This window comes from Ambystoma mexicanum, chromosome 1q, assembly GCF_040938575.1.
Source record: "Ambystoma mexicanum isolate Mex_15411 chromosome 1q, UKY_AmexF1_1, whole genome shotgun sequence".
Taxonomy (NCBI): domain Eukaryota; kingdom Metazoa; phylum Chordata; class Amphibia; order Caudata; family Ambystomatidae; genus Ambystoma; species Ambystoma mexicanum.
Genome location: NC_090922.1, coordinates 651119033 through 651407390, shown reverse-complemented (window position 1 = coordinate 651407390; position 288358 = coordinate 651119033).

The window sequence follows — 288358 nt, the reverse complement described above, 5'->3', positions numbered from 1 at the left end:
TTTATTTTGATTTGCTCTACTTCTGTGTTGCTTTCTACAGAGTTGCTTTTTGGTAGACATGCTTTGGGGTCTGTTAAAGAAAAAAAGAAAGTGTGGGTTGTGCAATGTATGCGTGCTTTGTGCATGAGTGTCTGAGTATGATGGTGAGGATGATTGTGGAGGTGTGTGATTGTGTGATTGTGCAATGGGCAGCTACATCAAGTTGGGAAGGGTATTCTTGTATTTGTGTGTTACTATACTGGGCTTCAGATGACAATATAAAGTATGCAACTGGTAAGGGGAAGCACTAATACTACATCTAATGATAAAGGGTTAATACACTTCTTTGTTCTACAATACTAAAATGCTAGTGTGTTTGAGTAACAGTTAGAACATTATATTAGTATTGTACTTACTGTTTTGTATGGAAAGAGTAGGTTTCTTCTAAGTCCTTGGTAGTACTTCTGACGCTGCTGCTTTTCAGGAGAGTGGTCTTCACTGCAATTGTAAAAGAAAGATGTTAGTGAAGATGTGTGTTTATAGCACTTTTGTTAATGTAGACATTGTTTTTTTTGTTGTTTTTGTAGTAGTAGTGTTTTCTTACAACTGTGCATAGTATGCATATGCGCTTTCCTTTGCATATGTACATCCTGTATATTTTATTTAAGAATCTGTTAGTTCAATATGTTTTATAAATGAGAATAATAGTAAACGTATAGAGCACACTTGTTTTTTTAATTTTATGTTATTGGATGTTAAGTGATAGAAGAAATAATCATATGCATTTTTTGCTATTTTTACAGTGTAAATGGCAGAGATTGTGCAATGTATGCATTTGTGAAGGTGTGTGAAATAAAGCAGAAGGATTTCATATAGCGGCAGTGGTGTTGTTTGAGCTGGGAGCCTTTCTAATGATATTGGGCCTCATTACGACCCTGACAGTCCGGAAAGAACAGTGGTGGTAAAACCGCCACCACCGTTCTTTCCGGACCGGCTGGTTAAGAGTGCTGCAGGCAGGAGGTGTCACTCCTGCTAGGTCTGACCTGGTGGGTTTAACACCACCTGCCTGCAGGTGGACATGGAAACACCGGCTCTGTCATAAACGGAACCGGTGTTTCCATGGTCCCCATTGGCATGGAGTCCTATCGGGCTCCATGGGAATGGGGACTTACACAATTACGCCTCTGGAATTCCTGGGTCACCGGGGTCGTAATACCGCAGTAATTCCAGGAATCACAGAGGCGGAATGGTAATACGAGTCTGCCGGTAACCTGCCGATTTTTCCAGCTCGGTTACTGCTGAACTCGTAATGAGACCTGTGGGATGTATTGACCCACTTTACTGTGCTATGGGGTATCACTCTAATACTTATGACGCAAGAAACTGCAACAATGGCGGCAAAACTCTTGTGCCTGCCAAAAACCGACAAAAACCTTCAAAAACCGTGTGCTTCAGTACACAAAGAGAGGGATGCACAACCAACCACCCAGGGTGCATGTGCGGTGGAATAGCACACACCATGCTGAAAATGTGCCAGTGGGCTCCATGACCAGCAAACAGAGTGCAGAGAGAGAACCAGCGCTTTGTTAATAAATCTCCAAAATGTCCCTACAAATGACATTTGCTTTGGTGCTAAAAAACTCCAAAATGCCTATAACACAACACTTCTCAACATCCAAAATCTTGCTTGGCGCTAACATTTATGTAATCTAATGAAGCATTGCGAACATACAAAGTCCTAAGGTGAAGAGCAAAGCATTTCATCAGACAAACTGGATTGTCTGTAAACTGACAGCCCCTTTCAGAATCTGGGTGCAGTACTCTGAGCTACCTGAATGACAGCCGTCAGATGAGCTACTGATGAAACTTTAAAATGATCTAAACTAAAAAGTCTGCCGGATCAGCAAACATAAAAAGGATTGAGGCTTAAAAGAATACAGATCTCAGTTGCTTTTTATCCCACAGAGTTAAAGCTAAGAAAATCATGTATTTATGTTTGATGTAACAAATGTGGTTTTTCCTGGATTTTAATTGAGAATAAATTCGCTTGGCTGAGCTAAAACCCTTTGGAAGAGGACAAACAGGTTTCTCCTAAGAGGAGGGCCTTCCTCTCAGCAGAAACTCACGGGGAGGTGCTAATTCAGCCCAGGAAACAGAGTAGTGAGAGGGTTGTAAATGGCTCCTGGGAGGAACAAACCAGGAGGGGGATGCTCCTGGACTAAAGGGAGAGAAAAAGTGGCTTGCCATTTGCTGTTAAACATGAACAAAGAACAATGTTTAAAACACTCATAACTTGTGATTCAAAATGGTAAAAAATAGACTAAGGACATATTTGTTAGTCTAATTTTTGGCCGCACATTTTAAGAGGCGGCAGAACCGTGTAACATGTTCTGGACAGGAATGGCAATATATTTGGTTTTTTGTGAAATGTATGAACCCTAAATTTGTGAACATTTACACACCGCCCCTATGTTAAATACACACATTTGTGGAAATTTGCATATAGTTTGGAAATCGTGTTCATAGCAAAAAGGACAAAATTCTGTAGAAAGTTGAAACAAGATCCTACAGCTGCGAGATTGTGATGAACAGCTACTACAAAATATGGCATCTTTGTGTGTGATTTGTGTAAAAGTGACCAATGTAGAAATGTGTATTTAGTAGAAAATCCGATTTTGAGGCAAATGGGTAAAAGGAGGTCTCTGAGAACTGTAAAGCAAACCATAAAATGTGACATCATCCGGCCTTGATCCAATCACTCAAAGGCAAGGCAGAGATACATTTTTGATCCAATCCCAGCTCACAGGGGCAAGCTTAACTAAGCCGGCCCATACACCCACTTTGTGATGTCATTTTAAAGCATAAATAGAGACTGCTGACAACACATAGGGTCTGACTGATCCGCTCACTTCCCTGATTCCGGCGAAGCACTCTGATCCAACATTCTACATCCAGCCTTTAAAATCCTCCCAGATCCAGATGCTAAGACTCTTGCCAGCAGTAGAGAACTATTGATTTCAGCAAGGTCCAAATCTTCAAACTTATTCTCACCACCCAGTGACGCGCTGTGGGATGAGAGGGCCTTTTGAACTAGTATCCTGAAACTCTCTGGCTTGCCACCACAAGGCTTGCCTGAGGAACTCACTATCCAGCTGATTGAACTACCCACAAACAAGAAGGGCAGATCGTGTGCAAATCCGGGCACCGGCCGAGCTGACCCGATCCGTGCCTGATGTGCTGTTCTTCCTGACCAGATCCAATCCATGACCAGAAATGACGGTCCAATTTAATAACTTATCCTGTGAGTATTAATAGGAAGAACTGTGACCCAAAGTATATTTGTTATAGGGAGAAACAACTGGGTTCTAGATATTGACCACTCCTGTGCTAAGCTCCTTGTGTAGGTCTTTTAGAATCTGTTTGTTTCTGCAAGGTCACTGATTGGAAGAGGCAAACCCAATGCCTCTTTGAGGGGAAATTTTAAATTGAGTGTTCTGGTTACCTTGCAATGTAGGTATTTGGACCCTTGTTTATTGAAAGATCTCACACATTATTGCTGAGGTTTTAGTGTTTCTATTAGTGTTTGTCAGCCGACACGTGTTTCAACCCCTAAGGGTCTTTCTCAAGGCAGGTTGGGTAAAATTCTTAAGGGCAAATCCCTGTATTTCATAAAGCCAATGGCTTGTAGAGGTCAATTAGTATTGACTGTTTGTAGGCTGTAGCCTGTGCGCTGCTCACTCCGCTCGTCGTGTATTTGCCTTGTCTTATCCCTATCTCAAACCCATCCCATTTTTTATTCAGAACCATAGTGTTTCTAGAACTATCTTTGCGCTGACTCTTTTCTCATCTGAAGAAGTAGAGTATCCACAGCAGGCAGGTTACGCTGATCACGTGACTGTAAGATCCATCTGTGGCATTTGTTTTTCATAGTCATAATCTATTGTAATCAACCCATCTGTCATTTTAAAAAGTGCATTTCTGTTTTCCATTCTCACGCCTAATTTACAAAAACAATCTTTAAAACCTCTATAACTCCCTCAGTTTCTATGATAGAAACGAAATTTCAACTCCTACTTGTACCTAACATCTCCTATCCAAACAGTGTGATTCTCCCGTTATAGCGAATATCGCGTAAGGAAGAGTTTGCAGCGATGTTACATTCTGAGTAATTTTACTCGCATGAAATAACTTTAATTTGTTTCCGACTCGGACTTTAAGAATTCAAATGTTTTCGTCTGACTAAATCATTGCTGGTGATTGTTTGCAACTGTTCAAAGCGGAATTTATAACAATTTAAGTATTTTTGACCACACTTGGTGTTTTTGCTCAGTCAATTCCAAAGACAATTTCAAAGCCATCCTGACAGCTGAAAAGTCCATTCCGTTTTCTGTTGTGTTTGAAGGGGGAAGGTGGGACTGATATTCTGCTTGCTTTGTGCTATTCCTGAATATCTGCTCTCTCCTCACATCTCTTTAATTGCCTATTGGGGGGTTGAGGGGTGTTGCAGGGGGAACCTCTAACCATAGTGCTATCTGTTCCAAAACAAACGTATTCTTTTCTGGGCTGCATTTGTTTCATACTCATTGCTGATTCCTAGTGAATTAAAGATACGATTCAGTGTTCTGTCACCCCATTGGTGATTGTTGTTACCTATTAAAATATATTGTGAGTAAATCCTAAATTCATAAATAAATATTTACCTTCGCAAACTAGCCTGATTCCTGGTTCAGCTTGACCGGCTGGGGGGGTCTCCGGAGAAGGGTGTGATACGAGTGGTATATTGTTCTGAATATTGAACATACAGATAAAAATAAATAAGGGTTTCATTTGCGCACTACATGCTGGGTGGGACTTGGGTGTGTGCCAGATTGAAATCACTTACAGGCCCATTTTCTGTGTGTGTGCTTGAATGAAGATGCATGTACTCATCCTGGCTGCGTGTAATTTTATAACACACTACACAGCCTTTTTCATAATTATACTGTTATTTCTCCCATCTTTTAATATGAAATCACATTGTTTTAGATAGCTGTGTGAGTAAACAAAAATGTGGAGAGCAGACAGGTTTGCAATTGACACTTCATCATAGCAGAAGGAAGAAATTACAGTAAGTTCATTTTACAGTTTATACAGGGTAAGTGGCAGTTACTCTGTTTATATATATTCCTAGAAGAGCTGTACGTGTACTGTGTAGAACATATTCATACCTGTAGTCTGTGTCCATGCATGTGGATGTGCATGAATCTGCAAGTAGAAATCTTGGAGAGTTTTATAGTAGTTGTTGCTATAGATCAGTTGCAGCCACAGCCGAATTGTACTGAGTGATCAATAGTACATCTAAAGTGCTGATCTGTGATGAAAGAGTTAGATGTAGAGTTCTTGGATGTGATTGGTGGATGATTGAGTGACTGCTTAACAGTAGCCAATGAGGAAATGGCACAGAGAGTGAAGTGGAAAGGGTAGAAGGGCTGCCCTAGTGTTATGCGCTCTGCGGACACCGCAGCTTTCCGCGGACACCGCGGCTGTCCGCAGACAAGGCGTGCCACATCCAGGGTTTCAAAGCAAATGCAGCATGGAAAGGGGGATCTAGGGATCAGCCAATCAGATGGTGAGGTTGTGGTTTGTTTTGAAAGAGGCTGTATGTAGTGAAGATGGCAGAGGTGGAGAAAGTCAGGGCGTTGGTGGTTGGAGATATGTTTGTGCATGGTTTGGAGCAGCATGCTAAATGTAGGAATGTGGCAAACAATTTTGATGTTAAAGGAGTGGAGGTGGTGTGGAGCACTGTGCCTGGTTTTAATGTGCAGGGAATTGTACAAGTTTGTGGAGATATGGGCAGGGTAAACATTCCACATGTAGTTGTTTTGTACTATGGTGCTTTGCATTTGGGGTATGTCAGTGCCCCTACTTTGTTGGCTGACTTGATTCAGGCAGTAATGAAAATACTTCCAAATGCCAAGGTTTTTTCTGGTTTAGTACCTAGGGCAATATAGGTCTATAGTTTTGTTTTTTGTCCTCAGCAGGTGGGGAGAGGAAGATTTAGGGTGGGCGTTATTGAGGTAGGTCGCAGACCTTCTCATTTTCTGTTTTACAGTAATGTGAGTATCATTATATTTGACCCATCCACACTTCTTTTTTATATATGCAATGTAGTGACCTGCATTGGTTGTGGCTCGAGCGTGGTAGATTATACCTACTGTTGTTAAGGTTTTCTTACCAAGTGATAGTTTACCATGTGTGAATACAGTTAGCTTGCAGTTGTTTTTGGTACCATCTGTATTATAATGTAAAGGCATTACTATTACATATTTACTATGTGCCTGTATTTGTAAGGTGGCAAGACCCCCACACCGTTCATCTCGCTAGTGACCGAAAGTGGGATAGTACAAAGACACATGTTTATAATTCAAATTATAGGCCTCTAATGTATAACTGCGGTCATTGGGTCAGGGGACGGCAGCCTGGCCGGAGGGGGTTGCAGCAGGGTTTGCTCGGAAATTGTCATACGAGCAAATTTTGTCAAGGCTCGAGATTTGCTCCTTTGAAAAATGTTTATGTGATTTGCTCTGTGAAGAGGAGATGGGCTGAGCTGGAAGGTGGTGGGGCCTGGCTGTGGGAGTCGCTGGGAGAGTGCGGAGCTCTCCAAAGGAACAAAGTAAATTCATAGAAATGTCACCAGCATTGGTGAATTGTAGCAAACAATTCATATGTTTGTCAAAAATATTCTAATGCCACTATGGTCTGAAGGGCTATTGGCTCCCATTCTGAGTGATGGTCAGCGCTGTTGAATTTTTGTTTCCGAGCTGAGCAAACCCACGCATCCTACACAGTATAAGGTTCAATTGTTTTTTGACCTTGAAACAAAGGCAGGATTCCGAAAGGAATGCATGAAGGGAGGGATGTAACACTTTCAAATATGATAAGGTTCACCATGCCAAAACTGGACAAAGGAACATGTAATTTGATTTTATGAAAATTTGTTGACCCGAACGTCTGCGTTACGCCGATTGAATGGAAATGCCAAATAGTACGTTTTTCTTTTGACGATTTTATAGACGAACTAGTCAACTTATCATTCTCCGACCATTATTGGTGGCTTACATTGTACTCAGTTGTTGTTTGTGGCATATTGCAATGACACGCAATTACAACTTGTGTGTGTACTTGGCTTTGTCCTGGGCACATGGGCAGTCCAGCATCAAGATGCGTGTAGTCCACTAGTGGGTTCCCCCAGGTTCCACAAACGTGTAATTCAATGCTAATATTTAATTCAAATTCTGTCTATGTGTTCTTCTTGGCCTTAGCTTGCTCCCTGATTGTAGTGTCAGCCTCTGCATCCCATTTCGAGCTGGCCATACTCCATAGCACTAACTTCTGAAGCAGATTGAAGAGTACTTTCCACGTTGTTTTCTCTTTGTTCCCATTGTTTCACATCCGTGTTTATCAATAGTTGTAACACTGGGCCAAATTAATGGTTAAAATGATAAACTGTAATAAAGATCAGCTACTAAGACACATTTCTGTTATCTTTTTTAAACAGTTACATCTTGCCTTTCTGCGATTGTCATCGATTCCAGATACCAAGTGACATTTGTTTTAACCGTCAGCTGCAGATACACGTGAATGGGTGGATCACAGGGACTCTTTTTTGGGACGATCGTCATGGGCCGATATGCCCTTACACAGTACCAGTGATAAGGAGCAACCTGACATCGTTTACGGTTGCCTAGTGCCAAGCTGATGCCAAAGCCTTGCGATTCACAGTGCGTCCAATGCGCTTCTTATACCTAAAAGGAACACTGTGTGACTCACGATAAACATTTATGGATCGAGAACAAGAAAGAAATTATCGATTTGCTTGAATATGGCAATCGCCGGATGTTCTCGGAGCATTTATTGTGAAATAAAAGTACTTTACAAATTGTACAGTTTTGCTATTTCCTTTAAAAGTATGGTTTTATATTCAAAATTGGGAACTGCTGCGTTGTGAGATGATGTGTGTTGATATTCTGGGTTCTGCGTCAACTAACGTTATCACGTAGGTGATGACTGGGCGCGTTTGGCTATGCATCCCAGTAACGTCCTGGAGATAGGCGGAGAATATCACTAGGTTTGGTGATGTCAGCCTCAGGGGCGGGGCATATGAATTAGTGCCGCCAGGGCAGTCCACCTTGGGCGATGCAGCAACGGATAAGATTATCACAAGATGGTAGCACCCTGCTGCCTGATTTAACATGTGTAAAAAAGAGGAAATCTACGGTAAGGTGCATAGGAAATGTTTGTACGATCGATCATTGTATGCTTAGAAAAACATGCCCGAACCCTTGCGACAATCATATTTCTGAGCGCACTATTCCTTTAATAGATACATTTTTTGCTCCATTCGCTGCACATGATTTTCTAAGGTGTTTGTTTCTGTATTATTTTTAATGTCTGTATTGGTGTGTTAAAATGTGGTAAGTACACATAAACTAATGGGTAATAATTGGTTTATATAGAGAAGTGTAGTCTCTACCATTAGTATCACTGTTTTCACTCATTTCATCACAAGGAAAATGTTCTTCCAGCCCTTCCAAAGTACTAGACATTTCTGTGTAAAAAGAAATATATTATTTTTACTGTACCTAATACAGAAAGTTTATAAATATATCAAATAAATGTAGTATACTCACTAGTTTCTTGATAAGTTTTGGTGTTACTGCTGCGTAGGTGTGCTGCTGATTTTGCTGTGCAGTTTGTGTGAGGTAATTCTGTTGGAGGCATAATTATATTGTTTTGGTATATTGCATTATGTTGCATATGTTATGTAATTGGACGGTTGGTGTGTTACATAGACAGTTTCCACTTCTTATTTATTATTGAATGTAATGTATTTATGTGCTGCTTTTTGAACACGTTTATATTATAGTATTTTAATTGCATGATACAACAATGTAAGATAGTCCCTGCGTTTTTGGATAGTGTTGATGTTGACCGAGTCTGTCCACGAACATACGCATGGTCAGCAGACATCAGACCCACTAGCGCAGGTAGGGGGTTCTGTATGTTCTATGTTATATGTATATAAACTAAGAGAATCCTAGGAAATATTTATCCAATTTATATTGTCTATATCTATAAAGAATGTTGTTAAAGGGAAGTTATGGTTAAGTTGCGCTACTAAAAACCTATGAAATTCAGTGAAAAAAACGTTGTTAAAGGGACGTTATGGTTAAGTTGGCTACTAAAAACCTATGAAATTCAGTGAAAAAAACTTTGTTAAAGGGATGTTATGGTTAAGTTGTGCTACTAAAAACCTATGAAATTCAGTTAATAAAAACTTCCCCTTGTGGAAAGTTGTCATCCCTTGGAACAGGAACCTTCCCTTTTGTAGCCCTGAAGTAGGTCTGTAGGTCTCCCTCTTCGATCTATGCAATAAAACATGTTTTAAAAACATGTTTTTAAGTTGTGCTACTAAAAACCTATGAAATTCAGTTAAAAAAAAACTTCCCCTTGTGGAAAGTTGTCATCCCTTGGAACAGGAACCTTCCCTTTTGTAGCCCTGAAGTAGGTCTGTAGGTCTCCCTCTTCAATCTATGAAATAAAAACATGTTTTAAAAACTCCATAGTTCCTATCTTGTGCCATTATTATGTTGCAGTATGTAATTGGCCAAGTTCATTCATTGGATTATCTCATAGTTAGATAGTCACATTGAATTTACATGTTATTGGATGATTACTATTTTTATACTTGTGATAAACAAAATGGTGGAGGCCAAATCCACTCAAAATAATTTTGATAGCAATCATGTTTTTTTCCATAATTGATGACAGTAATAAGCGGAGTGTCGGGGAGTGTTCCTGGTTTGAGGCTTTCGACTGTTGCTGGTGTATTTGGCAGTGTTTTGCAGTGTTATTTCACTGTCTGCCACTTGGAGGAGGAGTGTGCTGATAAAATCACTCTCCGGACGTGTAGTGTTCCTGGTGTTTGTGGTGGGCCATGCGTGGTGGTGACAGCACCTAAAGAAGAACCCAGTGAGCTTGAAGCCCCGACGATGCCGAGAGCACAACTTCGGCGCTGCACGTTCGTCCCGATCCGTCTGCCTTGCCTGCTTTGCTTGTAAGGAAGGATTTGCAAAGTTCAGATCAAGTAAGTGTGGGAAAAAGCTGGGGACAGTGGGAGCTCTACGGCAGCAAACAAATGGAGCTCCGGCAGCAAACAACACAGCGGCAAGGAGGAGGTTGGAGGAGGGGTGCCTTAACCAACAATGCCTGTTGGTTAGACAGGGATCACTTCCCTCCCGACCTCATTGCCGACCCCCTTGCCTAATCGAACAAAGTCCCAGGAGTCACCTGAAAGGGAGGTGGCTTGTTGGGAGAATGGCTCCAAAATACACGGTCATTACAGAAGATCACCACCCTGAGGCTGGAGCCATGCTGCTTCCCAGACTGCCCCCCACCTGCTTATTTTCCCGGCATGCATCAATCCTCAGACCTTTTGCCACACCTTCCCTGCTTGAAAAACCTTATCCCTCTGCTTAACAAATCATGCAAATTTGGAAATGACGAGACAAGAATAAGGTGGCCGAAGAACTTGCAAGTGCTGGCCTGCAAAGTAGTCAAAAGACAATCCAAAGCACAAGCAATGAGAGAGACATTGAGATCCCATAGTGGATCGTGTGCAGCAAGCGTAATTGAAGAACAAGAAAACCGGTCGAACGAAACAGTAGATGAAGAAGGAGTGTGTCAAATAACATGGGATAGCCCACAAAATGAAAAGCTTGTATGTCAAATAGATGGAAATTGCATGAACAATGGGAGCCTAAACAATGAGGTATTTGCTTCAAATGAAGGGCTCGCCAATGAAATGATTAAGCATGAGGATCAGGAGACGTTCTTACTAATGCAAACAGGAGAACCACAGTTGGGTCACCATGACTCCATAGCTGTGGCTGATCAGTTGATTAAAGACCTAATACTATTGAATGCAAAAGTGAGCAGCAGTACTGTGAGGGGGGGGAGCATCAGCAAAACCGTTGAAGTGGACAAATTTCAGGTGAAAAATAGAACAGAGAAAGACACAACAGTGGAAAGGACAACTCAAGAGAACACATCAGGAGGTAACTGCTTTAATGAACAAAGCCGTCCCCTAAACTGAAGGAGGATTGATTACAGTCCTCAAACGCCTATACAATGCTCTCAAAAAAGACAACCTGCTAAAAACATTTATCAAAGAGAGAATAGCCTGAATTTACCTCAGAACACACAGCAAGATGCAAGATGGAGAAATAGATACTCCTGAATCTCAGTGTTCATCAGAGGATTCATCCTCTGACTTGTTGTTTATTCAAAGAGAATCCCCTAAAGTGAGAAGAGGGGTGACAGCAAGCAGAAAAAATAACGCACCAGTGTACCGAGATGGGCAAGAGCTAAGAGAGATGGCGGAGAAGGTGTAAAATGAACTAAGGCCCACCATCATGTCTGCAATGGTATTTGCAACTGCACCTCTGACAAAGATGTACAAACAGTTCACCGAAAATTACAGAGATAAAAACACCTTGCACGCTCTTATGAATTCCAAACTGATCAAAAGAGAAATGGACATGGTCCTATGGAAGCAAGAAGCCCAATAAGAAATACAGAAAAATGACATGGCGGGCAAACTGATTAAAGATTTATTGAAAAACAATGGGGATGACAAGAGACTACTCACAGAGGTTGCAAGAGAGGCCCTTGCAATCTTGAAGCGTGAGCAAACATCTCAGAGCATCCAAATGGTAGAGTCCAGAAGTCAAATAATCTCCACAAAAACGAGTGAAATGGCCACGCAAGTTGAATTGAGTGGTCCGGGGCTTAATGATGACATAGAGTTCATAAGTGCAACGCCGGGGGAAGGTGCATCGTCATCATGAGCAAACTCAAATACTGAAGGATGTCAAGAAGTGGAACTGGTAGCCATTCCATCAACCTCCGCTAATGCGGATGGATTAAGGACCCCAACTCAGACTCAAGAAAAGCTGAGAATCAAAAGTCAAAATCTTTGAAAATGGAAAAAAAGATTCCAACAGTAAAGGAGATAGAGTGGGCCAAAAACAAGAGAAATGTAAAAAGAAAGAAAAACATGCCACATAGTAAAAACACACTAGCAAAGGGGTCTTGTAAATTCTTAAGGAATATCAAGTCAGTAAATGTCACTATACAAACAGAAATGCATAAAAATAAGGAGACACCCTAAAAACAAACCATCAAGGAGGAGAACACAAGAGGGTATCCTCAAAAAACAATAGTAGTAACGAGGAGGAAGGAAAGGATGCAATATTGATAGAAGATCTATTGAACCTTTCCATACATGATAGTGTTAATGAGGAGGACCTTAACGAAATAGATCAACCCTTAATGGGTCAAACAGTGTGGTGCTCCGAGTCTGAGACAGAAAATGATCAGTCTCCTACAAGAGAAATTCTCCCGAGTCCGCAAAGAGGAATTCATGCCCGAAAATGCACTTTTGCAACCCCTCCTAAGAAATCTCCGACAGAAAAACAAACTGAGGCCAGAAAGGAACCAAACTTTGTGTGTGAAATTATCAACAATTGAGGAAAGAAGAGAATAAATTCACCTTACACAAAGGCCAAGCAAGACAAAGGAAATACAACAGCCAAAATTCACTTTTAACAAACAGCAGAAAAATCGAGAGAATGAAGGAGAGAACGGCAAAACTGCAAATATTGACAATAGATGATGGAGGGCGAACATGGAAGACGAGATGAAGCAGGAAAAAGAGGAAAAACAAGAACAGGTCAAGGGTACCAATGATGGGAAGGTAAACTGCCTCTTACTAGAAAGATGCATCTTGAGAGATGATGGACTGGTGCTAAATAGACACAATGGAATGCAATTACTGCACCATATCCCGCACCTGAAGGAAATCTCGTCAAGCGACTTGAATATCATGGAATTCACTAAGGAGAATATCATGGATTGTGTCCTAATCCACTTATACTCTCGAAAGATAATTGCAATCTTGATGGAAAGCGGGGAAGATCTGAACGCCCTAGGTTTTGACTTGAGAGAGTTTAAATCATCAGGATCAGAACCTGGAAGTGATAAGAAGACTAACAAAAAGCATTCTCATAACTCAAAATAAGTTCACTTCAAACAGACATCGGCAGAGGTGATCCGGAAGTGCAAAACATTAGCTGAAAGGGAAAGAGACGAGGGGGACTCAGATGAGACCTCAGAAAGAGAAGAGGAGAGTCCAAAGAACTGATAAAAATAACATTTGCATGTGACAATTGTAACAGGAACGAAACAAGTAACTCCAAAAGGGAGACAGGAAAAAAAATGGAAGAAGAGAGTTGGTGATGGATTGCGAGAGCATTGACATCATTTAGACCAAGTTAATGCTCAGTACCAACTAGAGACAAATTACAGTGTTGAACCTGGAACACAAGGGGCCATGCGCATTTATTTAACAAATCCTCAGAATTTCTCAAGGAACTGGAACTCGTGTGTCTACAGGAAACGTGGCTGACATTGACGCCAAGTGTGGAAGGATTCGAAATTGCCTTTGATCCTGCAAACACCAACATAAAAGGTCAGCCAATGTCAGGATTAATAATTCTAATTAAACAAAAAAGTGGGTTTTGGATAATAAAAACAAATAGTCCCACTCCATATATTCAGGTTACATCCCTAGATTTACAGGAGAAACGCCCCAGAGAGGTTTCGCAGATGCACATCATCAATTTATTCTGGGAACATCAAGCAGTTGGGGAACAGACCTTTGCAGAGGACATTTGTGACATATTGGATGAAATAATGTTGAATAACATACAGTCTAAAATAGTAATCTGTAGAGACTTCAACTTGGAAATACTCACAAAAGTGAAGAAGTATCAAGATAAAAAAGGAACATGGGTACAAAAAATGAAATAAAAACAGTCTGGATGGAAGAAATGGATGTCGGAAATATGAGTCTGCTAAACAGGAATACACAAGGGGACATTCCACCAAAAGCAACGTGGAAAGCGGGGCACAAAGCTCAATCCTCCACTATTTCTTCGTCTCATAATCCCTGGTTCAATATATCACAACTCTTGAGGTGATTAAAACAAAAGAGAGCGACCATAACCTCGTAAAAATGAGCCTGGAAATGGATCTGTTGGTTTTGGCATCAGATTGGAATCACCCAGTGGAATCAAAACCTGGCCGAAATAGGCTAAGATTGAATAATGTGAAAATTGAGAACATAAAAAAGGAGTTAAAAAAAAAGTTGTGAAAGCGATTTTCTTAAATATGATTCCATATTGCAAAAATATACAGAAAAAAAACAACAAAGGCTGTGGGAAGCAAGGTTTTAGAAAGCACATGTATGACCAGGTTATAGTAGCAAAAAAAAGAGAGCTACATCAGAAAATGTGTGCCTTAGGAAAAACTCAGTCGACAGAAAAAAGGAACAAAAAAAAAAACTAAAGCTGGTGTACAGCAACTGGATACCCAGCCACAGACATATAATGGAACAGCAAGACACTGAGGAAATGATGGCGACCCTAAAAACTAAAAACATAAGAGAATTCTGGGCCATCATTAATGATTCAGAAATGCCTCAAGGCTCAATTTTTACAAACATGGTAACGGAAGAACAATGTGTTGATCACTACACAGACCTATTCACAAAACAAGGAACAAGCGTTGAGCTAATATGTCCTCCGCTTAAGAGTTGGAACATAAAGATATCAAAAGAAGAAATATTGCAAACAATCAAGAAAAACAATGCATTTAGGGCCCCTGGCCCAGATGACATAACACATAAAATGCTAAAAGCTCACCCGAATGAATGGGCCAATTTCTGCAAGATTTTATTCAAGATGATAATAAAAGAATCAAGAATTCCAACTTCTTGGAAGGCTGCAATAATTGTGCCCATCTTTATAAAGGGGCAACAATCAAACCCCAAGAATTATCGACCCATAGCATTGCTTGACGTGGTAGTGAAGGTCTTTTCCATGCAAGTTTTGCACCAGTTAACATCTTGGATTAAACTCTCTGGAGCCTTTGGGCTGAACCTATTAATTCTCAATCTGCTAAAGATGGAGGCAGTAAGAAAAGGAACTACATCATATTTGGCATTCGTAAACTTAGCCCACACATTTGATGGTGTCGACAGGGAGTTGTTGTGGCCGAAGATGGCAAAGATTAACTGTCCTCTAAGTTTGGTAATGGTAATTAAAGAACTGCATTCAAACACAAATGTCAAAATCCGCTTGGACCAAAGAGGGACACTGTCACGCCCTATAAAAACATGAAGAGGAGTAAAACAAGGGTGCCTTATGGGCTCCACCCTCTTTAGTTTGTTTATTTCAGACGTGGGAGAGGCCATGGAGGAAGTGTCATCCTATACACCAAAAATAAATGGAAAGTAAATAAGCTGACAACATCATCCTTCCGGACAGGACTCCAAAAGGTCTACAGCGAAAACTGACAGCTCCAAAAACTTATATAGATAAAAACGGTCTTGAAATAAACACAAAAAAAGAGAATGGAAATTGGGAACTGAGACATTAAACTGTGTGAATCACATACCGTACTACTTAGGAGTAGAAATCAATACCAACATCACGGATGAACCAATGGTCCAAAAAATCAAAGCAAAGTGTAAAGCCCTGGCAGTTCAAGGAGAGGTCCTGCATAAACATTTTGGGAAATATTCCCTAAAGCCTGTGGTGAAGATTTATAAATCAAAAGTAATACCTGCATTAATTCACGGTGCAGAAGCTCTGTTGGGGTGCCCATATATACTGTGGTCACAATGCGAAAACATCTTCTGGAAGAGAATATTACAGCTTCCCCGAAGTACACCTATAGCATGTATACGCTTTGAACTGGGGTTAAGGTCAATCAGTGTGCGAGTAACAGGGAACACGCTGTCATTGTATAGAAAAGTAGCGGGTGCTGACATTTTACTGCAATTTTAAATCTTGAACGCAGCAGCCCTCAAAAATCCAAACAATGTTTTCGAGGAATGGAAAAAAAAAACTGTGGAAAGATCTTATTACAACTAATGACTAACAAAGGCACCCTAGGAAGCAATCCAAATGTGGTGATGAAGGCTTGAATGAGAATATTTGTAACAGAGAGCAAGGCGCTCAATGAAATGCCAAAGTATTTGATGATATTTTCATGCAAAGTTCGAAGAAACATCTTTTTAAAGTTCAGTCTGAACCTGTTTGCCACAAAAGAGATAAAAACAGGAGAAGGAAAAAAGGAGAGGTGAAAGAAATTACTTTTCGCTTTTGTCAAAAAAATGAGAAGACGCTAAAACATCTGGTGATCTTCTGTCTGACAATGAGAGATCTAAGAGGGAAATTTCTTGGAGCCGAATATAAGAAACATGCAACAATGAGTTGGGATGAATGGTGGAAGAAAATCTTGGAGGGGGAAGATAAGAAACTAACATTTGCTCTGACATTCTTTTTAGATGAACTGAATAAGTTGCTGAGAGAGTAAAGTGCTTAAAAGAACTTATGAGGCAAAAAGTATAACTGATTTCTTCATCCTTGGTCCCCTTTTGAGTTTGATTAAGTCAACAAAGGACACACCTTTATTTTTCCCTTCTCCTATATACCAGCTCTGATGTTCTATCGCACCTTATGTTGCTTCTTGATTTTAAAAAAGTGTGTAACAAACTGTAATAAATAAAAAAAAATAAGCAAACTTAATGAAACCAAGATGATTGAGCTTCATAAAATTATGCATTTTCTGATTGTATTAATTATTATAAGTATATCAAATTGAAGAGCATTTTTTATTTATTTCCAAAACATGCTCGGTTTCATTTTTCTAAGTCTTGTCATTTAAAGGTTACAGTAATATTCACTTTCTGCATAAAAACTCAATGATTAATATGTGATACTTTAAAATCAAGCACAAATGCATGCCCAATCTAGCCCTGTAATGCCTCTTGGAACTTTTACAATCAGGTCATTCCAGATCTTGTATATTCAGAAAACATACATTCTTTTTTTTCTGGTATTTAATGTATATTTCTAATATCCTGCCCTGGAAGACTTCCAAAGGTGACAGGGATGTTGCTTTTAGTTGAAATGCAGGTCAACTTAAAATCAGAACAATGCCGGCTGAATTTAATACAATTACCCAAATCAATATATCTATTGCTTCTTTCTTGTCTTCATTTATAATTGTATCATGTATACATACATTATATCACATAATTTAAATATATCGCATTGTGAGATAGCATCATATCAATTAGTGGTGCTCTATTTGAAAGCAAATAGAGAATTAGTTTAGAATATCACAGATGAAGACATTGGTTGGTGCAATGTTTGACATACATATTTCCACAGTGCAGGATGGGCTTGCTTCCTTCCTATTTCAAAGTTGCACACTTCGGCCTTGGTACTTTTGGGTGGGTAGGTACATTTCGGCAGACACAGTTCTCCGTGAATACAGATTCCACTTAACATTATTCAAGCTTAGTTTTTCGCGAAAGGTACTCAAAGCCTAAGATGTTGAGTGTTATCTATCAAGTATTCAGGTGATTACTTGCATCCCACAGGAGCACCATTGTCATCATGATGAGTGTGAGTTAGACATAACTGAAATGCTGCTTTCTCTGGTGCCCCTCTCATGCTTGAGACCAATTACCACTGGTCCTTTATTTCCCCTACACGTTAGCCATCATCCTCACACTTACATGGATCAGCACAGTTCACGGTTTTTGGCATCTTATTTTCAGCAAATAGTATTGAATTCCATTTATCTTCACATTTGGAAATTGGCACAAGTAATTTGGGGTTTTATCAAGAGCGGGTGATGATGGCATACATAAGGCATTGGAAAGATGCAAATAATTTGTTTAGAACTAATGAGAAATCAGGAATGAGTATGCACAGAAAGAGAATAAAAGTGGAAGCAGCACAGGGAGAGCTGAAGTGACTGGCCAATTTGAGGGCTTGTGAGATGACGGGCTCCTGGAGTGGACCAAAGGCAAGAAACTGCTTGGAATGGCGGATTGATGTGACAAAAGTATTGCTCTTATGGAATTAACTCATTTCAATTTGTGATTGTGAATGTACGTGGCACAGACTTCTAAAAGATTGTTGCAAAAGTCCTATGAGGGGATAATGTGGTTGGAGAGGTATCTAAGTCTTATAATTGATTTGTAGGATTTGCAGAGCTTGCTTGCATTGCAGGCAGGTTTTAAGTTGACGTGTCTGATTAGAGTCATGGCACACTTGAATCCTCTTTGTGACAAGCAAACTTATCAGAAGGTGAGACAGTTTTCTACCAATGCTTTTCCAGCTTCCTAAAAGTTCCTCTGATTTCTACAATATTGACAATGAGCCATATGTTGGAATGAAAAGAGGTGAGCTCTTGAAATCTAATTTTAAAGGAGACAGGGTGTCAAAAACTCTAGTGATTTCATCTATGCATGAATTGAGTGGTTGGGTGGATATGTGATCACTGACTTGGGTGTTGATCAGTTTGAAAGCACATGTAGTCAGGGTGGTGATTCACCTCACATTTAGAAAGCAGTTCCATGAAGGTGTTGTAGATAAGTGGGTGGGTGATGAAAAGGTAACAAGGGGGAAACAGTACATGGTGTAATATCTGGGAAAACATATTTTAAGCCCCTTCTATGACCATGTATATGTGTTCAGCGTTTGATGTTTTAACCACATAATTACTGCATGAAAACATATCACTAGCATGTAGCACCATGTACATCCAGGTTTTGCTCACAAGAGTCCACTTTTTAAACTATGAAAAAACATTAATCAACACATTTTAGGGACAGATGGGTGGCAGCATCAACAGGGCCTTGATTCAAAATGAAATGTCTTTTAATATGTCATTTCAGTGGAGGTGGCAGCAAAACACGACTTACAACAATGAGCAATTTTACCTTCTGTGCAAATGCATGGTGCACAGCTGAGTAAAATGAAACTGACTGACAAATACATCCGATAGAATATCTGCAAAAATTGGCTGAATGCCTATTGTATGCATGTCTGCTGTCATTGCTGATTTTACTTAGTGCTGAGGTGGTAAGCACCTCAGCTTAGCGCAAACATAGGTCTGTTTACAGGAGACTGAGTTGATTTTGACTTAGGTTTTGTATTGCCTTGACAACACGTTTGTCTGTCACTCTCCTGCAATGAAGGATTTGTTTCTAAATGTACTGAAGTGCTCTGTGCAAAGGGGTTGGCTTCAGGTGAATTTCATCATCGTATTTATATAATCATTTTACTCCATAAGTGCTAAGAGGGCTATGTGTCCTGAATTACCATAACAAAGGACTGCAAATAAATTGGCAAAAATAACACTTAAGGGAAATTGCATACATTGTTAATACGATTTTGACCTTCTCTCAAATTCTCAGCTCAGAAGTAATAATGGATCATTGCCGGGTGCTCTGCTTACACTGAGCAGCAGCTTGTGCATTCATGATAACGATGACTCCAGGTAGGACTCAATAACCGAAAGATAAGCAGCACATCTATGGCATCTCATTTCTTTTCAGAGGTAATTAGAACATGTGTGGTGAAATAAGGGGATTTCAGACATTCAAAATCGATACACCACCTTAGAGTTCTTATTACCGTGCCTTATCAAGACGTGTTAAAGCAAGCTACACATACAGTGGCAGATGACTGACTGAGAAAAAAGCATTCTGGGGAAGTGGAGATTATGGCGAAGAAGAAAGATAATGGGAATATCAGTCACAATGTAAGCTATTTGCCAACACAGGCATAAAGTCACCAGAAACAATATAATGCTGTGTACACCTGTGTATTGCTCATAACTGACAATAGGTAATTCCTAATGTTAAATTTGATGCCTCATTATAATTCTCAACGATGTTATACTTTAATACGATGTTATTTATATAATCTTTTATTATAAATATGACTTACTAATTAATTGAATGGATTTCTGCTAGCTGTCTGTGATCGAATACTGTGAATAGTCTAATGTTTTTCTTATTTTGTTACATTTTAACACCGTGTAAAGGTTTATATTAACCATAAGAACAAATAAATAAATAAATACATAAAGCATCATTTCCTCACGTACCACAAACTGAGCCAGCCCGGCAGCAAATTATTTATGGTCACAAGATGTGGGTGTACAGAGGCGCTGCTAGGGAGAGTGAGGAGGCTATAGCCCTGGATTGAAGCTCAGTGGCTACAACCAAAAGGCTAGCTAGCCCCAGGTTCTGACAGTCACGACATTGGCGTAGCCCGAGATCTTTTCCAGACCTAGCCACACCACTGAGGGCGTATCTAGACTGGATCTGATGCAACGTCACTATTTAGGCAAAATGACGTTGGTGAAGATCTCTACAATGTGTTAATGACCTGCTGTCCAGAGTGATACTGAAAGAGAAGTAAGGGCATTACTGGGGGTGGGCCATTACCACATGGCACAGCCCTCTGCTGAGGCCAATGTGCCTATTAGTACCCATCATTGGTCCGAAAATGAAGGGCGAAACATTGAAAGGTGAGACAACAGAAGAGTTGTGGCAAGTGCGAGTGATGCGTTTTGCATGGTGTTTGTGGTATCAGGTATATGGTGAGGTAGGCTGGACAATGGCAGTGTGGGATGATTTGTATGAGCACAGGGACCACTGCGTGCTGTGAGGACTGGGCAGTTTCTCAGCTATATGGTGCCTAGGGTAAACCACAAAAATGTGGCCGAAACACATGTGTATGGCTGACTCCCATAACGCAAACTTTGTAAGCATTGTGCAAGCACTCTCCAAAGTAATGATCAGTGTGTCCCATTTTCACCTGGCACAAACATGGCAGTGAATAGACACTTCACAGCCAGGCTCAAAAACCTAAGGACTGGCAAAAACAATTGTTTACACTAGTTCACCAGTACATTAAGGCCAAGCCCCAGCCAGACACCCAATAAACTCAACAAACACTGCTGTATATCATTCACCTCAGCCTTCTAATAAGATAGGAAGATGGCCTACAAGTGATGATGTTATGTATGAGCCAAGGGACAATTCAGTCCATTAAACCACATATGAAAAACATTTGCAGCCCGATTCATGGAATATTTGCCTGGTTCAAAGCGAATTTGCAATGCTGAAAAGTGACTTTACACTGCCGACACAAACCCTGATTCATGGAACCGTGCAAAGTGTATTTTTACCGTGCAAAGTCCGGGCCAAGTCATTTTGTACTGCAAAAATGACTATGCCCTGACATTGAATCCATTGAAATGATGCCTGCTATTCATACATGGCATGTGCCATGTATGAATTTACAAAATTTGCACTCCGCTGTGCATATAATCAAATGATCCATGTAGCCATTTACTTTGCAGTTCTAACGTATCGCACTGTCAAATTACAGCCTGGAGAAGAATGAGCTTCCCTCTATTTTATGTACGCCATCTGCTCTACCCTTCTGTCTCCATTATCTTTCCTTCCTGTTTTTCCTTCTTGTTCTAGCTGGTTCACCATCCTGCCTAACTTAACTGTAGACCTTTGTATAGTGACTCTTTAGACACAGTTCCCAAGTGTCAACGGGGAGTCTCTTCCCCTTGTTCTTCTCTTTAGTTCACAGATTGTAGCATCAAGTCCTGCCAGACTTCACTTTAGATCTTGGATTAACAGAAAAAATGTCCTTTCCTTTAATAGTGGGTTCTTGACCCGTTGCTTCATCTTCTTGCACCTCCCTTTCTTTCAGAGTCCCAGGTCCCCCTGAGTTGCCTCAGAGTCTCCCGACTTGTCTGCAGCTTCTTTCATGTGGGTCCTAGACCCCTATATTCTCTCGGCTCTCCCTGACTTGCTCTGGGCCCCAACCCCTTGACTGTGTTTATTTGGTCTCATACTGGTCCTTAATGGAGTTCAAACCTCTCTTTCTTTCTTACATAAGTCCACAGTCCCTCTGGGTTTTCTCGGGGTCTCCTTGACTTGTTCTATAGCTTATTTGCCTTTTGTGTGGGTGCCTGGCCCCTTTATCTTCTCTCGGGTGTTCCCCAACTTGCTCTGGGCCCTAACCCCTTGACTATGGGCCTCCTCACGACTTGGGTGGCAAACCCCCGGTGTTATTAGCGCCAGATCACGAGTTTGGCAGAACGGTAAGATCCCATTCCCCATTGGGCCAATTCGGGAATTCCCCATTGGGCCCAATGGGAAATTTTTGGCGCTATTACCGCCGGCAGTATTAGCGCAGTGGTAATAGCACCGAAAATCAGCAAAGTCACGATGGATTAGCCCCCAGCTCAGAGCTGGTGCTAAATCCTGCTGAACCCATGATTTGGTGGACCCTTCAATGTGGCGGTTCGAGCGTTACCACTGCATTTAAGGGTTACCACCAAATTCATGATGAGGCAGTATGTGTTTCTTCAACCGTTTATGGGTCCTTGACCCATGCGTTTCGTTTCTGTGGAGGTCACCCGAGCTCATATGGGTTGCAGACCCCAGTGAACTGTTTTTCGGGTTCTCTAACCCTGCTTCACTCAATGTCCAACTGAACAAACCTGGTGTAATCTCCGAACAGGTACTGTTCCATCTAGCATATTTTGTAAAGTTTGTTCCAGCTTCTACAGTTTGTTTGTTATCCCTTTCTGCCTCTCGGGATACTGGTATGTGCCTTTTTATCTTATTTGTAGCCCTCTGTGTTCCACCAGTTGGCCCAACCCTTTCAATACCTTGGGGAAACTTTTCTGCCTCTTCAGTCTGTCCTGGGGGCGTCTGTATTGTTTACACCTTCACTGTCTTGGTCTCTGCGGCTCTACAGCGGTACACTCTCACACGTGTCTTTGGTTGTGTGTCATTCTCTTGCTTTGGCTTCACCAGTCGGGTTTTCTCTCTCCCCGCCACCAGACACATTCCTGCTCCAGGGAACTGCTAGAGACACGTGTCCCTTCTCTGCAGCGTTTTGTTCTCTTCTCCTCAGTTCTCTCACCATGGAAGCAGTGTCTGGTTCTCCGCTCCTCCAGGGCTGACTGGACAAGGCACACAATCCTTCATCGATTTTATCATTGGTGTGGTCTTTAGCAGACTGTGCCACGTATGCTGGTTCCACTCAAAGGAAGCACGGGGCATGTCGATGGCAATGTTAAATGCAAGTAATTAAATCACAAGCAACAGAGAGAGAAAGAACACATTAACTTAATGTTGAAATGGGAATTAAGCTACAAACAGAGCCATTACAAGCAGATGAATATATATTGTGCAAGTATAGGGAAAACCTAGACTGTATAATATATTTGGTGGATAGATTGACAGACAAAATATATGTGGAACTTTGGGAAGGGGCAGAGACCCTGTAGGAATACATGAAGCCAGGCAGGAAAGTATACCAGGCAATCACAAGTGTGTGAAAACATGAAGCCCTGGCATGAGCGTATACCAGGCAATCACAAGTGTGTGAAAACAAGAAGCCCTGGCAGAGGTGTTTACCACACAACACTAACTGTGTGAAATAAAGAGGTCCTGCAAGGAAACATCAGGACTAGAAAGGGGATTGTGTGAACCAGGGGAGAAGAAGCAAAACCCTGGCAGAAAATCAGATCAGGTGTTCTGAAAGAAACAAAATTGCATAGTCAGACATGTTTGTACATCAATATTGTTGTGGGCCAAGAAAGACAGAAGATACCTTTGTATGTGAAACTTCAAGAGGAATCCAGGGGAAGGGAACCACCCTCTGGAGCAAGAACCTTTACGCATGAAGAACATTTGTGTTAGAGCGGTTTATTTATTTTTTTGTGAACACTTTTCTAAACCTTGCAAGGTAAAAGATGTTTCCCATTTCACCTTATGGTTAGTTTTAGTGTGAGGATCATAATATAACTTTGGATACAGGACAGTTTTGTTTTGGACATTCTGACAAAGACGGATCCTTAGTTTTGGTTCTCGTAGGAAAATCATGGCTAACTTGTGTCTGAGTTTCATTCCTGACTCCTCACCATAATTAGTATGCAAAATGTTTGAAATTTGAGACGTATACAAATAATTGTAGATACATTGTGTGAGTGGAATTGGAAATTAGGAGCATCACAAATTACAATGTAAAAGTAATGGGTGACCACCTCCCCCCTCATGTAAATGACATATACTCATTACCAATGCAGCACACTCAACTCCAGCCTTTCGGGACTAAAACCTGCTTAGACAATACACCTCACCCCAACTCACCAGACAGACAACGCCTTTTTAGGATTTGAAGTCATTGAGTGGCTTCACCAAGAATTTCCTAAAGCAAACTACCTGAACAAAAGCCTACAATGTTCATCCCAGCCCTCAAAGTATTGGTGCAATGATGTTTGCGAAAGAATAGGATGATGGAATAGGAAAGACAACCCAGTTTCCCTTGCAGATATCACAGGTTTTAATAACCACAACCAAATCCACTTTGAATCTCCATTCTATATGATGGCAGACTTTCACCAATGCCTGACAGCTCCTGACAGGGTTCCAGCTTCCTATCTGCGTGCCTCGCTTGAGCCAGAGGCTTGGAGAGAGGAAGGAGCATCACTCACGCAGAACAGGCAAGGGAAACTTGTTTCAAAATGTGAAATGTGTATGTGTCAGTGTGTGAGTGCCTGTGTATTGTAATTGTTCATGTAAGTACTTTTTGGATGTATGTATGTTTATACATGCGTTTAAAAAAAAACTATGATCAGGTTGACCGAATGTGGTATACACACTTTCAATAATCCTTTAGTTCATATGACAAGTGCCATTCACTGTGTTGGGGTAAAATTAAATTACATTTTTACCACATGCTTCAATGCATATAGACATTTTCACACAAAATTGTGACAGGACAAATATTGTTGAAGATGTAGTATCCTAACATGATACATTAGTATTATTGTCCACTCATTTTGGCCTGGACATACATTTTAAAATAACATAGAGTCCCTTGCAACGCTTCGGGATCATGGTGACCAAATTGTAAGCGAACAAAACAGAAATGTAAATCAAATTCCAACATTTTCAGTGTTGACATTTAACACTGGGAGGGATCTCGACACAAATGTGTTTTGGCCAATTAAGAGCTGAGCTCTTCTACTGAAAAATGGATGGCCTTCATCAGGATGGAGAAGAGGAGTTGGATAATGGTGTCCTCTTTCTCTCGTGTTCTTTGTATTTTCGCACATGTGTTTGTAAAAAAAAAACACTTAGAGTATAGGGTGCAGAAGACGGTGAAATGCTGATCTTTCTTGCTCCTGGGGTTCCCTTTGTATCAATCATGGCAGGATGTTGAACGGTTAGACTGGCCTATAGTTTGGACATATTGTCTTATTGTGGTATGGCATTTTTAATGGTAATGCCAACAAGAATATGTTTTACATGGGTGTACTGGAATATATTGGCAGTGCTAGCATGAACATGTTTTATTATAGTATCATTAACGGGATCACACACAAAGCCAACAGGAGTATAGTCGCATATGGGAATACTAGCATATTTTGGTGCAGCCAGCATGGAAATGTATGAGCACAGCAAGCATGAACATATGTATTATACTGGCATATGTTGTGGGGAAAGGCATGCAAATCCACTGGGAAATGTCCCTGTGCACTGTTGGCGACATTTATCTATTTGATTTTTTCATGAGTTACCCAAGAAAACCAATTGCACACTGTCTGGCTTTTTACCCAATTTTTCACAAAAAGTGTTCTGTTGAATGCATCATTGTAGCCCATTATTAGAAAACATGTACAACCCCCCAAACCACCTCTTATTGGTTCCGGATTCCTCGTTGCACTTGATTGCTCTTGCATTCTTGGGGAAAATATTTACACCCCTCTAATAAAGAAATTCAAAAGTGACCACTGGTGGCTAGTACATTTGGGTGCCAGAGGCCAGGTATCGCCTCCTTGTTTCTATACTCGGTGAAAGATTTAAGCTTTGATTAGAACATTTATAAATCTTTGACCTAGCCCAGCATGTGCATGCCCTTGCAGCTGCGTCATCATCATGGACATTGCAAATGCATGGTGGTCCAGGGCAGCCCAGTGTGTTGTGTGTCCTGTGCTTTCTTGAGGAGCTTCAGGACATGGTGGACCCCCTCAGCATGGCTCAGAGGGGGTTCCTCAAACTTTGTGCTACTACACTGGTCTTAAGACGAATGCCCCAGGCAAATATACACTTGTTTGCATTATTTCCAGAATGCTTCTTCACCATGAGGTAGAGGCAAGCCTCAGTGGGTTCTGATAAACCTCTATGTCATGCCACACAATGTGTTAACACTGCACAACTGATTTAAACCTTCACCCTGGATATATATTAGGCCCATTCAGACGTGCATGCTTCTAGCCACACTACAGAATAAGAGTAAGACTCTGCAACTGTTCTGTTGTTGCATCTTCCCCTCAAACCTTATTCACACTTATGTTTCAGAGGTTTGCGAACATGTTCAGGTAGTACAAATGCAGCTATGGAATGTTAACAGATATGATCGTGTAGATCTGAGTATGATCGTTACATGTGTTGATCAAACTCCAAAACACCTGGCCATTATCCATCTGGCCATTATCCACATGGCCATTATACAGCCCATCAAACTTTAAAATAGAACCTACAGTGACCAACAAAGCCTCACATTTTTTAACCACCTTTGCACTCAGTTCTGTGAGGCACCAATACTATAAGACGAGGTCTATCTCACACAATACATGTTATGCAAAACCTATGTCTGAAACCCGATGTCACTATTTCTATGTTTGCACAAGACCTTCATATGTTCTTCCTTTAACTCTACACAGATCCACATATTGAACATCCCTCACATGTCGGGTAAGGATTATACTTGAAAAAACACGAGTAACAGGGTCTACAATACATGCTTGACACAACAAACCCCATCTTACAATTCATGTCCCTATAGCTCTCAATAAGACCAGAATCCAACCACGTCTAAGTCAATAAATGCGACATCAAACCAAAGAGCGTGAAATCACATTACTGCCCTATTAATTATTTCCAAATCTGGAAATGCCCTTTACCTTCAACCAAATACATTTTCTGAAACCCTACACTAGGTTTAATATGCATGTTGTGAAGTGCACTTCACAACAGTGGGCCTCATTCTGAGTATGGAGGTAGCCATGCAGCTTTTAGCGGCATGGCTACCCCCATACCGGGTACCAGGTCCGGGTTCCTTGTATGGGGAAATACTGGGCCATTCTGATATTGGAGGGCCCAGTATTTCCCCATTCAAGGAACTCAGACCCGGTACATCCCCATTCCCATTTGGGCCCCCATAGGGCTCAATGGGAATGGGATGGATGCTAACAACAGGCCCGTTAATGACAGGCCTGTTGTTAGCATCCTGGTCTGCTCGTGGGACCCGCTAAGGAGGCCTGGTTTTACCAGGCGTCCTTAGCGGGACCCGCAGGCAGACCTCGTAATGAGGTGGTAGGGGGTTAACAGCGCCGGCAGCCACCTGGGCCGTAATGAGGCCCAATGACCTACTATGTGTACACACACAGACACACACATACACACAAGATAGTGAATATGACTTTCATCCTTTCACCCTGTGGGGTGCAGACATGGCCTTTAATGGCTCACCAGCCCAAACCCACGTAGGCCCATTCGCAAGGGCCTCAGTGAGGGCTCTGGGCCGTTAAAGGCCATGTTCGCGCACAACTGCAATGGTGCCAGTGCTTCTGTGTCTCCACTCACGTAGTGTTAAATTAGGGAACCCGGCAGATAGGGTGTAGAGATAGGGCTAGCATGTATATGAATTGAGATACACATAATACATCTGTGGCCAATAACAGCATTATAGCATTTCATGCAAAGGTCAAGAGTAGAGTGGTCATTTTCATAAAACAGATACATTAAGAACTTGTGGCTAACAACAAGATTTGCTCTGGGGTGATTTTGTAGGTTGTACATTATGTAAATATATATACGATTAAACAGTGTGCATGTTTAAAGTAAATGTGAGCTATCAGAGTGAAATAAAAATGATATCTACACAGTTATGTCATGCATATCTAAGAGAAAGCTGACATAGAGTAATTGTTTTCTATTAAGGAGGCGGAGCTATTGTAACGTCATTCTGTGAATCAATGAGAAGTGGGTGATCATATGTATTGAACCATAACCATGCCTCTGATATTTTAGTTTTGGACAGGGGAGTTATGGTTTAGCATCTCAAGGAAACCCAGAGTTCTCTAATTGAATTATGTATAAAATATCAAATCTGGCCACAGACATTTTAAATCTGCCAGACTTAATTATTTGACCCTAAAGTACAAACCACATCTTTGCAGGTGAGGTTTCAACCACCGTCGACAGGCATAGCTTTCACCATCACCCAGTCTGCCAAACTCCTTTCAAAGATCGCTGGCAACAATTCTCATTGTTCTAACCCATACTTCCCTGCCACTCGTCCTCCACTAAAATTACATATTGATATACATTTAAAATTGAATAAAGGCCCTGTTAATTCTCCCTCCTGGTTGTCTCTTCCTTGTGTTGGGTATCCTTTATGGTTTGGAGAGGGGGCTCTGTAGTGATCAAAGCCTTGTTTAAGGTGGAGTAAAATGTTAGTGCTATTTTCGCATTTATTAAGTCTGAATGCGGAATATACCTTAATGCTGAAAATCCATGTATGGTCTTTTTATGGACAAATAGTCGTTGCCCTGGTATTTACAATTTGCCTGTCAATCAAAATGAGTGTTGCCTTAGAGATAGGCGAATCCCAATGTAAACCCAAGTTTTAGAGGCAGTAAGCGAGAGAAAATACAATATTCAAGGGTAAATCTACTTAATCTTTATAATGTATATTTACATGCAGTCAAAGTCATAATAAAAGGTCACAAAAGTAAGGTTTATGCAGGTCGTGCTGTAAGAAACAACGGCAACATTTAATGAACATTTCAAATATAAATAAAACAACACATAATGTGCTGCTGAATTAGGTCCCACAAAAATTCCTCAAACTTTAAGGTCTTACAAAATTAATTTCCGGGTAAACTCCATCGTGAAATCAGAAAATAGCCCATTCATAAAATTATCAATTGTGGTCGGTATAAATCTTAAATTCACAACCTGCTTGTATGGATTTAAAGGCTAGACAATTGAATAGGAACCAGAGGACCAACTAGTGTCAGGCACTCACCCACAGATATGCCCCCCTTCATCAGGGTCACGAAAATACATTCACTTCAAGTCTTGAATTATCCTGGACTTAACTTTCAAACATAATAACGTTGAACGCGAGACATATGCAGTTAGGAACTTTACAAACACCCCATCTGAACAGCATTGGGTCCGCTGTTTGCGAAGACAATATGCAAGCCCCATAATACAGCCTGCTTCTTTCGGCATATACTGCCAAAACACCAAGAGACACGCAAACATCTGAAGCGCCTCTCAAAACAGTGACCCAATTAGAGGGTTCCAATGGTAAAGTGGAAACAGGTAAAGTCTGAGGGTGCCAGAAGCTGGTGACTTGAAAGTGAATGTATGTTGGTGTGATTCTACCACTTGCGTTGTGCATGTTTTTAATAGGGGAATGTAATAGACCATCATGACGTCATAGTCTGCCAGTGCAAGTGAAATCAAATGTGTTCATCCAAGTTCTGCATTTCATATAGCTTTCCTTATTGCTAACCACTAAAGACTCTCCAGGCCAAATTCACAAAGAAGTTGCACTGAGTAACTCTAATTTAGCTGTGACCTATCCCTGGAGTGGGCTATGTTATTCACAAAAGAAGTTACTGTGAGTACCTCTGACAGACTTCTGATTTACATTCAGTCTCCCATGTGTTAGTCAGTGTTAAACAAAGTTACTCAAAATAGAGCTAGTGCTTTGTTACTCTACTGCTCCTTGTGGGTTTGGTTGGTATTTAAAGATAGTGGAACATGCATTTTGTATATTATTGTCTCCTCTGCCACTCTGCCATTGTTGTTAGTTTCCATCCAAGAAATACGTTAAGAGGTATAGAGGCATTGCCTCCTTATCTTCAGCGGAAATTTACAATAATTGATCTAAGGAAAAATAGGGTCTGCTAATCCTTTTGAGGATGCTAATTAAATTGCTAAAACCAGTATTATTTTTTACTGCAACTATATTGTGCTGCTGAGTACATGTTTTGCTGGTACTATTTTAAACATGTTTTAATTAAGCGTGTGCAAGCCAGTTTGAGCAATGAAATTGAATTTCAGATAGTTCAAGAAAATCAAGCTATACTGGCTTTTCCCGAGTTTCGAACTATGTCCTTTAACTGGTCCTGCCATTGTTCATTTATAAAAGAGCACATTTAGTACTCAGGATAGTCGGTGGTCAGCTATTGAAGAGGCTGGAGAAAATCCATGGAGCTCTAGGCGGGGAAGGGAATTTGTCTTGCTAGAGGTAGTGCAGGATTGTAGTGTAAATCAGGTAGGATTAGTTTTAAATTGATAAATGAATCTGGCTAGCATTATAGTATTAGGGTGAGAAAGATTGGGGCACATTTGTGTGGTTGATGTTAGACACACCAAAGCATTCTTCAGCATATGCTCTTTTTGTAGATGGGGTAGAGCATGCTAAAACATTTGTAGGCATAGGAGAGCAGACCAAAGCAAACTTAGACACACATTTATTTCATAGGTGGAGCAGGAGAGTAAGTCAAAGTATTTTTAGTCACAAATACTTTTATAGGTGGAGGAGAGCATGCCAAAGCATTCTTAGTTGCACACTCATTTTATAGACAGATAGGAGAATGCTAATGCATTCTTAGTCACAGGTAATTTTATAAGCAGAGGAGAGACTGCCAAAACATTCTTAGAAGTGTCATTTTTGTAGATTGTAAGAGGGAATGCCAAATTATTCTTGCCACATGTTTTTATTTTATAGGCAGGGAAGAGAGCACATCTAAGTAATTTTAGGCTTGTGTCATTTTTGTAGGTTGGAAAGGAGTACAGCAAAGCATTTTTTTCACACGTCATTGCATAGGCAGAGGAGGCCACACCAAATTTTTCTCAGTCACATGTTCATTTTCAAAGGTGAAAGAGGAGAGCACACCAACACTGTTGTGTAGCTTCATATAGTTTTAGTCATCTCTACTTAACACCAAATTGCAATGACTGTTTGCACGCATTGGATGCCTCCTTTTTTACATGTTTGCACTGACTACAGTCTTCCCAAGGGCATTCATCCACTGCCGCGCTTCAAAGCCATAACAATGGCAGTAGGTGTTATACAAATATAAAATAACATATCATAACATAATGCTTCCTGCCATATACTAAAAAAAGGAGGGAAGCCGAAAGCCACTTTAGTCACATTTTCTCTTTATGCCCATATGAAACAGCATAATCCACATATTTGGCAACATGTAAGTGAAAAGATTGGCCTCCAAACCCTGCACTAAGGGAAATCGACATTTATCTCCATGGCACCAGGATATATTGGAAAAACACAGCTTTTGGAATACACATTTTGACAGTTGTAACTTCAGTATTCAGACAACGTATTTCCCGCTCAATGGGTCAGCTCACGGTTCCTGAGAATTCTGGCATGTTTCAAAATATCACAAAAACATGAAATGTGTCTCTTCCACGACAACCTTTCTGGAATGTACGCAATAGATATGCTGACCAACACATTTGTGGAAAATTGAGGCTACAAATGGCTCCTTGGCCTCATTTATTTATTTTTTATTTAATTTATTCCTACAGCGTGAAAACAAAAAGCCTGGAGGTACAAACAATCAACAAGAAGGGGGGAGGCAGATGTCTATATCAGACCAGAGCAGAAGGTAACAAGTCAGCAAACCAGACCGGTTTTCAATTTCAGTTTAAAATCTGGTAACAACGAACAACCTCTGGGGAAGGGCATTCCATAGTACAGGAGCCTCTTGTGGAAAAGACACCTGCGCAATACAGGAGAGCTTGGCGCATGAAGTTGCCAGCGACCAGGTGTTCTTCGACCAGAGTATTGTATGTGCTGGGAGCCAAGTAAGACATTTAGCCAATTACTCAGGCCCTTGGCCAAAAATTCAACGATGGGAGATGCATTGTACCTGAAACAGAATGCTATTGCTCACAGGGAGCCAATGTAGAGCTCTGCGTGAAGCCGACACATGTTCAGTTCTGAGTAGTCCCTCCAGTATGTGGACTGCATTATTCTAGATAACCTGGAGCTGTGATAAATCCCCCTTAGTGATGCCTAGCAAGAGGCTGGTACAAAAATCCAGTTTTGCCCGAATTATGGCACGTACGACCAAGGCACAGTTGTTGGCATTCAAGAATGGGCGTACCTGTGCCAACAGCTTCAGGTGATTAGAGATACCCACAACCAAACTGTTCACCTGCACTTTTATGGCTGGGTTTTGGTCCAGGGTGACTCTCAATGTTTTTACTTTCGATTGAGTTTTTATTAAGCAGCCAGTGATGTCAAATTGCTGGTATTCTTGGCCCAGTTTATGAAGCTGTGGTGCCATACCAACAACCATGAGTTCCATTTTGGAATCACTGAGTGCTAACTTATTTGCCAGCATCCAAGATTGGATCAGGCTATAGGTAAGATCAAGAGAGGAGGAGTCTACATCGTAATCGCCCAACAGTGGCACAAGGCACTGCGTGTCATCAGCATAAATTGCATAAATTATGCCGGCAGTATCCATTTGTGAATAATGGAAGCGTAAAGATGTAAAATAAAGTGGGTGACACGCAAGAACCCTGAGGCACACCGCAAGGGATGAGAAACTCCTCTGTTGATCCGGAATGAGAAATACCAAGTCAATAGTTCACGTGTGCTGCAGTCCCACACCACTACAAAAATATTCTAGAAGCAGTAAGGAGACTGGACCACTGTGACAGTAAGAAAGTCCACCTGACTAGGCACAGATTCATGGATCCACAGGACACTGGGCAAACGTCCCCCCTATCGCTTGGCAGCAAAGCCCAAGAGAGCAGCCATCAAGTGCCATTTACAGAAGACCACATTATGCATGTAAGGAAATGTCAGCAAGTCCCACATGGGGGTTAATTTCTTGAAGAAAACAAGGGAGGTTGTAGCACACTGGCTCCCTCCCCTGGATTTAGAATTAGGCTCTGTGGTAGCAGACAACGAGTCTAATGTTGTAGCTGCCCTGAAGATAGGTGAAACCATGCACATGCCCTGCCTGGCTTTGTCCTCCATTTTGTGGTGACCCAGTCCATTAACCAACACTCACCACTAGTTAAAATGGGTTTTATAGCCCAGAAAATCTGTGCATACTGTAAATGTTTCTATAGTAACCAAAATGTGTTTGGAAAACCAGCTGAAAACTACAAAGCTGACTTGGGGGAATTCAACCCTCCATAGGCTGGAGCATCTGTGTCAACAGTGCAAAGCAGTTACCGGCTACTGCAATAGCCGCTGTCGGTAACTGGATGGTGACTATCTAACACCTAGTCAGTGACATATGTTGGACATTTGTTTTTTACTGAAGCTTTTTTAAGAGGCTATCCAGCATGTAAGCCTTTAAGGTATGTCACTCAGAGTGGCGCTTCCATTGGTGTATCTGTTGGCATGAAAACTAGCCAACACAATAACGAAACAGGACATGTCTGGCAATGCAGAAGCAGGACAAAGGCCAACAAACGACCCTCAACTTTCTGACAGGTCCCACACATTGTTAACATAATGGGGAACATTGAGTCCCTCCGGACATCTTTCCTTGATCCACTGTTTAAATTCAATGTGTCAACATTTATTCAGTGAGACCGGGAATTGAGACAGCAGAGGGAGTTGTGATTCACATGAGATGTGCTAACCGTGTGCAGGTATGCACAAAGGATGTGCTTCAAAGCCCAGATGGGACAAGAAGAGTGAAACAAAGGTTGGAGAATAACAACCCAATGTGTTACCACTCTGCTGAAAAGTAGGTTATGAGACTGTGCAAACTCATAAACCTGGGCCTCGGACAATACTTATGTGGGCACCACAATAAGCCTTTGGGTAGTTGAAATGCATGAGAGACTGTGAGACATGCTCTTTCCGCGGTTGGACTTGCTGTATTTATCTGAGTCCTGAGAATGCAATAGATTCATTGCAGATCAGTTGGCTGATGTTTATGGTCTTCACACATGTCTACTGGGTAGTGAGGATGGTCCACTGCAATTGTGGCATGCCAAGTCGTCAATGTGGCCATCTATGTGTGTTCAATTGGTTGGGAAAACCATAACATGCCTTTCCCATCTAGCATGAAGTGTAAACAGCTGTCTAGTGTGGCTGGGGATATTGTCTCAGACCACAAGAGATGTGTTCAGTACAAACATGTGAGATAGCTTACTTTCATAAAAATGAATGAGCTTAACTCTAAAGACTACGGTGGGATGGCACGGCAGCACAAAGTCTTGAGAGCAACAGAATCCTGAGATTAAATACGTTTGAGTTGTGTAAGTTAAAGATCACCTTTTGTTTACTTCAAAATGCTTTCTCCTCAAGCTAACATTTAGTTAAATGTAGTTTTGCCTTGCTTTAAAGTTTAGTTGAAGTTGAGCTTTCCTTAAATTAGAGCATGGGTAAGTTCACTATTTCCACCAACATGTTGGTTTTAGTTTTTATTCAGCCAGTTATCACTGACATTGGGCCTCATTACGACCCTGGCGGAGTGGGTTTACGCCAGCGGTATTCGCGGCGGACCCGTCCGCCCTACTACGAGTTCCCGTAGCGCCATGGAGCGTTTTCCGCCTGGTTTTTCCGGGCGGAGAAATCCATGGCGCTACGGGACCTTGTTGTTAATTACGCCACCGTATTTTACGGTGGCGTAATTAACGCCTTCCCCACTCCCATTATGCCCTATGGGGCGAAAATGGGAATGGGGAAGGGTAAAATGGGGAATGGGGATTTACCGCCCCGCCAAGGTCGGAATGGGGCGGTAAATCCGCCAACCCCCATGGCGGTATCGGCAGCTTTCCGCCGTGCTCCATGGTGCATATTGCACCACGATTTCCGCCAGGGTCGTAATGAGGCCCATTGTATTCATTGGAGGTGTGCCTCAGTGAAGGTCCAGCCCCACCAAGATTCCTGTGTCAAATTCGCCCCAAACCTCCAGGGCTCAGCCCAACATAAAGATTCTACTTCGCTCGTGATTCCTACGCATTCTATTTGGCTCTTATTAGTACTGGTACCCAGTTTCCAGCTTCTTCTTTATTCAACCTGGTAACCAGTGACATTGTACGCAATGGCTCCTTCTTTTCTCACCCAGAAATCCCCCGGCACCAGCGCTACAAAAAAACTCAAAAGCTACTTTTGGGTTACGAAAACCATGGAGGAGCAGGCAAAAGTACAATAAGTACATTTTGAGCTCTTTAATTTTTCATAACGAAGTAAGCATTAAGGAGTTTAGAGCAGGGCCCCAAGAAACAGAAAAAACAGTGTTCAAGAAACACCATGAACAGCACAAATTACTAACAAACTTGTCCAAAACTCTCATAAACTAACCAAAGTTATACCAGCCCTGTACTCCTATCTTTAGCCAAACATGATTGTCAAAGTAAACAGGAAGTTAGCTGGCCATTTTTTATAAGCCCTCACATTTTTGCTACATGACTTGAGTCATCTGATTGGCTGGTTGAACGTCTTTATTGAGGTTTTTTTTTATTTATTTACTTGATTTAATTGTTTAAAAGGAAAACATTTTTACAAGATTGCTCCTAAGTATTATTTCAGTCCTTGCAAGATGAGAAAAGAAAAGAAAAAGTCCAAATCCTGCCAGCCTCTGCTGCTTGAAGCGGGGGGGGGAGGGTCGAGGGGAACTATGAGGAGAGGGAGTTTTAGGACTTCAGAGTACCATCTACTCCAGTTGCACTATCTACTTTGCCCTGATCCGGGCAGTTCAATAGACCGAGGCTTTCGTAAAAGCCTGTCACTGCAATGGTCCATTTAATGTTCTCTCTGCTCATCAAATTGTTCCATTTTCCCTCTTCATCCAAAAAGTCAAATTTGCCAAATAAGTGCCCCAGATGGCGACTACGAGCTTCGTCCACCCCTCTGCAAGTGAGGAGCAGGTGTTTTAAAGTTTCGATTGCGTCTGGTAGACGGCAAAATCGGCAGAGGCTGGTTTTAACTTGTTTTCGCCTCTCTAATATCTAATTCGTGTATAACATATTTAGGCGGATCCGCATGAAGTTTTCACAAAGCTTCTTGGAGGGACACTGAGGTTTATTGAGGTTCTATCCTCCTGATTTAACATCAGGAATAGAGCCCCTCCCCAAAACCCAAGGCTGTGTTGCCGCTTAGGATGTTATGCAGGAAATTATGTAGGAATACCTTGGGGCAGATTGAAAATGCCTAGAAAAGCTAGAATTTGAGTTGCTTGTTTTTCGTCAATTGTCACTTTATCACGTTGTTTACCAAAACAAAAGAAATAGATTTATAATTGGCAAAGAAATAATCTGATACCCCCATTTTAAGTTTTTCCCAGGAACACTTTGGCTGTGAGCAGTGATATACATCCTGCAGCTACATGAGAAGGATTTGGGCAGCCTCATTTTAAGAGGCAAGCCAAGCCTGAAGTAGCTCATTTACTCTTTATTACCTCTGCTTCTGTTTCCTGCTCCAGGTCATCCGGTTGTTATGGCTCTCTGTCATATGGCTGCAGTTGCTTGCTACATGTTGTCATTATTCTTCCTGCTGCAGCTCTGCTGAATTATCTTTAATGGAGACAATGGGCCTCGTTATGACTGTGCCGGTCTGGAAACAACAGTGGCAGTAACCTTACCGGCACCATTGTTTCTACACCGGAAGACTACAACTCTGTGGGCGGGTGCCGTCCTGCCCGCCAGGGTCAGACCTGCGGGCGGGAAGGCACCCGCTCACAGAGTTTTCACAGGAACACCAGCACCGTTCGGAAACGATGCCAGTGCTACCGTCCCCATTCCTATGCGACTCCATGGAAATGGGGAATAACAAAATTGCTGGCACCTGACTTCCTGGCCGCTGGTGGCACTGGGAAGTCAGGTGTGGGTAATTTTATACTGGTCCGGCGGCAACTCACCGGTAGCACCGACAGGGTTAACCCTGGGCCCGTAATAAAGGCCCAATGTGTTATTTGTGTCTTTGCTATTGTGAGTAATGAATGTATTCCTTGAGATGTATTTTCTATTTCAACATTTTTCTCCTTTGCTTAGACGACATACACGTCGGAACGACTGAACCTGAAGGTTAGTAATATTTGAAGAATATTGTCCAAACTCAAGGTTGGGAGGAACAAGTATTTGATTACTTTGGAAAATGATTTTCTTTTTAGAAGACACACATGTCATGCCATTGATGCATTTTGTTCACCTATCCATTATCTTTTCAATGGTACAAGAACAAAAACCTTTTTACCCCAACCCAACTCCTCCCCACCTCTTATACAACGTTTATTTCGAAGAACTTAAGCCTATACCATACAGTTCCATTTGCTACATGTTGGTCTCTCTGTTTTTCTTAATATGCCATGTGTGTGTGTGTGTGTCTGTTGGATCTGTACTGTAAGCAACGACCTCCCACAAGAGTAGCAATACAAGCTACGCAGTGCCCCCACTGAAGGCCATATAGAATCTAAACTGGCCTCATTACAATGGTTAAGGGGCTCCAAATTAGACCTTTGCTTGGGGCAGCAGGAATCTTTTAGTGAGATCTTCCTTGACTATATCATTTTACTGTCTTTTGGGAAGCTTGAAAAGGTGATGCACACTGTGAAACATGACACTGTCAAAATGGAAGGTATGGACCTGTAGGCAGTGAATCTGGCTGCAGTGTTAATCCACATTCCATATCCTAGAGGTGAGAATGAAGAAATGGGACAACTGGTCTGCGGTAGCTCTGAAATAAGTAGCTTGCAATTTTGCCATCCAGAGTGTATAATGGCACTATGACCACCACCACCACAGATGGAGTGGGAGGAGGGCAACACAAGCAGAAGAGGCATCCGTTTTTTCTTTCACAACAGGAAACCTAGGAGATATATTGCAAGCTGAGCAGTGAACCTTGGCCGTAGGACAGCGTCACAGATCGGAAGGTACTGAGCATAATGGATGGAGGTTTTTTGGTACTCTTAGTTTTACCAACATTCACAACACTCTTAGGTTATCGGTTGGCGATACCTAGCTGTTCTAATCCCTTCATAAGTAGTTACAGGAATGACAAGGGTGAGCTGGAGCGAACACGGGGAGTGGCCGCAGTGCGGGGGATGTGTGAAGATTGCACACACAAAACTTACTGAAAAGCCATTTATGACTTAAGTAAGTGTGTACTTCATCAAATAATTAATGTAGGAACCCTTGCTGGAGAACATACTGAAGTGCCTATAATAATGAATGGATTAAGAACGCCTTTCATCCATATATTGTCTGACTACTGCATCGATTCTATGCACAGGTTTTAAAGGATGAGTAAAAACAAATATTGGTTTCAATATACTACATGTTGCTAGGTAAATGATTATCAGCCTTCCACCAAAACATGTGGATGGCATCTTTGTGTATTCAGCTATCAAACCACGTGGCTTTGGGCCAGCCAGTAGCCATCCTTGCAAGTTCATTTACAAAGCCACTGAGCAATGCATTTTGGGTATCCAAATGTGCACTGCTCGGTGGATCTGAACTGGAGGTGAACTGGTTTCTGTGTGCCGCTGTGGCTGTGGCATGTGGGGCTTGTTAGGTGAAATGAACCAGTCAACTGTCACATTTCATATATTTTTTCATGCATTTCTTAACCCACCATAATATGGATGGTGTCATAACTGTGATGTTGTTTGATTGAGAAAAATGCATATTTATTGTAGGGCAACTGTTGATACGCTATAGTTAAGATGCAAACTAACTTTCATTGACTTTGCAAAAATTCTGTTGCTGTAACGCTTGATTCATTTCATGTGTTTATGTTACGTTTTCCAGAGATGTATTTTGTCCTGTACCACCACATTTTGAAACTTTGGTGCACATTTGTGCAACAGTTTTAAAGTTATAAAGCATTGAAAATGAGAACAGTTTTTCACCTTTTGTGTTAGTTTTCACGTAGGCAAAATGGCCATTCATTGAACAAGTGCCCATCTTAAATCTCTGGACGTATTTGCTTTACGTTTGAAACAATGTGGGCATCATGTGGTGCACGTGTGCTTGTTCGTGGTTTGGTGAAAATATGTCCAGTAGTTTAAAACAAGCTAATGGCACAGAACAGGATGCTTGAGCACCAACATCTTATATACATCTGCTATGGAGCATTGAAGCAAATGAGGCATTTCAGAAATTAAAAGCAATCATTGTTTGGACAATGTGATGCATTCTCACGAGAACACAAACATGTTCAAAATGATATTAGGAAGAGGGAAGATGGGAAGAGGAGGTTTGCCTTCAGTGTGTCTCAGAGGATGGTGAAACCGGAACAATTGGTTACTTAAGTGCTTAAGGAGAGCTAGGGAAGGCAGATATCTTCCATTTGTTTTTATGTTATTGTGAGAGACAAAGGGCCCGATTCATGGAATATTGTGCAAGTCACTTTTCAGCAGTGCAAATTCACCTTGAACTTGGCAAAATTCCGTGAATAGGGCCCATACCATTCTCGTGTTCATTTTGCAAGAAACTTCAACGCTCTCGCAGGAATTGGATGTGTGTCATGAGAATAAACGTTGTTAAAATAATATTAGGGGTGGAACTTTGCCTTTATAGGGGAAATCAAAAACTGGGAGCATTTGTGCAAATTTTTAAGTTTCAGTGTCAGTTGGGACGAGATTTAATGCTATGTTGATTTTCGACTTGTCGCAAGAATAAATAACGTATGCATGAAAAGCGCAGGGATGATTGTGAGAAACAAAATCTACAATTAGTTTCTTGCGAGATTAATTTATGGGTTAAACTTGTGAGAAAATCTCATGAGAGCAAGAGAGGGGGGCACACAATACCCTTTTCAAAATGTCTGCTTAAAAATAGCAAAAAACATGTGCATTTCTGTTCCAGTACCTAGTGGTTGCCAAGCAGCCACTTGCCATGGGGACAGGTGGTAGGCCATGTGTAGTGGAACATGGTATTTTACTACAGGTTGGGTGGGTGGGTGAGATGTAACATAACTAAGCCTTTGAAATTCAATGAAAAACTTTAGTTAAGAAATTACTAAATTGAAACAGTTCAACTCAACAAAGCAATTGAAATTCCGGAGCAACGTCACCTTAACTCTGAGTCCCCCCATTGCCCTGCACATGAGCACACCACGCTATCAAAGATGACATCAGCAGTAGCATCAAAGGCATTATTTATGACATCAGCAGCGGGGACTCAGGGTTACGGTGGTGTCGCTTCCAACACTTTCAATGTCTGTTGAACTGTTTGAACTAAATACGTATATAGGTGTTTTCAAAGTGAATTTGTTTTACATTGCACGTATTAATCTGTGAACATGGCAGAGGCAATGGAAAGTGGCCGGAGAATGGCTGCACAAGTCCTGTTTAAGGAATCAGTAGTTGATGTGGGTATTGTATCCCTTTCCTATACAACAAAGGATGGACACTTTGGAGAAACTTTAAAAAGAAAGAAAATGCAAGTGGTGGTAGGCGATGACCCTGCACATTTATTTACAGGTGAAATGGATCTCCAGGGGTCTTTACATACTCGCCATACCGACAAATGAAGAAATTGATCTATTAATTACAGAGTTGGCTGAACATACCAAATTGTGCTTTTTTTTAAATGAATGAAACATTAACACATTTTGCCAAATTGGACAGAGCTAAATTAATTAAAGATATTGAGAGCTTAGAAGAAGAACTTTTTTGGTTCCTGAGATGGTGATGAGTGCAAAAAGGAATACAGCACATGGAACAAAACATTGAGAGGTATGAGCGTGAGATATGCCTGACGAAGCAAATCAAATTCAGAAGTAATCAAATTGATTATGAATCTGGACGTATTTACACTATTGCCAGCAAATTTGACCAACCAGTTAAGAATCAAGTGATGAAGTCTCAACAATGTCAAAATAAAACACCAGTGGCACAAGACACCTCAAGTTATGAAATAGAATCATCAGATCAAGAGACTAGTACTAGAATTCTTTTTTAGAAGAATTCAGACAGTTACATCTGGAAAGCAAATTGGACAGGAAAGGAAAGGCAGAGAAGCCTGGTCGCAGATGGACAAGAGAAGAAGATGCACTAGGAGTTGTTGACGATTGAGGAACAAGTGCAGTGAACTATCGAGCCACACGCTCGGGAAAGAGGAGAGAGGGTGAGGGGTAAGGGTCAACCCATCAAGAGAGTATAGTTATTTATAACATCTTGGATAGGGTTCTTGCAGCGGATGATCAATCCCTTTTAGAATTAGGTCTCTCTTGCTGCCCAGTGAGTACTTTTAATTTCATTGAAACTTGCATTGATATTTTCAAGTTCATTTGCAGGTTAAAGCTTACTAAGTACTGGGGCGTGGCTAACCGCCATGTAGGAAGGACGTGTTCGGCGCAGCTCCGCTCGATACGATTATGGATCCGCCACCAACTACCGCTTAAACTTGACTGCAGCCACTTGAAAACAGAATATAGGTCGTGTGAAGGAGTGTTCCGCCTGTTGACGAAGTTTGGGGGCCTCACGACCCTCTGGGGGCCCGCACCATCGAAAAGAAACGGAACGTCGTACGAGGACAGAAAATGGCGGCCATGATGATGCCCAGCCTGACGCTGTAGCGGAGCCCTGTGACCGACCGGGAGGAACCCGCAAGGGGCCAGCCTTTACGGAACTCGATCTGAAGTGGCAGAGATTGCCTAAGCTGAGACTTGTGCTCCTGTGTCCCGAAGAAGAGCAGCGAGGAGACGGAGGGGGGAGCGCCTGATGCGGCCTTAACTACACCCTCACCGGGCCCTGCTGAGCGGCCCACTGGCGTAGCCCGGCGGGCGGCCGACGCACAACCCCCCCCGCGAAGTATCCCCAGCACGGCGCCATCGGACACAGACTGTGTAGTGCCTGCCGAGGCCTGACGGACCACGAAGATAGGACATGACCACTAAAGGCGCCCGAAGCAGACACCGCCAAACTACCATGGAGTCCTTCGCGGCCGCTGGAGCGATCGGACCCGCGGAGGCTTCTGCCCCTGTGGAGGTGCCGGGCGCTGCGAGACCCGAGCCAGCCAACTCCCAACTGCTAGAGGCCATCAGGACACTCCAGAAAACCATGGAGGACAAGATTGATGCGGTTGCGATCGACCTGAATTTACTGAGGCAGGATGTGCGCTCTATCACCGGCAGAACGGACGCTCTCGAGATCCAAGTCCGAGACAATACCGATGCCAAAACTCAACTTTTAAAGGATGTAGACATTTTGGCGCAGAAAGTGAAGAACCTAGAGGACAGGGCTGAGGAGGCCGAAGGAAGGGCCCGCAGAAACAATATCAGAATTATCGGCCTGCCCGAGGGCATCGAGGGCAACGACCCTACTAACTACGTCGAGAACCTGCTCATACAGGAAATTGGGGCCGGGAAACTGTCGCAGGGCTTCACTATCGAAAGAGCCCATCGCTCCTTAGCCAGGAGGCCCCCACCGGGGACCCCACCAAGACCCGTGATAGCCAAAGTCCTCAACTATAGGGACAGGGAATCCATTTTGGCCTTCACCAGGATGGGCGGATCCATACAGAGGGACGCCGCAAAGATAGCAATCTACCCTGACTACACCCTGCAGGTTCAAAGGAGCAGGGCCCAGTTCCACCACACCAAGGCGAGACTCAAGGAAGCAGGCCTGCGCTATCTACTCCTCTACCCGGCTAGACTCAAGGTCCTGCGCAACAACAAGGCCCACTTATTTGATAACCCAGCAGAGGCCTGCGAATGGATGGACAGAGAACAGATCCCGGACATCGAACGGAAGCAGCGCGGGCCCTAGCCGCCCGCAACAAAGGAACTTCTCCACTCATTGACTGCAGTCGCCGATCGTACATTCATATGACAATAGACGTGGCGACACTGATGGAACCGGAGCCGCGCCGGTCGTGGCACACCTCCCGACAACACCTTCGGAGGCAGCCCCTTTCCTATCCCCAGGATACTTTGGGTGAGTTCACCCGCCCGTAGGGCACCGGAAGACCCTGGTCTGATGGGGCAGAAACGGGGATGTCAGATCAAGGGCAACCTCGCTAGACGTGTTATGTTTGAAGTTGTGTTTTTTGTTAAGTTAGACGTTGTTGTTTGTGGGGGTTTGAACCCCAAGTTGGGATCGCAGTTTGAATTGGACACAAACCGGACCGGGACTAAGCGCAGCGGAATTGCAACCAGGACGACCAAGTTCGTCAAACCCCTCAACCTCACGCTTCCCACAGCCGCACGACCACACACAGACCATGGCTGAGAGGATCAGAGTCATGTCCTGGAACGTCAGGGGGCTAAACAGCTATATCAAACAGCGCCGCATCCACGCCTACATGAAACGCCACAGGGTCGGAATCGCCCTCCTTCAGGAGACCCACTTATGTGGCCCTAAGCTTGCAGCGTTGGCCAAGGTCTGGCGGGGCACTCTAGTGGGCTCCCCCTACTCCACCTACGCCAGAGGCGTCTTGATATGGATCGCCCCCTCTGTCCCAGTCAAGCTGACCCACACCAAAACGGACAATGAAGGTAGGATGGCCCTGGTTCAGGGCACCATAGAGGGGCGGGACGTCCGCCTGATTTGCACCTATGCCCCGAACCATGATGCCACTGTTTTCTTTCGCTCGCTGTACGCTCGGCTGACCCCGAGTAATGAATGCATAACGATATGGGGAGGTGACAACAACTGTACCCTGAACCCTCGTATAGACAGGTCGGATGGTAAACATGGGGACCCCTCCCCACCCGCCAAGATATTGAACGCCCTCACGCAGCAATATGCCCTGAAAGACCTGTGGAGAGTGCAAAACCCCGAAACCAGAGGCTACTCCTTTTACTCCCCCCCACATAAGGTCCATACCAGGATAGATTGCCTGTTCATTAGCGAAGAGCACGTGGCGGGATTTGAGGACACGCAGTACCTAGCCAGGGTACTTTCAGACCACTCCCCTTTGATGACCTCGTGGGTGACCACGACGCCCAGGCCCCCCATCCCCACGTGGAAATTGAGGAGCGAAGCGCTGTTAGACAAAGCCTTCAGCGAACAAATCAGGGAGGGTTCCACACATTACTGGCAGACCAACATTGATAGCGTCAGATACTTAGGCACAGCCTGGGAAGCCTACAAGGTGGTAACTAGGGGGGAAATGATAGCCGCGGCTGGAGGGGCCCTAAAATCCGTCACGTCCCTGCTAGCGCACGCTGAGACTGAACTCCAAGATCTCGAAGCCACCCCGTCCCCTGATCCCGCCCACCTGCAAAAGATGATTGATCTTAAACAAACATGCCTAACACACTGGGAGACGCTGGGGAAGTTGAGCTATACGAAATTCACGGAGAGGAATCATGCCCTGGGCGATAAACCCGGGAAGCTTCTTGCATGGCTTTATAAACGAGAAACCCCCAAATACCCCATTTGCTCCATTCGTAATACAGACGGCCTGACCCTCCACACGCAAGTGGGTATCAACGCAGTGTTCAAACAATATTACCAAACCCTTTACTCCGATCCAGCCCCGCCCCCTGACCACGCGATCGAAGACGCCCTAGACGCCATCTGGCTCCCACGCCTGGAGGACCACTTGGCAGATCCCCTCGGAGCCCCCGTCACCCCCGACGAGGTCACAGCCACCATTAGGTCATTGCCCTCGGGTAAAACGCCGGGACCGGACGGTCTCCCGAGCGAATTTTATAAGGCCTATGAGGACATACTGGCCCCCCTGTTGTCCAAAGTATATAACGAGGCGTATGACATAGGCCACCTCCCCGACACCATGACTGAAGCCACCATCATCCCCTTACTTAAGCCCGACAAGGACAGCTCTGACTGCGGCTCATACCGCCCACTATCCATGTTGAATGTAGACAACAAAATCCTCACCGCATTACTGGCCAGAAGGCTTCGTGCAGCCGTCCCGTACCTCATACACCAGGATCAGACGGGCTACATGCAGGGACGCTCTATGTCCGAGAACCTGAGAAGGCTGCACCACGTGATACACAGCACAAACGGCATGCCCGGTAAATATGCAGTTGTGTCCCTCGACGCCTCTAAGGCCTTTGATTCGGTCCGATGGACATGGCTTTATGCCACCTTAGCAAAGATGGGGATCGGAACGGCTTTCTTGAACTGGGTCAAACTCATTTACACCAACCCCACCGCCAGAGTGCGTACCAACAACACCTTTTCTGAAAAATGGAGCCTGGCCAGGGGCACTCGGCAAGGGTGCCCCCTATCCCCTCTACTTTACATCTTAGCGATTGAACCAGTGGCAGCATACCTTAGGCAGGAATATGGTGACGGGGGAATAACGATAAATGGTGTGAACCACCTTGTCTCCATGTATGCGGATGACATGCTCCTCTACCTGAGGGATCCCGAACACCTTCTCCCCTACATCCTGGAAACCCTAGACGGGTTCCACAGATGCACAGGGGTCCAGATTAACCACAGCAAGTCTTGCTTATTCCCCCTGGCTGCACTTAGTGGAACCAAGGAAGAACACCTCCCCCCTCTGGCCCTTAAATGGGAACCCACTACGTTCAAATATCTGGGCGTCGTGATCCACCGGGACCCTGAGACCGAACATGTTCTGAACACGGGCAGGGCTAAGGAGGGACTGGCTAAATCAATCGACCTATGGTGCAAATTGCCCCTTTCGATGGCTGGTAGGGCGGGACTCCTTAAAATGGTAGCACTCCCCCGTCTCCTACATTTCTTCACCAACGTCCCCTACAACATCCCCCAGCGTTTTTTCAAAGACCTGGCCATGCTATGTAGGAAACTCTTATGGCGGGAGGGGAGGCACAGGGTTGCCCTAGACATTACTCAAAGACCGTACGAGAGGGGAGGCCTGAACACCCCTAACTTTGAGCTCTACTACATAGCGGCCCAGCTTAAGCACGTGATCCAGTGGATGGCTGATGATGCCATGACGGACACACGCCTATTGCAGCCCCCAGACGCACCATGGCTGCTCAGGGACCTCCTCTGGATCGGACCAATGCCCAAAACGCTGGACGCGCACCTCATCCGCCTAGGCACTCAAATTTGGAGTCGGGCCTGCAAGTTGGTCAAGCTGTCCGACCCCTACTCCCCACAGATCCCTATAGCCGCCATCATGTCCACTAGGCCGGAAGACCGGAAGGCGATCCGGAACATATGGGAACCCTCCGGCGTCGCCACTCTGGGCGATCTGGTGGACGACCAGGGCATCCACACATTTCCCGAGCTGCACGAATTGACTGGGGTCCCACTGGGTCAGTTCCTTCTATACGGGGCGGTGCTGGACAGACTTAGGAGGCGATGGCCGGATGCAGAATCCCAATGCGCCGGACACGAGGCCATAGAGAACCTGATAGGTGTGGCAGAAGGGGGACACGAAACCTCTAGGCTTTATGAGATCCTAATTGACAGCACCACACATAGCGAACTCACATGCAAGAGCAAATGGGAGGCCGAGCTGAACACACTATTCGGCGACACGGAATGGGAAACAATAACACACTATCACAAAAAGGTTTCTAGGAATGCCCGATTCCAGCTTATCCAATTTTACATCATCCATAGGGCCTACCTTACCCCAGCTGTCATCTCGAGATTCAATGGCGCTGGTGTGGTGCGGTGCCCCAAGTGCCAAGAACCTGCAGCCTCCCTGACCCACATGTTTTGGGCCTGCCCGAACATACGAACCTTCTGGTCGCAAATTCAGACCAAGGTAGCAGAGGAGGACATAACGCTAGACGTGCAATCCCCCAAGGCATGTCTATTGGGCTCGTACCCACGGGGGAAAAAAAACAAACCTCTCAACAGGCTCAAAGACTTGATGTACATCCTCGCAAAAAGGCGCATCGCAATGGCCTGGAAGTGTCCCAGGGCCCCTAAACTTGTAACATGGTGGGAGGACCTTCGCAGATGGACTGTGGCTGAAACCGGGGCCTGGGAGCTGGCGCAAAGACAGCAAAAAATAAATGACTCGGAGGACCTCCTGCAGTGGATTGCCCTCACGACGGCCCTGTTCAGTCCTAAGGAAGCCAGCACCTCAGGCGAGGACCCGGACAGCCCGGGCTCACCCTAATGCCAGCAGCAGACTGCGCAACCCCGGTCCGGGTTTACTTGGGGAGGGAGGGAATGGGAAATTATTGTGGATATTTAATTGATTGTCGTGTTGATGATACTGGTTGTATGTTTTCTTGGAAAAAACAATAAAAATATATTAAAAAAAAAAAAAAAAGCTTACTAAGTACTATAATAACAAAGGTACCACAAATGCATTAAGTGATAATAGAGACACCCGGGAAATTAATCCTTTGACTGTAAATGAGGTTTCATCTCTAGTGTGTCTTGAAGCATTAGGAAGCAATAACATGTTAAATGAAGGATATCAGTGGTATTGAAATTTTCAAGCACTTTGACATTCCCATTGACCTCACCACGAATGTGGATCCACAAGTTAAATCCAGGTTTTGTCCAATATTGGCACACAGTGCCATTTATGTTTCTGAAGAATTAGTTCTCACTGAGTGTAGACGACATTCTATGCAGGATCCATCTAAACAGAAGCTTAGCCATCCACAATCACTAGCTCTCAAAAGCCTCCAGAAGGATGAAAGTATTGTGATCAGGCCTGTGGAAAATGGGGGCAGGATTGTGGTTTGGCAAAGTTCTCTGTATTTACAAGAAGCCTTTAGATAATTAGGAGATGAGGCTTGGTATGAGCTGCTCACGCCAGATATGTTACAGCAAGCTCATAATTCATACAACCTTAAGTTAGATCTTTGGTTGAGTCAAGGGCTCTTAGATAATGATCAGATCTTGTTTTTACGTTGTGATTATCCTGTTACTCTGATCCTGTATTTGCTCCCAAAGGTGAATAAGAGTCTCACAAATCCTCCTGGCCATCCCATTGCTTCCTCTGTGAGTTCTCTATTAGGGGCGTACTCTAATTATCTTGACACGCTGTTACAGCCTTTTGTCTTGGATCTGAACTCTTACATAAGAGATATTTCTGAACTATTATAAAGCTCAGATGGTTTTAATTGAGAATCCCATTATAGTCTGGTTTCTCTTGACATGTTTCACTATATACCAGCATAAATCATAAAGCTGGCTTGCAGGCATCTGAATTCTTTTTACATCAAAGGTATATTAGTTTTAAGCAACACAATGGGCCTCATTACGACCTAGGCATTAACCATGGTGCTATTAGTGCCATGGTTGACGCCGGTACCTTACCGATTCTGCCATGGTGAATGGCGGAATTACCGTCCCATTCCAAGGTTGGTGGGCGGTATTTCCCCATTCACCATCGGCCCTTCCCCATTCCCATTTTTGCCCCCATAGGGCTCAATGGAAATGGGGAAGGTGGTAATTACGGTACTGCAAATTGCGGTACCGTAATTACCTCCAAAGTCCCTTTGCGGGTCCTGTCCTTAACGGCTGGTAAAACCAGCCGTTAAGGGAGGACCCGCAAAGGGACCTTGGAATAGGGCGGTAAGGGATTACCAGTACCGGTGCCCTTACCGGTACCGGATATCCCTTACTGCCTGGGTCGTAATGAGGCCCAATTAATTATTGATAGACCTTTTTAACATGTTGTCTAGACAATAATGTTTTTTTATTTGAAGGTAAATTATATCGACAGAAAAGTGTAACTGCAATGGGCTCTTGTGTGGCCAATCTTTATCTGGGCTGGTGGGAGGAATGTATAGCTTGGTCACCAGAGTATGACGTAAGCCTAGATTATATTGTATTGTGGTTACGGTATATGGATGATTTTTTTTTAATATGGGGAGGTACCCCAACCAAATTGTTGGAACATGTAGCCATGCTGAACCAAAATTATCTTAACTTACAATACACTATAACTATTGACACAAATAAACTGGAGTTTCTTGATGTATGTTCTGAATATGGGTATGGTAAACTGATTAGCTATTTGTATCGGAAAACCCACCAATGTTAACACCATTTTACATGCAAAGAGCTTCCATTCACCATCTCTTATTAAAAGCATACCGTTTGGTGATTTTATAAGAGCTAAGGTGAATTGCTCAAGAGAGAATGATTATTTTCCAAGAGGCCTGAAACATGAGCGAGCGGTATAAATTCAGAGGTTACTCAAAGAAAATAATTACTAATGCCTTTGAGAAAGCGCAATGTTTACAGCGTGCTGATTTACTTAAAGGTTTCTATCATCCGAATGCTATGACTAACGAACCAATCACATTTATCACTAAATATAGTAAACAAGCTGCCACTGTTATAAAAAATTGCAAATACATTGGTCTGTCCTTAAATCTGATAAGGATGTTGCTAACGCTATTGGTTGTCATCCGGATGTTGATATCGCTATTGGTTGTCATCTGCAGGTTACATTCTCAAAGGAGCCCAATATGAAAAATATCCTGGCACCAAACATCATTACAAAAAACAAAGAAGATCCAGTATTAGGACCCTGCCGTCCCCTGCGCACTCTCGCATACTGTAGAAACAGCTAATTATTAATATCATCTGTAAACAATATTTTGAGCAAATAAGTACAACATTTAAATAAACAAGGATAGTATATTTGTATTTTAACAAGAACAAAAAGGTTTAATAGCATGACATTTTACAAATACATCGATCTTGTGTACTCTCCAAGGTAATTTTATGTCAAGGATGGGGTAAATTCTTTGACTCCAGATTATCCCCGATGGATAGGGAGTTTTTGAAAACAACTAGTTGGAATTAATACTGTATAGCATGTGGAGTAACGCCATGCTTCGCATTTGACGTTACTTATTTGGCGTTTCCTTCGTTTCAGGTTGCTTGTCTCGGCTCATGCACATATCCACACATTTAGTAAATGCAAGTTATGCAGATTGGCAATTTGCACTTCGAAATTTGAGTACTCCAATAAATTCAAATGGAAGTCGAAACATGAAATTGCCTATTTAACAAAATTTGTGATGCATATAATACTATGTCCATGTAAACTTGCATATCTTGGTTTAACAATCTGTAGTCTAAAGCTTCAGATACTCCAGCATTATCGTGCTATCAGAAATCAGGATGAAACCCAATCTCTTACCAAAATGTTTTGGGAGAACCATAGATCCTGAGAGTCTTACCTTTAATGGCTTAGCCCATATACCTGAGTATGTTTGCAAAGTCAATCATGAGCTTAAGTTACAGCAATTAGAATCAAAGCTGTTTGACATTTGTGATTTCATCTTTGATGTCCTGGTTGTTAGTCCTAGCAGTACACGGTGGTGGCCCGTGTTATGGTTGCGTAGCCTACCATAACTGGCAATTTTATGGGTTTTTTTCAGTTTTACTTTTAACCATAACGTCCCTTTAACAACGTTTTTTCACTGAATTTCATAGGTATTTATTAGTGCAAATTAGCCATAACGTCCCTTTAACAAAGCTTTTTTCTGTGAATTTCATAGGTTTTTTATGAGTGAAAATGTTTCATGATGTTACATCACTGTATATATGTTATTAATAATTTCTCTTTTAACATAAATGAAAGAACTGTAAACCTACTTTAACAAACATATTTTTTGCAACGCATACTGATGTGTGCCGTTATCAGTAGCGAATGCTGGAGATGCAAGTCATGGTTGAATTGCCTATGGCATGAGGCTCGACAATGACCCCAGACCCACCAAACCACTGCCATTATCCACTGCACCTACCCTGCATTCTAATTCAATGTCCACTATACCCTTATAATGTGACCAATGGCCGGTGTTCATGGCTTGCAGCCATGGCCAGTCTCCACAATCCATGTGGAATGGGCTTCGGCCATGCCGCATTCCTCAATAGGCAAATCAGAGTAGGCATTTGTCCTTGCTGAGGGCCAGGCCCACTGCCCAGGCAGAAAAGTTATATCACTATTTTTTGTACTTGCTTTTTGAGACTTTCAAAAAAGTAAAATACAGGACAGATTTGCGAAACATGCTTTCAATCCTTGCTGATGCTCCTCGCGCAAGTTTGCTGCAATCCCGTCCAGCACTTCGGACTGCAAACGCAAGCAGAATGTATTTTCCCCTTTAAACCTAGGGCTGCGGCCATGCAACATGCCCTAATGAGTAAATCAGAGTAGGCATTTGTCCTTGCCGAGGGCCAGGCCCACTGTCCATGCACCAAATTTATATTACAATTATTTGTACATACATTTTGAAACTTTGGAAAAATAAAACACAAGACAGATTTTCAAAAGCATGCTTTCAGGTTCCGTGCTGATGCTCCTTGCGCATGTTTACTGCAACCCCGTCCAGCACTTCAGGCTGTAGCGCAATCTGAATATTATTTCCCATTCAAACATAGGGCGTTGGTCATGCTGCACTCCCCAATAAGAAAATCAGAGTACACATGTGTCCTTGCTCATGGCCAGGCCCATTGCTCAGGCACTAAAGTTATATCACCATTTTTGTACTTACATTTTGACACTTTAGAAAAATAAAAACACAGGAAAGATTTGCAAAACCATGTTTGAGGTCCTTGCTGATGTTGTTCGCGAATATTTGCTGCAATCCTGTCCAGTACTTCGGGCTATAGCCACGAGCAGAATATTTTTTCCCATTCAAACCTATCCCAATTTAGAAAAACTTTATCACATAGCCAGTCCCTGGTGGCCATGACCCCTTCAACCTCATTGCCGATCCCTCGTTGTCATGGCCAGTAGCCAAATTGCAAAACCATGGTTTGAGTCCTTGCCAATGTTCCTTACATGAGTTTGCTTCAAATCACTCTGTTTTATTTTTTTAAACGTATCAAAATGTACGTACAAAAAATAGTCATATAACTTAGCCCCCACTTGACAAAATCCATTCAGATTTTGCATAGCAACAAAGTTATAAGCCATCTAAAAATGTTAAGACCCCCCCTCTAATTCTGTGCCTTCTTGACAAAATCCCACCAAACTTTGCAAAAACATTCAAATCTGGGGCTAAAATCTGTTGTAAACGTGTGAGCAGATTCGTCAAACGGCACCAAATTTATAAGCCTTTCAAATATATTGGGACCCCCTCTAATTTTGCCCCCTCTTGGTGAAGCAGCATCAAACTTTGCAGGACCATTCAGGGTTAGTTCTGCAATGCAAATGCAGAATTTCATGCAGTTTTAATGAGTGGCGCCAACGTTATAAGCCCTACAACAACTGCTTTTCACAAATCAGGTAATGCAGAAATATGCATGGATGTCCCTGAAAATCTCAGTTGTTCATAAACATCACAGGAATTTTCCCACACATCTGAGATGTTTGCGGACTTCGTAGAAGAAAAAACACCAGATTTGTATCTTTTTATGGCAATATCCCATCCAATCCTCATCAACCCTCAAATCCCCATTAGTTTGACAAGTGCAATGTTGTGTTTTTTAATACGTGTTTACCGTGAGTTCTGCGGACTACGGGCGCAGTTCGCCAATCTAACATGGCATCCTTTTAAAAAGTTTTGACACACCTCATGTTATTAATTGACCAATCAGCGGGCGCGTATAATGTCCGCGAACATCACGCTGCTTTCTAACATGTTGCACAACAGTGTGTGGCATATGTCTCTGCAGCCTCCTCCCCATCAACATTCGACTCACCCCCTCACTTCTACAGTTCAGGAAGGACCTCAAGACCATCCTCTTCAAGGAATCGCTATTCCCTAACACATAGGTTGTAGGACCACGTGGTGTGGCAGTGCGAGTCATAGGAACACACGGCGTTGGAGTGTGTGTCATTAGAGTGTCTGTCATAACAGTGTTTCATAAGTGTGTGTGTGGTAGGAGTGTATGTGTGTGTTAGGTGCATATGTCATAGGTGAGTGTGTCTTAGGTGCATGTGAGAGCATCTGTCATATTTCGACATGTTATGTGCAGTAAGTGTATGTGCAGTAGGTGCGCTTGTCACAAGAATATGTATGATAAGAGTGTGTGTTTTAGGAGTGCTTGTTATAGAAGCACATTTCATAGGAGCATGTGTTATAGGAGTGTGCGCCATTAGAGTGTGTGTTGTAAGACTTTGTGGTAAGTGTGTTTCATAAGGGTGTGTGTGTTAGGAACATGTGTAATAGAAGCATGTGATGTAGGATCATGTGCCATAGGTGAATGTGTTATAGGTGCACTCTCTGTGCACAGTTTGTGTGAAAAGTGTAAATGTATGCCATCACCTTAAAATTGACATCAAAGTCAACTCATACACTATGTGCACAGTTCGTATTGAAAGTGTACATTTATTTCACCATCTCAAAACTCACATTAAAGTCAGCTCAGACTTGCCTATAACGTGAGTTTTTAGTCAATGTTAATTGTGCAATGTACATACTGTAAATCTCATATGCTCTGTGTACAGTTCATATTAAAAATTCACATTTATTCCAACACATTAAATTCAGCTGAAACTTGCCTTTAATGTGTGTTTTTAGGAGATCTTAATGGTGTAATGTGCATTTTGTAAAACTCATATGCCTTGTGGACAGTTCAATTGAAAGTGTAAATTTATTCCATCACCTTGCCTTTAATGTGAGTTTTTATGAGGGGTTGTGCAATATACGTATTGTAAAACTCATATGCTATGTGGATAGTTCATACTGTAAGTGTACATGTATTCCATCACCTTAAAACTGATATCAAAATCAATTGCCCTGGATGTGGGTTTGTAGATGTTAATTGTGTAATGTATGAACTGTTAATTGCGTAATGTACACACTTTAAAACTAATATGCTCTGTCTTCAGTTTCCATGAAAAAGGCACCTTCATTCTGCATTTGTGGCCCATATGTACATTTCAAACATTATTATCTAAAAACTGGCCAAGTCGATATTCAATATGTTTCTTCAGTGCACCAATTCCAGACACAATCTACGCACCTACAAAAATGTAAGAAAATGTAAGTGCCCAATTTTGAGATATTTTGGCTACAAAAAATAATCCTATCAAAAACCCCATGTGAAAAGCTGTTCAACATTTTGTAAACTATGAAGCTGTTAATGTAGAAATCTGAAATTATGCATATGCAGGTGCCAGCCTCGAAATATTACTTTCAGATTTTCTAATTAAAACTTTGGAAAGTTATTAAGAAAAGGGAGTTTATCTTAACCTTCACTATGCCTTACAATAGCGTGAAGACATTATAAATATATATAGAGAGAGAGCACTGGATAGAAGGGACGCACTTTTGTTATCTGACAATTCACCTCCACAGCTACTGATGTTCTCCTCTGACTGGTTTCTCTGCTCATCACGTCATCAGGGAGGCAGTCTCACTTGCAGCAAAGAGCCAGTGCAGGTGTTCTCAATCAATGTTGATTCTGCTGCAAGGACTTATGGTAGCTGTAGTCATTAGGTTTGCAGGGAACCCGCCCACACCCAAACACCGTCAGTGGGGAAGGGGGGAGGAGAGTAGCCCACAGTGTGGCACCAGAGTGCGCCCCTTCCTTCTTGTACTGTCAATATTCATGGATCTCTGGAGGACAGAAGCTTCAGAGTCCAATAGGGTGCTGCAGCAAAACGACACGTGCCCTGCTTTGGTGTGCCACACTGTGGGCTACTCCTCACTTCCCCCACTGTGGGTTTGGGTGCGAGCAGGTACCCTGCAAACCTCATGACTACAGCTACCAGATGTCCTTGCAGCAGAATCATCACTGATTGACAACAGCTGCACTGGCTGTGAGCTGCAAGTAAAGACTACCTCCCTGACGATGTGATGAGCACTGGAACCAGAGGGAGGAGAACACCAGTGGCTGAGTGGGTGGATTGTGCAGGCAACCAGAGTGCACCCCGTCCTTCCTGTACTGTCAAAATATATATATCTATATATATATATATAGGAAAGTCCATTTGAGCCAAATCACACATTTCACAATGCCACCTAGTAGCCATCACTGGAAGTTCACCTCCAGTTCTGAGCCACAACAGCAAGGCATTGTTGGTATGCAAATTAGCTCAAAGGCTTACCTTTTTCTCCAGGAAATTGTCTTTGTCTAAGAGGGCAGTGCATAGCTTGATCAACACAAGACACGCATTTGCAAGGCTGCCAGGACAACTGGTTTCACCCTTATTAGGGAGCATCAGTGCAGTATAGTCCTGACAGTCTTGTGGTTGGGACATTTTGCCATGTTTTCACAAAATCAAGATAGTTATGGTGGGTTTAAAAAGGTTTGAAAAAAACCCTTTCACCTGAAATGTGACAATAAGAAAGTCCATTTGAGCCAAGTCATACATTTCACACCGCCACCTAGTTTAAACCCACCATACCTTTCTTGGTGTTGTTGAAACAAGGCCAAATGGCCAAATGCTCCAACCACAATGCTGTCAGAATGTTTTGCACTTAGCAACCATTTATTATGCATTTTGCTGAATTGCATTGTGGTATTTGTAGTCTCACAGTCAAGAGTGGGGAAATAATGCTACAATTGGACACTTTTGGGCCACTTCCTAAGGCCCTGTCTGTTCCCCTGGCCATTGCCTGGCCGGATCAGCGGGTCCTTTCCTACACCCCCCCATGTGCACATGAAGGCTGAAGAGAACTCCACACTTTCCGGACACACTGTAATAATGGAGCATCTAACATTTCACTGAAGGTCAGTTCCCTCATCTAACTTCATCGATCCTCTTGCCTCACACCTGCGACTGTTCCACCTCTCATTCCACCTCATCTGAACTCCCACTCATTTAGCTGTGCCCAGTTGCTGCATTCTTTTTTCACTGTGTCTTGCCACAATTTAATGTAGATGTGCCCAGTTGCTGCATTCTGTTTTCAGCTGGCTTGCCAAAATTGAATTTAGCTGTACCCAGTTGCTGCATTCTGTTTTCGCCTGGCCTAGCCAAACCGAATTTAGCTGTGCCCTGCTGCTGCATTATGTTTTCACCAAATCCTGCCAAAAACAAATTTAGCTGTGCACATTTGCTTCACCTTGTCCTCCTGTGATCAAGCTAGCCTTGCCTTGTGGTTGCTTGGTGTCTTCATTAGCTGGTGCGCAACCCTGTCTCTCCCCCCTCCCTTGTGCCACCCATCCCAGCCCACACCCTCTCCGCCAGTGCATCAGTGCCCCAGACTAGTAAGTGTCCCCCCTCTGCTGCAGTCAACCATGTTGCTATCTATCTCTCCTGTCCTCTCCAACTGCCTCACTATCTACTATCCTTCTCCTATCACTAAATCTGGCGGGAAGAAAATTAAGAAGGATATACTGGGCACCAACCCAGGCATTCCTATTGCAGACACCTATGTCATGGCTTCTGCCAGGGAGACTCTCACTGACATCCTCTTCTTCGTTAACACACCTGACCTATGGACTCACTACATGGTTGGCTTTCTTTCTCCTATCGCCTCTTCTCCCATGAATGGTGGCATTTGCTGGGAGGTTATCCTTGACCTCTTCTCCATTTTCAGAGTCATATTTAATGTTTATCTCAATGGAACGATCATTGTTCAGGGTTCTCAACCCAACCTTGTTCTCTTTGACAGGCTTATCTCTCTCCTTTCTCACCTCACCTCACCCTCCTGCCAGGCTCCCTTGCCTTCTGTGCCCTCCTCCTCCTCCTCTGCACAGGCTCCCTTGCCTTCTGTGCCTTCCTCCTCCTCTACACAGGCCCCCTTGCCCTGCCATACTGTCCCGGCTCCCTTGTAGGCCATGGCTCCCTCGCCATCCTCCACTATCCCCCTGGACCTCTTACCACCCTCGGGGGGGACCAGTGTCCCCTGCGCCCCCCAGAGGAAGACCTTCAAGGATGGCAAGCTGCTCAACATTGCCACTCTCAACACTCATTCTGCCGTAAAACACTCGTCTGATATCTGCAACCTCCTCAAACTCATGGATCTTGATGTACTTGCCACCTCAGAGACATGGTTCAAGGATAGCTCCATCACAAGCTTTGACACACTCCTCCTTAAAGGCTACAACATTCTCTCTGCACCCAGGCCTAAGAAGACAGGGAAGGGTGGCGCTTATCTTCCCTGAATGGATACCAGTGTCCATCATCCCTACCTCTCCTTCGAGTGCGTAGTTTGCAGACTCTGTCTCTCCCCTAAATCTTCTCTCATTTTGGCCACCTTCTATCAGCCACAATGAAAGGGGCCCTTAGGGGTCCCTCGCGATATGGAAACAAGGCAATAAACATACACAAAAGGATGCGCCAGACACGAGGTTCAAATTCCCAATGCTAGGGTTTATTGCAAGCAAAATAGTCCCCATTGGCCAACTGTGGTCTTACGCCCCGCGACGTGTATTCTCTAGACCTCGAGGGACGCAAGAGAGCGAATTACGTACATCAGTTACATATATACAAAATGCATATCATACAATCAGCTATGTCATATTTAACACCCCCCTTTTATTGAGTTTCTTTGAACTTGGGATGATGATGGACATTTCCGACGAGTATGACAATTATGACACTTTCGATGTCTATTCTAGTAACAATGTGCAATTTAGAAAGTGCGGAGGCATCAATAGTTGTTGAACAGAACACGGTGCTTCTGTTCTTGGAAGCAAGCTGCACATGGGGGAAGAGTCACATTCCAATCTTTGCTATCTATTAGGTGCTATTCATGTCCTGGGAGCCGACACGCTCTAAAGGGTTTTGTGAAGGGGGGCCGTAAGAAGAGCATAATTCAAGCCTTTAGCTGCTTTATTCTAACACATTCTACCACAGTACGAGACTGGCTGGCAGCTGTGAAATGATTAAATGCCCTGCAGCTCTCCCTCAAGGCTACAGAGAGGGAGCGTGGGCATTCCTTTCTGGGCGGCTCATGAGGAGTTTCAACGAACTCCTCAGTCCCGCGGCCTTGCCCTTTCATATTCAGACAACAATGTTAACAGTTGAGCAGAGTAAGCAGAATTCGAAAGAATTGCAAGCTGCAAAGCAGTTTAGACAGAAAGCAATGAGCAATGGTTAACAAGCAAAATGGCGATTCTTGCTACGTTTAAAATGGCCACTTGTTGGTCAAGCATAGCAGTCTGTATTTCTATAATTCTGTGCATAAGACGGTTGGCCTTCGGCCATCAAGATACGTCTATCATCCAAATGAAGGGTATTCATTTTTCCAGATTGACAAACCCTCCTTTTGGCCGTATGCCAAACGTCTTATTCATTCATTGTATCCTCCTCTGATGAGGATAAGTCTGGGGTATCTATGTCTGAACCTTTCATGCTATCACAAGCATCATCTTCATCATTAATGTCTATAGCCATGAATTGTTTTATTGTTTTTGTTTCATCAGTGTCTCTGTTATTTTGGCCATGCGTTTGTTTTCCTCTCGACACCATGTGCATACATCCCTTAGTACATCCCTCAGTTATCTCAGTGCAAACTATTGGTAGGCATTGTATGCAACAGCAACATGTTATGAATATACCAAGTATCACCACTAGTATCAAAATTAGCTTCCATCCTCAAGACCGCAATAGTCCCCAAAACCTGGATACTATCCCCCAGCCCCCTTCCTCAGTAGAGTGTGTGGAACTTAGGACATGTAATTTCCGGATTGCTTTAAATATCGTAGGGGAGTAATCATCTATAAACACACAGCATGCAGTTTTTACGGGTTTGCAAACTCCCCCACGATCAACTAATATTATATCAAGAGCCATTCTGTTTTGTAGTGCCATTAGCCTAATTCCTTTTTCTTCCAACGTCATGTTGTATAAGATATCCGTTGTTGTATCTATTGTATTTTTTAGTATTCTGGACAGTTTCCTTATGTTATAGGAATTTTCTATTTGGGCCAAGAATGGTATAAATGATTTGGCTACATCCATTGCTATCATTCCATCTTCACTACTCCTTCGGGTTCTACCTTTTAATCGCCTCACTACTTCTGCAGTTTCCTAAGAGGAACACTCCTGGGAATAGTAGACCCAAGTAACACGTACCTCCCCAGTTCCTAGGTAACCATGGATATACTTTTTCCTCACATATAAAGTAAACAGGGTCCCCTACGTACACGGGTTCTATTTCGTGCTTTAAAACCACTGTGTTCAGGCAGCTGCTAAACGTTCCTACTTTATAGGAACCTTTTTTCTTTAAACATAGGGGAGCAGTTTTGGGGCTATAATCCACTGTATAGGCATGGGGCACAGCATCTTTACTCCATTCATCCCTTATTCGAAATGTCATTACTGATGTTTCTTCTGCTGGCAGAGTCGGTCTATTCTGCCTGTGTAATCTATCTAGTCTTGTTGTCTTTCGTGTATTTTTCCTCATGGGATCTGGTGATAACACGCGAGCTTTGTGGAATATAGAACAACCCACAGGTCTCATGATCACTTCCTCAAATTCATTCATATTGGTCTCGTCTAGCTGACCCGTATTACTCTTGTTCCATTTCCCAAAGAACATTGCACTCAATGATACTTCACATGAATAAACCAATGATAACGGTTGTACATACCAGCCTATCCCTTTCCCACCGTGCTGTGGTAAATGGGCACAAACCCAGCAATCTTTTTTTCTTTAAAACTGCATGGGTCATGTTCATGATGAGCAACAATGTATTGTTGTCATATCCTTCTCTATGTCTTTCTTCCATTGGGGACAAAGTACCAGTGATTACATGAACCGGGCTCTCAGTAGCTGCTTTTAGCAAAAGTGTTTCTAATGGGTGCGCGGACTCCAGGAACCATAGTGTAATAGCTATTATTGTTGGTACTACCATACTTAGAGAACACAGGACCAATGTCCAAATCAGTACCTTATTGCTTTTACCATGCTTTTCCCTAAATGTACAGTCTTTAAAACTATTATCTTTTCAGCAGGGCTGCAGGAGGAGGCTGAAACCGGTCTTGATTTGTTCTTCATCGTCCTTCTTCTTGCTGGCAAAGTTCGTCGCAAATGTCTCTCGTTCTTGATGCAAAAAGTTCAATGAAAATGTCACAGTTCAATTCTGCCAATCCTTTCACAGCCTAGATCACTTATCCCCTCCGAGCAGGATTAGTTGTTCTTTCTCCCACTGCTCAGACAATTTCTGAACAGTTCTTTATTGACAGAGTACTATGTGCATCCAGCTTGACTCGCTCTGGCTTAGGACACATGTTCTCTATCAGCCTTAGTATCTATGTGCGTCCAGCTTGTCCTGCTCTGGCTCCTGACACATGTACTTTATTATAAGCGCACCGAGGAGCCGTGAGTCTTGAATTGTCCGACTTGCACAACTCTCAGACTTCTCTCCTCTACGCCCCTGGTTCCTACTCCGTCCGTGAGTGGAACCAAAGGCAAAAGAAAAGCATCAAAGATCTGTGGATCACTTTGCCTGTCGAGGCCGCAGATCATATCGTTTCACTCCTGGTATTGTATGATCCATGAATAGTGCCGTTGCACTTCCAGTATCAGGCTCAGTGTCAGCCTGCGGCGCAATGATGGGTAGCGATGAGCGCCGTGGCAATGATGTAGTTTCTTTCTTTGGCTTTGGTGCGTTTGAAGAAGCCGGTGGGCACCAAAGGGGTACACGCGTTGTTTCTGCTCGTGTTTGCAATGCAGAGTTTGTGTCGCTCGGCAGTGATGTTGTTTCTGCTGAGCAACGTTGGGGCACTTTTCGCCCTTTCCCCTTCCTGGCAGCCTCCTCAGCCTCTGTTTCGAGTTTCACTTCTCGCTTAGGCTTTATTTCAACTTTCACTTCTCGCTCAGGCTGATGCTGTGGCAGTGGACTGGCAACAGTTTCTTTCTTTTTCAGGACCGTTGTCTCTTTCTGGTCGTCTGGATCAGGCAAAGTTTTCAGTGAAACTGGGAACCTTTTGGCATGGGTAGCATGGATCCATGCCTTGCGGCCGTCCACCCGTATGGCCGTCTGCGTCGCCAGCAACACTTGATAGGGGCCGCGCCACCTGGGTGCTAATGCTGTCTTCCGCTCAAAGTTCTTAATCAGGACCCAGCTTCCAGGCTCCAGCGCGTGCCCCGGTCCGGTGTATTGCACTAGTAACGCCTCCTGCACCTGCTGATGAATCAAATGCAACTTCTGCATTAAAAGGCCACAGTACGTGCTTAACACAGGATGCTCGACCTCACATAGGGCCTCATTACACGGAAGGCGGTGAGCCATGGCGCTATTAGCGCCATGGCTCATGCCGGTAAAATACCGGCACCGCCTTGGCGGAAAGGGGATTTACCGCCCCATTTCAAGGTTGGTGGGGCGGTAAATCCCCCTTCTGCCATTGCCCTTCCCCATTCCCATTTCTGCCCCATAGGGCTCTATGGGAATGGGGAAGGCGCTAATTACGGCACCGCAATTTTGCGGTGCCGTAATTAGCTCCGAGGTCCCTTAGCGGGTTGGTTTTTAACGCCTGCAAAAAGCAGGCGTTAAAGCACCAACCCGCTAAGGGACCTCGTAGTACGGCGGTAAGGGTTAACGGTCACCGTTGCCATTAACGGTGACCGTTAACCCTTACCGCCGTCCGTGTAATGAGGCCCATAATCTTTTGGGCTGCGGTGCGCACCATACGTTTGCTGGTCTCCCCATTATATTTTCATAGGGGGAGAGCCCAGTTTTAGCCTGCACAGACGTGCGCATGCACAATAGCGCTAGGGGTAATGCATCCACCCAACTCAATTTGCTCCCAGCACAGATCTTAGCTATCTTTGACTTTAAGATACCGTTATGTCTCTCAACAAGTCCGGCGGAACTCGGATGCCTGGAACTGTGGAATCGTTTCTCTATCTGTAGACCTGCACAGATCTGTAGTACTACTGCACCCACAAAATGTGGGCCGTTATCTGACCACAGGACACGAGAAATACTCCTTCAACATTACTTTTGCCGTTGACATGGCAGTACAGTCTTTTAAAGGATATGCCTCCACCCACTTGCTAATTGCACAAATCACCACTAACACATATTTGTAGTTCTGGCACCTTTCCATTTCTATGAAATCAAAATGGATCACCTCGAATGGCATAGAGGGTGGGCCGTGGGCCAAAACTACCTACTGGAGTCACGGTTCCTTTCCCTACATTGTGTTGCAGGCACGTAATACAATTCTGCACTAGCCTTTCTGCATTCTTTTTTATGTGCTCATTTTTCCATACTGTGGATAAATGCTGTACCATTTTCTTCGCGCAAATGTGGGTAGGGCTGTGCGCCATTGTAACCATTGCGGTTACGTAACAATTTGGCAACATCCAGTTCTTGGTCTCTTTGTCCACCCAACATCCTTCCAAATCTAACTCAGCAGAGCCCTCAGCCAAACCCTGAATCTCTTTGGTCGTGGCCTCAGCCTGCATTTCTTTGACTGTGGCAACTCCATTCTCTATCATACAAGGTGCTTCCTCTGTTTGTACTGTCATCATTCTAGTACTCAAATCAGTGGCTGTTTGTTTCGCAATCCTGTCTGCAAATGCGTTTCCCTCTCCCACTTTGCATGTTACTTTTTTATGCGCCTCGCATTTTACTATAGCTAAGCGCTTTGGAAACGTGAGTGCAGACAACAATCGTACAATCAAAGGGCCATGCTGAATCCTGGCCCCATGTGATGTCAAGAAGCCCCTCTCAACCCAGAGTCGGTCAAAGTTATGAACCACGCCAAAGCTGTACTGGCTGTCAGTATAAATATTCACGTTTAGATTCTCAGAGAGTTCACATGCTCGGGTCAGTGCTATTATTTCCGCGGCTTGTGCCGAATTGTAGGGGATTCTTCTGCTTTCTACAACACTCTCTAGGGTAGTAATTGCATATGCGGCTGTTGATGTGCCATCAGGTCATTTAAAACAAGAGCCGTCACAAAACAACCCCCATCTGGCTCTTTCTGTGGGATGTCGCTCAAGTCAACTCTTCCCTTTGTTTCTTCTTCAGTGACCATTAAACAATCATGGGGTGGTGATTCGTTGTCACCAATTTCTGCTATGGGCAGTGGTATTAATTCTGCAGGATTCAATGCGCTACACCTCATAATTTGGTTGTGGGGTGCAAACAAGATGAGCTCATATCTTGTTAGTCTAGCAGGGTGAGGTGTTGCGTCTGTGTTCTGTTTAATAGAACGTCTATGGCATGTGGCACCATCAGAATTAAAGTATGCCCCAATACCATTCCTTCCGTTTGTTTCACTGACACAGCAGCCGCTGCAACAGATCGCAAACATCATGGTAGTGTGCGTGCTACAGGGTCCAGCGCGGAAGAATAATAGCCGCATGGTCTATTTCTTCCACCTTGTTCCTGTGTCAAAACCGCCAATGCACATCCTTCACTCTCGCTCACAAATAGTCTAAAGATCTTTTTATAGTTAGGAGTGCCTAAAACTGGCGCAGCACACAATGCAGCTTTCAATTGCTCAAACGCTTTCTGACATTCCTCATCCCACTGTAAAGGCATCACTGCATCCTTTTTAGTTAATTTTATCATCGGCTTCACAATGAACGCAAAATTACTGATCCACTGCCGACAATAAGAGGCCATGCCTATTACAGCTCTCACTCCCTTTTGAGTTTTTGGAATAGGCATACTAGAAATACTTTCTATGCGTTCTGGTGTTAATCTTCTCTCTTCTTTCGAAAGTAGGTAACCCAAATAAGACACCTCCTATTGATTATACTGGAACTTCTTCAAACTTGCCTTGTGACCATGGGTCGCTAGGTGTGTCAGTAGTAATATAGTACTTTCTTTGCAGATCTCTTTTGTGTCAGCAGCTAGTAACAAGTCATCTATGTACTGCAAGAGTACGCAACCTTCAGGTAATTCTAGCATGTCTAGCTGCTCTTTTAGCACTCTGCTGTAAATACTCAGGCTTTCTGTGTATCCTTGTGGAATGCGTGTGAATGTGAATGATCGACCTCCTAGAGTGAACGCGAACAGATATCTACTGCTTTTATCCACTGGAATGCTAAAGAACGCGTTCTTCAAATCAACTACACTAAAGTATTCTGCAGTGGCCGGTATCATTGTCAGTATTGTTGTGACATCTGGGACCAAAGGGAATTGTGGGTCTACCATGTTGTTCAATGCGCGCAGATCAATTATGAACCAATATGGTACTTCATTGCCTCCTTTCTTGTAAACTGGAAGAATCGGGCTGTTGCACGTGCTACCTGCAATTTCTTCAACCACCCCCAATCTCATCAGATCAGTAACAATACTCTTTAATCCCTTCTTACCTTCAACAGAAACTTTATACTGGGGAATTTGTGGTAATGTAACACCTTCTTTCAAAGTTATTTTTGCTGGCTCTATTTTCAAGCATCCTACATCATTATCATGCATTGCCCATAGACAGGTTGGTACTCTACTTAGCTCTTTTGGTAACGCTTTTGACATAAATTCCGTCACTGGTGCATCATGAGGCCAAATCGTGAGGAACACCCCATCTGCCGTACAATGTATAACTGCCCCCAATTTTCTCAACAAGTTTAATCCTAGCAAGTTCTCCCCACAATTTTCTGTCAGAAAAAATGGACACTGTTCCGTAAATGGTCCTATTGTAATTGGGACAGCTTCGGACATGGGGTTAATTACTGGTGTACCTGCAAACCCTACAGAAACATTCTTTTGCCCCGACAGTGGGATCTCTGGAACCAAGTGGTGGTCTATCGAACAATTCTGTGCCCCGTATCTACAAGGAAACGGTGCTCCTTATTCACGACTCTCATTTCTACGTAGGGTCCTCTCTGATTCACGGGAATAGACACTGGTTCCGACCCCTGCCGTGGGCTGTCCTATTGCAAAAATAACACATCATCCGATGTGTAGTCACCGCTGCTACTATAATACGTGTTTGGCTGTGTATCAAAAATATTCCCATTTCCCCCTCGGTGTCCTCCACTCTGATCATTTCTCTGTTGGCCCTGCCCGCCCTGATTTTGGTTCGGAACACTTTGGTTCAATGCCTGGTTCTGTTGAGCTTGGTTTGGACCATAGGATTGGTTTTGATTACCTCCATTGGTTTATCCCTGCTGCTGCTGCATGCTATTTCTGCTTGGGCCATTTGACCCCTGATGTCCTCTATGAGGCCTTCTCTGGCCAAACCCACCTCTATTCTGTAGGTGCGGGCATTGCGCTCGCCAGTGTCTTTCCTCTTTACAGTACGCACATTGATTTAATCCCAATGACACCCTGTGCATATTATTCAAATTTCCCCTGCCTTGTGCATTTCCTCTACCTCTATTGTATCCAATTACCTGCTGCAGTAACACTCCCACTATCGTTTGCATCGCTTCTTTTCTCATCTCCAATGGGTACCCATTACACATCTCACTTACTTCCTTTACTGATGTTTTCTTATTTGACATCCATCTCATCGTTTCCCTCACCCATGCCTGCAATCTTTGTTTATCACCTATTTGTCCCGATGCCGGCGAATGCTTTGTACCACCTGGAAAAACTGTCGGCCGCGATTTTTGCATATACAACCTTGACGCCTCCTTCCTACCTTTCTTAATACACTCCTGACTATATTCAGTTGTAGCAAACATTTCAGCATATCTATCTTCCATTTCATTTTTCAGTTCAATGAGTTTGTACACGTTTTCTTACATCCTCATCTCTTTGCTCACTGCGTGCTAACTTATTCAAATCTAACAATCGTTGTGGCGGTAAATTCCCAAGTATCTTTTTCCATTCTCCCACCAAAAATTCCCCCATGGATTCCAACACTACCTGTCTCTCGTTGCTTCTTCGGTACCTATATAATGAGGCCAATGCTGCCGTCCCATCATTTCCTTCTATGTACATTTCTGCCTCTTGCTGTAATTCAATCTTTCTTTCTTCGCTGATCGCGCTGCCAGTTACCTGTCCAAATCCTGTTCATTCAGCCCCGCCTCTCGCCTCCCCGGTCTCAATTTCGACTTCGGGAGGGGTGGATGGTGCTGAATCTGTCTCTGGAGCGGGGGGTGCGGATGGGACAAGTAACACAGGTGGGTATCTGTGAAGGGCCTTCCTGGGTGCTGGGAAATTGCGCGTCTGCGGTCTGCGCTTGTGGGATGGCTCGAGCTGTGGGTGGGGCGTGGGTTAATGCTTGTGTGAGGGGAAGTGCTTGGGCTGCGGGAGGGGGTATGAGAGCTACTGGTTGGGCCTGCGCAGTCACTACTGGTGTGTTTGGTTTCGATCCTGGTTTTGGGCCTTGACCTGTATGGGTTAACAAATGTTCCATTAATTCGTCTGCTATGTGTAGTTCCCGCTGCTGGTATATTCCTTCTATGTTCATTTGCTCACGTCTCCCTTACTGTCTTAGACTTGCCGTCCACTCATCCTCCTCCTTTTCTTCTGCTACCTCAAGCTTCGATTTGTGCCTACGCGCTTGCTTCTCTCTACTCCTAAGTCGGAGCATTGCTTCCCTCCTCCAATCTTTGATAGTCTCAAAAGCTGCGGGTCGCGCATTTTCCCTTATCAACACCCTTTCTAGGTTATCTATCCTCGCAATCTCAAAGCTACCATTAATCGGCCACTGATGGTCCTGTTGCTTTCTAGTTTGCCTATGCCAAATTTCACAAAACATTATCACACACACACCATATTTTGCATACATGTCATAAGCCGGCGTTCCCCCAGGCGGTGCACTTTGGCCATTTTCCAAGGACTGTCTACCGCAGCGGAAAAGCCCCGCTAAAGTGGACAGTACTCCAGGCATGTTTTTAACCTTCCCCTTGGTTAATCAACCTTACTCTGGATGTTTGAATTTGCAAAATCAACCCTCTACCAATAATCAGGGTTTCGTTTGAATCGGGGAATGACTCACCTGATAAAACAAGTCGCCTGTTTCCTGACGCAACCTCTCCCAACGTCGTGTCTGCGCTTCTCTGGCTTCTGCCTCGTTTCGGGACCCTCGCCTCCTTTGCCTTCTGGCCGGTATGTCGATCAGGGATCAGATGTGTGCAGATCTGCAGAAGGAATCTCTCCTCACTTCTACAGGGCGCCCCGCGCACCTCTTGATCCTGGCTCGATCGTCCCATCCTCGCCGTTCTCTGCCTTTACTCCGTTACAACGTATACGATGGGGCAAGTGGGGGAGGGTCCCTATTCGGGCGCCATCTTGAAAGGGGCCCTTAGGGGTCCCTCGCGATATGGAAACAAGGCAATAACCATACACGAAAGGATGCGCCAGACACGAGGTTCAAATTCCCAATGCTAGGGTTTATTGCAAGCAAAATAGTCCCAATTGGCCAACTGTGGTCTCACGCCCCGCGACGTGTATTCTCTAGACCTCGAGGGACGCAAGAGAGCGAATTACGTACATCAGTTACATATATACAAAATGCATATCATACAATCAGCTATGTCATGTTTAACACCCCCCTTTTATTGAGTTTCTTTGAACTTGGGATGATGATGGACATTTCCGACGAGTATGACAATTATGACACTTTCGATGTCTATTCTAGTAACAATGTGCAATTTAGAAAGTGCGTAGGCATCAATAGTTGTTGAACAGAACACGGTGCTTCTGTTCTTGGAAGTAAGCTGCACACAGGGGAAGAATCACATTCCAAGCTTTGCTATCTATGAGGTGCTATTCGTGTCCTGGGAGCCGACACGCTCTAAAGGGTTTTCTGAAGGGGGGCCGTAAGAAGAGCATAATTGAAGCCTTTAGCTGCTTTATTCTAACATATTCTACCACAGTACGAGACTGGCTGGCAGCTGTGAAATGATTAAATGCCCTGCAGCTCTCCCTCAAGGCTACAGAGAGGGAGCATGGGCATTCCTTTCTGGGCGGCTCATGAGGAGTTTCAACAAACTCCTCAGTCCCGCGGCCTTGCCCTTTCATATTCAGACAACAATGTTAACAGTTGAGCAGAGTAAGCAGAATTCGCAAGAATTGCAAGCTGCAAAGCAGTTTAGACAGAAAGCAATGAGCAATGGTTAACAAGCAAAATGGTGATTCTTGCTACGTTTAAAATGGCCGCTTGTTGGTCAAGCATAGCAGTCTGTATTTCTATAATTCTGTGCATAAGACGGTTGGCCTTCGGTCATCAAGATACTTCTATCATCCAAATGAAGGGTATTCATTTTTCCAGATTGACAACAAGGTCTGTCTACTTTCTTCCTCTTGTTATGGGCTGACCTGGCCTCCTCCCTACCCTCCTCCTCCTAATGGGTGATCTGAACATCCATCTGCACTCTCCTGACTCCTCAGTTCCTTTCTGCAACCTGTGTGACTCTCTCTCCCTCTCTATCCTACCCTCTGGCTCCATGCACACCGCGGGCCACTCCTTGGATGATCTCATCTCTACTGACATCCCTCTCTCTATCCCTCTCACTACCTCTCTCTATTGAACTGACCACTCTCTTCTCTCAACACACCTGAAGCTCTCCTCTCCTCTTGCAGCAATGCACAGCCACTTGGCTTCAAAGTCACTAGACCCATGAAAAAAGTGACAGTGGCTCCTTTGCTCCCACCTACTCTTCTCCACCCATTCCTTCGTCTGACTCCCACCCTGACACAGCCCTTGCTAGCCTCAATCTCACCAACACTCTTGACAATCTTGCCCCTGTCATGAGGGTCCAACTGAAGCCTTCCAAAAGTGCAGCTGTTGGTACGACCCTGACCTGGCTGCCCTTAAACGCAAGTTAGGGCAGCTGAGCAGAAATGGAACACATCGGGTGAACCATCTGACAAACTGGCCTCCGTCAAAGGCAATATCGACTCTGCATCCGCTGCAAGAATAGAGTCATTATTCAAGTCTGCATTTCCATGGCATCAAAGAACATAGACAAACTTTTCAAAGTCTACTTGGAACTGGCCAATCCTGCAGCAGCCTCTTCTTCTGTCACACCCACCCAGGACCTTTGCTCTGCCCTGCCTGCACACTTCACCACAAAAACCGAAGACATCTTTTCCACCCTCTCTTCCACACCACTGCATACACGAACACCGGAGCCTCCCTTGGCCCCCCTCCACTTAACTTCTTTTCTCTCTCACCCATAACACCCAAGGAGGTCACCAGACAAGTCTGATCTATGAAGGCTTCATTCAAAGAGGTGAACCCCTGCCCCTCAAAAACCATTAAAGACAAGATTGATTCACTCGCCCCAGCTTTGGCTGATCTCTGCAATCTCTCCTTTTCCACTGGAGTTTTCCCAACTGCCTTTACGCACTCCATTGTGCACCCAATGCTCAAAAATCCCTCTGCCAACCCCTCCATTCCGGCAAACTACTGCTTGATCTCCATCACTCCTTTGCTGGGCAAACGCCTGGAGAAGTTGGCTATCTCTCAGCTGACCGTCCACAATGAATCTATTGTTTGCTTACATGACCATCAGTCTGGCTTTAGAGCATCCAGAGTCACGGAAACTGCTCTTCTGAACACCTGTGAAGACCTGCTCTCAAATCTTGACACTAACACTCCCTCTGTCCTCATTCTCCTTGACCTCTCCTCTGCCTTTGACACGGCTAACCACAACATCCTGATCGCATGTGTCTGTGACACACTCAGAATCACATGTCAGGCTCTGACATGGTTAACCTCCTTTCTCTCCGACTACCCATCCCATGTGGAACTCAGAGCCTTTCTCTCGACTATAGCTCTCTCAAGCTGTGGCATCCCCAGGGATCTAACCTATCCCCCTGGTTCTTCAATGTCTATATGGTTGCCCTGGCACATGTGATTGCCACTTTCTCCTCTAACTTCCAGTGTTATGCGGATGACACACAACTATCTTTCAGGCTACTCTCAGCTTCCTCCTCCTCCTTGCTCATATCTTACTGTCTGTCCGCTATTCAGTCATGAATTGCTGCAAATGATCTCTGCCTCAACGCCAGTAAGACTGTGATCGTTCGCATTGGGACCCCTTCTTTCCCACTTTCATTCTGGCCTGCCTCCCTTGGCCCTGCACCCGCACCCACCTGCGAGGCAAGAAACCTTGGGGTAGTTTTTGACTGCACTCTCTCCTTCTCCTCTCACATTTCAGACATCTCTAAAGAGTCTAACTATCGGCTATACCTCCTCAGAGGTACTCTACCTTTCCTCACTTTCCCCATGGGTTCACTGTCTCCAGAGCCCCTGTTCTCTCTAGGCTGGACTATTGCAACAGCATCTTCCTCAAAATCCCTTTTTCTGCCCTTCACCCTCTGCAAATCATCCAGAACAGAACCACAAGACTTATCCTTGTCTCAAGCCCAGGAACCACATCTCTCCTGCACTGAAATCCCTTCAGTGGCTCCCTGTGGCTGCAAGAATCAAGTTTAAGAGCTTCTGCATTTTTCACAAGGCTTTCTGGGGGCTGGGACATACCTACCTGCAACGCTGCCTCCCTAAATACAATCCCTCACGAGACCTCCGCGCATCTACCTCCAAGCTTCTGCGAGTGAGCCGGTTCTCCAAGCAGAGGTTTGGAGGGAGATCCTTATCCTCAGCAGCTTATCCTCAGCAGGTGTCTCCCTGGCACCCTCCGTTTTGAGCCTGATCTTCTTAAGTTCCCGAAACTCCTCAAGACTTTCCTCTTCTCCTCTTCCATCTCCTCCTACACTGTTAACCTAGTTCTCTGCACTTTCCCTCTCTCCCTCCTCTTCCTACAGCTCGATGACTGGCCGCCTGGTGTACCTCAGAGACTCACAGGTCCCTGGCACCCCCGCCAGTCCTGTTTCACACTTCCATCAGGGCCGTACACTCCACCCACACTAACTGCACTTGAGAAATAACCCAAGAGAGTGGCTCTCTCTGCACTTACTCCAGTCTTCATTGACCTGGTGCACTTGGACTACTCTCTCACTGTGAACATCTGTGCACTAGCCGATCCATATGCACCGTGCCTGAAGATCGTCTGTCTGTTCTCCTTGTCTTCACCCTCAATTGCACTGGTAAAACTGCAGAATCGCTGTCATGCCTATTTGCTGTATCTCAAACTCTTAAATGTATTTTACGCACTTACTCTGCCTGTGTCGACTATTATCATATCATAATTTCAAGGACTCTGAGCGATTGCTGTTTTTTCCCCACGTTTCCTACCCCCCTTGAGCGCTTTGAAACACTTGCCTTTGTATGGGCACTATTCAAATAAACAATACCATACCATACCTATACAAATTTATATATTTGAGTGAGACATGGGGGTGAGGAGGGGACATTATGAGAGGGCAAGTAAGTCGTATTTGCCCACAATGTGGAAAGACAGTTTGCAATCCTGGACACTGGTGCAGTTATTTTCCCCTGATTGTGGCTGGTTTTCAGGACAAAAGAAAGAAAACTGGTGGGTGGACAGCATCACTTTTTTTCAGAGGGCAGATGCAACCCCTTGTTTTTTTTTTAGGTTGGCAAGCTTGCTCAAGTATTTGGGTACCAGGATTTTATTCAAGATGTCATGTTCCCAGTGCAGATGCTTACCCACAAGACCACAAGCACTTGTTTCGTATTCAGATTTTGTTTTCCAGGGAATATTTCACAACAGATTGCTGGGTTTAAAAGCTGAGCGCCTTTTATACTTTTCCAGCATATTTATTGGAAGATCTCGTCTCTCAGGTTATTTTTCTGGTTTTCATTACGTTTTTTAAAAGTCCAACGCTATTTTGTCTTAATCACTTTCTTCTAAGGAGAAGGTCAATTGAATTACATTTGTATATCTCACTTTAAGTTATATCTTCACACACTGTGGCATGTTCATGAGTGCCAGCTTTTAATTTTTGCTGTGGGGGCAAAAGTACCTGGGCATATGTTATTCTTGCAGCTAGTAATTTCTTTTCTCTTTTCTGTGCTGCTTAAATGCGGTTAGTTGGGGTAATGTGATGTATCATAACAGCCACCAAGACACCAGCCATAAAACAAGGGGCTTGTAGCATGCTGCTTAACCAAAGTGTGTGATCCTCAGCAAATAATGTTATCTCACTGCGCACTGACCAAAAACATTGTGAGTTCTCAAAGCCTGCAATCTTTTATGCATAATAATATCACTGTCAAAACAGGTCAAAATCAGTTTGGGATTGATGAACGTCTTTGAGTAATGGGATACATGTTTTTTAAAAGCCATGCCCAACAGCCATGGCCCAGGGCCATGGATTGTGGTCTGGTAGTGTTATAAAATGGACAGTGAGCACGGCCAAACATTTGTGGAATAGCAAAACCCTTAAAATCAAGGAAACAAATGTAGTTGCATGGACGTTAAAATGAGAACTTAACGCAACAAAACCGTGAAATTCAGCTAAAACCACCTTAAATTCATGCCCCCTTTTGTACAAGCTATGACCACACTGATAACATCACAAATCACATCACTGATGAGATCACTAATTACATATTGTAGAAGAACACTGATAACATCACAAATCGCATCACGGATGACATCACTGGTGACAGCACTAATTACGTTGTATATAACCAGTATATCAATAATGACATTAGACATAACATGAATAATAAATTAGCTCATACAATCTTTGATTTTCTTAATAACAATGTAGGAGATGGGCTTGGCAAAGACGAAGGCTGTGGTCACTGACCATCACCACATACCATAGCTAGTGTTCGGTTAGTGTTGCAATATACCAATGTGCATGGTTAAAGCCATGCCTAGTGGCCCGTCACTGTTTTAAAATATACAGTGGGCATCGTTGAAAACTGTAGTCAGTGGCCATAGCTATAGCCCATAGTTAGTGCCCATTAATATGTAAGAGTATACATTTGCAAGGCCTCTGGCTAGTATTCTGTTGAAGAGCATGGCTAGTGACTGGTTAGTGTATATAATATACAGTGGGCACGGCCAAAGGCCATAGATAGGGGCTATGTAGTGAACACAGTGGACAAATCCGAATCCATCGTTTATGGCATATTAGTATTTAAAAATATACAGTGGGCATGGCCAAAAGATATACGAACTGCTCATGGTCAAAGGCAATGGCTAGTAGCTCAATTATATATTTGAATATATAGTGGGCACAGCCAAAGTTTGTGGCCACTGGCCAGTCTTGTGCTAAATCCCATGGTTAGTGGCTGATTTGTATATATAATATACAATGGATACAGCTGAAAGCTGTAGCCACTTGTGAAGGCCAAAGTCTATGGTTGGTGGCCTGTTAGTGTTTTAAAACATACAGTGCACATGGGTTAAGACTGTGACCAGTGTGTCAATCTGGAAAAGTGAATACCCTTCATTTGAATGACAGACGTAACTTGATGGCCGTAGGCCAACGGTGTTATGCACCAAATTATAGAAATATTAACTGTTATGCTTGACCAACAAGCGGCCATTTTAAACGTAGCAAGAATCGCCATTTTGCTTATCAACCATTGCTCATTGCTTTCTGTCTAAAACTGCTTTGCAGCTTGCAATTCTTGCGGATTCTGCTTACTCTGCTCAACTGTTAACATTGTTGTCTGAATATGAAAGGTCAAGGTCGCGGGACTGAGGAGTTTGTTGAAAACTCCTCATGAGGAGCCCAGAAAGGAATGCCCACGCTACCTCTCTGTAGCCTTGAGGGAGAGCTGCAGGGCATTTAATCACTTCACAGCTGCCAGCCAGTCTCGTAGATGGTAGAATATGTTAGAATAAAACAGCTAAAGGCTTGAATTATGCTCTTCCTACGGCCCCCGTTCGCAAAACCCTTTAGAGCGTGTCGGCTCCCAGGACACGAATAGCACCTCATAGATAGCAAAGCATGGAATGTGGCTCTTCCCCCGTGTGCAGCTTTCTTCCAAGAACAGAACCACCGTGTTCTGTTCAACAACTAAAAGATGCCTCTGCACTTTCTAAATTGCACATTGTTACTAGAATAGACATCGAAAGTGTCATAATTGTCAAACCTGTCGGAAATGTCCATCGTCATCCTGAGTTCAGAGAAACTTAATAAAGGAGGGTGTTAAACATGACATAGCTGATTTGTATGATATGCATTTTGTATATATGTAACTGACGTACGTAATTCGCTCTCTTGAGTCCCTCGAGGTCTAGGAAACTCACGTTGCGGGGCGTGAGACCAGAATTGGCCAATTGGGACTATTTTTGCTTGCAATAAACCCTAGCTTTGGGAATTTGAACCTCGTGTCTGGCGCATCTTTTCGTGTCTGGTTATTGCCTTGTTTCCATATAACGAGGCACCCCGAGGGGCCCCTTTCAAGATGGCGCCCGAATAGGGACCCTCCCCCACTTGCCCCATCATATACATTGTAACGGAGTAAAGGCGGAAGAACGGCGAGGACGGGACGATCAAGCCGGGATCAAGAGGTGTACGGGGCGCCCTGTAGAAGTGAGGAGAGATTCCTTCCGCAGATCTGCACACATCTGATCCCTGATCGACGTACCGGGCCAGAGGGCAAAGGAGGCGAGGGTCCCGAGACGAGGCAGAAGCCAGAGAAGCGCAGACACGACGTTGGGAGAGGTTGCGTTAGGACAGGCGACTTGTTTTATTAGGTGAGTCATTCCCCGATTCAAATAAAAACCTGATTTTCGGTAGAGTGTTGATTTTGCAAATTCAAATGTCCAGGTAAAGGTTAGCTAACCAAAGGGGAAGGTTAAAGAAACATGCCTGGAGTACTGTCCACTTTAGCGGGGCTTTTGAGCTGCAGTAGACAGTCCTTGGAATATGGCCAAAGTGCACCGCCTGGGGGAACGCCGTCTTATGACATGTATGCAAAATATGGTATGCGTGCGATAGTATTTTGTGAAATTTGGCATAGGCAAACTAGAAAGCAACCCGACCATCAATGGCCGATTAATGGTAGCTTTGAGATTGCGAGGATAGATAACCTAGAAAGGGTGCTGATTAGGAAAAAAGCGCGACCCGCAGCTTTTGAGACTGTCAAAGATTGGAGGAGGGAAGCAATGCTCCGACTTAGGAGTAGAGAGAAGCATGCGCGTAGGCACAAAACGAAGCTTGAGGTAGCAGAAGAAAAGGAGGAGGAGGAGTGGACGGCAAGTCTAAGACGGGAAGGGAGACGTGAGCAAATGAACATAGAAAGAATATACCCGCAGCGGGAACTACACATAGCAGACGAATTAATGGAACATTTGTTAACTAATACGGGTCGAGGCCCAAAACCAGAATCGAAACCAAACACGCCAGTAGTGACTGCGCAGGTCCAACCAGTAGCTCTCGTACCCCCTCCCATCGCCCAAGAACTTCCCCTCATGCAAGCATTAACCCAAGCCCCACCCACAGCTCGAGCCCTCCCACAAGCGCAGACTGCAGACATGCAATTTCCCAGCACCCAGGAAGGCCCTTCACAGATGCCACCTGTGTCACTTGTCCCATCCGCACCTCCCGCTCCAGAGACAGATTCAGCACCATCCGCCCCTCCCGAAGTCGAAATTGAGACCGGGGAGGCGAGAGGCGGGGCTGAAGGAACAGGATTTGGACGGGTAACTCGAAGCGCGATCAGCAAAGAAAGAAAGATTGAATTACGGCAAGAGGCAGAAATGTACATAGAAGGAAACGATGGGACGGCAGCATTGGCCTCATTGTATGGGTACCGAAGAAGCAACGAGAGACAGGTAGTGTTGGAATGCATGGGGACATTTTTGGTGGGAGAATGGAAAAAGTTACTTGACAAATTACCGCCACAACGATTGTTAGATTTGAACCAATTAGCATGTTCTAGAATAAAAGATGAAGAAGTAAAGGAACATGTGAATGGACTTTTTTGATCTTAAAAATGAGTTGGATAATGAATATGCCGAAATGTTTGCTGCACCTGGATACAGGGTTTGGGAAATTAGAAGAGATGGGAGAGGGACGGTAGAATCATACATACAGCGGAGACATTCAATGTCATCTGTACAGAGGGGCGAAAAGCTGAAAGTATGTATACGAGAAGCAATAAAGTGGGTGTCGAATCCTAGTATCCCAACAATGGTCATACATGACATATTTGACGAATATTCCATGCCAATGAAAAGAAAGGCACTGCAATCGATGGCTGAACATTTGATGGAGAAGAATATAAAAAATAATAAGGCCAGCCCACCTGAGATACTAGCGGTATACAAGAGAGCATTCGAGCGAAGTACAGGAGAAACGGGCCTATCACTGGACTTAGGAATACTATTGAACCTAAGAGAAGGGGGAGGGATCGTGAGTGGGGCATTTCCAATGAGAGAGGTTCCGCCCTCATTTGTACCAAAAGTAGAGATCCCTGCGACGGGTACAGTAGGAGCGCAGGTAACACCAGCCCATTTCACCGCCCAGTATGTGCATGTCCCCTTTTCCAGGCAAGAGGTGAATACTATAAAACAGACGATTCCCGATATAAGAAAGAATCCAGCAGGTTTCTACAAGGAAGTAGAGTCAACCCTGAGATCAGCAGTGCTTACTATGAGCGATATAGATTTGATTTTCCCCAGTCATTTTGCCAGCAGATATATGGAAACAGATGAGGACGGTAGATGACGTGGGGGCTTTTGGTGCCACATGGGCGGAGTTACTATTGGTGGACAAAAAGAGAAAAGTAGGGGAAAATCTGGGAACCCGCATGGCAGATCTACCAGAACGGATAATGCGGAGATTGAGGGAAATAATTCCAGAAAAAAGGATTCAGTGGGACAAATTAACTACATGTGTACAGGGCAAGGATGAGCCAGTAATGGATTATTTCAATAGATTTGAAGGAGTATTCACAGACTTCAGTGGACAGGATGTGAGCACAGAGTCGGGGAAAAGGCTATTTGTTGATAAATATGTGAGGGGACTAATATCACCAATTCAAGATATGTTAATGACGTCGGACAGTTCCTCACCTACGATGCCCGCACCTACAGCAAAACCGGTGAGTGAGATATTACACATAGCCCAATATTACGAGAACAGGGTAAATGTGGCGAAAGAAAGAGAGGTGAAGGATAGAGTAAATTTAAAAACGAGGGTGTTACTGCAGCAGGTCATTGGATACAATAGAGGTAGAGGAAATGCACAAGGCAGAGGCAATTTGAATAATATGCACGGGGTGTCATTGGGAGTAAATCAATGTGCGTACTGTAAGGAGGAAGGACACTGGTGAGCGCAATGCCCGCACCTACAGAATAGAGGTGGGTTTGGTCAGAGAAGGCCTCATAGAGGACATCAGGGGTCAAACGGCCCAAGCAGAAATAGCATGCAGCAGCAGCAGGGATATACCAATGGAGGTACTCAAAACCAATCCTATGGTTAAAACCAAGCGCAACAGAACCAGGCATTGAACCAAAGTGTTTCGAACCAAAATCAGGGCGGGCAGGGCCAACAGAGAAATGATCAGAGTGGAGGACACCGAGGGGGAAATGGGAATATTTTTGATACACAGCCAAACACGTATTATAGCAGCAGCGGTGACTACACATCAGACGATGTGTTATTTTCGCGATAGGACAGCCCACGGCAGGGGTCGGAACCAGTGTCTATTCCCGTGAATCAGAGAGGACCCTACGTAGAAATGAGAGTCGGGAATAAGGAGCACCGTTTCCCGAAGGGCACAGAAGTGTTCGATAGACCACCACTTGGTTCCGGAGATCTCACTGTCGGGGCAAAAGAATGTTTCTGTAGGGTTCGCAGGTACACCAGTAATTAACCCCATGTCCGAAGCTGTCCCAATTACAATAGGACCATTTACGGAACAGTGTCCATTTCTTTTGACAGAAAATTGTAGAGAGAACTTGCTAGGATTAAATTTGTTGAGAAAATTGGGGGCAGTCATACATTGTACGGCAGATGGGGTGTTCCTCACGATGTGGCCTCACGATGCACCGGTGACGGAATTTATGTCAAAAGCGTTACCACAAGAGCTAAGTAGAGTACCAACCTGTCTGAGGGCAATGCATGATAACGATGTAGGATGCTTGAAAATAGAGCCAGCAAAAATAACTTTGAAAGAAGGTGTTACACTACCACGAATTCCCCAGTATCAAATTTCTGTTGAAGGTGAGAAGGGATTAAACAGTATTGTTACTGACCTGGTGAGATTGGGGGTGGTTGAAGTAATTGCAGGTAGCACGTGTAACAGCCCGATTCTTCCAGTTTACAAGAAAGGAGGCAATGAAGTACCCTATCGTTTCATAATTGATCTGCACGCATTAAACAAAGTGGTAGACCCACAATTCCCTTTGATCCCAGATGTCACAACGACACTGAAAATGATACCGGCCACTGCAGAATACTTTAGTGTAGTTGATCTGAAGAACGCGGTCTTTAGCATTCCAGTGGATAAAAGCAGTAGATATCTGTTCCCGTTCACTCTAGGAGGTCGATCATTCACATTTACACGCATTCCACAAGGACACACAGAAAGCCTGAGCATTTACAGCAGAGCGCTAAAAGAGCAGCTAGACATGCTAGAATTACCCGAAGGTTGCGTACTCTTGCAGTACATAGATGACTTGTTATTAGCTGCTGACACGAAAGAGATCTGCAAAGAAAGTACTATATTACTATTGACACACTTAGCGACCCATGGTCACAAGGCAAGTTTGAAGAAATTCCAGTATGATCAGAAGGAGGTGTCTTATTTGGGTTACCTACTTTCGAAAGAAGGGAGACGATTAACACCAGAACGCATAGAAAGTATTTCTAGTATGCCTATTCCAAAAACTCAAAAAGGAGTGAGAGCTGTAATAGGCATGGCCTCTTATTGTCGTCAGTGGATCAGTAATTTTGCGTTGATTGTAAAGCCGATGATAAAGTTAACTAAAAAGGATGCAGTGATGCCTTTACAGTGGGATGAGGAATGTCAGAAAGCGTTTGAGCAATTGAAAGCTGCATTGTGTGCTGCGCCAGTTTTAGGCACTCCTAACTATAAAAAGATCTTTAGACTATTTGTTAGTGAGACTGAAGGATGTGCATTGGCGGTTTTGACACAGGAACAAGGTGGAAGAAATAGGCCGTGCGGCTATTATTCTTCCGCGCTGTAGCGCGCGCACTACCACGATGTTTGCGATCCGTCGCAGCGGCTGCTGCATCAGTGAAACAAACGGAAGGAATGGTATTGGGGCACACTTTAATTCTGATGGTGCCACATGCTATAGACGTTCTATTAAATAGGACACAGACGCAACACCTCACCTCAGCTAGACTGACAAGATATGAGCTCATCTTGTTTGCACCCCACATCCAAATTATGAGGTGTAGCGCATTGAATCCTGCAGAATTAATGCCACTGCCCATAGCAGAAATTGGTGACAACGAATCACCACCCCATGATTATTTAATGGTCACTGAAGAAGAAACAAAGGGAAGAATTCACTTGAGCGACATCCCACAGAAAGAGCCAGATGGGGAGTTATTTTGTGACGGCTCTTGTTTTAAATTACCTGATGGCACATCAAAGGCCGCATATGTAATTACTACACTAGAGAGTGTTGTAGAAAGCAGAATAATCCCCTACAATTTGGCACAAGCCGCAGAAATAATAGCACTGACCCGAGCCTGTGAACTCTCTGAGAATTTGAACGTGAATATATATACTGACAGCCAGTACGCCTTTGGCGTGGTTCATAACTTTGGCCGACTTTGGGCTGAGAGGGGTTTCTTGACATCACATGGGGCCAGGAATCAGCATGGCCCTTTGATTGTGCCATTGTTGTCTGCACTCACGTTTCCAAAGCGCCTAGCTATAGTGAAATGCGAAGCGCATAAAAAAGTAACATGTAAAGTGGGAGAGGGAAACACATTTGCAGACAGGATTGTGAAGCAAACAGCCACAGATTTGGGAAATAGAATGATGACAGTACAGACTGAGGAAGTATCTTGTATGATAGAGAATGGAGTTGCCACAGTCAAAGAAATGCAGGCTGAGGCCACGACCGAAGAGATTCAGGGGTGGGCTGAGGGCTCCTCTGAGTTAGATCTGGAGGGATGTTGGGTGGACAAAGAGACCAAGAACTGGATGTTGCCAAATTGTGACGTAACCGCAATGGTTACAATGGCACATAGCCCTACTCATATATGCGCGAAGAAGATGGTACAGCTTTTATCCACAGTATGGAAAAATGAGCACATAAAAAAGAATGCAGAAAGGCTAGTGCAGAATTGTATTACGTGCCTGCAACACAATGTAGGGAAAGGAACCGTGACTCCAGTAGGTAGTTTTGGCCCACCCTCTATGCCATTTGAGGAAATCCATTTTGATTTCATAGAAATGGAAAGGTGCCAGAACTACAAATATGTGTTAGTGGTGATTTGTGCATTCAGCAAGTGGGTGGAGGCATATCCTTTAAAAGACTGTACTGCCATGTCAACGGCAAAAGTAATGTTGAAGGAATATTTCTCCCGGTTTGGGTTGCCCTGTGCCCTGTGGTCAGACAACGGCCCACACTTTGTGGGCGCAGTAGTGCTATGAATCTGTGCAGGTCTGCAGATAGAGAAGCGATTTCACAGTTCCAGGCATCCCAGTTCTGCCGGGCTTGTTGAGAGACATAACGGAATCTTAAAGTGAAAGATAGCTAAAATCTGTTCTGGGAGCAAATTGAGTTGGGTGGATGCATTACCCCTAGCGCTATTGTGCATGCGCACGTCTGTGCAGGCTAAAACTGGGCTCTCCCCCTATGAAATTATGATGGGGAGACCGGCAAATGCATGTTGCGGACTGCAGCCCAAAAGATTATGTGAGGTCGAGCATCCTATGTTAAGCACGTACTGTGGCCTTTTAATGCAGATGTTGCGTTTGATTCATCAGCAGGTGCAGGAGGCGTTACCAGTGCGATACACCAGACCGGGGCACTCGCTGGAGCCTGGAAGTTGGGTCTTAATAAAGAACTTTGAGCGGAAGACAGCATTAGCACCCAGGTGGCGCGGCCCCTACCAAGTACTTTTGGCAACGCAAATGGCCATTCGAGTGGACGGACGGAAGGCATGGATCCATGCGACACATGCCAAAAGATTCCCAGGACTGCTGACAACTTCCGATGACCAGAGAAAGGAAACGGTCTCGGAAACGAAAGAAACTGTTGCCAGTCCATTGCCACAGCATCAGCCTGAGCGAGAAGTGAAAGTTGAAACAAAGCCCAAGCGAGAAGTGAAACTCGAAACAGAGCCTGAGGAGGCTGCCAGTAAGGGGAGAGGGCGAAAAGTGCCCCAACGTTGCTCAGCAGAAACAACATCACTGCCGAGCGACACAAACCCTGCATGGCAAACACGAGCAGAAACAACGCGTGTACCCCTTTGGCGCCCACCAGTTTCTGCAAATGCACCAAAGCCAAAGAAAGAAACTACATCATTGCCACAGCGCTCATCACTACCCATCATTGTGCCACAGGCTGACACTGAGCCTGATACTGGAAGTGCAACGGCACTATTCACGGATCATGCAATACCAGGAGTGAAACGGTATAATTTGCGGCCTCGACAGCGAAAGTGATCCACAGATCTTTGGTGCTTTTCTTTTGCCTTTAGTTCCACTCACGGACGGAATAGGAGCCAGGGGCGTAGAGGAGAGAAATGTGAGAGTTGTGCAAGTCGGACAATTCAAGACTCACGGCTCCTCGGTGCGCTTATAAAAAGTACATGTGTCAGGAGCCAGAGCAGGACAAGCTGGACACACATAAGTACTAAGACTGATAGAGTGCATGTGTCCTAAGCCAGAGCGGGCCAAGCTGGATGCACATAGTACTCTATCAATAAGAAAAACTGTTCAGAAATCGTCTGAGCAGTGGGAGGAAGAACAACTAATCTCGCTCGGAGTGGATAGGTGATCTAGGCTGTGAAAGGGCTGGCAGAATTGAACTGTGACATTTTTCGTTTACCTTTTCTGGCATCAAGAACGAGAGACATTTGCGACGAACTTTGCCAGCAAGAAGAAGGACGATGAAGAACAAATCAAGACCGGTTTCAGCCTCCTCCTGCACCCCTGCTGAAAAGATGATGGATTTAGAGACTCTTAAATTTAGGGAAAAAGCATGGTAAAAGGAATAAGGTACTGATTTGGACATTGGTCCTGTGTTTCTTAAGTATGGTAGTACCAACAATAACAGCTATTACACTATGGTTCCTGGAGTACGCGCACCCATTAGAAACACATTTTGCCAAAAGCAGCTACTGAAAGCCCGGTTCATGTAATCACTGGTACTTTGCCCCCAATGGAAGAAAGACATAGAGAAGGATACGGCAACAATACATTGTTGCTCATCATGAACATGACCCATGCGGTTTTAAAGAAAAAAGATTGCTGGGTTTGTGCCCATTTACCACAGCACGGTGGGAAAGGGATAGGCTGGTATCTACAACCGTTACCATTGGTTTATTCATGTGAAGTATCATTGAGTGCAATGTTCTTTGGGAAATGGAACAAGATTAATACGGGTCAGCTAGAGGAGACCAATATGAATGAATTTGAGGAAGTGATCATGAGACCTGTGGGTTGTTCCATATTCCACAAAGCTCACGTGTTTTCACCAGATCCCATGAGGAAGAATACACGAAGGACAACAAGACTAGATAGATTTCATAGGCAGAATAGACCAACCCCGCCAGCAGAAAAAAACATCAGTAATGACATTTCGAATGAGGGATGAATGGAATAAAGATGCTGTGCCCCCTGCCTATACAGTGGATCACAGCCCCAAAACTGCTCCCCTATGTTTACAGAAAAAGGGTTCCTATAAAGTAGGAACGTTTAGCAACTGCCTGAACACAGTGGTGTTAAAACACGAAATAGAACCTGTGTACATAGGGGACCCTGTTTACTTTATATGTGGGAAAAAAGCATATCCATGATTACCTAGGAACTGGGGAGGTACATGCTACCTAGGTCTACTGTTTCCAGGAGTGTTCCTCTTGGAGACAGCAGAAGTAGCCAGACGAACAAAAGGTAGAAAGGAGTAGCGAGGATGGAATGATAGCAATAGATATAGCCAAATCATTTATACCATTCTTGTCTCAAATAGAAAATTCCTACAATATAAGAAAACTGTCTAGAATATTAAAAAAAATACAATAGATTCAACAACGGATATTTTATTGAATATGACGTTAGAAGAAAAAGGAATAAGACTAATGGCACTCCAAAACAGGATGGCTCTCGATATAATATTAGTTGATCGTGGGCGAGTTTGCAAACTCGTAAAAACTGCATGCTGTGTGTATATAGATGATTACTCCCCTATGATATTTAAAGCAATCCGGAAATTACATGTCCTAAGTTCCACACTCTCTACTGAAGAAGGGGGTTGCGGGATAGGATCCTGGTTTTGGGGATTATTGCGGTCTTGGGGATGGAAGTTAATTTCGATACTAATGATGGTACTTGGTATATTCATAACATGTTGCTGTTGCATATAATGCTTACCAATAGTTTGCACTGAAATAACTGATGGATGTACTAAGGGATGTATGCACATGGTGTCGAGAGGAAAACAAACGCATGGCCAAAATAACAGAGACACTGATGAAACAAAAACAGTAAAACAATTCATGGCTATAGACATTAATGATGAAGATGATGCTGATAATAGCATGAATGGTTCAGACATAGATACCCCAGACTTATCCTCATCGGAGGAGGATCCAATGAATGAATAAGACGTTTGGCATACGGCCAAAAGGAGGGTTTGTCAATCTGGAAAAGTGAATACCCTTCATTTGAATGACAGACGTAACTTGATGGCCGTAGGCTAACCGTCTTATGCACCGAATTATAGAAATATAGACTGTTATGCTTGACCAACAAGCGGCCATTTTAAACGTAGCAAGAATCGCCATTTTGCTTATTAACCATTGCTCATTGCTTTCTGTCTAAAACTGCTTTGCAGCTTGCAATTCTTGCGGATTCTGCTTACTCTGCTCAACTGTTAACATTGTGGTCTGAATATGAAAGGGCAAGGTCACAGGACTGAGGAGTTTGTTGAAAACTCCTCATGAGTAGCCCAGAAAGGAATGCCCACGCTCCCTCTCTGTAGCCTTGAGGGAGAGCTGCAGGGCATTTAATCACTTCACAGCTGCCAGCCAGTCTCGTACGATGGTAGAATATTTTAGAATAAAACAGCTAAAGGCTTGAATTATGCTTTTCCTACGGCCCCCCTTCGCAAAACCCTTTAGAGCGTGTCGGCTCCCAGGACACGAATAGTACCTCATAGATAGCAAAGCATGGAATGTGGCTCTTCCCCCGTGTGCAGCTTGCTTCCAAGAACAGAACCACTGTGTTCTGTTCAACAACTAAAAGATGCCTCCGCACTTTCTAAATTGCACATTGTTACTAGAATAGATATCGAAAGTGTCATAATTGTCATACCCGTCGGAAATGTCCCTCGTCATCCCGAGTTCAAAGAAACTTAATAAAGGAGGGTGTTAAACATGACGTAGCCGATTTGTATGGTATGCATTTTGGATATATGTAACTGATGTACGTAATTCGCTTTCTTGCGTCCCTCGAGGTCTAGGAAACTCACGTTGCGGGGCGTGAGACCAGAATTGGCCAATTGGGACTATTTTTGCTTGCAATAAACCCTAGCATTGGGAATTTGAACCTCGTGTCTGGCGCATCTTTTCGTGTATGGTTATTGCCTTGTTTCCATATCACGAGGGACCCCTAGGGGCCCCTTTCAAGTGTCCATGACTAAAGGCAATGATAAGAACCATGAATGTGTTAAAAATGTTTGGCCATGCACACGGACTATGGCTGAAGGCCCTCCTTAATGTCGGTTATTGTTGTAATGTAATTAGTGATCTCCTCAGTGATGTCATCATTGTGGTCATAGGCTGCACAACAGGGGTGCAAAGTTAAGGTGGCTTTAGCCGAATTTGAGGGGTGTTGTTGGGTTAAGTTCTCACCTTAACGTCCATGCAACTAATGTTTTTTCCTTGAATTTCAAGGTCTTTTTTACAATGTATTGCTCATCTTTCCATCCCAGCAATTAAAGATGTGTCCTTGAATATATATATATATATATATATGTGTCTATATTCGACTGCATAAACATTGGGACATTATGGTTAAGTTGCACTAATAAAAACCTATCACATTAATTGAAAACATCTTTGTTAAAGGGATATTATGTTTGCGAGGTAAAATCGGAAAAAAAACAAAGAAATTAGTCATTTATAGTAAGCTATGCAACTATAACTTGCATCAGCACCATGCACTGCTAAAACAGAGGACATTGAAGATGACATCACAAATGTCATCACCAGTGACATCACTGATGATATCACATATCCTGGCTGTTGTTTTTGTTCAGTGACAGTAGGAATGTTAAGCAGAGTTATTGATCTGGTCATACTGCATTGAAATCATGAATCACATTCTCTAAAGGTCCTGTATATGTAGACCTTAACCTTGTGCTATGTTCTTAAGGTACATTCCTTAGGGTTTGGTCTGAGCTCATGTTGCACATACATGGAACAATAAGCAGGCACCAGACAGACAACATTTTTATACATGAAGATGAACTCTAATCGTAGTATCATTTTCTGGCCATACCATTTGTTTCTTCCTTACTAAAGCTTCCCTGTATGTGCATTAGATGTGTATGCATTGATGCTCTCCATATATATTCTTGTACTAACCCATATGTGTAATTGTTTTTGTATTGTTAGCTGTCGATTCCAAGTTTAACAATAGACACGATTCTGATAGGCTTGGATTTATGATTCTACTGGATAAGCATACCAGATTAAGAATACTCTGCTTTCATGGTCCATGCTGCAGCGATTTTCTATGTCTATGTCTATGTATTATTAGATTGCTGTATTAACAACACAACTTCAAGTAGATTTTTTCTGTATCAATAAGTACATTTTATGATACATGAAGCAGTACATGAGAGGCCTCCCGATCACCCTTCATATGCTGCTAGCAACACTCTAAACAGAACTCATTGTAGGGACTTTCCATCAGGACTGAGTAGTGTCATCAGTGATTTCATCGATGATACCATTTGTGATGTCATCTTAAATGTCCTGGGTGTTAGTTGTAGAAGTGCATGGCCGTGGCACGAATTATGGTTGCATAGCTTACAGTAACTGGCTAATTTTAGCTTGCAACCATAATATCCCTTTAAGAAGGCTTTTTTCAATGAATTTCATGGTTCTTTATTGGTGCAAATTAACAATAACGTCCCTTTTAGAAAGTTTTTTTCAGTGAATTTCATAGGTTTTTATTAGTGCAACTTAACCATAATGCCCCTTTAGCAAAGATTGTTCTGTGACTATCAGGACCTACTTCAAAGCATCAAACAGTTTACTGAGTCCCATAAGATCGGTTTCTTTTTTTTGTTTTAACCCATTTCTGCACCAATATGTGTGTGGGGAGACACCCCATTACCCTCCACTGCATCCACCCTTCCTTAATTTACACCCCAAACCGACCCACTGTCTATAATTTCAGTTAAAATTATTGTTAAAAATCCCATGTATATCGAATTCCATAGCTTTTTATTAGTGCAATTTAACCATAACGAACCTTTAACAATGTTTTTATTTCACTGAATTTGAATGTCTTTATAAGTGAAAATGTTTAATGATATTACAACAATGCATCATTTTTTAATAATTCCTCTTTTAACATATATGAAAGGACTATAGACTTCCTTTTACAAACATATTTTTTACAGCGCATACTGATGTGTGTCATTTTCAGCAGTGCGTGCTAGGGATGCAAGTCATGGTTGAATTGCCTAAGGGATGAGGCTCAACCATGACCCGAGCCCCACCAAACCACCCCGTTACCCACTGCACATACCCTGCATCTTAGTTCAGTGTCCACTATACCCTCATAATGTGACCAATGGCCAGTGCTCATGGCTTTCAGCATGGCCAGTCTCCACAATCCATGGGACATGGGCTTCAGCCATGATGCATTCCCCGGTAGGCAAATCAGAGTAGACCTTTGTCCTTGCCGAGGGCCAGGCCCACTGCCCAGGCAGCAAAGTTATATCACTATTTTATGTACTTTTGCCTAGGGCATGAGGCTTTAGCATTACCTCAGCCCCACCAAACATCCTTCATTATCCACTGCACCTAGCCTGCATTGTTGTCCGGGTGTCCACTATGTGATATGGTATGATATGGCATTCATACCGTGCCTATACACAAGTGTTTTAAGGTGCGATTATACTCCCATAATGTGACCAATGGCCAGTTTTCATGGGTTGCAGTCATGGCCAGTGTCCACAATCCATGGGACATAGGCTTCTGCCATGCTGTAGGCCTCAATAAGCAAATCAGAGTAGACATGTTTCGTCGCTGGGGGTCAGTTATATCACTATTTTTTGTACCTACATTTTGCCACTTTCGAAAAAATAAAACACAGGACAGATTTGCAATAGCATGCTTTAAAGTTCTTGCTGAGGCTCCTTGTGCAGGTTTGCTGCAAATCCGTACAGCAAAAACATCAATTTTCTTTCCCATGTAAGTCTATCACAATTTCAAAAGTGTTATAACATAGCCGGTCCCTGGTGGCCATGACAACATTAAGGCTATAGCCGGTCCATGGTGGCCATGGGTTACAATCTGGCCTCTGGCCATGGCCAGAGGCTGTGCTTCAGGCACCAAAGTTATATCACAATGTTCTGCTCCTCTCTTTGCCGGTTGCTAGGCTCACTGCCCACTATAACCACATAGCCGTTCCCTGGTAGTCATGCCAACTTTAATTCTAAAGCCGGGCCCTTGTGGACATGGGTTACAATTTGGCCTCTGGCCACACCTACAGGCTATCCCCCAGGCACTAAGTTATATCATTATTTTTTGTGCCTACTTTTTTGACACTTTTCAAAAAATAAAACACAGGACAGATTTGCAAAAGTATGTTTTTAGGTGCTTGCGAATGCTCCTTGCACAATTTTTCTGCAAATTCGTCCAGCACTTCGGACTGTAGCCACAAGCAGAATCTTTTTTCGTATTCAACCCTATCCTGGTTTACAAAATGTTGGGACCGCCCCTACAATGTGTCCCCTACCTGACAAAATCCCTTCAGACTTTGTACAACCATTCAAAGTAGGGTCTATATGTTTTTTTTGCAAACATGTGTGTGGATTCAATAAAAACGGCACCAAAGTTTTAAGCCATCCAAAAATGTTGGGAACCCCCCCTAATTGTGCCCCCTCTTGATGAAACAGCACCCAACTTTGCAACAACATTCAAAGTTAGATCTATATTTGTATTGCAAATATTTGTGCATTTTTGTTGAATGGTGCCAATGTTATAAGCCGTCTAATAACTGCTCTTTGCCAACCATTTAATGCACACATATTCATGGATGGTCTCGAACATTTGTCAAGTTCATTGAACATCACAGAAATATCTCTGAACATTTGAAATGTTTGCAGAGAAAAAAAACACCAATTTCTTTGCATTCTCTACACATATCCCATCCAATCCCCATCACCCTTCATCTCCCCAGATTTGTTTCTCAGGTGTAATGTTTTGTTTTTTAATATGTTTTTACTGCAATCTTTATGGACTAGGAGCGCAGTTCGCAAATCCGACATAGCGTCCATTTCAAATGTTTTGATGCACCTCACATTTTAAATTGACAAATATCGGGTCATGTACTATGTCCACGAATGTTACACGGCTCTGTGATTGGCTCGGAGGCATCCACAGACACCGAGCAGGGAAGTCAGTGCACGGATCGGACAAAGTTATCACAATGTTTTTTTGTTTTTTTTGTTCATTAAAATGTTTCAGTTTGTAAAACAAACCTTTAATCTTACAGTAAAATTGTATATTACTTTTACATCATCTTATCAAAATTCAATTCCAGTCTTTCATCTAAAATTAAGTCTCTTTCTCTGGTCATGTTGCATAATTTCCCATCAGTCATTTTAATACAGATTTGTTATTTTCCATGATATTAATCCAAAATGACACTACTGTGGAGATCATTTTATTTTCATTTTCCAAGAGGATTTGGGCCTATCTGTTTTCTGAGGACAGTTGTGTTTGGTTGTTGATGAACCATCCTCTGCATTTATTTCTTTTTCTGTCAGTGTGGTGCAGGACATAATCACATGGTGCAAACATTCGATTGTCTCATTGTCGTAACGGAACCGGGAAAATCTTTTGTTCTTCGGAATCATTTTTCTTGCCGCCAGAATTTCACGCGTGGATAGAATGTTTAACTGTAGTCTCATAAAGGTTTCCAGTATGCCATGCGATGGAAAATGCTTTTAATGGAGCGGCAACCTATTAAGAGCTCTCCTGACAAACTGGCAAGGAAGATCATGTTGGTATGCAGCTTTCAGGGTGTTCGTCTGTATCCAGTCGTTGTTCGCAATTTTCTTTTTGCTTTTTGCAGTCTGTGCAGCAGCATGTCCAAAGATATGTCTGCTGCTTCTCTTTTTGCATCAACCAATTTTTTCCAAGTAACCAAGGGTTGTTCATTGCTTCCTTTCTGTTTGAACCGAAGAATATCAAGTGTTGGCACATTTGGTTCGTAAATTATTTTTCGGTATAGATCAAGTTTTTTCCAAACTATGATTGAAGCAAGGGACTGGAGAGTGAGCTTGCAATGTTTACGTGGCATCAGAAACAAAGCTGGTAGAGCTAATGCTTTCCTCAAGAATATGCCTTCTAGTTGTTGCCAGGTGGAGTTTGTGATGTTAATCATTGTCTCAACTTCATACGTAAAATTACAGCAACTTTTTTTTTCTGTAGAAGGTTATCACTGGGGACAGTGAGAACTTTCTGAATTTCCGATATAGCATTTTCGTATGTCGCACTAACCATAGCACTTTTGATTTAAGATGTTGTGTCCATTCTTTCTCCGTTGCAGATAGAGTCAGCGACAAACCAAGATATTTTACCTTCTTTACTTGTTGGAATTTTTGTTTCCTGATGTAAAATGGGAAATTAGCAAATTTTCGCTTGGTTTTGCATGCAAGGGCCAAAATTTTCGTTTTTTGCGCATTTATTTCCAGTTGGTTCCTGAGCACTCTTCCATTTTCGTCAATGCGATCTGTAGCCCTCTTGGTGTTTTGGCTAAAAGAACAATATCATCCGCATACATGACACACAGCAAACTGGTGTTATTGAGTATTGGTGGATTCATCAATGGAGTATAGATATGTTCTTCAAAATCAGCAGTAAACAAGTTGAATAATGTAGCAGCCAACGGGCAGCCCTGTTTCAGGCCGTTCCATGTCTTTATAACGTCCATTACGGTTCCTTCCTTGGACATTCTAATCCGGATGGTGGTATTATCATATAGGAGTTTGATAGGTTCAAATATGTTACTTATTTTTTTTAACATACATTTTGGTCATTTTAAAAAACATCTGCTGAATGGGTTAAAACGCTTTCGGGACCAGGCTGCTGCGGCTTGCGTAGGTTTGGTGCAAATCCATCCTGCGGGGGTGGGGGGTAGCCGTGAGCAAACTTCTATTCCATTCATGTTTATCTGGATTTAAAACATTTTGTGATCCACCCTATAACTTTCCCTCCTTGACGAAACTGCACCAAACTTTGCCAAGTTTTGTGCAAATTCTTCAAATCTAACCAAAGTTATAAGCTGCTCAGAAACTGTTCTTGCTATGGGAAGTGCAACTTAACCGTAACTATGAGCTTGTTTGTTAGTCGTGAATGTCCCAAGGAAACAAGTCAGCTGTACAAAACGACCCTAAATGAACCTTCAACTAAGAGAAAACTAACTTAGGTCAGGGGAATTACTCACTTCTCCTCAGCGTACTGCTGATACCAGTCTTTAATATACAATTCACGAATAGTCTCTGCTGACTTCTTGTATTAGTCTCTTTAATTCCCCAAGTGGGATGCTGCACTTTCTTCCTTCAACTTGAATCCCTTTTGTTTCTGTCTTAGTTGGTTTATACTTTTGGTCATAGACCTGCTTTTGCCTTTCTGAGGAAATATAGTGTTCCTGGATCAGTCGGGTTTGTAAGTGGTGTATGTCTCTAGGGTGAGTGCTATGGCTTTCCATATCGTTAATACTATTTTGGATTTGTGCAGGATAGCACTTTTCCTCCTTTTCCAGGGTATTATGTCCCACTGGTTCTCTCTCTCTCTCTTATTATCCAGTTTCTCTTCAATGTCCCCTTTTGATTCTCAATATTTGTATCTATTCACTTGTAAAGACAACTCTGCTTCATACTTCTACTGTGATGGGTTAACTGTGTGTTATAATGAATGTCTCTTGATTTACAATTGTTATATCCATTGGCTTTCAAAGTTACATCTATTTCATATGTTCTACTGTGATGAGTTGGCTGTGTATTTTAATAATTCTCTCTTGATAGACAATCTTTGTGTCCATTTAGTTTCAAAGCTAACTCTATTTCATGTCTTCGACAGTGAAGTGTTGGCTGTATGACATATTGGGTCCCTGGAGTCTCCCCATACCTCCCGTTCCCCTGGTTATCTTCTTACATGGCCGGGAAATGTTGTCTGAGGGTTTCTGTCCTGGGGTCTCTCCTTCTTGCTGGGTGTCGCGGGTGCTGTCTCCTCTGCGTCTTTGCCCTCTCTCTACTTCTCTCGGCACCGCCGTGCTTGACTGCACTCACGGTCACAAGGTTCTTATGGGTTGTTAACAGACTCAGCGATGATGTTTGGATTGACAATCCACCAAAGATTTGTCTCTGTGGTCTCACCAGCCCCCCTGCTTCGGCTTGGGCTTTCACCCTGTCAGTTTCTCGCTTCCCGGGATTGCCATGACTTTGGCATCCAGGACAGCAGCGCCAAGTGAATTTGAAACTTGCAGGTTTTTTGCTTTCCACTCTTGTCCGGTTTAGTGCAGCTTGGGACCTCTGATAGCCTGTGACTACGATCCTCTCTCTCGTCTCCTGCTTCTCTCTCCTCCTTCTTTGGAAGCGCTTTCTTTAACATCCATGTCCAAGAAAAGTAGATGTTCTGTTTAAAGGGAAACAACCTTTTCTCCAAAGATAGTGATATTCCTTAGAAGTTTGTTCTTCACATTCTTGATAATTTGTATTTTCCTACGTCTTAACACATTCCAAGTGGGCCATGGTACGACCAACCTGAGGCAGTTAATCATGGGAACGTAGGTTTTTGTCCCCTAATGGGGAGTCTCTCCCGGTGGGGTACCACTTGCCTCCACCCAGATTGAGGGTATTGCAGAGCGGGATCACCTCCCTAGCCTCACAGGAAGGGGCTCCCTCTTGGGGAGAAGGGAAACATTCACATGTAATACACAATGAGATGGATCTGGTTCAGGTGTGCAAGGTTAAATCCTTCTTCAGTACCAGGGTGTTAGTGCATGAAGTTCTGTTTTCTATAGTTTACTAGATCCAGGCAGGACCCTACTCTCCCCCCATTACTCAGTCTTCACCCTGAGTGTGTGGTGGGATTACCATTAGTTTGGCATTCCTCAGTCAGGCATGGATCTCGTGGGTGCAGCCACTCTCGAGCCAGGAAGTCCTTATCATGTTTATTCTCAGAAAAGGGGGGTGAGAGGCACAATTTTGAAACCATCTGCTCTCAGTCCCACAGTACAGTGATATTCTCTTTCACATCCACTTTCATCCCTCAGAATTAATCAGGGAGGCAAATTTGGTTCAGGTTAAATCCTTCTTTAGTACAAAAAAGTTACTGCAAAGAATTCTGATTGCTGTTGTTTCTTTGAGCCACCCAAGACCCAACTGTTCTTCATTATTCAGTCTTCACACTCATAGGGAAAGGCTTCACTAACAGTGTGGCACTCCTCAGTCAGGCATGGATCTCATGTGTGCAACACACACACACACACACACACACACTCACCACCCACCCCCCCTAAGGTGGGAACTCTTCAGAATGTGTAATCCAGCAGCAGGGTTGGCTGTGTTCATTGGAGTCTCCCAACACACACTGTGGCAGACACATTAGGAGATTATTTATTTATGTTATTTATTTATTTGAATTTGTATAATGCGCTACAGCCCAAGGGCATCGAGGCGCTGTTGCAGAAATATGACTTTGTTGCAGGAAATGCATGATTGCAAGATTACAGAACGAATTGCATGTTTACATAGTTAATTAAGGCTTGTCTCGTGGTTCCAGTGAGCAGAGGCCTTGTTTTGTGAGTACTGAGGCAGGTAAATACAGTGGTTACACAAATAGAAGTGTCTTGATAGCTTTTCTGAATGCTGTGTAAGAGTCAATGTTCCTGATGTGTGGAGGTAGCAGGTTCCAATAGGAAGCTGCAATGACTGGAAAGCTGGTTCCTCCCGCTCTTGCTCTGAGTGTTTTGGGGATGGGGATCCTGTTTACATAGGCCATCCTGGTGGGTCTATCCGAGGAGGGTTTGGTAATCCGCTGAGATAGGTACAGAGCAGCGGTGTCGTGCAGACACTTATGTGTAAGCGCTAGGGTTTTAAACAGGATACATTCCCTAACGGGTAGCCAGTGGACAAGTTATCTGGTTTCTGATCTATGCTCACATTTGGCTATGCCCGTGGCAGCTCTCAGTGCATTATTCTGTACTGTCTGGAGTTTCCTAATGTTTCTAGCGGAGGTGCCAGCCAGGAGTGCATTGCAATAATCTAGCCTAGACCCCACAATTGCTCTGACTATGGTAATGCAGTTGTTTTCGTTAGGAATGGTCTGGCTGCCGTGATCAATTTTTAGTGGTAAGCTGCTGCAGAGGAAATGGCGCTAACATGCCTATTCATAGAGAGGTTTGATTCAAGGAAGACTCCTAGGGTTTTAACAGTAAGCCAAACTTTGATGGGTGTGTTGTCAACCGAGAAAGAGTTGTATTTAACGTCCATTTTTTTTAGGGCGGCATTGGTGTGCCCAAAAGTAGAATCTCCATCATTTCTCCATTCAGACATAGCCAATTTTCCGCCATCCATGTTTGTATTTCAGCATATATGGAGTTAAGAGATTTGCTGTCTGCTTCGTAGTCCCCTGTGAGGGGGATGAGGATCTGCGTGTCATTAGCAAAATTTGTGTATGTGATGCCACGCGTGTCCAAGTAGCTAAAGAGGGGCCTCATTAGAAGGTTGTATAGGGTGGGTGTTATGCAGGATCCTTGAGGGACCCCACACTTAATGAAGTTGGGGTCGGCACAGGCTTTATCTGAAAATACTTTCATGACTCTTTCTTGAAGAAATGAAGTGATCCAAGCTGTTGCTGCTGGAGAGAAGTTAGCAGCAGATGAGATAACCAGCCCTTTAGTTCGATTCAACTAAAAATGCTGGAAGTGGACATTATTCACACTTCTCACCAAAGATTAGTACCTCTAACAAGATCTACATCCTTATTTGACATTTCTTCTCCTCATGGCAACCATGCAGGTTTAATATCTGTCTCTAATTAGAAGGTTGTGTGACAAGTAATTGAATTACCATTACCCATTTATGCTTGTGTTCATATTCTTCTGCTATGGTTTATAGCTGTCAAAGTCTGGTATTCAGGAAGCTTAGATTTCTTAACCAATCAAAACATGTGTGGTGGTGTTGTGACTTTAAGCTTAGGTGCAGCACCAGTAGCCTGCATGAGTGTGTGCATTACAGAATATAAAACACAGAGCAGGGATTATCGTTACTACTATAATTGCGTGGATTCCACCAAAAAGCAGCATTTATAACACACAAGGGTGGACAAACCACAATATTTTTGACTACTATAATTAATAGTATACTCATTGGGCCTCATTATGAGTGTTGCAGTAAGGCAACAACAGCGTTGGTAGTGGTACCAGTGCCGTTGTTACCTCACCGCAGCATTCCGAGTTCTGCTCGCGGGGCCGCTCTGTACGCCTGGTCAGACCAGACGTGCAGAGCGGCACCCGCTAGCAGAACAGGATGGTAGCAATGGTCCCGTTACTAAAGGGACCGTTGTTACCATCCTTCCCATTCCCATTGAGCCCTATAGGGGCTCAAATGGGAATGTAACATACCGGGTCCCACGAATGGGAATTACCGTGCCCGTAAAGGTCAGAATGGCCAGGTAATTCCCATTTTCGGGACCCGGACCTGAGTTTGTGGGTAGCCATGCCGGTTAAAACGGCATGGCTACCTCCAAACTCGCAATGAGGCCCATTGTCCCTAAGGAAGAACTCTGCTATCTCTATATGATGGTGGGGCTATCCCTAGGATGTTGGTGGTGTACCGCCTTTCTAAAAGGGATAGGAAAGAGAATAGCCCTATTTTATTGACATTTTGTGGGGACTGTTTTCCTATGTTTAAAACAGCAAACTCCTTGTGGTAGAAGAAGTGAACATCTACTCCAGTTGAGAACGATAAGGTGGGTTAATGCTTTATCAAGTTGTTATAGATAGAGCAATCAATATGTAAACAATATCAAAAATGCTGCATTCACGTAGGGATTTTACATGTTTATTCAACCCTTCCTAGAGTGTGTAGCTAGAAATTCAAGTTCAAATACTAAATCCTCTGTTCTCATTGTATTCACATTCAAATTTTTCTAGGTATCTCAAAAATAGTAAAGGTTGTACATAGTGTACATGGTCGACCGGTTTCAGCGACTACTCCATATTGATGCTGCATTCGTCAGGACTGTATATCTTTTTCTTCATTATTGGGTCTGCTGAGTGAACCATCTCGTATTCAAGGACTTGTTAAAATGTTCATTCCTGCTTCATTGTAGGATTACTGCTTGAGAGAAATTAGGACACATAGAGCGTCAAATTCCCCAGAGGGGGGCGACTTCAGTGGTCTGAGTTTCTACCTCTCTGTTTCTGTTGCTGGGACGTGCTTCCCGATGTGCACGAATCACTGCACGTCCGATTAGACATTACAGACTAACCACTTTCTAACTATGTACACTGTAAAGAAGTGGGTCTAGGATTGAGAGGTCATCCAATGCAGCAACTGAAATTAGCTGCCCCAAAGCAGCTGTTCACAACAGATATTATGAAGGAAACATCTGAGCTAGGTGAGAGGATTCCCTCCTTTCCCGATGCTTAATAAGATTGCCATGGCTTTAGAAACAAAATCATATCTTTTTTGCCTATATAATCAAGATCACTGCACACCTTGTAAAACAGAGTCAGTCGTGAGGGGTATCACTACATATTATCCCCACCAAAAATATCGCTGTCTATATGGTCGTTTGGAATGGCCATAGGCGATATATTTGGGGGGGGGGGTCATTTTTGGGGTTTTTTGGAGCAGGGGTTGTGGGGGTGTCCCCTGCTCCTTTAAAAATAATGCAGGGGTTGCGGGGTGTCCCCCTCAGGTTCCAGCCCTTAATATCACCACAAAAATGTGGTGATATTTTTGTATAGCGATATTTGTGCTGGGATATTAACACATGGAACCGTCGCAAGGGCTTTCATATTCTGTGTACACACAGCTAACAATTAATACACAGGTTTACACTGAATACCGTGGCTCACTGGAAAGAAGATGTCTTATGTTCATTCACAATGAGGCAAGATCACAACTGTACAGGAATCCAGACCACTGTTATTTGTGTTACGGATTTATTTGACAATCCTTGTTCCCTCCAGTTGCACCTCCCTTATTTGTGGCTGGATGAAGGAGGGGACTATGCATGTCTTTATTGATTCTTGAGAGAAGTAATGATGACAGGTCATTATCCTTTGTTCATGATTATTGATTTGTTTATTCAAAGCACAGAACAGTACATAATGAACCCCATTTGTCTTGAGATTGTCCAATGCATGCTGTGAAAGAAGACCTTACATGAAGCTATTTATATGCATCCCGTCTTCCAAAATGAGAAGCAAGAACAGGAGACGTGTGATTAAATGAAGAGAACAGACATGGATAATTTTAATTTGTAGAGGTTAATTCAAGACCAGTGTTTACCCCGCACCTTCCTTTTCAGTTTGAAGATTTTGACGTACGCCTGTAAAGTGAGGAAATGTGTTTCATCTGGGAAATGTAGTCTTTGTAAACATTCAGAGCTATAGCCTCCCATTTCTGGCACATTATACATCCTGCACATCACTATGCATGAGCGAGGTATATGCAGGGCTGAAGTGGTGAAAGGTCATCATGGCTGCTATTATTGCTCACAGTCTAAGGGACATGAAGTGGGGAATACCGCATGGGGACAGCACTTACTGCTTTTGGGGGAATGTCGTTACAGCCAGGTGAGGGGGATTTGCCATTGAATTGCACTATCCGTGGCTGTGGCGCCCTGACTCTCGAAGGGACATGAGACAGAATAGCTGACATGCAGTAAAGCACTTTTGGTGGTGTGCTGCATATTAGTGGGGCCAAGCACCCTGAGAGGCAGACGCGCACGTAGAGAGGTGCACAGTATCTTGTGCTGCAGGGAAATGGGGACAGATGTGCCTGTCTGTCAGATGATACTTGAAGTAGCTACTGTTCACAGCTCAGTAACTAGGACCACGCTCCTGTTCTCATGTTCCGGCTTCTCTTCAAAACATAAACATGGCCAATGACATGCAGAACTGGACCCCCTGATAGAGACTCAAAGGGCATCATTATGAGTGTGCTGGTCCGGAAACAATGGTGCCGGTAAGCCTACGGGCACTGTTGTTTCCGGACCGGCACACTATGACTCCCCGAGCGGGTGCCGCCCTGTCCGCCAGGGTCAGACCTGGCGGTCGGAACGGCACGCGCCCGTGGAGTTTCACGGAAGCACCGGCACCGTTATTAATGGTGCTGGTGCTTCCGTGTTCCCCATCCCCATTGAGTCCTGGGGAATTACAAAATTACCGACGCCTGACTTCCCGGCTTACCGCCAGACCCGTAATAAGGCCCAATGTTCCTGGAAAACAATGAGACTCTGTAGGTGAACTCGGAATGAGAGGACTCTAAGTGAGGAAACATGGACTATCTCACTTAGCAGGCTAGGTTTAGGTGTCTAGACATACATGGTATTTTTCAGGGTAGGCTTTGTGTATGGAGTCGAAATGAAGATTGCTATTGGCTATTAGTTTTGCAGACCTCACCTATGACTGCAGTTATGCTTTTCTTTGACTGGTAGAGGGGCTCTGGTTTGGGTGTCCTAAAGTCCTAAAGGTGAAGCGGGAGGTGTCCCCTTTACCCAGTGTACAAGGTGTTATGTCCTGGGGAACTGACGTGACACGCCTCCCTGGGCCACTTTCGGTGCCCTATGAGATTTCGCATATGGCCCAGAAATTGTTGTCTTAGGGGGAATCCTCTTCACTCCCCCAGTGTCACTGCGCTGGCTGCAAGGCTCTCCTTGCGCCGCTCCCCAGTGCCATGGAGAGAGCCCTGCAGCCAACGCAGGAGAGCCCTGCTGCACCCACTGCAGGACTCTCGGCACAGCCCTCCCTCTCATTACGGGAATGAGACACGGGGTGCCGTGGTGCTGCATCCCCGATTGCATAGGCCCCAAATGGCGGATGCGGCCCGGGCACTCTGAATCTCTGACCACCCACTCCTTACCATTTACCAATGGGGGTGGAGTCAGCTGGAATTTAAGCCCCTTCCCTTCCTCCCTCACCACACCCTATGTGGTTGCTGGGAACTACAACCACTCCCCGTATGACCCTCGGGTTAGGTCTATAAAGATTAAATATGTAAACTTTTACACAGCAAGTCTGAGGCACTTTAGAAACATGCTTACCCAAATAGGGTTTGGACCATCCTAAAGATAGAATGAAAGTGTCCCATTAATGGATCATGCATCGACAAGGCCAATAGTGTTGTTTCATATATGGGCATTGTTTAAGCATTTGGGAAAGATCGCCTTTACAAGCTGGGAGAGTACGCGCAGCAGCTATTACTACATTGAAAGTTACAGAGAGTGATTCTGATCTGAGGAATTAGAAACTAGAGACATCATTCTTGTGTCCCAGCTTAACCAAGTAGTGTATTCTTTAGAAACTCTTTGTTTCCAATTTTGCATCAGTTGACACATTTGCCAAAGTTGTCAGCACAGTTATTATCTGCTATATGAATACTAAACACTGAGCAGAGGAGAATGTTATGTGAGTGCATGCATTAAAGAAGATAGGGTTGGGGCATATGCAGTGACCCCAATGACTTATAGCATTGTAAGGTGGGTACTTCCCATTATATGGACATTTGGCTATTGTAATACTATAATTTCCATATGAGAATTGAAAGGATTTCTGTTGCACAACTCATGTTGGTCTGCCTGTTAAAACTGGCTTTGTGGACCCTGACTGCAGCTGTGTCCACGTGGCCCGGTCTTCTTGATTTTGATAATTTTCCTGATGTGATCTGCCCCATGCAGAAAATGCAGTAGGATCACCTCTAACAATCCATCTACACTGTGGGGATCAGTAATAGCGGCCACCATGCACAAACATGGCAGCCATTATTACACTGGATCCTTTGGTCTCTGCCCCTGTACCAGAGTCAAAGAAAAGCATAACTGCAGTCATACGCAATTGAAGTGGGAGAATGGAACAAAAGGCTCCCACCAATCCCCTCATACCGCTGGCCGAGTGGATCGAGGCCCAGCCACGAGAGGAGTTTGCCCATCTACCAGACGACCAAATACCCTGGTACAGGAACATACGAATGTGCCCACCAGCCTGCCCACCAGCCTGCCCTTGCCGACACCTGCGGCATGGATGAACTCGACTGAACCATGCAACAGTAAATGAACACATCGTTAGAGATGCCATGACGACCTAGCCAACGGTCAGCACACCCGTGCAAACATGCACACTGGACACTCCCACACCAATCCACACGAAGAACATATTCAGTGCTATGACGTAGGTGACGGACACACCCACTGACGCGCATCTTTATTATTTTTCACATAGGCTTTTCAAAATGCAGAAATGCAAGACGCACAATGAACTCATCTAAAATGCTTGCTCGCTGCTCACGCTTCTCCTAAACCCATGCATTGCAATGAGAAATATAACGAAGACATGATACTGGGGATAAAGCAATATGATACCATAACCTAAAGCGCTGTGTATCAAACGTTTCCACCTATGCACCAGGCCCAAGTAGGCCGCAAGCAAGAGCTTCCATGAACATTGAATGAGCAAGAGTACAGTTGCTGACCCTGCAGAATGAGCCCGGCGAGAGCAGACAGTCAAGGGCACAATGTTGCAAACTCGCATGCCGCAAGCCAACGCCAAGGTCACACCTGCAAATTAAGCTAGGCACACAGTGGAAAATGCAATATTAATTGTGCAGAATTCTGCCTCAACCACGGTCTCACCTCACGTGACCAAGCCGAACCTGACAGGGTGCCAGGCCCAAGAGGAAGGAGGCGCCTGGATCCCACGTTTCAAGACACAGGCAGATACAATTAAGCGACTCAATGGACATCTGCGGCGGTGGGAGTAGTCTGCCTTCCAGCATATGAATAAATCCTCACATTGTCTGCACATACCCATAGTGATACATTGTTGCAAATGACAGGTGCACCGCGAGCTGGGAACAGCGATGGTCCCAGACTGGGGGGCTCGCGAGTGGACCAATCAGAACATGGGGCTCTTATCACTGACGCCATTAACATTAGCCAATCCTCAGGGGTCTTCATGTAACAATTTTCATGTATCAAATTGAAGGGACAACCCAAGTATACCACCTGACTGACCCTCAACCACTAATAGCGCTCTCTATACGTATGCTATACTAACCCTACCACTCGAGGAACCAATCCAGAGTGGCGATAGGTTTTTTGCTAACTTTCCCAGGTGACGCAAGTAGCGCGTCATACTAAGGTAAAAAGGGCCTGCGAGCCCCACGATGGGAGAGAGTGTCAGGACGGACGCGTACGATCCTTGACCCATCCCTGCCGTTTTGTTTAATAAACAGCAGAACCACCTTGCTGTCATGATGCCTACCTCCAAGGAGCCAGGTCCGACCCAGCAACCCCAGAGGCAGGCATCATTTCCCCCAGGGGAGTGCCAGCGGGCACAAGCTGGGGCCCTTTGGACTCAGTCCTGGCGCCTTAGGCACCAGGCTCATGTTGGACCTCTGTCCTGGTGCCTTAGGCGCCAGGCTCATAAAGCTAGACATGTGTTTAAGTGTTTTAATGTGCACTTACCTGATGCAGACCATGCTGCCACATCCAGGCCCTCTTGAGGCCTGAATAGGAACTACTTTACCTGTGGGACTACTTTCCACCAGGGTGTGGTCGGGGAAGGATACAGACCTGATTGGAGGAAGGATACACACTTGGAACTTCTACCAAAGCTATTTAAACCACACCCGATCAGCAACTCACGCTTCGCGTTGTTCTGCTTCTCGCAGCTGGACGCTCACCATGTCAGCTCCTGCATCTGGACTTCAGCCACGCCTGTCAGCATCCTGGGTCACCTGCAAAGGGAGACAAGAGACCTACTAGCTAAACTGCACCACGGAGACATCACCGACGATCCTGAAAGGGAAGACATCATTTTTAAAAGCATTTCGTTACGATCGCTGCAGCGCTGCATTTCACTCACCTTTCCTGGGTTCCTCCATCTTCAGCAGCGATCATCCGGATACACAGCCACTTCCCAGAGCCTAGAGAAAAAGACAAGAACAAGAGGTGAGAGAAGGAAGGGAATAGGAAAAGCTCAGTTTCCTTCTAAGACTTACCTGTTGGGTCATTCCCATTTCATTTCCGGTCTTGCTGCTTCCAAGCAGGACCCCGGCCCCTATGGGGAAAAAAGACAAAGACATTAGATGAGCGAATGCAAAAACATTACCTGAGCGCTCATCTAGGACTTACCAGATCTTTACTGGAACTGCACGTTTCACTTCGGGTCGGCGCCATATCTCCGGCATTCCGAACCCCGGCCCCTATGGGGAAAAGACATCAACATCAGCGCTTTGTTGCAAGAAGTCTCCAAAGGAATCTTCATTCATCACCTGAAAAAAGACAATGAACATTATTATTTAAAGTTTGAACTTTTGAACTTGCAACAGAACTTTTACAGCGCCTTACCAGTATAATCAAGCTTACCTGAACTCCCATCCAACCTCAACCCAGTGAAGTAACTGGGTTCAACGCGCCCCTGCGTCAGAAGCAGGATGGAGAGCTCGTCCTTTCAGACCCTAAGGTGAGACTTCACGGGGAATCGTGGAAGGGTATCGTGGAGGGTTGGAAGAGAGTGGGAGGCTTGAGCATAACTCAGTCAGTAGGTAATACTCCCTTTTCACGCACAGGGGAATATTCCTGCGAGCCGGAGAAGCCAGAGTAGAGGGCCCTTCCTGTCCATCTTCAGAGTCCTGCGCTTCACCATTGAAGAAGCATCAGCACTCGAAGCCAGACCTGCGCCTCCGTGGGAATCAGGTGAGCGTTACAGAACGCGAAGCCTACCCACAATTTCCCACCCGGGCGCTATGGAGACTTCCGAGACTGACCAGCTGGCCCAGCTTTTGGGGAAATTACGGGCAGAGGTGCACTCAGCCCGCCAGGAGACTAACGCTCTCAAAAGAGAACTGATCTTATCTAAGGAAAGAACTGATGACCTAGCCAAAAGGTTATTACAGGCCCAGGCAGGGCACACTCCTTTACCTAATTCCGGAGACATTTCCACATCAATGGGTTTGAGTAACCCGGTACAAATTAATCTACCTGGACACATGCCTTTGGCCCCGCCTGAACGTTTTGCGGGGGATCCCAAGAAATATGCCGTCTTTATGAACCAATGTCGTTTACACTTTCTATGCAGACCCGGAGCCTTCCCTAACGACCAGACCAAGGTAGCCTTTATACTATCTTACCTCAGTGGCAGTGCTGCCGATTGGTCTATTCTATTGGTAAATCAGGATGATCCCATTCTCCAGAATTTTCAGGGCTTCCAGGCCAGCATGGAAAGATTGTTCGCTCGACACTCTCAAGGACAGGCCCTTGATAACGAACTGCTATCCTTACGACAAGGTAATCAGGATCTTCTGTCCTACATAGCCACCTTTAACAGACTAGTTGTGGAAACTGGATGGCCAGAAAGCAAAAGGATCACATTGTTTCATCGAGGCCTGCGCGGAGAGCTTAAGGATGTTCTAGCTCAGATAGTAAACCCACCCCAGGTCTGCGCAGACTACATTGACTTGGTGGTTCAACTTGATCACAGACCACAAAACAGAAAAGCAGATCGGTTCAAGTATGAAAACCGAGCACCGATCAAAACCCACGCTACCTCCAAGAGTACCGATGTATCTGAACCTATGCAAATCGGTGGTGTTAAAGGACCATTAACGGAGAAAGAACGAGAGAGAAGGCGGCAAATGCAACTTTGTCTGTATTGCGGGACTTCCGGTCACTTTCTTAGAAATTGTCCAGTTAAACCACTTAAGAAGGTGGTTGGAGCTACTGATAATGAATTAGAGACACCTGATTCGGGAAACGACCTAGCCCAGCAAGCGTAGGGGTCCGCTTGCCGAGCTTGAAAACTAACTCTTTGACCTCGCATTTCGTCATGCCAATGGTGCTCGTGGACCCAAAACAGCCTCAGCAGTTGCATGCTATAAAAGCATACATCGACAGTGGAGCTATTGGAAATTACATAGACCGTGAATTGGCTTCCAGGATTAAGCTTCCTCTCCGCCCGAAAGTAACCCAAGATGTCATTACTACAGTAGATGGAACCGAAATAGCCTCAGGGCCTGTAACGCATTCCACTGTTGAAGTGACACTGGTGGGTCAGGATGGACATCGGGAAGCAATCGTGTTTGATGTGATCAAGGCCCCACAATTTCAAGTAATTCTTGGAATTCCTTGGTTAGAAACACATAATCCCAGAATTGACTGGCGAGCAAAGAAGATAAGTTTTCCTGATTGTGAACCAACTTGTTATCCAAGAAATCCAGCTATGGGTCTAGCCACAGCAACTTCCACCCCTGTACAGCTACCGTCAGAATACCAAGAATTCCAAGACGTTTTTCAGAAAGAACAGGCTAACACGTTACTTCCCCATCGGTCTTATGATTGCCAGATCGATCTGGTACCTAGTGCTCAACTACTGTCATGATCTCTGCTTCCAAAAGATCAGGACTTGCCCGACTCCCTTGGAAGCAGACCCATAACCCCGGTTCCGAGTGCCAGCCAGTCCCAATTGGGACCTTTTGGACCCTGTCCTGGCGCCAGTGGCACCAGGCTCATAAAGATGCCCAGTCCCAGCGCTGGAAGCGCCGGGCTCATAATGCTTGGGTGGACTTACCTGCAGCAGACCATGCTGCTTACTTACCTGCCAGTTGAACCCCTGATCCTCTTCTGTTTGGGACTACTTTTCCTGTTGGGTGGGGCAGGAGCCACTCCCTAGGTTCAGAACACTGGAACTCTTCTGGAAAGCAGGAACTCTTTTCTTACCTAGGCGTGGCTGTGGAAGGAGACACCTAAGCACTACAGGAGGCTATTTAAACCACACCCGATGGATGAATCTTGCTTTTTGTTATTCTGCATTCTCTGCAGCAGAACGCTCATCGTGTCTTCTGCTTCTGATCCTGGGCCTAAGGGAACAAAGGCTTACCATCCTGGAATCCAGTCTTCAGCAGCACCTGTAAAGACAAAGAAAGAACAGGTTAGCACTACGGTCTTCAGTGGCAGCGCATCTCTTACCTGGTCCATCGGCTGTCACCAACGCCTAGCGCTGCATTCCGGCATCTGAAAGACAAAGGCTTACCTACTCTTCGCATGCTCCGGAGGTCTTCGCACTGCATTCCGGCATCTGAAAGACAAAAGCTTACCAGCTCTTCGCACGCTCCGGAGGCCTTCGGCACTGCATCCCGCATCTGGAAGACAAAAGAAGGTGCGTTTAAAGACATTGGGCAACTTTATTACTCACGTGCCATTACTCCTTCCCACGCCGAATCCAGTGGGTATTCCAGCACCCTTCAGCTTCTCTAAAGCTCCGAACTTGTACCTGCAAGATAAAAGGGACAGTTAGTGCGCATCGTGAAGCAGGCTACAAGCGCTTACTTACGTGCTTCCAGGCGCTTCTATTCCTCACGCGGGTTTGATCCTCAACTCTCATCAGCCCGCCATCCGCCATCGCCGGAACCCTGCAAAACAAGAGATATCATTACAAAAGACTTTTAAGACATTTGAAGTGCCCAGAACTTACCGTTCGTGCAGTTAACGACGGACAGCAGTCCTCTGAGGTCAAGAGGCCTGCACCCTTATCCAGTGAAGAAACTGGTTACGGCACCCTGCCCCGAGGCAGATGGAGAGCTCGGCGTTCACTTACCTAAGGTGAGGGCGTTAACCTTTGGGGTTCTACAGGAGAAGAGAAAGGGAAGAGGAGAGAGGCACCCAATAACCCCAGTTCATTAATCCCATATTTTCTCTCTGCAGACATCTTACTCTTCGAGTCAGACATACAGTGCACAGAGGTCCAGCCCAAAGAGCCAACCGTGTGTTACACATCACCTTTGAAGATATGGCATTCACCCAGTCAAGACCGGCGCCTCTGCGGGAATCAGGTGAGCGTTACAGAACACAAAGCCTACCGCAAAACTCCCACCCAGGCGCTATGGAAACCTCGGATACCGACCAGCTAGTCCAGTTACTTGGGGAACTAAGAGCAGAAGTGCATGCAGCCCGTCAGGAAACGAATGCTCTAAGAAGGGAACTGATTATTTCCAAGGAGCGAACAGACGATCTCGCTAGACAATTGCTACAGTCACAAGCCGGACAAACTCCGTTACCCGCATCAGGGGCAAATCTTCCTTCAACATCCTCTACGAACCCAGTGCAGATCAGCCTACCTGGGAATGTACCTCTGGCTCCGCCCGAACGATTTTCTGGTGACCCAAAGAGGTTTCCAGTATTTATTAATCAGTGCCGGTTGCACTTCTTATGCCGGCCAGCAGCCTTTCCAACTGATCAAGCTAAGGTAGCTTTCGTGCTTTCGTACCTTAGTGGCAATGCGGCAGACTGGTCGATCCCTCTAGTTAATCAAGATGATCCGGTTCTCCATGATTTTCAAGCTTTTCAGCTCAGTATGGAAAAACTGTTTGCAAGACATTCACAGGGGCAGGCCTTGGACAATGAGCTCCTTTCATTGCGACAGGGTAATCAAGACCTTTTGGCTTATATTGCGTCTTTCAACAGACTGATAGTGGAAACTCGATGGCCTGAGGACAAAAGGATTACGCTGTTTTATAGAGGTCTACGTGGAGAGCTCAAAGATGTGTTAGCCCAAGTAGTGAATCCCCCGCAAGACTGTTCGGACTATATTGACTTAGTCGTTCAAATTGACCACAGACTGCAGAACAGGAAGGCCGATCGTTCCAAGTTTGATGCTCGAGTATTTTCCAAACCACCAACTCCTACCAAAGGAGTAGACTCCGGGGAACCCATGCAAATAGGGGGCCTGAAAGGACCACTAACACAAAAGGAGCGGGAAAGGAGAAAACAGCTGCAATTATGCCTCTATTGAGGAAACTCGGGGCACTTTCTTCGAGACTGTCCGGTGAAACCAGCCAAGAAGGCAGTAGGAGCTGCAGTTACCAGGGTCACAAACTCTGAGCAGGGAAACGACCTCGCCCGACAAGAATAGAGGTCCTCTTGCCGAGCGTTAAAACCAGTTCAGTGACCTCGCATTTCGTGATACCTATGGTCCTCATTAGCCCTGAACATCCGGATCGATTACATGCGATTGAAGCTTACGTCGACAGCGGTGCCATCGGCAATTATGTGGATCATGAAATGGTTTTGAGGATGAATCTGACTCTTTGTCCAAAGGCTGTAAAGGAAGTCATTACTACGGTGGATGGTACGGAGATAGCCTCCGGACCAGTAACACATACCACCCAAGAAGTGACACTAGTAAGTCAAGATGGACACCATGAGAAGATCGTGTTCGATGTGATCAAGGCCCCTCAGTTCCAGATTATTCTAGGAATTCCTTGGTTAGAGAAGCACAATCCTCAGATCGATTGGCGAGCAAGAACGGTTCAGTTTCCAGAATGTGTCTCTACTTGTCACCCTCGACCTGGTGTTGCACTGGCAGCAATTTCCTCGGAGGCTCCCCAGTTACCTCCTGAATACCTAGAATTCCAAGATGTTTTCCGGAAGGATCAGGCTAACTCTCTACCTCCTCATAGGTCTTATGACTGCCAGATAGACCTGATACCTGGATCTACTCCTCCTTGTAGTAGAATTTATGCCCTCACCGAGCCTGAGAATCTTCACCTCCGACAATACCTGGATCAATACCTAGCGAATGGGTTTATTCGTCCTTGCAAGTCCCCTGCTTCCTCAGCTTTGTTCTTCGTTCCAAAAAAATAAGGGGACCTTAGAACTTGTATAGATTATCGCGCCCTGAACCAGATCACCGTTAAGAATAGATATCCGTTACCTTTGATCCCTGAACTCCTGGACCAAGTCAGAAAAGCATGCATATATACAAAGCTGGATCTTAGAGGAGCCTACCACTTGGTACGAGTAAAAGAGGGCGATGAATGGAAGACGGCCTTCCGCACCAAGTATGGGCTATTTGAATATCAGGTCATGCCCTTCGGACTTTGCAATGCCCCGGCCGCCTTTCAATATTTTATGAACGATGTCCTCAGAGAGCTCATAGATGTGTGTGTTGTTGTTTACATTGATGACATCCTCGTTTATTCTTCATCGGACACTGAACATCGGAAACACGTGAAAATGGTCCTCGAGAGATTGCGTCAACACAAACTTTTCGCTAAATTGGAAAAATGTGTTTTCAACGTGACTGAAGTTGAATTCTTGGGATTTATATTATCACCTAGCGGAGTGCGTATGGATTCAAAGAAGGTCGATGCAATTCTCAAATGGCCATCGCCATCCTCCGTAAAAGGTGTTCAAAGCATGTTAGGCTTCGCTAACTTTTACCGCAGGTTTATCCCCGAATTCTCTCGAATAGTCCAGCCCATCACCGCCTTGTTAAAGAAAAACAAACGTTTTGAATGGTCTACCGAGGCGGAACAAGCTTTCCAGAATTTGAAGACTAGATTTATCTCTGCACCGATCTTAAAACATCCTCGCCCAGAACTCCCCGACATCGTTGAAACTGATGCTTCGAGCCTTGCCATGGGGGCAGTTCTATCACAAAAGGACCCAGTAACCAATCAGTTGCATCCCGTGGCATTTTGGTCCCGCAAATTCTCGCCTCCTGAAATCAATTACACTATTACTGATAAGGAACTTCTAGCTATCAAGTCCGCCTTTAAGGCTTGGCGGCATTATCTTCTGGGGGCCCGACACACCGTTACTGTGATTACAGATCACCGAAACCTGCAATATTTGAAAACCGCAAAAGCTCAATCCTCTAGGCAACTCCGTTGGGCACTATTCTTTGCCGAGTTTGACTTCATAATTACCTATCGACCTGGTACAAAAAACGGTAAAGCTGATGCCCTTTCTCGGATGGGAGTGGAAGAACATTTGATCAATCCTAAACCTGTACCTATCATTCCCGAACAAAGAATTCTAGGTGTAATCGCCACACAATCCATAGAGGAAGTTAAGGATAAAGCCAGGCTACTGGTAACTCCAGCAGACATACAGAATTGGCATCTGCAGGGAAAGGACTTTACGGTGAAGGACAACCTATTATATTTCCAAGAACGGTTATACCTGCCCAGCACAGATTTACAGAAAAAGGTAATCTCTTGTTATCACGATTCTTTAATGGAAGGACATCCCGGTATGACCAAGACCTCGGAAAAGATCAAGCGCTACTTCTGGTGGCCGTCTTGGAAAAAAGATATCAGAGACTTTATAATGTCCTGTGGAGTATGCGCCCAAAACAAGAGTCAAAAGGAAAAACCAGCCGGCCTCTTACGCCCTATTGACATCCCGCCTCGCCCTTGGCATACGCTTTCTATGGACTTCATCACCGATCTACCTCCATGCTCCGGATACAATACGATCCTAGTAATCGTGGACCTATTCTCCAAGATGGCGCATTTCATTCCACTCAAAGGCTTACCAACAGCAGCAACTCTGGTCCGAGAATTTCTCGAAAACATCGTCCGACTGCACGGTTTTCCTTCAGTTCTAATTTCGGATCGAGGTAGTCAATTTATTTCTCATTTTTGGCGAAGTTGCTGTCGGTCGGCTCAAATTGATGTGAGACTTTCGACCAGCCACCACCCTCAAACCGACGGACAAACCGAGAGGACCAATCAAACTCTGGAACAGTATTTGCGCTGCATGCTACAACAAACTGAAAAAACTTGGAAAGATATCCTTTGGATAGCCGAATATGCCTACAATAACTCTGTCCACTCGGGAACTGGGAAGACCCCGTTTTTTCTTTTATACGGTAGTCACCCTCGAACCTCGGAGTTGGATCCACTCAAGATCTTGGAACACCAGCAGTAGACCACCTGCATTCTACAATCACCCAAGCCTTTAAGGAAGCCGTTTCTCACCTTCAAAGGGCTAAAGAACAATACAAGAAAGGAGCAGACCAACATCGGAAGGAAGCCCCCCAATATCAAGTAGGAGATCAAGTCTGGTTATCGACCAAATATCTACCTCTAAAAGGACCACGCACATTCAACCCAAGATACCTTGGTCCCTATTCCATCACTACCATAGTAAATCCAGTAGCGGTCAAGTTGGACTTGCCCCCTCACATGAAGATACATCCGGTCTTTCACGTCTCTCTATTAAAACCCGTGCAACCTCAAACCCGACTAACTACATCTCCAAAACCTATTCTAGTTGATGGAGAACTCGAGTTTGAAGTCAAAAGCATCCTGGATTCCAAGATCTCCAAATCTAAACTATTTTACCTGATTGACTGGAAAGGCTACGGTCCCCAAGAAAGATCCTGGGAACCTGCAGAATATGTCCACGCGCCTCGTCTAATCAAAAGATTTCATCGAACATTTCCTAACAAGCCCAAACCCCCGGAGAAGCCCGGTTTGGGAGGGGCCTTGGGGGGGGGGGTGCTGTCATGATCTCTGCTTCCAAAAGATCAGGACTTGCCCGACTCCCTTGGAAGCAGACCCATAACCCCGGTTCCGAGTGCCAGCCAGTCCCAATTGGGACCTTTTGGACCCTGTCCTGGCGCCAGTGGCACCAGGCTCATAAAGATGCCCAGTCCCAGCGCTGGAAGCGCCGGGCTCATAATGCTTGGGTGGATTTACCTGCAGCAGACCATGCTGCTTACTTACCTGCCAGTTGAACCCCTGATCCTCTTCTGTTTGGGACTACTTTTCCTGTTGGGTGGGGCAGGAGCCACTCCCTAGGTTCAGAACACTGGAAATCTTCTGGAAAGCAGGAACTCTTTTCTTACCTAGGCGTGGCTGTGGAAGGAGACACCTAAGCACTACAGGAGGCTATTTAAACCACACCCGATGGATGAATCTTGCTTTGTGTTATTCTGCATTCTCTGCAGCAGAACGCTCATCGTGTCTTCTGCTTCTGATCCTGGGCCTAAGGGAACAAAGGCTTACCATCCTGGAATCCAGTCTTCAGCAGCACCTGTAAAGACAAAGAAAGAACAGGTTAGCACTACGGTCTTCAGTGGCAGCGCATCTCTTACCTGGTCCATCGGCTGTCACCAACGCCTAGCGCTGCATTCCGGCATCTGAAAGACAAAAGCTTACCAGCTCTTCGCACGCTCCAGAGGCCTTCGGCACTGCATCCCGCATCTGAAAGACAAAAGAAGGTGCGTTTAAAGACATTGGGCAACTTTATTACTCACGTGCCATTACTCCTTCCCACGCCGAATCCAGTGGGTATTCCAGCACCCTTCAGCTTCTCTAAAGCTCCGAACTTGTACCTGCAAGATAAAAGGGACAGTTAGTGCGCATCGTGAAGCAGGCTACAAGCGCTTACTTACGTGCTTCCAGGCGCTTCTATTCCTCACGCGGGTTCGATCCTCAACTCTCATCAGCCCGCCATCCGCCATCGCCGGAACCCTGCAAAACAAGAGATATCATTACAAAAGACTTTTAAGACATTTGAAGTGCCCAGAACTTACCGTTCGTGCAGTTAACGACGGACAGCAGTCCTCTGAGGTCAAGAGGCCTGCACCCTTATCCAGTGAAGAAACTGGTTACGGCACCCTGCCCCGAGGCAGATGGAGAGCTCGGCGTTCACTTACCTAAGGTGAGGGCGTTAACCTTTGGGGTTCTACAGGAGAAGAGAAAGGGAAGAGGAGGGAGGCACCCAATAACCCCAGTTCATTAATCCCATATTTTCTATCTGCAGACATCTTACTCTTCGAGTCAGACATACAGTGCACAGAGGTCCAGCCCAAAGAGCCAACCATGTGTTACACATCACCTTTGAAGATACGGCATTCACCCAGTCAAGACCGGCGCCTCTGCGGGGATCAGGTGAGCGTTACAACTACCTTGTAGTAGGATTTATGCTCTTACGGAACCTGAGAACCTGCATTTGCGTCAGTATTTAGATCAGTACCTAGCCAATGGTTTTATTCGCCCGTCCAAGTCTCCTGTCTCTTCAGCTCTGTTCTTCGTGACAAAAAAAGAAGGCGACCTTAGAACGTGTATAGACTATCGCGCCCTAAATCAAATAACGATTAAGAATCGTTATCCTCTGCCCTTGATCCCTGATCTTATCGACCAGATGAAAGACGCTTGTGTGTACACCAAGTTAGATCTCCGAGGAGCTTATCACCTGGTGCGCATAAAAGAAGGCGACGAATGGAAGACTGCATTCCGCACCAAATTTGGGCTCTTCGAATATCAGGTGATGCCCTTCGGTTTGTGCAATGCACCTGCCGCCTTTCAGTACTTTATGAATGATGTTCTTCGGGAACTTATCGATGTCTGCGTCATTGTTTACATTGACGACATCCTGGTGTACTCTTCTTCAGAATCTGATCACAGAAAACATGTTAGGGCAGTTCTTGAGAAACTGCGCCAGCACAGACTATTTGCAAAACTCGAAAAATGCGTTTTTCATACCACAGAAGTTGAGTTTTCCGGATTCATCCTGACACCTCAAGGAGTCCGCATGGACTCGCGAAAGGTGGACGCCATCCTCAAATGGCCATCTCCAAGCTCGGTGAAGGGAGTTCAGAGCATGCTCGGCTTTGCTAATTTCTATCGAAGATTCATCCCGGAATTTTCCCGAACAGTCCAACCCATCACCGCTCTCCTAAAGAAAAACAAACGCTTCGAATGGACTCTTGAGGCCGAACAAGCCTTCCAGGACCTGAAAACCAAATTCACCTCTGCACCTGTATTGAAGCACCCGCACCCAGATCTCCCGTACATAGTGGAAACCGATGCTTCCAGTTCGGCCATGGGAGCTGTCCTGTCGCAAAGAGACCCAAAAACTAACCAACTACACCCAGTGGCCTTTTGGTCAAGAAAATTTTCTCCTCCTGAAATCAACTACGCAATTACCGATAAAGAGTTACTGGCCATCAAATCTGCTTTCAAGGCTTGGCGTCACTACCTTCTGAGGGCAAGACACACCATCACCGTAATTACGGACCACAGAAACTTACAGTATTTAAAGACGGCCAAAGCTCAATCTTCACGACAACTCTGATGGGCTCTATTCTTTGCAGAATTTGATTTTGTAATTACCTATCGCCCTGGCTGCAAGAATGGAAAAGCAGACGCCTTATCCCGGATTGGCATGGAAGAACCTAATTCGAGCTTAGAACCTGTGCCCATCATACCTGAGCAAAGAATCTTAGGCTTAACTTCATTGCAATCTATTGAGGATATCCAAACACAAGTAAAACAACTTCTAGACTCTTCAACCTTACTGGAATGGAGTCAAAAGGGTCCTCATTACACCGTTAAGGATGACTTACCCTACTTCCAGGAGCGGTTGTTTCTGCCAAGTAAAGAATTGCAAGAACTTGTTATTGCCCATCATCATGAATCTTTAATGGAAGGACACCCTGGTATCGCTAAAACGGAGGAAAAAATCAAACGCCACTTCTGGTGGCTTTCTTGGAGAAAAGACATAAAGGGCCTCATTACGACCCTGGCGGAGTGGGTTTACGCCAGCGTTATTCGCGGCGGACCCGTCCGCCCTACTACGAGTTCCCGTAGCGCCATGGAGCGTTTTCCGCCTGGTTTTTCCGGGCGGAGAAATCCATGGCGCTACGGGACCTTGTTGTTAATTACGCCACCGTATTTTACGGTGGCGTAATTAACGCCTTCCCCACTCCCATTATACCCTATGGGGCAAAAATGGGAATGGGGAAGGGTAAAATGGGGAATGGGGATTTACCGCCCCGCCAAGGTCGGCATGGGGCGGAAAATCCGCCAACCCCCATGGCGCTATCGGCAGCTTTCCGCCGTGCTCCGCGGTGCATTTAGCACCGCGATTTCCGCCAGGGTCGTAATGAGGCCCAAAGTCTTTTGTACTGTCTTGTGGAATTTGCGCCCAAAACAAGGCTCAAAAGAAAAGGCCAGCCGGCCTACTTCAACCCTTGGATATTCCACCGGCACCATGGCACACCCTGTCAATGGACTTTATAACAGATCTGCCTCCTTGTGCTGGTTACAACACAATCCCTGTAATTGTGGACCTATTCTCCAAAATGGCCCACTTTATCCCTTTAAAGGGTTTGCCTTCAGCTTCCACCTTGGCCAAGGAATTCCTGGAGAATATAGTTCGCATACATGGTTTCCCTTCCATTTTAGTCTCGGATCGTGGAAGTCAATTTATCTCACAGTTTTGGAAGAAGTGTTGCCAACTAGCACAAATAGATGTGCGGTTATCCACCAGCCACCACCCCCAGACCGACGGACAAACCGAGAGAACCAATCAGACTCTCGAGCAATATCTTCGGTGCATGTTACACCAATCCGAGTTAAATTGGAAAGACATCCTTTGGATCGCAGAATATGCATACAACAATTCAGTGCATTCTGGACCCGGACAAACCCCCTTTTATACTTTGTATGGTCACCATCCTCGGACCTCTGATCTAGATCCACCTCTGACCCTGGAAATGCCCGCAGTAAATCATCTGCATTCCACAATAACCCGAGCCTTCAAAGAAGCTGCAACTCATTTACAGCAAGCCAAGAAAAAGTATAAAGAAAACGCTGATTTGCACCGAAGTAAAACTCCTCCTTACCAAGTAGGAGACCAGGTATGGCTACCAACTAAACATTTACCCCTCAAGGGCCCGCGAACCTTCAATCCCAGATTCATAGGACCTTATCCCATCAAAGCTGTAATCAAACCAGTGGCCTTTAAACTGGATCTACCGTCCAACATGCGTATTCATCCAGTTTTTCATGCATCACTTTTGAAGCCAGTACAACCAGGAACCCGATTGTCCAAGCCTCCAGATCCAGTTCAAATTGAAGGGGAATTAGAATTCGAAGTTAAAGACATTTTAGACTCCAAGGTGGTAAAGTCGAAACTCTTCTATCTTGTTGACTGGAAGGGATATGGACCTCAGGAGAGATCGTGGGAGCCTAGTAACCATGTCCACGCACCTCGATTAGTACAAAGGTTTCACCGGAGATTTCCGAACAAGCCCAAACCCCCGGAGGGAAGAACCTTGGGAGGGGCCTTGAGGGGGGGTACTGTCATGATGCCTACCTCCAAGGAGCCAGGTCCGACCCAGCAACCCCAGAGTCAGGCATCATTTCCCCCAGGGGAGTGCCAGCGGGCCCAAGCTGGGGCCCTTTGGACTCAGTCCTGGCGCCTTAGGTGCCAGGCTCATGTTGGACCTCTGTCCTGGCGCCTTAGGCGCCAGGCTCATAAAGCTAGACATGTGTTCAAGTGTTTTAATGTGCACTTACCTGATGCAGACCATGCTGCCACATCCAGGCCCTCTTGAGGCCTGAATAGGAACTACTTTACCTGTGGGACTACTTTCCACCCGGGTGTGGTCGGGGAAGGATACATACCTGATTGGAGGAAGGATACACACTTGGAACTTCTTCCAAAGCTATTTAAACCACACCCGATCAGCAACTCACGCTTCGCGTTGTTCTGCTCCTCGCAGCTGGACGCTCACCGTGTCAGCTCCTGCATCTGGACTTCAGCCACGCCTGTCAGCATCCTGGGTCACCTGCAAAGGGAGACAAGAGACCTACCAGCTAATCTGCACCACGGAGACATCACCGACGATCCTGAAAGGGAAGACATCATTTTTAAAAGCATTTCGTTACGATCGCTGCAGCGCTGCATTTCACTCACCTTTCCTGGGTTCCTCCATCTTCAGCAGCGATCATCCGGATACACAGCCACTTCCCAGAGCCTAGAGAAAAAGACAAGAACAAGAGGTGAGAGAAGGAAGGGAATAGGAAAAGCTCAGTTTCCTTCTAAGACTTACCTGTTGGGTCATTCCCATTTCATTTCGGGTCTTGCTGCTTCCAAGCAGGACCCCGGCCTCTATGGGGAAAAAAGACAAAGACATTAGATGAGCGAATGCAAAAACATTACCTGAGCGCTCATCTAGGACTTACCAGATCTTTACTGGAACTGCACGTTTCACTTCGGGTCGGCGCCATATCTCCGGCATTCCGAACCCCGGCCCCTATGGGGAAAAGACATCAACATCAGCGCTTTGTTGCAAGAAGTCTCCAAAGGAATCTTCATTCATCACCTGAAAAAAGACAATGAACATTATTATTTAAAGCTTGAACTTTTGAACTTGCAACAGAACTTTTACAGCGCCTTACCAGTATAATCAAGCTTACCTGAACTCCCATCCAACCTCAATCCAGTGAAGTAACTGGGTTCAACGCGCCCCTGCGTCAGAAGCAGGATGGAGAGCTCGTCCTTTCAGACCCTAAGGTGAGACTTCACGGTGAATCGTGGAAGGGTATCGTGGAGGGTTGGAAGAGAGTGGGAGGCTTGAGCATAACTCAGTCAGTAGGTAATACTCACTTTTCACGCACAGGGGAATATTCCTGCGAGCCTGAGAAGCCAGAGTAGAGGGCCCTTCCTGTCCATCTTCAGAGACCTGCGCTTCACCATTGAAGAAGCATCAGCACTCGAAGCCAGACCTGCGCCTCCGTGGGAATCAGGTGAGCGTTACACTTGCTTCTTGCGTGTGTCTCATACTCATTCTTTTGGGATATACGGGAGGAGTTGGGGCCTCCCTGCCCGGAGGTCCGCGGACGGCCCAGCCGACCCCGGGAGAATTTCCCCCCGACACAATGTCTGCATAACTAATAGCAATCTTCATTTTGTGTCCATACACTAAGCCCATCATGAAAAATACTATTTATGTCTACCCATCTAACACTAGAAGGCAGAGTCCATAGAGATTCCAGACCCTTTTTCAGCATTAATGAAAGAGGTGATGATCCTCGTAACAATGTTGTGTGCGTGTAGTAGAACAGGAAAAGCCCTTGGCCATGCAATCTTACGTGCCTCATCAGACAATGCACTATGTTACATTTTGAATTTTCTGATCAACCTCAGAAAATGTGTGGGGCTAATCTGCACCCATTTTACTATGTTTGCCACACAAGAACACATAATCAAGTGTGCTCTGGGGGGGTGGGGGGTGAAGCCTACAGGCGCTGTCCTCCCTGTCACATTTAGTTGGAATGTAACAGCCAGGAGTACATGAAATCCTCTCAGGAAGGGGGAAGGCAACACCTTACTCCTGCCATGGCCAGCCTAATTAAATATCAAAGGCTCCATGGATCTGCCCTGCCCATTGCACTTCTATGTGGTGGCAGCCTGCTGCTGTCCGTCCAGCGTCGCTTGCCGAACTGCCTGCTGCCTTATACCCACAGCTGTCTCCCATCTTGAACTCTGTCGCAGGAGCTGTAAAGAACCATAGAACCGACTCGCTGTCGAGCATCAAGATTATCTCAAGCACCAGGTATGTTGTGGTCTTGTCCCCCTGGTCCTTCTCCAAAGACCCCTAGTGACATTTATGACCCCTTGCTCTCTTGGTTCTGAAACCAAATAACCTTGAACAGTTAAGACTGATTGCTTTACCGACTACCCTCCTGTCAGTATCCGGAGTACATCCATTTCCTTCATAAAACTGCCTGTCCTCTGTGTTGCTTTACAGAGTGGGTTGTATTTTGTAGTGTGTTAGATCGGTCTGTTGTATTAATAATAAAGTAGATATGTGTCTACAACCTTGACTGCAGAGTCCCTTTCATCATTGGGTAATAATTTTATGTGTTGCAACTAACCAACGATACACAACCTTGCAGAGATAAGCCTGCCACTCCGTCCACGTTACCAAAATTGAACACAGAGGTTTATAATTAACTTAGGTTTCCAATCTGTTGGCACCAAATGGTATATTTATTTGAAATGTCTGTCCGTTCAAAGTTTTTATACAGCCAAAATTCGAACAAATATACCATTCGGTTTTTAAAATCCGAATAATTCTACGGATACCGTTCCATATAAGTCCTTGCATTGTGAAGGGGTTTTTTTTGAGGGCACATGTCAGCAGCGTCTCTGGGACCCTGCTTCCCCGCAATCTTGACCTGCAGGAGGAAGGATGAAGGGCGGGTAGCCAGCAGAACAGAAACATACCTTGCACTTTTCTTTTTACCCTGGTGCATATGATGTTTCAGGAAAGGAGGCTGACTTTTCAGCACTCCACCACTGTGGCAAGCCTGAACTGTGAGGTTTTTGTACACACGATTCCAACTAGTTGGATAAACTGCAGCTCTGGCTGAAGCAGATCTGGCAGAGGAGAGGGGCATCCAGTGGGGTGTGAAAACAAATGTGTAGCAAAGTGAATGAGGGTCAGAGGGACAAAGGAGAGAGATAAGGAGGGACAGGAGAGCATGACAGAACATAAGGAGTAGAGAAGAGAAAGGAAGGGGATTGCTTGGTACAAATGTGGACTTTCGGTCTGATGCTAGAAGTGGGAGGAGGGACCAGAGTTGGTGTTAGGAATTGAGTGACAGGACTATTTCTTCAATCAGAATGTTCCTAAAAGAGCCATGTAATCCTGATCAGATTAAAACCCAACAGGAATAAGCAGCCTGACAAAGTACTTCTGCAGCCTTGCTCAAATCTTAAATTTACACTATAGGAATATTTTGGCCACTGGTGGCTTCACCGCCTTTCAACCAAAACTAAAAATAGCTTAATGAAATAATGGTAGCATGTTCCTTGTCGAGGGCATAAAATTAAAAAAAAAATTAGAATTGTTACAAATGTGAACATTGACACATTTTAAATAAACCATTCACTGTTGAGGGGCACTCTCCTCTCGACCCCAGAATATTGAATATTGGTACTATTGTACTCTATAATGTACAAAATATCACCTGACCATGTGGGTCTTCAAATGTACCCAGATCTACAAGTTGAAAGTGTGTGGAGACATTGGATTCGTACAATTATCCATTATGTTAGTGGAGTAGAACACTGGATTCCTCTGGGCCAGTAAGGAATGAGGGCATCCTCTCCCCTCTTGCTTCTCCACTCTTTTGACGGCTAACTCTCTGTTCTTTCCTCCTTTCCCTTCTCCCTTTTCCTATCTTCTCCCCTTACTTTCTTCTATGCACTTACTCTATAAGAATAGTCCCTGGACCTAGTATGATAGCAACCTTGTCTGTCTCCTCCCCCTCCCCTTACTGTTTTTTCCTCCCCACCCCTCCCCCCTCCAGCACTATCTGATATGTCGTCAGGCCTAGTATGATAGTCGCTTGTTTTGTTCCTACCCTACCTTTCTGCACCCTCTCCCTCACCTCTTGTTTTTCTCCGGCTCTACCAGAAATGTCGTCAGGCCTGGTATGGTAGTCGCCTGTCTGTTTCCATTTCCTTCCCACTCTCCCCCTCCCTTCCTTATCTATGTCTAAGCTCTTGCACTATCTGAAACGTCGTCAGGCCGAGTATGATAGTTAATTTCACATCCTTACTGTTCATGGTCTGTGAGAATGTCATTGTATTTTCCCTTGTTCCCTCCCTTGCCATGAAGCGCTTTGAAACACATTGTGTATAGGCGCTATATAAATAAACTATCATATCATATCATCCAGCCCAATAATCGCCATTATGGAGCCTAGGAATCCATTTCACTCTTTCCTCACCCGGCTCACCGGCATTCAATGCCACATTCCCTGTCCATCTCCACTCACTGCCTCCTTGGTCCTCACTGCCAGTGGGTAATGACATGTCCCTTCTCCCCGGCAACCCTACAGTGCTGCTTCTATAATGATGAAAGGAGGTATGGACTAAAGACACTTAATGTGACAGGCTGTCAAGCATACCTTGCTTGGCCCCATCCCTAAATGTTCTTCCTTTTTAAATTTATAATCCAAATATTTGTAACACGTATTAATCCATCGCAGCAGCTTTATTACCCTTAAGCTACGGGGCATTACACATCTTTACCAGAGCTCACAAGATGCCCCTTTGGCCAGATCCATGCATAAATGCTTAAGTGATTCATGTTCTTGAGTGACCTAAGACTTGGGTTCTCAGGTTCTGGGTGCCAAAGTTCCCTCGTTTCACATTACATGTGCTTATAACATTTTTTTCCCATAATACTACTGGGATTTATCATGGTCTAGCCCTGTGTCGAGGGTCATTGATCAGGCGGGCATTGCTTCATTTGCTAATGCCTGCCACTCTGCGCGGTAGTGCACCAGTCCATGGGAGGAGAAGAGAAAGGATAGTAAATCCTGCCTCACCACTGGAAGTGTGAAAAGGTGGGGGTAAGAGCACAGAGGTCCTGCTTCCCTCCTCTGTTTTTTAATAGATCAATGGAGATATCGTGTAAAGTGAGAGCGCATATGCATCATACCTAGAGCTCCTAGCAAAGGCTTAGAACATTTGAATTCATTTAGTAGGAAGATGTCCCATTGTCACCCTCGAGGCTCAACTTTATCCTACATTTTCATGTAATCTACACAAGATGGGTTTGTAGAACATGTATCTACCTGGACATGATTTACATAGTAAGAGGCTGTTGTGAGAGCCTGTTGTGATTGGGACCAGTGAGAACATACAGATATACTTGTAAGTCACCCTATTCCCAAGAACACCCTATCACTTACTGGAGCCCTTATCAATGCCAGATCCATGGTAGCCCATGCAATTGAAATTGCTGACATACTAAACAACAGTAGCATTGACTTCCTTGCCGTAACATAAACCTGGCTCCATGAGGCAGCTGGACCTTCACTGAAGTTAGCCATACCTGACAACTACCAGATCCATAGAGTAGACAGGCCCAATGCTAAAGGCGGTGGCCTAGCAATCATCGCGAAAACCACTTTGCCTATCAGACTCACCACCTCACCCCCCTGTGCTTCCTGCGAAGTACTCTCAGCAAAAATGCAACTTTCCAATAACCGCACGCTAACCATTCACTTGATCTACAGGCCCCCAGGTCCCCTGGGAAACTTTGAAGATGACCTTACCACCCTCATAGCGAACAATACCCAAAGTCAATCGCAAACGCTGCTGCTGGGCGACTTTAACATCGGCTTCAATGAGCCACACAACAAAAACGCCCTCTCTATAACAGCTATCCTAAATGACCAAGGCCTCACCCAAAAAGTTCTCTCCCCCACACATGCTAAAGGCAGAACCCTTGACTGGGTATCAGAACTCAACTGCAACATAGTCATCACTGCCATTACCCCTCAACTATGGACTGACCACTCTCTAATAAATTTCACTGCCACACTTGACCTCCCCAGCCCTAAAACTATCAAAATGATACCACCACTCCCTACCAGAAGTAAAAAAGACATTACTACAGAAATACTCATCCCCCTCCTCCTGCCCACTATTAACGGTCTGAAGGACAACACTGACCCAGACATACTAGTAGACACCTTCAATAAAGCTATGTCTCACGCACTTGACACCATTGCACCTGTAAAACTACGCAAAGCCAAGCAAGAAGCCCACCTCAATGCCTGGTTCACCCCCCAGCTTAAGGACCTTAGAAAGCAGAAACGACAACTCCAAACTATCTGGCGTAATTCGCCCACCAATGATAACAAAACTAAGCTAACCCAAGCTACAAAACACTACAAGTCAGAAATTATCAACACCAAAAAAAACGTATTCAATGCCAGAATTACCAATGCCAAATCGAATACCAAGGAACTTTTTGCCATCCTCCGGGAAATGGAATCCCCTATCCAACCAACTGATACGGTCCCAAAGGACAAGATATGGTGCACTAATATACAGAATGCCCTATCAAACAAAATCTCCACCCTCCAACTTAAAATAATGAATAAAAAAGACACCCTCTCCCCTACTGATCAACAAGTGCCTCTAGCAACTGAGCCTATCACCATCCCCCCTTTTAGCTTTAAACCCATCTCCATCATCGACACTGAAAAGGCTATCCTCTCACTTAAGCCCTCCAACTGTAAGGGCGACAGCTGCCCAGCGCAAATAATAAAGGACGCTGCCAGAGACTTAGCCCCCTTCATCTCGAAGCTTATCAACTCATCCTTCAAATCCAACACAGTGCCAGCCAACTTAAAAGAATCCTGGGTCCTCCCCCTTCTCAAAAAACAAACCCTCGATCCATCTATCCCGACCAACTATAGGCCAATCACCACAGTACCCTTCCTACTAGAAATTATCGACAGAGTAGCCTATCTCCAAATTCAAGAATACCTAGAAGCTAATCATCTACTAGGCTCGCGCCAATCGGGCTTCCGCCCACTCCATGGCACTGAAACAGCCCTGATAGATCTTAAAACTAAAATGGAGGAATTTAAGGATAATGGGAAAATAGCGCTGCTACTTTTACTGGACTTGTCAGCAGCTTTTGATCTGGTGGATCATGCAGTCTTATGCAACCACCTCAAGCTGGCTGCCAACTTCACAAGAGATGCTATAGCTTGGGTCCAATCCTTTCTAGCCAACCGGACCATGAGAGTGTTCTCCCCTTCCACTTGTGCCGACCCCATCCAAATCACATGTGGAGTCCCACAGGGCTCCTGTGTCTCACCCACTATGTACAACATCTTCACCAAGCCATTGTTCGACATGTTGGACAGACTGGGCGTCACCTACACTAATTACGCAGATGACACCCAGATCCTCATACCCCTTTCGGGCAACTATGAAGCGGACTTGGCTCTGGTGAATAAAATTTACATCCTCATTCAAGCATGGATGGCCACTCATGGCCTCTGCCTGAACGACGATAAAACTGAAATCCTGCTCCTCGGTTCAGACCACAACTTATCCAAACTCACCCCGGACTATGCCTCATTTAACATCGATAACAACACTATTAAGGTTATGCGCGAGGTCAAAACTTTAGGTTTTTACCTTGACTCAGCTCTTACCCTCAAAAAGCAAGTGAACTCCCTCGCCTCCTCAACCACCTACACGTGTAAACTTATCCGTGCTGCCAGACCCTTCCTGTCCAGTGCCAGCTGCCTCACCTTGGCCAATGCCGTTGTCATGTCCAGACTGGACTATTGCAACGCCTTATATTCAGGCGCAAACAAGTCAGTCACTGACAAACTCCAGAGATTACAAATTAACGCTCTCAGAGCAGCTCTGAACATCCCACGCAGTGAGCATATCTCCAAACACCGGACAGAAACCCACTGGCTAAAGATAAAAGACAGAATCCTCCTTAAAACTATTTCCCTCACCTCTAAATGCCTCAACAATCAAGCACCCCCCTACCTAGCGGAAAGAATCAACTGGAGACCCTTCAACTGACTGACGAGATCTGCCAACACCTTCCTACTGGAAGTCCCTAGATTCAAACTTACCACAGCGGGCGGTGTGAGCTTCCCAGTTAGAGCTGCACAATCATGGAACACACACCCATCCGACCTTAGACGCCCTCTACCCTACACAAGATTCAGATCCCACGCCCTCAAATGGCTGCACAACAACGACATGCAACGATCCTCATCCTAGCGGTAATGCTACAACCTGTTAAGATGTTATTCTTACGCGCTTAACCTTTGTTATTCTATATGTACTGTATCACCCATTGTAAGTAACCATTGTTTTTCTGTAATAGACTGTGTCAGGCATTGTAACTAAGCTTCGAGTCCTCTTGTATTGCTGCGCCCAGATGCCCACGGGCTTGGAGCGCATTACCAAATAAATAAACAAATAAACAAACAAACTGAACTTGTGCACCCGAGATCTCAAAAAGAGGCAGCTAATAATCTGTTCCTGTTATATAGTATGCAAGAACATGTCTAACGAGAAGCAGCTGCCCCTCCTCGACATGGACAGGAAATGCCCACGTGTTGTGAGTCCGCATTCCTGCCTTCTCATGTATCCCGATTCCTGTTACTCTCTACTCACATCTGCCATGGAAGGGGCATGCAGTGGCAGAAAGGCGGTTTGCATTGCTATGCTATTGAGACTTAACTGCTTGTTGATGTGTTCTCTGCACATGGGTTTCCATGAAGGACACACTTCGGCACAGTAAGTCACTGCCACTTTTTTATGGATCTAGCTGTTGGCAAATCCTATGCACCTTAGTCCTCGCTATGTTTCAATGAAAGAGGGTTTTGTGCCTAAGATAATGTTCACACTTATTGGTTTCCATTGGCACGGCGACTCAACCTGCAAATCAAAATCTTAATTCGTCATCCAATGATTTCCACACTGAGTGATCCAGCCATGGATATTTTACATACAGACACACACACACACACACAAACCTACCTTCAACTGCTGAATTCCTCTGTTTCCTCAGTGATATCAATGTTCTGCATGTCTCACCTTTTGCTCACACTCTTGTGTAATTGTACAACCAGGCTAAAGCATTTGATACTCAAGTAACATAGCCACTTTGTGCTGAAATGTACCGTATGCAATTGCCTCTGCATTATTTTAGGTTTCAGCAGCAATAGACAGGCCAAAGGGAAAACATGCTTATCTTTGAGGCACTAGTTTGAACGTGTGCATTTGAAATGGCTGTTGTTGTCTTTTCCAGGGTTTCATGTTTTCACAACTTTGGTAGATCTCCAGGGGACATCTGGGCGTTTTCCATCAATATGCAAATATGGCTTGACTCTAGCTAGGCCTGGATTGGTCTATATTGTACCAGGCACTTTGTAGCATTGAATTCCATGTCTGGAATGTGGACTGAGGCTCAGGAAGTATAGCTATAATTCTCCAGGACACACTGACAGCATTAAAGGAGTATACGGTATTCATAACCACATTATGTTGTGCTATTATTTTTCCTTGGTCAACTGTAGAGTGCTATGCTAAAAAGGTGTGTGCTGTTTGAGCGTGAATTCCAACATCCACTTGGTTTTCTGGTATTCCAAAGTCTGGCGCAGCATGTAAATGAACAGGGCATTTCAACATTACATGACACGCTTGGAGAAAATGTGCCTTAACCTTGAGTAAAATGGGCTGGAGATGTGCTGTGAAACTGGCTAACTCACATGCTAGTATGCTGTGAAACTAGCTAATTCAGAGGCTAGTGTGCTCTTACTCGTTCATTTCACATGCTAGTGGGCTGTGTTACTGGTCATTTCACATGCTAGTGGGCTGTGTTACTGGTCATTTCACATGCTAGTGGGCTGTGTTACTGGTCATTTCACATGCTAGTGTGCAGTGTTGCAGGTCATTTCACATGCTAGTGTGCAGTGTTGCAGGTCATTTCACACGCTAGTGTGGAGTATTGCTGGTCATTTCACATGCTAGTGTGCAGCATTGCTGGCCATGTCAGAGTATAGTGTGCTGGGTTACTGGATAATTCACATACTGGTATTGGGTGTGCATGAGTGTTTGTAATGAGGCGCATCAGAACGCAGTAGTCAAAATAAGCCTTGGTAATGTGCGGTTATGGTGGGACATGGGTTTGAAGTGTGCTTAGAAAAACCAAAACACGTGTTTGCAATTTTGGGTTCGGCTTTTCACCCCATGAACATTATGAACATGGGGGTCACAGTAGCGTTATCATTGATAACCGTGCCCTGCGTGTTGCAGAAAGCAGTGTAAGGTGGAAGGCAGTGATGGCCCAAAGGTCCAGTGCACTGGTACATAGAAAGCACAGGCAGAGACACCCAGAAAAAAATAACCTCATAGTAAATGCAGATGCTGTGTGTTGGGTAGGGGTGAGCGGTACATCCAGTGGTTCGTTATGATGGTGTTAGGTTTATAATGGTGTGTACACTGAGTAGTTTGATTCAGTGTTAAAGGGAACTTGTGCAAGATCAGTGAATTGTGATAGGGTTCCAAAGGTCAGTCATGTCTCACATACAAAGGACACCACCTATGTCACACATTCTCTCGACTTGTTCAATAACTGGTCTTTTCCAGTTCATCATGTGAACCCCACAAAATGCTTGTTTTATGGACTGTGCTATGGCCTGTGCCTCTATCACCACTTTCCCAAAGTCCCTCCATACATCTTAAAGTACCATTTCATATACGTTGAATTGTGAATAGCTTTCGACATTATAGAATATGCATTAGGAAAATGTCGATTCCATCAGCCCAGGTGCATTAATATTCAATGCCATCATTTCCATTAAAGACATTTTCTCAGAAATTCAGAATTTTTTTTTTATTTTCAATTAAATATCATCACAAAACAACAGTCCATGATTTAAAATAAATCAAATTGAATGAAAAAAAGTTTAAAATATAAACATGGAGGATGCAAGGCAAATTAAGAAAGTACACACGAGATATAGTAAAGAACTAACCACTTCATCACACAAAATGCTATACAGATGTTATTGCCTGGAGTCTTGAGAAGATTGTAAGGCATGGACATGAATTGCCGCTGCTGGGCGTGCTGCTCCTGTTGATTGTAATCGTGGAAATTGGGACCACAGTTGCATTCATCGTTCAGTGAGCTTGTCCATATAGTTAAACCCACCGACAGCAATGAATGTTGATTGTGACCATTCATCGTCATATCTCTGTTTAGTGCTGAAACCGACAACTTGCGCACTCTTTCAGCTGATGCCATGGGGCGGGATGCAGGCACAGAATCGGAGGATGGAGGAGAAGCCGCAGGGTACAGTCAACGGTCGATGGTTTTGTTTCTAATTTTAAACTCACCGACAGCGTTGAATGTTCACTGGAGCAACCACTGATAAACGGACTCCAATGATCTGAAGTCTTTCTTCCATGCTTCATTAATGTAGACAGCGCTGAATGCGCATCCTTAGTGCAATCAGATGGAATCCCTCGTCGGATGCTTCCTGGCTGACTAGGACAAATGAATGAAGGGTTCTTACACCAGGAGCTGGCAGCCGCGCATGGCCTGTGGCGAGGGAAAATATAAAAGTCACTACTTTAAATATTAGATCTGCTTGGTTGACACTTTGAGATTAATCACATTTGCAAGGACGTTTGTCACTCAATAATAAAATAATTGGTCCCTTAATTCAACCCTGGTAAACAAAACATTATGCAACAACGTCCATAAATAGGATGCATTTAATGAACGGAGAAGATGTATGATTGATTTAAAGCTTGGCAAATATTCTTTTGGGATACTTGTCGGCAACACAAAAGAGGGTTTAACATGAAGGATACATACATTGCTTGCCAGGAGCATTATTTAATGTTTTAGCTGTTTGAATGTTCTTTTTCAATACTCATATTTCTTGATTTTCTTTTTAGTTAGTTAAACTAGTGCATGTAAAAGTGACTGGCATGCTCTCTTTGCCTGCGTAGCAAATCCTGTTCCTCTATATGAGGCAGATTTTGCCCAGGGATCTTCATGCACAGGCACAGAAGAATAGACATTAGCATCCAGGCGGGGGGAGCCAGCCAATCAGATGGCTAGGTACGCAGGCTTGAACCGCTTGTACAAGTCTGTGTTCCAAGCCGCTTCACGGCCAGCTCCCCCTGTCACCCTGTTCCCCAACCCTCTGTCCCATTTTTCTTTCTTTTTTTTCTCCCCACTTCCCTACTTACCTTATTACAGCGGCGACCGCCGCTTCCGCTCCTTCCCTTCACCTTCCGCACGCCATGGAAAGGAAAGAAGGGTTACATACGTAGCCCCGCCTTCCCTTTCAATGGTGGCCATCTTGGAAAAGGATTTTCCTTCCTACAGTGGGACGCCGTGGGACAAAAAAGGTCAATTTTTGCTCCACCACACAACCCAAAGCACTGGACGAATTTGGAGCAGATCTGAAACAACCTGGGCATGAAGCTTTGACTCGCAATCCTTTTGTGGTTTGTGGTTATTCTGTCCAGTAGTTGTTTTTACATTTTTGATGGAGAAGGGAGTGCTCCCTTCTCCCACAGTTATAGCTATATCCCCATGATGCATTTCAATAGAGAGACTGAGAGGCATTTCAGAAATGTAAAAGCACATATTTTGGCGCAAAATTCTATTGCTAATAACTTTTGACTTCATGGATGGATTTGAATTTCATTTTCAAAACTTAAAGTTTGTCAAGCCACACCCCCCCCTGCCAACCCCACCCCATTTTTCGGCCCATTCCTTTTCCTGTAGAGAAAAAGTGCAGTTTTTGAACATCCACAGTGTGAAAACTGATGGGCAGATTTGGACCAAATAAGAAACAATCTGGTCACAAAGCATGGACTTAAATGTCTTCACTAGTTCGGAGTAAATCCATCCAGTAGTTTTAAAAATATCTGATAGAGAAGGGGGTGCCCCCTGCTCCTTATAACCTTTATATCGGCCTTGCTGCTTTTTACAGCAGAGAGCCTGAGTGAGGATAATAACTTTTGACTTGCTGGATGGATTTGGTTGACATTTTCTAAACCAAAGGTTTGTCAAGAACTCCCCCACCCCAAACTGAACATTTTGAAACAATTCAAAAAATGAAAAGGTTATTACGAGAACATAAAAACACAGTTTTCAAACTACTTCCTTTTGTTTTCCCATAGAGAAAAAGTATAATTTTTGAACAGCTGTAGTGTGAAAACTGCTTGGAAGATTTGGATCAAATAAGAAACAATTTGGGCACCAGGTACATCCAGTAGATTTTAAAATATTTGAAAGAGACCCCCCTGCTCTCCAAACTGGAACATTTGGGAATAACTTGTCAGAAAATGAAAACTTTATTACGAAAACATACAAACACAATTTTCAACCTACTCCCCTTTGTTTTCCCATAGAGCAAGAGTGCAGCTGTTGGTGTGTGTACATGGTAAGCAATGTGTCCACATGAAATTATACCCTGCGCAAAATGGAAACCTTCTTAGGGAAGGTTTTATTATATAAGTGTGCATGTTCCCTGTTATGCTTGTACAGGTTGGAGCATGTAAAATGGATTGGTATGGGGGTGCGTGCTTAATCCTGTTGTAGTAAATTGCTAATATAACTGCGGATATTGGAAAAAAGAGAGTTCAAAAAATGACATTAATACAAAGAAAGTGGAATTGTATAGCTACATTGAAGTGTGGGGAAACATATCGGGGGGACCTGTACAGGGGTCCTGAAAGACATGTATATTGGCCACCGCCAAAGGCTGTGGCTACCTATTGGGTCCACAAGAAAGATATTGGGGCAACATGCATGGTGCACACGGCCCATGACCATGGCTAGTGCCCTGATACTGTTTTAAAAGATACAGTGTGCACTGCCGAATACCGTACTCAGTGGCCAGGAACAAATGCCCTGGCTAGTACCCCTGAACGACATGTATAGTGGTCATGGCCGAAGGCTGTGGCACTTAGTGGGTCCACAATAAACACATTGGGGAGCAGTTATGGTGGACATGGCTGAAGGTCATGGCTAGTGGCCTGGTAGTTTGTTAAAATAGACAGTGGGTATGGCGGAAGGCTGTGCTAAAGTGGGCCTGAAAGACATGCATAGTCAGCCATGGCTAGTGGCCTGGCAGTGTTTTAAAATATACAGTGGGACTGGTGAAGGCGCTGGCTAGTGGGCCTGAAAATATGTATAGTGTCCAAGGTCAAAGGTCATGGCCACCTACTGGGTCAAAAGAAACATATTGGGGGACCATGTATGGTGGACACAACCGAAGGCCATGGCTATTGGCCTGGTAGTGTTTTAAAATATAAAGTTGGCACAGCCAAGGGCTATGCCCATGGGCCGAAGGGGTAACCTAGTGTGTCCAAAATAGACACATTGGGGGAACATGTAAAGGCCATAGCCACTGGACATGGCCGAAGGCAATGGCAGTGTTTTAAAACATACAATGGGCACAACCAAAGGCCCTGGCTAATGGGCCTGAAAGACATGTTTAGTGGTCATGGCCAAAGACCTTTGTCACCTAGTGGTTCCAAAGAAACATATCAGGGGACAATGCATGGTGGACATGGTTGAAGGCTGTGGAAACTAGCGGCCATGGCTATTGGCCTGTAAAAAAGAAATGGCACAGAAAACCATTGAAATTGACTGACAACACTTTCATTGCAGGGATGTTAAGGTGAGCAATATGTTGTGAAAAAACTTTAGTTGCAATGTCATCATTGTGGTCAAAGGCTCCGCAACAGGAGGTGCGAAGTTAAGGTGGCTTTAGCTGAATTTCCAGCGTTTGGTTGCAATATGTTTTTCTCTCACAACACCCAGGAAATCCTGCTGTGACAGGTTTAGAGCAGCAGAAGTGTATGGATATATTTGTGTATTTGTACACACACATCCATAAATATATATTCGCTTGTACCATGTTAGCCAAGGGTTGACTGGAATGCTGATCCAGAAGAAAACAAGTTGATACCTTAATTAGTCTAACAATGTCATTAATTTTGCATATTTACAAGCTTTCGTGGAATGGCTCCACCCTCCTCAGGCAGAGATTAAATGAAGCATTTGAAAAACATCACATTACAGCTTACAAAGCCCCTCCTGCAGATACCCTGTTACATATACACACACAAACATCCACAAACTTCTGCAGCTCGAAGCCTACCTCAGCAGGATTAGGACTCCCATGTGTTGTTAGAGAAACTCAGAGAATTAACTCTGCCATAATGGCAGTGGTGTTTACAAAACACAACTAAGATTGTCGTCTTCTAAGTACCATTTGAGAAAGCAGATGTGTGCTGCTGACTATGCAACATTACTCCATACCAGAGTCTGGGTCCACTAAGAAACAGCACGTGGCCCGAAAAATAGCAGTCTTTGGGCTCTCCTACTGTGTTGGTGAGTAATGGTGTTTACAGAGGAAACTTTCAGCGTTTGGATTTAGTATTACTTGGAAAGAACTACGGCCAGGATAACTTGTTTACCATGGCAGGCTTTGCTAGAGAATAATAAGGCGGGCTATCCGACCATGAGGAATTAAACTGTGTTGTGTATGCACATTTATCACCATCACAGTGGCATATTTAAGCATTATTGCCCGCCCACAATTTTGCCTCTTGCAACAAGTTTGTGGAAGGACATTATTTCAAATGATAATGACCCATATACCGTGGTCTGTATTACGAATCAAACTTTAAGGTCAATTAAATAAAATAATATGTGCCATAATGACTGTCAGGCAGCTGCTGAATTCCGATTTTTTGGAATGAGGACAATAACATCTTCTGCTGAATTTCAAGTGGTCTGATTGGTTAATATGAGGTCAATAATGACTCTGGTTTGCTAATTAGACATTGGCCATGTCATCCCAAAAACAATGCCACCTACTTAAGTATCCTAAACAAAGTAATATGGGGCTAATAGCGATTCCAATGGGATACACGGCAGTAGGGAACACGTCAGCAGCCAAGAAGTGTAGTATACAAAATACCTGCCCACCTGACTGACATCAAAGCAGCCCAACATACAGCAATAAAGAAATGGTATGATTGTAATATGATCTATGCATACCAGTTCAAATTCCAACTAACAATTATGATGATGTTGGACATTCAGCTGTGGTCGGATATTCCTAGCCCCCTATAGTTTTGTAGGGCAGCTATTAAAGAAGTATTGTGGGCAAGGATTTGTAGAAATCAATCCAGGGAACCCCCAATTGTCAAAGATAGGTCGAATCCGTCCTCTGTGAAGATTCGACCTGTATGTCACAATACTTCTTAAATGTTAAATCTTGGAGAGATTGCAATACAATGGATGCTCACTGGGATTTCGGCTGCATGGTAGAAATGCAAGCCACAGGTTCATGCATACAGAGTATTGTTTTGACAGCAGCCAGTGCTCTGTTTACTTGGCTTTTAAAAGAAAAAGCATTGCTTTGTGATATACTTGAATTGCTTTGTGGTGTGATAGGTGAGGTAGGTCCATAGGCACTCTGGTAAGTGAGCCTTATGTCCGCTGAGAATACTATGGGGACATAAAGTAATCCGTGCAAAATTACACACTTGGCTCATAATTAGAGGTAGGGATGGGGAGCTGGGTCTCTTCCACATACCAAAAGTAGGCTCAATTTCCTGCCTGATGAATCACTGTGCTGGAAGATATTTCAAGAATGCTATCAATCAGTTTCATTAGTTATAAAGTCACTAATTTGCAAGAACCTTTACAACGAATGACGAGTTGAGGGATTTCATGATTAGCTACAAAAGGACCAGGCTCGGACTGGCTTACAGGGCAATAGGCCCATGACTGAACCTTCAACACAAAATGCTTATTTGGCCCAGTTTTTTGGGTCAAAGTGGGACACTTTTTTGGCCAATGTGGGCCAGTCTGATGAGTTACTTAAACATTTGGCTAATAGTTTTGATTAGTGTTGCTGAATAAATATGTTTTTAAATGCACATTTTATCAAAAACCTCCCCCTTGGGTACTATTTAAACAGTGCCACAAAAGAGATGAATTGACATTTGCAACGGTGGCCCACGTTTTTGTTGGTACCCGAGACAATGTTATGCCCCAGTGTGACCCTGAAAAGGACCACAGGCTCGAAACTCATTTGGGGAGGCAGGAGGGCAGCTTGTTAGGGGTTTCCTTCTCTGCTCTTGACTTTTATTCCTGTTTTTTTGCCCATGCATTTCTTACTGACTGTCACATCTGCTGGGCTTTCCAAATTCGGAAGAATAACAGTGCAAGAAAGAACGTGTGCACAGAACTGCTAGGGATCAAGACGTTATTATTTATGGGGAGGAATTCGAGAGATGAGTCGAGTCGGAACGCTTAGCGAACTGAGAAACACACATGTCTTTTTTGTTCTCTATTTTTCTTGAAAAACAACTGTGATGTGATTATAAGTGCATTAAAATGGTTTGAGTTATCACGATCATAAACACAAACAAATCCTTTATGGCGTATTCATTTCTATCTTTTGCTGGAAGCAATGTTACTCGATTAGTCCGTCTTCTCCCCTCCTCCCCCTAATTGAAGGAAATGACAGACTGGCTTGTTCACAACTGTAAACACATCCAGCAAGCATCATATCCCACCTCTCCTGCTCTATATTTCATCAAATCCAGTAAAATGGCAAGCATTTCTAATCCGGGGAGAGGAATTCGGCGGCTTTAGTCCACTATCATTATTTCAATTCAAAACATCCAATTAAGTATCATGGTAACACAGCGATTAGATGCTGTTTACGCTTGTCTTCTGATTCTGAATGTGACTACAAGAGATACTGTGATGGGAAGACTCTCTCTAGGTTAGGATGACCCGACCACTATGTGCCACGATAACGCAGCGTCCTACTCATGCACCAGGGGTGCTGGGTTAACGCGGATACAGAAAATGGCAAGATGCGTGTGTACAGGGCTTTTGCAGGGCAATATTACATACAGTGTACTGAGTTGTGTAAAGTGAAATAGTGTCACGCATGACGTGTCTGTGCTTTTTGGTTATAGTGGTGCTAAATCGCACATAGCTGTAGTCCACGTGGTGGTGACCAGTGGTGGAAATGGAAAACAATTGGTGGGGGATACCACAAGGACCGGGGTGGGGGCAGAACTTAGGAGGGGTGCTGCCCGAGGAGGCAGGGTTTAGGGGGGCGGAGCTTGCAGTTGACCACCGATCAAAGGAAATGTCCAAAATAATAGTTTAAAACGGCGCAGTTTCTTTCATGCTGCTTCTTTTCCAAACTGTATATCAATTCCACTTTAAACCACTTCCACGTCACTAGTGATGAGTTACTTCACTATGTGGATAATAGTGTTGACCAGTGTTGCTCGGTAAATATTCTTTAAAATGCACAATTTGCTTCCCATTTTATTTAAAAAGAGACTTCCCCTTGGGTACTCTTCAAATACAGTAATTTCTGTTCGCCATAAACAACTTTTTCTTTTACTTAAACCACACCTGGCACAGCTCCTACAGCTCCACTCTGAAAGCAGTTGGGTGGTTGCATCGTGTGTGATGTTAATAGGGTATTTATTTATGCAATGTTTGTCGGCTAGCTGTATATTTATTTATTTACGCAATGTTTGTCGGATACAGGTATCCCACAAACATTGCGTAAATAAACAAATAATACAGGTCCATGTATCCGACAAACATTTCATACATAAATTAATAAACCGGGTCGTGGCTGAGGACTGTAACTTCCTCTTGTGACCTCTTGCATGGGGTCACCAGAGGAAGTTACAGTTTGCTCGCTGGCGCTTTTATTTTTTCTTTCCCTCTCCCCAGTGCAGAGCAGGGGTTTGGGGCGGCTGACTCTGGCCGGATCCCGAGATCCGGCTTCACATCCGGTGCCAGATCTCGGATTCGGCGAGGGCCGGCCCAATGACCAGCGCTGATAGTGACAAATTGCACTGCATGACATGCTCCACCAATCATGTTGATTTCTTTTCTAATCTTTTTTTCAGTGAATAGTCGACAATACATGTAAACACAATTTCACTGACATAAAGTAGAACATGTCAACCATTGCAATTCAGCAGGACCTTGTGCACTACTGGACTGTGCAATGGAGCACCATTGGAGCCAAATAACTCAGAAATGGCATCTGACGGGACACCCTTTCCCATCTTGCACCACACGGGGTCTAATTTTGATGGGGAACTCAAAGTGGTGCAATACTGCAACTATGTTTCAGTTCCAACATTTTGGGTTTGCCAACAGTGCAGCAAATGCACTTTAAGCAGATTCAAGTCTTGCGCGGTTCCTAATAGTAAATGGCACGCCCACATTTGCAGTAGCAATTTTGTGGAGCAACTATACAGTTTCATGGAAACATTTTTACCAGATTAAGATTTTATTTGGTGTGGCAATAGAAAGTCCCCAGTCTGACATCCTTTATCAAATTAGGAACTGGACAGCAGTCGCATAAATATCTAAATTTAAACAAATATTCTGCTTATATATTCACATTTTTCAATCCCACACAAAATATTATACCTGACAGGTATTCTCCCAAAAATTGGCTGCTGGGCTCTGGCAAATCCAGTGGGAGCTTCAATATAACAAGCACACAGCTGCTCACACATAAAACAGTATCCCAGTGCACCCTACCTCTCACTGTCAAAATCAGCCCAGCCCCGCCCAAAGTAGTTTATGAACCCTCGGCCCCGTACCCAGCTACACTGCCCTCTGTGGCGCTGAACCAGCCGGCTGCTCCTTCCTTGCAGCGCATCAGACAATGGCATGCTCTGGCCACATGGTTCTGTCCTTTGTATATTGAGTTCCTGCTCCATCCTCATGAAGCAAAGATGAGTGTCTGAATCATCAGTGGGGTAAACAGTGCAGATCACCTGTTGGCAGATGATGCAATGAAGGACTGGGGGCCGTTGCATTGTTGTTTACGTGTGTTCCCTTTGCTGAAACCTATTGTCACCGAGCCAAAGCTGACCACGCTGAATGCTTTAGTGTGCATATCATTGAACGGGCAAAACAAATGTTGTGCTATGTGGCCCATTTCATACACAATTCTATGGAGTGCGTACCTCCTCTTATCCTCTGAACGTTGCTTGACCACGTCTTGCGAGTTAAAAATCCCCAAAAGAAAATCATTTGACTTTGAACCAATAAAACCAACCGTGATATACTGTTTGCCAAAGGTAACATAACACTAGGTCAGATTTCTGGAAATGTGTACACAGCGAGTTGGCACTGGGGCTCTTTTTTCAGTTTCTATCAGAAAGCTGCTTCTGTGACGACTTATGGGATAAAGCTCCGATAACTTGACTACACAGCAGGGAGCGTTACCCTCCTCCATACTTTCTGCCAAGACGTTCTAATGTTAAAGATGCCGTGCTTCCATTTCTCCGCCGATCTCAGTTGGCATAGTTCAATGTGTTCAGTGACTATCTGTAATGATAATTAAAAAAAGCAAAATATTACATTTAGAAAAAGTACTTTATGGTGGACATTTTTGGTCTCAAAACATTATTAACTAAAGCATTAGTTGAATGAACAGGTTTTGATGTAATCCTTGTTCCGCCTCCTTGCTGTTAATGTTGGCACCACTAGAGCTTCCCTAGTGCAGACCTGACCCAGGAGAATTCTCAGTAGATTCAGTGTTCATTTGGTGTGGGTTACATTGTCTGTTGTTCTTATAGGCTCTGGCCAGGCCACTTTTGCTGGATTACTGAACACTTTGAAATCCTAGCTTCTGTTAATGTTTAAGATCTACATAAATTTACAATATGTCTCATGCGGCCCTTACTAGAGTTTGATTTTAACTAGCATGTCAATAACATGATGACCATTTCCTTACTCGGTATGCATTTTTCTGTTTGTATTTATTTCAAGAACAAGGATGCCAATTTCAATCAGAAATGACTTAAAATAACAATAGGAGAATGTCCAACACTTCGAGTACAGTATTCACGAAACTTAATGCAATTTACATGTGCACGGACTACAGGTGAAATTTGGAATGCTTTAATTACTAGCACTCGAACGGTGATACATATTGCTTTAACTAAATTGATAAAAACCATTATACTAAGAGAATTTTCTTTGAATGCAAATTGAGCATTAGCAATTACAGACAAGTTTCACCTACTTGGCAACGAGCATTGTTTTTTTTTTTTTACTAAGAACAAAAGTGTTCCTTTTATAATTTGCAATTTGTGTTGCTTCAAATGAACTATGGTTTTAGATTTATATTTTAATCATTTGAATTTGTGAAAATTGTATGCATATTGTTGTTTATGAACTATTGTTAAATATGAATTTGACATGATGTAAATAATGGATCTATATATGTGTAAAAGTAAACAATTTGAAAGGTTGAATTTTTCAGCCAAACAAAATAAAAAATAAAAAAAACAAAAAAAAAGACTTACAATAACACATTTACAGATGGCAGGAGATACTGGCCCTGTACAATAGCACAAAGATTAGACCAAGTAGTGAGCCAGTTTATGAGGGTGTACACAAGTGGGGCATATTCCATAGACAAAACAAAAGAAATAGAATGATAGAATAATATATATATTATAGGGCGGCGGTCGCCACCCTATAGTTAAGGTAAGTCGGACTTCCATAGGAACCCTCCAAATTCCATACTTAATAACTTTTGATTTGAGGAATAGATTTGACAGAAATTTCAAAAGTGATTAAGGACTAACCCCCCACCACCTGACTGCAAAGTTTCGTAAAGATTTGTTAAAAAAGAAAATAATATTAAGATGACAACATTTTTTTTTTATAAATGTGTGTCCTACATTCCATTCATTTTCCCATAGACAAACAGGGTACATTTCGGTAAACATGTATATTTCACTTTAAGATATATGTTCACTTACTGTGTGTATATTCATGGGTGCCTGCTTTTGATTTTTGCTATGGGTGCTGGACGTACCGAGGCATATGTTATTCTTTCACCCAGTATTTTTATCTGTTTCGTGCTGCTTAAATGTTGTTAGTTGGAGTCGTGTGACGTATCACAACAGTCACCAAGAGACCGGCTAGAAAACAAGGGGCTTGGAGCACGTTGCTTAACCAAAGTGTGAGGTCTATGAAAAATAATTTAATCTTACTGTGCATTGCCTAAAAACAGTGTGATTTCTTAAAGCCTGCAATTGTTTATACATAACAATACCACTGTCAAAACAGGACAAAATCAGTTTGTGATTGATGAACGTCTTCGCGCGATGGATTGCAAGTGTTTTAAAATATAGAGTAGCCATGCCCACTGACCATGGCCAAAGGCCATGGCTAGTAGTCTGGTAGCATTTTAAAATTGACGGCCCACTGACCATGGCCGAAGACCATGCTAAAGTTCTGGCAGTATTCTAAAAATGAGTAACAAAACACTTGAAATTCAAAGAAAAAACTTTAGTTACAGGGACGTTAAGGTGAGCAATGTATTGTAACAAACCCTTTGATATTCAAGGATTTTTTTTTTTATTGCAGGGACGTTATGGTGTGAACTTAACGCAACAAAAGCCCTGATATTCAGCTAAAGCCACCTTAACTTTGTGCCCCTTGTTGTGCAGCCTATGACCACACTTATGACATCACAGATGACATCACTAATTACATGTTGTATGAGAACACTGATGACATTACAAATCACATCACTGATGACAAAACTAATTACATTGTATATAACTGATTACATCAATTTGGAATTAGACATAACATAATTTATAAATTAGCTCATGAAATCTTTGATTACCTTAATAACAATTTAGGCCATGGACTAGGCCATGACAAAGGCTCTAGTCACTGGACGGCACCTTTGGGGTGAAACGACAGCCCCAGAGTGACTGAGATGGAGAGGCCATGCTAGCACCCTATTGAAAGTGAAGCTGGCTAATGTGGAGTTGCATTGAAATATAAAAGCCAGTACAAAACAGTGATTTCTGACATAATGCCTAGTGAAGTGGAAAGAAATGGGTGTAGCCAACTCCACTAAAATAGACAGGTGCTCAAGTCAAGGGGAATTTACCTGAGAGCTTAGAACTGATGAATATGCTCAATGAATGGGAAATAACATGTGGGATTGCAGATGCTGACTTTGTGTAAAATGGGAAAAGGCACTTTTTGACAGATTCAAAACTGCAGCAGTGCACATGGGAAAATATACATTGAAATAATAGGCATGTGAAAAATAGCAAGGATAAATTGTGCCTTACATTTAAAAAGAGAAGCCAAGTTACATATTTCAAAGAAAGACAATTACTTTTCACAAATAAACTGACATTCAAATGATAAAGGCCCACTTGTTGGATTTTCTATATAACTGTGGCCTATGTGTGAATAATGCCTAAAGTGAAGTTGTATCTATCCAAACTGTATGTAAAAAGATTGGTTGATAAACAACATGCCCAGATATAATGTTAAATATTGCATGTAAGCACATCTTGTCGATTTAAAGCTGTATTATCTGAAGTATGGATGTAGCTGGGGTTTTCCCAACTGAACTGAAAGGCGTGTGCCTCAGAAAACTTGAACTCAATACTTGGCTGGGAGCCATAGGAAAAGCCGGCCTGGTTCATTTAGAAATACAAAGCAAAAACAGAGAATTCAATCCACATTGTAGGAGTTGTAGACAGCACAGCCAGCAGAAATGACCTTCATGGTCAGGTCTACCCATTAACTGTGCATTAGTGGACAATAGAAGTGACCTTTTCAGTGCTTACTCAACCTCAAGAAATGGCTTCAGAGCCACCAATGGATGATCAACCATTGTGTATGAAAGAGATAAGCAGATGTTTGTGTCAGGTGATGATGGAGAAATGAAAAATAGGAATAGGTGGGGGCTATGTAAAACTGAGGGACAAATGTGATGCCTTGCCATTGATTAACATTGGACTCCTTTTCCTGAATTAAAAGAGAATCGTGTGTCGCAGTGAGCTCATCCTGGACTTATATTAAAGGGAATAAGATGCCTGTCGGTATCATATAAATATGAATCCTTTGTGACGTATACAATGTGAGTTATGATGACAATTATGAGTCTGGTCTTCCCATAATTCTGATGGAATCGGAATATGTTGTGCTGATAGGTTATGGAAGTAAGGTTTGAATCATGAAGGGTCAGAGTTGTGACTATCTCGGCTCAGGAGTAAATCAATAAAAATTGTATCTCCTCCCAGGAAAGGTGTGCTTAGACAGGATTAGTATTTTCCGACTCACAATAAAACATAGAACTTAAATATATACAGGTGTCTGCAGTTATCTGAAGAATTAGGGTAGCTGCCATGTTGTCAGGGGTGATCAGGAGACCTATCATGAACTATTTAATGCATTAAAGAATGTACTCATCTAAACAAACATTAGATTGGAGTGTTGTTGTTAATGCACACATCTAATCATACATACACATAGGTAATGGCTGCAGCATGCACCATAGTAATTATGGATAGTAAAATAATGAATGCTACCGTATCAGAGTTTTGAGTAATTTGAAACATGGAACAACTAACAATTCAAGACTTAATACACATTTGTGTTAGTACAAACAATGTATATTAAGACCTACAATGCATACAAATCAGAGGCACATACAGGGAAACTAAAGTAAGAAAGAAAGAAAGAAAGAAACAACATCACCAGAAAATGGCAATAACATTAAAGTTCATCTTCATATATACAAATGAATTATGTGTTTGCGGCCTGCTTATTGTCCCGTGCATGCGCACCATGAGCTGAGACCAAGCCCAAAGGAAAGTACTTTAAGAACATACGACAAGTTTAACGTCTAGATATACAGCACCTTTTGAATTTTCATATTCTGACTGTCAGTGAACAAAAACACCTGGCCTAGATATATCAGTGAACAAAGACAAGTGGCCTGGATATGTGATGTCATCAGTGATGTAGTCAATGACATTGTGAAGTCATCTTTGATGTCCTGGGTGTTAGTTTTAGCAGTGCAAGGTGGTGGTTCGAGTTATAGTTGCTTAGCTTTACTTGAAACCATAACGTCCCTTTAACATTTCATAGGTTTATATTAGTACAACTAAACCATAATGTCCCTTTCTGACCTGATCCAAATCTGTCCAGCGGTTTTGGATCTGCGTTCCGGAATACTGTTTTTTTTGTTTTCTTAATAACTTTCTTAATCTTTCAGAAACATTTCACTTGGGGGGGTTGGTGGTGGGTGGAGGGGTGTTTATTTTGTGGTGTGCCAAACTTTGTGTTTGCAAACTTTCAGCCAGATCCTCCACACAAGTCAAAACTTATTAGCAATTAATTTATGGGATTTCCTGTGTAACTCCGTTTTACCTTCACTGTAGGGCAGCAACCGCCACCCTATAATATATTTATATATATATATATATATATATATTTCAGGGAAAAAAACTTTAGTTGCAGGGATGTTAAGGTGAGCAATACATTGTAATAAAACCTTTGAAATTCAGGAAAAAAAACTTTAATTGCAGGGATGTTAAGGTGAGAACTTAACGCAACACACCCCTGAAATTCAGTTAAAGCCACTTTAACTTCATGCCACTTGTTGCGCAGCGTATGGCCACAATGATGACACCACATCACAAATGACATCTATGACATCACTGGTGACATCACTAATAACATCATACATGGCATCATCCTATGACGTGGCATTGCATTAAGGGGATACACCATTTGGAAAGTGACATTATTCATAATGCTTTCCAAAGGAAACCAGAAACAACAGTAATAATAACCATATCAAGTTTTTATAAAGCGTTTCATGCCGGGACTCTTCCTTCTTCTTACCACTCTGGAAATAAGTGTTACTTTTAACTAATGTGATGGTACTCAATTCACTGACCTAGAAAGGCTGAAGGGCTGAATTTGCCCTGCAGGTATTCTAACTTGTGATATGCAAGCTGGCTCGTGCCTGATGTGATCGCTTAACCGTGTGTTTTTTCCACCAGGACTATTCACACCTTTTACTGTCTGGCACAACCTCAGACCTGTACATGGTCTCCTTGCATCTGGCCAAGATTTTCAATATGTGATCATAAAAGTGATATCAAGTGTCATGAGAAGTGTGCCCCATCTATTTATTTCTCTGCTCATTTACATGCTCCCACGTTCGGCTTGTGTCTTAGTGGTGGGGTAAAAACCGTTAAGTACGGGCTGCAAAAGTATGGATTACAATAAATTGTTATTTTTTACTGGGATTGACAGGGGATATTTTGTGTCATTTATTTCACTCAAAAGAGAAGTGACATTTGTTGATAGTTATCTAAGGCTCAGGCTTGAAGGGGGCAGTCAGAGAACAGGATTTTGTCTGTGCTGAAAGTTCTGCCCCTATTATTGACCCTATGCTCTTCCTGACATACGTTATTATTACAATATGTTTAAACACATGTATATATACAATATGTTGACATGCATCTGTTTTAATTTAGAACAAAGCTTAATTTAACTGGGTTTTTGTCCAATGTGCATGAAAAGAGGTCATTTAATTGTAACTGCATGCATGTGTACACATAAAGAGGCCTGAAAAATGCATCGATTTTACACACAATACCCTTTTTTACATGACAAGTTTGGAAATTGAAAATAACCCAAGAAACATATTTGGTTTTTTTCCAAGTCCGTCATATGTTTCAAACAGTTATTTGTTGTGAAAAAGTAGATTAATGTAGACTTCTAGACCAACAAATGGATTATTGTCATCAAATAAAATGACCTGCCACCAAGTTATGGCCTGAGGCGAGGCAGAGGGCGCTAAATGGGGAACGGTCATTATCACATTTGATAATGACCCCTCCTAAGGTCCATACGGCTGTTAGAATAAAGTAGTCATAAAATACATGCTTTGGAGATTTGGTGGTGAAGTAACAAAAAAATTAATAGCGGGCAACGTAAATAGACAACTTAAATGTGGTTTTATGTTGTAATACTGAAATAGCATAGTTGTGCTCTTAAATTAGGTATTTTAACTGCACACTTGGTTTAATTGGAGCAGGTCCAACATGAGCATGTATTTGGTGTCATGTGAGAGCAAACAGTTTCTCTATAAGAAAGAGAAAGCATGTTCCCATGTTTTTGCTTTCTTTTTCATGTTTTAAATAGGATGTTGCAGCAAAAAGAAAATAAGTGTTTTTTTTTTTCCAGAGAGAAGGTGTCTTCTTGAAAAAAAAAGCCTTGCTTGGAAATCGCATTGGTGTGATTGGCTGAGATGAGGTCAAACACAATCTCCATGCCCTAATAAGGAAGTGGTTCTTTGGCCTTTGAAGGCTAGAAAATGCTTCCTTCATTTTTTTTTTACTTTCCCATAACGACTAAAACGGAGCAGAAAAATGTAGCGCCCTTTCTTTTGTCTCCCTAATGCGGTGCGGAGCAAATCAGTTTTATTGACTGATTATGTTATGGAGACATTTTGAACCGGGTAAACATTTATCCATTTCTCGTTTACTCTTTCCCATGCCAGTCAATGCAGAAAAAGGCTAACAATTAGTCTGCTGGAAGCGTAATCAAACCTACTCATTTGAAAAGTAGTGGAAATGTATCTATTTTTGTTGTCCACTACATAAAATATTTCTTTAATTTAAGTCATTTAGTGTTAATGAAAAAGCACAGAAGCGTAATACGTAATACTTTTTGAAGGGAAATTAGTCCCCAAAGTTTAAATAAGGTATTTACTGATAATTTGTATTTTCTTTTTTTTAAAGGTGCTTGTAGTTAGATTTGGTTAAGATAGATGCGTTTTGAGCTTTCTGTACATATACCAACAATGAATACCAATGGACTGCATTTAAGGCTATCAGGTCATAAATAAACCAAGGCACTTTCCTTGCTTTGAGCAATGAGGTCAGTGCGTACATGAAATGTCGCTTTAGAAAACTAAGACGCTAACGCGAAGTGACAGGGTTAGATGAAGAAGTAGTTCACAGTGTCGTAGGAAATGCCTCCGGGACTCGCTCTGTTCAAGTTGCTGTCTGAGGAATAGATGTGGGTATCTTGTCTGATGACCTGTGCTTAATGTAAGTGACTGCCTTTGCAAGTCCTTCCAGAGGGCAAGCGTGTGAAGTAGAGCGTCTCATCGCTGGTCTCCAGTTAGTTCCTCTCACCCACGCTCTGACCTAGATTGAGCAGAACATAGAGACTCCATTTGCTTCAGTAGGGCCAGCAACAGGGGGCGTTGTTAGAAGCCGCCACTGCAAAGTTGCCAGAGGAATGCAGCTATATCTTCTATGACTCGTTATCAGGTGCATTGCAACTATATGAGTACTAAATAATTGCTGCAGCCTCAACATTACATTAATGGTCATTGTTTTAAAAGTCAGTAAATTTCAGTAAACTAATTCGCCACATATAAGTATACAGTATCAGGGCTCATTCAGTACTATGGGCTTCATTCCAGAAAGGATGGTCAATCTGCTACTGGTGTAAAGTAGTAAATATCATTGTTAGTAGATTACTACCAATTAGCACCCAAAGCCAATCAGGTTGCTCCAAACTTGGTCCGAATCTAATGATTGAAAACCCACTTGCACTGCTCACATCCGCCAAAAATCTTACATCCCTGTATGCTCCCTGCTCTTTACAACCACCCATCCACCCCACCAATCCCTACCCCCCAGATCCCACTTACCTGTCGGTCTAGAGGCACCACCGAGCCACTCTTTACAAGCTCCCATGCTGCCATGGAAATGGAAGATGGAGCCCTACCTGCCATTCTCATGGCAGCCATGTTAAGAGAGTATTTGTTTGAACTAGCGGGGTGTGCATTCTCCACGACCTGCTTCTTCAAAAAACACATTCGTATTAGCACCCCGTTTTAAAATACTGGATTTCTAATAGCAATGATCACCCTTCTACAGGCCTCCGACCAGTAATGGCACTGTGGCTCAACATTAAGGCCCTTGCTTCACTTGGGCCTATAACCTGGGCCCTGACCAATTACCAGACCATAAAGCCTGCATAAGGGAAGTTATTGTGATATTATAAGAAGGCCAAATACTGCACGCCCATAAAAAAAAATAAAAAAAATGTTACCGAATTACAGCAGGTTTGATGCGAAAATGGAATCAGTGATAAAATGACGGTAGATTGTAAAGCAGTACCAACAACAGTCCCATCACAGGAAAATATGGCATCTAAAAACAATGGTGATTACTACAGGAAATTAGCTGAGCTCTGAGCTGGTCGTAAAAAATGCCATACCAGCTGGCAGCTGCAGCAAAGTAAATTGTGTGGCATCGGTTGTCACATAACACATATTTAATCAAGGAGGAGTGTTTTTTTTCCCACAGGTTTCCTATCCTAGCCCCATAAATTAACGCTTTAATTTGCAGGTAATGCAGTAGTGCCAAGTTACTGCCAGCAGTAGTTGCCATTAGCAGCAATCTGTCCCTTTCATAGCACAGGCGGTGTAGTGGAATTCAAAATGTAATCTCTTTTGCGGTTGAGCGGTATAAGGGTCACGTATTTTGCATTTTACCCCTTCTGGCTGCATTTGTGGAAGGAATGTGTACAAAATAGCTCATCCAACTCCTCACAGAGCACATGCCTTCTCTCAGCAAGCCAGGCCTTTCTCGTGGAACCTTTGTACTCATTCCTTGCTAATGAACTCCCCCCCTCCTCCATCACCAATCGTCCCTTATTATGAGAAGTACGCGGAATCCAGCAACATACCGATGGCGTAATAATAATCCGTCTTCCGTTCATGATACGCCATTATTTGCTGGGCCATGATCACCAAAGAACACTTTTTTAGAGAAAAAAATAGATTGCATAATTGCACCTGTGTTCAATACCTGTAACACGGGCAGCTTGTTCATGACACATGTTGCACATCGAATATTTGTGACCGTGCAAAAATGCACATTTTTGGAGAATAAGAAGATTGGTATAGGACATTTGCGATGTTTCTCCCTGAAAATAGTTTCAACCTTGTTTAACAATATTCTCATCATTTATTTCATGAAAGCAAAATAGACCCATACATCTGCTCTGCTTTTGTGAGTTCAGACCATTTGCTTCATGTGGAGCCGCTTTTTGACTCTGTTACGCATGGAGAAAGTCATTCTGTGTCCATTTGCTCTAACACAATGGACTGGGGAGGAAATGAGGTGGTATGAGATCAGGGAGCATGGGATCAAATATGTTTGCTTTAGTATTATGCGAATAAGCAAACAAGCTGTGGTCTTATCTTGCGTTGTGGGTGTTCCCCACATCTGAATGACCTGCTCATGTCCACAACATGGCTAATCCCATTTCATACTTAAAAAAAGGTCGTGGTTTAACGGTTGAGTCCCTGCTCAGCTCGCCTTGTTGTGCTGATTCACGTTGTGTGCATGGGTAGGTGATACAAACACAGTAGCACACATACACAAACGTATACGTCTGAGGTAATATGTTATGATATGGTAGCAGGCCTCTTCCATGAAGTTAATATTAATGAGGCGATATGACACTCAGCATTGGGACAACCCGGCCTGTAATGGCAAAGCTACCAGTGTTAAGGGACCTTCACTTTGCTCGGGCACTTAACTTGGGAGGTTGGCCGTTGTGCACAGGGTCAGCCCACCACCTTGGGTCGTATTGCCTCAATAATATTTACCTCATGGAAGAGGCCTGCTAACATATCATAACACATTGCTTGAAAGCCACTCCCCCTGATCGCTGCCAAGAGTCAATCAGATGTGATCCACATAATTCTAGGGACCATGCACTGACCGGCCCTGGAATTAAGGGCTACCTTAAAGGATGCCTGTTTGGCACATAAGCTAATCCAACCAGTAAAACCAATAAGCCACATTGAAAATCTAACCTGCATTGTCATGGTCAGCAGCCACAGTGTCCTAAATAAGTCTGTGTTACAACTAGGAACCACCATCCTTAAGAGAATATGCATCTGTCAATCTTTACCAGGCATTCACCTACTGAAACACTGCATCTACCAAGGCTAGATGTCAAGTGCCCAAGTGCCTTTGGGAAACTCAAACCCACCAAAAAATAGCTCACCTTAGCACCACCAAACAAAGGCAAGTTCACGACTGGCTGACATAGGCAGGCCTTGACGGTGTTCCCCCAAACTCACCGCTAGTGCAAAGTCCCTCAACTTCACTATCCATTGCATCCTCTCCTTCAAAGCACACATCACAATGAAGACACAAACAGCGTGGTATGGGCTCTCCCTCCCGTACCAAATCAAACCCTCCACCCTCCCTCGGTCCTCTGATCCATCTCCCAGCCTCTGGTGATCTCCCACCTGGATGGTGACAACACCCGCCTGGCTGGTGTCACAACCACAATTATGGCCCTTCTAAAATCTATGCAGCACATCACAGCATGCCTCATTACAGAATCAAATTCGACCACATCTCTCCCATTCTCAAGGAATTGCACTGGCTACCCCTCCATGCACACATCACGTTCAAGACAGCCTGCGTCACCTACAAAGCTCTGTTGTCCAAGATGTCATCTTACTTAGCTGAAAGGATTCTCATCTCAGGAAATACATGCAATACCAGGAGCCAAAACATTGCCAGACTGGAATCCCAGAAGGGCAAGAAGAAGAAGATGACCATAGAACAAGCATTCTCCTGTTATGCGTCCATGTTCTGGAACCAAATTCCTGCTAACATCCTTCCCGCAGTTCAATAAAAAACTGAAAACTCTGCTCTTCAAGCTACACTTCACCAACTAATACGGGCCATAGTGTAACAAGACAATCCTCTCCCACTGCTGCATGTAACTGTTTTCTGGCTAGGGTCACGCTCTAACATTATGTGATTTTGACCCGAATCAAGCTGACATGAACACGGACGCGCATTTGGCCTTACCTGTCACAAGAAGGTGCATGGAAATGGCAGCAGAGGGAGGAGTAGTGCAGACCTCTACTGCATTGCTCTGCCCCGGAGAGAAATGATCAAACAAGGCGTAAGCATTGCGTGTCTGTGATGGATCATTTAGGATTCTCACTGGCATTTTGCACCTGGTGACCGCGTGGGTGGAGGCTAGGTCCCAGCCATCCGCCCACATAGTGTTGGGGGTTGATGAACACTGGAGTATCAGGCACACCCGACAAGTGCCTGGGCGGGGCACGCTGCGTTGAAAAGACCTTTCACTCACAGCCAAGCCTAATCCGGCACAAAGCCCCTCTCATGGGTCAGGGGACGAGGTGGTAGAACATCCGGGGGTCAGAATGTGAGGAGCATTCTGACTTCCACATTCATCTCTTAGGCTTCCTTTGAATTGCGGCCAATTCCGATTCCCTGTTTCCATATTAAGCAATGGAAAAATGCAAAATGGTGAAAGACAATCCATCATGGCTGTTACTTCGCAGATTAAGCCAATATGCTATCTTTATTGAGACTCACAATTATGAGTTCGAGCAACTAGATTGGAGTCGGATGGACGTTTACTGAAAAATAAATTCCAAACACAAGGTGCTTTGCTTCTCTGGTGGGATGCAGGGCCTGATGCTTCTCTGGAAAGCAGACACTGTTGTGGGGTATTAGAATAAACTGTAAATCATTACCACAGCCGCTAGAATGGATTTGCTGAGGAAACCAATATGTTGTATCCTGTCTTCTTGTTTGCTTGCCTTTGTGTATGGAACCCTGGGTGTGGGTGAGTGACAGTTGTATGGAGTCTTTGGGGGTCATTACGACCCTGGCAGCAGGGGATTAATGGCATCGGTAAGGATTCCGGTGCCATTAACCCCCTACTGCCCTATTAGGAGGTCCCTTAGTGGGTCCCACCAGGACCGGCTGGTTTTACCAGCCTGTCTTGGCGGGACCCGTTAAGGGACCATGAAGCTAATAATGGGCCCACAATTTGCGGGCCCGTTATGTGCTCCTTCCCCATTCCCATTGAGTCCTATGGGGGCTCAAATGGGAATGGGGAATGTTTTTCGAAATGGGGACTTACCGGGTCCTCATAGGTCAGAATGTCCCGGTAAGTCCCCATTCCGACACCACGGACCCAGACCCTAGTTTGGAAGAAGCCATGGTGCTAAATGCACCATGGCTGCCTGCAAACTCGGAATGAGGCCCTTTGTGTCCTGTTTCTGTGCCTGTGTTCCTTGTCTGACAGTTCAGTCAGTTCCATCAGCCATCCCCGGATGAAGGATGCCCGGAGTCCCTGCCCTTCTCTGTCCCATCACCACTCCTATCTGTTCTTATTTTCATAAGCGTACAGTAAAGCGCATTTTCAAGTAGATGAATAATTGCTGCAGAGCATGCATGACATTAAAATGGACATTCGAAAGGGAGGACACTAAGTGTCTATCCAACGTTTGAGAGCTTTTTTAGAAATTAATTTATAGTACTGAATTCTCCCTTTGACCCTCCAAACGTGCGTCCTTTGATCCCGGAGATTAACACTAATACCCAATGGAACTGGAACATCTTTTCAGCAGACCTGCTGTCTAACAAAATGCATAACTGTGCAAACCTGAAAGACAGGGGCTAGAGCTGTGAATGGGAATGTGAATTACACACTGCTCAGAGAGGCGTGACAAACATTGGCCGTCATTGCAAGGTTGCCGGTAGGCCGCCGGCAGTATCAGATTACCAGTTCCACTGCCCGATATCCTGGTAATACCAGGCTATTCCAGGCAGCAGCAGAATGGTAAATTCCCATTCCCGTGGAATCTGGTAGGACTCCACGGGAATGGGAACACTGAAGCACCGGCAGCGTTAGTAACAGGCCTGCCGGTAGTTCACTCCCAGACTTATAGTTCACTGTAGTTCACCAGCAGACTCAGAGTATGCAGGTCGGAAAAGGTTAGCTGCACATTTTAGCAGACCCGCATACTCAGAATGAAGGCCATTGGCTTCATTATTGCAGCAGCAGATACAACTTGATGTATTTGAAAAAAAAATATTGGTTTTGCAGCAAATGGCAACGTTTTTTATTGGTTTTCAATTTTCCATTGGCAGTTTGAATTCTTCTAGACACTCACGTGCTTGATTTGTAACTGTATTTTCTATTCATTAAAGAGGAAGGCAAGTGATTTGATAACAAGCGTGGCAACATACCAGTCAATGGAGGAATACCATGGCAGGGTGCTTTACAATGAGACCATGCAACCTTTGGTGAGCCATCCCAGCCAGCAATGGCCGCAAGCCTGAGCTAAGGGGCCAGAACACAGCAAGATTCTAGAATGAGGCCAGAAGTCATGGCCCTCAAAGGCATGCATGTTTGTCACTAGCGTTCACGTTAGGGTAAGGGCACCATGCTACTGGATTCCACCACAACAACAAAAAACAAGACAAACAGGGGAACACAAGTAAAGCATGGCAATGCAATCAGAAAACACAACTTCTTTTCAGAATTCCTATGGCCCATGTTGGGAAAGGTAAAAGTAATTAAAGGAAACCAGCGAGGAATACTGAAGCACAAATGACAAGAGCAGCTGATAGGGAAAGCAACCTCAATGAATCAAGTCTCGGGATACATTGACACACGAATTCAAGGGATATGAGAAGATATAGTGTCTCTGACAGAAAGAAAGGGCTGACATGATGCTAAGACATGAAGTGAAAGAAAGGAGCAGCGACAGACCCTGGTGCTTGGTGGGAAAGAAGACATGCTTGTACCATCTGATGCAGAACAATGGCCCTGCATCATAATGGGTTGAGCCACAGTCTCAGGGTTGAAATATATCTGTTAGTAATAAGCGACTATAATATTATAATATGGTCCACACAGCAAAGATGGAATATACAGTTGGGAACATGGACAGGGTATATCCCAGACTAATAGTACATGATATACAGTATTTCGAGTTATTTATCTGTGTGTGTTGTGGAGAGCAAGGATTTGGTTTGGAGTGGAGTGGTCACCTCCATGATAGTACTGCAATGCCTCTTCCTTCCACAGGAGGTGGTTTATGAGAACAGTCTTGAAGGTCTGGTGTGTGCTTAATATCAGTGAGTAGGTAGTTGCAGTCATGTAGAGCAAGAAGGGAGATGGTGCAAAGTGGAGAAATGACTGACTGACTGAACAGGGATTTAGATCACAGGTTGTGAAAAAGTCAGTAATAGGCAGAGGAGCATGGAATAGATCTGAAAACAGTGAGGAGGAATTGGAAGGCAAATCTGTGTTGCATGGATTTGGATTGTTTAACCGTATTTAAAATGACTTGCGGAAAAGACTATAGTCACTTTTTACTTCGGTCAAACAAATGAAATTTTGCCCTGCACCAACTCCCGCTTCCCTTACTTAGCTGTTTGCTCACCACTGACGCTTCTCCTGCACCCCTGTGACATTGGAACTGTCCCTCTAATGCAGGTCAGATCCAACGCCGCAGGGTCCCATTTTCATTTTTTTGGTCCCCTCTGCAGCCACCTAAACCCAAAAATACTGAACATTGGGAGCAGTGGAGATCCCCACTCTACATGATTGGTATTTGAAAAAATCAGTCGAATGGTACCGGGCAAATTATGTATCATTCTCGCTAGTTTTTAACATCAAATTGGGTCATACTGTGTTGGGATTCGGGTTGTTTGACCGTGTAAAATGATTCACGGAGGAATTGACTGTAGCCTTACGAAGCCATCCCCCATGAAAGTGATGTGAAGGGGTGTTTGACGAAAGTGGGATATTGTATGGATTATAAATTGCAAAGAGGAGTATTTTGTTGAGGATACAAAACAGTAAAAAGTATAAAGAGCAAGGGTTGGCAGGATCGTACACCAGCAGTCAAGAGGGCAGAGGACAGCAGATGAAATCAACATTTTAATACAGTCATAGGGGACGTTTGTAAGGACCACGTGTTTTGAGTTGATTTATCATGGAAGCTCTGGCAGCTGTGGCAGAAAGGTAATTAATCTGTGATGAAAATGAGCATGTGGATGTTCAGTTTTTATTTACTTGAAGTATCGTTAACACGGAGGCGTATTAGGTAAATATATATATTTATTGTATATTATATATATAAGTTATAGAGATCGGTAGATATATAGTATCAGGCTCCACCAGCTGACGACCTCTACCGTTAGCAATTCAAATCTCTTCCCTCGCTCCTACTCGAAGCGTCCTCCGCACTGTGACGTGCCTCAATGGATCACCTCTCGTGCTTGCCTGATGACGAGCTCTGCTGTCATTAGCAGGAATGCTAATACTACACATCTCCCCTTCTTAATATACGAAAACATAACAAGACTGTCTCTTTACAAATTGCATTGGGCTCATTGTCCACACACAAAGTCTTTCAATCTGTAGGGATGATGAATGACTCTCCCTCTTCTTGATGTACGTGAGATATCTGTTCTTGGTTTTGGCAAGGAAATCATTGATGGATCTTTCTCCTGTGTTACATCTCTCTGACATCTCTCAACATCACTAGTACTATTAGCATTCATACCTTCTCTTAACTTTTTTCGACTACTATGCATTGGTGCATTCTCTACAGGAGTATCCCACACATACACTCTCTTCATATTCCAGACTCTTCCATCTTCAACCCTCACTGCATGTTTAAAAACTTCAATGACTCCAACTGGCTTGGACCATTTACATGGACCATTTCTCAATACAGGCGGAAGTTTGATTCTCACTCGTCCTCCAACCACCAACGTTGGACTCCCTTTTTTATTAGTGCTAACAGACACATCATGATTTCTTTTGTTTCTTAACTGCATAGTTCTGATGTTCTGACATGCATCTCCGAAATCCTTCCTTATCACAGTCATTCTTTTTAACCAGGATGGTGTTAACTTTCCTACCTCTACTCATTTCAAATGGCGACAGACCAGTCGTACAGTGTGTTGTGAAACGGTGTGCATTAATCTTTTGTTTAACAGCTTCTTCCCATTTCACACCGTTTGCCCAAGCCCATCTCACAGCATCTTTAAGCACTCTGTTAAAACGCTCAACTACCCCATTAGTCTGTGGGTGCTATATGGCACTTTTTTTATGTACAATGGAATTTTCCACACAAAATTTCTCCATTTCTTTTGAACGGAATTGAACTCCATTGTCTGTTAGTATGCTTTTGGGTAACCCTTCCCTTCCACATACTTCTTTTAAGAAATCAACCACCATTTTTGCAGTCATGCATGGTTTAATCATGACTTCAACCCATCTAGTCAAAAGATCAATAATCACTATACAATACTGTTGTTTTCCCTCACTGTGAATCGGACCTATTATGTCCATACCCAAATCTTCCCATATGTTACCTGGAAGATCAGTAATTACCATGGGGTATTTCTCACTCACACATCCTCTATCACTCTCTTTGCAAAGGATACAGTCACGTATGACTCTCTCAGCCTGTAGATCATATCCTGGCCACCAGAATTCATCTCTTATTCTTCTTTTCGTCTTTACAATTCCTTGGTGACCTTCATGACCTAACTCAATGATCTTCTGACGTAGGCTTACAGGTGGGACAATTCTGTCACTCCTCATAATTCTGTTATTTTCCACCTTCAGTTCATTCGCAACTTTCCAGAATCCCAATAGTCCATTTTCTTCATATTTGGTCTTGGTCAATGCATCACCACTTATAATGATGTGTTTCAACTTGTTGAATGTATCATTCAACTCTTCTGCTTCGTTCCATTCCTTTTCCGATATGGACAGTTCCTCAACATTTAACACAACTTCAGACTCCATATCTTCAACGTCATCTACTTCCAAGACATTAGTGAGTCTCGATAAACAATCAGCAGCACGATTTTTTTTTCCTGGTACATATTTCACTGTGCTATTGTACTCTTGCAGAAGTATGACCCATCTTTTCATACGATTTGAGACATTATCCAAACCCTTACTCATTATGACATGAATTAATGGCTTGTGATCTGTGCGAAACTCTACTTCTGTTCCCCATATGAAATTTCGAAATTTCTCTGCCGCCCATTTAATGGCCAACATCTCCTTTTCAATGGCTGCATATGTCTTTTCAGCTCCCTTCAGCAATCTGGATGCGAAGGCTATCAATCTCTCTTTACCATCACTTCCTTGAGTGATAACTGCACCAAGACCTACATTGCTTGCATCTGTCGTGATAACGGTTTTCTCACCACTCTTGAAATTTCGCAATGACGGTGCTTTATTTAGTTCATGTTTTATCCACTTAAATTCTTCTTCACATTCTGTATCCCATGCAAATGTCTTCTTTTTCAATAATTCACGCAGGGGAACAGTATGTGTAGCAAAATCACGCATGAATTTTGAATAGTATTCAGCCATGCCGACGAATGTACGTACTTCCTCTTTAGATTTGGGCCTTGGCATATTTTCTATTGCTTCTACTAGCTGTCCCTTGGGTCTTACTCCCTCTGCCGATATAGTATGTCCTAAATATTCAATTTCACCACAATTTATCCTGCATTTCTCCTTACTAAGGGTCATTCCAGCTTCGTACAATTTCTTGAATACTTGTCGTATTTTCTCGTCATGCGTTTCCTGGTCAGTGGCATGTATCAAAATATCATCCTGGAAGCATATAACACCGCGATCTCCTGCAAACAATTTATGCATGACCTTCTGGAAAACAGATGCAGCTGATATCAGCCCAAACGGTAGTCTCTTGTACTGATATAGACCATCTGGCGTAATAAATGCTGTCATGCATCTGGATTCTTTGTGTAGATTTACCTGATGGTATGCCGAAGTCAAATCAAGGGTGGAGAAATGCTTCGATGGACCAATGGTGGAAACTATTTCATGAATATTTGGAAGTGGGTGTCTGTCAGGAATTACACATTTGTTCAGCTCACGCATGTCAACACATATTCTCAATTTTCCAGATTTCTTCCTTAAGACAACCAACGGGGATACCCATTCACTGGCGTCAATACTTTCTATGACTCCTTGGTCAACCAAATCATTCAGTTCCTTCTTGACTTCTTCTCTCATAGAAAGGGGAATATTCCGTAATTTCTGCGCCACTGGAATACATCCTGGTTTCATTCTGATTTTATGAGAATACCCACGTAAACACCCAATTTCGTTCTTGAACACATTCTTCATTATTTCTTCCATTTTCTCACGTGTTAAATGTTTTCTTGTTTCATCATTTTCAATATTCATCACTGACTCATCAGCATTGGCATCCAATCTCACTCTGAGTTTGCTCTGATGGGTCCAGCTTAATAAAGGAATTCTCCCAGATTTCGTAATGTAAACTTTCCCATTCGCCTTTCTGTTTTTAAATTTGAGTGAAGCCCAAAACCATCCAATGATATCTATTTTAATGCCACCATAGGCTCTGGGTCGAATGTCAGGTTCATGCAAATATTCATGTTTCTTTCTGTCCCACATCTCTTGTGGTATTAATGTATATTTGGCACCGGAATCAACCATCATGTGCATATTCACTCCATCAACACACACCATGGCTTTAGGGCTTTCTATTTCTTCTTCTTGTTCTTCATCAGATATGGCAAAAACACATTCATCATCATCGATATTACTGTCATTGTCACTACCAATCCAATTCATGGACGTAGTTGATGCTTTGCAACATCTGGCATAGTGGCCCTTTCCCTTGCATTTGCCACATATAATTTTCAAAGCAGGGCATTCAGGACAATCGGCCCAATGGTCAGTACTGTCACACCTAAAGCATCTTCCTTCATTTCTTCTTCTTGGGTTGCCTCCTTGTCTGCGTGGACTTCTTCTTTTCTCATTTGCTCTGGTTGCACCTCTGCCCCTTCTATTTCCATTCCACAATGAATTACGAGGTCTTCCTGATTTGTCTCTGTTGCTAGTTGCATCCATCACTTGGGTTATTGATTCAGTGCTTTTATTTGTGTTTGTAGTGTTATTACTCTTTGGAGCTTCCTGTCTAATTTCCATAGACTGCATCCTGTTTTCTAGTTCCTGAACACATTTTTCCGTATGTTCAACTTCTTTGGCTATTCTCAGAACCGTGTCGAGGGGTGGGTCATCTTCAGCCCACAATTTTTCCCTCACCTTGCCACTTCTGCACTCTAACATGAACTGGTCACGTAGCCTCTCATCCAATTGTGCATTGAATTTACAGGTTCTGGCTAATTTCCTTAAATTAGTTATGTATTGTTCAACACTTTCGCCTTCTTCTTGAATTTTCTTCCCGAATTTGTACCGTTCTAGTATAGTGCTTAATTTTTTTTCATAATGTTTACTCATCTTCTTCACAGAACATTCATAGTCGTTTAAATCTGCACTTTCTTCTGGCAATAGTTCTGGCAGATCTTCAAATTTTTCTTGTCCAGCCGGTCCTAAGCAGTGTAACAGAAGAGATTTTCTTTTCTCTATACTACAATTTGGACCACACACTACTCCTGCATAGTGTTCAAAAGCCTTGATCCATCTCTTCCACGGTATTGAAGGTTCCCCTACATCCGTCAAAAAGAACATGGGAGGTGGAACACCACTGAATGCCATTTTGAATGTCTTACTAAAACTTGGCCTAATTATTAGTAGTGCGCACAATATTGGCAGTGTACTTCTGTGGTAACACAAAATCCAGTTCTCATTCACTTTTCAACATTAGCGTTTCTCATTACAATGCATTTCACACCGTTAAAAATGTCACACTTTGTCCTGCAATTGAGTTCACTTCCTCATCTATAACGTGGTTTGCAGTATAAATTTTACTTTTACCTTTCCCTGCTATTAAAGGTAGTTTGTCAGTTAGAGTTTACATGCGCATCTATAACGTGGTTTACGGTAACAATTTCCGTGTACACACTGTGATCAGGTCGAGCGGGCGTGGTATTCTCCTGGACTGTTTCCAATGAGAAAAACAAAGGCACTTACTTGATGATGTGTTCTTCACAGATAGAAAGGTTCAAAGGTGGCCGCTGCAACGTTCACATGAACGGAGCGACCATACACATCGTTGGGCCACTGCCACGCTCGGGGAAACAGAGCGGAGCGGCCCGGTTCCCTTGGAAATGTTCTCCGGCGATTGAACACAACGGCGAAAGGAGGCGGTGGAGCCCGAATCCTCGTCGCCACTTGAAGTATCGTTAACACGGAGGCGTATTAGGTAAATATATATATTTATTGTATATTATATATATAAGTTATAGAGATCGGTAGATATATAGTATCAGGCTCCACCAGCTGACGACCTCTACCGTTAGCAATTCAAATCTCTTCCCTCGCTCCTACTCGAAGCGTCCTCCGCACTGTGACGTGCCTCAATGGATCACCTCTCGTGCTTGCCTGATGACGAGCTCTGCTGTCATTAGCAGAAATGCTAATACTACAGGACCACGTGTTTTGAGTTGATTTATCATGGAAGCTCTGGCAGCTGTGGCAGAAAGGTAATTAATCTGTGATGAAAATGAGCATGTGGATGTTCAGTTTTTATTTTTGCTTTTATTTTAAATTGTAGACTTCATTACTCTATGAAAGATGACCACATAGGTTGTGTTTTTGGCAATGCCTTATTTATTGCTGTTTTATTTAGGTCAAGATTGTTCTTATAGATGTTTCACTTTGCAAATGATCCTGTTCCAAGACCACTTGACAGGCTGAGGCACGTTCAGAAATGTTCCTAGCATTTTTTTTAGTACTTTTCAACCCTAGGAGGCGCTATTAATGTGTTTTACTTCACAACTCCCAGGGAACACCAAAAGAAGGTTCTTCATGGCTGAAAAAGGAAGAAACAACATGAACATTGATACTAGAGAAAATGTGCCTCATTCCTACATGATGGTCAACAATTGAAAAGATCACCTAGTTAGTTTTGGCTATAAGGTGGCACTCTTAACAGCTATGAGACAACACGAATGCATTGGGAGTACAGCTACCAAGAGATAGCATTTGAGGAGTGACACAATGCTTGTAGGTGTTGTGTGGCTATTTAACCACAATTGACTGCCCATGGCCATGCTAATCCCTATGGCCATTCCCACTCACGTCCTGTTCCTCCCCACCCAAAACACACCCTCCAGGGATCTCTTTGAGCTAGCTTCATCTAGCCTTAAAATCAAAATGTGATCTTAAAGTGAATCTGCAGGGCTTTTCAAAGCCGTCTTCCGAAAGCTAATGGTATAATTGGTGCTGTTGGTGCTCTACTGGTGTAATAAAAATACCTTAACCCGGTCTTCCTTCATAATAAGCAGTATGCATGTCCTTCATTTAAATCCTGATAAAAACAAGCATTGATGAAGCCAACCGTTTTGGCTTCTGTATAGGTATTAGATAGGCTTTTGCCAGGCATTGCTACCATATGCCCAGGTATGTGCACCATTTTCAGCTGCTATCATTAATGGCCAGTTAGTACCTTTATTGCAATGTCTGGCAAACACCCTTCCCATGTCTTCATAAAAACAAAACCCTTTGGCATTGCCAGTGCAAATCTTTTCTTGGTATGTGTCCCACTGCATTGCCCTTGATAGAAATCCAATCTACTTGTCTAGTTGGTGACCGCTATGATGGATCTAGACTATTCGTCTCTTCTCCCTAAGGGTCCGGGCAAGTGGGGCTACACTGGGAGAAACTCCTTTCTTGGGGACAAGGAATCCCATTCCGGTAAGTAACTCTCTGTCCAGAGGACATATATGCCTACATATGGATTGGAAAGACTGGTGTTACTTCTGTTTTGAATACTTCTGTTTTGAAACCATCAAACAGTGAGAGCTCCTCTATCTCTTTGGTTTCAGGTAATGCTGGATCTCTTCTGGACACCACCATCAAAAAGCATCAACAAAATCCTCTTATTTGTGAAATCACTTTGAAGTCACTGAATAGTGGTATTTCATCAAATTCTTTCGGTTTGGGTAATGTGGATCTCACCTGAGCGCCACAGTCAAGGAAGAAGGACACAACCCTTTTGATCATGATGACATATTTAAACCCAGGAAGGAACTGTGAATGAGGGGACATTACCTATGCAGGGAGGAGAGTGAATCCTATGCAGGAGCGAACCTTTGTGGAAGAGACGTCCTGGAGAGCCAGGGACATGCTAGACGGCGGAGCCGGCAGTAGCGTGGAAAGCGAGCCTAACGCTAGCCAGACGTTGGAAGGCTTACGTCCCATCTGAGAAGCCAAGGTTGGGAGAAGAGGCAGGACAGAATCAGTTTCCTCTGTTGGAGTGATCATGAAGAAGCCATGGTAGCAACTGATCCCGAGACCAGTTTGCCGGGGAGAGCCCGAATCTCTGAGCTCCATGACTGAAGTACAGTAGCTGCCTAAGGAAGCAGCACCAGGGAAGCGAACATTCTCAGAGAGACACTAATGCTGAGAGTTACCAATACTGTGACACAAGGCTGGGGAGCCTCAAGGTTTTAGAAACCCGAGAAACCCGAGAGGGCAAGCACCCCATGTGAATCAAAGCAAGAGAAGTATGAATGTTTTTTTTTTATCAAGGCTGGGAGTGCCTGCAAGGTTACGGGAGCCAGATACATTTGAATGGACAAGCAGCAATGTGAAACTGATTGAAAGAGATGCAAACTCTATGCATCTAAGCTGGGAAAGCCAACAAGGGTACGGGACCCTGAGAAACCAGAACAGGCAAGCACCCAATGTGAGACTAGTCAAGCTAAATATGAACATTTTGCATCTATGCTGGGGAAGCTGGCGAGGTTATGGGATCCTGAGAAACCCTGAGTGGGCAAGTACCCTATGTAAAGAACGCAGAATGAAAGTGATCAAGTCTGTCATAGAGGTGTAGGACTTTGAGGCGTCCAAGAGCTACGGACTTGTTATTAAGAAACTTGTTTTAAGAGGAACACATCGAATACCTTCTCTTTCCTTTTGAATATAGACGTCTGCCACGAAGACATGAACTGTTGTAGACTTGTGCAAGAGGAAACGTACTGAGGATATTTTATTTTGAACAACATCCGAAAGAAATGTTTGAACTGTTGTACGCCATTGAAGAACTTTTGAACTATCAACAGTATCCTAGTGTTGGGCCTTGCAGAAGTCCAAGACATAGGTATTGTCCCCTGCCTCCTTTTTATTTGTTTCCTAAAAGCGGTAGGTCCCGTTAGTTGGTTAGGATTGTAGAACGTTTGCTTTTGGACTTTGAAAAGCACCCTTAGTTTTTAGTTTTGATAAGCAGGGAACGTCCCTCGTAGAAATAGGGCAAGTTAGGAGTTTTCTTTTTACTAAATAAAACAGTTTTTGAAGATGTCAGTAAATAATCCAACTCCTTCTTCTTGTTCGCCACGCTTCACAACAAAACGTTCTTGTATCTCTTCCAGTATTCTAAATCTATTTGATAAATAATACTCTCGACTGTTCCTTCTGACTGCAAAATAATGGTTGAAAAAATCTGTAGCTTGCATTAATGTCAGGATCACTGCAGAGATCTTATCAAAGACATATGGAGTGTTATAGCATACAAACCAGAACACAGGCCTTTCCATTGTGTGCACCCCATCACTGGAAAAAGATGTCGGTGCAGATAAGGCTTGTCCCCTGGAGACCGTTCTTTTCAGAGATTGTCTGGTCAATCGCTTATTGTTCCACTGAGCCCTATTTCCTGTCAGCTCCCTTGCTACCCTGGACCATACTTGCAACCCCCTGGGTGCCTTCCCTTTGTACAGCTCTCGGTTACTTCTGAGGAAGGCTAGTACTTTATGAACCCCTTACCTACTTATGGGCATACCCTCTGTCGATTCCTACACTTGTTTTAAACTTTAGAAGTAAAGCAAGTTACATTTCCATACCTTCCACTTGATGACATGCTATCGCAAGCATGTGAATCTATAACAGATTCACACTGCACAACTTCTCAAAGCCAAGTTAATCTTATAGGGCATTTAAGTTCTTGGCTTGGTTTCCTCATCACATTGTCTATGTTATCGCCTTTTATGATTCATTGAGTCCTTACTTCAATGTCTTTTCCAAGGCCAAAAACACTGGACTTGTGTTGTGTTATGGTTTGAAGACATTAAAGTGATTGCATAATGAATAAAACCCAATATGCATTTGATTCATTTAGGAGTCCCTTGTGTCTTTGTTTTTTTGAATAACTGAACAACATGTGCCTCTCATGTACAATGTTCACTTGAAGAACTTCCACTGCATGGGTGGTTCAGCACCAAAGCATTGTTGTCAAGAGGTTGTCTCCCCTTTTTCATAGACGATTCAGAGAAAGAGTCCACATACAACTTTTTCTTAATGCTGTGGTAAAAGAAATTACTATTTATACATGTATTTATTTATTTATTGGGTTTTTATAAGGCGCCAGTCAATGGCTAAGCCATTCTGTAGTGCCCATCACAGCATTCACAATACAAGGAAACGATGGGGGTCATTACGAGTTTGGCGGTAAGGGGTTAATGGCACCGGTAAGGATTAACCCATTACTGCCGCATTCCGAGGTCCCTTAGCGGGTGTCACTAAGGCCGGCTGCTAGCGGGAGACGCTAAGGAACAGGGACCAGGGAGCTAATAACGGGCCCGTAATTTACGGGCCCGTTATTAGCTCCCTCCCCATTCCCATTGAGCCCTATGGGGGCTCGAATGGGATTGGGAAGGGTTTTTTGAATGGGGATTTACCGGGTCCTCCAAAGTTGAAATGACCCGGTGAGTCCCCATTCAGAGAACCTGGACACGACATTGGAGGCAGCCATGGTGCTAATAGCATCAAGGCTGCCTCCAAACTCATAATGACCCCAGATGTATTGCACACACTCTGAAGCCTAAAGTGGGGGTTTCTGTACAAAAGGCTGTTTACATCAAAGTGAATGTTTAAGCATTATCAAAAATGTATTCATTTTCATGACTTCCATCTGTATTAGTTCCCAAAACAATGGGCCTCATTACGACCCAGGCGGTAAGTTACCGCCTGGGCCGTGACTTTACCACCATGGCGTAAACTATGTTTACGCCATGGTGGTTGGCGGACTTACCGCCCCATTCCGACCTTGGCGGGGCGGTAAGTCCCCAATCCCCATTTACCCTTCCCCATTCCCATTTTTGCCCCATAGGGCATAATGGGAGTGGGGAAGGCGTTAATTACGCCACCGTAAATTACGGTGGCGTAATTAACTCCATGGTCCCTTAGCGCCATGGATTTTAACACCTGCTAAAAGCAGGTGTTAAGTCCGCCATGGCGCTAAGGGACCTCGTACTCAGGCGGTAAGGGTCGGCGCTGTTTACGCCGCCGTAAAACCCTTTCCGCCTGAGTCGTAATGAGGCCCAATATCTGGTTCCTCTACATCTCACTGTGTCCCTTTCCAATGTGTTTGCTCAGTTTTCAGTTTCTTTCGATAATGCTGTTCGGACCGAATCTATGTCACCCAGACCTGAGGCATTTCAGAGCTCAAGCTATTGCCACAGTAGAGTGTAATTAAAGACACACCCCAGAGCCATACCGAGGAAAATATGTTACATTCTAGACTGACCCACAGATGACAAACATGCACAGCATGTGTGTCAATGTAACTTTGCTTCCTACTCGGAATCGTGATGAAACCAGAGGTGGCTTGAAGGAGAGGCGCATATTAGAGCCATTGGAAAAGGAAAGAAGGATTAACAGGTACAACCAGCCCAGACCCGGCACAGAGCAGCATGCCACACCCAACATAACATGATATGTATTCTTCAGGTAGCGCTGGAAAAGCCCATCTGTCATGCAGGTACATATGACTGGCAAGACTAGTTGTGTATGGACTTTGGTGTGCTCATTCTTTAAATATTGCTTACCTCATTCTTTGTAATACTAAAGTGCCAGTTGGCATTACCTATATATAACTGAATAATGTTTATACTTTTCATTGAGGCACAGAACACGTTCGGACATTATTAAACAAGCATGATAAATGGGAGTCTGCATTATCCGTAAACAAGCTTGTGAATAATTCTTATTAGCACCGTGGGAGGGGCGGGCTCGTAGCCAGTGCAAATGCTCGAAATGCAGCTGTAGTCACAAAGGAAAGCCCACGTTACGAGCCCTTTCATCGGTGTTGGGAGCGTCCCTTCACGACTCCCCGCTCCACCTTCGCATTAGTACTTGTGTAGACCCGGCTAATGTTTCTTTTTTTTTATTTTGTAAAATGAAAGTAAAACTTACCGTTAACTCGATGGCTGTCTACGCACAGTGCCTTTGGCCAGGCAGGCCCCTCTTCAATGTTGATGACATGAGTCATCAACATTGAAAACGGACTTCCTGGCTGAAGGCCCTGTGCAGCGCCGGGCAAAGAAATAAAGGTATGTTTTTCTTTCTTTTTACAAAATAAATTTTTAAAAAATCATTAGCAGGGTCTACACAAGCACTAATGGGAAGGGGGAGCGGGGAGTCGTGAAGGAATGTTAATGGCGATATGCCCTTCGGTGGCGGGGCCCACCCTGTAGGCAATGGCCCACCACCCTCGTTAATCCTCGCTGTGCTTGCTGCTTAACTTGGGCGGTGGGCCGTTACCTACAGGGTGGGCCCACCACATCGGGGCGTATCACCTCATTATAGTCTATTTCAAACATCACTACTGACTTGTAATTAGAAGATGACATTACTTTGGCTCTGTAATCAGTTATTACAGCTCGGTTGTGATGTCACAATGGATGCTGCTTGAGCCAGCACGGAACAGAATTCCAGCTGCCACTGCAATACTCAGCCATGACTAGTTTTTCAAATTCCTTTCTTTTAAAATGACTTCATGCAATACTTTACAGACATCAATTGATAAAGGACTGTTTATTGCAGTGTGTTTATTTTTTGCATTGCTGGAGTAAAAACATGACAGCACGGATATATCTTCATGATATTACTTATTTTAAAGTAGAAGACGCTTTTTGCATGCATTTTAGTAAACCGCTTAAGCTATATTTCAGCAGCACATTAAAACGGGAATATTCGTTTTTTAGAGTTTGTATTTATTCCAAACAGGTGAGTATAAATGTATCAGCTACTAGAAGATCTTTCACATGCAATTAAGCAAGACGCCAATAATTAAGGGGGTTGAGAGTGTGCTGACATGAATTATTAGGAATGAAATACCCACTAGCGTCCGTGAAAAGGATATGGAAAGTCATCTTCAGCCTTGTTCCTCTAATTGGTCTGAAACTCCTCAGTGGCTTGCAATATCCTTTTAACGTATGGTACGGGTATTTAATCACACAAACAACACACTCAGGTACTTATTTAATCATTGTTTATGTTAGATGTGTTAATTATTTTAACTGCATATTATTTATATCATTGTATTATTTTGCTGATATCTATTTTAAGGAGCCATTGTTTAATTCTAAAGTTCTGCATTAATCTGCATTATTCAGAGAATGGTTCTAATTGGGCGGTGTACTGGTCAGTCATGGAGCAAACACCTCCCAACATGCAAAGACTTCTTAAAATGGCACCGGCCTGAAAGGTAAGTTATTACCAAGTGGATCACCTGTGTTTGCCGATTTTGTACGACAGGGCAATGACATAATCAGGCATGGGTTTGAAAAGGTATTGAGATTTTTCAGGTAATTGACGACATTTGTATTTCAACCATGACTCTAGAATCTAAGACCAATTTTCAAAGAACTATTGGGGTTTTCAGTTGAATGCGTGCACGATTAGAAATGGGGGAAAAACTCCCATGAACTGTATGCATTGCATTTGTGTGGCAGGTGCAGCTAATGTATACCATACCATACCACAATGCTGCATTATTTGCAGTATCACAAGTATGGCCCTTGGGTTGCAGGCTGATGTAACTGCCAATGATTGGGCCTGGTAGCCAGCGTGCCAGTACATCATGCTGAAGTCTCAGTATCTAATGTGCCTCGAACAATACATGCCAGCCTCTACTTTTAGTCTTTGGAAGAAGTCGAATGGTTCTTCCTTGGAAAGCAGGGGCTATACGCCTTCCATTGAAATCTCTGGTCGTTCTTGGCTGATCCGCCAAAGGAAGCACTTGCTGGCCTTCTACGGAAAGGCCACCAGATTTACTGCAATTGCAATTGCTTAGGCGATTGGGCCAGGGTGGTGCTCATTTGTATCGGTCCCAGAGACTCGATTTGGTCGAAAATATATGCGTGGGATACCCCCAGCAGCCCGCTCGACCACCCCCTATATTTATATTCACAATTACCACCCCCCACACACATATATTTTCCGTCAATTTCATTGAAAAAACTGCAACCAAATCGGATTCGATCAATGCAACGGCACAGTAATCTGCCATTCCCAGGTGAAGATGGTGCCAAAAGTAACACCAAATCGCATTTCCTGTCTTTTGTATCCTCTGTGATGGGGACACCGCTTTCCGGTCCCTGGACCCGTCTCATGGTGCCCAACTCTTGAAATCAAATCAGCATAAATTGAACAGGCCTGAACAGGTCCAAACCAATTGGCAACACATGTGGGAGTCACCCTCTGTGGGCGTGCTCATCAAAAGTAATTGTGCTCATTGTGCATGTTAATATGGTTCTGGGGGGAAATGTATCGACTGTTGAGGCCCGGGGACGCAAACCTTTTCAAAGCAATGTGCATGAAATGAATGCACATGTTCAGAACACACTGTACAAACAGCCGGCTGCATTCCGGCTCCACATGTTGAAGCAAGTCAACTGAGGACAAGGCCTGTCAGAAGTTTGGCGCAAAAGCACATAGACCAAAATTAGACGAATCCCTAAATGAACTGACTTAATTGATGTGCGTTAAAAGGTTAAAAAAAAAAAAAAAAAAAGCAGAGTAGGAAGCAACATGATACCTTCTTGCTGAAGCGCTCGACGGCTGCCTGCCAACAACCACACTCGCAAGGGGAGGCTCGTGCCGGTGTTCTCTCCCCGCGACGTCCACAGACAGGCGCTGCTTTATTCTCGAACAGGCTAGGGGAGAAGGAGTTGAAGTTTTAACAGGAATGTCCAAAATACATTAATTGGATTTATGGTATAGAAAACACAAAATATACATTATGATCATGGCGGTGGCAGCGATCAAGTTTAATAGACATCTTTAGTCTATTCTAGGGGTCGGGTTTGATGCCAGGCAGACACGGAATGGGATTTGCGGAATATTTTCCTGGCATGTGATGGCAGTATGGTTTATTTGCATTGAAACTGTAATGTGTATAAATACACTGCGGTTTTGTGCTGAGAAACGCCTGGTCGCAACATTTTCACTGTGCAATGGCATCGGGTGGGGGTCGGATAGCACATAAATCTAGCAAACAGTGGCTATTTGAAAAGGACACACCTGCGTGAACCAGTTCCAAAAACAGAATTGATGATCGGTCGTGCACAAGGCGTAAGGACCACAAACATAAAACAAAGGGTGCCATTCATAAAAGCCACTGTGTCCTTGCTTGGCAACATCATTCCCTAGCCACAAACCTGATCAATACTTTATAAAGGGAGGACAGTTCAGGGGCAATGTGCTAGCCTAGGAAGCAAGACCACGTTGATCGCCGGGTCGGTGCTTAGAAACCTCTGGGTATCGAGCGTGTTATAAATAACCAATTATAATTATATAATTACAACAGTTCCCTGGTAAGATTCAGCAGGACAGTGCTCAGTGCTGATTATGGCTGTTCCCCTAATACAATGGTGCAGAGGGGCTACAAAACTACAGTGTGAAAGCAATGCCAACGATTAAGATTCATTCAAAACTTGCCACCCATTACGTTTCCTGTGTATACAATGCTCTGCTGTGCCTTAGATAATGGCTTACCATGGCAGGGGGATTTATTCTGGGACTATAAACCAAAGGTAATTGATGCCATTGAATTAATTATAACGGTGTGTTTCTATGTTTTACATGATCACCATAGTGCATCAAGTGGCAATTATTTAAAAGCATGTCCAAGTTTCAGGCTTGTATTTGCATTGCACATTATTATTATTTTTTTTAAGTTTGAAAGCATTTGTTCTACGTGGGCTTTTCAATAGGCATATCATCGGCTTGATTTGAAATGGTGCATAGCAGGAAATGGAGACATAAAACGGAGGTGTAATGCTTTTACATCTCCACTTCCCGCTCGCCCCCACTGTCCTGCCCTGTCCATGTGAAGAAGTGACAGAGTATTGGCAAGATATCCACTGTGCCCACCGCCTCCATCTTGTCAGCGCATTTCATTTTACACCTGCATGATGTGTTCAAGCAGGCATGTTTAATTCAATTCAATTCAGCTTTATTTCAGCTGTACACCATAAAAGCAGAGCAAACACACACATAACATGAAAATACTACAAACAGCATTGATAATATCTAACAGTAGTCATTAAAACATTAAAGATGGATGCTAATTCATAAGCACATTTTATCAATTTTCCCCCACTCTTATTCCATTCGGTGCTCTAGATGTTTTATAAAAATACTTTATAATGTGTGAAGCATGAAAACAGAGAAAGCAGCTCTTGAAAACAGAGAAAGCAGCTCTTGAAAACAGAGAAAGCAGCTCTTTAAATAGTTTTTAAAAAAGCACTTCCTTTTTTTTATAAGCTACAAATATAAATATATAAAACGCACTAAAGCAGCCAAGGACATTAACAATCATAACAATAAAGGCCCTTCTCCTGTTATTAATCACCTTTGAAATGAATAGAGGCCTCAGCCATTTGGACTTCAAGTCTTTATAAAGTGGCACCGCAAGATAAAATGCACCTCATCTTCAAGTGTGGTGGGACATTTTGGGCAATGGGCAGACAGCCCCTCCCCCCAATGTCTAGGAAACTTTGGGAGTGGGAGGATGCCCAAGCTAAATTTAAGGAACAGGGATTTATTTGTCCTTCCCAAGGGTAGTCAAGGTAGGTTTCCATAGCCGTATCACATTCATACACCATATAACTAGCAGATAATCTACCCGCTTAACATGTGTCCAGTCTTGTCCATGTAACCCACTCATAAAATCTTGTCTTTAAAAAGATCTTTGATTGACCATTGATACTCTGAGGGACAAACCATAAAGAGTTGAGATCCATAACCAGGAGAAGGTGTTTAACGTGCTTCAGCCACGGTATGAGTTTAACTCCTTACATTTTTAAGCCTCCACAAGGCCCTCTCTCTAGGAATCCAGCTCTGCTGTGGACCACATCTTTATCCAATACAAAAGATGTTTCAGCATAACCTCATACTTAAGTTCTACATGCCCTAATTCTAGGGCCAATGGGGCCGATGGAGCACTGGCCAGGAGGCCTAAAAGACGTTCCAGAAATATATTTTCAATTTTCTGTAATGACTCAGTCGAGGTATGACCCCATATTTCTGCTCCATAGTCTATGGCTGGGACTGCCGGGGTCCTGTATACCAACATTGCTGAGGGCACTGATCTGACTCCAAGGTGAGCTGTAAAGATGGTTACTGCACCAGTATGTCTAGCTGCTGTTAGATTGTCCTTTTCCAGCTGTCTGGTCCATTTCAAATCCTTCTCAAAAGACATACCCAGGTACTCAAAGCTCTCTACAGAAGATAGCAGAGGGTTATTCAGGTAGAATTTTGGTTTCAGTCTCTTCTGGCCAGCCAGGGGGCAGCACACCATAGTCTTTGTTTTAATTGGATTTATAATAACATTTCTTCCATGCAGAGCAGCCCAGAGGACTTAGGTTGCTGTTCTAGGCCCTTGGGGCTTTTGGCCAAGAGCACAGTGTTGTCAGAAAATAGCAAAAGACTCCATTCGGCAGAATCTAGCCTTGGTGCATCCAGCAATAGTATTTGCATATCAGCGCCAAAGCTGTTCATGTACAATAAAAACGGTAGAGGGGCCGGGACACAGCTCTCTCTTTTCCTTATCTCGACTAAAAAGGGATTTGTTAGTTCCCCCCCTTTAGTTAATCCTACACTTGCATAGTTACTAGAATATAAGGCCATAATGGGTTTGACAAGTGGCACGGGAAACTTTAGATCATCCAACACCTTCCACAGCCTTGTTTCTGGGGTCAGTATCGAAGGCTGTTTGGCGATTGACAAATGCCAGGTATATAGGCTGCGATCGAAGCGTGACAAAGCTTTGAAGAATGAGATCCAACCTAAAAGCCTGGTCAATGGTAGATAATCCTTTTCTAAACCCTGCCTGTGCACTAGACAGGATACTAGGTTCTTCGGCCCAGGTTTCCAAGGACTGGAGTAATACCTTCACGTAAATCTTGGCAAGAGAGTCAATGAGTGATATAAGTCTGTAGTTTGCTACCAAGTCCAGGTCTCCCTTTTTAGGAATTGCCATTATTGTCACTCCCTAGCAGCTGCAGGGGAGGACAAACAAATGATTTGCTTCATTAAAACAATGTGTTCACAAAGGGACCCATATATCTATATTGCTCTTGAGACCAGATATCACCATACGCCAGAATTCCTTTGGTTTCATGTCTGGATTGCATAAAGCAATGCTGTCCACTGGTCCTCCATTCGGCCCTCCATATGTTTGAACGTTTTGTTTCAACAGTGCCTTATATTCATTTCTCATGATGCACGCTTCTTCCCTGTTTCTATCGTTTGTTTTTTTAATTCATGCCACGCATTACAATTATAGGGTTTGAGCTTCTGGGCCGTAGTGGTCCTTGTTAGTAACGAACTGTGGAATTCTCGGTTTTGCACCCGCTAAAGTCCAGGCAGATTCCATATGAATCCATTCATGAATGCCGCTTGACAAGCGTAGTTTGCAGTATTTATTTTTGCACGAGATGCTGAGGAAAACCAAAGAGTAAAGTGAAGTACACCCCATTTTACTCTTTATTATTCCATTCTGCCTTGTCAATAGCACGTCAATTGCATGTGATCAAAATTCACCCTACACGAAAATAAACTGCCTATTGCTGTGGTTAGGGCCAAGACTAGCGGCAGAAGAAGACCCAGGAAGAGAGCCAATTACTACTAGAGACGGGCCTGTCACATATCCCTCAAGGACAAGATGGTTGGATGTTACTTGGATGGGAGTGTTAATGGAATGCATAGGTTGGGGGCTTGCACAACCCTGTGTCTAGCACTGCATTGCAGGCAGCCTGTGGCAGGGTCAAGCTGTGGGAGTTGGGCTGGAGTGTCTGTTGATGGCCCAAGATGTGATTTGTATTTTAGTGAGCCTATGGAATTAGCTTCTCTCATTTTAAGGACATCATCCTTAGTGTAAGTTACTCTGGACTAGGGTACTCCATGTCAGACCACCTACGTTTGGTATCCATGAACCGTATAAACCTGGTGAAAATGATACAGATCTTTGGACAATAGTAAGAGGCACATGAGGCCTTAATGAATATCGTTTTCTGCATAGGTTGCACACAGGCGTGGAGGTAACTTTGTGAATCAAGCCTAATGTGAACTATATTTCCTCATGAACTTTTACTGACAGTTACATTGAGAGACATTAAGGACAGCTAACAGGCTTAATGAAATGTCCATCACGTGTCTTATGCAGAAAGAATGCACTTCTTCGAGGTATGTGGTCGGAAAGTGTACAATGCAACAGCGCGCGCAACAGAAGGATCACAGACGCATTGTGTAGTAATGTGCAAGCTGAGCATCAACCAATCAACCTATCAGAAACCACGAATCTATATACAACATGGAATCTCTCTCATTCCATATGGATGATGCAAATGGACAATGCATGCTTTCAAAGGCAGAAACCTGATTGCACTATGCACATCCAGAGTATTTCCCTTTCTACATTAAATAGCATAGAGACAAAGCAATAATATTTGCTACATGGCTGCAAAAAGAGATCAGGTAGATTGATGTAAGAAGCATCATCAAATAATTGGAATCATTTTCGGGCCTTGTATAAACTATCTCAAAATAAATTATGTTGTGATTTTTATTATTTAGTTTCATGACAAATTCCTCCCGATGTAATGCACAGTAATAGTGCATGCTATTATTACCCAATGCAATGATACTGAGCGTATTGTCTTCAGGTGAATGAATGGCGCAATCAGCCTTTCCCTCATTCAATCCTCTGTCCTTGATGGCAGAACACTGATCTCTGGGTCAAGTGCTTAACACGTGTTCCTGTCTTACCTGAGGTGAGACTCTTCCATTGTCAATCCCTTGGTATATATAGCCTATTGTAAAAAAAAAGTGATTTGTCACCTTTTAAATCTAGAAAATAATTCAGGTTTTGTCATGCAGGAAGGCCTTTCATTGGATGCAATATCAGGTAGAAAGTACACCAATATCCCGAAGACATCTCAGGGGCAATTCACTTGCTTGGGAACAGGACAATGTATGGATGTAAGTATGGGATCTGCAAACCTAGATGGGAATCAATGGAGTGATGTGCATAGGGGGTGCACACATGAGATTAAATGTTAGGGTGAGGGTCCAGCAGCAGAGCAGGGATGGATAGGGGAACTTCAGAGGGAGATAATTAAGAGTGAGTGGAGCAGTCAGCCATTTGGAAGATGTACTTTGAAAAGTAGCATCTTCAGACCATTCCGGAAGTGTCGGATGGAGGGGGGTGGGGCAGACCTATGGTGTACAACATGGGTTTGATCCCCAGTATAGTGCTCAGAAGCTGGAGGAGTCCAACGGAAGTGATGATAATAACATCTACGCCATGACCTGCGACAATCTGCTGTCTAAGGAAGACATGTAGTTCCACAAATAAACAGACAATGCACACATCCTAATCAGACTCATTGGGGATCCTGCAGACAGTTTCATCCAAAATCATTTCATCTGAGTGAGGGCAATCTGGCTCAGTTGGAGTCAGTCAAAGACAGATGTTTTACGTCTTGCTTCACAACAACTAAGGGAAAGGACTCATTGAACGAACTGTCACAGGCCTATGGCTGATGGATCAAACTATTCACAGATACAGATGAACTCTTTAGGAGACATGTTTGATTCCTCATTGTCCATGTAACCCCAATCCAGTGCCATTGTCAGCTATACTATTACCCTGTGCTCCCATGTCAGGTTCGCGCTTTTTGTGTCAGAAGCCATTTGTGTCCTTATAGCTGGCGCAGGTGCAGAAGCCAACCTGGATTATTGGAATGGCCTGTTTCCTGTGGCCAATCAAAGTAATGTCCATCATCTCCACATTCTCCAGCTCATGGTTGCCAGAATGGTGACGAACACTCCTAGGTAGGAGAGTAATACATTGTTTTGGATGATACTACACTGCCTTCGGGTGCCGCTGTGGACCTCCATCGAGGTCTTACACTCTGCCATACCGCCTGGTATAGTCCCGCCCCCGCTTCCCTGCAACAGAACATTAATTTGTAATCCAGGCAGAGATCACGACTGCATGAATTCTCTCTGGGTCAGTGTCCCTCGTCTAAAATGATCCACAGCATTGTGTCAACGCTTTCAGGACTTGGTTTGAGAAGATGTAGAAATTCCCTCCCTGAGGATGTGTGAATTTTGAAAAAGGTTTTAAAAAACACAATTTTTTCAAGTACAATTGTCTTCATCCTTATGGCCTCTTTTTTTTAATCTTCGATACAAATGCTAAACACTTAAACATTGGTTTTCAAGACCACCTGGGTCCAGTGATCTGAAACTCGTTAGAAAATGAGTTTAGCTCAATGGCCGCAGTCTTGAGCACATGGCAGAAATATCATTGATTGCTGTCAGGTGTTGTTCATATATTGGTCTGCATATGTATTATTATTGCTGGTAGTATTGGTAGTGCTGGTAGTCATATTTTAACACTGTTTATGTGAAGCATTTTCCTCTAATAGTGAAACGTGGCAGAGAAACGACATTGCTAAAGGTAATTGGCATTTCAACAGTAAATGTGCCTTCCCTGTACAGCGGGCGTGGTCTGTCTGGATTTCCAAGAAAAGAGTTCAATGACTGCTGTCGCAAAATGTTGTGAAATACACTTTTAAGAGCAATTCTGCGCAGTGGCGGCAGAGGCCTAGTCCAGTGTGAGAGAATATACCTCGATGCCGCTGAGAAATTCTCCCCTTGCAAATGGCCACCATTCTTCAGACCTCATAGTTCTGATCCGTTCCGGGTTTCACTTTGACCAATTTTTCTTTGGGCGATGCCCATTTTCATGGCCAACAGAATATCCCCGATCGTGGCCTTGTGTGGGTTTGGCATTGTAAAGGGTAGACGTGCAAAAGCTTGATGCGGGAAACGGAGCTAAAACAAACAAATAGCTAAGTGTTGCTTGTCGCATATGTAACAGCTTCCCAGAAGCCTGTTTGTTTTGGTAAAGATCTTTCGGTAATCTTGCAGACTTACTGCATCTTTTGTGAAAGCAGCCTAAGGCCCAGCCTCCAATGTAATCTCCCCTCCACTGCACTCAGGGCTCATTATAGCTTCACTTGAGGAATTCATTAGTCACAATCAGAGAGCCACCGCTGTTTGGGACGAGACCACTAACAAACAAGCTCTTGTTTCTGCTGTGGAAAATGGCCCTGGGCACGCAGAAACATAAAAGAGACAGAGGCTGCTCCCTAAACTTTTCCATAAAATACTAGCATTTCACTTCCAATCAGGCTCGGACTGGCCTATAGGGCGATAGGCCCATGGCCGAATCAAAAGCACAAAATGCTGGCGCAGGCCAGTTTTTGGGGGTCAAAGTGGGCCACCTTTTTGTCCAATTTGGGACAGTTTGATAAGTTATTTCTCTCTATGGCTAATAGTTTTGGTCAGTGTTGCTGAATAAATATTCTTTAAAATGCACAATTTGCATCACACTTTATCAAACAACTCCCCCGTGGGTACTATTCATATGGGGTCACAAAAGGAATGAATAGCCAGCAACTGTGGGCCACTTTTTCATTGGCACACCCGGGACAATTGTATGGCCCAGTCCAACTCTGCTTAAAAAGACTTACTGTCTGGGGTCTTTTTTGGGATGTACGTCACTTCCCCGGCGTCCTGTTTCCAGACATGCCATTAACCGACTGCATGTTTGCCCCCATGACCTATCAGGTTCCCGTTTTTCCCTTTGCCTACTCCCTTCCTCCAAGTCTCTGCAAGCCTTTCCCTACCAACCTCACCTCGTATTTGTTTGGTTTTCATTTTTTACCTTTAACAAATTCAATGTTCGCAAACATATATTCAGAAAAGGGAAAGCATCCCATGCTCACTGGGTTTTATAAAATGGCACGGCACATTTTCAGTTTCACTAAGTTGCCAAAGATTAGGGAGACATTTGTGAAGAAATTTCACAAAAGGATCAGAGTGCACAGGCGACTAATGTTTTTGGTGGTTTCTTTTTGGTTAATGTGTTCATTCATTAAGATATTTGTATTTATAAAGGCTTTTAGTTATATTTTCATCTGAACCCACTTGCCACGCTTAGGAAATGAATGTGAGGAGAGACGAAATACATACGAAAACCAAAAATACCTGGACACGTCCGAGTTGAGCAGAAAAAGTAGAACACATTCATTAAAAAAATGAGTTGGCCAGGAAATAAGAGTAAAGCTGAGGTACAAAGTCTCAAAAGCCAGACCAATTGGAATGCGCATTTTACCGTGGGGCACAACCCCGGCAATGAGGATGGGCCCACACGGTGGGCATCAGAGCACTCTGATGCCCAACCAAGATGAATCGATGAGTGCAGTGGATGCAACAAAAAACCAGATCATTAAACGCAAGGGCCAAAGAACATGACACATTCACACAAATAGAGGAAATCAATTTTTTGTACTTTTTTCTGATTTCATAATTTTTGCTCCATACTTTAGGGACATGCTGCATAAACATGCTCCATACTTTAGGGACATGGTGCATAAGCATGCTCCATACTTTAGGGGCATGCTGCATAAGCATGCTCCATACTTTAGGGGCATGCTGCATAAACATGCTCCATACTTTAGGGACATGCTGCATAAGCATGCTCCATACTTTAGGGACATGCTGCATAAACATGATCCATACTTTAGGGACATGCTGCATAAGCATGCTCCATACTTTAGGGACATGCTGCATAAGCATGCTCCATACTTTAGGGACATGCTGCATAAGCATGCTCCATACTTTAGGGACATGCTGCCTAAGCATGCTCCATACTTTAGGGACATGCTGCATAAACATTTTGTAACTGGGCAAAACAGCAAGCCACTAACGACCTCAAAGACTGGTCAATATTATTTAAAGAGTTCCCAAGATCATTGGAGACAGTTCATTATCACTGAAGGACAGGCATGATCCGAGCACATTGAGCCTCCTGACAGACTGACATGCAACCTAATAAGCAGCATTAGTCCTACTGCCGTTCAGTGTACAAAGTTTAAAAATGTATTTCTTTACCGGTTGACACAACCGTAAACACATTATTGCAAACTATAATATTTACAACATAGTTCATCAAATCTCATGTACAAGTGGGTTTTATTAAGTTTTTCTTATTAATTATTTACAGATTCGTTTTAATACTTCTTATTTTGTAATCAAAGTTTCTTTAATGAAATGATTTCCCAGAAAATACAATATAAAAATGAAATTCTACAACATTTTACCCAATGCTGTAGATTGTGACTTCACTATTTTCACCAATGAGAGAACATTTTAATTTGCAATTACATTTGCCAGGTTTCTGTAGTGATAACCTTCCCAAATGATTATGGAAATTTACATTGTTAAGTAATGACAATGGATATGAACTTTGAATAGTGACTATTGAACATGCTGTCCATTGTAACACAAAGTGAGCCCCTTTATATTGAAAGGTGTACTTTTGACATCAACATTGATGTAGTGAAATAATAATATTGAAGGGGATGTGATTTTAAGCACTTTATTTTTATGACTAATCTATTTTTTGAAGGCACCAATGATTAGTGTCTATGTCTATATGGTTATGATCCATGAATGAACACATATTTGTCCATAATTTCATCAATGTCTTGCAATCAAACTATCACTTCTTGGGTACTTGTCTAAATGTGCATTTAGGTCATACCCTGAAAGTAGTTCCATTAGTTAAAAATAGCAATATAATATGTCCTAGATTAGAATCATAGGAGAATGCTTATTATTTTACTATTATGCCATTAATTACCCAATGATCCAACACAATTGGATGCACCCCTGCTTAAGTCGTTGGAATTTTCGGTAACATGAGCCAAATTAAGAGAACTATACAATGTATCTTAGAAATACTACTTTTCAAAAGCAGTCCACGTGTAATTCTACTAATATTTCCCAATAAATTAAGAATGTTTCCAGTGATAACCAAGTACAGTTGAAAAAGACAGGTAATAACTCTAGAAAGCACTGGGAAAAAGGAGTCAGGTTATACATTATCCTTAACTATTCTAACCTCCTATATCTTCAGCAATTCGGATTGCTAAAACCTTTCTTTAACATCAGTAGACAGCGTATATCCTTATCAAGCAACACATTTGTGATGCGAGAGCAAGCATCTGTAGACCAACAGATGGTCTAGGTAAAAAAAGAAAGACCAGCCCAACTGCATAGGCATTATTGGCATCCTTCTGGCATGCCACCTAACAATGATGTCCTCACAGCAATCAAGTAATGAGCCTAATGACTCATTGCATATGATGGAAAGAATCATTGAGCCAATTCCAAATTCAAGAACAAGACTTGACAGGTGTGTTTGGGTGAGACAAAGGAGATACTACACACCTTATACAAAGGTATGTTGACAACAAGAACAGTGGTGTTATTTATTTTGATCTATAAAATCATTCCATAAAAGTGAAGTGGTCCAATATTAACAATACATGTTTCGACCTTAAGCAGTTTTTTTCAAGGCAAAATTACTTCTAATTTCCAGTCTTATTTTCCAAGCGCTGGCACAGTATTACCAAGTGTTATCCCTCAAACCAATCTGAGTCATCCTTGTTGGGTCTTGGAGCGGGTACCTTAATTGTCCAAGAACCACGATATATATAAGAAATATATTTGCAGTTTATCACCAAGATGCTTAACTTGTTGGTGACAGTCTGAAGTCTCCTGCATGTGTTTATCCTTCCATTAATGATGAATGGCTGTGAAATGAACTCCTTGTTCTTATTTAGTATTGGGACTCCTGTAGGGAAATCCCTGCCTCATTCGGCATCCTGCGTGGTTACACACTGTGTAGTTTGTTTGAAAGATGCACAGGTGAAGACGACTTTGTCCCAGGACATAGGAAGGTCACATGAACTTGACTATGCAAATGGACTGATCGCATTACCGATCAGTGTAGCACTGCTAGGATAACATATATAATTATGAGGCACTTATCCCTTCCCAGGATTGGTGTATGATTTATTGTAGAAAAAATCAATGGATTCACGTCACATTTACATGCCACTAAGTACGGCAGCTTAAATATTACAGAACCTATGTTTGTTCCTGTGCTGCTTTCATTTCCTTTATATCTTTTCCCCCCCTCTTTATAATCTTCCTCACCATGTCTTTCCTGACACAACATATCCCTCTGTCAGCCCATTAGATTGCAATTTCACGCCATGACATTTGAGCTCTTTTATTTAGTGCCACTATATTTAGTCTAACAAGTAAGTGACCTTTCACCCCCAAAGAAACATGCCGTGTGTCTGCCTTCAGGTGCAAAGCAATAGCTCTCATGTTTGCAACAAAATACATTACATCAATTCTTTCAACATTGTTTTTACTCAACTGTATTTGGTGTTCCATATCTAAAGAAAATAACAAAACAATTAAAACCACGGATGCTTTCTGTAAGAGTGTCTCCATATACAATCTGACCTTGTTTAGATGCCAACGCATTGGGCATTTTTAAGTTAAGGCTGTGTTTTGGAACAAATCACGTGCCTCCCTTATGTGAGGCACAAAAATCATGTCACAAAACATAAGTCTGAAGATCAAACCAGAAAAATGCCCAAGGCAAAATGTCTGAGACCGTGCAACTATGCTGGGACAATGGTGCTTTTTTCAGAGGCAACACAATGCTTTACTTCTTCTTGCAAGAATATGGGGGATTGCATTTTTACATGTTACTTGTATTGCAGTAGGTTGAATTGCTTGCTTGCCTTTTCTTTATTACCTTTAATGTCGTAAACTAATTTAAGGGCAGGCATGGGAATTGTCTCAAGCCAGGCTCAAACCTAGATCTGAATTTTCGAAGATGTTGCTCAAAATGGCTTCCACTCCTGTGACTCTTCTACCAATTTCAACTCGTACTTGTCAGTGAGGGATATAGCCACATTTCACCACCCATGTTTCGGAACCCAAAGCCTAGGCGCTAAGTTATGCAGTATAGAAATATAAAACAAACGCTGGGATTCGTGAATGTGGACTGGGGCGCGTTGTGCAGGTTGGAATAGCACAGACAACAAACAGTGCCCACTGAATACATGCACATCTTATCTTTGCCCCACTGAGAGCATGCTGTCCTCGATTTCAACAAAAGCTCCTATTTATTCAAGTCAGAATCATTGATACCACATTTGGATACAAACGGCGGCTATCTAAGATGGCTCCCATCAGGCACATCTTGCCACGCCTAAAACAGCCCGAATAATTGTGCTCTCAGATTCTGCATTTGATCTGGCCCAGCGTTGTGTTTTTCTGTAGTTTGGTATTTTTAAAACTGTGCTCAATGGACATTGGAATTATTATTTGGAATTTTGATTAAAGCTGGGAATTAAGAAGGCTCTCAGTCATGTATTTAATCAGATATTTTTAGTTTTGCGAGACAGATTTCATCCTTTTTTGATAGAAAACCTGTGGCCGAGCCTCAGTAAAATGATATTCAGTGTGACTTTAACGTAGAGTGATTCTGTTTTCAGAAACGCATGGTCCCCCTGCATGTCACATGAGAGCTGCACTTGAATTGTGTGCACCAATAGAGGAACCAATCAGTGGGATATGGGAAGTAGATACCTAGATCTTGAGGACTAGATGTCAAACAAAATGTACATTCTGCACCATGTATGTCACCCCCTGATCACTCTTCTCTGTAATGTTTGTGCCCAAAAATGTCCATTGTTTTCTTCCAGTGTAGCCAAGGGATCTACATCCTTTTGGCTCTCTAGATGTGTTGAACTATAACTCCCATCATCCCTTACTAGCATAGTCAATGGCCAGATATCATGGAAATTGAAGTCTGAAACATCTGGAGAGCCAAAGATTGCAGACCCATGATGTACCCCATACACAGCCGGCAGGTCTCTGGATTTGCTGCACTTGCCCACACTCAGATTCTCAAAAATGAATGTGAAAGGAAAAAGTGCAGAAGTGGCCATTTTGTCACTTAACAGAGCACAAATATAGAAATAGATGTTCATGTAGTGCCGTGTTAATTGTATAGTTTGCCAAACATGTGTGGTGACAATATGCAAACGTTAAAGTAGTTTAAAACATTGTCTACTTAGTCATTGATGTATTTATTTAATGCAGTTTAATAAGAATGCGCACAAAAATGGATGTCACTTCAGAGATCTAAAAGTAAGGATAAGATGGGAGGCGAGGGCAAGGGGACAAGTTTACCAATAGGGGAAATAAACAACTTTCACAGAAAAACTTAAAGTCATATTCCAGGTACACGCAATCGCAGAGCATAGCCTTTTCTAGGAAGTCATATAGACTGCATAGTTTAATCAGTGGAGGTGGCCATAACATCAGAGCAGGTGTGAGAGATTGACATTTCTTTTCCCAAATATCATGTTCCTCAATGGGGAATAATGTGTGCCTCGTTGCTAAGGTATCCAGGGCCAATTCTGCAGAAGCTTCTCTGATATCGTCCTGTGTTTTTAGGGCTAGAGTAATGTCAGGGTGAAAATATGTTTGTTTGTGCTCGCTGGGCCTTACACTACAGCACTAGGCATGAGCTGTAGTAAGTTAAGTCTGACTTTACTGAATGTCAAAGAAAGTGATAAGCTAATATACATTATAAGTCACCAAGCAATGCAGGTATGTAGCATTGAAGACATACCATGCAATCATTAAGAATTTCGACCTATGCATTGTGCTTTGCCAAAAGACAAAGAACATTTTTAAGCAAGGTTTCAATTCGAAATCATACGTAGGGCAGGTTTTTGACAACAAAAACATTGGCCAACGTGCTTCAACACGCTACTAAGCAATCTCCTGCAACCACGGTTAGGTTTGGTCAAGTGGTATCTGCATGTGTAATGTCAGCTAATGTAACGCAGCCTTGTATAGTGCACTTCTGTCTGTATGGCATCTGTACAAGGTGAGGCCCTGCAAGAACAGAGCGGAGGAGGTTAGTGGGGGAAAAGGGAAAGGAGGAGGCATTGCCTGTGGTGTTGATGGTTGAAGGCCAGAGGTAACTGAGTACTGAGTGTCAGCCTGATTCTAGGTGGGTGGTGGTCAAGGTCATGGGGCGTGTGTTTCCTCTGAAAGGGAAAGCCCAAGGACTATCGTGTCATGCCAGCACTGCGAGGACCTAGTTAGCCACTGGAGAGGGTGGGTGTGTTAGGGTTAGAAACTGAGCAGTGGTGTTGACAGTCTATACAAATAACACGGAAGGACTTCAGATTCTTTGCTGATCTACAGTAGATATGGCTGGCCAAGGAAACAGTGGTCCTGCATGAAAAGAAACCGATGTTTATAAATGCCAATGAGAATACTATGTGTACTGTGCCTGTCTCTATCCCAATGCAGCAATCACATATCAGACAAGATCGCTGTAAAATATTTGCAGAAAAGAAACGTCCATGATTTCTCTTGTCAAAATCGTTCTCACATTTTTCCTTGCACCTCTTGTGCTCAGACAGGATTCCTTTTGAAGCGTGTTTTGAATTACTTCCATTGTGCTTGCGATCGACGTTCATATCTGTGGCAACGCACGCTCAACCACCACATTCACAATCAAAGGCTCTTAGGGCCCGATTCTTAAGCAGGTGTTGATTACCGAAAATCTCGTAAAAATTGGTAATGACATTTTTGGTAATTAACACCAATTCTGAAGGTGGCACATTCTTCCGAAGTCGGACTGTATGTTCCACTTTCGGAATATGGGTGCCAGTTGCTAGGAAGGGCTGAAAACCCACCTAGCAAACCAGCACTTTCGTTATCTGTCATTTTGCATGGGTATTCTTGTGGCACTCCTCCAATTTCGTGAGTGCGTGAAATTTGCACCAAAGTACGGTACCAAATTGGTGTTGTACACGAGGAGTGACACAAGAAGCACAGTTGTTTGCTTGTGCAGACGGTGACCATTGGGTCCTCCACTGCTCAATATCCAATTGCAGCCCAATGGATGCACAAAAAGCTTTTAAATTTGCCCAAAAACCAAGGCTGCCACTACCTTCCTTCCCACTTGCCGGCCTGCAGTCAGACGTGCGTTTTGTTTTGATCTTGGCAGCATTTTCGTTAAATAAAGAATCCCTCGTTATTTAACAAAAGTGCTGCCGAGATTCTGCAATCTGCCAGTTTTCACTAGAAACAGACAGATTACTGCAAAAGCACTGTTGTCCTTTACGAAGACGCCCAAGCCCCATTCAGAATAGTCATGGTTTTGGGGCGTCAAGATATGGCGCAATGAGATGTGCTATTACCACGCTCACTGCGCCATCATGAGAATCGGGCACTGAATATTTGATCTTTTCGCATGTCTTTTAGAAAGTGTGTGAAACAACTCAGTTTCCTTTTTGTGCCTGGGTGCAAGATAACCTAGTGTCTTCTGGTTAAATTGCAGGAACACAATTAAAATTGCCCTTATAAATGGAATGGACATATCGGAAATTTATCTTAGTGGTAAAAGTTACATTTGAATATGGTTCTTTTTTACTCAAAACACTGTTCTGATTGATCTCGAGAAAGGTTCAAGGAATTCTTCTTGCTGGGTTTTTTTCTCCACAGATTTACAAGAACCATCTACATTTCGAGAAAAAGTAGGAGGGAAAAAGTAAATTAATAGCACATATAGTTTGGCAGCGAATTGGGCCCAAGGTATGCTCCAATCACACAGTGAAAACAGGGTGCATTTTCTACCCAGGATTACCTTTTCCATTTTTCACTGGGGCACACACTGGAAGAGTAAATCTAGACTGCCAAGCCTGGAATCCACATACAGCACAGTCTAGAATAGTGATTACCAAAGGGTAGCATATGGATCTGTTGACACCTTCTAGAATATGTTGCATGGTACTCATGACAACATTCTAAACACTTGTTGGGATTGCAAGAAATGTAAGCTATCTAAAACCAGAGAAACGATTTTTAAATATTATGTGATATTCTTTAATATACATAAACCACATCTTACACCCCTATACTTTCTTTGATCAAGTACTCAATGCAATTCTTATCCAGAGATTTTCAACTAGCAAAACGTAGGAATCGCCAGCACATTCACAACATATTTCCTTTCAAAAATGTATTTGTGGATTTGACCATATGAAATGACGATCACCAAGATTATAGGTTTTCCTGTCTCCGAAACAGATATTAAGCACAGCACCTGCTGCTGGCTCTGAAGTCCTGAACTTGAAAGAGTGTACATTCCACTGCTAGTGCTCACACTTCCTCTCATCTGAAATCCCACTGTTTTCTTATGCCTTTCCAGCTTTGGCAGATTGTGCTTTGCCTGCCTGTGCATCTGGCACGCATTTTTCTAATAAATCCTTCAATGGGCTGAGCAAGCGTTCTTTAATTCCCATATGTGTCCTTCTCCCTGGGTCTAGTTTGTTAAGTCAACAACTGTTGACAATGTTAACTGCAGCCGATTTTCTCACCCTCCGATTGAGCGGTTTGTGGGGAGCATGGTAGGCAATGGGGAACTTTGAGAGTGGCTTTGTATATGGTTGAAGGACTACTTTGTTGTTCTTTTACTCAACGAGTTACATTTTTTGAAGGAACGGGAACATGAAGGGGTCAGTGCTATTATAATCGTTTTTTTGAGAGAAATGTGCCCCATCCCATGGCTCTTACCCCCTAGCATCTAGATACCAGAACAAGGTTGTTTTGTAGAAAATGTCCCAATCCATCCTTTACAACAATCTTCTCTGCCTGTGATCCTTTCAGTCTGCACTGCATCTACTCTGGCAAGTTCACTTCAACCTGCTGACTCTTTGGCACCTCTTTACCCTTCCACCAACTCACCACTTATCTAAATCTCCCAATAATTGCCCACATCGCTTTGTGTCACATGCAAAGAAACAAAGTGTTTGGGGCACATATGGGACTCTATATATAACATGTATGTGGTTTTTTTGCATGCATGAACCACACCTCCTATTATCATAACTTGGCCAAGGCTTCCATCCTATGTTGCTGAGGTTAGGAACATTTACACACGACTCTGTATTGTAGCTTTACCTCTGGTTCAGCCTGCACTGATCAAGGAGTTTCCTCCATTGCTCTTTCAGGCGATCTCTACTTTTTTGAGCCCATACACAAAAGAAGCATGCGAATTCTATTCTCTTTGTATTCATTTTATAGCACTAATCATTGTAGCTACCCACCCAGCATCATCTTTGATACAACCTCTCTGCGACAGATTGAACCAATCTCTATTGACATTGTTCACCTGTGACAGTCAAGCGCTAAGCGCCGGTCAAGTGGCACAGCGAGTTGAGCGCTCCTTTGACATCTGTGCAAGAGCTTGCTAACGCAGGTTCGAATCCTGGCAGGGCCAAACTCAGCCTTTCATCCTTCCGAGGTCGATAAATGAGCACCACGCACCGTGGGTAATAATAAGCAGCGCTCAGATACCCGAGGGTTCATAGCACTATATAAATGCAAAATTAAATTAAATTAAGTCACTTGACTCCTTTCTAGGATTGGTGGTGTTGCCATTGAACACTGCTATTTAGCTAGTCTCCCATTCACCATTAGTGTATCTCTACTGCTTGGCATGGTTTGTCAATCCGCGAAACAGGCCAAGTTGGCAAGTCTTAAAAATACCTTGACCCTACATTCTTCGCCAACTTTCAAAACATTTTCCTGCTTCAGGCCCCAACTAAAATCAAGACACTTCTCATTACCTCACTCCTCTGGAACCATACACAGAGGTCCAGTTCCCTAGTTCAATTTCAGGTTAGATGTTCTCCCACTATGTTCACAGCGTCTATGCTGGTCACTGTGCCGAATGACATTGTCCTGCTTGATCATTTAAAATCCTGTAGGCGCTGTTGACACCTTCAACTACAGAATCCTAATCAGTTGCCTGTTGAAGATAAAGATGGCACTGTGTTTGCATGATTTTGCTGTTTTCTTGCTTATTACGTTAAATGGTTTAATGGATTCCTACTTGCTCCACACAACATCCAAATCCACCAATATACTGATGAGACTCAGCGCTACCTCAAATTATGCTCCATCAAACACATCCACAGCCTCAATGCCTTCCTCTCTTTGATCCATTCGGGGATGTCTAGTGCATATGTGAAGCTCAAACCCTCCAGGACTGTATTCCTATTGCTGACCAACAACACCAAACACCCTGACATCCAGACCTGGCTCTCTGCTATACACCTCAAGAGCTTCACACCCCAGCTGGCCACCTGCACCAAGTCTCTTGGGTTCAACATCGACTGACACCTCTCCTTCAAATAGCACTGGTAACAGCTTTCTCTCCTCTGAAAAATCAAGTACTTCATCTCAGAATACAACTTCAGATCCTCTGTCCAAGCCTCTGGCCTTTTCAGAAGGATGGTGAAAATGCTCTTTTGCAAAACTTTCCGGCGACTACCTGGCACCACTGAGATGTGTCCTGCTTTCTGCAGCATGCCTCATCAAGGGACTCTGCTAATGCTATCACATCACCCTGGCACTCATAGAACTGAACTGACTTCCACTGCAAGCCCATGTCATCTGCAACATCCTGCTGTATCATCTACAAGGCTGTGAACATGAGGTCCCCAAGCTTGCTCAATGAGAAACACAGCATCTCTGGTTGCCCACGAGCCACCAGAAGTAAGGACACATGCAAATTTGAGCTGCACCAGTGCAGGAAGGAAAGAACCTGAATACAGGCCTTGTCTTTCTGTGCCCCAATACTCTGCATCCTCCTTTCTATTAACATCAGACTCACTCTCTCACTTCTGTAGTTCAGGAAGGAACACAAGACCCTCCTCGTCAAGGAATGGCTCCTCCCTAACACCTAGTTTCACACACCCTCCACTCCCCACCCTACCTGAGAACGGGTGAGCTGATCCCTGTTTCCTCCCATGGTTGCTTCTAGATCCCTTGCTGACAAAATGCCCTCCCCCTCCTCTGTTAGCTCCTCACTCCCTTGTTTCTTTGCTTTCCTCACCATGTTCTTCCCTCTATGGTTGTAAAGTGCTCTGTTGCTTCCTGAAGCTAGATCCACATTAAATAAATGTTCTAATAATAATAATGCAAATTGATACATTGCTCCCTTTTATCTCCCAGGTTCACCCCTTGTCATGCAGGGTTTGCCAGGGCTATCCCTTCTCTTGTTAAACATACATATGTAACCACTGGCTAGTCTCCTCCTCAAATTTGACTTCTAATTCTTCTCCTATTCTGATTATGCACATATTGCCCTCGACCAGGGCCATGATGTGAGCAGGAACACCTGTTTGTTTAGAATTTGAAAGGAATCCAACAGTGATTGGGAGAGCATTCAATGACCAAAATTTAACACTGATACAACTGAAGATACATTTTGGGCGAGAAACCAGAGCTCTGCATGTTGAATGGCTAGCACAGGGCAGTCGCCAAACCCACCTCTGATTCAAGGGTCTTCTGCACACTTGCTGATCAATTACATTTCTCATCCAATATTGATTGCATCTATTGTCGAATCATGCCATTGTCAATCGAAATGCCTTAATCGCATCTTGCGATATCAACTATATTACACTCACCTCCATATTGCAACTGCAACTATTGCCTTACGGCTTTATTGCACACATCCATTCATGTGTGGACCTTCCTCTCTATCTAAATAGTAGGCTACAATGAATCCAAAATGCTGCTGACATATAAGGTCTGAAGGCTCACCAATTTTGACTATGTAACTCCCAAGCTTTGGGCATGGAATGGATTACCCATTCAGGCAAATGCACCCTTTAAGATCTGCTTGACTCGTTGGACCTTTCACAGCACTGGCCCTACATCCCTTCTCACTCTGTTTTTTTCTCTTTCAATCGTCTAATGGTCCACATTGTTGGCAGCAGTATAAGGGGAAGACATCCCTTTTACCATCCCAGCCTCTACATGTGGATCTCACTCACACACTCACACATTAGCTTTATGTCATTGAGAATTACTCATCCTTCTGCGGCCTACGATGTGGAGACCTTTAGGGGTCTTCAAACGTGCCCATGGAGTCATCTCTGGGTAAACATGTTGGGCATTGGGGCTGCCCTTAGCCCAGGAAATAACATTATGGGGGGAAGGTGCACAGTATGTTGGGCACACCCTTATAAGGACTCTAAGGGCTGGGGAGCGGCCTCTCTTACTACATCACCATTATTCACAGCACCCACTTTTTGATGTGGATCCAAGCAGCTTGGATTACATCATGGTGCCATCATGTGTTTGATTTGTAATCTTGATGTTCTCCCCGGTTTTGGGTTAGGGTTGGGTCACCTGTCCCGGGGCCAATCAGCAGGGACAGTGGTCTGGAATCCCGGGTTGCCTAAGTGGGTTAGAGCACGCTCTGGAGCACTGGGAATCACTCTCATGTGTCCCATAATTTTGGGATCTCGTACCCAAACAATATAATATGTGTCCTGGTTGGACCCGCAGAAGACTGTCCAGGTCATGGCAAGTACTTCCTCCTGGTCATGGCTAATGCTTGAGGATGACCTATGAGGTGATCCCCATTAATACTGCAGAAATTGCTTGATTGTGATGACAAATCCAATTCATATACATGCAGCTGTTTAACACCCAGATCTCTGTTGCGTCAAGTTTTTATATGCTGGTGTTGGAACCAAGGGATACACATGTGTTTCCCCCATGGATGACTCCAGAGACTGACTCCAGTGGAGGAATGGCGATTAAGCAGAGTGAGCATTCACCCGGCTGACCTGCCACATCAAAGCCTTCAGGGCTGGTTTTGGGTTGCCTGGCTGCATGCGATCACTACCCTCCTCCCTTCCCCATCAAGCGAAGTGCTCCCTCATGTACAGTAACTAATGTAACTAAAGTACCTGTGACACGTTCTACAACACCTCCTTCCTACGGTCACCTCTGTAACCAGACCGCTCCTCACTATTCATCCACAGCCATAAAATTCATGTTCACTTGCAGGACAGATAGCTCACTGAGTAAGGTGCTTATTGCTGATGTTTTTGTTCAAACTGAAGGTCAAATGTTCAGGTTGCAGAAGGAGAAACTCACTTTCTCAGCTTTGTGCGGATTTAAGTACATGCCATTAAAATGGCTAAAATTAACACTGGTGCTCTGAAGCAAGAAACCTAGCACTATATAAAAACAAGATCTATAATCGGCTTCATTTTTATTTTTACCATGGCCCATGCACGGTGCCTCTGTGCATTCATTCGGAGCAACGTCTTTGAAAGAAAACATTCATCTGTTGCCTGTTGACAGAACCATTTTAGAAATGGGTGTAGAAGCCTTCTTTTTCTGAGGAGGCGCTGACAGTGGTGTATGTGGAGAGGAACATTTTGAGAGTAGCAGAACTGGGGTTCAGTCTCATACTGCCGTGGCCGCTGGTGGCATCCCAGCCCGCTCTTATGCTGGGCTCTCTGTCCTTCTGTAACCTTGCTGTCCCCAGGCTCGGACTGGCTTAAAGGGCAATAGGCCCATGGCCGAACCAAAAACGCAAAATGCTTTTATGGGCCAGTTTTTTCAGTCAAAGTGGGCCAGTTTTTTGGCCAATGTGGGCCAGTTTGATGAGTTACTTCACTATGCGGCTGATAGTTTTGACCAGTGTTGCTGAGTAAATATTCTTTAAAATGTACAATTTGCATCACATATTATCAAAATCCTCCCCCTTGGGAAGTATTAAAACTGCGTCACAAAAGGAATGAATTCCCATTTGCAACGGTGGGGCGCTTTTTCGTTGGTGCCCGTGGCAATTTTATGCCCCAGTCCGACCCTGGCTGTCCTTCCCTCTGTTTCTGTCCTATACTAATGAAGAACAACAAAATATGCTCTCTGGACTGTGCAAGGAAGTAGAGAAAGGCGACTGCAGGAAGGGAGCGAGAGGCAGAATTGCTGGGACTAGAGTGGGGAGGCAGCGGCAGTGGGCGAGGCAGGGCTGCGGTGAGAAAGTCGGCTGTGAAATGATCCTGTCTTTAGCTGCAAAATTGCTGCACATCAACGAAAACAAGGCGTACTGTCTGAAAGCCTTTTATCAGGACGATCAAAAAGCAGCCATTGTGAACATGACTAAATACAATTAAGGCTGAATACAGTCAGGCCACTGACTTTTGCGAAATAGATTTTTGCCTGATGTAGCAAGGGATAATCGCCTGCTTTTGTGCTGAAGAATTTCGTATATTTAGTTCACCCAGTAGAACAGAAACACTATTTAGACAGCTGTAAAAAAAATAAGCGCAGAAAAATGTGCATGTCTATTCTTCTGTTTCACGCTGTGTTGTAATGGGTTGCTCTTGTCCCTTGTTGTGAAGCATTCCCTGTCAAACCACATCCGATGTTTTCCAACTGTGCCTAGATGCTTGAAGCTTTTCAAAGTATGGCTCAAATCATTGCATTAATATCTGTTATCTTTTAGAAAAGCAATCGTGTTCATCTTTTAGAGATATCTTGTATCCGTTGACTAATTATATACCTGCTTGTGATGCCTCCTATTAGATGGATACAATGATTGTTATGTGTTATGTTAGCAGAACGTGTGGAGCGCAACATTCACTGAAAGGCATCTTGGCGCTATTCAGATGAAAGGGGAAGGACAGTTTAGAAAAGATGAGCTTTCAGGAAACATGAGTGGAAATGGCCCGCAGCGTGCACGGAAGTGAGTTCCACAGGGAGGCTGTTGTGACACAAAAGGAGCGCCCACCCATCCGACTGCATTTAAACCTTGGGACAGAAACAAGAAGAGCATTCGCAGAGCACAGAGCTCACCCAGGAACATATGTTCAGAATTTCGTCTGAAGATATTCAGCACCTTGACCATAGAAGGCGCGATGAACGAGGCATAGTGCCTTCAATAGAATACACTGGGCTACCGGAAGCCATTCGAGCTTCCTTAGTACGGGTGAAATGTTGGCACAGCAAGGTGCAGAGGTGGCTAAATGGGGAGCAGCATTTTGTAGGACTTGCAACCATCGCAGGAGTTAGGCAGGCTGTGACAGAAACAAAGAATTAAATAGTCAATGGAGGAGACTACTGGAGCCGATCCACCAGACCCTGAAATTGCACTGGAGTAAGCGGGTGTACCTTGCAGAGGATTTTTAGGTGGAAATAGTCACCCTGGCAGACTGCACCAACTTGGAGCTCCATGGACAAGGAAGCAGCTATTCTTACCCCCAAATCCTTAACAACACAGTCATGTCAAAGTGTAATAGCTGTTTATGGCAAAGGGTACAACAGGCTAGAACAACATACACAAGCAAAGCAAATGTTTCCCTTGCCTGCAGCAGTAGGGGCTTGTTGAGCGGCGAGTTGAAAAGGCCATCCCAGATACTAAATTAATGGTCAATGGGCCTCATTCTAAGTATGCCGGTCCGGAAACAACAGTGCCGGGAAGCTTACCGCCACTGTTGTTTCCGGTCCGGCACACTACAACTCTGCAGGTTAGACCTGCCAGCAGAATGGCACCCGCCCGCAGAGTTTTCACTGGAGCACCAGAACCGTTATCAACAGTGCTGGTGCTCCTGTGTCCTCATTCCCATAGAGTACTGTAGGACTTTATGGGAATGGGGACTAACGAAATTGCCATCGCCTGACTTCCCGGGCGCCGAATTTGGAATAGCCCGGGGGCACCGGGAAGTCTGGTGGCAGTAATTTTTAGGGGTCCAGCGGCAACCCGCTGAACCTGTAATGAGGTCCAATGACTTTACCTGAATGTGCTGCTGTCCTGTAAACATGGAGGTTGCACAGGCCTCGCCATTGCATGGAAGCACAAGTTTGCAGGCCTGCATCAGCAGATAGCCCTTTGCCTTAGGCAGCATGATTCCATTTCCTACCCAGATTTGCCAGAGCTTGTCTTGACCTTGATTGTCAAGGTTCATCAGATCTTCTGATGCTGGCTTTGAAACTGGTGCCCAACACATATGTGGGGTTGGAAAGGGAATTGTGTGAAGGCCCTTGCATTAACGTCTCCAGTTGATTAACCCTTGGGAAGTCCTACCACCAGGACCTATACTGTATCAGTTTGACCATACCCTGTATCATATTCCCCTACCATCTGTTTTCAACAGCATTCACCTTTGTCCGTAATCTATTCTTGACTAAGCCATTCTTAGATAGTTCCAGATGTACATTTCTGGAGTTTGACCTGTGGTACTACAAATAGGTATGCTTGATCAAATAAGACACTATACTTGCATTCCGAGTCTCTCATGCATCCAAACATTACATTTCAGTGTTGGACTTGCATACAAATATCAAAGCCTGCTTAGAAACTCAATCCAATTACACCAGCACTTTAGAGCTTACTCGCCTCTCTTCATTTCTGAACTATGGTTTGCCTAACAGGATTGGGATGCACCCATACTACCACAAGCTCTTCACAGCATCGCACCCTCCCCCTTTTTTTTTTTAGTGGCTTCTATTCATGCTTTCTCATCCTCTTAACCCCCATGCTCATTTTTTCTTTATGCAAACCAAGATGTGAATACCTCTGGTGGTGGCACAAAACAGCACTCCACAGGCAAGCCTACCTGCTCTGAAACAATGACAGGTGTGATTCGGTGCAGTATAAAAGTATATATGTGGCACCATTTCTGTAGGTCAAAATGGGACCAGCTATATACATCCTTGGGCCACTTAAGAAATTAAGGTGCAGGTGTATCTATAACACACATTGCTCTGGTGTGCTCTCCCAATATTCCTCTGGCAAATATCACATTTATAATTATACTAGCAAAAAGTACCCGTACTTGGCACAGGTTCTGTAGACAGACATGATAACACTCATCAATTGTTGAAAATCAATGATCCTGTAGGTCACTGTTCCGTGTCGCTTATCGCTTGATGTGCTTCGCACTCTGAAGTAAACTGCACTGAGAATGGGCACGTTTGGCTGGCTGACATACCCCGAAGCAGACGGTGGGAAGAGGCATTGGCGTACTGCAGCATACTGGGACGTGTGTGCACTCTCCCTACCTGTTGCCTCACCCTGGTGATATCTTAGAAACAGTGCATGGACCTTTGAGTTTTGTTCTTCATGGCAAGACGCTTAAAATGAGCTTAAAAGATGCATTTATTTTCACTAGCCACAGAGCTTGGTGGTCTAAGGAGGTCATTAGAATCTTGGCGGTAAGGGGTGAACGGCGCCGGTAAAGGTGCCGGAGCCGTCAACCCCACACCCCCTCATTACGAGTTCTACTCACAGGACCTGCTAAGGACGCCTGGTTTTACCAGGTGGCCTTAGCGGGTCCCGTGAGCATCCCAGCATGCTAACATCAGGCCCGTTATAAACGGGCCCGTTGTTAGCATGCTCCCCATTCTCATTGAGCCCTATGGGGGCTTGAATGGGAATGGGGATGTACCGGGTCCGGGTTCCTTGAATCAGGAATTACTGGGCCCTACAAGGTCAGAATGGCCCGGTAATTCCTCATTAAAGGAACCCAGACCCGGTACCCGGTAAGGGGGTAGCCATGCCACTAATAGCGGCATGGTTACCTCCTACCTCGTAATGACCTCCTAAATCTCATAGGCTTCTATACATAGTGACTTGGAGAAAATGACCAGGCATCGATGTGGTTGTGTCTTCGTGGCAGATTTGAAGTGGCTTTGTAGCAGGAGCAGAGACTTGTTTCATGCAAAATGTTCCTATGCTGGCCTGCAAGGAGGGTGCAGTACAGTGGATTTCAGTTTGTAGGTTCTCATTTTATGGAGGTACTGTTTATGGACCTGATGAGGTGCAACACTTTTGTACCAGTAATTACCATGTGTGGGTTTGCTTGACCATCCATAGGTTGACGAATAGGTGTTCAGCCTCAGCTTGGACATAGAACTGCAAATTGTAGTGGTCCAGAAAGGAATAACAATACAAGTCGTGCAGTTAAATAATAAAGTATAACCAAATATACATTTGGACAACGGAGAGCATAATTCTCTTTCTTTGATCAGATAAGAATGTTCCTCAAACGCAATGCACATTTAAAGATAAGTCTAGGATACAGACAGACCGTCTAGTGGCTTCACGTCCAGACGGATATCAGTGAGGACCGGAGAAAGCTAGTAGCAAAGCAGTGAGTCACATTTTCAACCAAAGTAGCAGACTTCAAAAGTGTGGATAATGGAGGCAGGTTGGTAAACCTCAACTACCAGAGAGAGAAGTGTTGTTTCTTCTACGTTCCCATGGCTTTGTGCTTCACATATATTTGGGAAGGGGGCGGCGGGGCTCTTTCATCCTGAAGATGTGGTTTCAATGCAGACTCTACAACTACAAAGAGCAGCCATTTTGAAACAATGTTTCCCTGGTTCCATCTTTAGGCTCACACTGTTTTTTTTGTTTTTTTTTTATCATGCGCGTGCACACATAAGACAGAATCGAAACCATATGAGCAAGGTGTTTACATTAGATGGTTGAAAAATGAAAGCGCTAGCAAAGCACGACCCTCGCTCATTGGCGTGGGAAGGAAAGATGAAAGAGTAAAAAAGTTGGAGTATTCCCAATGTTGCAAAAACTATACATTTTTGAGGTTCCGTGGCAAAACAATTCCACATAATTACACTGTGAACTCCTGGGAAGATTAAGATGTAGCTGAGGCCTTCTTATCAGATGCACTGCAGTTATAATAACAAGCCATGATTCTTAAGGACGCGTGATTAAGCGCCGTAGATAAACATCCCTGCTACTGGCAATGAAAGCAGAGCTGTGCTGTGCTTTCACGGTAGTGACAGCTTCAGAATGAGCATTCCGTGTTAAAGGCAGAAAGAACAAATGGAGAATGCATTCTTTTTTTTCTCGCCTAGTGTTTCGTGTCACACGAGGCAGCCTCGGTCGGGCTGCTTTGTCAGTTTCCTTCCGAGGAGGAGAATGAGGAAGTGAGTTGTTCTTTGTGCCCTGGAGAGCCAGCCGAATCGTCCGCCATTTCATGAAGAAGAATGATTCATCCAGGAAGATAGCACAAGCTGGGTTCTTACATCTATGCGTGAGGCAGTAGCCCATGGTGTTGTTCTGCGTTGTTGTTATGTCCTAATCACGACAGTGTCGTTCTTCAAACACTAATTCCCTGAAAGGTAAAAGCTTATGGTTTGCCCTTCCATACTCAAGGCATACAGGGCTCTTTCCTGTGGCCTCTGTGGCCCAGTTGATAATTGTGAGATGGGTTTGGGCTGCCCTGTAATAAGGGTCTCGATGCAGCCTTAATGTAATATGTATATGGGGCCTGAGCCTAACAGCCACCTCGGGAACAATGTCCTTACTACCAATGCAGCAAATGATGCCCAATTGACTTATTTAAATGTAACAACGAGTGGAATGTACCCTCCATGATAAGATAACATTCCCAACTCTTTCAAAGAAGCAATCACCACCACCCTCCTAACAAAAACACACCTAAACATCAATGACCCTGGCAAATAGCACCGATCTCTAATACAGGACGGATGGCTAGCCCACACCATTGTCCTACTGCACAACAACCAGTCATTGTTTGGACATTTCACTAACAAAGAAACCCTCCTGCTATTTCTGAGGGAAGAGGTCCTTTAGACCCTTACTACTTTGGTTGTCAATCTGCTAGAGCGCACAGCAGCATAGAACATTGCAGTTCATTCTAATTGAGCCAAACAACTCAATACCACTTTGGATATCAAGGTTTTAACCATGAGAACATAGATCTAAAGCTACCACCCTCAGCCTGAGGTTCCCTGGGAGTCCATTCTCTTTACGTGGCTGTTCAATGCCTGAATCCAACCTTTGGCATCACCTCGGAACCATTTGTCCTGTAAATACTAACATTATCCGATATTAAACAATCCGTGTTTAATCTTGCCCCGAAAGCATGCACACCAAGACACTGACACTAACTCTCTGCAGTCAGTGCATGAGTAGATAACTATGGTCAACCTCTGAATCAACTTCTCGAAAAGAGAAATCCTTATGTTTGGCAATCCGACCGTGAGCAAGCTCCCTGTCATCTGGACTGATTTTCATGTCCACATCATCATAAATTCCAAAATTTCATTTAGGCCTCAAATTGATGGGGTTACCTTCAAAGCCCATTTCAAACTCCACCTCCTGTGTAGGTCCATGCCATGCACAGAGATGACCCAATAGCTAGTTAACTGAAACACTGGTGCTATCCAACCTGGATTACTGCAATTGTGTGTACTTGGGCTTCACTAATCACAAAAAACAGAATTTAAGTTCATTCACTTGCAGTGAGATGAATACTGGATCTCAGAATGTTAGATCCCATCTCTTCAGCTCTCAACACCCTACATTGACTACCTTTTCAATTCAACTCTGTCTTACAAACCTTGGCCCGATACAATGCAATAAGCAATGGGCTCAAATACTTGAGAGCACTTCTGAGCCCCTAATCCCCAGTCAGGAATCTGAGATCATCAGGAGGGAATCTCTTGAAGAACCACAAGTTCAAAGGTCAAAGGCATGGGCCAGATCTTTTGCAGACTCCGCCCTGTTACATAGGGCAGTATGCTGCCCTTTTACTAGGATAGAGGTCCCATCTAGCAGACCATGTGAGTAGGGACACGTGGGAGGAGTAGGATGGGGCAAGTTTAAAGGCACTAGTAGTAGGCATGAGATGTAAGAGGAAGAGGTTGCATTAATAAAGTTGTGTTATGAATCCTCACCCTGTGCGGCATGTTAATGCTTATCCTGGCCTTTGGTAAAGGCAGCAACAGTTGAGGAGTTCCAGCATGCACACCAGCGTCTGGCGCTCCTCGATCCCACTGCTTGCTCTGCAACGGCATTCCCGTTGGTCTCCTCCTTTGCAAGGCAATCCCGCCACATCCGGCCGGATGGTGGTCCTGCCAGGAACTAGTGATCCTACTAATTATATGGCAAATCCGCCACCCTTCTTTTTCCAGTGGCCGGTCATTCCAGCACCGCTGGCGCCCGAAGCGCCACTCCAGCAGACACCTGCGCATCCGCAAGTGTGCTCATCCCGGGCTGCTGGTCCTGGGAATCATCCGATGCAGCTCCCGCTCCCTGCTGCTCCTCATGAGGCCCTCCCACAATGATGGCGAGGCACGCTGTTTCAAATGGAACCATTAATGGGCCCAGCCTGTATATCCCGCTCTACCCCTGCAGGTGTGCGACGCAGCTCCCACTCCCCACTGCTCCTCAAGAGGCCCTTCCACTGTGATGTCGAGGCATACCATTTCACCAGGAACCATCAATGGGCCCCCCCATCTGCCAGCCTGCAGATCCTGCTCTGCTCCAGCAGGTGTCTGCCACCACGTGACTGACCCTCCTGCACCATAGGCAATCACCGTCAACAGAGCTGCATACTATCCAACCAGGTGAGACATCACTAGCAACATTAAGTGCCTGTTCCCCTGCCACGCATGCATTCCAAAATGGAATAGGTGGCGCAGGATGCCGGAGCGCCACAGTATGATGGTGCTGCACGTTGCTTCACAATTTAGTGGAATAAAATGGTTCCTGTGAGGCAGAATTCTAGAAAGAGTTTTAAATTCAGTTACTTTCAAAAGTACCCATATTCCTTGGATGGGGTAAGGCTGGGCAGCTTTAAAATGCCCAAAGTCTGATTGGGTGAAAGCACATAATACATTTTGGTGCAGAATTTATCAATTTCTTGCCTAAAATGATTGCCCTGAGTAAAAGGTTAGTTAATCTATTAGAAATGATGAATAATTTAATTTAAAAAGTTAAGTGTATCTTAAAAGAAAAAATATTGATGCATGAAAATAGCCGTGCTGCACTGTACGAATCCCAATAACATAACATTAAAAAAGTAGCCTATCATTGATGAAAACATAATATTTGGTGAAACAATTGTAACAAATCAATGGATTAAAATAGAAGACTTTTTTTCAAAATAATTGATTGATTCCTTACCAAACACTTAATTTGGGACCAATCACAAAGATGTTATCAGCAGTCTGACTTACCCTTGACTTACATCTGCAGATGACTATGATTCACAAAATAAGCTACTCTAAGTAACGCTGAGTTACACTTAATTTAACACGAGTACTATGAGTAATTCAGGAGTAAATAAAAGTAACTCATAGTACGTTCATTTGTGAATAAAATAGCCTTCTCTAGGTGCATATCAACGGTAAATCTGTTTTATCGAGTTAACTTCTTTTTGAATCAGGCCTTTGTGCCATAAATGAATAGTGTGTTGAGAAAAACAAACACTTTGTTAACCAAATGAAATAATGTGTTAAAGAAAGGTAGCAATTTGTGCATTCAAATCTGATGGACAGTAATCCCCAATTGGATGTCTGGTGAAGCTGCAGATTGTGGGGATTTTTCAACAGATTCACAGTGGCACTTACATTGTTTATTTTCTATTCTACATATTTTCAACTTTAAAATGAACTTAAATAAATCATCCCACAATGTAACACATGTATCCTCTAGACTAAAGCAAGCGTCATTAACTGTGTGTGGGAGCATTTCTTTCCCAAATCTGTAAAGACAACAGCAGAGAGAATCACAACCGTCTCAGACGATACAGCCAAGGATACTGTTGCGCCAAAATAATTAGTTGGAATTGCATCAAACCGTACTCCATCTGATGGAACCATCTCCTCCACATTCAGTTCTGCCCCTGACAAATGGCAATCATGCTTGGTTCCCTGAGAAACTGGGAAGTATCATTTTGCCAAAATTCATAGTCCTTTTTTCTGGAATGTGAAATCCATTGTTCCTAAAATATTGGGTCGGAAAATGCAGTCCTTGGGTCACGTCCACAAATTGCTTACTAAGTTAGATAGGTTCGAAATTTCTTCAGCAAAATCAAATGGTGTGTGCACATCTTCAGCTTCCTCTGATTGAATGTAGGCGTTTTAAGAGCATACTTTAGTTGGTGAGCAAGCATCTTGATTGGGTTCAACATTTATAGGATCATGTAAAGCAAATTAAAGTAGCACATGAGGCTCTCAAGCTGGGTTAACTGGCATGTAAGCATCCGAGGAAGATCCCTGCTGTTTAAGCAGTTTCATCAGGATTGTAAGCATCGCAAAGTAGATCGGCTCCTGCTTAAGTATAACAACATGATTTGGCTAGTGTGTCAGCACTCTGAGGCAGGATCACATTCCGCTGGTGTATCGACATGGACTTGATTCACCAGGCGAGTAATGTGAACATGTTCAGCAGATTCTACTAGTACGTGAGTATCTCCGTGTGAAGCCTCTGGGCTCTAAGCAACCTAGTGAATTCATTTTGTATAGAAGCTCCCAAAGGCAATGCAGCTGGTGTGTAAAAATATTCAAGCTAATTTGGATAATGTTTGCACATGTTAACCCATGTTAACTGATGTGCCAAGATCTGTACATAATATAACTTGACTTTAAGCATCTTAATTTGATGCAGCTGATGCTTGGGCATTTTAAGGTAATTTAAATGATTTCTAAGTATGTCAAGTAGTTGTGACTAGTTCTTAAATATCCCACGCGCATTTGGCTTTTGACTAAGCATTCTGGGCTTATTCCACTCGAGTGTAAGCATCGTATGCTTAGGTAAATTGTGCACAATGTTGTCCAGCATTGACGTCCTTTCTGTGGGCTAGCACCCCGAGATCCAGCTTGGCTTTATTGTCATTGTTTTAAAAGAAATCTGCACTGAACACAAGACACACGTTAATGGCGACTCAGCCCCAAGCCCCACTAAATGGAATATAACATTATCTCATGCTTTGTATTTTTTCCACGATGGTAGCACACACTGGAGTTAGAGCTGGTTATTCTTATCGCTAAATATTTTCGACATTAGGCACTTTGGTTTGTAGTGCGTATCTTAACTAACTTATTTATGGCTGATTTTAATGTTTCTTTATGATCTTTTGTGAAGGTCAAACAAATATTGAATGACATGTCGCTGTTGTAATCTTTTGTGTATGTTTCAGGTCTGGTTGTATCCATGTGTTTTTATGGAACTTTTCCTTTGTTCCGAAACAAACATGCAATGAAGATGTAAACAGTTGTGCAGGGGCACCTCAATGTGATTTCTCCCGCTTGCTTCTGTGCATGATCATCTTTATGAGCTCATTCAACTGGTTGTCTATAAGCACCCAAAGCTGGTCCAGCCGCAGCATATGCATCGTGAAAGTGGCATGGAAGCATCTCAAACTGATTGAGTTTGTTGAAGCATCTTAATCTGAATATGATATTGAGTTACTACCTGAAGCTGTTTCAAACCATGTGCACGATTGATTAACTGATTTGACACGTCTGTAAGCATTCAAAGCTGATTCATCTGGCGCGTTTGCACTTCAAGCTAATTTGGCTAGCATATAAGCATTTGGAGCCGATTCAGTGGGTGTTTTAGCATTTACAGCTGATGTGTTTGGTGTTTAAGCTATGGCCATGCACCTTATATGTGTGCATCTCAGCAATATCCAGTGTTAATATTGCAGGAAATAATAAAGAATGAATTTACAAAGATGAAACAATATTGCAAGAAATAACCGAGTGGTAAAGAATACCTAAAAGCAGAAAACATATCGAAATTAAGAAAAGAAAATGTAATGATATGGGTGTGATTAGATGTAAAAAAAAAAGATTGAGTAAAGATTCAGATAAAGGGGAGGGCGATGGGGAGAGTTTAGGAGTATGAGAGTAAGAGGGGCTTAGAGGGTTCCCCCCGGATATAGGTATTTTTACAATGTGCACTGTAAAAGGCATTTCAATATTTTTTCATGCAATCTACACTTTGTAATTGTACGTCACTGTTATTTCCGTAATTAAATCACAGTGAACCATCTCGGTCTGGTGCAATTGGTGTGGAGGTCATTTTGGATTCCACGTCATGGCCCATCTTCGGTGGATACTTCACCTGATGACACAGTTGGTGGCACATTATCATTTGGCCTTTATCAGCTGCAGGAAGTAAGCTCACTTAAAAATGGTCATGCTGCACATTAAGAGGTTGAACTTAATCCATTTGACAATAGATTTAATTAAACCGTTTTGAGTGAGGACTTTGATGAGCAAAACGTGTTGTCCTGTACTTTTGCCATTCTCACAATTTAAAACATCCTGAAACGTTCAATGTAAAAACGACTGAATCTGGGTTAGGTGTGCAATAAGCTATGTACAGATCAAACAAGTAGTGCCAGGTGAAGGATTCCGAAGAGGACAAGTGTAGGCAGGAATAGATCCAACGTAGACACACAGATTATAAAGCAGGGTATCAGATACGGTGGGGTGTTTTGACTAGAGTGCAAGGCAGCTGCAAGGTCTATAATTTTCAAGCCATTAATTGGGCACACTAGCTACAGCTCGGAGACAGGGAACACTGACAACATCTTGTGGTCTGTTCTGAAAAGGAAGATGAAATAGCTCTTTTGATCTACGTGATTAATCCTGTGGTCCACGGATAACACACAACACGTATTTTTCTCTTAATAACAAACAAAACACTAAAGAAGTCAGTAGCATGTTGTGTTTTCATATTTACTTTGACATCATACTTTATGAGAACAATGATAGAATGATTGGTGGCTGTTTTTTATATATTATAACGATAAAGATTTTATTGAGAATAACGCACAAACAGTGCATGCTACAGCAACGTCAAATAGCGTAGCAACACAGAGGCAGATAGATTACAGAATGTGGCTTTTTGGAAAGATTTTATTCCAGAACGGTGTGAAGAGTTCAGGGAGGGAATTATATTGTCCACAAAGAATATTGAAAACATGAAAATAAGCCGTAGGTGTTTTAGATGCTTACGTCACTGCAGTACTGCCCTATGTGGGTTTCGCTAATGGATACTTCTTCAGAAAATATCAAATCAAGGGAAATAGGATCTTGAACTGGAAAATCTGAGGGATGTGTGTGTGGTTGTTCCACTTGCATTGATATTTGGGCAGTAAGGAGCTCTGACTGAGCAGCTACCTTTGTAACACAACACTGTCAAAGACTTCACATCACTCACGTACTGCACAAGGGCCCCAGCGTGGCATGGCTGGAGTTGAGCATTCTTGCCTCTGCACAGTGAAATACCTTGGTACCTGAAGAAAAGAGACAGGCTGTCCATTGTTCACCCCTGTGAAGACTCTTGAATCAAGTAAAGCGTTGGCTGCTTGTGTGGCCAGCACTGTAAGCGTTGTAGAATTCTCGTGAGTTATTTCTGAAAGGTTGGCCGAGTACACTTGAACCTGATTCCAGGGAACCTCAGTTTACAGAACATCATTTGAAAACCTTTGTTGAACTTATCACAATAAATGAAAGGATATTTTTATTATGATCATAGTGTAAAAGAAAGCTTTCTTCATACGGTCAAAGGTCATTAACCTAAGATAAACTTCTATAATGGAGGGTGACCGTCTTAGACACGTGACGTGTACAAGAATATAAAGAGACCTAGATGTGTGAACCTGCACTTATATAAGAGTGCATTGGTCAGAGACCTCTCAACGTACACATAATGATTCCTCTCTTGCCACAGAAAGGTAAGTCTATTTCTGATGCTAGGAAGAAGGGGATAATGGCGGAGGGAGGTCCTGATGGTGGTAAATACGAGAGAAATGTAATAGTATGTTTCTACTCCCTTTAATCAAAATAAAACAAAACACACACTGAAGTAGCTGCGTCTGGTGGTAAAATATGTGGCTTTTCTCGATGAAATCAGTAAAAACAATATACATCATTGTGCAGTTGTAGAGTAGATGAAGTGTGTCCTTTGCATAGGCTGAATTGAAGTAGTTTGACTCTTGGTGGTTATTGATGCGGCAGTCACCGCACTATAGTTGATTGTCACACTGTCGGAAATAGTTGGAAGCCTCTTCCAAACGCAGCAAACTCATTACATTACATCCCAGTGGACTTACTCTTCTTTAAAACGGAGTCCTCATATATAGAGTGCTTGTGCAAAAGCCACTGAATTGTACATGACAATGTCAATGGAAATGTTACATAGTATCATTTTTAATGCAATATGAATGTATTGAAGCTGAATTGAAAAGCTGGTATAATCAGCTACATCTCAGAGTAACAGGACGTTTTAAGTAGAATGAATCAGAGCAGTAATGAATATGTGTTAGGCCGTAATGATGAATCTATATCGCAATAACGTAGGTATTCTACCACTATAAAATGGCTGCTACATTAGTAGAGTATGGATATACTGATGTGTTGAAAGGTCACATGAACGGGAAAAAGCACAGAACATAGCGCAAGATTAAAGAAATAAAAAACAGCTTCTAACAAACAGACGTAATTATTGCCTGATAAAGTCTCAACAGTAGAGATGGAACACGTGGAGATGTGACGCTGACCTGAGTGGAATACTTAGTTCTGTAAGTCCATGCTGGTTTTCGTGCGTTTAAGAATAACATTTTGCTAAATAAATAATTTTTTGCACACAGACCGAGTGATGGGATATTTTCAAGTGTTTGTGTTGTGTTGGGCAGTGGTTGAGGAGCAAAAAAAACATCAGATCAATACCCTTTTTGTGAGTGTTACTAGCAGTCTTTTCTCTGACTGCGGCTATAAAGAGGCAGAGCGCCTTGTTAGAGAATAGCTTTTGCTGCATTTTATATATATATACATATATATGTTTTTTTTTTTTTTTTAAACAAAGCAACAATACATATGCTCGTGCTGGGGATTGCACTCCAAAAAAGGGCTCCCCATGTTCCAGATTACAACTTCCAGTTTATAGGCGTCTCTTTCTTTCTTTTTCTTTCAATAATCGGAGGCGTGGGCGGACCCACGCAGGTGCTTCCCCATCCTAAAGGATGATGTGCACCAGACCCATCAATCATTACTTAGCTTACATAAACTCACAACTCCTCCCACTGCCCCGTCTGCCTCACAAAATCCAACATCACACTGCTCCTCCTCCTGCCTCTCACCCCGTCACCTCCCAGCAAAGTCCTCCCACTCAGCTCAGCCACACCTAGCGCAATCAAGGGACAGAGTAAATATATATCTATATATATAGATATATATTTATAATAAGTACAAAAAAAATTGAAAACCAATACTTAGAATTCTTATAATATATCCCAAAATGAAGTGCACGTTCTTTGTTTTATACATGTGTTCTATAACACTTCTCATCTTGTTAAAAAGCAATATGTCTACATACATTTTTTATAATAAACTCAAGTGAAGATTTAAATCTGTGCATTTAACATGTACCAATCACTCAGGTTTGAACATATTTCGATGTGTATTTATTTCTATTGTTATTTTTTTACTACTGTATATACAGAGTATATTTGTCGCAATAAGGTACATTCTATGCAATGGACAATCTTAATTGATTGCTATTAAATGAAAGTAAAGATATTTATAAAATATTACATATTTATATTTTAAATTTCATCTTTTAATAAATACAACAAATGAAAGCTTCAGAAGTACTGATCTCATGCATGTGTAGACATGTAATGTTTTATATATAATGGTCTTATTGTTAAGTATACTGAAATCACATATGTACGAAGAGAGGGGGCCCATAAATATTTTAACATACATAATGGGTGATTTTATGTCTGATGCCATCAGTGATGTGATATATGATGTAATTAGTGATGTCACCAGTGATATCATCAGTGATGCCATATACGATGTAATTAGTAATGCCATCAGTGATGCCATTGGTGATGTAATCTCTGATTTCAACATTGAGGTCATATTCTGCACAGTAGGGGGCAGGAAATAAAGGTGGCTCTGCCGAATTTCAGGGGTTTTGTTGAGTAACGTTTTCCACATTAACGTCCCTGAAACTAAAGTTTTTTCCTGAATATAGAAAAGAATGTGTGCATTCATCCATTCTTTCAGTAAAAATGCTGCAGATACATATTAATTTGTGGAAACAGAGAAATGGGAGAGTCATACAAGATTATATGGATTTTAACAGCTATGAACCCATTATAATTGAGTACACACACACATTGACTATACATGTATCCATTTAAAGGAGAACTCTAGAAGAAGCAGAGTAGGGACATACTTGAATACATACGCCTGTTTATTCTGTTGGGCATTTGTTCAAATACTGACAATGTCCTCTTTCATTTTCAAAATGTGTTGCAGATATCAATATTTTCCTGTCCCTTCTGTTGCATCCCCAATTATTGTCCCAACTGAATGATGGTGTTTCATCTCTCAAGCTCAGGCGATCATAACGTCTCTGGTGAATTTCATAGATATGCATTTGGATGCTTACAACACTTTTCTAACTCCTTCTTTTTGACATCCTGTTACTCCCACAAAGCTGGAAAATGATGGTATCCTTTCTTAATGTTTGGACCTCCCCTTACAAACCCTTGGCGTACCCCTTCCTTAAATTTCATAACCACCTCCAGTTCAATTCTTGTTTTCAATAACCCTTACTCGCCCTATCTGTTTCACACCCCCACATTCCTATGCAGGTTTGAGGCATTTTCACTGTTTAAACTTTGGAAGTGTGCATATTCAAACATCAATAAACATGTGTCTAATATCTATCATCCTTTGTGGTTTTGTCTGGAGCAAGCTTTTCGAGCTGCCAGAGCATGCTAATGAAGAAACAAATAGAATAGGGGCTCTGGTGTCAGTCAGCTGCTAGGTCATACTTAATGAGTGCATCCTGCAGACAGCTCAGTTACAGCAGTGGTCAGTTTAAGCTGGTGTCAGATTTGCTGAATATCAAAGGTTTTCGTTTATATCCATGCTGCATGTACATTTTTTATTTCATTTGTATTCGATGCTGCTTGTGGAACTATCAACATTAGGGATAGATTTGTTAAAAGATGATTTCAAGGGCAGGCTTCGTATCCATGCTCCTTATGCAGTTCAGTAACACACATGGTTAATTGGTGTCACTGTACAGTCTGACACACGTAATGTAACTGTAGCCAATTTACCAATGTGTCACTTATGTCAAGGTGAACATTGAGCTACGAGTTTCTGCTTGATTTTTCACAGGCTTTTGCAGGGCATTTATTTTTGATTCCAAATATGTCCCACATTCATGTTTATTCTACTAATTAATTTTCAAAGTGAGAAGTCTGTTTCACCATGCATGGCTAATTAGTGACAAACACGTTTTGTAACCACAAACAAGATGCACATTTCCCCTCCCCTATCCTAGGCTAGGTCAGTTGACATAGACAAAGAGGGAGACATGAAACATAGAGGAGAATCATATAAATCTCCCTGATAAAGGTGCACCATTGTGTGTGAGTGCATCGGATCAGCCATTTTGTGGATGGCAGGTCTACTGTGCAATTTAGGGCTAGAGTTATAGAATGTTGCTCTAATTCCCCTTGCCTAGTGCACTGATGTTGTTCCAGCTACATGATCGACTTTTATATTCTTAATATTTTGTAAAGAAAGCAGTCTGCTCAAGGATAAACGGGTAAACAATGATCCGTATGCCACAATGTCAATGTATGCACCATAGTACTGTGTAGTAGTGGGGAGCCAGGAATCTGCATTTCATGTACAGGAGTGCACTAGCGTAGGGTTTAATAGGCAGGTTGTGCAGTTCGGCACCAACATTGGAAGCATGTGATTTCAGTATCATAAACTATTAATTGGTGTCACTATGCAATCTGGTACTAACACATGCCCAAAGCATTTGAGTACCACATGTGATTAAAAGGTGGCACTGGGCAGCTTGCACCAATAATGTACCTGCCCACATCCTACCCTAGTGTCCCTTTTGTCCAGGCCATCTGAATCTGTGCTTCCTGATTTGTTCGAAGGCTTTTGTGGCACATTGATTTTTTTTTCCACCTGTGTGCTGCATGTGTATTTAGTTTACGAATTAGTTTGTGTAGTGAGCAGGCTGCTCTATGATGCATGCCTAAAAACGGACACATTGTTTTCCACCACCTTGACCCCAGGTTAGAACATACGATAACGTTAAAGAGGGAAACCTGCAACACAGAGGAGATGCAGCCATTCTCACAGAAATATGTGCAAAACGGCATGTGAGCCAATTGAGTCAGCCATGTTATAGAAGCTGGACCAAATGTATATGTTAGGGTTTGAGTTGTACAATGTTGCTTGTAAAATCATCTTTAGGTTTCCCTGCCTATTGCATTCACATGTGTTCTCCTATTTGCTGCAATTATATGTATTCTTATTATGAAATAAAGGGAGCAGGAAACTCAATAAAACATATCTCAACACAGACGAACATTCGGCAAAAGGGGCGTGTCTTTGGTTACTGGGTATGTCATCATGTTATCTAGGTACCTTACCTTTTTCACATATGTGCTACATTTACATGCATTCATATTATTTTATGAATGGAGCAGGCTGCTTCCCTGACAACAATTCAGTGCAGGAGCCATTCTGATGCATATGGGCTTGCCACCATTTTAATTAATGTACCATTGCATTGTGCAGTACTGTGGAGCCTGACAGCAGTACTTGGTGTATAGGAGTGCACTATTGCAAGTTTTAATTTGCAGCACTGTGCATTTGGACACCACTACTGGTTGTTTGATGGTGCTGTATTGTAGGGCCTTAATGGGTGGTGTTATGCAGTATAACACCAAACAACACTTGCCTACTTCATTCCTGTACCATGTGGTTAATAGGTGGCACTATGCAGTCTCAAACAAGTAATGTACCTGCGGCCAAACTACCCTGATGTCACTTTTGTCCAGGGGACACATAAGGCTATGAATATGTGCGTCATTATTTTTCGGACAAGCCAAGTTAGTCCACTACTGCAGGTTTCTAAAAGGCAGCACAGTGCTGTTGGGCACCAACAGTGAATATATGGCTGTGCGCGATCAAAGCTGATAATAGTGCAGCAGAACTAAACGCCTGCCTCAGTTCTATTTGACACAGCCAAACATTGTTATGTGACTCTGTGCTTCCTTATGTGCCCAGGCCTTTGCACCAGCCTGGTTGCACTTTGCATTGATTGGCTAATAGTCCAATTGATGTACAATTCGAATGACTATACAAGAATACATAATGAAAAGTACACACATGTGCTCCTCTATGTTTTTTTTTTGTTAATTCATGAACTCTTCTACTATTTTATGCTATTCGGGCATCTGTCATGGTACGCAAGGGCTTCTACACGTAAGATGGTTACTAAACACGTATTTGAATACTAGAACATAAGTGTCTACTCATTAAACATGTGTGACCCTGTTAACATTTGCTGAAGGGACACTAGCAATGTATATGCAAAGTAGGAGCATAGAGCAAGCTACAATTCTCTGGCAACAAGAGAAATCCAAAGGAGTTGCTACTAACTCTTCCTACTTTAATCTCACAGCAAAATGCAGTATTTTTGTGTGTCTTCAAGGCGTTATATCTATTACCATATTTATTGAGAAAAACACCAACATATGCCAGTTTGCAAACATGATTACTTGCTGAATTGCATTACGTTTACATATTGCACAATCTGCAATGGCAATCTTTAACATGCTTGTTTTCAGCTGGTACTGTTTGTTTTACTCATCATTGGTGATATTAACATCACCCTCACCTATCCAGAAAATGAGCAGTATGTGCTTGATGAAAGGGGGGTTCTCACAAGTTAATTTTGAATACAGAAACTGAACAAGACTGACTATCATTATTATTAGTTTATTATTAACAGAGTGCTTACAATCATAGGGGGAGAACATTGTGAGGACAGCAGAGAAAAAAGGAAGTGGGGAGCTAAAAACAGGAGAGAGTGTAAGGTGGGTAATTTGTCAGCAAGTGAGCTACAAGCAATCAGGGGAGCAAACAGTGGGGATTAGATCACACAGTCACAGGGCAGGGTGGGGACCTAGGAGTGGACTGGGAACCAAAAGAGGCCCTGGAAAAATTATTCAAAGTGACCCCATATTGCACATACATTGGCACAGATAAGTTGTATGCTGTTTCCAAATCAAATTCTCAGTAGTGGGATACTGTATTTGCTGATCTATTCACAAGCAACATTAAACTAATCAAGCATTGATTGTCAATGGACACAGTCAACTGTCTCAACCCTCAATCACCCCGACCTACATTTTTTTTAATGTAGTTTGGGACAATGATCCACTATGCTATCTATCCTGGTGTCCCCAATACTCCCTTTCTTTTCCCAGCCGCCCCTCTTCTGCTACATCTCTCTACACCGTTAACCAACAAAACCGCCATGTCTTGGCAAGGCATGAATTGGTTTTCAAAAATTGATTAGCAGAGTTTGCTCATTAAAATGTTCTTGTTTAGTAAACAGATCCATTGTATTACCAATGTTGTACTCATATTTTTAATGTCACCAGATGTTATTTGGATTCAAAACAGAAAATGAGCCTCAATACAGAATTTTTGTGTGCCGCTGAAGTAAGATGTTAGTGAGACGAATCAGGCCTTGCACATTCTTTAAAATTCCACTTGATCTGCAGGTTAAGTAATTTAGTTTACCTACTCGACCAAAAAGAAATGCACTTGACCCATAGTAACTGGTGACAAAAAATGTAAATGTGATTCCTGTAAATTGGTGCATGTCACCACAAACCCACTTTATGTTTGGCACACTGCTGCCACCCAGAAGCCCGCTATGCACAGTGAAACTTATTTGTCATTTACTGCAAAAATAGTTAATGTTACATAAATGATTCAAACATCCCCTGCAAATGATACTCACCCTTCATAAAATCTACTGGACTATACGAGTGAGTGATTGGACTTTGCAAGCTCTGGCTGAGTGCCTGTATAAGGTTAGCTGCATGAATGGACACAAATAACCAAATAGATATTATAAAAAGGCTCTGAAAACAGTTTGGCCAACTCTCTCCCACAGGTGCTAATATATAATGCAATCATAATAATAGAGCAAACTTACAGTAGATGTGTCGATGTAAAGTCTGGATGAAACTATTGATCAATCTTTTGCATACACATCTAGTTAGCCTTGTATATTCATTGTGCAGGAGGAAAGAAAGTAAGAGACTAAGCAGAGTAGGTGGCATAGCAGGCAAAGAACTGGTCAAACTAGAAGGGATATTGTAGTTTGCTGCCATCTCACTTTCAGGGTAACTGGTATTAAACTGCTCATGTGTTGAGCACCAATTGTACAAATACATGCAACCAGTAGGTCACAGAACCAGATTTGCCATTAAAAGCAGTTGGCTTTTTCAAAGGTGTTCACTCATCATTGGATGAACCTTCCCCAACAAAAATAATCTAGTTGACTCTTAAGAGATTTAGATACACTAACCTAAAACTGTCTGTAAACCATGGAGACAATGCAGTGTTCTACAGAAGCAATACTATAGTTCTGCATTATGCAACAACTTCAATTGTTAGGAATGGGACTACATGACTGTTTTTCATAAAGTTACACATGCTGATATTTGCCAAAAAAGAATATATACTTGCCAAAGTGGATATAGTTAGATTGCTACAAGTATCATCCACATTACTTCTGGTTTTCAATTGCTTGAAAAATAAATACAATCTTGCCTCACACTCCCACAGAGGCGTTAGGCACTTAAGAGTGAAGGAGATGATTACTATTGCACTCTCTTTCCATTAGACCCTTTGAACTTGCAGTGAACAGAGAAGAGGGTGGCGAGAGCCTTGAGGGCCAGAGAGGAATTCAGGGTGATCAGTGCTTTTATTGAACAGGGTAACTTAAACAGCTAACTTTGCTACACAAGTGTCAATTTAATGAGCAAACCTACGGAATTGCATTGCAAATGGCTATGCAACACTGCTTACGTTATGCCTTGCTTGGAACCTGGACCTACAACTGAAAGTTGTTAGCATTCTGGTGTGAAAATTTCAGTATACATTTTCCAACAGCCCAACATCTCTGTTCATTATTAGTTTGGCTCATGTAGAGAAAGAACATTTTCAATTCAAGTTATTACAGAATCTTCATATAGTTAAATATGACCCTCTGCTGTGCTTTTGAGTAACTAGAAAGATGAACAGTTTTCTAAAATGTTTTCAGTTTCATTCAAGTATAGGTTCACCACGCTATGTGGCTTTAGTGCCCACATGTACACTGTCTAACCATTCCACATACTTCTGAAAATAGGAACATTTCTTTTAGCCTTTACATTTTTATTCTGCATTGATATTGGGCAAACTAGGAGTGATCTACTGTTTTAGTCAAATCGATTGGTAAGATGATTTTCATTGTTTAGAAAATTCTTATTTTTTTTATGAGACTGCTTTTACAAGCAGCACCTTATCAACATTGGGACACAGTATAGATGTTTCTGACCAAGAGAGTGCAAAACTTCCTGTTTTCTGTGGGGACATGGTCCGTGAAAGTAGATTGGACAGTACATATGCCTTTGTCCTAACAAGTCACGGAATATGTGGGTAGTGTGTGTGCCGTGGGAGTGGCTGCCACAACCCAGAGGGCGCCCCGCAACTTCCAAGTGACATGCTGCAGGATGTACCAGTCCCTTTGCTGACTTACTCTGCACTTGAGTTTCCCTGTCACAAAGCAGGCCCATAGAACGCGCAGTCCTGATGGCAAATTGCACAATAAAGTAGGAGCGTTTCTCTCTTTTTTTCTTACAGTTTCACTAAGGGGGGGCATTGTAAAAATGGCCCCTGCATTGAAGTGTCACTTAGGACAAGCACTGCAATATGCACCCCGTAGCACTGTGAGTGGGTGTGACACCGGCGTTCCACCCATTCGCGTTCAGGGGGGCCAATGCGTATGTGAGAAATCAGGCTCAAACTGAGGGAAATGACAAAATATGATAGAGTGGGCCAGAGTATGTTTTTTTGTCAAAGTGAGCAAATGTTTTGGTCCATGTGTGCCAGTTTGATGAGTTACTTCCATGTGCAGCTATCCTTTATGATCAGGGTTAGTGCAAACCTATTCTTTAAAATACACCTTTTGCAACACAGTTGACTAAAAATACTACCCTTGGTTGCTACTCAAACACAAAAGGAATGAATAGCTATTTGCGACTGTCGGCCCCTTTTTCATTGGCGTATGCGTCACTCTGACCCTTAGTGTCAGATATATACAAGGAGGGGCACATATATACAAGGAGGGGCTGACGGAGGGTCGCTTGCGCCCCCAGCCAGTCCTCAACCTGCATGCAAGTCTTCTGAGGACTGTGGAAATGTGTGCAGGAGCGCGCAGGTGTAACAAGCAAAAGGCATGGTACGCCTCATAGATTTTTACTGCATCCCTTTGTGAAGAGGCCTTAAATGTGAATGTGTTATTCATTTACGAAAAAGAGAATTGTTACTTTATAAATGGTTATTTATATCGTGTTTAATTTCATACCCAGAGGTTTCTAGGAGCAGACCCGAGGATCGAACCTGTGGTGCTCCACATCGTCTTGCTGCCAAGACGAGCGTGCTGCCCCTGAGCTAGAAGATGCAATATATTTCAGTTTAGTTCCTGGCTCCAACACCAGAAAGCACAAGTTCTCTAATCAACACTTCACTCAAGGGGAAAAGCATTTCTTGGTCCTGTGTCTCAGTTCCGCAATCAGTCCAAAGTGAGTGCATTTAGGAGGGATCAAATGCTGCTCTGAGGTTCCAGATATAAGATTCTTTATACGTCGCTGTGCTACATTGTGTAAGTACTTGGAATACTCTGCAAAAAGTAAGGCCCACAATTATAGTATCAACAACACAATATAAATCTAATACCATTTTCTAGGAGTTTTTTTAAAATATGTTGTAGATTATTTCTCACCTCACACTAAAGCAGTGACTTACTGGCTACTGCACTAATAGCACATTGTTTGCTGTAGCTTCTTAAAAATGAAGGTCTTGCAAGTCGCAGAGGATGTGATTGGACTCAGGGTCCACACCATGCGCTTGCAGAATAGTACATCATTGCATTGGTCCCTAATGTGACACCAGGTCAGAAAACTCACTGCCAAGTGGTCAAAGAGTGAAGGCGCAGCCCGCGGGCCATAAAACAGTTCAGATCGTCGTTCTGGGGTCTTACCAAGGTATATTTACCAAATGAAACTGCTGCGAAATGGATTTGTTGTACGTCACGTTATGTTATGTATATAGTCAGCTGTTATGTGTGCTAAGAACAAGTTCAGATTCCGTGGAAACATGAGATCTGTGGAAGCGTAGTTTTAGGGAGTTGCTCGTCAGTTTATAATTTCTTCTGCAACATACTTTTCAGGGGTTCTGAAATGGAATGCGTCTGTACACTGTGACTCCAAAACAGGTACAACCGTCCTAGGAGTGAGGCAGAGACACCCATTCTGCCTCAACATAGAGGTGGTTGTAAATAAGGCTTTAGGAAGTGCCTCGTCTTCCATGACCTCATCTCTAAGCTAAGAGATGGAGGCAACTTGCCAGCGTAGAGGAGGATAGAGGGAGCAGACAGGTGTCTGCAACACTTCTCACCTGCTTCCACACACAGCTCTTCACCGGCCCTAGAGGATAAGCAAGGAAAAGCCCATTCCCACTTCTTATCCATATACAGGCTGCCTGACCGAATGGGTGAGGTTTCCTTTGAGCTCAGAGAGATTGTTGTGGGAGGGGCATTGTGCAGCAATCCCAGGTTGTAGTCTTCGTCCATCTGTTGTCATGTATTACTTTATCGTTTGTATGTATTAGGATAGCCAGAAGATCTTTGAAAAGAAAGTCTGTATCCAGGCATATATGACGTATTTGAAAATCACAAGGTTTAGTGCTATACAAAAGTAAATGAGACACAAAGACAGACCTAATAACCAGTTGTGTTAGGGAGGCATTGGGACGACAAGCGGGTATGGCACAGACAAACAATGAGTTCAGATGAACCTGTTACACAATATACGTTTGGAGGGTTTACACATGCTACATATAGAATTGTGCATGGCTGGGTGACTATTATAATATGGGGAGATATTCCACTGAGGGGTGCAGAGTTATATCTGATAGACAGCGAGAATGAAGCGCGCGTGGTCTAGGATGTGACTTTAACATCAGAGTTGGAATAACAGGCGAGTGTCCTTTCCTCCATCCTCAAAGACTTCCTTGTTTAGCAAGGCCTAAGTGCAGACAAGCTCGAGGCAGACTTCTGGGCTGCTGTGAGGCATCGGTGGGAGCAGCATAAAGTGGGGACTGGGTGGGGCCGTACCAGCATTCGGCCATGTGCACAGAGAAGAGCAAGTGGGAGTGTGTATGAGTGGGTGACGTAACCGCAGTGAGATATGACTTTTGTATTTCACTCCAGTGACGTTGAACTGAGGGGTTATGTGTTTTGGAATGGTGGGTAGTGGATGCCCTTCTTGCCAGTGAATAGAGCATGACTAGCTGAGGCCTTTGGGGGCCTGATATATTAAATGGGGAGGACTGCATCTGCTACCATTTTAGGCATGAGTGTTTTATAGTAACACATCAAATTTGACAGTAGTTGGTGAACGCAGAGCACAAACGCAAGATCACAAGTCTATGTTTTCTGCTCTCGATGCCCAGGAAGCAAACCAAATCTGTCAGTCTTTAGCTTTAATTTGTCTGTTCATGCATTTGTTGATAGTATAATAGATTAATGAATATGATTAATACCCTCTGGATTATTCCTGATTCAAAATCTAGATACATGGCCTCTGTTCATGAGTTTTAGCAAATTGTACTCTGATTTATTTACGTTTTTGTAAGTATAAGGCAAGACAAAACGCCCACAGAGTGGACAGCAAGTTACTGTTGAAAGCTCTGTACCGAGGCAGGGGACCAGGGGGGCAGAGTGGAGCAGGAACATGGAATTTAAAAAGTGCCAGAAGAAGACATAGGTTAGCGGGGAAACCTGAATGATGCCTGAATAGGTGAGTTTTAGGAAGTTTGCGAAATTCCAGGTACTCATGTGCAGCATGTTGCTCTTGAGGAAGGGCATGCTAGAAGGTGATGGCTACCGAGGCGAATGCTCTGCCACCCCACCTGTTCAAGTGGCCCAGTGGGTTTGGAATATCTTCACCGAGAGATTGAAGGCTTCACAGTGCAGAATACGGCTTCATTTTGTTTATAAGAAATGTATGTCCTGTTTGATGAAGGGTTCTATGTGGCATGCACAGTACCTTGCATTCGATCCATCCTGCAGTCCGTACAGCAACCAGTGAAGTTGTGCTAGGAGAAATACATACTGTTTCGAACTCCTCAGGAGAATTCTGGCCACATGTCTCTGTAATGTGTTATGTCCTTTTTGGGTACTACAACATTGACGGAGTTGTCGTAGAACAGTTTGGCAGATCCATAGGCATTTATAATCGTAAGCCATTTCAGATCCCTGTAATTTGAAGATGGCACTGAATCTGTTCAAATCGTTTCAGATGAACATATCTTTGAAATGTATTGAATGAAAAAAAAAATACTTGAACACAAATAAGTACACTGGTCAACACTTGCCACTTAGAGCTAATGCACATATGCAATGACTGATGTAGGGCATTTCTTATATTCAATAACCTTGTGTTTATTAATGACATGTTATTTTCACTAACTGACAAATATTGTACATTGTATTGTGTCTTTCGTGATTTTATGGTTTTGGAAGATTCCATTTCTTTCCATTTTTTCTGTACTTTAAGTGTAATTAAAGATGATATAAATTAGTTCAACATATGTGCTCTTTTGAATTGTCAGTACAATCTATAATTGTCTGATTGCCATTGGACTTAGACAGTCATGTGTTAAGAAAATGAACGCAGTTTATGTTTTAAAAAATGAGAAAATAATCCAGCCTGGGACAAACTCCCCTTTTGTATAAAATGCATAAGCCTGTGCAGTGTTCGTATTTGAACAAATCACGACCGATTTATTTTCATTAAACTGAAGCCTTATTGTTAAACATCACTTTTAAATTGTGGACCGGTGACACTGAAATTGTCAGCAGGCCAAGATCTGAGGGCCAGATGGAGTTGATCCAGATGGATTGGAGCTGGACAAAGTTTATTGTTCTCATCATTGCAGCATTAAACTTTAGGTGGTTCCAATAAACAACATGGAGCATCAGTGATGACATTTGTTAAAGGAATAGAATAATTCTGCAGCACATGTTTTTGAGTCAAGCTAAAATAATGTTTGGCCATTGTGTATGTACTGGAAACAAGTGCAACTCTGTCCCCCCCCCCCCCCGTACCTCAAATGTGGGGAGTTTCTGAGATGAAGGGAGCAGAAGAAACAACTTTGATTTAAGCATACCCTTGTGTATTGTATTTGAGCTTTCGTAGATAATGACTATGCTACCAATGTGGTCTGTCAGGTATATGACAAAATGGACTCGAACAAAATATAAATCCAGCAGGGAAGGAGATATGTTTTTGGTAGCCTTATCAGACGCTAGGTCACTTGAAATGTTTCTGATGGTGAGAAACAGAGAGAGTTCCAGAGGTGGGGTGCTAAAACAAAGAATGCTTGGCTTCCAGAAATGACCTTGTTATAGTGATTGGCGTAAGGAAATTAGCATAAGGGGGAGCAGAAATGTGTGTGATATGCATGGAAATTGAATGTATTGATTAGCAAAGATGGTTGGGTTGATAGGAAATTTGGTGGGTTATGACATGGAATTAAACTGGTTTATTTCGGCAGCTGCGACTGAGTGTTTCAGGGGTAGTATCCAAGAAAGGCTGTTGGATGCACATAGGCACAGACAGCATTAGGCACGGTGCACCGTCACAAGATGGTAGACAAGATAGATTGAGTCTGGAAGAGATAAAGCCATTTTTCAGAAAATGAGAGGTAGGCCAGAATTTTCGTTAGAAATTATCAATAGAAAAAACAGGCGCTGGCGATGTTGAGGCGGACAAAGAGAGATTGACATCGAGATAGACAATGAGGTTTATAATCTAGGTGCATGGTGTAGAGAAATAGCCAAAATGAGAAATAAGACTTCAGTCTTATTGCTGCTTAGCTACAGCTAGCTGGGCTGCCCTCCAGAGTTGAAAGACTTACCTAGTGTGATCGCAGGTGGTCATGTTGGATTGTTGTCAAGATGAACGCAAAACAAATCTTCTACCATATATTAATAGTAATGTCAGGTCCCTATATAGTGCTGCATGCTGCATTATATTTTCATCTATGCGCTATGGTAGTAGGTGTTATTACCCAATGTAGTGATAATCAATTTGTTGAAGATAGACGATGAATGTCTGAGATGGGCCTGCCATGATTTAAAATGTCAAATTTAATTCTGGGTCCATGTCACAGGTGAATGCTTACCGCAATGATCTATTCACCTTTGACTTTTTGCCTTCTGCTTATTGCACTTCAGGATAGTCTTCCTTCTTAAACTCCCCGTCGTTCCCACTAATTTACCAGCAAACGTCCATTAGATGCTGACTGAAACTCTTGCCTTTTGTAGCATAAATTGTGCTCATTAGTTTGTCATTCATGAAACAAGGCTGGCTAACTTGTATTTATTGATATATGTACAGGAGGAACAATGCTCTTTTGATCACAAAAGAATGTATGATAGATAAGAAATCAGATTTGATGGGAAGCAGAGAGCTTCTTACAATCGAGCTATGACTAACTATACAGTGTTTGTATTTTTCTAAATGAAATTGCTTTTTGGCCAACAGGTGTGTGATGTAAAGAAGAATGTCTGCCTTGGATTGCAGCAGTTCCCACGCCCCCTCACAGAACATCAGGCAAATAAACTCCCCGGTCCAGTTCAGGAATTCCTGGTGCTGTAGGCTGCCGGCCATGGGGTCAAATGGTCGGGAAACTCTTTACTCCCCCAATAGGAAAATAATACATCCTCCAACCCAGCGGCCTCCTCGCTGACCCAACAGAATTGGACCTGACAAGGCATGTTGGGAAGACAGGCACATTACATACGATGTTTTGTGACGTATTTTTAAACACGTTCTTCCCTTCTTTCTTATGTGAAGAGTCATTGGCACTTATCTGATGTTGCTTCTGTGGCCTTATATGGAGTGCTCAGATACTCGTTCGAATTTCTGCTCTAGGAAATAAAAACATACAGCAAATAAACACTAAAGATGGCGAGCATCCATTGAATTTAAAATAAGAAGGTAAAGAATAGAACAATTCAGAGAAACGCAGCACACCTGTCTCTCATTAACAAAACAGCAGACAACAGGTAAGAGATGTCCAACTTGGACACCAGAACAACTTTAACATAAACCCCTGCAAAGCTTGGGGTGGGAGTAAAGTTGGGGAAGCAACTTCCCAGGCCTGCCTGTAGGAGTGGGTTCCCTGCTTCTGGTGTCATTTCTCCATGGCAACCCAAACGTCAGGCTACCATCTCAGGAATCGTGTGTGTGTGTGTGTTTTGAAGGTCTCCCTGCTCCTGGGCTTACCAGGCAAATGGCGAGCATTATGGAATGATCACAAGTCAAGAATGTAACCGGTTGATTTTCTGTGGCCTAGGACGACCCAACGGAACCAACTGGCAAATTTCACTGATGATTGCGCCTAACTTGGGGACAGGAGGGAAACAGAGTCAGAATGCCTGGCTCGTTTAGTATGGAAGATATGATATCAAATGATATGACAAGTCATTTATAACGCGCCTGTAAACAGACGGATAAGAGTGCACAGATATTCAGCATGCTGAAGAACAGGGCTCAGATACGGTGATGCACCCTCACCATAACGGTAAGATATTCTTAAAGAAACAGTGAAGGAAAAAAGATGAAGACGAAAATAACATTTAGAGAGATTCCCTGTGTTACATTATTGAAGAAAGACCTTCCTTCAGTGACTCCATATTTCAACATCAAAGCAATGCATGTGCTAAACCTAGAGCAGAAAGTCAGCACCAGTGTCACGTCTATAACTATCCCAAGGGCCTGCCAAAATAATAATAAACTTTTATCAGAATTTGGAAGACAACATTCAAAAAGAATCGACTCTGTGTTCAGACCAAACTCGGTGAGAGAGATTGTTTACACCATTCTGAAGTTGGAGCAGTAAGAGTAGAGCCCACTTCGAGTGAGTAGGTGGGCTATGTTGCCTGTATACCTCTGAACACCAAAGCTGAGGCAGACAGGTGTAGAGGCAACTGTACCCTCTCACACAGCGATGCATTCCCCCGTTTGACCCAACTGTATCTTTTAACACGCGGTGACATGCGCCGGCAATGGGGCACCGTGCCCTAGCAGGCTGTGGAGTTGAAGTATTCATCAAGTCCACATGAGCAAAGAGTTTTTCTTTTCACAGGTATCTTTAAAATTTAGAGCCTATTCCATATCAGAATTCGTGGTGGCGCTCTCCAATGTATAGTTCTGCATTCATTTACCCATTTATGATATGTTGTCGTTGATGCTTTGGGGTTTTCAGGTGGTCACGGATCATATCTAGACAATGAAATGCCTACAACATTCATAGAGATAGCCCCAAGTCCATCTCCAGTGCACACCGGGAAGGGGGGTATGTGCTCTATCTGCGCTCACCATTACAATGCTGAGCATCATGCGCCAGTGCGGAGGAGTATTATATATACAGTTTGTTATTTGCATTGCAACCCGAAACTTTGCACACTCACTTCTGTAGCTTTGCCATCAATTTCACCCTATATGGCATGCATATAGGGTTCTGCAGGGTTGACGCAGGCATATATGTCAATGGTACAATTGGGAGTAGCAGGGAAGATATGATTAGAGAGCAGTTAAAGAATATGCTGCAGTTTAAACCATCTGGATATGTCGGTACTTGGGCTACACATTCGATAGCGCAGCGGCACGCGAAGGCACCAGCAAGAACTTATGCCATCGTACTTCAAAGACGATTCAGTTTGACTTATGCCGAGGCGCTCAAGTAGAGACAGGATAGTGTGTTTCAAGAAAGGGATTTTATGTAGGTCTTAGAGTGCATCCTGTTTACAGGGGGTAACATGAATTGCAGCAAAAGGCCAGGATATAAAGTAAAGCAGTGCGTGTGTTTGAGGAAACAGGCTCTTGAGCCTAACACTCATCTTCACCCTGTGCCTAGCTTCACCCTAATGCCCATACTTTGCCCAGTGCTAAGCCAGTCCCTTTAGAAACGGATAAGAATCCGTAGACCACAGAAATCAGCCCTTGGAGTACAACTATTTCAAGAGCTAGTGGACAGGAAGCACTGACCGACCGACAGGAACAGACAAAGGAAACAAATTGCATTATGGACTCGGCAAACCAAGAGCAACGGTTTTATAGACCACGGCTGTCTGCGCGTGGTTAACTAGCCTGCCTCAGATTTCGCCAATAGGTTTACATGCCGTCAACGCTCATTCTACCTCTGCCAGTTGAAGTACCCTTGAAATTCTCAGTTATGAATGTGATAAGATAACACTTTGCCACTTTGCGGGGGATGGAAGGGGACAAATATTGAGAAATAATCAAACAGATGCAAAATAATGGCATGCCCAGTAAGTTTCTTGAATTTGGAAATCAAAGGTACAAGCAGGGGCACCGCGCTCAATTGCCTCATCAGTCACTGCAAGAGCAGGTGAATGGACCGCTGCCCCAATGTGCATCCTCAGCCAGTAGGTAACTATTAGCAATATCACTATTATTACTTATTTAGCTGTATATAAAGCAAGACGCGTGCCTTCTAGAATATCACGTAGATCCACCCACAGTGCTCCGAAATCAAAATCTTCCTCCAGATTTTCAAGGACCGGAGCTGGAATAGGATTATCCCCTCCTAAAATAGGGAGAAAGGACTTGCAAGTCTCCAGCATTTGTCAAATACTCTTTTCACTCCAGGTTTAAAAAACATTGTAAATGTTAGTGATGGAATGTCTTGAGTCCACTAGGAGCATTGGTGGGAGAACACCTTCGGGCGTCATGATTTGTGTGCAGCAGATAGGCACTTTGGACAACAGTTGTATTGTCTCTTCAGAAGAGAAAATTGGGGTCCAGCTGTGACATGATAGTTGATGGAGGTCTGTCAGAAAAAATGAACTTTTTCTCTGCAAGAACAGGAATAAAGCTTTATTTCGGATGATGGAACAACACCATAAAATAAGCCCAAATGCATAAAATTAATATACAGAATAAGACTGAGCAATACATTCTGGGTGTATCCTGCGTAGATCGAGAAAATAGAATACACCTTAAAATAAAGTCACAGAATATGCAATAGCAGTTTTATTAATTTCTATACAAATCCTTAAGTACGCTAAAAATACAAAAGTAATATAATTAGAAAAATCAGACAGCAAATCATACAGTTAAATTCAGTGCTACTTAATGTGTAGTGATGCTATTGTGTGTTTCTTTTGCTCTGCACTTGGAAAAACTGCCCTTAATATTGTAATAAGTAATAAGGAATCTGTTCCTCTCAATCTGGAAAGGCTTAGAGGAAAGCAAGGATTGGGTAAATGTTTCAAGAGTACCACATAAGCAAGTACAGAATATCATCCTATATACCGGTGATAGAGCCAAGGCACACATGTTTTAACAAAGAGTGGGACTGGCAATTAGGAACACATGCTAAGCAAGGACCTGATTTTAATGGGAGAAGCCCTTTTATTGTAGGTATTTAGAACACTCCATTTTCAATGTCTGCATAGTCCAGAAAGTGAGCCTATACCTCAGAAGAGTGTCCCTGCCTTATGACATCTTCTTCAGATTCAAAGGCTAAGTCTGCAGGCCCTGGGGGGGGGGGGCAGGTAGGAACCAAGATCAAGTAGGCAATGTGTCCTCAGCCCCACATGCCATGAGCACACATCCTAGTTGAGTCAAGGCAATACATGGTTTGCCCAAAATATATTCCCATAATAGCAAGGATTTGCGTTCCGCCCTCCCCCCCATCGATGCTTAGGGAATAGACATTTCATTGTGCATAACAACAATCAATGTGGCCAGCCCAGCTCCCAGAGTTAAACAAAGACAAAGGTGTTCTACGTTCTGCAGGGGATGGCGGAACACATCAGAAGGCACCACAGGCTTGCATGATATACATGAATGATAGGCTAAGGAACCTAGGCCCATGGCCACAGGCCAATTTCCATCAGCCCTGCCTGTTTTGCACTATGTGCTTTCTAGGCCAGAATGTCAGAAATGCTTTGCCCAAGCAAGTACGTGGATTCTGTAATGGGCTGCAAATGCTCACACTGGACACGTATTCTCATCAACTGCTTTCAACGAGAAACTATGATGACCTGACATTTAGACACTCTCGAGTATTCTGTCATGTCGCTTGTTAGCTAGACATGAGCTTATGGGGGATATGTGGGGTACGCGCCAAGGACACACTATCATATGAGTACAGAAGCAGTTGAAGCTGGTGAGCTCACACCAGCAGCACCTCATGTAACCGGGCAAGCTCCTTCCTGTCCTGGACCACTGATGTAGATGTTAAAAAGGAGGGGCAGAGACACAGCCTGGCCTAACCCTGCTGTCACAGCGAAAGGAGGCTAGTAGCTGTTCTGTGCCCCCAAACCTCATCATCATTGTCAAGTCGGAGTGCATGTCTCTCAATAATGCAATTATGGCGTGGTCGGCCCCATCGCCACTCGTGATTGCCAAAGGGCACACCCATCCACACAATCATATGTTCTGGTGAAACCCATACATGTTACGTACAAAGGCCCCACCTATGGCACACTTCCGTAGTGGAGGACATAGACTAGCCTTCCACATCTGTAGACTGCTACTTTTCAGGGCTTGTTAATGCTGCAATAATATTCAAGTCAAACGGAGAAGATGTAAAGCCAGCACTCCCTCCAGCCTCAGGAGCGCTTGCATGCACCTGAGTAGGCGGGACAGCCTTCCTAAACCTGTTAGCCATTACTTCTGTTTAAAGTTGATAATGGGGCAGGATCTTCTTTCTCTGTCTGCGGCTACGAGCTATAGAGCAACCCATCTGTACCCCTCTTTCAGCCTGGTTGGGATTTGTTGCAAATTAGAACTTAACATTGTAGCCTCAGGTCTGTTAGCCAGGTTCTCCACTGAGTTTGCTGAGAGATGGGAGCTGATGGGTTCCGGGATCCGGTTTAGCCAGCAAGCCCCCTAATGAGGAGCCCGGGGCATGTAAAGCATGGCTCCCTTCCTCTGCATCACAAAAGGCAGTCATTCCATCCAGAGAGGGTTCAACAGAGGAAGATGAGATCATCATAGTTCATTTGTTCCTTCCTTCACTGGCTCATGGAAGGCCCATTGGGATACATCAGAAGGTAGATGTGCTCACAAAGATGAAAGTGCTCACTGAGTATCATGGATAGCCACTGAACATCTGGGGTAGTTCACTGAAAGTTTTCATATTCCTGGAAAAACATATCAATAAAAGAACATATAAATAGAAAGGGCGGACACGCTGCCGGATCTCTACAGGCGGGCAGCTCATGTTTGACAGAAGCACCGGATCCACATGGGTGCAATTGTCCTCCTCTGACCTCACAAGGTCAATAGACAAACTAGGAAATGCATGGGCAATTGTTTGCCTGTACATCCACTGGAGCACTAATGGTAAGGGTGAGGATTTTTTTTTTCTTGTAGAGAATTTATCTGACCTCTGAAGCAGCCCTTTTTTGGTGTGGCGCACAAGAGGTAACATATCTAATATAAAACTTATCATAAATTAAATGCCAAGCAAATTAAATACCAAGGCAGTTTCAAGAAAGGGACCATAAAAGACACCAGTGCCAGTAAAGTTAGGTGGAGGCTGTGGAGTAAATATACCACGGAAGTGCAAGAATCAGTCTCGCATGTTAAAACGCCAGTCTGGAGGTGTGCTTACCCTTACCACCTTTGAAGCTCACTGCAGCACAAAGGGCATTCCGGGAGGTTGGTCCAGAGATGGCACAGGATGCCCTTCCATTCCTGTTTGCTGTTAGTCATTTAGGGCTCCGCTTGGGACTCAACTTGAGAGATCGACTGTTGAGCTGCTCCGGTGGATGGACACTTTGCCCGAAGACGCTCAGGCTCTCTGCGCCGGTTTAATCCGGTTTAATCCATAATAGCAGCGGTCTGTTTAAGCCTCCCACATCATGCTGCAGGCCGTACTGCCAGACTGTCAGACAGGCTCTCAATAAGGCAGGCAGCAGCTTCCGCAAAGGCGCTCAGTGTGTTCTCAATAAGTGCTTTGGTTGTACCTTTAGTGATAGGTGGAGGGGGTTCCAGAGCAAAGAGGCCTGTGTTCTACTGTCATATGTATGTGTCAATGAATTTGATACGTTTTAGAGGTTTGACTAGGTCTAGCATTTCTGTTGGAATAGTATGTAGTGGGAGTGGTTTCTATAGTTAGAAAGGAGCCCTGGTCGTCGAAAGCACTGTGATCGGTGGGCAGTGGAAAGTGCTTTGTCCTTATGCAATGTAGTGATTACATGATGGGCGTTAGGTGCTCTTTTAGTTTCTCAGTCTGAAAAATTTCCTGACTGCCTTGTTTTATGTCCTCTGTTATTTTGAGGTTTGATTTTGGTTAGTGCCATATATATATATTATGCATCAGAAAGCAAGGCATGTTTGCGGCAAAGAAGCGATGGTCTATGTTTGGCCACGGCTAAGTTACGCTAGCATTGAATTGGACTTTAGTACATTTTATGGACTTCAGTGTCCAGGTGAATGCCCTTAGATCCTTGAGTAAGAGCTAACCACCGCGGCATTGTTTTATCTGTTCCTTCTTGGGCAGTGTCTTTGATAATCATGTGAGTTGATATCTAGCACTTCATGCCAGATTCCTTCCACATCTAAGCACTGTCACCCAATTCATTGGTAATCAATCTTTGAACCTCAGAAGGATGAAGGGCTGTGTCAGCACTTGCATTGGATTCTAAATTGTGATGTGCCTTCTGCCCCATGTCAGAGGCGAGCATTTAACGTGTGAGCTATTCAACCCGGGTATGGAAATCCCTCCTCCTAGAACGCGTATTCACCTTAATGCTGATCAGTTTAAAAAGTTCTTTAAGTCAGGATTTTTGTACTTTAATCGTGTTAAGTATTGGAATGGAAGCTATGGTGAGCTTTGCAAGGATTTATGCTGCTCAATTGAATGGACCAACTTATGCACTATAAATAAACACATTGAAACTTAACTGACCATAGTTCTAAAGTTATCATCCTGTAGATAAAATGTTAATAGCAACCTGATTTTGATTTCCAGCTTTGGGCTATTCAGTATAGCCGATTTTCTTTCTGGTCATTGAAAAGACATGAAACCACTGAAGAGAGAAAAGTTCCATCTACTTACAAACCTGTAAAACTAGGTAAATGCCCCTGACAAGGTACTACGTTTCCCTTCTGCATGAGTGTACTAACCCAGCGAGCGGTGATGGGCTGCCTATCTGGGGCAGAGATAGAAAGAGACCTATCCCCATCTGAACTCCCTGGCTTTCAAAAACAGCCACTCGTATAAGACGTGTTAAATGGTGTTTGAAACCAGTCTCAATGTGACTGTTCAACCACCATGCAGGAAGCAGCTTAAAACGTCCTCCAAAGCTAGAATAAAACTGCTCAGTAATCTTGCTTCACAGCATCTACTACTTGTATATCCTTCATTCATTCGTATATATCACTAAACGAATTGGCAAAAGAAAAACAAGCGGGGGAAAACCTTGGCTTGAAACAATTCTAAAACCACAATTTAATACGGTGTGTAACAATATCTCACGCATCCGTCTTTATTGTCACCCGGTTTCCGTGCAGAACAACATTTCACACCATCTTCCTCATGACGGTAGTTTCAGCAAAGGATCCTGAACCCCTTGTTTCTTGTTCACTTGTCAAAGCGAAAGCTCACAGCAAGTCAGTGAAAACACAACCAGCTAGTGAATAACGTCTGGGGCCTGATTCATGGAAGTGTTGTATAATGGCGCAATCTGGTAGGAAAATATTCCATGAATCTGGCCCCTAGTGTACAATTCTGAAAATATCACATATTAAATAATAACTAAGTGAACGCTGTGACATGTGGGATACTTTGTTTGCTTGGTCATTCCGATAGAGGTATCCACAGTCTTTGTCCCTGAGCTCAGTAGCCTCCGAAGCAAGAAGATACATCATGAGTACACCCACCCACCCGCGACTCCAAGTGGTGCTTCCATTATCTTCTAAAACTTTGAAAACAAACCCCAGTGATACAACCGTTCTCAAGAGAAGTACATACAGCTAGTGTGTGTGTATACAAAATAGATATTCAATATTGAGTGTTCAAGGATGGAAGAAATATAAAGAAGAAAAACTAAGCCCGTCCTGCTACGTTCATGGCGCTCATGCATTCTCACTGCAAAGAATGCTGATCCGAGTATGTAGGTGTGATTGATCACTTTGCTACACATGTTTGGGCATTCTGTCACCTTCCAAAAGCGTAAGTCCTAACTACACCCAAACTAATGTGTTTGGATAATATAGATGCATACTTTCAATGTTACTTGCTAGGAAAACGAACTGAAGGCAATGGGGTTCATTTCAAGTTGGTTGGTATCCTGCCGGTAATTCCAGTGGGATACCACCACACGCTATTACCACGTCTGCCGCCTGATATCCCAGTATTACGGGGATATTACAATTGGTGGATATACCAGTAATTCCCCATTCCATGGAGTCCCTTTGGACTGTTTAATGCCGGTGGGGGTCTGAGTCACCTCCAGCTCTTGGCTGGAGGTAAGTCATGTAAAGCCCACCAGAAAACTTGGTGGGGTTTAAAAACTTGTGGTTTGCCGGTCCGGAAAAGTGCCAGTAAACGTTATTACCAGCACTTTTCTTCCAGACAGGCACACCTATAATGGGGCCGAATGTGTCATAAATGCCCCACCAGAAAACATGCAGAAACTCCTATGCATTACCAAAAATAGGCAAGAGTTAGAGGATTTGACAGGTTACACTCTCCAACAGCATACGCTTAGCCAACAATTCTGTATGGTAAATGCACACCCTATTGCTAAAACATTAGTGAAAGCAGGTGCTCTGCAATGTGATCATGACAGAAAAGGAAAATTAATACCCACATGAGGAAGCAAAGTATTTAGCTCTGCAATATGGAAATGACTATGCAGTCAATAATAACACATAGGCCCGCGCGTGCACACCCACCATCTCACACACACGTCTGCAGAAGAAAAGACATTTAAAACTTGACACCAAAATGACCCTGAAAGTTTATCATAAATCCCGCAAAGTTAAATCAAGAAATCATTTTTACAAAAAAACTTTCCAGCAGTCAAGGACGACAGAAGCAAGTGACTATCACAGAACAATGCTAGAAACAGGCAAAGACTGTGAGAAAAGTTCAAATAAAAAAAAACAACTGCACTGCCCTGGACCCCTTTCCTTGCGTGTGCCTGCAAAGAGAGAATAGGCTCATTCTGAGGCGAGTGCCAAATCGTCAATATGTGTACTTGCTTTGATTTTATGTTGCTTTCAAGGTAATGTGTTAATGATTTCTGTCTCAGGGAAAGTTCTCATTGGACTTAACGGTCATTACAATGGTTAAAGAATGACTGGAGCATTGAAATACAATAGTGATATCATACCAAAAAACAAAACACCCAGCACCAGCAATTTAACTATGAAAACTAAATGCACCAGGTTTAGCAGCAGCAGCTCATGCATGACTGCAACCTAGCTTCATACGCTTAATCAATGGCTCTGTGTGTCCTTTCTTATCTTTAGCATGCCAGCTTCAGCCCCGTACTCTAAAGCCCCAAAGATCTCTGGATCAACCTCTGAGCTACCTTGTATAGCCAACGCCTTTAAAACTCCTGTCTCCCCACACTGATCAACTACTCATTGGCTTATGATATGGCTCCCTCTATCACCTACACTAAATGGAATTACCGATGATCTGCTTCTGGACATGCAGGGGCTTCTCCTGTCCTGTAACCTTGCTGGGCTTGACTCCTACCAGAACAACTAAGAAGAGTGATTGGCAAAGAAGGTAAAGCACCGTGATAATTTACCCCCTTTCTCACTAATATGGTTCAGCACTATCCCTGACTCTCGTCACCATCTGCGGGGCCCCGCTGGTGCACATTGTTAGCAGCTGCGACATCTGCTTACAAATATACATGCACATGGGTGAGCTATACCTCAAACTCTAGAGGATCATCGATGGCCATCTTTTGGTGGGATATTGACTTCTGCCTATATGAGTATAGTTGGCAAGCAATCATTACTACTTGAATGTCTCCAAGTCAGACATTATGCTACTGGTGGCTGTGAGTCTGGGTTAATTGCTGTTCCCAACATCCTTCTGACCACCCCTCTACCAAAGACCCAGGTGTGAATCTTCGAGGTTGCCTTTGACACTGACAAGTTGGTTATTGTGCACGCAGATTGTACGTCAGCCTATTAGCGTCTGCATCCCCTGCATGGGAGCCTCCCCTTCCTCTGATGTCTGACACAAGTGTATGTATCCTTGCAGTTGTCATGTCTCAGCTCAACCTTTGCAATACGGTCACTGCTAGGCTCCCAGACAGAACTCTAAACAAACCATAGAGGGTCTAAAGCTATTCCCCCCACCTCATCCATGCTACCCACCTCATCTTCACAGAAACAAACTGTATTTCCTTGGCTAAGAAACCCCTAGACTGGCTACTGTCTGTGAAATTCATCAATGACCAGACCATGTGACTTTTCCCCACAAAGCTATCCAGGGCCAAGCACCTGTCTACCTCACAAAGGGCTATCTCACAAACACCTGATCAGGTGACGAAAGTCTTATTCAAAAAATCTGATGGCTTGTCGCCATCCCAAGTATACACATTTAGTGTGTCCCATCCACTGTACCCTGATGACAGGAGATCATAAACTTACTGACTACCCACTTGTTCCTTACTAGGTGTGGGTAGCCTAAGGACACTTTCAGTGCATTGAAGTGGCTTCGTCACTTGGGTAAATGAGCCATGTAAGCACATATAAAATGTAGCAAAATATGTTATTCTAACTCAGTAACAAATTTAGAAATACTGAGACATAATAGCTGTGCATTAATGCATGCATCCTTAAATAATGGCGCAAGTATATAAATGTACCACTGAGACGTATGCGCGTAGAACACCGGGCCTCCCTTTTGGATCTTTGATAGTTATGTTATGATATATGAATTTATAATCATAACACTGGTTAAGTGGCACAGCAAGTAGAGCGCTCGCTTTGACATCTGTGTAGAGCCTGCTGACGCAGGTTCGAATCCCGGCAGGCCCAAAGTCAGCCTTTCATCCTTCTGAGGTTGATAAATGAGCACCACACACTGTGGGTAATAATAAGCAACGCTCAGATACCTGAGGGTTTGTAGCGCTATATAAATGCCAAATTATTATTAATTATTATAAAAAGCGCACATACGCCCAAAGGCATCTTGGTGCTGAGCAATAGGATGAGGAGTACTAGAGCAAAAACACACTCAGAAGAGGAAGGTCTTGAGAGACTGTCAGAAAGCGAGGTGGTTGGTGGTAGCACGAAGTGCCAATAGTCATTGAGATGTAAGCACCACAGTAGTGTACTAGACTGTATTTAATAGACACACAGGAAATCCGTATCCTCATTTTGGGAAATCTGTATCCTCATTTTGGGAAATCTGTATCCTCATTTTGGGGAACCACTCTGCTAATGAGGTTGCTTGCGTCAGAATCTTAGCAGACAGGAATCTTAAAGCTTATCAAGCACTACAATAACTAAAATATTCCATGCAACAGTATGAAAAGATCCCGGCTGTGGCCATTTGCAGTGCCCTCCACACACCCCAACCCATTCTACACATAATAACACAAAACAAGTTGGCTTTTTTTTTCCTAAAATGCCAGTAAAACATGCCATGGCCCTGTAAGAAAATGTCCATGCTCCAATGCCCACTAGGCCCGAGCCTCACGTGCACACATACACACGTGTGGACGCGCTCAAACACACACACACACGCATACATTGACCCACCAGTAACACACCCATACAGCTTCTCTGTTATTCCCAATAGCACCCAGGACATTCACACTGAATTCCATTCACATGTGCACCAATTCATACCATTCAAAACGGCATGCATTCATATGCACACACTTATAGACACCCCCTTGCATGCATGCATGACTCACACACAGACAATTTTTTTTTTTTTACTTACATGTTTCCAGACAGACTAGAGACAATGCTGCCTCCTCACCTGCTCTCTAAACCTCCAGCTCCGAGCTCCATGCAGACAGGTAGCTTGAAGCAGGGAGAGCTTTCTGGTTCTTGACAATAACAGAGGAGCCGGGGAGGGTCCCCTGCTACTAAGACAGGGACATCTGTAAATGCCCACACAACAGTGCTGAGTTGGCATTTAAAGATTGTGGGCGGGCCTTGCCCACTCAGGCTCCACCCTGTCTCTGCGTCTACATCTGACCATTACGTTATCCTCTACCGTATCTACATACACACATTGAGGATCAACCTGCATTGACCTACTGACAAGAAGGTTCCTCTGGGGCCTCCCAATGTGCTATGATTCGCTTATCCATGGCCTTGCACTGCTCAGTGAGGGAGAATTACGAGTACAAAGCTAATGCGCGCCCTCCTGGGGAGTCCAGCAATACTGGTTGGTGAGGCAAGTGGTTTGGAAATTGCAGTTTATACAAGACATTTAGAGCACCTCAGGCTCAAGAAAAAGGCTAGCATATCATCCATTCAATCAAGGGCGTATCTTACACTAGCTCACATGTTACCGCTCTCGCTTTTAGTGGTTCTTCTGCTCTTAGACACACTGACCTACCGAAGTGTGGCGGTATGCTTGCAAATAGAAAACACTATATTACTGAAAGAAATCATATGAACAGTGAAATATCCTCATCCTGTTCGCAGGCACTTCAAATGGGGGCAACAGCTATCTTTCCAAGATGTAACAGGTCTACTGGTTCAGTTTGTAATGTGTATAAATGTGTTCAATATGGCCGAATAGTATTTGGCATAAACATATTTGCATTTGTGTGGAAGTCTGGCCTTTACTTTACACGGACCTCTACGCTGACTCTTGTAGAATGTGAGGTAGGCGTGTCTTTGGCATTGGCGGGTGATTTGAGCATGCTTCAGGAATAGTTGCAGCACTACCCCGGCTCTCTTAAGCCGCAGGCTCTTTGTTGTACTCACTACAGGAAGACAGTAGGGTAGTCTTTGGGGCTTCCTACAGATCCCTCCCATGCTCCTGTTATTGTGGCCAAGGACACAGATCATGCCAATGGAGATGGGTGCACCGCCTCCACAGCTGCGTTACTGACTGCAGATTCCTTCCGCCATCTGCATGTCTGCGTCTTCAATTGGTGAGAACCGGCAACAGCAAAGCTAGCTATTTGTCTCGTGGAGAAGCCACATACAGCACAGGGCACTAATGGAGTGGCGCCAACGCTCCCTTCTGTGCAAGGTCTGCCAGTCCTCAGTCCTGTTGTCATGTGCTCTTGCTCAGGCTTTACATGCTGGGGATTCCAGAATCCTGGGATACAGACCTAGGGGATTCAGGAGGGATGTCTTAGCTCTTAGGGGCACCAGACAGCCCATGGATCCCTCTTGACGGGTTCCTTCTTGATGTCGGGCTCCTCTACATGTGCTGTGTGAGCCTCATCGTGGTCTGCCTCTTCTGCCACCTCCATGGCCTCTGATCATTTCTCTGCACATGTCAAGTAATAGACCTAATACACATCATTCTGTCCACTGCAGTGGCCCGAAATATGTTTACTAGATCTATTAGTGTCGCTCAATGTGTGCAAACCCTAGATGCACATGTTTTGGGGCCTTTAGAAGTTATTATTTGGTATGCGTTGCCTTTAAACCTAATTTTAGTACTTTGAGAGCATGTTTGAGATGATGTTTTTGGTTTTTCTTAAAATATGCTGTCAGGCCTCGAAAGTTACTTAAATAGCTCTTGCACATATTGTAATTACTTTTAAAGTTCCACAAATGTGTGAAAGACAGTTTTCCCACACATAGCATGAACGAGAACATAGTAAAAAGACTTCAAGTTATCGTAGTGTATTGACGTTTATTTTGTAGCTTGTCTATTAATATTACTCTGTGTGATGTTCATGACACAGGAGCCCAACAAGTTCACCCACTGCCTGACCATCACAAGCCTACACCACCAGAAGAATAAGAAAGGGCTGACCCTAAAAGGGCTGCTTGCCAGGAGACACCACAGTGCAGGCAAACAAATACCAAGATGTTTTATTTATTTATTTGTTTATTTATTTATTTATACAGCGTCTTAACACCTAAAATGAGCGGGCGCTATAACAAATACAAACATTACGGACAGACATATGCAGTGAAACCAAAAATGGTTAAAACCTTGTACGTGCGTAAAACTAGGTAACACAAAGAAGGGGCAAAGGAGTAAACACGGGTAATATACAAACAAAATTGAGAGCAATAAAACTACAGGGGTGCGGACAAAATGGCAGAGGATGTTCTGCTACGTATAACATGGCAACCCTCGGCTCTGCTTATAGCCCTGGTTTTGTCTCGCCTATCAGGGGCACTTCGCATCACCCAAGGGAAGCAAAGCCCAAAAAGAATGCCTGTCTCCTTTTGGACCCTAATAGCACACGGCAGGCATGGATGCAGTTGTCTGGCGCTCACAATCACCTGAATGCATCCTAATTCCCCCTTACCTGTTCCTCTCGGAAAAGCTGGGGTTATACATGATATCAGGGATGTCTGGTAGTCAGAAATAATATTAATATCCTGGCTCCTACTCTCTATACAGTGGACTACAAAGGGTGTTACAATATGCACCCCAGAAAAATCTCCCTCAGGACAGTTCCCTCTAAGTGGTGTGCAAAAGTAAACCAAAGAAGAATGCCACAGAAAAGTAACACGCCTTGCCTTGCCAATTCTATGGGGATACTCTATCTTTCAAAGGCACTTACTATTCAAAAGGTATTGTATTGCACAGGCTACCATTCCAAGTATTCTTTCCATTTCAAATTGAATACTGTGCTCCGATATTCAAAGCTCTGCATGGTGCAACTTGCTCACAGTGTTCCACCTTTTCCATCTCCATGCTTAAAGAGCCGCAAATTATGAAAAGCGTTGACACGTGTGCAGTGCTTTAATTGGGCCGGAGCCAGCCGGGGCCGAGCCCCCGCAGTCTCCCAAAAATGCAGTAGAGCTGGTGCACTGCTGGGGACCCCGGTCCATCCACACCACGGCAGGTCATTTTGCCGCCACGGCAGCAACCGCAACGGGAGATGAGCGCCGTAATTAAGTCAGACAGCTGTAACTGACAAAAGTGCCAGCCAGTCACAGCTTCGCTCAAACTAGTTTGCCCGATGCTGTGACTGGCTGGAACTTCTGTCAGTAACAGGGCAGGAAACGCTCAGCGTCCCCAATATTAACAACCGTTTCTTTCACTTCCTGTTGTGCCTGTTACAGCATAAGGCTGAGAGTAAGAATTCTGTCCTCGAAAAAACTTGAAAGTGCTCAAGTTTTTTCAAGGACGGAATTCTTACTCTCAGCAGTGCCCTGTAACAGGCAGAACAGGGAGCGGAGACAAAAGGGTGTTCATGTTTCAGCCATTAACCCCATGGTGGAGACATTAGTTTCTTAAAGCCAGAATCTGCACCACTTTGCATAAACATTCTACACAGACTCGCCCATTTCCAGGATATATGCTTGTTTCCTTCTTAGAGAGTTCATTTTCTTCAACTGCATAACAATTCTACATCAAACAATGATTTGAACATGTTGGGGGATTTATAACATACTCTTTTGCAGAGGGTCTTAACGGCTATCAAAAACTCAACCTGTCCAATTTCAGGTATGAAATGACAAGCCATTGCTGGATTTTACGATTGCATTCTGGTACTTGTAATTTCTGCATTCGCAGGAGCAGACTCTCAAAATAATCTCACAGGGAGGAGGTGCTACTGTATATTGTGGGGCTACACTGCTGTATACTGTAGCCCAATATCACACTTAATGCCCCTACTGACTACACCAGGACTTTAAGTGCTGCAGATAAGACACTGTGCAATTAAATGATTTGCCCAGGATAACACACTTTGTTTGTACCAAGCACACAGTGTTGTGGCATGCACTTAGTTGTGCATTTTTACATGTTCTTCTTTAGGCCACGTCCTTGGAGTCTTAGATCACACCCATCAGGCAAGCCACGCCCCCAAATGAGGGCCCATCCCCTCAATTGCTTACCCTGCTTAAAGCACTGCACGTGTGAATACAAATATGATTCAACGTAATTTGCCAAACTTAAAAATTAACAGTAATGCGGTCAGCTTTGACAGAAACCACTGTTCCCTGCCCATATTGCTGCAGACATGGAACCAACACATCTTCCTGCTAAACATTAAGGCGCCATATTCAATGTTAAGTCTACAAACACGACAGTTATAAAGAACGGTTCTGTCTACATAGCCAAAAGGCTCGAAACATGAACGACAGGGCCCGAAGCCCCGCCTCCTTTTTTTTTCGATTTCTTGCTTTTAAAGCCTCCTCTTTGTTTGCAGGAAATGGCACCGTAGTCAAAGGCCTTGAAATTACTGTTAACCCAGAGGGACAACAAAATGGAGGGAACGGAATCGGTGAGAGAAGAGGCGAGGACCGGAAAGGGAGTCGCTGGATGGAGAGGAACTGGCACCAAACGAAGGGAGGAACCGAGAGGAGCGAGGAGGCGCGATTTTCCCTTTCTGGAAACAGGGGTACCGATAATGTGCCAGTAAACCTTGCAGCCTCTTGTTACCAGACAGTCGCACTGGCAGCTGCATGTTTAATTTGCCTGTCTATTGCAGCTGCTTCGGCTGTCACTGCCGAAAGCGAAATTACAGAGTGCAAGCTTCATTGTCTCCCCCGTACCTATAATCCCGTAGTTCCAGCCTGTCTAGCCGCTCGACAAGCTTTTTGTAACTCGCACAGTGCTTGCGGGGTGGGTTAGGGGTACTGTGGGCAGTGGAGAGAGAGTTGTCATCAGGCTGATAGCTTGATGAGGTGAGAAGCCCTCATCTGAGTACATGGGCTCCCAGAGAGCCACAATTCTCACAATTAAAAATACCCTGTGTCGTGATAGTGGCTCCCATGCCTGGGGTTATGTACAAACACCCACACGTTCGTCCTTCTCTCATACACCAGTACTCACATTATGGGCCCGATTTACGGACATCTTTTGCACGGTCCAAAGTGGCTTTGCACTGCTGAAAAGTGACTTGTACTGCCGACACAAACCCCGATTCATGCAAGCGTGCAAAGGGGGTGCAAAGTCAGTACAAAGTCATGTTTGCAGTGCAAAATGACTTTGCACTGGAAAAATACACTTTGCACAGTTCCATGAATCAGGGCTTGTGTCGGCAGTACAAGTCACTTTTCAGCAGTGCAAAGTCACGTTGAAACGTGCAGAAAATTCCATGAATCGGGCCCATGACTTATGTAAGAATTATGTGCGCTCTTGTATGCGTGTGGGAGACGCTGTGTACGGTTATGATGGAGTGTGAGAATCAATGTGCTGTGAGGGATGGCATGTGTGTTAGAGAGTGACATTGGATGTGTGAGAATATGTGCTGGTGTGTGTGTGAGAGAGAGAGAGGGAGGGGGAGGGCCCTGGGTAGAGAGGGACACAGCGAGTGGGAGAATGCGTGAGAAGCAGCATGTCTGGTGTGAATGTGATAGCATGTGCATTGGCAAGATTTTGATATCACATATTAAAGAGTGTGTGAGATCTCTCTCTCTCTCTCTCTCTCTCTCTCTCTCGCTCTCTCTCTCTCACGCACGCGCTTCTCTAATCGCCTTCACGCATCTCCCACAGGCTCTCCCTGGCAGCCCCTCTCACGCAGCCTCGACCCGAGAAGATGGGCCTGTCCTGACCCCGGCTCATCCATTTTAGCTGCTGCTCTGTGCCTTCAGTCCCTGCCTGCTGGGGGATATTAGTTTTGCTTTGAAAAGGAACAATGAGGGAAGATGAAAGCAGCCCTATTAAGTCTGAGATATTCAACTCCGAAGCCTGGGCACCCTGATTACAATCGAAAGGACCAGACAATGGAGGAAGTTTGCCAATGACAAGCAGCCTCTCCTCCGCATCGTTTGGGGGGGGGGGAACCTGATGGATGTGACACCCACATGCACAGACACACAAAAGGGGGAGAGAATGTGGCAGGCGGAGTCTCGGCCTGACTCCCACTCCGGCATTTCAGTGCATAATACATGGTCTGCGTGCAGGAGAATGACCTAGTGAACAGTGCCACTTTAGCTGCTCACTAACTCGCCAACCGACCTTACCTGAGCACTCGCTTCCACGCTCCCTTCGCCTCCGCCACGGCACTGGCACGGTTGACTTCAGTCCATTTCGGTGACTTCCGTGGCATGCTTTCAGGCCTTCCTAGGGAAACCAAGGACACAACAGTGGTTATCTTCTGTTTGCAATAGTTCCCAGAAAGGGAATTATGAAAACAGATAAGAGAAAAATAATGCCCCGGGGATAGGGAGACATAGCAAAGTAAACGTTAAGCTCTGTGAGGTAAAGCTAAAAGCTGTCGTATTTCGGTAGATGTGAAAACAATACATGTTTGTTCAGTTCTGTCAAGGTTGTCCATTTGCGTCCTGAATTACAAAGGAGCCATTGTAAGCCTCATTGACTGTGTGTTCATAGGGCATTGCATCTTGTAAATAAGAGTGTAAATAAGAGTGCAAGCAGAACGCCATAGCTAGGGTGACCGGATTTAAAAAGTAAAAAACGGGACAGGGCAACTAACAAAAAAGTAGGACAAACTCTTGAAAGTGGCTGTCAAGGACCTACACTTCAGTAGTGTTTGGAGGAGAAGGGGGTTTAAGTGTTACTGGTCAAATAAACACATATTATAAATCATCACAAACTAACACTATCTTAAGTTGTAAAATGCAGCATTTCTTGTGTGCAAGATTGTGCATTCCTGCCTGCCAGCTATGAAGACCTATTATAAAAAAATGGGACCACTGCAGTTTCCAATGAGAACATCATTTAAAAAAAAGGGGGACAGGCACCAAATACCAGGACAATCCTGGAAAAACCGGCACGTCTGGTCACCCTAGCCATAGCACTACATTTGGTGGCTATGCCCCACCCACGAGGAACTGTTATATTGGAACATATTGGAACATATTTCGAAAAGTGATGCATGTTAATTCTTAAACATGCTTTTGAAATCCACTTGGCCCCAGTGGTCGAAGTGTATGAAAAGAAGTAGTTGAAGTATGTTCCCTACAGGCCTGCCCCTATCCCCATCGCCACTCCCACGCGTAATCCAACCCCCCCCATTTGAGAACACCTGCTGTTTAAGGGAACTTTCAGTTCAGTGCACTTAAGTGCAAGTTTGAACTGCTTCCAACACTTTTATTTGAAAACAAAAGCATTCCTGAACGGTTTCTTTTTCAAATAAAAGTACAGGAACAGTAAAACTGAAATTAAAAAAAGTGGAGGAGCACCGCTTCCAACTGCTCACACCCACTTCGGCCACTGACCTGGCCATGAATGCATCCTGCCATGGACTGATCTGCGTTTATTTGTACCACCCTCACCTCCTTCTTGCAAACTCCTTAAGGAATGTGGCCAACGAGTGGCGTGAGAGGGGTCGCTTTACCTGCCACCCCTTCCCGCTTCCCCCGATCACATTGCAATGACCTACCGTATCTTGCTCTCACCCACTGCTCTCCTCACCTCTTCCATGAGCACCCCAAAGAGGCCTTTTACATAGGGCTGGATGTAATGGGCAAATAAATAAGCACAGTGGATGGTGGATCCTTCAGCTAATCATCCCAAGACCTGCAGCTCTCAAGGATGCAACCGCATTGAGAGCTGTTTGTCTTGGTGTGATAAAACCATCTATAAAATAGCACTTCCCAATAAGACTAGACAGACAATTTCCTCAAACGGGGCAAAAAGCAAGCTGTTCTGCTAATGTGTATAACCGTAGTGCGTTGCTGTGCCACTCTGCCCTGGTGGTGATATAGCAGTGATGGCTACCAGGTGGCAGTGTGCATGTGTGTCTTTTTAGATGAAATGGGTGCTTGGTCGCATGAGTTTTATTTGATGTTTTTGTTTTGGGTATTTATTGAGCGAGAACCTGGCATAATGGGGCAATGTACATCAAGGTGACAGGCATATTTTATATGGTTACAGAGGGCAGTGGGGTTTGGAAATTCTAGAGCAGTGTTAGATTAGAGTGCTGTGAGGTGCGCATGGCTCTGTCGTGGACAGGGGGCTTTGGTACAATCAGCAGTAGGTTCTTCGGTGACAATGGATGCTGAGCCAAGAGAAACAATGGTCTTTTGGTGCCCCATTGCCCACGTGGAAACTTGTGCCCTATTTTTTACAATGACTGAAAGGTGGTTCAAGATTGGTTTGTGATTGATATCTGCCTAGTCCAGGTCCTGTATTTCCTTTGATAATATTTGCAAGGCGGTTAATTGGGCTGGTCTGGATTACCAGGCGTGGTATTTGGTTTGGGACCAGAGAATTAAGAACAATAATTATAATTTGCATTTAGATAGCGCTACAAACCCTCAGGCATCTGGGAAGTGCTTATTATCCTGTGGGACCTCTATTAGTGAGCACAAGGGTTATCTTAAGGTCTTTGGAAGTAAGCTTAAATCCAATATGGCGGACTTGAGATAGGAATACACTTTCCACATTGGAAAACATCAATTTAGACGTGAATGTAAACTTAAGTTCAAAAGAAATTGAAAATGGCTTGTTCAATGCCACACCCGGTCTCCTCTTCTAAAAGGTGGCTATGCGGGTAAAGCTCCCCCCTTTCCTTTGTTATGTCTGTGTCTGTCCAGCGTAAGATTGTGCTGTTAAAGTGCCACCGTTGATATTGTCCAACACCTTCCCTTTGCTTCCCAACACCTCTCCTTCCTGATCAAAGCACATGTCATCATTAGACACTTGAGTGGCAATGGCATGTTATGCCTTCTTGACCTGATCGAGTTTGCTTCTGGTGACATTAATCTCTAATGCTCACGGGTAAAGAAAATGTTGACAAAAAAAAACAACGCTTTTTTAAGGAAATAAAAGACAAATGCCATGTTTCTGTAACCACTCCACCACAATGTTCTAACAGAGCATACAGCTAATGGCAGAGCAACGACCCACCGCTGTGTGTGTGTCCAAAGCCCACACTTCTCCGGAGCTAGAGGAAAAGGAGCAACCTATTTAAGAAAGTAACAACTGCAGATGAAAGAAGGATTATAGAAAACAGAACCTACAATTACAAATCTGGTGTTAGCATGCCAGGGCTTTGTCAGCACAACACCAAACGCGCAGGCGCTTCTCGCAAACAGCCCCAGCATTTGCTGGGAGAGGTCACTGGTGAAATGCACACAGTTTCGGATTGGCCTACCGGGCAACAGGGCAATTCCCAAAGTACTGTCCATGATTCTCGTATGGGCCAGTATTTTTGGCCACACTGGTCCACTTTTCTGACCAGAGAGGGACAGTTTCAAAAGTTACTAAACTAGTTTTAAACAATGTAACTAATCAAATATGATTTTAAAAGCATTATTTGCAACATATTTTACCAATACACCCTTTCCCCCCCTGGGTCGTACTTAAACAGTCTGTTCTGAAAAGAAATTAATTCTAATGTTAGATTGTGGCCCACAGTTCCATTGGTGCATGCACAAATTGTATGCCCCATGCCAACCCTAACTGCACAGTACGGGGACTGGGAGCAAAGGTGAGGAAAGAACCACTAAGGGTGTTGTGAGGTTGATCAAATACCAGGTTATTCAAACGAAGGTCCATACACCCAAAGCTATATTCTTGCCCGTAAGACCATACACACTAAACTGTTCCAGAATTCTGAACTCATACATTATAATTACTGTGTTTCCTCTACGAGGACCTAGTAGACTGTGTAGACTCTAAATATTCAAATGCATTGACCGGCCAATGAACACCGGCTGAGTCCCTCTCTGTGATCCCTAACTTCTGAGCGAGTGAGGATGTCTATAGTGCCACTGAGTTAGGCTAAACTGAAACCCTACCCATGCACACACAGGCAGCCTCGGCTTCACACTAGCCAATCAGCGGACAGGGAAGGTGCAGCATCTTAGTGTGAAATGTCCCAGCTTGCTGCGGACCCGGAGGAGGAGGACCCCGCTCCCCCAAGGCCTCCTTAAACTGCAGAAGGAGAAGGCTGGCTGCTTCTGTAGCAAAGATGCTGTCTGGCCAGTGTACATTTCCCCAATGTGGTCTTGCCCCTCTCCTCTTCATGTAGCACAAAAGAACATTCCTTCAGGTTTTCCAGGCTTTAAGAAATGTCATGTTGACATTGCATATTTATGCTTCTCGTCATCCAATGGAAAGCTATAGAGACAGGTTGTGAGCAAAACCATTTCAATGACATACACATGAATCCTGGCCATCAAAGGTGGGTTTGTGGCAGTAAAGCTGTAATGTTGTCAAACCAAGGGAAGGCTTAGAAAATAGCAAAACACCCTAGCGGCCAGATTCACAAAACATGTTTCAATGGGAGTTTCCCATTGAAAAACGTTTTGCGACTCAGACCGCGTGCATCTGAAAGCATTCACCATTGAGGTTTGCTAGACATAACTATTCCAGCATCAAATCTTGCTCAAAATCTGCCAAAATTCTATCATGGAATTTTCCAAAAATCGAAAATGCAGGTTCTACTTTCATTAAAGGATTTTGTTTTAAATAAAGATTAAAACCAACCCTCTCTGTAAATAATGCAAATCAACATTTGTGTCTTTGCAATGGCATTGAGGTAACTATTTTATTATCATGTAAAAATAAAAGATCCACAAATCTAACGGATTGAAAGAAGGCAAATGAAGGATACACATTTTTTTTTAAAAAATGTCAGTATGCGGGCATCTCCCTGATTAAATAAACAATGCTTGCAAAAAAATGTTACATCAGAGTCAATGCCAATATGTTTGACAAGGAACAAACGAATCATATATTTCTATTCGGGAAGTCTAGGCCACTTTAGTAAATCACCGGATTACAGATTACCAAGAAATTGGCACCCCAAATCCTTGAGTACAATGCTACTGGCTGGGTTGACAATGGATGTCTCTGGCTGCGTTATCTCACCCAGCTGCCCATTTATTTTGCATTAGATACAGGAACTTAAGCTTTCATTTTAGGTTGGGCCGGAAGGTGGTGCAACCCTCCGGCAGACACTAATGATGGCGTGGAAAAAGACAAAAGGTAAGTGGGTCTTCACACCCTGTCACCAAAGTCTCCACAGTTATGTGCATTGCTGTGTTATATGCGTTCAATGTGCGACCTTGTGAGCTATCACACACACTCAGCAGGGCCACTGTAAAAAATAAAGACTGGCATCTTTGCTGATGTGCACATGAGCATGTGCCCTCCTGCATGCATCTGAGTGCTGTATGGCAAACATACCACGGGTGTTATGTCATGGTTTGTCTAAGGGGCACAATTTGGTTTTCCGCTTGCCCCAGTATCCATGAAAAATGGGTTGGTTCCTATAGCCCCATCTATGAAGGAACGTTAGATTTACACTGCACCTTTAGAAAGGCGAGGTTGGGTCCCTTCTTCACCCCACAACAACGCCATGGATATGTCTTTGTCTCTCTTCCCCCAAACCTCCCGTTTTCATATTCGACTTGTTGCTCACGAACTCAGTGATGCCGTCCCACACGCCTTCTCCCACTCACCTGTGGAAGCACGTATTATGGTAGGTCTGAAGCCACAGGAGATCTGAGCAACAGAGGTGGGGGGGGGAGTCCAGTAGGGGAGTGTGATGCACACAGACAGAAGCCAGGGAGAAATCCAACAGAATAACCAGAGCCCTCATTAGCCTGACAGAATATCATTCCACACAGCCACCATGGCGGACGCTGTACCAGGCTAGGACCAATCCCTACTGCAGCTAACTCTTCGCAACCTCCTCCAAGGGTCTGGGTGTCTAGGGGAGGCTGGCAACAAGATGAGCGCTGCTTAGGACTCAAGTGCAGAGGACTGGTTTTTGAAAGAGTGAAGTCGGGCTTAGGTATCACACCTAAAAGCCATTTCTATGACTAGAGATACAAGAGCCACAGGTTTCCTGGCTACAAACGCTAAAAGAACATCTCCAGGGTTTCAGATGTTCAAGTTAATGAAAGGGGTGATCTCTGTTTGCAGAAAGGGGATATGGTCACCCCCTTGTGTGATGCTTGTCTTCTCAGTAGTGGACGAACATGTTCACTGATTATAAGAATCGCCCAAACTGTGTGTTTTTATGTTCCTCCAAACCTATCACACTTTCCCAGTGATCATTCCATGAGAGTTCAAGGTCGCCCAGGGGTATACATTAAAAGGGAGGGCAATGGGCTAATGCTGCTGTCCCATAGTGTGGCAGGCCCATTGCCCACCTCCGGTCTGTTAGGTCCCATGCACTGGGAACAAATAGACAAATATATACATTCTTGATGTGATTGGGAGATGCCATGTCGAGCAGTGGAGGGTCAGAATGCAGTAGATGGGTCTTTTTAGGAGGCACATTGGGCTAGTTATCACCTCCAAAAGTGAGAAGGGGGACATTTGCCAGAAACAGGATGTTAGCTTCTGTGGTAGCGAATATTCACAGGACACTGTGGGGATGATCGACCAGCCTTACCTGGCAGTGATCAAGGCTGGCTGGATATTTGCTTGTCTCTAGAAGAGGCCAATTCGCCCTTTCAAACTTTTATACAGAAAAGTGACCCATGAAGACATTCCTTCGGTGCGCTGGAGTTGGTCGGATTTAGTGAAATTGAGGTTAAGAATGGATTCAACCACTTGAAAATGCTCTCACAGCCTAAAGAGAGCTCCATCCACCTGCAATCAGTACATGTTGGGCATAGTATGTTTAATATACATCAGGCATTTGCTTTTTACAGGACCTTTGACCTCTAATGAGTGCAGTGGCTTTCTGGTGGGGAAATGTACTTGTCAACATTGACACAGAAAAAGGACTCCCTGGCCATTGCTGGCGCCTTTGCTTTATAGTTCCCATTTAAAGCGTTACAGTATATTAAATGGCTGAATAAACAGAAGCACCCACATGTAAAACACACAGTGAAAACCTATCAAGACGGCAGCATGGAGCTAAGTGGCAATTAGTCACTCCAACTCATTCGCGGTATCACACTTTTGAAAATCTCCTTTGACCACAAAATGGAATGTGTCTCTTGTTCCATTATTTGCAATTTTGGAAACGGTTCTGCGAGAGATCCTGCTTCTGGAGGAAGTGGATGTTAAAATTAAAAGGAGCAGACCGAAGGATGCCTTTTACTGTGAATTATTAACATCCCTGAATGTGATTCTCTAATTGTAAACATGTACAATGAAAGGAAAAAAAAAACCTTCTCTCTTTTGTTTGTTGGGTCCCTCTACTTAGAATTTATGTGCATTTACAAAACTGAAGAAACTGTTTCATTTTTTAAATTGAGATGGAGATGAATCAGTGATATTTGTAATGTTAATTGATTGTGGTATCTTGTTTCCACTGCACATTGATGAACGCATGGAATCTGCATGCACTGATCTGAAATTCAATCAGCGGGCAATCTGCCTCAATCATACATCATTATGAAGGATCCTACATCAATCCAAATACCCTCTATATTTCATTATATGGAGAGCTTTGATTTGAAATCAATCAACCTCAAAAGTAGGCCACCACTTTCAAATATGTAAAATCAGACGGCAAGTACTCAATTCAAACCACAATGTACATCACCACAGCCACAAAGATGCTGTGCGTGCCAGCCTCTCACTATTCCATTCATTGTTTGATTTCTCCACTTCCTACCAGGAATATTCCATGCCTTTCCTAACTCCTTTGGAGAATAGGACATTTTCCAAGATGCTCAGATCAAATCTGCGATTTATGACCACACTCCAAAAGCAGGTCAAGCCTTGGTGAACTTCCTGCCCTCCCATCATTCGAACAATGATATGAAAGTGACTGAGGAATTCTGGGAGGAATTTAGTTTTTTTTTTCCTGACCCATGTGACCAGAGTGGGAATGGGGGGATATGTGTGTTACATGAGCCATGAATAAAGGAAGGCGTTCATGAAAAATTCAGAGTAATACCAAACTCAGCAATTTGCAACACCCACTCTGTACAAAATACGTCAAGTGAACTCAGTGGAGCCTTTTGTCCTGGAGGGTAAAGTTGGTTTCTTGGAATGTGCGTCGCATTTATGCACTGCCATAGCTTGCGTACAGGAATACGTCTACAGGGAGGGATGGAGTCCTCACAGTGAAACATGAGATCTTAATAGATCGGAACAATAAGACCCTTATGCTCTGGTTGGACTTATAAGGGGCTGTTCTTCTCCGAATTTAAGAATACAAATACAGGCATTGTAGAAACTGGTCTTTGAGGTATGTTTTGGCCGCTTCTCAGAGGCCCAGGGGAGAACATGTTTGCTGTCTTCTGGGATTCACCTTGTCTCTTCTTCTGTGTTTGACGTCCACCAACATGCTGTGAAGTTCCTTGCTGTTAACTTGTGAATGTATATTGTTGTACCACGTTAACAATCCCATTGATTAACCCAGTGCATTCATGTATTCTTCCAAGTCCTGAACCACTTAAACAAGCGTTGTGCTGTTAACAGCTTTTGGGGTCTCTTGGTCTATGCCAGTTCTCAATTCCCATCCTCCTCATCCCCTCATCGGTACATTGGTTATCATTTTTAATGGTGAGACCCTTAGACTTTTGCTGCTTTGTGTTGTTGCATATGTTGCAGATTTGAAGCATTTCTTGTGCGAATAATGCTAGCCAGTGTGGACGCGTCTTACTTTTGTGGCACTCCACGTGTGGCAGTGTATCATTCATAAAACGTTATCCCAATGCTCCCTATGTTTGAGCTAGATTCGGTCTACACTTTCCCAGGTGGTGTCCGTTTTCCATGCACTAATAGTGAACACAGATGGTGAACCATCATTTTAATCTTCACAAAACATGTCCCTCCTCTCTGTATTACATTCAACCAGCGGCTGTGCAAGACTAGCCTATCAGAGCTGTGGAAAATATGCATCAGTGATTGCATTTGTCAATGGCTGTCATTGCAACCTCTTAATCCCCCTTTCTCTGCATAACAAATTATATACATACTACTGAGTGAGGAACTTCTTGAGTGGGGATCTCATAAGGTGTACTCTCGCGACCCGTATGTTAGTGCTATTAAGGTTGGCAATGGTTTTCTTATTTTATTATTTTATTCTTGTGTCGCAAGGATGTAGGTCAACACGGAGACATAGAGTCCCTCAGCTCGTTTGTAAAGTAAGCAGTAGTTTGTTTGTGCCTACACCTCTTTGCGCCAAATTTCTGATGTAAATGAATAAAAGTACATAGTCAAGTTTCTTCAAGTATATTTTCTTAATTTATTTGATATATGTTCTGCCCATATGGATGACACGTGTTTCGGCGTTTCATTGGCGCCTTTTTCAAATCCGGGCCTTATTAAATGTAATGCGAATCTCCCTTTCCTTATTTCCGGGAATTAGTTTTTAGTTGAAGTGTATCACGGTAGTTCCAGGGTTAAATCCCACCTACAAAATTCTCTTGCTCATGCCTCAAGCATCGGGGGTCCTGTTTTGGTTCTGGCAAATATACATACTTTCTCACTCAAATATGAATATCATCATTTAGTACTCAACAAGGTGGATCAGTGGGACTCCCATTCAACCAGGAAGCTCAGAATACAGACTATACCTCTTGGTATTGCTCGTGTTCCGAGTCTCCTCAGAAGTGAGAGGTCGCCATCTTTCCTGCCAGGCATCAGGTAACTCAGCCTGCTCCTCCTTTCCCCCAAATCCACCCTCCCCCACTACAATCCCACTTAACAGCAGCATCCTTGAACCTCACTGGTACCTGGAAAACCCGGTGTTCTGGCACTCCCCCACCATGGCAATGGCTGCCATGGGAAGGGAGAAAGGATTATGTATAGTTCCCACCTCCCTTGTCCACAGCGACCATCTTGTTGTGTAGTTTTGTTTTTAAGTTGCAACCACACAGTTTCTCAATTAAAAAGAAAATATGTATATATATATATATATATATATATATATATATATATATATATATATATATATTGTTTTTTTTTTTCAGGGAAAAAGCTTTGTTAAAGGGACCTTATGGTTACAAGTAAAACCGAAAACTCCCTGAAATTCACCAGTTATGGTAAGCTAAGCAACCATATCTCGTGTCACCACCATGCACTGCTAAGACCAACACTCAGGGCATCACATGCAAACTGTTGTGCAGATTTGTCAAATGGCACCACATGTATATGCCTTTCAAATATTTTGGGGCTCCACTCTAATTTTGCCCCCGCTTGGTGAAACTGCACCAAACTTTGCAGAACCCTTCAGGGACGGATCGAAAATCATATTGAAACATTTCATGCAGTATTATTTAGTGTCACCAAAGTTTGGCTTTTTATGGCAATGTGCCATCCCATCCGCCTCCCCCCTCACATCCCGAGAGATGGTTTCATTGGTTTGATATCTGTAATGTTGTGTGTTTTAATATGTTGTTACTGCGATGTCCACGGACTAAGGATGCTGTTCGCGAATCCAACATGGGACCATTTCAAAGGTTTTGACGCACCTCGTGTTTTTAATCGAACAATCAGCAGGCGGGTATGATGTCCACAAATGTCATACTGCTTTCTTATTGGTCCAGAGGGTGTCAGCGGACTTCATATCAAGAAATGAGTCCACAGACCGAACCCAGCTATCACTAATTTGTTTTCTTCAACTTTTTGCCTGTTGTTTTCAAAATGTTCTGGGCAGATTTACACCAAATCTGCAAAAGCATGCTTTCAGGACGAAGCCGCCGCTCCTGTTTGGTGCAAATCCATCCAGAGGTTTGGGCTGTGGCGCGAGAAAACATTTTTTTCCATTGTGTCTATGAGGATTTCAATAATTTTTGGACCCCCCTATAACTTTGTCCCCCTTGATGAAACCACACCAAACTTCACAGATAATTTACGAGGGGGCCATATACCTTTTTTTGAAAAGTTTGGTGAGGATTCGTCCAGGGTGGGGGGGCAAATTTATAAGCCACCCAAAAAGTGTTCTTTCTTTGAGTTGAGCAACTTAACCATAACTACAGGGCCGCTACCACAGGTCCTGCAATTAGGACCCTAGGGATGCTAATAGCAAAAAAATCCTTCATCGGTGAGGCAATCACTCAGATCCCACCCATCTCTGTATTTATTGCTAAATTACACATTAAAATAAAGATACCAACATTTTACACACGTTGCAATAGCCCAATGGATCAGCATATCAGAGCTTCTCAGTGTAAACAGAAAATCTACTGAGGTGCTCACCATGACCCAAGAAGAACCATTGTAGTTTACATGATCGCGCAAAGCCAGACCTCTTATCAGCACTGCACACCTCATCAGGTCCACACGACAACACTGGTCTCTGAGGCAGCACGTTATGAGAACATCCCCATTTGGGGAGAGCGTGTGGGGCCACCCCCCAGACCCATGATCTACACACCCTGAATTACTACAGAGGGGTGGAAGGTGAAAGCCCAGTTAGAGAACTCATTGATACGTCAGACTGTGGATGAATTTGAAGGGACCGCAGTACATGCCTGCCACACACTAAAGTGTATGAGCAGGAACTGCCGCTCCCCAAACTCCTTGCAATTTACAAGGTCAGGTTCAACAGCACCGCATATTGCAAGGTCAGCAGTCACACACCACCCACTTGCATGGGCACACCGGCCAACCACCAATTGCCAGGTAAATTAAAAAAGGACAGACAGAGTGGACCTCAACCATCAGCTGATGGAACTCAATTTATCATTTGAGAATTTTGTAAAAGGTGATGTCTGCTTCCAAAATGTGTGTGATGTTGAGTCATGCAAACAGATGATCAAAGAAGACACTTTACCATGGACAAGTACATCTGCAGCTGTCCTTTGATAAATAAATATTATAATACTGAACATACAGCGACTTGCCATGCGAACAGGGGAGCAGTCAATTTCCGTCTCCAAAAGGACAATTAAAAAGAAAACAATCCCTCATGTATACAACTATTTGTGCTCTTTCGCAGGTACTGTTCAAATTCTATCTTTCTCTTATTCAATTGGTTCTGTCCCACACATGTTCCTTGCTTGTCTAGCACTTTTTCAATGCCAAAATGTAATGTACATGTCTTATTTTTCACCTACATAAAACTGCCTGACTTGTTTAAAGGTGCTCAGAGATTTCTCCTATTGTTTGGACGTCTCTGAATGTTTTATCCAAACATGATAGCTTGGCTGGACTTTCAGAGTGTTGCTATTAAATCCATTGCATGCATGTAATGTTTTCAGAGGGAAACTCCGGCCTCACAATTTGACCAGGAATAAGTGCTTGAATGTGAATAACACATGCCGGCAGAACCAACAATATAAGGGAAATATGGGCCAGAAACAAATATTAAATGGTAGAACTCAGAAAACAACTCACTAATGAATCAAGGTGATTGAAGCACAATTTGGGTGTGAACACAAATAGTTTCTCATGTGAGAGACCAACAGCTGATGTGATGTTTTTGGTCGGAAAGTTCATCCTACTTTTCGGCTGCCTCTAGTGTTTAGTGTTGCCAACTCATTCACAATATTTGTGATCTTAGAGGTTGTTGATCCCTCGGTAAAAAAAAAAAAACAAAAAAAAAATACCTACAGTGGGAGTAAAAGTCTTGTTATCTGATAGCATTGTATACTAGAATCTCTCAGAACTGAAATCCCAAAGGGTTCCTAAAGTGTAGTCCTTTCTGTGTGTCTGGTCATTGGTTGGAGAAACTCGGATCACACCTCTGAGTCTTGGAAGACATTGGGCCTCATTACGACCCTGGCGGAACGGGTTAACGGGTGCCTCAAAAGGACGCGGACCCGTTAAACCCGTTCTGCCACATTACAAGGTCCCTCCAGGCGGGCTTACCGGGTCCCGCGAGGGGAAGAGGGAGCAAACAACGGGCCAACTCGTAATGGCCCGTTGTTTGCTCCCCCTCCCATTCCCATTCAGCCCTATGGGGGCTGAAATGGGAATGGGGAAGGACCGGGTCCGGGTCCTTGGAGGGAGAAATTACCGGGCATTCCGAACTCGGAATGGCCCGGTAATTCCTCATTCTGTGGACCCGGACGCGATTTCGGCGGCAGCCATGCCGGCAATAGCGGCATGGCTATGCAGAGGTCGTAATGAGGGCCATTGTCTGCCACTTCAAGAGAAGGAACTCCTTGAAAAGGATGGTTTGCATTTAAAGATGAATGGCAAAAGAAGCACCTTAACCAGTCAATTGAATGTCCAGCCCCTGCAAGGACATTCGGGCCTGGGGAGAGATAGCTGTTGAAACTCTTCAAAACAACAGTGTCCTCTTATGGTCGCTGAGTAGTACCCGCAGGGAACTTGTGTTACAGAGCATGGCAGTGCACTAACCAGGGAGTGCATCGCAATATTATCTCATCTCTACCACCACAGCCATCCAAATCCAGTCTATATTCCTAGGAGTAAAAATCTAAAATGCCTTTGGTTCTCAGAATGTGAAGGATTCCATTCAGAAAGATGTGCGAGGGGGCTTGGGCCGAGAAAAGGGGTGCGAGGAGGCTGAGAAAAGAAGTGCGAGCGGGCTGAGAAAAGAGGTACAAGGGGGGTGGGGGTGAGAAAATTGGTGCGATGGGCTGGGGTCCGAGAAAAGAGTTGCTGGGGCTGAGAAAAGAGGTTCAAGGGGGCTGCAGTGAGAAAAGGGGTGAAAAGGGGGCTGGGGTGAGAAAACGGTTGTGGCAGGGATCTTTGGGCTAGGGCCTAGCCAGGGCCTAACCCCGCTCTTAGGGGCAAATGGGAGAAAAGAGGTACAAAGAGGCTGTGGAACGACAAAATAGGTGTAGGGGGGCCAAGAAATGGAGTTTGAGGGGGCTGGGGCCGAGAAACGAGGCATTAGAGTGAGAAAGGAGGAGCAAGAGGGCTGGGGAGAGAAAGGAGGTGCACAGGGTTGGGGTGAGAAAAAGGGTGCAAGGGGTTGGGGGGCCAAGATGAAAGGGCGCAAGGGCCCAAAAAAGGTGTGCCAGGGGGCTGAGAGCGAAGTAAAGGGATCTGAGGGGGCTAAGGGGTGCAAGGGGGTGCTGGGCCGAGAAAATAGGTGTGAGGGGACTGGGGCTGAGAAAAGTGGTCCTATGCGGCTATGGCCCGAGAAAAGTGGTACGAGGTGGCAGCGGGCAAGAAATAGAGTGTGAGGGGGCTGGGGGTGAGAAACAGTGTGAGAGGCTAATTTAGCCTGGGGACTGATAAAAGGGGTTTGAGAGGTTTGGGGGCAGGGAAAACAGGTGCAGGTGAGAAAAGAAGTGCAAGGGGACTGGGGATAGAAAAGAAGTGCAAGGGGGCTGGGGTGAGGGGGCTATGGGCCAAGAAAATGGGTGCAATGGGGCTGGAGTCCGAGAATATAGGTGCGAGGAGGCTCGGGGCAAGAAAATAGGTGCAAGTGAGATGGGGGCCAAGAAAAGCTGTTTGAGGCAGTTGGGGGCCAATACAATAGGTGGTGTGGGCGAGAAGATAAGTGTGAGGAGGCTGGGTCCAAGAAAAGTCATACAAGTGGGCTGGGGCCGAGAAAAGTTGTATGAGGAAAATGGTGGCGAGAAACAGAGTGCGAGGGAGATGGGACCAAGAAAGGGGGTTCAAGGGCGATCCCAAAAAATCACTTATCTTTGAATTTGCCACTTCATAACAGGAGCACGCTCTCCTGACTTTCTGCCGATCACGACCACCTGACTTCCTGTTGTCCCATTCCAGCCAATGAGTGACTGGGGCGGAACGGGAAGTCAGGCAGCTTTGACTGACAGAAAGTCAGGGGAACACACTTCTGTTGTTCGGTGGGCACATCAGGAGCATGTTTATTTTTTTTATATGAGGTTGTGGGCAACTAGAGAGTCTCATGGCCGGCCCCTGCTTCGCCCAGGCAATGACCCAAGGTGAGGGTCAGGTCAGAGCCCAGGTTGTGACCCAGGCCGGCCCGAGGCCCTCCAAGCTCCAGCCGATCTACTAGAATGTATTCAGTCGAAGCAGTAGATGTAGAGGCGGTTTCGTACATCCTGTCAGCCAGTTTGTTTGGACCAATCAGTGGGCTGCCACAGTGGGCTCAGCACATTCCTGCTCACATCTGTTTTTTGCCAAACACAAAAACAGTCCTAGAGACGTAGTTATATAGCACATGCCATTCTGCTCGTTTTACTTAGTGGGCTAAAATATGTGGGAAATGACGCAGTTTAAAATGAGTGTGTAACAGTAGATTCTGCACTGTCCGCCGCAACTGGCACAAATACCGAAACAAATGGTACATCTACATTATGGGACTCATTTACAAACGTGTTTTGCAATTATTATTATTTTTATTTTTTATAGCACGCTACTCGGCCGTGGGCCTCAAAGAGAAATGAGAAAATCCCATTTAAGACCGCTTTGCAAACCAGGCCCTCTGCGCCCATGTGACACGAACTTGTGGAACTGACTGGCTGGAGCCAGAGAAGCCAGTTTAGGGCCAGACACTGCTGTAACCGCAGGTGCAGGTCCCTCCACTCATACACACGCGCACTGGTCAGTCATTTCCCCATAATCCCGATAATAACGTCTGGCGTTGACGTCAACGTGTGTTGAGAGCAACAGAAATGTATTGCTGGAGAACCCCCATTAGAAAGAAAATGTAGGTGCTGATTCACAGAAGCGGTTTATAATTGCGCAATCCCATACGAAGACGCTCTGTGACTCAGACCCATGGTGTCTGCCCCAAAAAAAGACAACACTCACTGTCTGGCATACAGGAGCTATGCTCTCCATTCCTCTTACTGCCGACCATTGCACAATTTACACGAGCATTCGTCTTTCTGCAATCAACCAGCATGTTACTGTTTGCAAAAATACCATAATGACCAAGCCATACTAAAGCAAAATAATGTATGTACTATAAAAGTCAAATAGCAGGCCATATATACATAACGGGTTCGGTTATTGTTCCCGACCCTCTTTCCTTTCATTTATTTCGACTATTAGGGGGCTTTAATTTAGTTAACTTGCAAGATGCAATATACACAATATAGAATGGGTAACTTGTGGGATATGGTCCAACAATGTCATTTTAGGTACTTGTGACATTTACAAACTACTTAGCATCCGGCCTCGCTCATTTGTCATGTCTACAGAAGCCATCGTTGGCCTGTTGGACCACAATGCACGTTGTCCCTTTTTGTGTTGAGCGTAGGTTAGTGGTCCACAATGCGTGCCAATGTTATGCAACAAACTGGATTTACGAATTCGAATACGAGTTTCTGGATTTGAGGGGCGGTGCCCGAAAATGTGGTGTATATATTTCCCACCGATGAAAAGGTCTCTTTCACGTCATATTTCAACCCGCCTGATCCGTGTTTTCACGGAATCCGCGAACGCCGGGAAAATAGAGGCCTTTGTCTGCGCTGGCTCGCGAGCATGTTTTGGCAAGAGCTCCGCTGCCAGGGGGCTCGGGGAGGGGCTGTGCAGTCACTCGTCAGCTTTCCTCACATCTGCAATTTCTGTCCACTCAGCAGTCTGTGGAAGGGGCTCAGAACAGGGGGTTGGAAGTGGGGGCTGTGCTGCCGAAAGGCGACCTCCCAAAATAACTACCAGAGTAGGTCCTTTTACATGCAGTACACCCTGAAACATGTCAAATACCTTTCGAGGAGGCATGGCTTACAAGAACGGCTCTTCCTAGGGACTTGCAATGGCAGCTTTTAAGCCATGTTAAGTCTTTCCACAGTGTTTTTCGGCAATAATTTCAATTTCACGTTAATATGTGTGCTTGCTTTCAGAATGAGAGCTTTGTTACAGGCTCCCTTCCGCTTGCGGCAGGCATTGAACTGCATGCACATTGGAAATTATGTATGATTTGCAATCCCTAAACCGGACATAGATGTGTAGTTACATAGTCGCAGCTGCACAGGGAGCAGTTTAGTAGCGAGTGCACATATTCTGGAGAACCTTCATTCAACGCGACTAAATGTGGCAGTCGGCTCATAAATTAATAATGGACGTTAATACTTTACGGCAGGGTCGGGGAGAGACAAAGAAAAAAGCTTTGGCAATACCAACAGTTTGCTTTTGCGTAGCTATGGGAAAAGTATTTGCCAGGCAATGCCATAGCAGAAATAACTGGTCGTCAATAGTTGAAATTAAAATGGTGCGAGTAACTGGGCACATAATAGAAGTGCCTGGTAAAAAAACACTCGCAGGCACTTTGAGCACAGGCTTGTGTAAGCGAGCTCAAAGATAGTGCTGGACGATATGGGCAAAAGTAATAGCTCAATATTTTTGGGCTGAATGGCAATATACAATATATATCTCAATATTGTTTATGTGGTTTAAATGCTCAGTTGTAAGGTGCCAAGTATAGGTCACAAACACAGGGACGTCATTTCCATGGGTAGCGGAAGTGACATTCCACAACCCTTGACGACATCACAGGAAGTGATGTCATTTGACCCACCCCCCCAGGCGACGTCACAGGAAGTGATGGCAAACGGCCTTTAGATTTTTTAGATGCATCTAGCACCCAAGTTTCCAGGTGCTTTCATTTCAGCCATATATAAGAACTGAGGCACAGAGGGAGGCATGATTTGTCCACAAGTACACATTTGGGGAATGCCATTTTCAAGATTCGACATGGGGTCTGTATGTAAAACATACATAATGCAGTATTTCTAACAGAGTACCAAAATCTGTAATGCAGGCTACAGGTAGTGTATGAAACATCTATAGATCAATGGACACAGAAGTAGGTGTTATCTGTGGCATTGCTGTGTTAAACAAGCCAAAACAGCACTGACCTGAGTAACCAGAGAAAAAAGCTGCACGAGCAATGCCTGAAAATTAAATCATTGACCGGGATTTAGAATCAACAAAATGCCCTGGTTTTAAATGTATATATGATTCAGCTACCACTACGACAGAAGAAAGCTATCAGACTGGTCTGCGTGCACAGAGAGGAGTGCACCTGATAATGTTATCTTTGCTGCAATATAATAACTGGGAAAGTTTCTTTCAATATACCCAAGACCTCCCCATAGTTTTTATTATCTAAGAGTAATACTGGGTTCCAGAGGACTTTAAAACACCATTTAAAGTAATATCATTGCTGCACACATAAATTCATAACACCACACAGTTATTTAAAATTGAAAACACCCATGAGCTGCTTCTCACTCGGGGACTCACTGGCAGACTTCAAGGTGCGCACTGTACACTACCCTTTTGTCAGACCCGGTGGTTCCCAGTGGCATTTCAGAATATTTGGCAGCTCCCCTGCGGCTATTTGTGGGCCCCCCCCAAGCTCCTTAACAAAGCAAAGTGCACACCACACCCCGCCCGAACCACCACGTGTGCGGAATGTCCATGATGATTATGCCGCTGCAGGGGCATGCACTACTGCAAGTGAAAGAAGTAAATATGCTTTTCAAACAAAGCTTACATCTTTAACGTAACATAGAGAGAGAAGGGGGTGGTGCCTGATCCACAAATATACCAGCCAAGTTGCTTTTGTGGAGGGAGTAAATGTTTGCCATATGTAAATAGACAATAGACAATTGACTGTAAATAGACTATTTCATGCTGAACCTCTCTTTCTATGTAATGTCGTCCGACTTTGCTTACTGTATGCATATATCTTGTTGTTGTAGTCGAACCTTGACTGTATTATATTTGAGCAGTTTTGTAACTATGTAACCATAACCTGAAAATATTCATGTACCTTGCGCCCCGATACCCTCGGGTCTGGCGCTCATTACAAATAAATAAACAAACAAACAAACCTAAGTATGTAATTGCGACTGAGCATAGCATAGGGATTCTTCTCCCTCCCCAGAGTAAATGTTTTGAAAAATGGGTTGAAATGGTGCATTAAAAAGCACACTTTCTGGGAAAATGTGTGTAAAAGGCCAACAATGTGGGTAAAAGGCCAACACTCGGTTTAGCACGGTGTATGGTAAATCATGAAAAAAGGTACAATGGATGCAAGTCACCCATGGTGCACAGGGCATTTCCCAATGCATTATCATGCCGGTCCCTGCAATATATGTTAGTTTAAAAAACATTTGTATGTCCCCATACATTGCCATGCTGGCTCCACCAACATATGCTAGTATTGTCATAAAGGACCATAGTTATGTTCGCTTTAAGATGTTTTTCTATAGTATCATTACTGACACTGTGCACAAAATTGGCTCTGCCAGTGTATGCCAGTACTCCTATGTAAGTTCATACTCCCGTTGGTTTAGCCATTAAAATTGATATATCACAATAGGAAAACCTGTCCAAACGGCTTCCAATGTAAGCCAGTCCAGACCCATAAGAACACATATCTTGATTGATTCATCGTAGATGCTGAGTTAATAAAAAGTAATGCAACAGTGAAGAATATACAGGCCGTTGCACCAAAACATAATCTAGCGAGGTAACTCTACTTATCATGCTATCTTTTTTAAAGATGCCGAGTACTACATGCCATGCCACAGTAAGCAATGGCTAGATTGACTGCACCAAAATGCCATTCTAGCCAGGCAAAAATACCAGTAAAACATGCAAAGTCAATAAAGGATGTGGTAAAAACTGGATGCACCACACAGGCATACACCGAATTCCACCGAGAATATTTAAACACACACTACCACTCATTCACCCACCAGTCACTCACTCACAGATTCTCTTACATGCACTAATTGCATTCTCTACACAGGCAAACACCCACCCACTCAGAACTTTCAAAAACATGCCATCACATTCATACTCATTCACCCACCAGTCACTCAATCATACACATTTTCTTACCTCCACACAGTGGTCGAAGTGAGCGGGAGCGATCGGGAGCGGTGCTCCTCTACTTTTTTAAATGACATTTTACAGCTCCTATACTTTTATTTTATTAAAAAAAATTCCGGAATGGTTTAGTTTTAAAATAAAAGTGTAGGAAGACGTTGCAGCTTGCACTTTCAGTGCACTTCACTGAACGTTCCCTTAAACAGCAGGTGCAAGTGTTTGGGGTTTGTATTGTGTGTGGGAGGGGGGCGTGGTGATGGGGTTTGTGGGGAGTGGGTGCAGGCCAGCAGGGAACATAGTTCCACTACTTCTTTTTGTACACTTCGACCACTGCCTCCACCCATTTCATTTTCTACACAGGTGCCACAAACACCCACCCAGAACATTCAAAAACACACCATCACATTCATACTCCCACCAGTCACTCAGACACATATTCTCTTACATCCACTCATTGCATTCTCTACACAGGCACACACCCATCCACTCATTGTATTCTCTACACAGGCACATACCACCCACCCAAAATATTCAAAAACACAAATCACATCACTTGTCATTCACCCACCAGTCACTCACACCTTCTCTTACATCCACTCGTTGCATTATCTACAAAGGCACACACCCACCCACCCAGAACAGTCAAAAACACACATCACATCACTTGTCATTCACCCACCAGTCACTCACACCTTCTCTTACATCCACTCGTTGCATTATCTACAAAGGCACACACCCACCCACCCAGAACATTCAAAAACACACATCACATCACTTCTCATTCACTCACTAGTCTACTCTATATAGGCACACACCCACACAGAACATTAAAAAACACACATCACATCACTTCTCATCCACCCACCATTGACATACATACAACTGACATGCACGTCAAACATGCAAAACACACATCATATTACAAAAAAAAAAACTTCTTACCTTTTTCTGGCAGGTTTGGTCCATCCTTCCAGACCCCCTCGGCTCCTCTGTGCTGCTCACAAACAGGAAACAGGAAGCTGCAAGACCTTCCTGGTTCCTGTATGTGAGCTGCAAGGTAGCCGAAGGAGAAGTGGTTGGAGCTGAACGTGGCATGTGACATGTGCCACATGTCACGGTAAGCTCCAACCCCTACTTAGTGCCTCCAAGGCCAGCCTTCACCCTGATGGGTGAGGACTGGGCCAGAAACCCGCCAGACCTGGTGTGGCAGGACCACCCCCGCGCCGTACGAGGGCCAGCTACACCAGGAGCCCCCAATTTTTGAGGGGCAAATAAAAATATTTTTAAAGTTGGGGTCACAAGGGAGTCTCAGGGGTTGCAACTGTTGCCCCCAGGGGCAGTTGCTGGTGACCCCAAATGACATCCCTGCACAAACATCTTTGTTTATAAGACACTGATCAAAATAAAGTGCAAATACAGCGTTCCTAGTCCTGTTTGAGAATACACATAGTTGTGTAAATATCAAAATGTCAATAAAAAAATTGTAGCATTTGTAATAATGTATATATATGTATATGTATATCTATGTTAAGGATTTTGTCTCACCCTGTATCGATTTTGAAAATATATTGATACAAAACTTGATATATCGCCAAGCCCTACTCAAAGACATTCCAGGAGGATGTGTTTTGGGCAAGAAGTGGGTCGAAATGGCTATGGGGATCAGCATGACCATGGGCAGTAAATGGGTGGGTAAATAACTAAACAATACCTACAACCTTTGTACCACTATATCTGTCTTTTCTCCCTACCTGTACTCTAATGCAATATTTTTTGCTTAAAGATGGTACAGCACCAGCTAATAGGCAAAACTAAAAATAGGCCCTCAATAGCAGACTGCTATTGCTTTTTGCAGCAAAATCCATGCCTGTCGATTTGCTACATTTGTCAAAAAGACCAGCTGCACAGTGAACCAACTCATCAAACTGAATCATATAACTGGTGCACCCTCGCCTGCTGGGCTGGCCCTTTGGACATGTCCCTATTGCCCTACAGCCCTATTGCCCTATATAGCAAGTGGAAAAAATGGAAATTATCTAACACCCAATCCAGAGCCTGCCTGTAGCCGATTATCTACAGATCATGTCTCCCCAAGAGTCGAGGCGCCAGCATAAGCTGCTCTCGCTTCTTGCAGGGAATGTGTACAAAGGATAATTGAATTGACAATGAATACCACCATAAGCGCTTAGAAGCCCGGTGACTATACCGTGAAGGTTTCTCTGGGAACCTTTTAGCATCATCCAGAGATCTGACAGCGGTGGAGTGCCACATTTAACATGGTAATGGACAGTCCAGACAGATAAGTGAGTGGGTTATCACTCCCCAAATAGTTAACGCACGAATTAAAGTTGGCCTTTCGGTGTGGTGTGGAATGGCATGGTCTGGCAAGCTACACGCATTTGTGTTCAGTGTGCAGCATGAATCTTACATGTTCATGCAACCAGCCTTGTATGTCATTTATCAAATAGTGTGGATATTCAAATTGCAAATGAGATTAAAGATCCCTGCTTGACTAAGTTTAACACCAATTAACAAGGACTGTAGTGACTCCTGTTTTCTGATGATCTCTGTGCCTATTGCGAGGCTCAGCGTCAACAATGTTTCTGCTCCTTATGGCAGTAGAAGATGGGCATTCATTAGGGTGATGTCCCACAGGCCTGATTTACAACATGGTTTTTCAATGGGAAAATCCCATTGAAAAACGCTTTCTAAACCAGGCCCAATGTGTTCATTAACACGTTCAAAGCGGATTGTAGCCCAAAGGAGACAGACAGCATTGTTTACTCTTTTTGAAAGGACGAGACCATTTTAAATTGTCTCCATTGCATTGGGTGTAAGGAAGGGTAACTCAATGGATCTATGTGATATTTTCGTAAATAAAATACTGAATACCAAAATATCATTTTCTTTTCTTTCACCCGTTTTCACTGCATATATATGCTGGGTGTGCCCGCCTCCCACCATATCCCTCCACATTTTTTTATTAACCTCCTCCCATATATATATATATATATATATATATATATATATATATATATATATATATACATATATATATACATATACATACATATATGTATATATATATATACAGGCAAATGGGGCATCCTAAATTCAGCATTTTGGGATTCCGCATTTTTTGCCGCAAATTTATGGGATGATACCATCTCAATAATGTTGTTACCTGTTGCTCTCCAGGTGTGTTGGGCTACAACTCCCATGTTCTCTCACCATTGACTATGCTGCCTAGGGCTGATGGGAGTGGTAGTCCAAAACATTTGGATAGCCGGTTCAGACCTCAGTAAGTGTAAAACAAGCACAACTTCTGGCGCACTTGTTCTTTCTTTTCAACGTAGATGGTAAGTTGAGGAGAAAAATCCATTATTTTTTCCGGTAAAAAGTCATCGTTAGTGTTAGCCTTAGTTTCCAGGGTCAAAGACATTGTTCTCAACCCTGTTGGAATGGCTCACTGGTGTCAAGTCAGTGTTTTTTTATTTTTAAAAAAGACAACCCTCTTTTTAGTTTTTTATTTTCCAAAATGTTAGCAAAAACCTTTGAATGATGTATATATAATTCATTAGAATATAGGGACATTTTATAACTTCCAAATCACGTTAGACATGCACACATTAGTTCTATTATTTGAATGTGAATAGGCATCTTACGCATGTCACATATTTATAGAGCGGGCCTAGCTATATCCAACAGACAGTGGCGTCCAGAGGCCAGGAGAATAGAAACATGGTTACAGGGCATATCAGAGCAAGGAGCGCCGATTCACAGAATATCCTATTTTAGTTTTTATTTCTACATAGCATTTCGATAAGAAGCATTTAAGGGATACATGCTGCAACCAGGCCAATGCTGAAAATAAGGGCCTGATTCATGGAACTTTTAGCGCAGTGCAAAATGATTTTGCACTGTTGCAAACGACTATGCAGAACCAACAAACGCCCAGATTCACAGAGCAGTGCAGAGCAGTGATTCCTCCCCCCTCTCCTTCCTCATCCTTCATGTCCATCTTCTCAACCGTTTCCCCTTCCGAAGTTTCCTCCTTTCTATCCAAAGCTCACCCCACATCTGCCCGATCTGACCCTCTCCCTTCCCTTCTTATCCCTAAGATCTACACTCTTCTTATCCCCTACCTTACCTCTTTCTTCAACGTCTGCCTCTCCTCATCAACATTTCCCTCTGCGTTCAAGCATGCTACGATTATTCCTATTCTGAAGAAACCCTCGGCTGATCCACTTCTCACTGCTAACTATCGACCTATCTCTCTTCTACCATTCCTCTCCAAGCTTCTTGAGCGCCTTGCCTATACTCAGCTTTCATCCTTTGTCAATACTTCCTCTCTCCTTCCTCCCTTCCAATCTGGCTTCCGTCCCAGACATTCCACAGAAACAGCTCTCACTTCTATCCTTAATTCCCTCCTATCTGCTCACCATGCCAAGCAATCCTCTATTCTTATTCTCCTTGATCTCTCGGCAGCCTTTGACACTGTTGATCATCCTCTCCTTCTCCACACTCTTTCCTCCTTTGGGTTTCAAGGCCCTGTTCTCAAATGGCTATCTTCTTATCTCTCTTCCCGTTCCTTTGCTGTATCATGGGGTGGCCGGACCTCTCCTTCCTTTCCTCTGGAATACAGTGTTCCCCAAGGTTCCGTACTTGGTCCTTTCCTATTCTCTCTTTACACCTCCCTCATTGCCCCTGTTATCTCCTTGTTTGGCATCTCCCACCATTTCTATGCCGACAACACCCAACTCTTTCTCTCTTTCTCCTCCTTCTCAACTGACCTTCACCTAAAACTCTCTTCCTGCCTGACTGCCATTAAGAACTGGATGTCCTCCCGCTTTCTCTCTCTTAACACTGATAAAACTGAAGTCCTTTTCTTCCCCTCCAACTCTCTTCCCCCTCCCTCTTCTCCCCCTTTCATTCATTTTCCTCCCTCCAAACTCCCCATCTCTTCCCAAGCTCGTAACTTAGGCGTTCTTTTTGACTCCTCTCTTTCCTTCTCCCAGCACATTTCACTCACCTCTCGCACTTGTCGATACCACATCTACAATATTCGCAAAATCCGTCCCTCTCTCACTTTCCACGCAGCCAAACTCCTAATCTCTTCTCTCATTTTTTCTCGCCTCTTCTATTGCTCCTCTCTTCTCTTTGGACTACCAGCATCTCATCTTGCCCCCCTAAATCCATCTACCACTCTGCTGTTCGCACCCTTTGTCTCCTCACCTCCCGTGACTCCATCTCTACTTCGCTCTCTTACCTTGTCTGGCTACCATTTCACTCACAGCTAAAATTTTACTTTCTCTACCTTGTCTTTAAATCCCTCCATGGTCTTGCTCCTCCTTATCTCTCCTCCCCTTTCTCCTTCTACTCCCCCTCCCGTTCCCTTCACTCTGCTGACCACTTCCTTCTCACTGTACCTCCATCCCCCTGTGGTTCCTCCCGTTTCCGCTCCTTCCAACTCCTTGCACCCCTACACTGGAACTCACTCCCTCTCACTATCCGCTCCTCTACGTCCTCCCCCTCTTTCCGCACTTCCCTTAAATCCCTCCTTCTCCATTCTCCTCCTTGAAACCTCACTCTCTACCCTCTCTGCTTCCCCCTCCCCCTCTTTCTTCCCCTTGATTTTCCTCTCCCCTCTCCTACCCTCCTCTCTCTCTCTTCAATTTCCCTCTTCTAACTCTCCACCACGCCCTTCCCCACCCGCCTAATCCCACTTCCTATTCCCCCTCCCCTTCAGTCAATTGCTCTTGTCACTGTTTTATCGAATGATTCATGATATAATTTTGCTTCATCTGTTACATTGTTGATGTTGTTATGTATAAAGTTGTTCCACTGTACAGCGCCTTGGCTTGGTGTAAAGCGCTCTATAAATCAATAAATCAAATCAAATCAAAGTGTATTTTTGCAGTGCCAGGCCACTTGGCACTGCAAAAGTACTCTTTGCACCGTGATGTAGGCCTTTAGGCCCATTTAGCATGGTGCAAAGTGTACTTTTGCAGTCCAAACTGAATTTTCTCTGCAAAAATATACTTTGCACCTCTCTGAATCAGGGTGTTTGTTAGCATTGCAAAAAGACTTAGCACCATGCGAAAAGTTCCATGAATCAGGCCCTAAATGTGTTATAATGAAAGTAGTTGGATGAGCGACCATGAGCCCAGTCCATGAAAGATGAAAGGAGGCGCATAAAGCAGGGACGAAAACAAACTGGCAAACAGCGAGGAGTACTTGCAGAGAGATATAGAGCTGTATACAGTGCAGGTGGGGAAGAGTCAGGGGGGACAGAGGAATCAAAAGTGGACCTGGAAATATTTTCCAAAGTGGCCCCGTAAAACATCACGCAAACAAGCCCAATCCAACTATCTAGGGTTTGGAGGGGTTCCCAAAAGACAATTTGGAAGGGGATGTGGCAGAGAAATGGAAGGAGGGTGAAACGATGCAAGGGTGAGGTGAGCAGAAAACCAGGCCAGACACTCAAAAGAGGTCCAACCAACCAGTGAAATCTCCAAAGTTCCCTGTAGGCCAGTCCACCACTGGAATGAAGGGGGAGAATTGATGGCTCACTTAAATGCACAGGTGTTGGGAAGATTTTTGATGTCAGAGGATAGAAAGTAAAAGTGGTGTGAGGTGAGGAGGGGACAGGAGCAGATGCGAGAGGGGGCACAGGGAGGTCAAGGGGCAGGGAGAATGAGAATGGTGCTAAAACATAAGGTATATGGAAGAGAGTGGTGGGAGAGAAAGGTACTCAAGTATAGGGGAGCAACTTTGTCAATAGATTAAATACAAGTAGCAGGAATTTGAAGAGGGACTGGCTGTGCAGAGTGAGCCAACATGCTTGCAGGTGGTAGAGACAGGTGGGAGAAGAGTTGGGTAGATTGTGCGAGTGGTGAAATCTAGAAATTTAGGGAAGAGACGGCTTGAACAGTTGTTAGTGTGGTAGGTGAGCAGAGGGAGGCGTTTTCTAATTATTACCATGTTTACCATGTTGATCAGCTGTGGTGCTAGAAGCAGTGATAGAAGCAATGAAGTGATTTAGTTTTTGATCGTTTCAAAAAGGCCCCTGAGGTTGTCAGCTTTGGGGACCAGGGAAAGGGGGTTGGGGCAAAGAATATTCGGGAGAGAAGTAGAGCTGGGGCATTGAGTGCTGGGAAACATATGACTTTCCTCCTAGAGCATTTCATTATATGTCATCAGAGTGCGAGCCTTGGTTGGGGTCAGCCAAGAAGAAGACGTTTTGGGTCAGAGGAGAATCCAAAAGAGATGAGTTTGCTGAACGAGGCGTTGATGGTGAAGAGTAGTGGGCTGAGTGCAGACCCTTGGGGACCCCCGGGAGGAGAGTGGTGGTATCTGAGGTATGCCTGATCTAGGAGAGGTAGATTGCTTTAACTATGTAGGAGGGATGGAGTAGCAGCTGGCTCCACTTGGTGGAACGTGATGAATGAGCAGGGTATTAGGCTGAGGTGTGCACAAGGACATTATTTGTGCAGACGATCTTGAAGAGTCACGTCTGGAAATGGAGAAGGGAAGGTTAAATCTGAAGTTGGCTGCTGTTACACATTGCATGGCGCAAGAAGCCTTGCTTACATGTCTCTTCTTGTGCTCCGCTTTGGCTGGTGGTGTGACTTCCAGCAGATTTTAGGAGCGTCTGAACCAGATATGATGTTTCTCTAGTCATCGCCAAGTTGTACATGGTAGGGTAAGATTTTAATAGGAATCCTGCTAAAATGGGGATTGAAGGATGTATAATCGAGATTCCAGTGAGGGGCATACTTGCATTGCACTAGTATGGACCATGTGGATGCCAGAAATGCTATTTTGATGGGAGCAATGCATGACTGATGCAGAGCTGTGTGTGCATATATCCCTACTCCTGATGGCTTTCATCACAGCCTTACTTGCAAATGATTGGTAGTTGTTGATATGGAATCCAAGGAATTAGATGTAGGGGGAGGAAAAGGGGAGAATGATATGCTATGCTTTTGTTGAGTTCAGATTTGTACCTGGCATGCATGTTTGACTAAGAGTGAGTCCTGGTCTTAATAGGTTGGAATCATCACTCATCATCATATGATACAGTTAGATACAGCTCAGTATCATCATCAGACTGGTGAACATTATTCCGTGGTTGGCACTCCCAGTGTGAAGACTATAAAGTTAACTAGTAATTCTGGGGAACTCTGCATTTGGTAGGCATGTGAGTCGTTTGGAGGGGCCAGCCAAAATACATAGGTATCTGGGAAGCCGTTCCAGATTCATCTGGACAATGATGGATCGATGGGGAATTCTGGTAAGGCAGAGTGGAAGACAAGGAGGTAATCAATAGGCCAAAAAAGGCTGAAACATCTCGGGGGTTGTTGTATTGGAGTGCAGCAAGAATCTGGCCTGTCGGTTGCATTGCTGTGTTCCCATTGGTGCTAGGATCAAAACTGAATGGCATAAGATTGTTCCCCTTCTGTAATATCACAGACAGGCTAAAAAGAAAGAGTGATCACTGTTCAGGCTAATTGCCAGTGGTTATGTTTAATTTAAAGCTTTCTGTCCCTTTTTGGCATATTTTCTGAGTCTCCCTAAGTGGGTGTGGATTTGCTCAATTGGGGTTCACTTGACGTCCATGCACAGTGAATAAAGCTGCATATCACTGCTTTGGTGTGGGTTGTGGTCTCTTTTATAAAGGATGTGGCCTGACATGTTGGGCTGTAGAGCACCCTTTGATTACACAACCAATATATGTGATTGATTCCTACCCCTGGCATTGGTGCAGACAGTTTAAAAACAACTGATTGGAAGATGCCGAGAGCATTTGGTAGGGAATGCGCTGTTGAAATGGAGGGGATGTCAGTCATGTCTCTTTGTTGAAGTCAGCGTTGAGACACTTTGCAGGGATTATGTTTATTTCAGGTCCTATGAGGCCGGCAGACTCTGCAGAGCAGGTATTGAGCGTACATGTGAGTGTACAGTAGGTTGAAGGAATGAGTGTTTTTGTCAACGTAATGATGTTGAGGGCATCAGAGTAGAAAGAGCACGTGGGACATTGGAAAGTGCGGTGTGCACGGTTGGATTGACCCATCGGCCACTCGGCCCGTGGCCGTGCCGAAATCTTTTGCATGCGGGCGAGTCCCTGGGGGCCGGTTTCTGCCCACGCCTGGGCTGGGTTGTCGTTTGAGCGAGAAGGAGAAGAAAAAAAAAGCAGCACCCGCAACGGCATGGAGTAGGGGGGCGGAGCAGCTCATTGCCACTATGAGCACTCTTTTGGCTCCGCCCCCTACGTGTACACAGCAGCATGAGCAGCACCTGGTACAGCCACCTGGAGGAGGATGACTCCATGGGTGAGGAGATCTACTACATCTCCCTCACCTCCCTCCGGCCCTCCCACAGCAAGGGCCCCTGCACCCAGGAGGTGTGTGAAGGGCCCCGGGGATTACCCTCTCTCATGTACACCAGCGTGTGACAGTGTGCTGCAGCCCTGCCGCGGCCTGAGCAGCTGCTCGCCAGTGCCGACTTGCTATGCCCACACCAGCAGCCAGCCAGGCCCAGGACGGCGGAACTGGCCCTCCATCAGAGGCAGGGGCTGGGCTGGGATCACTTGTTCGGTTATTTTGCTATACTTTAATCTGGGGCCTTTACTTTGGAAACACTCGATTTTAATGGTCCTGACATTTTTTCTTTTTATTTGAATGACAAATCAGGGATAACTTTGGTTCAGAAACTGCATGCATTTCTTTGGAAAGCAGAGAAATGGTTCCCAAAATACCTCAAGTTTTCTCACCTCAGAAAGACCAAACAAACGAATGGCAAGGGAAAAAGTATAAGCATGCACGGTACCTTTTGGGGGACAACACTCTTTGGATGACCAACTAAAGTGCAGGTGCATTTGAGAGAGAGAGAGAGAAAGTGAGAGGGAGGGAGAAAGAAAGCAAGAGAGAGAGACCAGTTCCCCCCTTCAGTTACACGAAATTCATCTGCTGTTGTATTAGTGATAGTAGAATAAGCATCCATTTCAAACTATCTATTTTGCTTTTCGCAAGTAGCAATAGCAGGTTTTTTTCTGGCGTTGTTTCTGTTACGATCATAACAAGACATTCCATCTCAGTATCCTCGGTCACTTGACAAAATCCTTGTGCCTAAAAGCTTCTGTACAGTGTAGAAATATTTGACCATAGCACATCAAGTGGCCATTTACTTCATTGTGCCACAATGAATGCTTTGTTGTAATGTGTCTATCTTTACCATCTCCCTGGCATGCTGTTCAGGATGTGTGTATGCATGTATGTGGTAACAAGTGCTCAGAGTATGGGATGTCCTGTGAGTGTGCTACTATCCCTATTTTGCCAACATCTGAAGCCTGAAAGTAGATGCACTCAGACTTGACATGAGGCCAGCTTTGCACAAGACCTGCAGATTAACTTAACTGGTCTGCTGTTAAATCTCAGTTACAAGTTTAATGGTATTCACTTCAGAACAATTGCTCATTTTACTATAGCCAGTATGATAGCTCAGTGGGTTGAGCGCTCTTTGCTGCGATCAGTGTGTGATCTGCAGGTTGCAGGTTCAAATCCCAACAAGGCCATCTCAGCCTTTCATCCTTCTGAGGTCGACAAATGAGTACCAACACAGGTTCGGTGATATTGTATGCATATTTGTTCTATAAAAAAGATCTTAAGCGTAAGTGCTATACAATAACATATCATTTGGCCTTGGACGTCTGCTTGCATTCACAGTAATTTGACAATATGGATCTATACACACAGATGTTAATGATACATATGGTGGTCCATTCTTGTATGAAATGTACTTCACATTAGTGAAATCATAACCATATTGTTTGTAGTGTACTTAGGAACAATGCTATTTGATGCCATTTCCTGTTTTGTCAAGGGGTGAAAGGTCGAGTTTCATCGCTTCCTGGGATGTCACTTTGGGGTGTGGTAAAATGACATCACTTCCGGTGATGTCATCAGAGGTCAAGGGTCGTGAGGCGAGGGATGGGACACTTTTTTAAGGTGAGAGGAGGGCCACGTTTATGTGGATGTCCGGGCCTATTTCTTGTCCCAGTCCGACCCTGGCGCTGTTTGTTTGTGTGTGAGATAGGGTGGCAAAATGAAGTGTGCGCACTGAGTGTAGGCTCAAGTGTCAGAGACGTATGGTGATATTGTGGTTAGAGAGTATGGTCCGAGGTCTTTCCTGGTTCACACAGATTATTTATTTATTTATTTATTTATTTTTGCATGTGTATAGCCCACAGGCAGCCCCTAGGCATTGTGGCGCTGTTACTTGCAGTTAAACTTAGTTACAGTACAATACAGGAGTCAGTAGAAATACAGGCATGCATATAGGCAGGATAGTATATTACAGTATGCATTCAGGTATTTGGGGTTGAGTAGCTGAGGTATGTATAGCAGAAGAGTGATGCAGTTATGTGAAGAGTAGTGTTTTGGCAGTTCTTCTAAAGGCTAGGTGTGAGCATTCACCTCTGAATGCTGGTGGCAGTGCATTCCATTGTGTAGCTGCTAGGTAGGGGAAGCTAGTGCCCCCAGCTCGAGCTCTCTTGAATTTGGACAAAGTGAGCAGGTTTGCATAGGGTGTTCTGGTAGGTCTGGTTGTGAAGATGGGGTGGATCATTTCAGAGAGGAAGGTGGGAGCGGTTTGGTGAATACATTTGTGTGTGAGTGCAAGGGCATTGAAGATGATTCTTTCTTTGATAGGTAGCCAGTGTGCTTCCTTCCTAGCATCTGTGATGTGCTGTCTTTTTGGGATGCCTAGAGCTGCACAAATGGCATTATTTTGAATGACCTGTAGTTTAGCCAGATTCTTTGAGGAAGTTCCTAAGAAGAGGACATTACAGTAGTCAAGTCTTGATCCAGTGATGGCTCGGACGATGGTAATGGAGTTTTCTTTAGATAGGAAGGGTCTGGCTGCTGTAATGAGTTTTGCGTGGTATGCTGCAGCAGAGGCAATAGCATTGACATGCTTGGTCATTGATAGTTTGGAGTCAATCTAGACTCCTAGAGTTTTTACTGCGCTGGTAACTGGGACTTTGATGTTGTCGATGCTAAAGTGGCTGAATTTAGGGTTTAACTTCTTGAGTGTTTCCTTGGTGCCAACTAGTAGTAGCTCGGTTTTGTCAGAGTTCAGGCAGAGCCCGTTTTCAGCCATCCAGGCTTGGATTGTGTTGTAGATGTCATTTAGTGTCGTGGAGTCGGTGTCATGGTCTCCTGATACGGTAAGGAGGATCTGTGTGTCGTTGGCGTATGTTTGTTCCTTCTTTGGCCCTTACATTTAAATGCCAATGCTTACATTCCCCAGACTGCCACTAACGTGTTATCAGATATAGCAAGTGATTTGATTGGGTGACTCACTTTTGACCAATCTGTGACTTGAACATAGGTGGCAGATAGGGAAGGAAGTTCATAGGCTGGTGTGAGCAGATTGAGGTGCAGGGAACTTCACATTTTCTTTTCTGGACCTTTAAGGATGTTGAGCATGTTGTATGTTGAAGCATTCAATTTTCGAAGCGACATTTCACCTTCCTATCCTCGCCAGCGTTGTTGGTGTGCCGTCGCACGAGCAGTGCCGACGCCCTCTGGACCGGGCCTCTTCACCTTCCTCGTGATTGGCTGCCTCTGCGCAGCAGGACCTCCTGGCCAGTGCCGGCCATGGTGTGGGGTCGCAGGCCCTTCATTGCCAATGTTGGATTGGGTGAGCGGACCACGCTCAAGTAGAGACTGAGTCACTCCGGCCTCTCACTCACGTCCACGCAGTGAGACATGGACACGGTTTAGGGCAACAACCTCTTTTATTAACATACGCTCATGAGCTCATGAACTGAACTGTTTTGCCCTTCAATGCCTTGCCCTCCGTAGCCCATTGTCACTTCCCTTGTTCCCTTGTGGTCCCAACATGGACACACCTTCATAACGATGAGGGAGGTCACAAAATCGTCACTTCACGACGTGGCACTTGTGAAGGCAAAATGCAACGAACAAGCTTGCAAACATCAATTTTGTATGCACAGAGGGGCGCAGGGAGTTGCATCCATTTCCGTTGTCATTTGTCTGATCATGTGACATCATGCGAATGCTGATAGCAGCGGCTCCGCCTGCGTCCAATTGAAGCTGAGCCTCGCACTGGCCCCACGTAATTAATCAGTGACATAAAGCAAAGAGTTTCAGCAGGAAGGGAAGTGTCACTGATAACGCAGATGAAAGCCGCGCACGGGCGAGCCGTGAAAGCCGCGCAAGGTGCGGATGGAGCGTAAAGTTGTTCCATTTTTTTGGCAAACATTGAAAACCTCTTCAAGACTTGCCTTTGATGTGTCACAAATGGAGTTAAAAGCCCAGCTGACAGACTTTAAAGGGATACTGTTCCCTGTAATTAATAACAGGAAGTGAGTAAACAGAGCTTTGCCGTCAACAGAAAACCCAGAAGGATACTGTCTATGCATGAAAAGACCGAGCCTGGCGTCTGAAATGCCCGCATTGCTTTGAGCAACACTGCAGCGCTGCAAGGTCTTTCTTTCAAATGAAATATTCCAAAAACTCAAAGGCCGCCAGACTAGTGATAACGCACTTTAATTGCCCTGGGTGACGGCGACCTTCTGTTGTGGCTTGACACATTCCTGTCACCAATGTTGGAGAGCATTTCAATAGAAAGGATGTTTGTCATGCTTAATCTGCAACTTGGCAGAAGGAATTCGAAACATTTCCTGGACAAAAAGATGAATGTATATTATAAACATATAGACATACACATATGAAACCGTGGGGGCGCTCATCTCGCTGGGATCGGTCGATTTCGCCATTCCGGGTGACATACCCTATCCTGCTTACTTCCAGGTTTACATGAGCAGTATGGGCCTCTTGGTAAGGATGGGCCTCAGGGCACATTTGGGCCAGGGGGGCAGAAAAGAGCATTTTCTTTGCTTACAAAACTTTTTCATCATATCTAGAAATGAGCATTCGGGGCAGGGTGGGCCTCAGGATATGGACAATCTCCAAGTTAAGGATGGCCAGGTGAGGAGCAGCAGTGGCACTGAGCGGGGAAGGATGAAACATCCTCAGGCCGGTCTCATTTGAGAAGCTGCGATGCTCCTTGGTTGAGGAGCGGAACGGGCCTAAGCAGAAATGTTGCTAAGATTTGCTTCGAGATCGGGAAATTTGCGCCGCAGTAGATTTCATTGAGGTAGAAATCAATGATTTATTTACAACAGATTTTGCTGCAAACAAATTGAGGGGTGGGTTTAGATGTATAATTAATGTAGGGAGTTAAGGGGGTGCTGCGAGGGGTCTTGACCCGCATATATTTTCGGCAAAATCTTCCAGTACTTTTTTTTTCCTGATGATTTCTATTTCGCCGATTATTTTGTTGAAGAAATCACATAGAACCATGACTCTAGAGCTAGCGGACTGAAAGATTAGCGAAGGCTAGCTTGGCTCGCGTGTGTTTGAGGAGAACTGGTTCATGGCCCAAAAGAGGCGGGTAGAATTATTGTCTCCTGATGTATGCGACAAAACAGGGCCTCAGATGCGAGCGCACCACTGCCCATGGAAGACAAAATGTGAGTAGACCACGGTGACAGTGATGATGGTGAAAGTGACCAAAAGAAAGAGCATAATTATGATTCGTAGGCACATAAACAGGTCCCTGTTAGCAGGCTCGCACTGGCCTATAGGGCAATGCCCGAACGAAAAACAAAATGCTAGCGTGGTATCATTTGGTCTGTCTTAAAAAGGAATAAATTGCCATTTGCAACTGTGGGCCACTTTTTCATTGGTGCCCGAGACAATTGTATGCCAAAATCCGACCCTGCATGCAAGCATTTTAATTCAAGGTCTTCCTAAAAAAAATATCCACCCCGGTGAAACACTCATGTTCCTGCCCTACACCAACAATTGACTGGAGACGGAGCAGAGCAGCAGTAACGAGAGACACGGAATGACTTCGGTGGAGCCACAGCCCATTTCCGGGTAATTGAATACGCCACTTACAAGTACTGCAACGCACTCGGTTGGACTCAGTGTGAAGTCGCCGACAGTTGAAAAGTGCTGTGGCCGTTAGCACCTGATGGGCTAATCGCACCACTCTCCTATTCTTCATTTCATGTAGGCAGCACACCCTGTTGTGTAGTGTTTTGTTGTTATAAAGTGCAGTTGGTTCCCCTCAAGAAGTTCATGGTATAACTCGTTCCTAAATAATCTGATGAACGAAACATGTTGGGTGTGTTTTGCACTGGAAAATAGAGCAGTGCTACTAACAACATATTGAGTTGTTTTTGATCCCTTGTTGCAATGAAGGGGACATGTGTATGTTTAGGACCAGTCTTATAGGTCCAGTGAGGTCATCCTGATTAGAGGAGCCCCCTGGTTCTGCTCACCAACAATCTGTTTGCACTCAACTGATGTACTGATTTGTGTTCATTGCAATGTATATTTTTAGTTTTGTATAGGAAGGGTGTTTTTTAGCTTTGCATTTTTTGCACTAGGGATGTTGAGGTTTTAGAAATGTGTACTATTTTGTATATGTTTTATAATGTCATTTTTGTAATTTGTTTTTAAGGTGTATTGATTTAATCTGCTTTTTCATAATAAATTTGTATGTGGTTTGTAAAATAGTCCTGACTCAGCACCTACTGAGTTGTCCAAACATAGGAAGGGGGTCTTGAGTGACACTTGGATTCTTTAGTCTCTGAATGTCCGTTTCTCTTAGTGGGGCCGGATCCCAGTGTCTGTAAACGTTTCCCCTGGACTCTTCTTGTATTAGTTTGTTTCTACACCATCAATACTTCACTTGTGAAACGTTTCTTCACTGACGCATTAAAGACATGCCAGATCCTACCCCTGCTGAAGAAAAAAAACACGCTCTAGCTGGAAGACATGGACAAAATTACATCTTGTTGCACATCTGCCCTTCATCATACAGAAAAAAGCAAAACGGTTAACCTGCAACCAGGGTCCGACTGAGGCATAATATTGGCTCGGCCACCAATGAAAAAGTGACCCACAGCCTTAAATGGCAATTCCTTTCTTTTGTGACAGACTATTTCAGCAGTAACCAACTGTGTGGGGGCAGAGTGGTGAAGAACATGTTCCCGGATACACTGGTCAAAACTGCTAGCGGCACAATGAAGTAGCTCATCAAACTGACCCACTTTGCATGTTGGCCCATCATTTCGGGCATTGCCCTATTGCCTAGTCCGCGCCTGCCTCCAAACCATGAGCGTAACCCACCAACACAATCTCCAGAGAGATCACAATCAGGCTTCCGACCAAGATGCACCCACCATCCAGATGATAAACGATGTGCTTGGTTGGCCTATTGGTCTTGCTAAACCTCTCTTCTGCTTTTGACACTCACCCCTACAAGAACCTCAAAAAGGCCCTCGCCATACACGAGGCAAAGACAAGCCATTAGCTTCAGACAAAGAGGCACCTTCGGGATAACTAGTTTTAAGCATTACCTGTGAGACCCAATGTACGATATGATATGGCTGTAATAAATAGTACCTAATGTGACTGTGTACATTTGTCTCTGTGAAAATGCTGAAAGTACCACAGAATAATATGTGTTCTATGTTCAATGAGTCAGATCAGTCAGTCTGAGTGCCAAGGAAGTGTTTTTTTTTCTCCATTTAAAACAGATGTTTGTGGGAGAACACACCCTGATTTCGATATGTAAACGGAGTATATTCCAAGGATCTAAAATTCAAGGGTGCTGGGCACAAGTTAGCTTCTGGTGCTGTTAATTAGTCCTCTGCAAACTCACGGAAATGGATTGTGCAAGTCCTGCTGTCAGTGCCAGCCGAGTGTAAGTTCTTTATATAAATTATCTAGTAGGTAGCTGGAGAGATCGCAATTTTGATGTTTGCAAAATGAAAGTTTTGGAAAGGTGTAGGTCAAATAGGGGTGAAGCGGACAGAGGAAAGGGGACAGAAGGAGCATTGTAAACAGCTCAGATTGGCCTGCCATCCAAATCTACAGATCCCTGGCACTGCCCTGATTGTAAGATGGGCCACTGTTGGTGTTCGGGGACTATGTGGTGGGATTCAGTGAACGGTACTGGGTTGCTCTGTACAGCCATGGGGTGCGGGGGTGAGATGTGATGGGGATGTGGTTTGGGAAGCAACCAGTATCTCAGCTGTGTGGGGGTAGGTCGTCTTGCCTCTGCCACCTGCTCTGAGAAGTGTACGCCAGGAGGATCACGCTCAAGCAGTCCCTGTGCCTCCCTGTCTGCCTGATGAAGAAAGGAAAAGCAGACTGATCTGCATGCAGTCCTTGCACCCCAACCCACATCCTGAGCTCAGGAGCACCCTGCTCTTCTGCATACATGCCAACATTCCGGAGATCCTCAGACAGTAAAGTTGTTTTCTTTGCATTATGCAACTTGTGGTCCTGGATTCATAAGGAGAATAGCAAAAACTGCGAACCCTGGCCTGCAAGGAATAAACAGGACAGGGAGATCAACCCGAATTACACGACTCATGTGTGCATACAGTGAGAGCTGCCGGTGCTCTTTGATGCGAGTAACAGCTTACAAACGCAGTGGGTACCCATGGCAGAACTTTGCACCTCAACAGCCTGCTTGAATTAAGAAATAACCCCCAATCATCAGCCAAACTACTAACCACCCTACAAGGCCTGCAGTTAACTGGCCATACAGTGACGAGTGAAATAGTTTGGAAATGCCCTCACTAAACCCACCCTGCAAAAATAAGGGCTCGTGTAAATCCCAAATCTTTAGGCTCAATGCTTCTGTGAAAAGTGGATTAGCATTGCCAGCTCGCCACACTGTTTATAGCAAGACAGGCACTCATTTTATGATGACCAATGCACATAAGATATGTTTCACGGGGACGCTAATGGTCTTCGTCAGTGCAAGTAAGAGCGCACAAGGCTCCAAGTGATTCCATGCCAGCTGCATCAGCTTCTGCTGTGGAAGCCAGTGATGTTGGGCAGTGCCCCTAGTCAATGTCTGCATAACAAAAGGGAACAACTCAAAAGCATAAAGGGGACAAATGAGCTAAACAACTATCACACAGAGGACAGTCCCCTAAATGAACCACTTAAGATTCTGACTCTGTACAGCCGCACCCTTAATATAGCACCTGGCCATCATAAATCATATTTGAATAAAACTTTTTAGAAGGCACACAATGTAATATAAAAAACATTTTATTTTTGATTATTTATTCAGTAGGCCCAAGGATCCTACAGACATACACCTAATAAATATAATCTATTTTCATATTAAAAAAATAAGGCAAATAAATGACAAAACAATGAAATCCCACCTAGGACCTGTTGTCCAAACTAAACATAGCATACTTGCAGACCTGTAACTCAGTCAAAAAACATCTGTAAATGTTGGTATTCAAATATACAGAACCAAAAAAGCAGGTCTTCTTTTTTTAGCAACAGGTTAGAGTTGGGATACTCAAAAACAAAAAATTGGCAATAGATGTGAAACTATAGCTATAAATCAATCCAATTGTTAGAACTAAGCAGACACAATCCTATGCTGCTAGCCATATCCAAATGCTTTCAATGGGGTACATAAATACCAATGTCACGAAAAGGCAAGATATAGTAATATAGCAAGATTGGATGTACAAACAGTGATGTTTTTGCTCAGTAAAAGATTGCCTGAAACAAATCACTTTGGCCTTTGCACTCTAATGATTTACAAACATGTTTCCAATGGGACTTCCCCATTTAAAAAACATATAATTCCAAATCAGGCACTTGTGTTTGGCTCCATTCACCTTTTAGAGATAAATATGGAGAGTGAGTGAAATGATGGAGGGAGAGATAGATAGATAGACAGACAGACAGACAGACAGACAGCTAGATAGATAGATAGATAGATAGATAGATAGATAGATAGATAGATAGATAGATAGATAGATAGATAGATACAGAGGGAGGTGTGTGCTTGCAATTTCCTAGGACAGGCTGCTATCACCAGTCATCTATGCAGGTAGTAGAGTGTCTAGATAATATGGAGTGCAGAATATGCACCCCCATACCATAAGCACCTCAGCATAACTCCATCTGATCCAGAACATTATAAAATCATTACATTGTAAGCAAAAGCCAGCTTTATTAACCCAGTCACTACGTTTTCTTAAAAGTAGTACGTAGACAAAACAAAGAAAAAAAGAATGCAAAAAAACACGTTCATTATTGCATGTGTCTTTGCACAGTTCAAACCACATTCCTAGATCGTGCTACCAAAAAAAAACATGCATTGCTGTAGTGTAATGCATTATTTATTTCATTTTGCTCTCAATTAAACATGAAGGGCCTGATTAACAGAAGCGTTTTATAATGGTAGAATGCCATTGGAAAACGGTCTGTGAATCGGGCCCATAGAGCCCACAACCGCACTTGCGCCATACAAGACCATAGACATGTTTTTATCAGTTTCAATTTACTGAGGCTCCGATCAGCCAATCAGCCGTCACAACAGCACCTGCCCCTGAAATGCTCAGGGTGACCCACACATTTGGAGAAGAAAAAAAAAATTCTTTGAATGGTGAATAATTTGCCACCAAGAGCATACTTGCAGTATCTGAACGCCCTATTTGTATTTGTTTTACTTTGTCAGTGCTGCACTTCAATCTGGAAAACCATGAGTGGGGCTTTTTTATATAGTGTACAGCGTGGACTGAACCCCATATTAATATGGTCTCCCATATTTTGTAAATAAGAACCAGTGTGCCTGAATTGCAAGGCAATTTTCTGTGGGATTGCGCCATTTAAAATTGCTTTTGAAAAGCAGAGTACGGTTGTGGCCTTATTTCTTCCAGGCTGAGTGGAAAACTACAATTACCAACATGCAAAGTTATGGATGCATTAACAAACTTCTAGTTTGTGCAATGGTACTGTGGAGACTCAAATACACACAATGAAAGTAATGCATGATACGGTCATATGCTTCTAGTCATTGTTTTACACAGCAGGGAGCTGGGAATTCTTTTTACTCAGTGTTTCTGTAAGGCACCACAGGTGTACCTAATACTCTAGAGCACATTAGAGAAAGGATACAGCAGGGATGTATATTCTCATTTGGACATATATCAACAGATGTAAACATGATAAGGCATGAACATACCCCTAAAACCAAAAAATCAATGATTAAGTGTGCAGAAGTTAACGTGGTGACCCTACACTTACATTATCAGAATTGTCACTGCCACTCATACACTCAGTGCTTTGTCTACCGCCATCTACCACTTCCTGTTTTAAATGCTGTTCTGATAACAGATATGGTAAAAAGATGCTTTTTTCTTTTTTGTTCTAGAAATTTAAAGCTCAAAAACCCAAACAGGAACGGAACTCATACGGTTGTCTCTGAGCACTGGCTAGGGCAAGCTTGTCCTGTGCCCTTAACGTACCTGTTCCCCAGGCAGCTGCCTCTAATCCGGCCCCAAGAAAAGGCCTTCTATGCCAGGCACGAGATGTAAACCCCGATCTCGACTGCGAGTCACGTGATGAAAGCAGGAAAACAGTTCCATATTTATGCAAATGACATTTCCTGTCCAAAAACAAAAAATCCTACAAAATTGAAAATCAAATCTTTCTTCATCGGAAGAGATTTTCCATGAGCCCGAAAATCTTGGTTTAATAAAATGACTTTTAAAAGTGCATGGACTTCTCCCAAACCATTGGCCTAATTCACAGAGCGTTTTCCAATGCGGTTTTCCATTATAAAACGCTTCTGTAAATTAGGCCCCATATGTATATGTCATTTTAAAAAAGAGCACGTGTCATCTTGTTAGGGGTAGAAGCAACTCACTTCACTGTCTGCTATAAAATTAAAGCAAACCCTACTGTCATCTAATTAATAGCATATGCATAGTTTAGCTGATTGGATTTCTTCTGATACAACAATCTTGCACCCGCCATGCCTACAGCGCAGGAGGGATATATGCAGGACTCCAATACGTATTTACTACCTGTTGTTTGAAGTTAGAATCGAAACTATTAATTTAGAGAATATAAGAAAATTACCTATATACATTTATATATTTTATTTATTTAACTCTGAAACAGATCGGGGCCCATCTTTGAGTTTCCCGTAATAACAGTGCAGGGACCCGTTACTTTTACACTTTTGCATACACAGATCCCCGGGATGTCAGTTTCCTCATTTGTAAGGTGGAGTGCAAAAGGGAGTGTAGAAAGGTGGTGCACACGCGTGTATGCTATCCTTTTCGCTCTGCCCTGCAAACTATGCACGCATGGCAGGTGGCATTTACAATTAATACCTACCGAGGCTGTCTGCTTTTTGCTGTGTAAAAAGCAAGCAGCCTTTGCGGCAGCCCTTGTGTGGCAGAGAGAGGAAGCAGGGCAGAATCGTGACTGTCCCATCTCCCACTGAGTGCAGCTATCGCGAAGCGCGTGAATGAAATACAGAACAGTGGGCTTGTAAGAATAAAACATCCATTCCAAACACTCACCCCATCACTATGCTCACTCTCTACACCATCACACATTAGAGTGCAGCTACACTCCTCGATCAATTTCCACCCAGCTGCTCGCATAGGAACAATACACCCTGAACACCTCGACAACCAGCTAGAACGCAGCTACACCCCACGTAAAATAGGCCTAGCTTCACACATAAGCATCCTACACAGGCCTTATGCTGCCAGAATGCAGTCGGTAGACCAACCACCAGACTGCACACATTCAACTGATCTCTCAATACCACCACACCTAAGGTTAGGATGCAGCTACCATCAAACAATCTCATCAGCTGCTCACATATTGATTGCAGCCAAGCCCCCTATAATACCCTACTCTCACAACTGACTTGGACTGCGGTCCTCGAGGGCGTTCGACCCACAAGCGCTTTGATGTCATACCAATGATGCATAGAGCGCTATATAAATGGCAAATAACATAACATAACTTACGTTCCGCCGCTCCTCTTAGCCAAACAAATGAATCACAATAGGGCATGATGTAAATGAAAGGCGTAAAAGGCTTGTAGGCATTTTATTTAAATTAACAAATATTGCTCCATATTGCTTTGAAATACAAACTTAATTGAACCTAGAAATTCATTCAAATTAAAAGATGCATTTTTATCTTAAGGTTTGGATCATGCATTAGTAGGATTCTAGACACTTCCCCTAGCACTGCTCTGCTGTTACCACTGATCTAATCCAAAAATATCCATGGGGCTGTTTGATTGGTAGCGGGACACACTTTCCTATGTGTCCGTTCTTTGCTATTTTTTTGTTAGGAGTACTTGTACTCCTTATTTGCTTTTGTTGAAAGTATTTGCCTTTTTATGGAATTAAGTAATCAATGCACCACATATCTACTGGACAGGGTGTACATGAAAAAAAAAGGTTTCATCAGCATGTTTTGGAAACTCAACATAATCTGCAGAATTTAGGAAAGCAGACATTTTAATATTGTTGTTGCTCTAACTTCCGGTGGCCATTTACTCAAGAATTTCCTGGGTCTGCAACCTTTGGATGTCCAGATGTTTTTACAAACCCCATGAGCCCAAGCCAGCATAGTCAATGATGAGGGATCATGGGAGTCGTAGTCCAAAACATATGGAGAGCTGCCATTTTCAGACCGCTTCCAATCCAGTCTTTCTCTATTTTACAAAAACCTTCGGTATAACTTTAAAAAAAGAAATGAAAAAACCCAGACTGACTCTAATAAGGACTGTCATTCATTTGGGGGTCAACCATTTCGATCAGATCAATAATTTGGATTAGTTTGATGGACACAGCGTTTATAGTAAACATGGATGATAAAGAACAATACAGTAGGAGTTTAAAATGGGGATGACTGTTGTGCTCCATTTTGACTAATAGCAACAAAACAGTGACGTTGACACTTATAGCTATCGAAGAGCTTAAATAATGTGCTTAAACAGAAGTCCAAACTCTTTAATGTAAACTATAAGAACTTCTGCCATTCTTCACACAATATCATCAATGCACAGACCAGATGTGTATCGTTATTTCAATCAAAGTTTAGAAAAACACATTGCCTGTCATGTCACCAACGAACAAGCACCTGCCGTTCGTGCCTCCATTGTTTGAACCAGACAGAGTAGCGTGAAGTATAGAATTAAGTTGTGATGACTCATGAACCTCATGTGCATTTCCAAATAACATCTGACATAATTAGCATCTGCAGTAGCTTTGCTATGGTGTTGACGTCCTAACATGGAGTTGATGAGAAGGCAGACGTACTTGCTGGACCGCAGTTCGATGTGGTTTCGCGTGCGCCGTCAGCATAGTCGGTAATCAGTCTGCATGTGATCGAAGCAACCTTAAGTCCCCGAGCAACGTCTACTGACTGATTTGTTGTATGGAAGCGTATGTGTCTATGTATCGGCAACCTAGATGGCAAGCAATGGAGTGCCGAGCAAAGAAGCTGAGAAATACGGAGAAAGATAAACATGGCGCTACAGTTGAGCAAAGACGGGGTGGGTGGGCTGGTGTTATAGGGTCTATGAGTGACAATCATTAGGGATCACAATACACTATGTTAACCGTTTTTAAAGTTCTGTTGCTTCTTCCATTTTATGACCCGTTACAGAAAAACCTTAGCTCATCTGTGCCAGCTACAAACTGCACAATATATCCAAAATAGTTTGCAATCCACATCCTCCCCCGCAAGACACTCGGGTTAGACCTTACACTTTGATTTGTCGGTGCAGTAGACAACAACAAGGTAGACTACCACCCAATATTTACATCAATTTAAACAGGTTTTCAATGTTCTTTACCTGCTACTTTTCAGCATGCCCAGGTTCCCCTTGGCATCTGGTGATGCACATCAAGAGGGGGCCAGCCCGCAATGCACTAGAAGCTCCAATACAAGTAGCGCACTGTACTGTTAAACCGGGTCCATTCATTACACTCCCCGTTACCATGCCACCTTCTATGATCACCAACCAATTGGGATGAACTCAAAGCTTTTTCTGCCACTGGGTATCACTACGATTAAAATATCAGAAATGCCGCTCCACTGCCAGGCTCCTGAGATCATTCCAGATTTAAATATTTGTCCTCCGACAACCACTCTACTGAAACACCCTTTCCATTGAATAAAGATCAGTCCCCCTCACAAGACCTCTTCAACATCTCCCCTTTAACCATGAGAGGTCACTGTCCCCTCTGCCCTTACCCTTCAACACTACTAGCATTACATATCCAACTTGCCAATCTGGGCTAGTGGCTCAGTTGACTAATGTATCCCCTGATATTGGTCTGTATTTTAGCATTATCACAGGTTCAAATCCTGGCAAGTTCATTTGGCAATTCATCCTTCTGAAGTTGGTAAATGGAGTACCACTGGGTAACAATAGACACCTGATGCTCAGCCCTGAGGGTCGCCTGGATGATATGCATGCTACTATTCGTAATTGCATGTCACACAAAATATAACCATACAGTGACTTAGGAGCTATCGGTTATTCAAACAATTAGCAGCTGATTGGTTACTGGTTAGAGGGAGGTTGCTCAGAATGTGGGTTGTATCTACCACTGTGTGCCCAGTCTCTAAGAACGCTGTTGGCTACTCCCCAAAACTCCTCCTGTTCTCCAACTATCCCCATTAAAACAAACCTTTCAATGAAAACGCAGAGTTCTTGAGGCAGTACTTAGCATCCTTTATGGCATCCTTCCTCCGCTGTCCCATCGAGGCCAGAGAATAAGAAAGGGACACTTTTTTTGTGCTCCCTTTCCATTTCTCTTGGAGGCTATGTTGTAAATAGGTTTCGTTTCGTTTACATGAAAGCATATTGACATGTAAGCATGTTTGTATAAATGTCAATATCCTGGAGGCTTTGGTAATGCCTCCTCAGGGGCTTTATCGCATAAATCCCCTCGGCTGCAGCTTGAACCACATGCAAAAGGCACAGAAGCCCTGGTAAAAGGACCTTGCTATGCTCTAGCCTATTAACTGGGGGAACCGACCCTTACTGTTCCTTATTTTAATTTGTTGTTTTTTTTCTAACGTGCCTAATAGTAATACCTTAACTAAGTTTGGTTTCTAAGCGCGGATCTGCGCGGATCTGGGATTCAAACCTCTGTTGCGCTCCATGGTCTTCCTTCCAAGACCAGCGCGTTGCCCCTGTGCTATCCTCCTTTCACAATGTATAATCGATCATTGTGCAATATGGAGAGAGCACTCAGTTATTATTTCACTTCTTTTGGGTGTACTTTTTGCAGATAGAGAGACTCATCTTTGTATGGGGTCTGAACTTCAAGGGACTACTTCTGTGGTTTTGCCACAGGAAAATGGGGCTCATCTTTTGGCAGCAATGATGGCCGCTTGCGTGCGGTGAAGCGTCCTTGGAGCATGCTTCTGCACTGTACCAGGAGCCAGTAGAATGACTTCAGGACTAGTTTTGTATGTCCATGAGAAGAGTCTGGCTCATCTGGAGCTGCAGTCTCAAAAGATTGTTGTTAAGGTGTTTGTGTTTTTTGTTTTACATTGATATAGCTCCTAGTCTAATACACCAATCGTACAATAGTCTATCATTGTGTTATATCACACTCACTACTGCTTCTTACAATGGCTGGTTATTCTTTACCAGCCTCCACAACTTTGATTTGTACCATGTGGTATAACCTATCTACAGCATGGCGTGATGTTCCTGTATCTGGCCCTCAAAATTCCAGTGACCATGACAATTAATGGGCGTCGGGGTCTCCTGAATTATTTGGGATCCTAGGGCCGAACTACACGGTTTGCAGATTTTTTTAAGCTCCTACGGAGGGAGGCTAGACATCCTCACCCCACCGGCCAGGACATCATTTTCATTGTTATACGCCCACCCAGCCATCAGACATGCTGGCTTGTCCTGGCATCTGCAGCATCAAGCAGGCCCCAGGAATTGGAATGACATTTGGGGTAACAGAACTTCTTGCCGCTGTTCCAATTATATAAACAGTGCAAGAGATAGTTCTTCAAATATGTCTACTCCATTTTGGGTATGGTGTAAACATAACAGGAGACAGTCCCTCTTCAATGTTTACACCGCTGAATGTGCCAGTGCCTGAGCCCTGCTTAATTCACCTGCCAGGAAAAGAAAACCTGTTCCGGGGGTAGATCATTTTTATGCAAAAAAGAAATCACTAGAATGTGAGGCCTTTCCGTAAGGTTTTTAAAACCAAGTATTGCCTCATTCAAATATGGGAAACATGTCTAGGACACACCAAACCCTGATTCACACCAACATCTGGGTGATTCATGGTTCAGATGAATACATTCACCCAGGCTTATGTACAGAATCCCAGAGTGCTCAAACACAGTATTTCCTCGCTCGAACTTGGAAAAGCAGAGGCGTTGCTGGGAGGAGGGGGTTCTAAGAGGGTTTTAGCCCCGGATAGAAGCTCAAGGGCTACAACCAAAAGGGTGTAGACAGCCCCGAGTCCCGCCAATCCCGACATTAGCTTAGCCCCTGATCTTCTCCAGACCTAACAACACCCCTGTGGGAAAGGTTTGTGGCATCCACAAAGCCATGAATCCCCCCAAATTCTGGGTGATTTGGTGATCAGAATGATACATTCAACACGCACGGTGTATGTACATACTCATGTTATCAAAAGAATAGAAAGTAGAGCAGAACATACTCCAATTGTTCAACAAGGAGCACAATGTCCCTGTTGGTTCAGACAAGCACACACTTTCTCATGGTCTCAATAATACAAGTATCACATTGCACGCGGCATCACGCTACCTGATCCATGACCTAATAACGATGCATGAAAGGAAATGGGCAGGATGCAGGACTGCTTCCTGGAGGGGCGGTGTTCTGAAGAATGGCCTCATGTTTGTGTCAAAGAGGAATGTTAATATGAATGAACAAAGCGCAAATGAACCCTCCCACCTCAATCTGCCTACAAACAAACGCTGTAATGACACTGGACATGGTGTCCATGTGAAATCGGCAAACTGGTTATAAACAGCGACGAGGCACACCCTGTCTATTCTTAATAGACAAAAAAGAACAAAAAAAGAAGTGGCTCAGGTCACTGAAGATACAGTACATTCAACGCAGGCCCCTTTTGAACATACTTCTTGTCTATGAGAGCCCATCATCCTTGGAAGATGGAAACATCTTTCACGTTTGGCTCATTGTAACATGAACACATTTTTGCTGGGAAGTCACAATTAAATGCTGCACTCAGAAGACGAAGACACCTTCATCAGTTAAAAGTCCTGGGAGATGATCTGAACTCTTGCTGTTTGATAACTTTGAATGCGGAGATTGTTAACCAGACCTCTGCACTGAACGGGAAGAAATGGTTGGGCTTTCTTAAGGATTGGAATTTGAATATGGCAAATGGTTGTATAGGAGATACTCGGGAAGTGAGTTCAACCAGGACCAATGGTCGCCTGAGTTCAATTATGGATTATCTATTTTTTAACAAAGGACCTATTAGCCTGCTGTGTTACTTTTGAAATCATAGAGACCAGTAGAAGTGACCATAGTATTCCAACAGCTAGTTTTCATCTTATGGATAGATGTACTCCTCTGAAATATAACAACTCACTAGTGGAGGAGAACCAGAAAGGCAACAGGCTGGTGAGATTTAGAAGTAACAGTAAAACCTTGACGTCTATTTGGAAACCATAGATGATGCCGACTTGTCCCTAGCGTTTCGCCCCTTCAACTACACTGATTTTATCTGGAGCCTGGAGACCCGAGATTCAGTAAAGTGGAATGGGGCCATTGAGCACCAGCATGAAAACGATGGCATCACTCATGACAAGAAAAGGGAACTAACAAAAGCTATTAGAGCCCTTAAACATGAGCGGAAAGGGGGCGAGGCATTGGCAACTAAACCTAAATCTTTGCTAAATGGTTATAACAACTGGTCTAAATCTCATCGGGCCATGAGATTACAACGGGATGGGGAGGGAATTCTCAGGGCCCTATCAAAGAATAACTCGCATAACTTTTGGGCAATTGTTAACTAGAGTAAAGGGGTACAATTGGCCTTTCAGACCAATGCTGTCTCGGAGGAGGGATGGTGTTCTTACTTTCTGAAGCTGCATGGATCCCTGACTTCGTTGAGCGATGTCTATTTTTAATAACACATCAATACAGACAGGATGTACTTAAGGTTAGGTGTAAAACTCCAATTTGGATGAAGTATTTTCCCAACCAACTTCTTCTTAAAAGGAAAAGACTTCCTTGCATCGTCTTGATATGAGACACCTTCACTGCACGTGTGTTGTCTAATGGAGACTATCAGCGCCAGCTGATCATTTTTAGTCACATAAATAAAATTGATTCAGAATGCTATCTGTGACTGTTTCAGACTGTTACTGTGTCAATAATAAACCAATGTTGCCTCTCCTCTGTTATCTGTCTTATGTTTGTTTTTTGTATCTGAAATTTGGGTTATTTTTTTATTTTTTTTAAATGAAATTGGTTTCTTATATCTCACTCATGCCGGACTCCAGCTTCCAAGCGTGGGACCGCGACTGGCTATCGAACCGGTGCTGCTCAGTGTTGTCTTGTTCTGAAGATTTTGCCCCTGAGCTATCCTCCCGGATAACCCAACATCAGACAGCTCTTTGACCTATGCCGAAGACAGGAAAGCTTAGGAGTGCAGGGGAAAGGAGTGTCTGTTAACTTTGGTTCCCAGCGCTACCACAAGCAAACCGCCAGAACTGTGCAGCGGGATTTAAATTGCTTCCATATCTGATAACACATGTAAATGGCAATGGTGTGTGGTATTAATCCAAGTAACGTGGCATAAGCCACACGATGTGTCAGACCTTGCAACACCCCACTCTTGAGATTGCAAATGAAGAATGAATGTGAAAAGAAGATTCTCAAAGCTTGCAATTGATGGACTGTTGCTGGTGATTTTCACGGTCTGCGAGCGCAGTTCAGCCAGGGACTACCCACTGCTTTTTCCAATAACGTTCTCCATGACACCTAGTAGTAGGCATTCAAGAAACTTTAGTAGCAGGACTAACATGAAAAAGTACTTCAAGGAAAAATCAGGATCTGGGTCCAAGCAAAATGTGTGTTACGTAAGCCGTGTTACTGTTAGCAAACAGACAAATCAGCAAAACAGTATTATATAACTAAAGCATTTCAAGTAGAACCCGCCTTGAGAAGTTTGCATATGGATACTTGGCTCAGTAGTCCTGCAGTCGGCAAGCATTACGGAGGACGCAAAATCTGCACATTTGAATTGAGAAGAGTTCACAACCAGCCAAAAGGCCTTGAGCCCTTCCCTTCCTTGAGGGCTGTTCTGTTCAGTTCTTTGGTGTTATACCACACACTGCTGCCATGTGCATGGTCTCCATGCGCTCTGCGCTTCAGCGCGCTCCTGCCAGGTCTGAAATGTCCCCAGCTTCCCCTCTTACCCCATCGAATCTGGATTCAGCGGGAGTAGATGCTGTCAGGCCCGGGGCTGATCTCCGTGGGAGGTCTGAATTAATTCACAGTACTGTCATTTTTTGAAATGCTTTCGAGGCCCTGATGCTCAGATGCTGTGACAGCCTCATATGTGTTCATTATAGAGGTTATGCTTCAATAGTCTGTCCCGGCTGTGCACCCATTCATCATCTCCCTTTGATCTTCCTCTGCGAGGCCTACTCCCCAGAATATATACACAGCTGGATTGATTTACTGTTCAAGGGTGGGAGCATCGGGTTGAACCTCTCACTTGTCTCCAGGATTTCTATACATAAAGTCTCAGACCGCAAGCCTGCCCACATCTGAAAAAAGGACCTTCTGATCTACCGGAAACAGTCCAGTTCTCTTTATCCATGCCTGCATTATCAACAATTACCAACAAGAAAAACATTCCAGAATCGTTTTTGTGTTTGATGATTCATGTTTGGTTTTGAGGGCTATTGTGACATCTTTCTCTCTGTGCTCCCTTTAAATTCACTGTCCTGTTTACACTACTCCCGTACCCCAAATTAAACCTTTTTTGACCTATGTTTTTCATAACACATACGCTGTCATGTTTCGAAAAATGTAGATACGATAGCAACAAACAAAAAAACCTGATGCTTTGTGGATTCGGATGATATTTAGGAAATAGCATTTGAAAGGAAACGGTATATTTAATTACCTGTATATGCTTTCTATCCCTGATCTACAGTAGCGAGTGGGACATGTCTTCCTCCTATAAGCCTGGTGTATGTATTCATATGCTCGATGCGAAACTACCAGGGAAATACCACTTCTTACTAAAATCAGAAATAAGGCCGTGATTGGTGACGCTCCTGGGAGACGCCATTTTAATCTGACGATGGCAGCTGATGACATGCATGCTCGAGATATCTTCACCAGTTGCTCCATTGACACTTCCAAAAGCGTTTTCACTTTAGCTGGTGAAATTCTTACTATGTGCACAGTTTAGCATTTTTAGATTGAATGCACCTTTTGCTGAAGGCATCCCACGGTGCGGGTGATCAGGCGCAGAGGAGACCCGTGCAACGGTATCAAGTTAAGCTTTTAGCCATGGAATTAGCAGCTCATCGCCTCTTGATACAGCAGTAGTGTGCAAGGCTCATTTTTGTATCACCCTGCACTGCCCTTTCAGGTTAGCCATCAAGAAACCACTACTGTCCAAGCATGTATCTTGTGCAACTTAATCACTCAGTTGCTGTGACTACTAAATTTGGAAACACTGAGAAAAAACGAAATATCATTAAAAAAAAAAGTTCTGCAACACCGTCAACGTGACTGTGGCGTTTTGTTTTACCAAACAGTACTAAACGTATCAAGGCACGCCATAGTGATAGGGGACCTCGCAGCTAATCCGGAAGCTCAGAATGCAGGCTTTCCATCATGGCAATGCTCGTGGCCCGACTCTCATCGGAAGCAGGAGGCTGTCAACTTCCCTATCAGGGAACAGGCAAGTCACCGGTAGCTCCTTCCCCAGCCCTCACCCGAATTCCAACTATACGGCCCACTCCCCCCAATGAGGCCTGGGTCTTTGATCCCTGGAACGTGCATGGAGAGACCAGTATTTAGGGGGATCAGGCAGGCTGAGCCCAGGAGGGAACCCAGAGCAGACTCGGGATCTCCCCCAAACTATTAATGATCTGACTAGTCCCCTGCGTGGCACATTAGCGGGGCTCTCGTTCATCAGCACCTTCATTGCTAGTTTACTACCCCTTGCCTCCTCAGGATATTTTGTGCTTTCCGGGGGGGAGGGGTGCATTAACAACATAATCTAAATACAAACCCACCCCACACTTACCTGCAGCTGCCTCATCTCTCGCTGGCGCTTGATACGTTAGTGTTCCAGCGCTTCCCTGCCGTGGCCATGCCTGTTAAGGGCTCATCCTACTCCTGCATATGCACAACCAATGCACACAGAATCAGCTTAAGAGTAAAGGTAACTGGCTAGCGGGAAGCCACTCACCCTTTTTATTGAGGCATTTCACGTGAGCTCAGCTGTCCCTGTCGAAGACGTGCTGGGATCAGTCACAACATCCCATGCCAAGGGTAGGAACCCAAGATGTCAACATAAACTTTTATAACATTAAGATAACTGAGTTCCAGAGATTATCTGTGCAGCTAGCCCTCGCCACTCCACTTTTGCGCTGTCGAGCATGGGCCTTCTTTGCCCTACTCTTCTGTCTTTTCCGCTCTGCTGCCCATAGGTCACTTGCCGGCGGTCTCTGCACCTGCTCTCACAGGAAGATGATGTCTTCGATATCATAGTCATGCTCGACTGAGGCTACGAGCTTGTCCTCGTTTCTGTGCTCTCTTATGTCCTCCTCCGGCCATTTGGCATCCTCCGCGATGAGTGCCATGCTCGTTGCTATTTTGGGCCACCTGGTTCTCAGTCGCTCAGGCTCACTGGCCCCAGTAATTGATGCCCAGGAGGTCTTACAGAATTTGGCATAATGTCCTTCCTTGTGGCACCGAGCACACTGCTGCTCCACCACCGGACACAGCACTACATGTGGCACCCCTCCTCCACAGAACTCAGACAGTCTCTGGGGTGCCTCATCCTTGCCCTTCTTTTGCGTGGCACTGCCCCCGTGCCCTGTCACTGGAGCAGCCTTCTTGCCTGAGGACCTGACAGCGTGTTCCTCCTCCACTTGCATCCCTTTCATAGCCACCTCCATTTGTGTCGACCACATCTTGGCCAGCTCGTGGGCTCTTGTTAGCTCCAGAATTCATGCCAGATGAATTCCTGGTTCCTTCAGGATCTGGGTGTGCAACTTGTTGGCCCAGCACTTTTGGATTATCTGACCCTGCAACTCTACTTCTTCATCATCAAATGTGCACGTTTCTGCCAGGTGTAGAATGTATCAATGGACTCTGCAGGCCTCTGAGCAGCCTGTTGGAGCTGTAACGGTTTATTGACCATTGGGCAGTGCCCTCCCCGCAGCCCGGTATGATCCATCGCCTGGCGGCAGCACTCTGTTCGTCTTTTGAACACCTCTCACTGCCTATAACAACAGGAATGTCTTCCTTTAGGCATCAACAGTAAGTCAACCACTTCTAAAAACATGTCTAGCCTCTCCAGCCAATGTGTCCAACTTGGGCCTAGGGTCACTGGGTTCACCTTAATATTAAATTCTTGCACTGGGTGGCTGCGAAACGACATGCCTGAGGGCAGTACACTGCCCTTTGGGCTTGGTGTCAGGAAGTTGAAGAACCCTGTGTTGTGAGCGCGACCCCTTGGGCATCAGCCCCTCTGCCACTGCTGGCAAACATGGAGCCTCGCAGCATGATGGGCCCTAGCCAACCTTCTTGCTATGCCAGCGTGCTCCCCTGAGACTCCTTACACCCCTCCCGTACGAGAACCCTCCAGTTGACCACAGAAGAGGAGGCCAATTTGTTTGTCTTTGTCCCACCTGACTATGCAACGTGGCACTGTTCTTGGGGCCAACCCCCAGCAGCTGGGCCATTGCACTGTGCCCTTCTTGTAGGTACAGATATTATGCCTGATGACCATGGTTATTGTCTTTTTTTGCTCTTGATTCTGATCAGTGTTCACCCAGGACCACCACTGGTCTGTGTAGCAGACCTGCCGTATCCGTATAGTCGTGCCCGCAACTGGCCGCCTCTACAGCGTTGGCACACTGCAAGATCTAACCAGTTGGCTCTTTACACTGCGGCCCTAGCAGTGGCTGTGCCGCACTCCGCACCTTACTTGCAGTGCTGCAGGTCTTTTCTCCACCCCTTCCCCCTGCGCTCCAATGCCAAGCAGACCCTCCAGGCAGTAGCGTCAGCTGGCAGTTCAAGGGCCTCTTTCCTCTCTGCCCTGTGATTTTTGTTTTTTTCCTTCTCGTGCCACCACTGCACACACCGTTCTGGACCATCACCGAGACCTGAGCGGTGAGCAGGCCGCAGGGTGAGACCCTGCCAGCCATGAGAGTGGAGCACTCTAAAGACACCTCCCCACGGAGAAGCAACCGGTGTGCCGGGGAGACCAGCGCGCCACAGGCAACACCTGCATCGGCAACCCCCACCACATGGAGCCAGAAAGAGTGTGCGCTGGGGAGGCTGACATACGCGCGGGTACTTTTAGACCCTTGTTGCCAGTTGTTAAGGGCTCAGAGGAGGCCGGACTCTACTCTTGCATACACACAACAAATGCAAACGCAGTCAGTTTAAGAGTAAAATTAACTGGCTCACCCTTTTCATTGAGGCATTTCACGTGATCCCAGCCATCACTGTGAAAGAGGTGCTGGAATCACTCAAACAACAACTTGTGACAGCACGGATGCGTGCTTTAGTCACAACAATGCCCACCATGGAAAGGAAGAAGGGACTGTATTTAATTCCCTTCTCCCTTATCAATGGTGGCCATCTTGATTCGTAGTTTTTTGTTTAAAAAAATGGTATGTTTAGGAGCAGCAATCCCACTCAGGCCTTTAAGTTGCCCCTTTGGCCATTACCTAACCCGATATTGCACCAGCATGTCGGGGTTTCTTGCTTAAGTAATATCACTCACCAATGCCTAGGGAACCAAGATGTTTTATAGCACTGCAACATCAGCCAGATAAGATAATGCCTAACACAATCCTACACTTTTGCCACAAAAAAAACAACTACCTTCTTACACATTCTTTTTTCAAATCAAATTCATCTAACTCTACCTATAATAAAACATATCACACAAGGTTCCACTTAAAATAATCAGAAACACCATTCCTCTTGAAAATAGGCCAACACTATTTTCAGCTTCTACAAAGTCACATGCTCTCTCTGCAGCCTTTGTAATGCATGTACAAAGAGCAGTCTGGAGCCAAGACTAGGAATCCTTGTGTAGTTTTAAAAACGTTCAGTTGTCAAGTAAATATTTAACTTAAAAGATGTTCTCTAACAACAAACAGCTTATTGTCAACTATTAAATAATTTTAAAAAAACATAGAAGCAACATACAGTTTCGCATTTCAAACGCCACGGTAAACAGTATCTTCGAAATATCCACATTCTTTGCATAGAACTTTAAAGAATGGGTTTAAGAACCCATCCTGCTAAGCCACTCACAGAACTAAGAGAACAGCTGCCTCTTTTATAATCAGGAAGCCGTGCTTTCACCTCCCTGGCATGTCCTAGGAGAGTTATGCATGTTTGAAACGGGCAAGAGCTAACCCAGCTTAACTGAAATACTGTTTTTTTTTGTTTATGAATCACTTTCTCACTTGTATACAAAGGTGCGCAGAAGAATTAAGAGCAGCCAAAACAGGCTTTTCCGATGATTAACAACGAATGTTGGTGTCCCTTTAAAACTTGTACCCTGCCCCCATATTGAACCAAAACACACGGCTATTTGGTCCATATCCTGAGAGTTCCATGTCCATAGAAAAATCTTGAAAGTGTGACCCCATCATAGAGATGGGACGCTTTTTGGGTATTCTGCGTGGAAACCTGTGTTGGCTTTGCTTGTGGAACAATTTCCCACAGTGAATTAAGAAAATAGACAATGGTGAAATTTAAAAAATGGACATAGCAAAATGGGATTAAGATAGTCACAGAAAACATGTCTGTTTTATTGTATGTGTGTGACCACGCCGCTCCGGTAGTCCTGTGCCAGTTTGACGTGTGAAAACACCGTCCGTCCGGAATGCCGCCGCTCGGGTTTTGCTCGAAGGCGCTGGAAACCGCAAGCCGGCCTCGGCACTCGCGTCACCTTTGACCCCTGCCGAGGTTCCACCTCGCTGGGCCGCGGCTGAACACCGGGAGCCTGCAGAAATGTTTGCACAGCTGGCGGATTCCGAGACACCCCGGAGGAAATGAAAAATAACATCGAGGCTCCTCATTCAGAAGAAAATTGCTTTATATCTTGAATAAGAAAAAAAAACCTTGGTGAGAAGCGTGGCATTTCTTCGCAACTTCCATTACCCACCAAGGTGCCAGGAAGTGAGAGCAGACTCCCACCAAAAAAAGAACGCAAATGGGCCCGTGAGACGGGTCTCCATGCGAAATTAAACTGAACCCGGTGGTTATAGACTTCAGACCCAGGCATTCTGTGCGCTTAAAGATATCCCATAATTAACACCACAAGGTGTGAAAGGAAAGACGACATTAACGACGGCGTAATTATCAGGCTGTCGAGCAGTTTATCACATGTCTGCATTGCAATTATTTCCTTAATAATGGGCTGACTGTAAAATAATACACCAACTGATGCAGTTCTGCGCGTGTTAACCTGGCTATTAACATGCGTCCGCCATGACTGTACTGCACGGCTAATGTGCCCGTATTTTTAACAAGCAAGAGATTGTGCCGCCTCCTCCTACAAAGGTCCAGATCATGTTAGCCCTGTTGCATAAACATAGCTCAGTTAAACAGTTACGTATCCTGGCCTAATGTTCAGTAATGCACAGTGGCCCCCTCCCTAGTGGAGGCATCCCATTGCCGCGTCTCCCCCTCTCCCACTCCTTACGCCTTTTCCTGCCTGCCACATTCGTACGCCCACCCCGCAGCCCCCAGTGATGCATTCCCTGGAATAACGACCCAAACACAATTTAAAGTTAAAATCATAATGCCACAGCAAGCTTTATTTGCATAAAGTCAAGGAGTTATCTTACAGGCGATCTGTGTATCCACCACACCACAGAATCTTCTACGCCGAGTGGGGCTTATTAGGTATACCCACGCCCCCCACTCCACCGTCCGTGTTCCTTGGACCCTTCCGGTTGAGCCCGGCCTTAACTACCAGTTTCTCTTTACCCATGGCCATTTGTTGCTTGTATTGAACTTTTCCAGACCTTTTCCCTGTTGCCCTTATTCTCAGTCCACATTCCCCAGACACTTTTTTCGGTGTCCTTAATCGCAGTACACGTTTCTAACTCACAGACACTTTTCCGGTGTCCAATATCACAGTACACAGTTCTACTCTGCTCTGTGCTCCCGTCCCCTTTCGGTGGCAACTCTAACTCTGAGGCATTACGATTCCCTTACCTTACCCCTTCTACCATCTGATTCTGCGCTACGTGCTCCCATTTCGCCTCTCTGTCCCAGAGTGCTGTGCTTCACCTACATTTCATTCCTCCCTGTTCCCTCGCCCTATAGGCCCTCCTCAGTAAGCTTACCCATGGTGTCCCCCCGTTCCGTATATCGCTAGTCCTTACCGTCTATCCCCGTGGCTCGCTCCTCCTCTCCCTTCCGGTTCACTTCTCTTACGTCCACCCCCCTTTTCCTCCACGTTCAGTTCCCTGTGATCCATACTCCCGCATACTCCCGCCCCCACTGACCTCCATGTGACGTTCTCTCGGTTTCCCAAGTACCTCTGTCCCCCCCCCAGCCTTGCGCTTCGCGCCGCCCTTCACCCACTTGGACCTACACCCCCCTGGTTCCCTCTTGACACCCCTTGAGCCCTTTCCCGTCCCCCCACTTCCC